A 288,358-nucleotide genomic window follows, 5' to 3' on the forward strand; every position below is an offset into this window, starting at 1 on the left:
ATGGATAATCTCATATGCTCAGCTGGCTTAATCAAAGCCGATATTCTTAAGTACTCAGTTGGGGAAACTTGGTTCAGTTGAAAAACTGTTCCATTGAGCTCTATATTTGACAGGTTTTATATTGGGTCTATTGTCTAAGTATGATGGCACCATTTATCACCTATCAATGCATGCAGATTCCAATGCCCCTCTGGTTATTGAGCTAATGATTTTACAGTGTGGAGGAATAAGAATCTATGTTCGGACAAATAGTTGTATGATTAGTTTACTCAAATATTTTTTTACATGCTCCATGTAAATGTCCATGTCTCTGAAGTAGGGTAGCATTCAACTCGATAATGTGCATTTGAAGGATTTTACCTTGTTTCTGTATCTATTGTAAATCTGTCACATTTATAATGTGACTTACTTCCAATTGTCAGCTGTTAGTAACAGTTGTTAGATTGCATAGATTTGACAGTATTGAACATGAAATTACAGTGAGTGCTTGCTAATGACCCAAGGTATTGTTATAATTTTTTAGAAATGTAGCCCATGTTATGTAATGCAGGTACATAATGGAATCTATTTCTCAGTATTTCGGTACATATTTATTTATTTCTGGAATATGAATAATCTAAATCATTGAGTTCAAAAGAAATGCAACCCATGGCTATCTTCCAGATGCTTATAACTTTATGGTATCATACAAGTTTTCATAGTTTATTTTTTTTTTTAATGTAATACGGTTATGAAAAGGATGGAACAAATTCATAGCTGAATTAAATTTCAATTTGATATGCATTAGCTGTAACAATAAATATCTCATTGGCTTGTGTCATAACTGACTTTGTCTTAGTATGCTTATACATCGTGGTTTTTGTGGGTTTAGTGTGCAGACTATGTTAGGTCTTCGTATGTCAAGCACATCATCATCATTTCAACAACTTTCCTTGTGGACAGCTAAGATATTCTTGAATACATAATTAGTGTCTCTTCTGTGTGTTTTTTTTGGAAAATGGTGCATAAGTGTGGAGCTGTTCTGAATTGTGTTGTGCTGTATAGTTTTGAAAAATTCCTTTAAACTGAAAAAATGGTGTAGCTATCAATGTTTGTGTAAGATAATATCCCTTTTGCTGCCATTGGGCTTATCTATTGCCCTTTGGTGTCTCAGATAAAACTGCCACCGGCTGTTAGTATCGGCTGGAATTTTTATGTATCATTTTGACGACTCTTAATTTTCATTGCTATTGAGTATGTGTGTATTAATTTTCACCATTTTTCCTCAAATCTCCGTGTTTCAAAAGTTACCTTTTGAACGATTGTTCTAGGTAATGTTTGATAAAATTTTTTAAGTTTCCCTGTAAATGACTAGGCCAATCCCTAGTGTGTATTAGTGATTTAATGGCAGTGAAATGGATATATGTAGATGTTGCCGGGCCAGCAGAGAAAGTTTAGGGAAGACACTTGTGGTGTCAATTCCAAATTTTCAAATCGAGGAAGAATTGCTCAAGTATTACTTTTTTTACTGTTCTATGTTGATTTACTGCATTGGTGAATTTGTCTTTTGTTATAAATTTCATCCCTCTTCATTTCAAAAAAGGCTGTTGTTGCACCAGATTAATAAATGGTTCAAAAGACTCATGGGGCCTTGTTCTTTTTTGAAATACATGCGGGAAGTTTATCAAAATTTTTCATTGTTTACAGGGAGTTGCGTATGTTTTTTTTTGCATAAACAAAGGATATCCACAAAGCACTGTTTTTTTTATTTCACACACCACCGAAAACAGCACTGCTCGGCCTTTACATCGGGGTTGATAACATTTAACAATCACAAACATCCATGCCCTGGATAAGGGTAACTTAATAAAGGCGGGACTCGAACCCGCGACCTTTGGATTAGCAGGCGAGGACTTTACCCCACCGCCACCGAGGCCGGCAAGAAGTACATATAACAAACAATTTCTGTTTTGAAAAAAGTATAACAAACAATTTTTTAGGATCAACATTTTATTGGCAGATGAAAGGATGTACCGAAACTAATTTTCTACATTGCATCTAAGTTTTTTGTGGACAATTTTCCTATTGATCGACCGACTTCTTTAGTTCTTTCTCATGGAACAACATCATTAAAAATGATAGCCATTGCTACACCAATTGTCTCACATCGTTGACATTTTCAAAACTTTTATCTGCTAGTTCATGCCTCAAGAGTACGTAAGAACTAGTGGTAGCCAGATGCCTTGACTACGTGGGGGATGAAAGAACTGCTCCTAACCAAACTGTATCATAATTCTTTAAGAGCTTTAGTTTTTTAAAGCAAATCTCTTTGGGAACGATAACCATGATGGTCTGAGACAGTGTCATGCAAAAGAGATCTGAAATTTTGTTTGTTGTTTCCTCCTTCTGCTGTCTTGAGAATGATGCTGTAGCCGTTGAAATAAGTTAGCTGCACAATCAAGTTTGTGGAAGTGTACTGGATTTTTTTTTCTGCCCACGGAGGTTTCAAATATCTAGAGGTGCTGTATTGAAGTTTTAAGCGTGGTCAGAATTCCGCCATCTTGGTTTGACAATTTTTGGACTTATTCTCATACAGTGTATGTATATATGTATAAGCAAATATTCTATTCCTTATATCGCCTCTTATTTATAAAATGAAAATGAAACAATTACTTCTTGATTGTCGTCAGAGTTTTCTGATCGTTTGTCATACTACTGTGTATGTTAAACTGTCCGCATAGTCCTGTCGTGGTGATAATATATCGTCGTGAACATACTTACGTACTATTATTGCGATCGGTCCATTATCGTCAGATTTCCGTTGGCTGTAATCTTATTAATTACCTGTAGAAGTGCAGGGGAATGGATACTTGACACCTGTAAAATCTTATTTTCAGCTGAGCTAGTTGCACAGCGGAACGAACCATGGTGATTGACAATAAATTTCCTTGGGAAAAGATATTAGAGGCATATTTTCACGAAGCCTTCCCATAATGATATAAAAAAGGTTTACTGTGTTCGTTTGCGACAGTTTATTTAAACGTAACAATGATCATGATGAAAAATTTTCCCAGACAGTTAGCATTGACTCTTATGGGATTATCAATGTTTTGGTCAAAGCAGGCGTGTCTATCATACCCAAGCACCCCCATTCCTGCTACACTGCGCTCAACGCTCGGAACCAGTGGTGCTCCCTCCAGCATATTTACAACCTCCTTGGTTCTGCCATGAATATCTCTTCATTCCATCAAGTCATGCCAAAATCGGTTGATTTCATTTGGTCATTATACCAGAAGTGTCTTCTTGAAACATATGTTCTCAATAATTTTTCTGTGACACTCCTTGTCAGATCATCATTGGGAACAGTAGGCCTACCACTCTGAGCCTTTTCATGGTCATGCGTTCATCTCTCAATTAACTTCTTATGCACTTTCTCACAATTTCATCACTCGTAGTGTTTTCATCATTATTGTCTTGGATTTGCTGATAAATTGCTGTCAGCTTAACGTTCCCTGTGCTCAGAAACTGAACCACAGAACAAATATCACAGTTGGTGAGCTCAGGAATAGCCTTAAAAATTTTAATTGCATCAGTTGTATCCAAGAAACTACAGAGACAAATGTGCAAGTGTGGATATACAACAGCAGTATGGGAGAGGCGCAAGAATAAAATGTTTGCTTTTTCCAAATTTAAATACACAAAGTTTGGTTTCATGCTCATGGTTTTGTGCTGAAATTCTGCATGGTGAGATGGTCCTTATAAATACTATGCGAGTACTCCTTGACTTACCTTGTTGAGTTTTGGAGTGTAAGAAGTACATAAATTTAAGTCATTAGATTTCCTTTCTAAGTGCTAGTCCTTAACAATTGATAATGAAACAAAAAATTCCCTATCATCCATATTGTATGCTTTATATGCTGTGATTACATGAGGCATTTACCTGCGTAAGTACGGTAGGACAAATGCTTGAATAGATTGGTGAAATAAAGACAAGCTATTTCCTGGGCATGCATTTGTGCATTGACACAATTTTGGGTGTTTGCATGGTGCAATTTTTATAGTGAATGTGTTTGTGTATACACCTCCATGGATGAATGCATTTTCTTATCCTAAGTAATCCTAAGTCTGCACCATCTTTGGGACATACTAGAATAATTTTCTCTGTTTAGCTTACAATATTCAGTCATGACCGACTTCATCATCATCGTGAGTCAACAATCTGAAGATTGGTTCGATACACCACTCTGATCTCTTATCCATCAATCTTTTCTTATTTACATATTTCTTTTTTACATCCTTAATAGCAATTTAACCTATATACATAACTCATTCAGATGACCTCCGTAACAATTAACTTAAATTATCACGTGGAAAAAATGTATTCCCAAACCACTGAACAAAGCTCATATTGGCCATTTTATATCGGATTCAACAAATTTAACAAATACGTGTACTCGAACAACCATGCCCTAGATAGGGTAAACTTACCTAAGCAGGACTCGAAACTGCAACCTCTTGTTTTGCTGGCGAGGATTTTACCCTGCCACCAAGGCTGGCATTTCGGGATGTATAGAACTTTAAGATTCTTCTTCTGAATTATGAAGGGATTGAAATTTACAGAGGAATTATTGTTGTCAGTTATAATCTTCTCCACTAGTGTTTCACAGAAAACCCCTGTTTAAAAGTGGGATGACAATGAAAAGAAAGTAGCTGGTTGGAAAAGTTTTTGATCACTGAAAAAAAATTGTTTGACTATGGGGAGCCTTAGAATTATGTGGCAGTTGTGGCTGCACACATATATATTTCTATTGTGAGGATTTTTAGCTCTGCTACATAAGTGGACTATATTGAGAAAAATACAATATTATCAAAGAGCCATGAAGCCTTTGAACCAGAGACAATTATTAGCAAGGCATGCCATTAATTGTAAATATTCCTTTACAATGATGGGCAGGATTTTATCACCTCTTTAACCTAAGTTACATGCTGCTTGCATAGTCTTTAGAGTTATGTGAACACTATCGTTTATATAATGGCTTCACACACACCCCAATTACATGGATACATGAACCAATAGTCACATAAAAAATGGTGATCTAAATCCAAATACATATTCTATTATGTACTCAGCAAATGAATCATGTGAGCAAGCTAATGGGAAAGAACTAAGTTCACATATTTTTCCTTGAATTACCAAAACTATCATGAAAAGGGAGTGACGTTACCAGGCAGTTCACAGCTTTTGTTCTTACTTTTTGGTGCCATAACTGCCTGAATTAATCAAGAAATTTTTAGCATCACTTCTTTTATGGTTGCTGAAGAATACCTAATTTTTAATATCAGAAAGTGATTGTGAATAATGCAAATTATCAATGCAGCATTGTATGAGCCTCTGTTATTTTTATTTCCCTTTCGTACTTAATATTGTAATAGTGATTACATACATAACATTATCAAGAAGACTTAATTGAAAGAACCTCTGATAAAAAGTATATTATTATGTATTAATGAGCTATTAAGCCTTTAAATCAGAGACAATTATTGGATAATCATTGTATCAAAAATATTTATTTCCTTTTCTTTGGTTTGTTACATCCTCTTTTAATCTTAGTCTTTTCAGAGGGGTAGTACATACATAAGTGGTGCTCTTTTGTTTAACCACTCAATTGTAAGTCAAAGGAGACCTTGATTTTCAGCATTTTTGGAGGAAACAAGTCCTACAGAGTCAGTGTGGTACACACATATACAAGTTTCATGTTTTATTTATCTTTTTTCTGAGTGAATCCCTTTCTTTCGTGCATATTTTCTTCACTGTGTGGTATGTTTTCATATGTATGGCACTAGAACCATATTATTATACATAAACTATCTACAGTGTTGTTGCGGGCTTATTTATCAGTTAACTTTACTGGGATTTTGGTTTCAAAGAGGGTCTTCATCATTACACAATTGGTAATAGAATGCATCAAATTTATAGTCAAACAAACTTGTGGGAGGCAGAATCAGGAGGAGTTGGGTATAGATGTGGAGCAGGGTTAATGGTACGTATTTAGAAGCATGGTGAAGTGGTGGATGGGAAAGGGATGAACACTAAGATATGCTACCCAGTTACACCACTAAGCCATGTTCTTGCATGGAAAATTTCTAACAGAATGTTACGGAACATATAAAAATATTGACATCTGGAGTCCACGCTGAGGCACAGGAGATGGGGTACGTGCTTACTAAGCTACTGCCAGAGAGAAAAGCCCCTTTTCTTTTACTATTCAGTGACAGACATTTTTCAATCACAGTATGAAATAAATATTTTGTACAAAGTCACGTGCATGAGTGGAAATAAACGTTTCCAGAAATCAGTAGATCCACGTTTGAAACCCAGCTAGCCGAAATATTTTTTCACAACAAAGTCCATTGTTGGTGCAGAAATTCCAGGTGTTGATAATGGCACGGTGGTGGTGCGAGTTTCTTTCCTCTCCCTTCCAAGCCCATCCTGACCTCAGGGATATTGTCATAGTTATCAGAGCGATACCCCTTTATTTTATTTCTTCCCAACATCCAAATTCCTGTGAGAGTGCTGGGGAAATAAGCCCATTGGCTCAGAGATCTGGTTCTTTGAGTGTTATCTTGAGGGGTAAAAGACTTTCTAGTCATAACATCAATAACACTGCATCAGGCTGTTCTCATCAAGGGGTAATCTGTGTAAACTTTAATTCTTCATGAATTTAATATACTGCAGTGTCTAACTCTGACATTAAAATTATAATTCCACAATTAAAACTAAGAGAGAATTGTCTTTTAAATGTGTGCCACCTCCATTACATCACCCTGGAGGCAGGACTGAATTCAGTGAAATATCTTACACTAAAAAAATTTATGGAAGATACTTACATTATGGAAAAAGCAAATGTGGTCACGCATGCTTACCTTTGGGGCTCTTCCCTTATCCACTCTATTTGGCTTACCTAAATGGCCTTAACATGTACATATATATTTGCAAAGTATGTCTTGAGCCATTGAAAATTGGTGTGACCCACTGATCACATTCATCACTAGCTCAATCAGTACTAGGGACCTTTGACAAGAATATAGTTTATTTTTAAATCTTCCATTGTAAAAATATAATATAAGAATAAAATGAGGATTCACTCGGCAGCCCTAACTACTCTCCTCTTTCATGCAAGGAGAGCTTTATGTCAGGCATAGCGTCCATCACAAGTGATGTTGAGCATTTTGAGGCACTATTCAAGTTCAGAATGGGCAAATACCCGCGGTTGACTTTTGCCCTCCCATCAAAATCGGTGAATGAATAAGATCCACTAGGAACTATTGTGGTGCAACATGCAGGAAATGGTGCATCAATTACTCAGGATGGCTTAGTTTCCCCAGCAGCCGTTGGATCTAATGGGTAAAAAGAGGTGAAGAAAGTGAACAAATAGGACATTGTAGTTGGAATACTAATAATTACTACATTAAGGTATTTCCTTTGTGCTCCCAACTACCAACATAAAAAATGATATCCATACAAGAGGTGCATGTAATAAAGTTAACCTCAATAATGTCACTGCCTATGATTTTATGAGTGGTGATTAGGTGAACCACAATAAGAATATTTTGTCTGTCATCTTATTGTATGATAGAAGTATATATGTACTTGATTATGACTGATGTGACAAATTAGGTAGTTAGAAAAATATGTTTATTGTGTGCAAATTTTAAAAGTTAAAATAGTATAGTGTGAAATGCACTTGAGAAGATGAAATGTGTATTAGTTTCCCGAAATGCTAATCTTTGGATGCTCAAATAGCTTCAAATCTTGGTGATGAGCAATGAAAATACCCAAACTTAGCATATTCGGCTAGGTGGTTAGCATAATTTGCCAAAAAAGATGAGTTGCTATAACTTGGTTAGTGATAACATCTAGTATTGAGCTACTAACTTCATGGAATTAAAAAAAAAATAATAGGAAAATTTCCAGGGAGATACCATAGCTATTTTAATGTACAATCACTATCAGAATCATAATGATTTAAGGTAGAACATTTTCTCCAGGGGTTAGATAAACTGAAAATAGACTAAAGAATGTCAGTCTTATTTATAATTGAATCACTATCACATCCTCTGTTACTTAGAGTTTTGAGAAGCGAAAATATATCAATTCCATTGACCTCCTTCAATACCAATTTAGATGTATGCATTTCAGTTATTCCACTCTTCCAGACTGGTTTACTTCTGTAGTCTTTTCTGAGCATGTGTCAGTAATTATTTCCTTCTATAGTCTTCCCATACTATGTACTAGAAGGGAGCTGAAAATTGCTGTTATTTAATTCTCCTCTTTTCTTCAAATTATGAGCCACATGGCATTTCTGCAAAACTAGAGAATTGAGGTTGGCATAAACTAATGATGCTCATGCAGGAAAGCAAGAACAAAAAATAGCAGTACATGCATGATTAGAAAAAGGTGTACGAATGAAGAGAAGCTTTGTATCCTATCCTTGGAAATATTTACGAACGAAACATTCACATTAATGAACAAAAAAATTAGAGACAACTCTAAATCATATGAATGTTAAAGAGAGAGTGCATGACTTTAAAATTGTATATGCACAATTTTTTCTTAAGGTTATATTAAATATGATCTTGAAAAAGAATTTATTTTGATGGGAAATGTTTCAAAACTGACCATTGGTGCAGGAGGATGAATGAAGTCACTTCATCAGAGCATTTCAATTTTCAAACTACCTATCAAGATGATTAATTCTAATTTCAGATTTAGAGGGAATATGTAGTCTCAGGTGTAGGCCTTCCATTCAGTGGCGGATACTTATGGGGGGCACGCCCCCCCCCCTTGCAGGATCGCCCTCATTGCGTAACATTTCAAAACCACAATCGTAACTTTTTAGTACCAAAATATGGCATTGTTTTGTGTACGTGTGTAATCAGTTTAAATAAAACTTTATTGAAATTTGAATGCGCTTATTTTTTCATTATGATAAAAGTAACGGTAGCTCAAGATGTATTTTGCGCCCCCCTTGAGGTTTTTCCATATCCTCCTTCTTGCTTCCATTTGGACGCAGCACAAATTTAACACATTGAACCCTGTGCCTGTAATAGGCACATACATAAATTGTAGCGGCCTATGCATGTCAGATATATGGGTGTATGTAGTTCTCAATGCTACAGTCAAATCGACTAGAGTTACTTCCCCTATGAAAAAATTGTATAAACCTGTTTCAAAATTTTATACAATTTATACAATTGCCATGGCAATGTATAAGATTGTATAAAATTTTGAAACAGGTTTATACAATTTTTTCATAGGGGTTAGGCAAAAGGATTGAGTTAGGTGAAGCATTGGAGTCAAGATTGCCTGGTTATGAAGAAAAATACCCACTGCCAGAGGTTAAAAGAAAGCTTCTGCAAAGGAAGGGTGTGGACACGGTCATAGCCAAGGAATTTGGCTGGTCTACCCAGGACTACCCACTCTTCAGGTCATCTGGGGAATACCCCCATGTCAAGAGGTGCAAGGCCTTGGTGTAGCCTCCCTGGGGAGCTTTATTTATCATCAGATGAAAGTGGTTATGTACAGTACATGGTTTATTTGTTAGCCCTTAACTAGTGACGTGCAATTCTTGTTACACTACCAGTGACGTGCGGTCTGGGAGACCGCAATAAATCAAAAATTCATAAAATATTGCTACGCCATTTTTATTGTTTTGTTTAATTTTTCTTTCAATGCTTAACTATTTTAAAACTTATATTAAAATTTTTACAATCCGAATACGAACCAATTTGTCATAAAAAATTGTGATTTGAAGCAGGATCAAAAAACTGATGCTAAAAACACTTGAGTTATAATTATTATATTTATGTATCAATATTTCGCCAGATTCAAAAAAGGCCTTAAATGTTAAAGTTGGAAGGCTAAGTAGTAAGTAGCCATGAAATTTATCCCGCTTATTCCTTTTCTTGATGCATTCTTAGTAAGTGACGTGCGGTCTCACAGACCACTAATGGAGTTCAATTGCAAATTTACAGAAATTAATAAAAGGAAAATTTTAAGAGTGGGATGTCCTTGTTATGCAAAAATATGAAGCTAACGAGAATTATAGATATTTTGAAAATCTTCATAATTTTAGAAATGCAGCGGTCTCTCAGACACACATCACCGGTTAAGGGCTAACGCATGATCACCCTCTATGTTAGCAGAAGAGAGAAGAAGGATAAAATAGAAGTGCCTTAGAGGGGGTTTAATAATTACGTACTCTATAATGATTTAATGAAGCATTTGGGTTATCTTGCATGCAAGTGGACAGTGTTAATGATTAAATGTCATAGGTACTTCAGTTATATACAGTGCATGTTAAGATTGTTTCCATATATGTAGCTGTACCTCGGTCACAGAAACTTAAAAAAAAATTACTTGCTTTCATCTGAAATTAAGGGGAAATATGTGCACACTGATTGGAATGAAATAAATTTTTATTGAACATTTTAGTGGAATAAAAATTTCATATGAATTGAACATCACAGGTGAAGACTTAAAAATTCCTGTTGAAAATTATTTTCATTAATGGTAGTAGTTACATAAAATTCTTTGCTTATATTATGTTTGATTCCCTCGTTATATTCCAGATGTACATCACAGAGTTTGATTGCTTGTCTATCTTTTTAATTTTGCAAATATACAATTTTTTGGCATTTATGCTGATTTGGCAAGCTTTCAAAACTTGGAAATATGTATGTATACACGTTATCACATAAATAAATAGTAAAAATATTATGGCAATGTTACACAATTCATGACATAGTTTTATATTTGGTCTCTTCTAAAATCTTTCAATCATGTATTCCTGCATTTCCTCCAGCAATTAAACAGCACCCCTGACCATTCTGATGTACCTCCAGTGAACAGTGCCAATGATGAAGGCTTGTGATGGAAGCATGTTCTTACGGGCAATTCACCCTCAAATCATTTGGCAAGTCTAAAGGCAACTCTCCAGCTTGGGTTCAGAGACCTTAGCTGTTCATTCAAGGGTTTATAAGTCTCTCAGATGTCCATTGCATCTAAAATCCACACCACTGATAACAGTCACCATACAGAAAACTTAATTTAAATTCACACAGTTGTCTTTTGAAGTTTTCACTTAATTCTTTGGTCTCAGCATCCTTAACTTGCACAAATTGTACTTTTATAAGAATAATACTTGAGTTCACCAACACCATAGTTTCACATACTGTCATCAAAAACATCTGGTAGGTCTTCTTCACTCATGTTATCCACTTTGCTTCCTCTAACTGGAGTCATTGCTAGGGAAACATGTGATACCAGTGTCTTGCTATTGTGGATCTCTTTTGATTTGTCTGCCAAAAGAATAGTTATTGATGTATTATATTTTCTGTTCCAATGTACTGTGACTGAGTGTTGGATAGGGGTGGAATCAAGCTAGAGGAGATTAGATTCTTGGGTTAAGAAAGCTTCCAGAAAATTATGTACAGCCTGCATTTGGTTGGGCTAATTCCATTGTTTCAATCATCCACCTCTGTTTGCATTTAATATTTCTTTCTGAATAAGCTTGGAAAAAATATTTTCCAGACTGCATGCGTAGCCGAGGCAGTTTAAAAAAACATTTTTGGATCTAGAAACAGATAATTTTGTGTCATGTGGCAAGGCAAAGTGTCCAAAAATGAATCATACATCTGGTGTCATGGGATTTGCAACATTTAATAATCAAAGAACACTGAAGTGTTTAATGAGCATGTACCTAACTAGAAACTAATTCATTTTATTTTAAATTCATACAAATAAACCTATTCCTATAATGCAGGTGATCTATTCCCTAGTTGAGCTGCTATGCTTTCATAAATCTAGGAGTAATTATGATTATTCATTACCATTATGTATTAGTGTGTGAAAATTATTTGGAATATTCAGAATCTATTTCTAGAGTCATATTTTTATATTAGTGTCGTTTACGGGTAGCATTGCTAAGAAGGTACGAAGCTTCAGCACTCACTCGGGTTTTCTTGCATGTAATTTCACGGAGGGACACATATTCCTGGTCTTGGCACTCCAATAATAATGACATACAAACTCAAAAGCATGGTCTCATCTCACAAAAATAACAAATTTGACTGAGCATTGCTCATCAAACTGATCATAGAGACAAAGATTTTTCTCTGAAACTCATTTTAAATTTCCAATGTCTGGCTTAATTTCTTATAAAGAAGCCAGACAAATTTCTCCAAAATGTAATCCAAAGATAAAACAGTATATTGTTAGAATTAGACCAATATGTACATAGCTGTTAGAAGATTACACTTGACGTCTTAGTCTCACCTGCTAGACTGCTTGGTGGAGGAGCAGTGAATGATAAGAGTCTGGGCCTTCTGCACAGAAGGACTGTCTTATATGCTTGACGGTACTGCTTATTCATGATAACATAAATTATTGGGTTTATGCATGCTGATAAATAAAGCAGTATGTATCCAAGAACATGGAATCCTATATGAATGGGAGAAAAAAAAATCAGTAAATAATCGCACTTGTTCTTTCGTTCATTTTGATACAGAATTAAGTTCAGCTACCTTAAACCAAACTAATCCATAATCTGGGTGCTGCATTCAAGTTTGAATATTATTTCATGATTATATCAATTAATACCCATCCTATCATACAAGAATTAAATCATCTTCACCTACTAAAAATTTGCCTATGCAACACACCCCTATGCAAGACTCGGTAATCAAGGATCTGTAAGAGTTACTACCATTGAAAAAACACTTGATAGCTGGAAGCCCTCTCAAGATGAAAGAACAGGCAAAAAGCATACCATCTTGAGAAGGCCTCACACCTTAGTTTTCCGCACTGTGAGGGTCAGAAATTTGACCCCAGAAGAGTTAAGAGAGGAATCTCAAGATACCCTCTCCTATTTACATGACTGATTCTCAAAAGTAGAAGAAATTCCACTGCACAAAATTTTTAAAAGTATTCCTACAACTAAACATAAAGGGGTGTGTGGCATAGGCATGTCTATAGTTCTGAATGATAAAATAAATGCATGTTATAAAGACTATTGGATTTTAAATACATTTTATACGATAACTAAATGTAATAAAGACTAACCTGGGTAGGAAACCTCTTTGTCAGTGACCTTCACAATTGTGATTGGTAAGTAGCACACTAGGAAGGACAGAAATATGGCTAGGACCATTTTGGTTATCCTCCACTCATTCCTCTTCGTCTTGGCTTCTCTGTCACTTTTTTTCTTCCGGGCATCTTCCTCACCCTTATTCCCTGATGCATTGGCATGTTTTCTCATTCTCTTTTCAGAGCTAAAAAAAAAGATTAAAATATCTCAGAAAAAATTGTGGCAATATGATATTATTGCTAAGAAATGCCCACTGTAGACCTGATGGTAGACAGTGATTGTGAGTATGATGAGCATTGAATAGCTTATCATGCAACTCCCTGGGGTTAGGACCAGAGTAGTTTCCATAGGTCCGAATAGTATGGAACAGCCCCGAGGGGAGGAGAGAGTGTCATTGTCTCATGTAAAATTTTTATACAATACCCATTTTTTTACACATATTGAAACCTAAAATTTCATTTTTGTCCTACAAATAGATGAAATTGTACAATTTTAGGTAAATGCCACCCAAACTTCTCTCATGTTTGGAACTTGTAGCCATGTATTTGCGTATATGTATTTACAACCATATCAATACTCACTTCACTCATTTGAAAATATGCAAAAACTATTCAAATTTATTTAAAAATCACAAAAATTGGGGTTCATGACCCCCTACCCTCTCTAAATCCGCCACTGGTTGTGAGGGCAGTAATGGATACAGAGAAAAGGGGTGGGGAGATATTTTGAGCTACCTATACTTTTATTGTAATGAAAAATAATCAAGTTACATGCAAAATTAAAGATAATTTTATTAAGACTGAGACCTGTGTCAATGAAAAGTACATGAGATTAGCCTATTTTGCTTTTTTTCATAGTATTCTTGCCTATGGTGTTCGACTCTGGGGACATGCAAATGAAACCAAAGAAATTCTAAAACTGCAAAAAAAAGCAGTGAGGATTCTGAGTGGTGCTGGGCCCCGTGACCACTGCAGGCCAATTTTTAAAAACTTTCATATCCTCACCATCTACAGCCTCTTTGTGTTTCGCAGCATTATGCACATTAAAGATAACTTAGAAACCTACCCCATACGATCCACCATCCACTCTCATGACACTAGGGCTAAAAATAGCCTAAATATTAATTACTGTAGGCTGTTTAAGACCAACAACCAGTCTGACAATTTGGGAGTAAAATTATTTAATAAATTACCCAGCAAAGCCAGATCAGTGAGCATCACTAGACTGAAAAATGTGCTGGAAAAGTGGCTGTGCAATTATCCACTGTACTCAATTCATGAATATTTTGAGCTGGACTTTTCTTCTCTTTTATTTTAAATGTAATCTTTGTAATGTATGTGTTTCTAATGTTTTGATCCAATGTACATGTTTTGTATGTTTCGTTGTATCGAATGTTTTTATAAATGTGTTGTATACAACATCCGCGAGGGCCAATCCTCGCCGTGGATGAATAAAGATAAAGATAAAGATTAAACGCAAATCTTATGATATAAAACAGTTACAATGGTGGTTCGGCAATGTGGGTAGTGTCGCAAGGGGGGCCGCACTCCCTGCACCCCAATATGTACCTCCCACAGTGTTAGGGATGATGATTATCATTAAATAAATCAAGGCTCTTGCCAAAATAATTGGGATGGGAACACATTTTAGGGGAGACTCATTCTGAGGAAGTATGTATTTGTTTATCCCAAAAATTTTGGGAGAAGGTTGAAGCCATTATATGTTCCCTGGCTTGCTATGACAAGGGCATTTTTAATTTCAGCATGACCTTGCAGAGGTCATGTAACCATCTCACACTAAAAATTTCCTATATATTTACCACCATCGCTTTAATTAAGAAAAATATATTATTCTTTTCACATTAAAAGTCTATTTTTAGAAATATAAAGCAACTTCAATAAAGTGATTATGTGTGCAACCAAGAGGAAACTACTACATAGGCTACAAAATTTTCCAATTGTCATTTAAATTTTAAATTTATGACAATGCCTGAGACAACTCTAAACATAATCCACTATATAGCCTGGATATCCAGTTTATTTTTTACCTGTGGACAACCCAAAATATTCTGGCATAGCAGACCACAATCACTATGCATGGAGTCAGGAAACCAGTGATGAAGAGGGCTGTTTTAGAGGAACGATTTTCACTGTCGCCGAGAATTGAACAGGTCCCCAGTTTTTCATCATAGCCAAATGACCCTAGAAAAAGAGACGGGTTCATCAAGTTATTAAATAGGCATTAAATGTTTAAAAAATGAAAAGCAAGAATATTAACTGTTAGTTTTTGTGTGAGCAGAGAGGTAACTTTTTTTGGAAATGACAAACTATAATAGAACTGCACACGAAAATGTGTTGGTAAACTAGTGAATAATAAAAATTGAGCCAAAATTTGGGCTTAGTGTAAGAATGGAGCAGCCTCATTAAGGATTTGGGTTAGATCAACGACGTAACTAGGAATACGCTTTGGGGGGATGGGGTGGCAACCCCCCTTCAAAAAAATGGGAGGTCCGGAAAAAATGACATGCCTTGAAATACATTTTGCATCATTTTGACACAAAAAATTCTAATTTTTAGCATATGCAGTAATTAAATGTCATCATCATCATCATCATTAGTCAACAATCCTAAGATTGGTTTGACGCAGCTCTCCATTTCTCTCTCCTATCCGCTACTCTCTTCATAGCTATATATTTATTCTCTTTTACATCCTTAATAACCTGTCCTATATAACTCATTCGGGGCCGTCCCTTGCCCTTTTTCCCTTCCACTTGTCCTTCAACGATTGTCTTCATCAGACCATTGTGCCTCAAAATGTGGCCAACTAAGTTGTCCCTTCTTCTGCTTAATGTTTTTAGGAGGCTTCTCTTTTCTCCTACTCTCCTTAGCACTTCCTGGTTATTCACACGGTCAATCCATTTTATCTTCATCATTCTTTGGTAGCACCACATTTCGAATGCAAGAGTGGAAGCATTCGAAATGTGGTGCTAAGAATTAAATGTCAAAACTTGAAAATAGTTTTAAATATTTTTGAAGTTTCTCCGAGTTTTTGGGGGGATCTATCCCCCCACAAAGTTGCGCCACTGGGTTTGAACTATTCTTTGCAACGAAAAAAATCAGTGGTAAAATTTTAAATCAATGAAATCCCAGGAGATATACCAAGATTTTGGTAGATCTGATCCATCAATGAGATGAGGCAAATTATGCCCTTACTTCGCTATCAAATGCTTTGGGGTAGGGGATCACATACCACAAAATATCGGATTAGCTAGGGAGCTTATGAGGATCATACCTACGTTAGCCTTCAACTTAAGGTTGTTTCAATTTTAAAAACCCTCTAACCCTGGCGAATAATTGCTGGGAGATTTGATTTAATTTACTTTGGGAGTTCTCATTTTGTGGGAGCGGCATTTGATTCATGCCATTCGTAAACTTCATGTCACAAAACTATAAGAAATATGATCACATCTGCTTAATGAGAGCTTTGGCAGGATTTTACTCACAACGTTTCTTTTCCGCAAACACACGGAAAATAGAAGGTGTTACAGTCGGTGGTATCGTGCGCGACATTCTACGCAATTTTTAATCAATGAAAATTATTTTTGTTAAAATTGGCAGTTCATAATCCATTGCATAAATTTGAACAGCGCGTGAAGACCAGTTTGTATCTCCAATCGCGCATCTTGCGCAGTAACACAGTAACCCTATAACCAAGGGGACTGTATATAGGAGATCTGATTCCATCCCATTAGAGGCTGATTTCTGTTGCCACTTCGGTCGCATTTTAATCGGCTTTTAAAAATGTCTGCGGCGCGGTAATGAGTGCAATGCGATCCAGTTTTTTCTATATTTTGCAGTATGGCCTCTGCAAACGTTTATTTCATTCCCAAACCACAGACTATAGCTCATATTGGCTTGAAAATTTTCACTTCTCATTTAATCGCGAAAAATAGATATCGCCATTTAAAAACGTAAAAGCGTGAAATGAGTACTCCAGGAGTAATAATCTTTCGATTTATGCACTAAAAAAATAATAGGAAACCTCCCTATTTCGCGATTGAATGAACGAAATTAGAGATGGGTATATTTTGCCATCTCACGTCCATGCATTCTCGCATGCGTCCTAGCAATTCATCGCTTTGCGCGATGCAATTTTGACTGCGCCTTTGTGCGCACGTCAGACTGTGCAGTTGGTGTCCGTGTAAAACGGTCTTCATGTACAGATGATGATGTACAATCCCTCGCCTCTCGGTCCTGCGTTTTGCCTGTATTTTAGTTCAATGATGCGTGGCATTTTATGGAAAGAAGTTTGTAGGGATGGGGTAATCGTCCGCCCGTTTGTGTCCAACCTCAGCCTCCCTATATCGACCCTTTTGGTCGATCAATCGTGGTAACTTCATATATGAGCATGTGTGTGTGTTAGTATTTACGCTCGTGAAAGTCAATGCACTCCCGTTCACTGCTTAGTGACTTCCTTTACTTCTCGAACCCCTTGTCTCGCGCAATTGAAAATGCGTCTTTCCTGCTTTGAGGCTTCAAACAAATGCCATATTTGAAGGCATCAAGTGGAATCAGAGACAAACGCGAAACGAGAACTAATCGCTTTCGGAGCCAAGTCTGTTGGGGGGAAAGAGTGCATTGACTGACACTTGCGAAGAATTGAAGAGCTGAGAGCAACGAAGGGTTGAGCAATTGATTGCCCTTTTCTGTTCATCCGAACGTCGATATTGCTTCCAATGGAGTAAAGGCTTTCCATGACATTCCGTGATACCTATCGTCAGTGTTGTCTTCCTGTCGAACTCACTGGCGCAGCGAGGGGAGGAGGGGGGTTCTGGGGGATAAACCCCAGAGCGCTGAGAATTTTTGAAGTTTAATCCGTTTTACTTAGTTGGATTGATATTACAAATAGAATAGTGTAAGGATTAATAAAATATCCCTCAGAAAGCCGTAAAACTCACCATTAAATTCCGCAATTTATTAATCTCGCACCTACCGCTTATCCTGGTGGGTATTCCATACCCCCACACACTCCGGTATTAGTTGCACCTAAAGCCCCCCAACCTTAATTCCTAGCTGCGCCCCTGGTCGAACTGTATTGATTCAATGGACGTGCTACGTATTGATGTCGATAATCAGTCTGCCGGTGATAACTACCCAAGACATCAATATTTCGACCATGAATTGCATTACCCTGACCTTAGAATTTTAGAAATGCACCATAATTTTTTTAACGAGAAAGTTTTGGTAGCGCTTACAGCTCAGCGTGCCTATTCATGATAGCCTGCGATGGCATCAAGTGGTAATGGAATAATTTCACACCAAGTGGTCCATAAACACTAATCATTCCCTATGACATTTTAGACTCTGGACACGAGTATGAAGTTTTATAATAATAAAGTGTGATAAAATCATATATTATCAGATCAGTACGAGTCTATTACTAATGGGGTGGTTTCCTTCATCAGAAACCAGAAGGAATTGATTGCGATTCGCTACCTACCATTGGTGTATTCATAATATACAAATTATTTGGTTTTACGAATCCCAGTTTAGACGAATGGCATTGGTCAATTTTAACCTCATTTGAAAAAGGCCAGATTGGCGCCCATGCAATGCCACTCCACGTGACGTCACAGGGACCTAGTTTCTACACGAGAGGATAGGAGTTTTACATCGTCTGAGATTACCAATGCATGCATGAGGCACAGAGCTCAGGGAAACATGTCTTAATAATCACCTATTAAAACTGCCTATGGTCGTAAAGTTTCCTTCGTTTGATAAGGGATTAATAATCCTTATTTAAGCCAAGCGCTATCTGCTAGCAGGGTACTCTGCTACTCGCTAGCAACCTGCATCGTGTCAGCGCTCAAAGCCTCGCCCAAGGTCACCTCACACGGCGACAGCGGGAACCAGAATGACGTCACACGGATTTTTCCCAGCATTCATACTTAGCCGTCGCGTTTTCGCGCGCTTGAAAATTTTCACTTTTCGTTTAGTCGCGAAGAATAGAAATAGTCATTAAAAAATCTGAAAGCGTGAAATACGCACTTCAGGAGTAATAATCTTTCGATTTAGGCAATAAAAAAATAATAGGAAACCACCCTATTAAACCCTTGTGTAGGCTTTCGCAGTGGTGCAGAGATTCCGCTAAATCCTACGTCAAAACATTAAAAAAAATGATGTATCACTTAAAAAAATGGAAATTATTGGAGGATATAGTCGAAGCTTTCTTCTACGGATGACCAGGGGCGGTCTGGGGGGATTGGGGGCCCTCGGCTGGGGCTCATAATGGACCCATCTTATGGGGGTATTCAGGGGTCCTCTCCCGGAATATTGTATGCAATTGCATCCCTCGAAATGAATTTTATTGCTATTCTGGCTCTTAAAAACAAATAATTGTTAATAAAATATAGGAATTTTGTTTGAAAAAATACTGCAGAATTGCACAGCTTATAGAATTTAATTAAATGCATTTTATATTAAATATTCTTATATACATTTAATCATTTTTTCCCTTAAAACTGCACTGAAATCTAAAAAAATCTCTAAAATAACCTTTTCGAATAACCCTTTCCAAAAAAAGCACCCGGTTCCCTTTTAACTTCTGGCACTTTTATTTTATCTATTTTTTTATATAATATTTTATGGCTGTAAATAAGGCAGCCAAAGAAAAAGGAGAATTTTACGATTGAAACAATCTTAGGTTCAAGTAATCTGAGTCTTTTTTATTACACTTGTCATATCCGCTTCACGATAACCGCGAGCGTTGTGGGGTCCCCTAAGCTCGGGGCCCTCGGCGATTGCCGATCAACCGACTTGGACAGACCGCCCCTGGGGTTGACCAATATTTCGGAATGTCCTGTCCTATTTTGTTATTTTATGTTTTCTAATCACCATGTCCGCGGTGCACCGAATTATAGTCTCCCTATCCGGGATGCGTGCTGCTGCTACACGCACTACCCTTGGGTTTCGGAGGCACAGGGACCAAGAGAAAACTGTTTTTCGAATTCCTCGAGTGCCTGAGGTTTGTATTCCATTAACTGGAAATACCTTGGAAAGAGCTTTTGCAGAAGCGGAGGAGGCGGTAGGGGAAGGAGTGAAGGTGGGGTATGGTTAAGGGAGTAAGACCCCTGTTGGAAGAGTACGGGAACTTTCGTTCGGCTGCAAATCCTAGTATTTACACTTTAAATATTCTTTTTGAGTTCTTAATAATTTCACTTGCATATAATTTATAAAATAAATACGAGGAAAAACATATGGATTCGTTTTCGATGAAAATAATTTCCTCGTATTTTAATTTTAACATCCACCGAAACAAAAAGAATTACATCGAGCTATTTTCGAGAAATATTATGATTTTGGGTTTTGGTGCATTAGTAAATTAAATTTTTATTCTGGTCTACTCCGAATTGCTTTAGATTAGCTCACGACACGACGTATATTTTCAGTCACACAAAATCGGTGGGAAATCCACAGGAAAATATTGTCAAACCCTACGAGGAAATTTAAAGTGGTTATTTTTCATTAAAAGTTGTTAGGATAAAAATTTCCATTAGATATTGTTAACATATCCAACGAATTGAAACAACGTCCCTTGAAGAATGAGGAACATTTTTGTAATAATGTCTGCGTCTTTCTCTACATTACACAAACCGTGTATCTTCAGATTCTCTGTGTAAAGTTGAGTAATGAGAGAGTCTTTTTAAGGAAGGGCTTAACGGTGATAAAAATCGACTTTGCCGCGGGCTTGGCGTTATAATATGGGCGAATCAAATTGCAAGCCCATAAATGAATTATAGATTTTAAAATTACTCTCACAATTTTTTTAAGAAACCTGAAATTTTGTCTCACCTCAAGCTCTTTTAACAGTGTAAAGTATACCGGGACTAGCCGCGGTGATAACTTTTACGGGAGTCACCCGCAATGCACAATCGTGCGAAAGATCCACAGAGAAAAAATCATTCGCCTTGACCGGGATTCGAACCCGGATAAATATCCATAGGGAAGAATGACGCCTCGGTAGCTTAACTGGCTAAAGCACTCAACCGGAAATCGGGGGATCCGGGTTCGAATTCCGGTCAAGGCGAATGATTTTTTCTCTGTGGATCTTTCGCACTCTTTTAACAGTTGACAAGTATCTAAGATCCACAAGCACTACGCGCATTTTCTTTTGTATAATTATTATTGATCTCGGTGTAATCATCCTATTTACTGCTTCCCAAAAATGCTATACGACCAGAGAGATCTCTGACCCCTTTCTGAATAATAAGACCAAACTCTCTGTCATATGGACATGAGAGCGAACTTATGAAATATTCTTGTCTGGATTACCATGACAATAATTACGGCAGAGATATATTATATCACACGCATCCTGTTTTCCTCTGCCCGACTCCACCTGTACCTTTATTTGCAGCCTCATGTTTTTAATTCTAAATTATTTCTCTTTTATCCTTAAGTTATTTATAACCATGGTGAGTCCCGTGATGCCCGTTAAACAGAGGCTGCTGCAATTACATCGGTGAAGGAAAGGAGTCCTCCACAGCGTAGCAGCCTCCAGACTTGACTGCTCTAACCAACCATCTCATGGGATCACATTTCTGGACTTACCGGCACAAGTGCCAAATCAATGTATTGCTATTTACAAACATCTGATGTAAAAGAGCCCTGGCCCGGGGGAAGAGGGGGCCGGATTGTGGCCTCATTCGGGCCAGGTTAAATAAACTTAAGTCAAGTCAAGTCAAGTCCATTTTAAGAGATATGGAAACTATGAAAAAAGTACATTTACCTTGCATTATACGCAAAATATTTTTCTGAGCCGCTCATAAATTTAAAAACTTCGTTGGTTGATATAGATTTCATGACCGCGCTCTGCGGGCTTTTAATGGTCAAAGTTCCACATTTGACTGTGAGTTCGCGTAGCTCGGCGGGAACATCAAGGATTGCTTTAAGAGCAGTTGTCATTCCTTTCTCTCGTCTAAGAATAATGCTGAAACGGCTTTTAATGGAATAACTAGGTCTTCGCCATACGCGATTCATCGATTCACCTGTAGGGAAGTACTGGATAACTTCAGAGAGGAGTTCTACGGTTGAAAAATCCTGAAGCCCTATAAATTCCTAAAGAACTTGTGAAAAGGAAGTACGAAATGACTTAAAAAGGTTCTACGCCGAGTTTTAACCGTCTATTCTGTTGAAAGTAAAGGGTGAATTGGGTGTGGAATAATAATATATGCCTACGGAAGGGCCAGTAGGTGATTTTTTCGCTATGAAGGCAACATGTGAACAAGGCAATATTGTGTATTGGAATTGTGTAACAAGGCAATATGTGAAATTTTAAGGAAAAAAATAAAGTTTATAGATGTGATGAAAAGAGGCAGGCCGATACCGAGCTGAAAAATAAACTGATTTGGGAATAGGAACGTAACGTTATGAGTACATAAATAAACCTACTTAAACACCAAGTGTAAGCAACTTCCAAATGAGCCCGTCCTAAAATTGAAGAACACTTCAATATCTTTCGATGTGGAAACAACACATGAGCTAACTAAGTATTATCGTTCGTTAGGTCGTTCATTTCCATGAGTTGTCAGGTAAGTAAATATTTCCAGTGGAAAGTATTAATTTTTCCTACGAAGTGAAAACCACGTCCCGAGAAGAATGAGGAACGTTTTTTTGATTTTTTTTCTGCTTTTTTTCCTCCATCTCACGCAAAACATGGGCAATTTCACGATCTCCGTTTTGAATATTTATTTGCTATATTCAAATAAATTTGAAAATTGTCAAGAGATTTTGAAGCTTTATTTTCAGAAAAAAAAATAGTTTTACTTTCCACCAAGTTTGGCTCGTTATCATTTCGGTTATAAACTGCAGTTTCAAAACTGTTCACCTATTCCTTAGTTAAATGCACGCAATACTTGATTACACAATTTCCTTTTTTCACTCTGGAATGTCAATTATTAGCTACAGGGTGTGCGCGTTCGTAGATTGATCAGATTTATGACTGCTTCGTCCGATGAAGTCCATCTCTTTGCGGATGACTTAAAAAGTGCTCAAGAAGCACAAGATTTCGTGAATGAGAGTCCCGCGATTGCATTTTTTTTTCGTCACTACGTGACTTAAACTCAGAGTCAGCTCGCGTGCGTAAAATAAGTCAAGCGTCAGGTCATAAACTTGTGCGATGTTCTTTTTTCTCTTTCTCCCTCCGAGGGCATCTTACTCCAGTCCTCCACTAAAACCCTCGTCGCGGAAAGAAAGCTGGGAAACCTCACCAGGGTTAATTCACTGCATGGAGGCGATCCTCACCAGGTTAAGCATTTTTGCAAATTCACTACCGGGTTCGTTGCACTGTTGTAAATTCCCTACTTCGCGAGTACGATTACAATTTTTTTAAACTTTATCTTCTTCGTAATAGTTGCTGCGAGGTTTTTCACGAATAATAGTAGCCAAATTTCATTTCGTTTACTAAGTCCTGTTTTCACGGAATATTAGCTCGTATTAGTTACTCTCTAAATGCGTGAACGCGAGAATGAACGCCAAACTGCACCGTGTAACCACCCAACTTGTGACTCAACTATTTTGCATTGTATATCATAGCAGTCACCTCAATGCGAGGATAAATTTTGTACTCACTCCTTAGGCATTGTCACTAGCTTTCAGCTTAATTCAAATAGGTTTAGATTCAAACAGATTGGTTAGAAGGGAGGTTATAAGCACTCTTCTTTCTGAACTCTTGCCAAGATTTTAAAGTCTTCCATCTCCTTCACGACTCCGGTATTGTCTAGTGGTTAGGATACCCGGCTCTCACCCGGGAGGCCCGGGTTCGATTCCCGGTACCGGAAATCATTTTGCCTCAAACGCATGTAGCATACTCCCCGAGTGCATGTAGCAGACAATCTGAACGTACATATTTTATGGCTCAGTCTTTTTGTTCTGAGCTCGTCCATGCAATCAGACATTAAGTCTTATGTTTAGTGTATCGAGTAAAGCCTTTACGAGGATGGATAACGCTTAAAATTTATGTTGTACAGTTCTTTTGCCGCAATACTACTGGATAAGTCAATGAGTACAATTTCACGAATACAAATGTAACCGATTTAGGTTTGACCGTGGTATAATTTTATGCATGGCTGCCATGGCTACAGATGGTCAAATTGGTGGGGGTAGAGCCCACCATGTACTAAGCCACAGATGTGTGAATTGCGCAAATGCGTAGTCAGGAGGGGCATATCCTTTCTCGGCGCTGCCTCGTACTTCGAAGGGGGTTTTCAAAGGCTTCGCGATTCCCGAGCTTCAATCTGGAACCCCAACATCAAACGTCTAGCACTCTGACATTGAAGGCATCTTGATCCCCCTTCCCGTGTATTTTCCTATTTTTATCTGCAGCTTATTACATATTGTAAATGATACTATTTATTTCTTATTTTCTACACAAATTTAACGAGCTTTTGTACGAGTTTTGGCTGCGTGTGGAATTAAATAGTTTCATTCAATAAAAAACACTCGTGTTATTCTTGAGAAAAAACCTCATGATTATTCCTTATCACGTTCCCATATTACTTTAGTTAATTTCTCTATCCTTCCCACCATAAGTAGGCTGGCTATCATTGTTACGCGTGGGATTACCTCACATTTTTTTTAATACCTCTTTTAGGTCGCTTTGTTAATTTTTATGGGGGCAGGGAATAGGGTGGCTATAAAATTGAGTCGAGGGGGATGGGAAATGTGCAAGAATCGGTCTGGATATGGGGTTGGGGGGGCTCTGGCAATTTGACAGGCGAGTGGTTTTGATGGCAGGAAGGGAAGAGAGTTTTTTTTTCTTTTTTTTAAGGTTAAAGTGGGTGGGGCAGAGGGTGAAGGATCGGACTGAGTTAATGTGGGGGGTTGGGTGATAGGGATCATCGCTCGAGGGGGACTTTAATTCACCGCTGCGATGCTGTAAGCGAGGGAATGATTCTCGCTGCGTTTCCTGCGGACCTTATTCTGTGAGTTCGCGGAACTATCGTGCCACGAATGAATTGACGTAATTTTGACGTCGCCTTCCCAACGATGCGGCAGAGAAATCAAGAATTTAGATATGCTTTCGAAATGGAGCGATAGCCACTTTAATATTAAGCCTGAATCACACGATCATTTTTTTTCGTCATTGTCGAGTGATCACTCCAGCGATCACTATAGTGATCACTCGCAAATGATCGTCGCCGGAAATTGTTTTTCGCGATCACTCCAATGATGAGGATTCCCATCATTTTTTTCATCACTCGGTCGCTTTTTCCGTCGCTGAAAACGTCACTTAAGCACCATATCAGCCAATCAGAGCACATGCCCGTATGGAGCGATTGCAGCGCAACGTTTAACAATCGTGGGAACGACATAGGTAAACATAAACACGCTTTTTTCTCATGCGGGTCCTATGACAACGAGCTGTGATATCGGAAGTGATGCGAAAAGCGACGGCGGGAGGGACAGTGTGATTCAGAAAAATGATCACTCGGGTGATTACTTTTCTCGACGAAAAAGTATAATCGTGTGATTCAGGCTTTAAACACTAAAACTGTTGTATTTGAAAGCAGCATTTCAATAATAATGGTCATCACCGGTCAGCAATCAAAAGATTGTTTCGACGCAGCTCTCCGTTCAATTATCCCGTCAAATTAACTTACCTATTACACCTACGAATGAAGACTGAATGCTTTAGAAATGTGGAGCACTTTAATGTTAAACACTAAGAAAGGTGGTATTTGAAGCAGTATTTAGAACAGTAGTTAAAAAATAATCATCATCACTGGTCAGCGATCCCACGATTTTTTCGACGTAGCTCTCCACTCCAACTTCTTTTTTCACACCTACGAATTTCTACTCTCTCAAATCCCTCTTTACCTGTTCAGGATATTTATTCAAGGCCTTCCACCCCCGTACTTGGCATCCACTTGCGTCTCGACGATTGTCTTCATCAGACCATCTTGGCTCAACATATATCCTATCGTGGAAGGTTACACGGGATTTCCACCAGGTCAGGTTCTCCAACTCCATCTCGGCCGACGTTTCGATGGGCGAGTTGTCCGTCGTCTTCAGGGCATGTCGAGTCTAGAAAATCGTCCTCCTTATATATGGTTGATACCGCCGTCTTCCATATATAAGGAGGACGATTTTCTAGATGGAAGACGGCGGTATCAACCATATATAAGGAGGAAGATTTTCTAGACTCGACATGCCCTGAAGACAATGGACAACTCGCCCATCGAAACGTCGGCCGAGATGGAGTTGGAGAACCTGACCCGGTGGAAATCCCGTGTAACCTTCCACAATTCTATACGCTGGGAAAGCCTGCGATCATTTTTAACAGAAAATACTATCATGTTTGATACCAGATCATCATCTTAAAGTTAAATTTTTTAAGGAAAATATTTTCTATGGATATGTTTAGTCAGAGGAGGATAGACATCATCTACGTCCACAATCCACCCCGCAAGCGGCCTCATTAGCTTTACGGTGGGAGGTGTTAAAATACCAGTCGTTAGCTTAGAATTTAAAAACAAACTTATCATATATCGACGACAAACTTATCATAAGTATACATTAACGATTATATATCCTATCGGTTTTCACGAGGCTTCTCTTCCCTCCTACTCCTCATAGAACTTTCTCGCTGCTTACTCGGTCAATCTATTTGATTCTCACTATTTTTCCACCACACCACATTTGGACAGCCTCTACCTTTGATTTCTCTGCTGCTTTCATTGTTCTTCACTTAGATAAGCTTAATCCAAATGTATGTTCTGATAAATTGTTACTAATATATTAATCAAGTAAGCATCTGTTATGTTTCGCATACATGAGGTTGGGGTATAACCTCTTTGGTATAAATGTGTAAACGAGAAATTACCAATTGAAAGCTTATTATTTCCTTGGAAACAATAATGACATAATTTGGGAATCTTATCAACGTCAATTTTGAGGTTTAAAAACGTATAATATCCGTGTAAATGCCGCTACAGGTAGTTTATCTGTCTAGAAAAAAAACTCCCATGGAAGGCATAATTGCCGAACTTTTTTTCCGCATTTTACACCGTAGTTTGGTCTTTCGTTTCGAATTTCATCAATTAAGTTATATTTTTAACGAGAGCAGCTGAAGAAATAAATTTTAAATCCATAATTTAGTATAATAGTAGATTAAATATAATATTATACATACCAAGTGTGAAAATAAGTTATCGTGAAAATTCGCCAATACAAAGGATTTGTGTGATATATACCAAGAATTGCACCTGGACTTAAACATTAGGAAATACTACTTTTTAAAAGAAGCTAGGAATCTATTTGTGAAGTGATTTAGATTGATTTTTGTGTTTTTCGCGACTGTGACTTATTTAGTTAATATTTTCAGTATTTTAATCTTGATTGTAATTTTATTTGGGGCTTTGACTGGTTTACTTTTAATTTTTGTACATAAAATTTTGGATTGTTCACCCCATAAGCGGATTTATGGGAGGGGCACGGGGGCACGTGACGCATAAAAAATATTCAAGACTTTTAATACGTTTATCATTACGTTCGTTTTGTTTTGTGCATTACGGAGCCTCAATAATTTAATATTATATTCATATCTTTCATATCACAATGAAGAGAATATTTCGTACCGCAATGGTTCTATGCTGTTCTCAATCTCAAATATAAGAAGACCGTTTCTTTGTCAGACTCTTGTCCCCCCTAGGAAACAATCCTGGATCCGCACTCGATTCACCCTACATGGTATGATATTTGGAGGAGGCGACCGACAGCTGAGGTCATTTGCGCCATGAGGGAAGGGTATGGAAGGAAGGGCGGAGAGAAACCCGGCGTCGGCGTTGGCCTGCTCTTAACGAAAGGCGCCAAGGGGACCACGGCTTAACGTCCCATCCGACGGACGGAGTGTTGCGCTTGAAACGTCCTCCACACAACATTCAAGCAGGGATCGGGTCTCTGAAAATTCTCTGCCACTGCCGGGATTTGAACCCGAGCCCGCCGGTTGGGCAGCCAACACTCTAGCCTTCACACCAACTCGATCCCCCTACAATTATGTGTATGTTGGGTAATCATTAAAGACAATGAATAAATATTTTGGGTAAACATTAAATACAATAAATAAATAGTTTATGGTCGCTGCATGAACTGTTCTCTCGTTTAACATAACGTTTGGTGCACGGCCTTATCAGTGGTCGAAACACAGAATGAAGAGATGGGCGGAGTTTGTTTGGGACGCGGAGGAATGAAAACTAATGGGATGGGTGTGGTGGCGTTTTTAGGCTGAGGGGTACCGAGATTATCGGTCATCACCAAGTTCAGTCGCTGCCATACTCTCACTCAAAAGACTTAACGCCATAAAATGCATCACCCTTAATCGTGGTTGGTTTCCGCTCTCGCATTAACTCTAAGAAAGCGCATATTCCCTCCCATTATCTGTCAACAAAATTTCCTCTCCGTAGTTTCTCTTAATCGCAACATCAACCTGAAGTTATTATGGACTTCAACGTATTAATTTAGGGGAAAAAGCAGTTATAATAGTATTTTAAGTTCCATATGCGAATAAAAACTTCCCGAAGAAGCGGTTTTAGTTGCTAATATTTCTTGAGTTTTCAATAGTAGTAAAACCAAGGCTCAAGACTTCATCAAGTTAATTGCTGCTGACCGTTGTGATCATTGTCGAAATGTGTTGTTTTGATGAAAATTTCGCAAAGGAATGGTAGCCAGCATTTTCCGAGTATTTTTGTGGTAGTAAAAATAAAACACACTATCTTTATCATTGGCTAATAACTGTTGGGTTTGAAGTCAACATGCGTTTTATTGTGAAAACTTCGAATACGGAGTACTATGAATCGTGAACATTATCCGGTAATTGTTAGGATATTAAAAAATTGTCGTTCAGGCTCATAACCGTCATGTAGCTATTGGCGAGCAAGTTCGGCGATCGAAGAGCAAAAGCGTATTTTTTATCAGATATGGAGCTTCAGTGTTATTTTCCGGCCGGAATAAGATTTCTTGAAATATGTCTTCTACCAAGAATGTGTTTCACAAACGGATATGTACATGTACTCATAAGTAAAAAACATTCTTGGTAGAAGACATATTTCAAGAAATCTTATTCCGGCCGGAAAATAACACTGAAGCTCCATATCTGATGAAAAAGACGCATTTGCTCTTTAATCGCCGAACTTGCTCACCAATAGCTTCACGACGGTTATGAGCCTGAACGACAATTTTTAATATCCTAGTAATTACCGGATATGTTCACGATGCATAGAAAATAAGAAATAAATAGTTTCATTTACAATATGTAATAAGTTGCAGATAAAAATTGGAAAAATACACGGGAAGGGGGATCAAGATGCCTTCAATGTCAGAGCGCTTAACTTTTGATCTAGGTGTTCCAGATTGAAGCTCGGGAATCGCGAAGCCTTTGAACACCCCCTTCAAAGTACGAGGCAGCGCCGAGAAAGGATATGAACCTCCTGACTACGCATTCTATACACAAATGCATGGCTACAAGTCGCAAACGGGAGGGAAGTTTGAGTTTTATTTATCGTAGAGCGTAGCACTTCATACTTTAAAAACGCTCCTCTCTCGCGGGGGTATTCCATACTCTCCTGACCCAGGTCATGAACCGTCCCCGCCAAATTTTATGCTGAATCGGTCCCTGCAAAAGGGTTTCGGGTTGAGGAACCAGCGACATGACACGCCATCTTCGACTCCGTGACTGTTACGCTATACTCATTTCGGTGTCAGCTGTGAATTCACACATCTGTTTTATATGCATGACTCATCATGAATTCTGTTGGCTCGATGCGTACAATGGCGACCCTTTCATGATTGAGGTGTGTAGGTGGTTGGACGGATAAAATTACCGAGAATTTCAAGCCTGACTGTATAATAAACACCGTGTGAGTTTTTTTCGTGGGTTTATTGGCCTGTAGTACGATACGGAAGGGATTTACTGCCTTAGCATTCCAATATGACCCACATACATGTATTAATATATGGATTTGTATTATTTTTCCCTCGACTGACGTCATACATTGGTTTTAAACACACGATCAGAATCTGAAATCAGATGATTTTCTTAGCATAAATGCTGAAGAATAAAGGCTTCCACACACCTGAGCGGCCGCGGTGGCGGCCGCGGTACGCGGCCAACTATCAATGTAGCGTTCAATGCGTTCACACACACCAGAGCGGCCTAGCGGGCGCGGCCGCGGCCTGTGCAGCGGTTGGCCGCCGCGGTGGCGGCCGAACGCGACCTGTCGAGTTTGGCCGCAGGCCGCGTTTGCTCACGCCTACAAAGTTTCAATTTTCCAATGGATTGCCTTGGCGAAATAGGGCTACGCAAACACCAAACGGTCTAAATATGTGTCTGTTAACATTTGCATGACTTAGCCTTTGCTTCTGAGTTTTTTTGTAATCATCAGAAGACAAGTACCTGAGGAAAATTTTAAGTATATTTCGACCCATTGTAGCCCTAAAAATTGGTTGTACAGGTACCTTCTCCGATGGTGATTCATAATTGAAATAATTCAATTTGCGGTTTATAAAATATCAAAGAACGCATGCATTACTTTCCAATTGAAGTCTTTTTTTGTCTTTTGAAAATCGCTCGCGAGCCTGAGCCATTTCAATATTTTAGTTACCTGAAATTAACAATGAGTGTGAAGAAAATGCTCAAATATGCTGGAAGACGCTTCTATAGAAAAAATACAGGATTGAAACATCAGAGACCAATTAGCCGTAAAAATACAACGCTTTTGTATAGACCATTGGAACCATGAAGTACCTACGTATTTATTTACTATGTAGGTACCTTTATTTACGAAAACATTCATAAACCAGAAGAGGTTTATATTGAGGCTAATGTTAAAAAATAATGAGCCATAAAATGTATCCATATCTCGGTTTCCTCTTATTTTAGTCTGCAAATATAAGCGCATTAGGTCTAGGAAGTTACTGCAAATCGTAAATGTATTGTTCATAAAACGATTAACCATTTAAATGAATAAAAGTCTTTAAATTTAAATATTCTGGTATTTGTTTACAGTAATTCATTTAGGAACCCATTCCCCAGTTCCATCAATCAAACAAAATGATGAAATTTTGAAAGGTATTTTTGACAAAAGTAAATTTTAGCCTAATACTTTAACCTAGTAAAAGTTTGCTTGTTATTACGCTCAAAATATTGGTATTTTAATTATATCCGTATTGGCATGTACGAATAATCCATCAGAAGAAAATAATGCTTTCAAAAGTCATAATTATGTGCACGATTTCAATAACATTATTTTATTTAGCGTAGCTAACGAGTAAAGTACATAAATAGACTGATGTTTTAATTCTTTTACTATTTTTTCGATAGCATACCTTAGTGCAACTGCTAGACGTTCTGTTGGTCCTATAGGTCTTCGGTACTTACTGTTGGCGTCAAAATGATGTGCCGCTGTACTTTGCAAATTTATATCTGGACTTCAGTGCATGCCATAATTATATATAATACATCATGTTACAGGAAATTTTATTCTCAATTCTTATTTATTTTTTGTTTTATGAAAAATTCAAAAATGTAGACGCGCCAGTGCAATAAATGACTCCGCACACCATAAAATTAGCCGTTTTGTCAACTTCATGAACTTTGTAACTCAACCTAGAGAAAACTACCACGTCAACAACATTCATCTTCTACAAAAAGTTGAAATTATTTATGTACATTGATAAAATGGCTTTTGTGGATTATTATAACGCATATTTTGTTGCAAAATAACTAAAATGTTTAAACACTATCTAGTCCTACAGTTTAGCCCGAAAGAAAAAATATAATTGATAGAAACACTTCTTAATTTATTTGAAATTTTTCTATGATCCATAATTTATAACAATATTTATATTTGTGAATGTCAATAACTTCTATTAATGTCATTTTGCCAAACGGGGCCGCGCCAGGCCTGTGCTGGTTACCAGGAAGTAAAATTTAGCGAGCAAGACGTGGCAACGCAGCTTTCGTTCTCTCCGGCGTATTTTTTAATGCCCATCCATACATAATCTATACTACATAAAAATCATGTATTTTCGGATCATAGAAAAATTGAAAATAAAGTCAGACGTGTTTCTATCAATTTTCTTTTTTTCTTTCTGGGTAAACTGTAGGACTAGATAATGTTTAAACATTTTTGTTATTTTACAACAAAATATGCGTTTTAAAACTTCGCAAAATCCACTTTATTAATCTATAATTATGTTTGCAACATATTGTGGAAGATGAATGTTGTAGACGTAGTAGTTTTCCCTAGGTTGAGTTACAAAGTTCATGAAGTTGACAAAACGGCTGATTTTATGGTGAGTCATTTATTGCACTCGCGTGTCTACATTTTTAATTTTTCATAAAATAAAAAATAAATTAGAATTGAGAATAAAATTTTCTTTAAAGTGACACATTATTCATTATTATGGCATGCAAAGAAGTCCAGATATAAATTTTCAAAGTACAGCGGCACATCATTTTGACGCCGACAGTAGTGAAGTCCTTCGTGATATCGTGCCTCACAGCATACAGAAGCTGGTCAAAGCATTCTAAATCCATCCGAAAATATAAATAAAATCGCTCATCATGCTCCCTTAGCTTCTTGTAGAGGGAGTGAAATTCTCCTTCCTCCTCTCTAGAAAGATTTATTTCATGAATCCATATTCGACGCTTCTTTCTATAATAGATATCGCAATTTTGTAAACTGCTCATTAAAGTATGACCGAAGCTGGTAAGAATCAAAAAGCAATTACCTGTGCCTTCGCTCTTCGTCGATTAACGTGGCTAGTAGTATTGCTTCCTCTTCAATATCAGAACTATTATTCACCTCCATTGTACAAGTGACTTGCTGGATAAAGATCTACCTCGAGAATGGTCGGAGTTCGTCGGTTTGTCGCTCTCGGTTTAAGTGCAACATTTCCGTAGGCGTGGCCGCTTAGGTGTGTGCACAGCGGTGCCCGCGTAGCGGGCGTATCTGCCGCGCGGCCTAGTCCGCCACCGCGGCCGCTTAGGTGTGTGGGAGCCTTTAAGCAATTTTTCTAATTTTACTGGCAATAAGTTAGTGGGTATGATTTTCCACGCATTTACCTCCTTTGTAAGCTTCCCAAAATTCTCAGCGATCTCAATTTAAGAAAAAAATCAGTAACTGAGGAAAATTATTATTATATGTTTCTTCCCTGAGATCCATCCGGTCAAATTTAAGTTTTCCGGCTACAATGTCATTCCTTAGCCAATAGAGCATTCTCATAAGTAAAAAATTTTGTTCTTGCTGTACAAATTCTCTGATTTTTTTCAGCGCACTGCAACATTTTTACAGCAAGAACAAATTCACTGCTCTGCTTTTAAACTCATTAGAACAATTTGTAGGTATACTGGTAGTTTTGCTTATAAATAATTTACGCCTGAAAGACTTAGCCATAAGGTTGAAACGCGTTGTTATTAATTAGTACTGTGAGCCGTACATCTCGTCCATTGTGATGAATCGAATTTCCATCAATGAATTCGATCAAATTTCAAACCCTAGAACTAGATAGAATTCGATCGAGTTTGCGAATACGTCTCATCTCTACTCATTAGTATACCTCAGATTCGACTATTGATTGAATATATATCTTTGAATGTTCGGGGACGAAGTTCGGAAGGAAAGTATGGGTGTCAAAACCCCCTGTGGCCAACACTGGCCCAGGAAAGTAGGGGTGGTTCTTGAAAAATATTATTGTAAAATAATATAAATATTACGTTCAATGATTTCCGGCTCAACTTTGTGGAAGTTGAAGTTCACAAATGGCAAAACGGCTTCGTTTTCTTCCACGTATTACATTTTTTGTTACAACATGTTTCAACCTCAAGAGGTCATTTTCAAATATCAAAATAAATACAAGGTACTTGCAAAAGACCTCTTGAGGTTAAAACATGTTTTACTAAAAAAATAAATCCGTGGAAGAAAACAAAGTCGTTTTATCATTCGCGAATACAACAATCAATTGAAAGTTATTCGGTTTTTTAATACCGTATTTAAAAAAATGACCTCCATTTTAAGTAAAGCATTCATAATAGCATAAATGATCGAGTTCATCTTTGCGATACTATCGCGTATATTACTCTGTCGTGCTAGATTGCAAGAATGGGTATGAATGTCTAATTTATTTCAATTCAAGTTTATTATCATGGGGGTTGTCTGAGCGGCTGGGGGTTCGCAGAATGACAGGCAGGTTGGGAGCGGAGAGAGATACAGAAGCAAACGTACGCTCCGATAGCCTTCCATTTCGCCCAGTTAACCGCAGATTAGGGGGATATATGGTGATGCTGTTTATTAGCACTCGGTCAGTGTGCACGCGGCACATGGGAAGGGAAGGAAGCAGATGGCCCTCCCAATCATTTTCGCAGCGCACCAGTGGCAGTGATAGAAAGACGGCGAGCAGCGGACAAATTGGACGGGCCGGGAGCGTGATAAATTCTTCCCTTCTCGGCTATGCGGGGCGGGAGGGGTAGGAAATCGACTGAGTGTTATGGCGAGGACTCTAGAAAATCGACATTGTCGCTTTATTTCAAGCGCAAAATGAAGGGGAATTGATGCTAATGAAATGTAATTGATGATATCCACCAGGCGACGCGCAAAATTGATCGGATTCCATTCACTTTTAATTAAATAAGCGAGCCGAGTCACGGTGTTTTGGAGCGTGCACTGAGGAAGGCAATAGCACCATTACTATCATCAGTCAACTACCCTTGGATTCATTTTTTTCCGAGAACAGAGTTAGGGAGGTACGATGAAGATCTCCACTCAGTTCTGTAATAAGTAAATGACAATAAATTTCCGCAACAATACACTACTTTTCTTGGGAGAACGGAAATATGGTAATAATAGCAATATACAGCCCATTTTACTGAGATATTTTCTTTCTAAAACTGAGACCAAGGTCAGACACGGCATAAAAAGCTAGCTATAGCTACGGTTTTTAAAATGCTGTTTAGCCAGTAATTAAGTTTTCTTTGAAAGTCTTCCTTTTTTAACTGTACGAAGGCCCATGTTAGATATTTATATGCATAAAGTTTTGTGAAAATAATAGCGTGTTAAATACAATGCTTTCAGTATTATCCCATAGGAAGCCGATGTGGAGGAAAGTTCCCCGAAAAGAATCAACTCGCGCTTTGCTTTCGTGCCCGCTGGCGTTAGATAAACTTAGAAAAAATGCTAACTGCGCCGGGAGATTATTCGCGTTGCGAAATGGGAAGAGGAAACACGGCACGGCTGTTTGGCGCGCCACCAATGCTTCTCTCTCCAGTCCGGCCTGCTCGCATTCCGAGCAAGTGCTGGAGGAATAGATGAAATTTCAGTGCTAACTAGAGTTAGCCGGAGCGTGAGACGCTTAAAAGGTTATGCGGCGAATGCATCATTCAAAAAAATTGCTGGCCTCGGTGGCGGCAGGGATAAGTCCTAGTCTACTTTACCGGCCAGCCCCGTGAAGGTCAGGGGTTCGATTCCCGTGTGGATAGGTTGTCCATATCTACGGCATGGGTGTGTGCGGTCGTCAATAGTTAGTTATTGTTAAAACCCCCTGACGTAAAGGCCTGATGATGCTGTTTTAGGGGGTGAATGAGATAGATAAATAAAAAAATAAATTAATTAATTAATGACTTTCCGCATTCGCTGTTTAAAAAAATGTTGCATTAGCACATATGCCGAGGATACTTCTATGCTTATTTTAAAATGCATTATTTTTCATTTATTTATTCGACCGAAGCGCGATTTTCATTCAACAATTGAGTGGTTTGGAAGCCAAGAGGTACAAGTGATTTCTCTTTTCTACACAGAGTTAGTTACTGAAATTAGGTATAGAAAACAAACGAGATCAATTAGATGTTCGGTAGTGCATTTGATTTTCCTCTAAATGTCAGGACAGAACAGAGACTCACTCGTTTCCCTAGGCAACCAGGATTTTGTATATTTATTCTAACACTTAACTTTACGTAACTATGTTGAGAAAAAAATCACTTGTACCCCTTGGCTTCAAACCCATTCAATTGTATTTTGACAGTAGCGCATGCTGATTTTATCTCTGTGGGGGAGGGCCTCAAGATCGATGCAAAGTTAGTTAAAGTAATTTGAAATAAAGACTTCCAAGTACATTTTTATCTGAAATAAAAATGATACGAAAAAGTGGAGGGTTAGTACCTTTAAATGGATGGGATAAACAAAGATAGCTCTTGACGGTAGAAAGCTTAAGCGCTAAAAATTGTTCTAGTGAAGTGGAGGAAGGATTTTCTTATAATCCACCAATAAATACCGGGCTGAGGTACCTATATCTTATTTTTATCTTGATCATTACGTTACAACACAAATTTTACCAGTTTTATTGCGAAGACAATATTTATTTGTCTTGGCAATAAAACTGGTAAAGCCGGTTCAAAGCAACATTTTTTCATGCTTGATTATTAGTCTAATTCCTAAATTATATGCCGATATACATTAACCGCGTGTTATCCAGTGGGTTTCTGTTACTCTATTGCCTGTATCATACACTTTTCTGATACTTAAGTTAATAACCTGAGTTAAACTATATGCCATATTTGCATATTTTCGAAAAAAGTTGCTGAAGTTATAGCTGGTGACTGTATGTTCTACCGACATTTAATGCAAAAAATGTAAAAAAATATTTGATCCTTGATGGTTATGTCACAGTCAATCGTGCTACTTACCCCACAGTCCGAACAGCGTGGGTAGCTGCATTCCGTAGCTGAAGACCCAGCAGAACGCTATCATCACCGCAATCCAAAGCTTGGTATACACCCTGTGGTATATGTTGTGATGAGCTATCATGATGTACCTGTTTAAGAAAAATATTGTCAATTAGAAAAATATGTATAAAATCTTGAAGAAAATGCTTCCAGCTATGACACTTAAATAGATAAATAACTATTTTTTTAAACATAGAGACAGAAAATGGGACACTCAAAAGGTTTTTGTCAGGCGTTTCAGTGGGATAGCCCACTATTCTCCAAATATAAATTTTTAAAATTTATGTTCATAACCGGCCGGATATGACAGCTTATACTTTATGGTTATAGTACTTAAAGGCAGTGACGCAGCGTGGGGGGGGGGTTTGGGGATAAACCCCCCACTCAGAGCTCAGAGATATTTTAAGTTTAATCCATTTTACTTAATTGGATTGATATTACTAATAGAATAGAGTAAGGATTAATGAAATATCCCTCAGAAAGCCGTAAAAATCACCATTTTGAACCATTTACCTTAAAATTCCGCAGCAATTTATTAATCTCGCACATACCGCCTATCCTGGTGGGTATTCCATACCCCCTCACGCCCCGGTATTAGTTGCACCTAAACCCCTCCCCCCCTAGCCTTGATTCCAAGCTGCGCCCCTGCTTGAAAGTACCGACAGCCATAAATAATTCGCGTTGTGAGTAAAGGGTATGGAGGGAAGGGTGGAGAGAAACTCGGCGTCGGCATTAGCCAGATATTAACTAAAGGCGCCGAAGGGACCACGGCTAAACGTCCCATCCGACGGACGGGGTGCTGCACTTGGAAAGTCCTTCTCAAAGCACTCAAGCGGCCTCTGTAAAATCTCTACCACCGCTAGGATTTGAGCCAAGACCGACGGGGTAGGAAGCCAACATTATAGTCTCCACACCAATTCGATCCGCGCTTATACTTTGAAATGGCCCATTTGTAAAAGATTATGTGTAGTAGAAGCCACACTTACGGATTAAAGAAAGATTCAAAAGTTTGCGTCAAGCCATGAATCATGAGCTCGAGTAGCAATTCTCCCTCAGGGATGAGGAATAGTACCTCTTTGGTTGGGAAATGAACTGAAGGTTTTATGGATCGTTTAATAATAGAAAAGACAATATTTTAGGATAATGAATTAGTAAGCTTGTAAAATGAGTTTCCTGTCTTAATTTCTACTACCCCTAACTCGTTGATCCCATTTATCAACATATAGTCGTCAGTGTCCAAAAATGTATAGGCGTTCTTTCTTATTTGGTTCTTTTTAAAAACTTAGAGCGTTGTAATAATTATGTATAACTTTAACGACGGACATTTGTGTTCAATATAATTTTTATCATTTTATTTCCTTTTCGCTCTGGCAATGTGTATTGTTAGTATTCGCTTGTAGTTTTCCGGAAATCATGCAAAATGATAAGGCTTTCATCGTACTGCAAGTATATAATTTATTTTTGGCCTCCGATGACTTACTCATCTGTGGCCTATCTCTGCCGTGCTTTGCTTCCGCCTGTCCTTCAACGATCATTTTCGTTAGACCATGTCACATTATGAGGTCGATTAAATAGTCTCGTCTTCTATGCAAGATTTTTAAGACTTCTCACCTACTCCGTTCAGATTTACCGCATTTCTCAAACAATCCATTCATCTATATTCATATTTTTATATATTTAGGATGTTATGTGGTGAAAAAATTGAATATAATCCACATTGCTTAAAGTTATTGTTTTATCTTCCCGATTTTAAATTTGTTATTTCTTTTGTATTTGCATTGTTAAAGGTAATTATTCATATATATATTGTGTGCTGAACAAGAGAGGAAAGAAGAAAAAAATTAAGAATTATAAATAACTACAAGGAAAATGCAATACAAAACATGAAAACATAGAAAAAAGAAAAAATTAGAAAAATTGCAAGAATAATCTACATTGTTTTTCTGCCATTATATAAAAAAAGCCATAAATCTTTATAAGCCGCTGCTTTTAGCTAACGTATGATTACAACCCCAGTTCAAGTTAATCTGCTGCGACCCTGTAGTCCACTGTAGGTACTGTTTACATTTATTGTATGTATGTGTACTTTGTTATGGTGGAATAAATATTACAGTTTTATTATAATGTCCCAGTTTGGAACTATTTACCCGTATACAGGTCTCATTTCACTTCGACAGGTGTCTTTGTTTATTCCGAACAATATTATTAATGAATATAATATACGATTAAACGATTATTTTAATTAGAACATTGTATCACTTGTTATGTCCGATTTAATAGATATCTTATACCCAAGATTTCTAAATGACTTCTCTCCTACTCCGCTCGGACTTCACGCATCGTTGAATGAGAGCAAATATTATTATTTTCATTATAATGTCCCAGTTTGGAACTATTTACCTGTACACAGCTCGCATATCACTCTGATAGGTGTCTTCATTCACTACGAGCAGAACAGACCGCTGAAGTTAACTTTCCGTGAAGGGAGTATCGCATTTTCTACCTCCAACTCCAAATCCTGGGACTCGTCCACACATTCGGATACCGTGAAAACTCCTTTAAAATCTTTTTCGTGTTGAGAACGAAACTTGCGCGCCTATTTCTTTCTTTTTTTTTGCTCTCGGTAAACGGAAATATCCGATGCAAGAAAAGGGGACGGACGGGTTGGAAGGCGGAAATGCCCCTAATGCACTGCACCCGGTGCGTGCATTTACCCCGTAACTTGTTTTGCTCTAGTTTCGCAGAAGGACGAGAGGAAAGCGCTTCGTTTTTGTTTTTATTTGCCGAGTTGCAGTCGCGGGCGGGGAGGAGGGAGGTTGTTTATCCTCTCATTTCCATGATTGCTGTCGAAACTGAATTTCTTTGAAGCACTTCGTATTTTCTTCGTTTTCCTGTTGCGTGTGGAAAAGTTTCTCTGGGCTCAGAATACTTTAAGAGAAAAAACATCTGCATCTACATAATATCCTACGAGCCACCTCCAGGGTGTTTTAGTAGGGGGTGATCAATCACCAAAATGCAGCACGCTAGAGGAACGTCACATGCTCATCACACGGTTATAAAATATCACGCATAATAACAAAAGAAAAAGCGTGCGCAATAATGAAAAGGCTAAAATTGCCTACAGTTAGTAATTCCTGTAGTCATTTCAAAGTCATTTCATAGGGATAGCTAGCCTAATTTGTTGAAATGAATAAAGAGGTTCAGAAAGAATTTGGGGCAAGTCTGATGGACTAATGGTAATAAAGTCTAATGGGGATCGACATAATATGGGCCAAATGCAGTCTCCTGAACTATTTTGCGCGAGACGCCAAACTGTTAAGCATTAGTTATTTTAAAACTTTATGTGATTAAAGTTAAAGGAGACAGTTATTGCTAAAAGTTATATATTTATGAATATAACTTTTAAATATATTGAAACGCATTTAATCCCACCATGCCATGCTAACTCGAATATGAGGCCCGCAGGCTTGGAAAGTTTGGCAAATCTTGTCACATTAGGGAGTGACAAGCCAAGGGGTACAAGTGATTTTCTAAAGAGAGTTAGGTACAGAAATTAATAGAAGAAAGATACAAAAAATCGGTAACCAAGAGATACGAGTGAGTGTCTCTTTTGTGCTGACATCGAGTGGAATATAACATGCAACACTAAATATCTAGTTGTTCTCGTTTGTTTTCTTTACCTAATTTCTGTACCTAACTCTGTGCAGGAAAAAAATCAGTTGCATCCCGCGGATTCTCACCTCCTCATGTAATATTGAAAGTTCGGTGGCAGAAAAAAATGCGAGGAAAAAGATTTCAAATTAAAATGAAAATTAACAACTTTTTTGCCTGCAGCTCATCATCACTGGTGAGCAATCCTAAGATTGGTTTGACGCAGCTCTCCACTCAGTTCTCCTATCAGCTTATCTTTTCACAACTACTTATTTCTTCTCTTTCACATCCCTCCTTACTTGTTCCAATAATTTTGTTCGAGGTCTTCCTTTTCCGTTCTTGTCTTCCACTTCTCCCTCGATGATTGTCTTCATCAGGCCATCATGTCTCAAGATGTGGCCTATAAGGTTGTTCCGTCTTCTTGTTAAGGTTTTCATGAGGCTTCTCTTATCTCCTACTCTTCTTAGCACTTCCTAGTTACTAACTCAGTCGATCCATTTGATCTTATTTTATTCTTCTGTAGTACCACATTTCGAAGGCCTCTATCCTTGCTTTCTCCGCTGCGGTCATTGTCCATGCCTCACCTCCGTATAGGAGCATACTCCAAATGTAGGTTCTCATAAATTGTTTCTTTACTTCCATATTTAAGTTTCCTGCTGTAAGCAGGTCTTTATTTTGATGGAATACTTTCTTCGCTTGGGCTATTCTGCTGGTAATTTCTTTCTTGCTTCTCCTGTCACTAGTTATCTTGCTTCCCAAATAACCGAATTCATCCACCTCTATCAGTTTTTGATTTCCTATTTTAATGTTAGTCTTGACTTCTTCTCTTCTGCTGCATACTAATATCTTGGTTTTCTTCGTGCTTATTTTCAGTTGATATTTACCTATTACCCTACCCATATTAACCAGAATATTTTTCAATTCCTTCTCTGTTTCTGCTATAACGGCTATGCCTCAAGATGTGGCCTATAAGGTTGTTCCTCATCACTAACTCCTTCGATCAATTTGATCCTCATCATCCTTCTGTTGCACCGTATTTCGAAGGCCTCTATCCTTGCTTTCTCCGCTGCTGTTATTGTCCATGCCTCACTTCCGTATAGGAGCACACTCCAGATGTAGGTACTTATAAATTTCTTTACTTCTATTCATAAGTTTCCCGTTGTAAGCAGGTCTCTCTTTTGTTGGAAAGCTCTCTTCGCTTGGGCTATTCTGCTGATAATTTATTTCTTGCTTCTCCTGTCGTTAGTGATCCTGCTTCCCAAATAACAGAATTCAGATAGTCCGCTCGAATTAAAAGTCAAACTCATTATTATGAATAATTATCACAACACCGATATATACAGTGAAAAGAATTATTTTCGACTTTTTTCGTCGAGGTAATTAGGAGGTGCCTTGATCATGAACATGGGACAGAGTTTGGATTTTCGGGGAACGGTTTAAATCGACTCCCTCACGTGAATTTCTGCTCTATTCCGGACTCCTGCTCGAAGCTTGGTGGCGTGTTTGTTTTGCTCCGCGTCTCTCTATATTGCCTCCCCTTCCCCAACGAATTGAACGGACGGAATAGCTTACCGGCCGGTCGAGGTAAGCCGGTGCCTGTGATTATAGTAAGCCATTGTCAGGGGTTGTTCCTGTCCATAGGTGATCGCAGTACCAGCTCGCTACCTCATGCTGCCGGCGCCTGGGTTCATTCGCCCCGCTCATTTCATTAATTCTCTTCGGACTCTGTTCCCGCCGCACCTAAGCAATTGCATTCAGTGTCAAACCCGCGTTATTAGTCCATGCAGTGGTAATGCGGAACGTGAATAGGTTATTTACAATTATATACCACTGTTTGACTTATTGAAAACTTTCTTATATTAAAGATTAAAAAATAAACTTTGTTGTATTCCACTCAATATTTGTTAAAAAAAGTCAACCGGTTTCGACATTTTCAGGTCATTATGAAGAAGTGAACAAATAAGATAGACAAGGCGCTACATACACATCCTACACATAGTAAACTCGAAAACCAATGATTTCATATATTAAGCCTAAATCTGTTGATGATTTTAAAATTCATTTAAAACGAACTTGCATCTCTCATTTCTATAGACCAAAAGAAAATTTTATATGAATTATTTCTGTAGATTTTAGTTCTCAATATTGGGTTTGCATTTGAATCCATTTATGGAATTCCACACCAATGCGTCGTAAAAATTCAACTGACTCAGGCGAGATATCATCATCATCATTAGTCAACAATCCTAAGATTAGTTTGACGCAGCTCTCCATTTCTCTCTCCTATCCGCTAATCTCTTCATAGCGACGTATTACTTCTCCTTTAAATCCTTTATAACCTGCCATATGTAACTCATTCGAGGCCCTCCATTGCCCTTTTTCCCTTCCACTTATCCTTCAACGATTTGAACATATTGAAATAAAAGGCAAATGCACTTTTCCACAGTTATTTTAATGCGCAAGATGCGTTTCGGATCAAAAAAGCATCATCTGGGACAAGAAATCACAGTACATAAAAACATCGCATTTATACATTAAAGGAAGAGGTGGGGAGGGGGGTATCTGACAAGTTTGAGGAAGGGGTGGGAAACAGACGTGCAGCGGGGAGTATGTGAGGAAACAGAAGACTTAGGAGAATCATAAAAACCCAGGGTAGAAGGAGGACTCTAGTATAAATAGCTGTTGAAGAACGACACACTGGGAAAAGAACCACAGGTGAGGGAAGGCCTAAGGGGTGGAGAAGAATAGAAAGAAGAATAGAATTTTCCAATTGCATGCTGGTCATTGATCACCCCCTGCCAAACACCCTAGAGGTGGCTTGCAGGGTATTAATTAGATGTAGATGAAAGGGCAGGGTGAAAGAGAGTCCGCGTATCATTAGAAATTGAGCGGTTGAAGTAAGTGGCGAGGCAAAATAACGCATTGTACGTATTAAAATAATTGTAGAAAAGTGCAACTACCTTTTATTTCAATAATACGTCGTACGCCAATGAGTGAGGTGATGAATACGTATGACATTTTGGGAGAAAAAGCATCGTTAGAGCGACAGCACCAAAGAACTGGGTCGGCTAATTTAAGTGATAGGATAGTGTTACTTCCCATGTATCGTGTGCGCTCCATATCGAGACCTTCGCATTCTCTCTCTCTCTCTCTCTCTCTCTCTCTTTTCCTTCTTCGACGGATGGGGAAGGGTTATGGTCGTCGTGATGGCGATTCTGTCACCGCGGAAACGTCCGGCTTGACGTGCGAACGACCGCATGAATTTTTGCAATTCCGCGGGGATGGGACAACAGCGGCGGTGGACGTCGCCGTGGGATAAACAGGCCGCCCCTGCAATGATCCGGCCCCGCTCGTCGCGGTTGGAACAAACGGGTAGGTAGTCGTCTGCGGGGCGATGTGTAAAAAGCAGTGGGATGATTGATGAGTCTGCCTCTGCGCAATAAATTTTCGGATAGCTCCCGCAGAGCGACAGTTTGCAGGTAATACCCACTACGAATGTAGTTGGAAGAAGGAAAAAAATGGAACAACGTAGGTAATGATCGTCAAGACAAGAGCGGGGAGTGATTAGCATCCTGTCGGCAAAGATAAATAATTACGTCATTATTTATCCCTACCAACTATCCTTATCCTATGCATATTATGAGTCCGCCTCTGCACAATAAATATTCGAATAGCTCTCGCAGAGCGACAGTTTGCAGGTAATACCCACTACGTGTCTTGTAGGAATAAAGAAAGAAAACAGAGTAGCGTAGGTAATGATCGTTAAGACAAAACCAGGGAGAGATTAGCGTCCTGTCGGTAGGGATAAATAATTACTTTTGTATTACGCATTTATTTATTATCCCCCAACCAGTTTCAACACATGTAAATAATTTAAATAAAAAAATAAGAAATTCTCTCTGAGAATAACATCTCCCCATAAGTTTCGTCACGCGTACATTAATATAAATGACGGAGGAAGAAATACTATGAGAAAGAATTACTTGAATCAATCGGAATTTGATTAATTGCAGGTCAAGTAAGATGCTTGAGAAGTAGTTTCGACTTCCAGTCAGGTCAAATAATACTTTTCCGCAGCTAATCTATTTCTTTGGCACTAAAATATTTGCACCCTAATAAGCGAAAGTTTACGCGTTCAGTCGTTTATGTGGCAGTTCTAAACACTAAAGTTTCGATCACGAATGGAAATCGAAACCAGTAAAATTTCAATAGTTTCGTTCGGGAGAAAAATGTGGAAACGAAATTGAATTAAATCCGGCGAGCTATACTAAGGGTCGAAACCCAATCGGAGTCAAAATTACTTCGGGTCGAAACTATATGAACTAAACCTCTTGGACGAAACAAAACAGATTGTTTTGCACCGGAGGGACCACGTACTTCACCTTCAAACAGTTTAGTTTCGACCCACACACCGAGTGCGAAGTATGGTTGAATGAAGTAGAGGCTCGTCCAACCCGCCACTAAATGCATGGGGCATTTTTCCACTCATAGTGCGCAACGCAGTGTTCGGTCGGTGCTAGATGCCTGGGTCACTCATATTTTGACCACAAATATGAGAACGGTGAACGCAAACTGGTCAATCGCGTGCAGGGGTCATGGTACTACTAATACAAGCTAGAACCGGAGTTTTTATCGGTTTTTATTGAGTCGACTTTTAAGCTCGATGTTTTAGCCTCTCTACATTTTGTCATGAAATGTGTCGAAACTATTCCCTCTTTTCCCCCCTCCACTCAACTTCTGGGATCAAAACTTAACTATGAGCAGCGGAGTTTCGATTAATTTAGTCTCGCTCCCGGGAGTTAAATTTCGTACCGGGTCGAAATTAAACGACTTCGTGATTTTAACTTCGTGCGGAAACGAAACTAAATGTAGGCCTCGTATTTTCATTTCCCTCGGGTTTGAAACGAAATCTTTTCGTTTTGTTTCAATTTCTATCCCTGGTTCCAATGGAGTAACCTTAATTGTAAGTAAGGGAATTTTACTATTTAATAATGCGAAAGGTAATATTTTTAAAATTGTAGAACTTTGACCATTTCCGATTTCCACCTAGTAAGAAAAGTTTACCATCGCTGGTTTTTAAAAATTCACTTGTTCATCTTTAGATACTGTTTCCCTCCGAAGTCGTTTTATCTGCTGCCAGGGCTTTCTCGTCTCGTATCGTATTTTACATTTTTTACAGATTTTGTTGCAGTCGACAGAGTATTGAATATTTGGGGAAAACTCGCGTTCCGGAATTTTGTATGCGCCTGTCTATCTGCCTTTCGCGCCGCTGCTCATTCTTCCGATCAGCGATTGTTTTGAGAGCTTTGGAAATAATATTCTGACGAATTTTTAACTGGAGAAAATACTTCTCGATTAAGTTCACGTGAAGGGTTATTCTGTAACCAATCATCAGCGGTACCAACTGTAGGGCATTTTTTCATTTTACTGTTCTGATCTCTTGAACGACCCCATGCATCTGCATCCTTTAAATTACCCTTGTGACGTTAGAAATCACTTGAACTGTCACTGTGGAAATTGATCTGTGTTGCGAAACTCCAAAAACGAAGGAAGTAAATTACGATAGAAATAGTGAACCATGTATCCAATTTAACAAAGTCGCCATGTCATTCAGTATCAAAATGATATACCGCAGTTTAACGTAGACAATCACTGATTAGTTTAAGAAATAAATGTCATAAAAACGATGAAATTTTTGCCATCAAAATATCTGTGTCCTCTATAGCGTTGAGAGATTGGTAAGATATTCCGAAATCCTATCACTAATTCTAACATTGCGACCAAAGTGGTTTGGTGGCAAGATAGTTTTTCTTCTCGTTTGCCAGTGATTGCGTTAATCCACTCCCGGCGTTCAGGTAGATTTTTCAATGATATCCCGACCTCTACTGGAGAGCTGTGTGGAAAGTACTTGAATAACGATAAATAAACGATAGATGTACGGCTCGTGTATCCCTATCTCACTTCACCATGCGCATTTTCTCACGCCGCGCCGTTGCGCTAAATAAAAAAAAATTCTTGTATACGTTCCCGTAATCCTATGCCCATACATCCTTAGTAAAGCGTAGGGTAGGTACTATTGCCTCGCCTAGTTACTGCATTTATTGTCACTGGACTTATTTGCATTCATTCACAAACGTGCATTACTTCACCTTGCCCGAGCTATTGGTAGTATTTTCCAAATACCGTGCCACTAAACCATAAGCATTTTCTCACGCCTTTGCACTATATTTTTGTTTTTGAAGATTCTTCTATACGTTCCCGTAACCCTATGCCTATACAGTATACATCCTTGGATATATTGCCTTGCTCAGTTTCGCCGTTTGTTGTCACTGGACTTATTGGCATCTATTCAAAAGCGTGCTTCTCTGTATGCCGTGTGTCGGTCACGTTTCCCGATGTTTTCCCGTTGTCGTGGAAACCGTCCTCTCACCGTGGGAATGAATCGCAAAATACCTCAACTACCTGGACGAGTCATTCTAAATTGCAATCGGCTGATTTTTCGTCCCGGAATTCCTCGGAAAACCACGCTCCCACGGCCGCGTCCTTGGCTGCTTACCTATTGGCGGGAGTGAACCATAGATCTTTCATATAGGTAGATGGCGCATGACGTCACGCAAGCGTGGTCAACATAAGCGTGGTCGTGTATCACGTGACTCGGGTCAGCGTTATGGTGAATACGCGTAGTGCCTTCGGTTGCGATGAGAGATTCCTTAAAGGAATTTGTCTTTCTTTTCACTGCTAAGTTTTTCCCTGTTAAAATTAAAGCCGTGTTAGCCATGGATATATTTATTACTGAGTTACGATACGTGTAATGCAATGCATGCGCTATTTAATAAGAAAATAAAAGCATTTAGGGTAGCTCAGGCATCCGGCAAGTTACGGAACAAGGATATTTTCCTTGTATAGACGATGGAAGTATTCACAGCTACTACTTCCCTATTTCTAAATTTAAGGGACCATATTCTGGAGCAAGATTTTGAAGAAAATTAGACAAATAACTTAGTTCGTGAAATAATATTCGAACACCTAATTAATCAATCAAGTTTGAGAACAAGTAAGATTTATTTTCAATCTATTTTCAACTCACTCGGCTATCTGAACGAAATGTGTTTTACGGAATCTGTATGGCTTCCAATTACATGCATGTAACTGTAAACACTATTTTTGGGCTACATTACGCCTATTTGAGTGTGAGCCGAGGCTGAGCCCTCAATCAGTTCTTCAGGTTTCTCTTTTTTTCTATTGCCTTATGCCAACTGAATCTCGTTTAGACTGTATGGTTTCTAATTACTATTATGTTATTTCTAAACCCTTTTTTTCTCGTAGATTCTGTTTGATGGATGCTCTCTATCCTCATTTTGGAATTCTATGAAATTGATGTATGGGGGAACACGGGGGGGAACGAGGTAAGCGGTTTTTTTTAACGCGAAAAAAGGTGCTGCGCAAGCGGGAATATCTATATCTAGCCCAGATTGGTGTTGCTTATATGTTAAAAACAACAATTTTGACTAGTTATATTTACTCCTGCTTTATTTCGCAGTTTAAAATCGCTTACCCCGTTCCGCCCCGCCACCCTGTTCCGCACCGGGTTCCCCTATGTTCTACCAAATATATGGACATACACACTGTGGTCATTTAGAATGTAAAATTCATAGTTTTCTTTGATGGAGTGAAAATTGAGCTTCACTTTTGTATTCAAACCGTGTTTTCCATTGTCGGCAATACATCTTTCTTATCTACGATGTTTTCATCACACCTCCAGCGGACGTATATTGTCAAAGGTTTCTTTAATAAACAAATATTTATTACTAGTACATGTTGAAGGATATTTAATCATTTTATGCGAACTGAATTACGTACGAGAGATGTTCACGTATAAAATTTCATAAAATCAATGCTGGCTACAACACTGACTATTGTGGGTACTTTTGTTAATTAACATTCTGAGGAATCTTAAAATATATTTTCATCAATTTACCCCGAGCAACGAGAGATAGGAGGAATAATCAGCTGGTTACAGCTCCTAATGTTCTTCTCTGGCTTTGAAAGTCATGCAACATTGGAAGTGTCTTTCCTTTAACGATGACATTCTATTAATGACGTATTATTGAAAAAAAGATAGTACCTATCATTTGTGAAAGATTACTTATTAATGTACTGGATTGGTGGTTGAAATTCATAGCCTATGGTTGTGTATACATTTTTCTCAAACCATGTAATCTACCTTTGTGCAATTTCTTACTTTATTTACGCATAAAAACGGAGCCTTTGGATGCAGGTGTTACTCTGTAAAGGACACAAACGAAACCAAACATGTATTCCTGAAGGCTGCTTCAGTTGCGCATAATTAGGGAAACTAATTCAGTTTTACTAAAGTTCTTCCTAAAACTGAATTGAAATGAACTCTATTTTGCTATCAGGTTCACACAGCAAAACGTAAATAAAAATAAATAGCAAAATAGGCACGTACTTCTCTAGCGCTGTAAGTAAAAGTAATATGTCTTTTGTCGAAGCGGGAACGATATTCACGACAGAGAATTCAAACGCCGCCATTCATTTTGACCCGAACCACGTGACTCCGAGAGCGAAAGGGGGGGGCGGTATGTTGGCTACGCGCTCCGGCCGTAAGGGGCTAGGGGAAAGCGCCATCTACCTGTATAAAAGATCTATGGAGTGAACCGGTACACCGCCGACTCGCTAATCGCGTTGGTGCCTAAATTTTAATGCCTCCTCCCGTGTAGGGTGCGTGCTATAATCCGAGAGGTGGAGGATTATCCTGCTGGTCGGAAATTCTATGTAGAATGACTTATGGCGGACGTTTCGGCCTCAATCAGTCCCGTGCGGTGGGGCACTAAAATGTTAAATGGTTTAAAATGTACGAAGCGCGCAGTAGGTTAATTCCCCTACTTGACTGTATCTTCACGTTTCACCTATGAAGGTGAAACCTTCCTCTTACGTCTGGTTTATTTGAAATAAAATTAAAACAAAATTATTTTTAAAGGATACCCTTTTCCCACAAACATTATGAAGAGCATTTCAAAGTTCAAAGTAAAAATAACTTTACATCACTCGGAGAAGCGCGGGTGCTGATTAGGTTGCGACGGAGGGAAATGTAATCTAATATATCTATAAATTAAAGTTGAAGAAACTAATAGGTGAGTAAGAATTGGCACGTAATATTAATGTCTAAACCCAAACAGCACTTAGGCTTTGTTCTCAGTGCAATTGAAAGTTTATTTTGGTACATATAATTTGTAGTGCACTTTATACTGTTTTTGGGAAAAAAGTATCTTTAAAAAATATTTTTTCTACTTATTTAGCGGGGAATTATATATTCGATTTAACCGGAGCTGTTAAAGAAACTTCTGCAATTTTCTTTGAACCAACGCCATCTATTGAGAAAATTTAACTTAAAAATTTAAAAATTTTAATTGAGAGTAGGGTGACGATTTTGAAATTGATTTTAATGCCCTCGGAGCAACCGCAATTCTAGCGGCAAATTTAAGAATCCTCTCATATTCGTGCAGTGCATCATGGAATCAGGTGTCTCGAAATGAGATATAACATGTATATAATACTATTCCGGCCTCGGAGGCGGCGGGGATAAGTCCTCGCCAACCATACCGAAAGTCGCGGGTTCGAGTCCCGCCTGGATAGGTTTCCCCTTCCTGGACATGGGTGTGTGATCATCTGTTGTTGATTGTTTAAACTCCCGATATAAAGGCCCCATGTGCTGTTTTAGGGGGGTTATTGAGATAAATAAAGTAAAAAATAAATAAATTGAGAAGTGAAATCATGATTTCACGTATTCCATATTTAGTTATGCTTTGAAAAGTGTGCTTCAATGGCTCACTTCATCAATGATTGTATTTTATATTGAAATTTTTACAATTTCTAGTCCACTATGTTGTCTTTTTTGTTCAACAAATGAATAGAGACCTAGCTAATGCAAATGCATTTACTTGAAAATGCCTCGAACAGTAGGAGGCATGGTGAGGTACTTGCATGTTACATTTATCATGGTATCTCTCGCAAGATTTTTGTGTGAAAGAATTCTTTGTGTTGTCGCCACGTACGAGCTGAGGGAATCCCAAACGTCCAACGTATCTCGACCAATGCTTGTTTCTTTTCATATCTTAAAAAACGAATTCATTTCCCTTGGCATTAATTCACGTCCACTGCCTTGTAAAATAGAATGTCCCTTCCAACGGTGAAATTCCAACAAATTCCTGCACGTGATACCCGTGAAAAGTTTGACGACGAATTTTCAAATGCTCGTTTAAAGTTTTTTTGAGATATTTTTTATTCCTACGGACTTGTAATTTATAGATTTGAGATTTTTCCCTTACTTTATCTTACATTGCTTCAAAAATATAATTTGTTCTAATTTTATTTTCTGTGTTCACCAAAGTTCGGAATTCACATAATTTCCATGAATGATCCGAGTATTGTTCTTGTAATTTGATTGCCATTTATGATCACAGAGATAAAAAAATGACAGTAGCTATTAACTACAATTTCTAATTCTGCTTAACGAAACATAACTAGTTACTTTTCATTATGCCAAGAAAAAAGCTGAGACTGATAAGGTGATATTTTCAAGTTTGATGCTCGCTTTTTGTGGAGTGACCACCAGCCAATACTGGTACCGTACCAGGTAGGGATTGGATATTTGGAATAAAGGGAGGTGTATTGGCTTTTTGCTGTAATAATAGGGTAGTTTCCTTCATCAAGAAAACGAAATGCATTGATTGCGGTTCGTTACCCACCATTAGTGTATTCATAATATACAAATTATTTGGTTTTAGAAATCCCAGTTTAGACGAATGGCGATGGTCAATTTTAAACGCATTTGAAAACGGCCAGATTGGCGCCCATGCGATGCCACTACACGTGACGTCACAGGGATCTAGTTTCTATACGAGTAGATAGCAGTTTTACATCGTCTGAGATTACCGATGCATGCATGAGGCACAGAGCTCAGGGAAACATGTCTTAATAATCACCTATTAAAACTTTTTATGGTCGGAAAGTTTCCTTCGTTTGATAAGGTATTAGTAATCCTTATTTAAGCCAAGCGCTACCTGCTAGCAGCCTGCATCGCAGCGGCGCACATATCCTCGCCCCAAGGTCACCTCACACGGCAGTAGTGGGAACCAGAATGACGTCACACGGGGTTTTCCCAGCATTCATACTTAGCCGTCGCGTTTTCGCGCGCTTGAAAATCTTCACTTTTCATTCAATCGCGAAAAATAGATATCTTCATTTAAAAATCTTAAAGCGTAAAATATGTACTCCAGGTGTAATAATCTTTCGATTTAGGCGATAAAAAATATTAGAAAACCACCCTTTTCGACTGAGAAAATCTAGCATCGGTACTTGAGGCACTGTAACGCATTAAAAAAGGCAGCGCCTCTGTCTTGTGGCACGGCACCTTGACACAAATGTACCCAAGGCTTGCAAAGGTTGATGCATTAATGGGCATTAAAGACTGAGAAGGACGTCGGATTTCCACAGTGATAAGAAAGGCCGAGGTTAAAAAACCGTATCCTCCGGTAAAAGTAAACAGGATGTGGAGATATTATGGGCTAGTGAAACAGTGAAGATGAAGATAAGAGTGTAATTAGTAATGAACCGATTTGCGATGAAAGCAAACGGAGTCAATTAATTTGTAGTATGTAATCTATATGAGTAGAAGCATTTACTTATTTGTCTTAGCGAAATAAATCAATCATAAAAGTAGATTACGAATAAATCACAAGCACCGGTAATCCTTGATGTTTCGATAGGTTTCGTACTCGGAAACTCAGACAGAAATGGAATAGATATTTCCCAACGTATTAAGTGTCACTGAATTGTCATTAATTGAAATCTATCGACGAGTATATCTCTGAGTTAAGTAGGGGTCCATAAAGGAACTTTGTGTAAGATATTGATATTTTGCTTGATTTAAAATTTCAATGTATAGAAAAATTAATATCCACTGCTACCTTCGTCAAAAAATGTTAACAGTTACCAAGCCTTTTTTTATATTAAAAGTTATTTTACATAAGTATTTCTGAATGTGACGACGAATTAGATTTTAAGTGAACTTTATTTTAAAACTCTTAAAAGGAAATATTAGAACATATATTGTCCTCCAGTTTCCTATTCCATTGATTCCATATTTCGAATTCGTATTCCATACTCCGCTGTCTGTCCTCCATGGTCGCTTCTAAACTCATTCCCAATAAATTCCTTCCTTTTCAATATCTGAAGCAGGCCTAATTCGGATGTTCGCAGTCCACGTTTCCGAACGGTTCATAACCACAGACTAAGCATTGTTTTCACATAGCGATCGAAGTTTTGGAAGTACCACTGAATGAATAATGAAGCTGATATCTCTCGCGCAGTGACGTTGGTAGACTCCCATAGACACTTGAGTAGGCGAAGAAAGTGTTGCCTAACTCATGATTCCATTACTTCAGAGCCTCCTTATTCAGGACTCCTGGGATTTGCCGTGCCGTCGTTGTTGTTGCTACGCCTCTGGCTTGAGACCAGGATCGTACACTTTCTAGGTTCCCATCTCCTAGAATCCCTCTCCATGATCGCAAAACATGTTATTTATTATGGGCATGTCATTTTAATATGGAAAACGATCGAAGCCGCGATATGAAAAATTAACCATTCCATTATAACTTCGCTCACTATCATCTGAATCTCATCGCACAGTAACATTTATTATAACGCGAGCGATACCGATCTCCTTTTGTTTTTTGCATACCTAACGTCATTTTAGTTCTTACTGCTAGCCCTGGCGTACGAACGTTTCGCATATATGTCCCATAAAAATATATGTTCCCAATTTTAACGAGCGCACTATTCGCATTGCGATGAAAAACGGGCTAGCTCGTGAGTTATAACCGTGGAAGCTTATCCCACCGGTTACCGTACAGTGGAAATATTTTTTTTTATACTATTGAAATATCTCATTTGAGAGAAAAAGGAGACGTGAATGTATAATAAAATAACATGCAACGGGAAGCCCAAACACATCGTTCGCTCGGTGACAATAGTATCGACACCGCAGTGTGACAAAAGAAGTACGATCGTCCGCTATAAACACAGTAAAAACAGTAAATTTAAAATAGAGCCCTGTAGTTGGCTGGGTAATAACGTAAAGCTGAGGCAAAATTTGAAACATACGGCTTCCGAATAATATTTCTTTTATGATCAGGAGGTAATTTGTGGGAATGTGTGGCCAGCATTGCTACAGTTCAACAACTTTGAAACAAGTTGGGAAGTTTAAATATATTCTAAATTAGACTTGTCATTTCAAGTGAGATGTAGTGAAACCGAGGTAGTATGTAGATGTAGATGAATAGCATACCATATCATATCGAAATATTCTGTAAAAATAATATAACTGACCTGTTGACGGTGATCATGGCGATTGAGAGCAGGGACACTCCGATGTTTCCGTATCGGAGGAAGGGAAATAGCGTGCAGAGAGCTCCTCCGTGGATCCACGTGCCGTGGACGAACCTTGACGTGCTGAACGGTAGGACCAGAAGACAGAACAGGAAGTCGGCCGCGCATAAGCTAGAGAGAAAAGAAAAAATCATTCTGATAGGTATTTCCCATGGTTTTTCCCAAAATATTTACTACTCTTCCCACCAATTTCTTTCAAAACCATCGGTCAAAGGCGAGTGATACCGGCGGCTTGAATATTTATTCACTATGTAGGCTGTGAAGCTCATGAATTTGTATGTTATTCGTGCTACTTTTAGAAGGTTTTATTACTTTATTAGCAAAATGGGATACGCCACCTCAGATGTTCCTCATTTTTCATGGTCGAAGAGGCTTTTTTAGGCCAGTCGTAGTCCCCGTGGAGCTGGAGAGCTATCCGAGGAGTTTGGATGATGTATTGAACCGGAAGAAGGCCTTGTTTCCTCCGCTCCATTACAGCGATACCATTTTCTTTCAGATATGACGGTTATTGTATGTACGCTTCTCTGAAAGCTTTGCGACGTACTTGCCTTCTCAAAATGTACGGGAACATAATAAAAAATGAAGGAAAAATCCACCTCAATATATATTCCTAATAGAAAATTTAACTTCCGTATAGTCCTTTTTGCCGAGAAATTTATCTCTAATTCCTCTCGGGTGCAAGTGATTATTTTTTTGGGAAAACCGACGGGATTATGAAGAGTACAAAAATATGAAGTTCGCGTTATTTGTTGTAAATATATTATGGCCGTGTTCCAATCCACCGTAAATGCACTCTTGCGCTCTTTCCCGCACTTTTCGATCGTCACATTTCGGAAGTGACGTCACGTAGTGCGATTCCAATCCGCTCTACGTTCTGCTCTGAAGAGCGCATAGTCGAAGAGCACGAGAGAGCGCAAGGATCCACCCTTATTCGCTCTTCAGCCCGTTCAGCCCTTCGTCTACCGCCGTTGAGGTGGAATTTCCGTGGGTTCGGATGGGATTTGATTCGGAGCAATGATTCGGTTCTTTAAATCGTTAATAAGGAATCGAGTGAATATCGAATCCGAATGAATCTTGAATAGATGTGAATTTAAGGGTGTCCAGCGACCGGGAAAGTCGGGAATTATGCATGAATTTTTGATCCACCCCGGAACTGTAGAAACGTTTATATCAAATTCATTTCACAGATAATTTTTCCAGTTCAACGCCCATTTTCTGGTTAAAACGTGTTTGTTGTAGATTTAAGTGCAATAGCTAAGAAGAGTTTTTTCAGCTGCAACGAAACGTGCAATGTCAGACGAGACAACAGAACCGAAATATACTAATATATGTACTCTATCTGAATGAATGTAAATATCTAACTATGTACTCAAGTAAGATTAAAAAACACGAAGAATAGAATGCCAGGTGACGTCGAAATGTTAGGAGCAGCTCGTCAGCCTTGCTTTGAATAATTTCAATGCTAACGAACGTATTCAATGTGTTAACTAACGTATTTCTTTTCCTTGTAAATGCATGAATATGATAATGATATAACATGAAATCACTTCAATGATTTAAAGTCATGTAAGGGATTCGGGTAAAATCATGTAAAAAATTCATATATATCGCAGTAATCACGTAAGATTAAACTGGGATTTGTAAAATTTCCCTGGAGAAGCTGGAATTATGCATGAAGTTTTCTGCTTTGGCTGGACGCCCTAAATCTGTCGACTTACTGCATTTAAAATATTATGACGGGTACCTATTTACAGTGATTATAATTTTTCATTTTCACTACATATTTAATAAATTGTTTTCAGATATAAAAACCACTTACATTTGTCTGAATGTACGAAATTGGTTGCCTACACGAAATTAGTAGCCTACAATTGATAAATATGTCGCCTATGCCGTATTTTATTCGTTATAACTTCTGCAATATCATTTATAAGTACATATAAGCATATATATAAGTACATATATTTATAAGGCAATAAATTATTGCAACCAAATTGCAACACTCACTTCATAACAACAACATTGCACTATTTTCTTACCCTCCAAATTTGTTACTCAACTTTTTTCAGTTTCGAAATCTGCCACTTGACAGTGGTGGCACTACTTGCAATAAGAGCAGGAAAGAGCGAAAGAGCCGTTTAGAGCGTAAGAGCGCAAGAGCGTAGAGTGCACCCTATGGATTGGAACACGGCCTATATTTTTCCAAATAATGTTTGCCTTTTCTTCTGCTCAAATATGTATCGTAACATCACGTTGGGTGCCAATAAAAGAGATGAAATATGCAAGGGTCAAGAAAGGACGTTGGCCCGGATACCATTGATACAATTGAATATATTTTTTATTGATGTTTATTTATCTTTGATTAAAGAAATTAGCTTACCTTCACTTTGGTCGCGTGATTTTTTGTGGGAAAAAACTTGTGAAAATGGAAAGTACGAAAAAATAACTTCGGCCGTGATTGCAAATTTAACATAATTGTGCTGCTATTATTTTCTTTAATTTAGCTAAATATTTTGGTGGGACTCACAATGAATTGAAGATTAATTAAGGCCGTTTTAACCGGGGCACGTAATAGGGTGGTTTCCTATTATTTTTTTATTGCCTAATTCGAAAGATTATTACTCCTGGAGTACGTATTTCACGCTTTTAGATTTTTAAATGACGATATCTATTTTTCGCGATTAAATGAAGAGTGAAAAATTTCAAGCGCGCGAAAACGCGACGCGTAAGTAGGAATGATGGGAAAAAGTCCGTGCGACGCATTTCTGGTTCCCCCTCCCGCCTTGTGAGGTGACCTTGATCGAGGCTCTGAGCGCTGATAGGATGCAGGATGCTAGCGGGTAGCTGAGTACCTTGCTGGCTGGTAGCGCTTGGCTTAAAAAAGGTTTATTAATACCTTATCAAACGAAGAAAACTTTCCGACCTTAGCCAGTTTTAATAGGCGATTATTAAGACATGTTTCCCTGAGCTCTGTGCCTCATGCATGCATTGGTAACCTCAGACGATGTATAACTCCTATCCTCTCGTGTAGAAACTAGGTCCCTGTGACGTCATGTGGAGTGGAATCACATGGGCGCCAATCTGGCCTTTTTCAAATGAGGATAAAATTTGACCCTTGCCATTCGTCTAAACCGGTATTTCAAAAACAAATAATTTGTGTATTATGAATACACTAATGGTGGGTAACGAATCGCAATCAATGCCTTTCGTTTTCTTTGATGAAGGAAACTACCCTATTGCACAATCTGACGCGTGTACGAAGGCGCACTTGTCAAAACTGCGTCGTGTAAAGCGGTGAATTGCTAGAACGAATGCATGGATGTGAGGTGGCGAAATAGCCCCTGTTCTAATTCCGTTCGTTCATTCGTGATATTTCACGCCATAATGAGAAATTAATACTGTTCTAACCTGTACAATTACGTTCCCCGTGTAAAACGGCCTTCCCTCTTTTTTTAAATCACCAATAAAAGATATGATACGTGGAATCAGAGGAGTTCGCTACTCAATTCCATATCATATCCATGTTATTTATCATTCCGAGGTGCGACGGACGCGTGTTTTATCTCTCGCGAAAAAAAATAGGAAAAATTTTTCAGTCCGCTACCGCCGGTGGTAGTCACGTTCAATGGAAATTAACGGCCCGTCAAATTGATTGCAATTGGGATGTGTCGGCCATTTTGAAGCGAAAGGAGGAGCCTGCGTTTGCAATGGACACGGGGATTTCGTTTTTTAATTATTCCGTCAAATTGAGGGCGCGCGATCCACTCGCACGGAAGTCGTTTCAGACGCGTCCACACAGTCCGCGTCGCCACCCTTGCTGGGCGGGAGTCCCATGCTCGCTCGGTTACGAACACACGGTGGAATTAACGGGGCGAGGAATTCGTGCACTCCCCAGTTTTTCGCGGTTGCGAGTCGCAACAATGAACAAAAGAAATGCGAAAGCGAGCCCCGAGGGAGAGTCTTTTATTTTTGCTTTTTCCCCAAAAACTTCGCCGAAAATAGAGCAGCATCAGATGTGCATTAAAGCAGTGCGTAGAGATAGGACAGTTAGGCTTGGAGTTTACTACTGCTAGGAGTATAGGAATAGAGAATGCAACGGAAGTCGTATCTTGGGGAATTTTGTGTGCTTTCAGTTCAAAAATCTCTTTACGTTCTTTCAAATATTATCATTTTAATACTTGTTTCATTAAAAAAATGTGTGCATTATGAAAATATGTAAAGCAGTTTTTTATTTAAATCAAATGGTAGAAAATCTGTAGGGAACCCAGCATATGCCCCCGATTTTACGGTATGTCCTACGGAATTTATTAGTGCCTTCTTATAAAATTTCAGTCGTGCTAGCTTTTCTGTTTCATTTGACGTCAAAATATGATTATGTGATTGACAAGAGAGTGACTCTGGTTCAAAAGATTGCGATCAGTATTTCACCTTAATTGAATCAATGGAAAGAATAGAATCCAATCCATGACTTAAATGGATGAATGACGAAATATTTTTTTTACATTCAGCCTTTTACTTTTAAATTAAAGAAAAGAAAACGCATGTTATATATGACTATGCATGTTAAAACCCACTAATACACTATGGCACTGAGATAAGGGGTAAGAATTAATTCAAGCCTCTCCAAAATCTCCAAAAAAATTCTGCCTTACCGGCGTGCAAGATGCCTAGTATTTTTCAGGTTTTTCAAGATACCTTGGAAATACAAATTACATCAGTACTCCACCTGAAGATAGCGTAGAGGGCATTACCCTACTAAACCGAACCTCGAATATGAATTGATTTCTTTATCTACAGAGAACAGCATATAATAATGAGCACATAGATGGAAAATAATAATGAAAGTACGGGAGTCACGCACATTATTTTTTGCAATGTAGAAGGAAATAGTATCAAATGAGACAATATGGTATTGGATTCCCGGAAACATTACCTCATTGAGGTATCATACTATTCTAACTGATGAAGATGCGATAAAAACAGCAATAAATAAATCTTATGTGATTTGTTTACTGCCATTCTATTGCTGCAAAGCCTCGCGTTAGCTCACCTTATAATGAACGCGGCTGCGACGTTGCGTAATCGGGGGCATCGTAGCAGAGCGAAGACGGTCAGCAGGTTGCCGAGGAGACCGACGATCATCACAACCATGGTTGCTGCAGCTGCGAACGTCAGGAGGGGCCGTGGGAACCTGGAAAGGCAGGGGGGAAAGAAGAAGATATTTTTATCAGCGTGGAGACATCAATTTTTCCTAATAATTATAATATTGCAGCAAAAGTTATTTTTTTCAGAAATTATCCTGAAATACTACTTTTTAAAATGGTTATCATGCCAACAATTCTGAGTAGGTTTGACGTAGTTATTCTCTGAATTCTCCTATGAGATAATCTTTTAATTTTTACGTATCTCCGTTTTTTTTATGCGAATTTGATTGCAGATCAGATATCCGTGTCCCACGATAAGGCCAATGAAATTGTTCCGTCTTCTTCTTAGAGAATAGAACTTACGAATTTTCAGAATCATGCTCCTTTCTTTACTCCTTTGAGGATCTCATCATTACTAATTTCGTTGCCCCATTTGATCTTCGTTAAAATCAAGCAGAATATTTATCAATCAAAAATATTTTTATGGAAATTTATATATAAATATCATCGAAGAATAATATAATATTGATGGTTCATCACCCCCTTCCACTGAAAGCAATGAACCTCAGTAGAAAAAATATTCCAAAATTATTTTCAATAAAAATATGAAGAGCTTTATTCGAATCGTACCTCAAAAAAGTTAAAATTTATTGATCAAATTTTCTACGAAAATTGCTTGAAAATATCAATTCAAAATCTATGGCTTTGAGTAAGAAGGAAATCGGGAGAAAAATAGCGTTTGATAAGAGTAAGACATTTGAAGACGCTAAATTTCCCTTTTTTCGTTCTTTTCTTGGACTTACTTTTTCCAGGATCGAAGCCGTACATCTCGTATGCTATTGGTTTTTAAATTGAACACGCGTGGTAAAGTATGTTCTTCGACCTATTTTATGTGTTACTCCTTTGTGTTACATAGAAGGTGGTGGGATGCTAGTCACGAAAAATTTTAGTCTTACCTATTCCAGTTTTCTTTTGTTCCCGTTTCTTCGCTTGTAATTCTCAGAGGAAAATCTGCTGAGAGGAGGTGTTTCGCGAGCCTCTATAAACTTCCACTACTTTTCCTGGAGCGACGCTTCAGCGGAGTAATTCATTTCTCTCTCACCGGTTTCTTCTTTTTAAAACAATATACTTCAAAAACTGAGATTAAAATGAGGTCATGGAGCTTACGGAAAATCATCAACGTGAGGATGCTTAAACAAGACAATTTAAGTCTTGGAAATCACGTTTTTATCACTTTTCTTACATATTTGCTCCAGAATAAAATATTTTTATCTCGTTTATGTGAAGTTTTGGGCATAATTAACCTTTTCCGTGTAACGACGCCCGTGAACTAGAGAAGACGAGAAACATAGTAACCAAAGGTATAAGACACAACAAACGTATTCGAACGTGTAACCACTGGCTTGTCCTCTTCCGGGTTTCTGCTGGTTTATCTTGTTGCGTTGAACGTTCTCGGATAATGTCACACGCTACATGTTGCTTGTGTTACAGATTTTAATTTTGAAGATAGAACAAGCGCGCGCAAAGCGACGCTCTTTCACCATTTTATATCGAAAAAAGAGTTTGTTATATATTAAGTAGTGAAATTCCGGCCACGATAATTTTTGAGCGATAAGTCCTTGAATGATTTATATTTAACCCTTTCTTCCTCTTCTAATCCCCGGTGGGAAATCTAGCAAGAGTGGGTACTGAGGCAGGCCCTAAAACCTCATCTACTGTTCCCGAAAGCACGCCAGTACGGCATTATTCATTACCCTCTTCAACAAGTTCTACTCCTCCTTATTGCGGCTCTCTCACTACCCTCGCGGTCGCTAAATTTCCCCAGCGCTTCAACCCAAGCGGTTCCACATTCTCCTAGTGGAGGGCGCGAAAGTTCTCTTTCTTCTTCCCCCTACTTTTCCTCTTTTAATTTAACCTCCTCTCCCTCTCTCTGTGGGTCAAAGAAAGTGAAATGAGATTGAGAATTCTAATTCGGCATGACTGTGGGCAGCGCGAGCTGAGGGTTTAGACCATTTAGTTCCGTGAAAAAAGGGCGGCTGAGAGGAATTCTCATTCTGCGCGAAACTCTCCAGGGTTTCCACAAGGATAACTTCCTGCGGCAACGCGAAATCTCGTCTCACTTTTCCTCCGTATTATCTCATCCAACTCTACCGTCGCCTCTGCTCTCCCGTCGTATTTGCTCTTTGCGGTAACCTTCTTACGGATACATGTTGTTCATTCCTTATTACATTACTGTACTTTGTTTTGGGAATATATATTCTCGCGAATTTTTGGTGAAGTTCCAGAACAAAGATGATGCATGGTATTTTCCAGTAAGTATTCGATACATGCGTGACATTCAAAAAGATGATGTCCGTGCATATTGAGACGTTATGCTAACGAAAAATTTGAGATTCTGCAAATTGGTGAGCAGTGACTAACTTTAGTAAAGATTAATGCATCGGATCCAAGGCATTTACGTGGTTTTGGGGTCCTCTTCCGCAAGGAATGACGTGGCGTTAGAACCTTTGGGTGTGTGAGGCATCATTTTTGGTAAATATCAGCTCTTGAAATTATCTACTATAGTTATATATTGTACTAGTCTTGTGGAATCGCGAATTTAATGGAATTGACGAGCTTTGAAGAGCATAGATTATTATTGAAATATTCTACTGGTTAAGGTTGGTTTAAAAGAAGCATTTTGCCAATAACCTCATATCTCCCCTACCAACTTGAAGCTCCCATTTCAATTCACAATAAGGCTATCATTTCATCTGAAAAATCCTATTCTCTTCCTTCCCCAATTTTGTCTAAATTCCATGATTACATCTTAGAGATATTAAATCTTTCATCTACTCTAAAAGTGGACTTTATTGAAGAGAATTGTTTTACAGAGGCATTCACTTCCATTTAGTAAATGAAATACTAAAAAAATAGGGAATTGCAGCTGGCGGTACTTGGAAGGGCTGGAATATAACCCTGCTTCTGGCGTTTTTGTCGTCCGTCCTGCAACTTCGACTCCATTAGACGGCCTTCAAAGTTGATTGTGAAAACAGGGTGAGCGGATAGTAAAAAAATTGGGATATATATTCCATGCACATATAAGATAGTTTTTGTAAGCTCTCTTTTGACGCCAGCTGCGCGCGCTGGGTGTGTCAGGGCTGGGTAGTCGGGGAAGCCGAGATATAGCCAAGGCCCCAACTACGCGGGAGTGAACTTAATTTTACTATCACGAAGTTCTTGCTCCAAAAATCCGTTAACTTAGCATAATTCGACTTAAGCTGAAATTTTAACCTGATGGTAAATTAATATCCATACGGAGGTAGTTAGAAGATACGTACAGTTTCCAGTGTCAATGAAAATGACATTGAAAATGGAAAACCTTGAAAATGGCATTGTGCGCTGAAACAATGGTCGGTCGACACAAAAGACTGGAAATAAGGCTAAGCGATTTAATAATGTTGAATACATTTAAATCTTTAACCGCCTGGGCTATAACAGCCTTTGCTTACTCAACATACTCAACTCTGTTACTGATGTAGGATATTCCCTCTTCGCAGTAATACACGAATCATAGACACCCTATGCCTACTTACTATCTCCTCTATAAGGAGTTTTCTCTCCTGATTGACCTTTTGTAGCCATTTCTCATTTTTATATTCTTTCCGTCTAAATCATGTCATTCTTCATTATCATACATACTCCATCTCTAACTTCTCCAACTCCTTATCCTAACTTTTTGTCGTTCAAGATTCTGCTCCATAAAGAGCTTTTCTACACATTTAATTTTCGCCCACCTTTTCTTGGCAAACTTCAGCAACTGCTTTCTTTTTATACATATAAACGCCTCTTTTCCCAAAGCTAACTACTATTAGAAATCCTTTCTTCTGCGGCAGTCTTTCTGTAGATGTCAGATTAAGTGCCAGACATGTGAGATTCGCCACCGACGACTCAAAAAGAAGGCAATAGTTCCTAAAGCAGAACAGTACGGATATTTCTTACGGATTATCCCTATTATTATATTATATTTGGTAGTTAGAAATAAGAAAGCTGTCTTAAGAGCCCATAGCAGTAAAAAAATGGCGCTAACGACCGTTTCCATTGCAAATAAAACCAAGGTTTAAGCCTAATCTGCGCAAGACTAGCGTAGCGAAATGGGGACGTTGCCGACCCGCCAACCAGGCCATCAGCTGAAGCCCGTGTAAGTTCTGTGTCGTACCTATCCCTTAATCACCTACCAACCTACATTCTGGTGGGTGCATTTGAATAGCCGCGGAAAATTTTTGCAAGATTCAGAGTTCGATCCGAAGCGAAGTGTAAAGGGGTTAATGATGATGACTAATGGATCCGCCCACTCGGGATAAGCTATGGTCGACCCCGAAGGAAGGAAGCGCCCTTCGCGGACGATCATTAATATAGCGCAAGCAACAATGAGACGACTAGTAACCAGGAAGTGGGCAGGCGAACTCGCGGTGCAAAAACCCGTTCATAGATGGCGGAGCGAATTTGCAGTCGTGAAAAGCCCCAGTTCTGCGTGTGTTAGGAAGCACCCAAATGCTCACGATGCGAGGCAATCAATCAAAGTTGCTAAAGAAGAGAACATCGGATTAGCTTTTTTCTCGCAGACGAAGGGCTCTCTCGCCTTTTGTCGGGCCTTAATGCATCTCCAACCACCAGGGGTCTCTCTCCTGCCGAGGAAAGCCCGAATCTTCTTACACCAAGGCGGGAAACCCGGAGAGGAACGGTAGTCGAGGCTCACCCGTCTTTTCGGAGAGTGAATTAGTTTTTAGAGAGTTAAGAGACACGCCCACTTCGGATGATATCACTTCCTCGGGTACGATAAACTACTACTTTTTCTCTGCGTAAAACTCGCTCGCCTCTCTGTCCTCCGGAAACTCCATGCCATCAATTCGAGCGGGTTGAGAGATTGCATAAGGAGGGTATTGACAAGAGGTTGTAGGTTGCTCGACCGTTCTTTGGGTAGTAGACACCACCAGTTGTGTGCAAAGATGGATGGTTTTTTGTAAGGTAAGCGTGGGAGTGCGGGAGAATTGGCAGAAATTGTGCAGAACTGAGCCGGAATGTATTCCTTGGCGCCCTCAAGTTCGACGGTATAATCCTCGTGCTCTGAATATATAAATGAGAAAATGCATATCCCTCAAAAGGTCTAAAAAAAAAAAAAATATTTATTGCAAATAAAAAAATCTTAAATAGTATTTTTTTCAAAATGTTATCTTCTGTTTTTAGAATGATTTTTACATGTTACTAGGAAAGGGTAAAGTCCCATACCTAAATACGTATTCTGTCTTTCTCAGACGAAGCCTCAAACATTAATAATAGTAATCATAAAGAATGTGGTAAGTGGGATGAGTATAGTATGCCACGCTATAAAAAAGTTAGAAAAAAGTGATTCAAAATTAACATAAAAAAATCACTGCATCTCTCACAACCTGGTGCCTCACTGGGCTAGATGTTTTTTTTATTATTGAAGGCTGGTATGCTTGGTTTGGCAATAATGAATCTCACTTCTAAATAGGCAATGGATGTTTCAATTTCACTCACCCAGGAAAGGGGAAAATTATTTTCCTTTGCCAATGTACTCTCTATGTCACCATGGATTTTTTTTAATAACGTTAAAAGAATAATAGACTTTAAATGATATTCATATGACCTTTGGCTGTGTAAGCAAAAATTTTAGTTCCATTACAAGTACAGAATGTCAGGTCATTAAAAATAATATCAAATGTCTTTTGCAGGTAAAACCATCATAAAATATTGTATTTGTTTGTTAGACTCGTATATAAATGTAAATTAGACCCAATTCATGGATATACTTTCTCTACAACTGCCGATTTCATTCTAGCGGCTAAAGTTTTAGCGACGAAAGCATTCTGAAAATAAGTGATGAAATTTTTTCGTTGAATGATACCGAATTTACAGTGGCGGATCCAGAATAGGGACAGGAGGGAGTTAAAACGTCCTCCCGTGGGGGTTAAAATTCCAGCAGTAGTGGGGGTCGGAAAAAATTACCATTCTATCTAGTGTAAATTGGATACCCAAGAATGGGAGCTATAGCCTATTTAGCCGCCCCCATAGATCCGCCACTGGGCCAATTAATATAATACTATCTAATTACGATTCAGGTTTTAATTTTACTATTCGTCGTCTTGTTCAACTTGATTCACAATCTCCGTCAACACGATTTTTGTACGAAAAAATCAAGGGACTGTGACCATTTAAGACTTTTTCCCTCCATCATCATTTCATTTTCTCTTGTCCTCGTTCCCTGAACAAACTGTTTTAATGAAGTGCAGCAACTCCTTCGCTTCCCGTTGCAATCAAGAGCTGATTTCGTTTGTGAATAACGAAACGGAATTGTATCGCAGAGTATTTCTTGCCAAAAAAGTACTTAATTTGAGTTCCTCTGCATTTACAAAAGGACATGGAAGCTTCAAATATTTTTTTCAAGTTTCTCGGTAAAATATCGAGATGTCGAGTTTCATAGCCGCTGGAGGTTGCTAGAATATTCTCCTTGCAAAAGGAGAAAACAATTAAACGTGGGGATGCGTCGAAGACTATGTCGGAAGGGATGAAACACATCCGAAGAGGAAATGAAAACAAGAAGTTTGTGATTGAAGCAGTTTTCTCATGTTCCCACGGTGTTGAAAATCTGAGCGTACGAAAATTCGGTGAAGCGGAATTTTGACTTCTTGGAACGAAATCTTTTGCTCTCAAGAGAGACAAAAACTGAGCAAAAGCATCCTACGGTTAGAGACAACGAGAAAAAAGAACACCCCTCCCCTTTGTCTTCTCTGCTCGCAAGTTACGTTGTAATCGAGTGAAGTGTTGAAGTGTCTTCGTCAACTTTCCAGCCGAATTTTCTGGGAATGGAAGCTCTTGGAAATCAGGAACTAATTCTTAAGGACAAAAACCCTTTGTTGAAATGATACAACTCGCCCTAGATATATTTCTAGGAACTGCTTATCTGACGTGGTCGATACTTTTTTGTAGGAAATGGCAATTTATCAGTCTCAATTTTTTTCTACACAGAGAAGAGCTAGATTATCGAAATTAAGCAACATGCAGAGCTTCAGAAATGTTTTTATTATCCTTTAGGGCATATTTTAGAGGTACTTAATTGCTATTTTTCTTCCCATTAAGAAATTACACCTTTTACATCTTGGCTCAAAATCATTTGGATGGTAAAGCTTGTTATTAATCGCCTTTGTAAATTTCTACATCGAGTATAATTGTGTCATATTTAATTGCAAGTAATCATGTAATTGTTACTGGTTAATTAAAAAAAATTACTGAACTGTTAACGGTTGTAATTAGAAAAAAACTTTAGAAATTTTAAGAAACTTTTTAAGTAATGTTTTTATATTGTCAGTATTTTTTCATAATTAATGTTGAATTTATTGATATCAATTCTCAAAGTCTTCTTTTTAAAAATTTTAAATTTTATATCCATTTATGCATATTTTCACATTGCTAGGTGCTTAATCGAGGCAAAGTGTATCGGCTCCGATGTGTCCCAATTAACCGAAATTTAGAGTACTTAAACATTCAGCCTTTATTTTTGTTTATCGACACACCACCGGAAATAACGCTACTTGGCCTATACATCGGGGTTTTGTTAAATTCAACAACTACACGTACATGGATAACCATGCCCTGGAAAAGGGCAACCTACCAAGGTGAGACTCGAACCCGCGACCTTCGGTTTCGCAGGCGAGGACTTTACCCCGCCGCCACAGAGGCCAGCAAAATTTGCAATTCTGTGAGCAGAAACGGGTCGAGTAAAAAGTAAGACGATATAAAGACGCAGGTTGCCAGAGAGATGAAAAGTAGGGGATGGAAGGTATGGCGGCTCACGGGGGTGGAGAGGGACAACATAAGGGACTGGGCGACACCGGGCGATGGGGATGAAAGTTCCTGGGCGCCTAACCTAATGACTGGCTGGCTGGCGCCTTCCTCATTTCATTTTCATTAAATTAATTCCTCCCCATCCGTCTCTCTCACGCGCGGCAAAGGGCACCCACACGACGACGGGGGTTTGCTGATGGTGTAAGGGGGGTGGGGGGTAGCTGTCCCCCTGTGTTTGTGTGCAGGCTACCGTGAGATGGGGTGGGTCAGGGCAGGAGAGTTTGCCATCGCATGGGGATGAGTGGGTTGGGAACTGTTGATTCTCTCTCTTCCCTCCAATTAGCGTTATGGGTCCTCTCATCCTTTTTCTCCTGCTAAGCGAGCGATTCGTTAAAACAGTAGGGCGCGGTGGCAGATCCGTTTCGAACGGAAAGAAATCACCTGGATACCTTCCTTGTTCATTTTTTTTCTTTTTTTTACTCCTAAACCACCCCAGGAGTTTTCCTTAATTTGAATGCTTCTGAAAGGACTATAATATGTCAAAAGTGATTTGCTTTGACGAGATGGAGAATTAAGCATAAATGATTTACGTACGTTCTTTACTTAGAAATATGGATGTTGAACTTCTGCTATTATCCGCTTAATCTCTTGAACTGTGCCATTAGCATGAGTTTTGCAGACGCCAAGCAGGCCGATAGCAGCGTTTAAAGTAGTGCTGGGCATGGAGCGATTGTGTGCTTTCAATAGGAGATACCGATTACTTATTATTGACGCGGTATTTTAGAATCGTCATTTTTTCTTGCGATGTCACTAATGAAGTATATAATCCATTAAAAGTTTTATTAGTGGTTATCAGTAATAAATGAGCTAAAACTTATGCAACTGCCGAAAAATGGCCATCCTCTGAGAATGACATTTAAATGAAAATTTTGCTATTCGGTTGTATTAAACGAGTCACCTAATGAACGAGTGCTAACGTAATGGGTAAACGAAAAATGAAAATTGATACGATGAAAAAATACCTATGCCTATTAAATGGTAACTTGGTAATAATATCTTAAAAATAAATTCAGGGCATCTCAAGCTAATAGAGTTATTTGTTGTTTTTGTATTCATTTGTTTCGAATGAATAAAGGGAGATTTTAGAAGTAGTAGTAATTTTTTAATCATTAAATCGGTGTTAATTGCCATGTGGCAGTTATGCTTGTTTGGCTAGGTATACCGTAGAGTAAGGATTAGGTGTAGAAGGATTAAACGGTTACTGATTGGAAGACCTTAACTACAAATTAGAAAGTCTAAAAGGAATTTTATTAACATAATACAACACTGAAATGCTCTTAAGGAATTTATTTTTCCCAAAGAGAAACACTGACGTTTCCCTATTCTTTAGATTTTTCTGTCATACCTACTGTTTCGCAGTAAGTTTAAGTAGGACAGAAGTGTGTAATTGTTCATTTATATGCACTTTAATTAAAACGTTTGATCAGAATTCATAGAAATAGGCAAAATTTTAATTTATTCAGTAAAGGTTTTTGGCACTAGAATCGTGTATGAAATGTAAGTGGGTAATTAGTAAGCAGTTTAATCCAGAACGCGAGTAACGAGCTAATTTCTATGAGCTGGACTGAGTATGTATTCCTTGTAGTGTGGTAAAGGTGATTGTATTGATATCGCACCTTTGTGGGCGCACGAAGTACCCATATTTACCCTTATAAAGGCCAAGTACTGTGGGAAAGAGCACGTAAGCCGCATTAAGAGGTCGCACTCTCGTCGAGGTTCCAGGCTATCGAACCCGAACGAACGATGGAATGGCTCAGGGCCCCAAAAACCTATTAGATTTAACTGCATGGCTAACCCAGATCGGACTAATTGCGGAGCATCGAGGTGTTTGCATAAAATAACAGCGGTGACCTGAGGAGAAGGCGTTATTAGACGCTCAAACGTTGGGACAGTGCCATAATAGCTTACGAGAAATGAGGAAAGAGAATCGTTTTGTGCTGTGATATGATCCCAGAGAGCAGTTTCACCACGGTCTACCATTCTCGTACTAACTATTGCATTTCTAACACTGTTCATATCGTGTAAAAAAGCCTTAAAATCATTCCGTGCTCCTGCAAAAACGTTATGGTATCTATATAAAATTTGTAATGGTATATATCTATGATGCATATGCCACGGTGACATTATAATTGAGGAATTTATGGTGATTCGTGGTCTGTTCAAGTGGCAGTAATTTCGTATCGACAATATATCCAAGTAAAGGGTACGTAAACTCCCACTGGATATGACTTATTTTGTCTTTTTCCGTGAAATATATCTTTTTAACACTTGCGCTAGAATAATGTGCATTTCAGGATAGACAGAATAAACAACCTGATCAATATTTTCTTGCATCTAAGGAAAAAAAATACTCTAAGGAAAATTTTCTGAGGTAAATTTTTCATACTTGAGATACGATAATGTATTGATCAGGGTCTCTTATTCAATCCCAGAAAATTTAGAGGTGATAGCTTAAGTTAAAAAAAGGCTACACGTCACGAAAAAATACCGATCGAACAGGATTGCTCCGTCCTCTTAAGAGGAAGTGTTACGGTGAGAGACCAATATTATCTATGAGTTAATTGTGTATACGCCTCGCAGTAACTGCATAGCTCACGATGATTGCAATAGCGAATACTCCTGTCGCCCTCTTAATTGTGCTGTCAACCACCGCGCATTTTAATGGGTTTACAAAAGTCGCCACTAGCGATCGAGAATGCGTGCGATCAGAATTTTCCGGGTACATAAACAATAATTATTGCTGTGAATAAATTCTCTCGGAATCCTTAAATTCCTAATTCCATTACAATTATTGCTATTAATTGACATTCATATTCGATATGGACATCCATATTTGGCGTATGCTTCTCTACGGAAGTGACGTATGGACCATGACAACAACGGAGAAATCAATGGTTGAGGCCTTCGAAATATGGCGCGGCAGAAGAATGACGAAGAGCAAATGGATCAACCGAGTTATTAATGAGGAAGTCCTAAGAGGAGTAGGAAAGAAGAGAAGCCTCACGAAAACCTTGATAAGAAGAGGGAACAACCTTAAAGGCCGTATATTGAGACATGATGACCCGATGAAGACAATCATAGAGGGACAAGTAGATGGCAGGAACGGAAAAAAAAGGACCTCGATCAGAAAATATGGAAGAGATAGAGAAGGATGTGAAGGAAAAGAAATATGTATGTGTGAAAAGATTAGTTGATTGGAAAATTGAGTGGAGAGCTGTGTCAAACCAATCTTAGCACTATTGACCAGTTGTGATAATGATGATGATTCGATATTATGTAATCTATCGTATTCATAAATTTTCAGTGCTATTGTTTGCGAGTATAATTGAACAGTTCTATAATTGCAAACGAGTTCCTGAATGAAAATGTTTCAATACTTACCACGTTCCCCGTTGTAAAGAAGACCTTAAACCGTATCATTCCGATCCTAAAACGATACCAAATGGTTATAAAAATTATTGTTCGAGTTTCCAACGACCTATACCTATTCAAGACATTCGTATCTAATTTGGATGAAGTAACTGGAATCTGAACACCCACATGCTTTAATGGTACAGCTGAGACGTTCCCTGCGGATATAAAGTACAATGAAATATACTATATCTATACTATATCTATACTATATACTATATAAAATCAAGCATACTGCCAAAATTTGGAATTAATGGATCGCTCTACTCTCATCGCCGTCTGCGGACATTTTTGAAAACTGCTAAAAAGCGAGCGAAGAGGCGTAAGTGAAGCCTCTTCCAGATAGACTGGGGCCTCCCTAGTGCAGTCCTCTCGAATATGCTATTTAAATATTGTCATTCAGTAAGTCGCTTGCAATTATAGAACTGATCAAGTAGCAGTATTTTCCTTTTGATATAGTACTAAATTTTCAAAAAGATATGTAATAAGAATGTAGACACCCACGTGCCCCGTTTTACTGATGGGGCCGAGTCGGTGAAAACTTGGAAGGTTGGCACATGCAAGGTACAACCTTAACTTTTGCGCCACCAAGAGCCGACTAGTACGGACGCGGATGAGACCGGGCTGGTCAAACTGCAGGAACAAAGGCTCTAGCGAATGGAATGCACTGAGGAAACTCACGTCTACGCACACTCTTGAGCATCGGAGCTTTTTCTTTCGGGCTCGTAGGCAAGGTTTTTCCTCCATTTAGATTCATATTAAGACTCACCGTTTGTGCAGCGTGAAGACTTGGCTCCGTAGCCGAGTAAGTTTGTTTGTAGGCATTGTAATGCGCGGTATTTGCGGTGAAGTTTTGGGAGAATTCGAATCGGAAGTACCTACTCATAATTGTTCATTTTGTAAAATATGCCCCCTTAACATCAACACGACTGTTACAGTTGACTCAAGAAAAAGTTCTTAAGGAATAGTTTTTGGCGGATAAATTTATTTCTCTCATCCAAAACATTACAATTATACCTCAGTATAATATTTTTGGGTGAGTTGTTGTTGAGCGAGCAGTATTACCAAGAGACCTTAGTGTGCCATATGCCCATTCCATGAGTAGGCTTTCGCGGTGAGGCGAAGATTCAGCGGAAAGGTTTACGCGTGTGCCCATCTGTGTAGACAACAGTTTCGCCGACAATGCAGCTGACTTCTTCATGGCGTAACTCATAGAAAAGAGTCCTCAAACCAACCCGGGAAAAAAAGAAAACCACCGAAGAAGATGGACCAATGAGAAGTCTGTTCTGCCAAACAGTTGTCTACTTCCGTAAACCTCGCAGCTGTATCATATACCAATAGCGTTTTTAAAATGCCCGACCCTCTTTCTTCTTGCTCACCTTGATAGCTCCAGGTCGGGGACGACAGTGGTGCTGCCGGATGACACAGCCATCGCGAGGGACGTGGTCGTCTCCTCCTCGTCCCAAATGTCCTGCTTGACTCCAGTGTCGCCCCAGGCCATCGTGATGCAGCGGCTGTTACTCTACGCCTCACACCTGAAACGATACAACAGAGGATAAGGGTGAGTCATCACGCTTTTTCTTCCACGCTCCTTGATTTCCTCAGTCGTCGATTCCATCGTCATGAGGAAATGAATTTTGCGAAGTGTGATTCAAGGTCATGGGTAGAATACGACTTACGATTCATATTACGACTTTCGATTCAAATTCATTGCTAGTTAAAAAAAAACATACATTTGCTATTCTTGAATGTTGACTCCTCACGTTTGGGAGTGTCAATAACTTCCTGGTTCCCTTGCCAACCTATCCACCTATTTGCGCCAGGAGATGGCCAAACCCTGGACAAAAATTGCACGTTTCTAGAGATTTTACAGCTAGAGTTCGACCTATAATTCATTAATCCTTCATTGCTGTAGGCCTCCACGTCAAACCGAAAATCACAGCCGTTTTACAATGAGATTTGAGCGTCCTAAGGATCTTGACCCGGGTCGACGTCACGTGTTTTCGTTAACTAACAATAAGTTGATATCCAAATTATAACCTGATGCTTTTCCTTAGAACAGGCAAAGTCATACTATAATGGATATTATATTTCAGCAAATAAGCATTTGATGTTATGGTATTGGAGTGAAGGAAATGAACTTGCAATTTCCTGCATAAAAACAGCCACAGTTATCAAGAATATGGCAGGTTTCATTCATTAGGGGAGACCTTGTATAACCAAACCGTATTAAGTAATCAAAATTGCGAATGATGAATATTGTCTATATAGAAAATCACTACAGAACAGGTCATGGTGCATCAGGAGAGCCAAATAGGAAATAACCGTAGACAAATTAATGGAAAAATCTGATGATTGTGGTGACGAATAAAAAGTATACGCCGCTATAAATTACTATAATTTTTTCAATACATTACTGCCATTTCGATGTCATGTGATGCAATAAATATCATTAATCTATTCCTAATGACCATTAAAAGAGAGAGGAGAGTTTGTAAATGGTATTTACTGTCTTGCTCAAAAAGGTTATGAAAAAAATAATTATCAAACGAAGAAAGTGAAATTATCGTTGAAGGATTGACTCAGAATATTATCCTATGTTGAGATTTTACAGCTTCGTTCTAAACAATACCGAGAAAAGTAATAATGAAACGATTGCGTTGACGGTTAAATAAAAATTTTACCTTCTTATATCGATCCTCTGGAAATGTAGCGGGACAGAGCGTACGTATCCTTCTCTTCCAAAATAGTAGGAGATGTCAAAAACTGCAGGCGTCAAAGCCCGGGAAAGAGTGAGGCGGAAGCATGGGCAAGCGAGGTGGAATTCCAGAGGAAACTTCATCCCAACTCCGAATAATAGCGACGAAGAGAAACTGGTATCGCTCGAATTTAAAAGGGACTGTCACTATTGGTTACTGGGGCCTTCTGACCGTTATCGCCTTCGCTCGCGTCATGACTGTGCTAAGGAAATTCCGCCCTTATCAAGCGCTGACTCCTTTAGATTCACGCTTGGTGCTGACTCCCGATTATCGTTCCACCACCGATGTGTCTGCCTCTCCCTTTAAAATAAACATTCCCGAGATTTCACGAAGGAAAACCTTTGATTGACCCATATTAATCCACTGAAACTAGGTGAGTCAGTATAAATAGGTATTGATTTGCTTTCGGAAAAACATTGCCTCAATTCATCCTCTTTCGATGAAAATATGAGATTAATAGTAATGGAGATTCCACCAGTAATGTGATTGCCGCTCCCTTAAAAATAAACATGCTCGAGATTTCTCGAAGGCACGCTTTGAGTGACAGATATAAATCCGCTGAAACTTAGTGGCCAATACAAATAGACTTTGGCTTGATTTTGGAAAAACATAATGCAAAAAAGGGATAAATAGCAACGGAGATACCCATATTATCGCGTGGTTCATTCCTTTGACTAGAATTCAATTTTATTTAATACTCACTTGATTTTACACTCACATGATTCAGGTTTTAGGTTGGTTCGTATAGGAGAGGGTATAGCTCACATAATGATTAGCTACAAGCGTGTGAATCCCACAAATACAGGGTAGTGAGACAGTTTTTTCTCTGGAACCCCTCGCGCTTTTTTTTTGAGGATTTTTGTTTGGAGTGGCTGAAGGCTTCACTTGGTATTTGAACCCGGTACTCATTCGGTCAGTAGGACAATGCTGTATCCCCTGGACCACCATACTCTCCCCTTGAACACCATCACAGTAATGTGGCTCCAATTATTGTCGGCTTTGTGTCTTGCAGATGAAATGGAATGCTATGATTTTATAATGCCCTAATTTTATAAATCATTGGTATCCTTGGAGATTTTCCTATATAAATGAGGTTAAACATTTGTAAGAAAATTTTCTCAAAAAATAGCAGGGATAGGTATGGTGCCTAAAAAAATGCTTGTATAATTGAGAAATATTTTCATAACACAACTTTTTTGTAGGATAATGTGATGAATTTTGTTTTTAGCTGGGTGACGCTCTAAAATGTTCGATCTATATTTGTTTTGATATTTTCGAATCGCAAATAGAAAAAGGGATGCCTCTAAAATAGATTACGACGCGGCGAACTGAACAGATGATATCTCTTCGCGACTGTTTTTGCTCTTTTCGCGGGGTATATATTTCAACGGGCAACCACATACCACGTAAAAGTAGTCCACTGCGAGTGATGGTGCCCTAGGAATTGCATCATGAGTATATCACATGTGTTGAAGAAAAAAACCAATGGCCTGAACGTATTCGCCACATGAGCTTAATAATGACTCCCTCCCGACGCTGTGCAAAGAAAATACTGCCCCAATAAAAGCGCGGTCTGAATGACATAACCGGAAGAATAATTCTCTTCACTATAAGGTCAGACACATGGAAGCCATTACATTGGTGGGCGGATGTCTTGAGGTCACAATTCAAGAAAGAATGCAGCAATAGGAATTCCAGGCGTCCAAAGCTATTATTTCAAAGATTTCTATACCAACTGAAGATACATAGTTATCGGCTGTTAGGTTCATCTTGAGGATAAGGGATTGCTTTAGACAGTTTAAGTTGTAGTAGCTACCCGTTCTATTTTTTACTTGCATTTTTTTCTTCCGATGACTTGGCAATATTCCAATATTTTTAATGTAAAATATCGCTGGTTTTTGACAAAAAATACATAATATTCCGAAATGTTCCCATTTTAAAACACTCCGGCCTATGATAAGTAGGCACTTGAGAAAATCGAGACGGTAATTTTGTTTTCTTCCAAATGGTCACCATTTATAAAATGACTGCTAATTTCATCTCACAGTAGGCATTGTTATTGAAATATTACGTGCTTCTTTAACGGAAATTTTGACCGTAGTCTTCACTGGTCTTTCTTCTGGACCTTAGTTCAGCCATATCAGTCGTTTCTGTGGCTGGCCCTTTCTCTGAACGTTAAGTGTCATTGCTGGTTTTAGGAAGAGATGACTGACAGCTAATGCCCGACTTTCTTCCCAGAATACTTACACATCGTCATGAGGTAATGTTTTATTTCGTGTAGTAACTTTTGAATATGATGCTTGAATATTAGTTCGCCGATGTTGCAAACAATAATGTGTATTAATGTTTTGTACCATATGATGGCTGTGTGAGGCGAAATGAGTCGTGCACATTAAATAATTGTGGAAAAGAGCAATTATCTTTTATTTCAATATGTCGAACTTCCAATATATCACACCTGAATCAGTTGACCTTATATGTATTATTGTCTTTAATTTTGGTTTCATATCGCAAAAAAGTAGCATTCACAAGTATATTCGTGATTTTTTCTCATCAAACATATATGCTATTCAGAGAGTAGCCAGATTACTCAATGTAATATACAGACGTCAGGTTTAAGGGTATCGTTATGCAATGATGACCCTCTTAATGCTTAAGTCCCGGCTCTGTAATCATTCACCTTGCTGAACACATTTTAAACTGTTCTCGGCACATTTCGCAACCTTCCCTATTAACGGAAAAGGGTGGTGGTGCAAAAGGCATCATTAGTCCGTCGTGTCAGCAGGGTGATTCACACTACTTTTCGAATCTCCCTCAGGAAAGGTTGATTTCCAGCGAAAGATAGGATGGCACCGTAATCTTTCAGCGCGATCTTTAACGACAAGTTCATCCATCCGTAGGGGGCGCAGAAGATTTCGCGAGGTTCGTTCAACCCTGCGCCACCCGTGAGATTTTTCGGTAGTGTCGAAAGAAAATGGAATAATTCCGCGTGGAAACCTAGTCATCGTCTGACGCATGAACTGTGGAAGCTAGTTCTAGGAAGAGAGGACACGTTGAAGTGGAGTCATTAGGAGAAATTGCCTGGTGGAAGGTAACCCATGTAACCGCGAAACGTCCTCTCATCATCGCCTAAGAAGATCTTAATGTTGAATGACTTCGGAAGACAAACGGGAAGTGAGGTTGACGAGGGCGATTGTGGGAAAAAGGGGAGGATTGGCCAAGTTCGTGGTCTCCTCGGTCGCCGCAATTGCCCATCAGGAAAGCATTAGCAACCAGAAAATTATGCGGCCCTAAAATGATTTGATGTCTTTGCTATTTTTCCTGCTTTGGACAGGAAGCATTAGTATTACCTGCCCCAACTTAAGAACCCACAAGCTCTTTTGTTAGAGGACGCATCGCTCCCTCTCGGAGAGGTAATACTGTGCATTTTTTCTTGACGCATTAACAGTTTAAAACTTATATTATCCTCGCGAAATATTCTGGTTAAATCTCGCAAATATATCAAATTAGCCTTATTTAAAGCACGAGAAACTATGCAATTTAACAGCTATTTAACTGAATGACTATTTGATGCATCTGACTAGTTAATTTTTAACTCAAATGTAGTAGCTGCGCGAATACCATGCCTCATTCGGCAATCGGTAATTTTGAAAAAAAAGCAATGCCACTAAAAGGATTACAACGCGGCGAGCTGGACAGATGATGTCCCTTCGCGACTGTTTTTACTCTTTTCGCGGGATGTACTAAAGTCAATATTTTCCTCTATCTTTAATTTCAATTCGCTATGGCCTGGATTCATGCTATTGGTGTGATTCCCAATAGACTAGTCACTATTTAGATACATTGGAATATTTGTTCCCCGAAAGATATTGAAGTTCATTTACGAAGTTTTGACTATAGCTGTTCGTATACATCTATGAGAAGAAAGAGATCAATGCCGTCATTGGCAATGAAAGGTTTAATCACAAGGAAACTGGTGAATCATTATTCATACTACACTTATGTTATGATGTAAAAGAGTACTTCGTTTTTCCATGAGTTTTCTTGACTTGGTTTCAACAATATGCGACATCATTTCTCTCTTTTGGTGTAAATTTTCAAAAGATTTGGTCGCGTTATATAGAAAAAAAACTTTGAAAACAATATGCTCTTTTTCGTAGGTAGGAGCCCAAAATATTTCCCTATGTAGAGTGCTTAATTGAAATTTAACAAAACACCACGAACACAATTACCTTTGGCAAAAATCTATGTTAACATATTGCTAGAATTAAATCGTTAATAATTTTTGCGCTCAGAGGTAAAAGATGGTAAAAAGATTGGAGATCCAGAGGAATTGGTTAATGATCAAAGTGGTAATGGTATCACTTTACAAATTCCAGAGAAAACATTACATTAAGGTGCCCACGATTAACTTTTATTACGCACAGTCAAGCATCGTCATGACTACCTACAGGATTGGTGGATTTAAACATGAAGATTGAAAAGCCCTATTTTTCGAACGGCGGTCATGGAAGTACATGTTAGAGGATCATTTTTCGACACGTTCACGCAAATGACACTTTTCGCCTCCCGGCGGTCAATCCTGTACCATAAACAGGCCGTCATTTCGCAGAAGCGAGGGCTGAAACTTTTTTTTCAGCGAGAGAGATCAATATTCGTCATCAGAATTGGTAGGGGTTAATGGTTAATGATAAATTGGTAAATGATAGAAGAGATAAGTTTAAGATGGTTTAGATATCATTTATGTATGTACTTACTGCTATGAAATCAGGTGAGTGAATGAACTGAAGGTATGATTTTGATCGTAAACTCTCGAAAACTCATTACTTAAAATAAATTGCCCCAAATGTGAGATCCACAAATAAGCGGTCGTGTTTCTGGTATCGGTAAGGTTTTACATCCTTCGGCCGGGAAGTGGGTCGGATTCGGTCGAATGACGACGGGCGTCGTCGTTACGGAGATCGGGTCATTCGTCAACGTCGTTCTTCGCGGCAGAAAGAAAGATCTCTTTCTTTCTCTTGCGCCCGGATGGGGACATCCATTTCCATCGCGAGAATTGCTTCCTCTCAACGCCAGGTCCCCCGCTTTTTGCCCGTAAGAATCCTCGAGTCTCATCCTGTTTTGCTATTTTTGCGACGAAATTCCTCAGTCGATGCTACCACCTATATACGAATATTACAAAAGAGGATCCTCAAGCCTCGAAAGGTGTTGTCAACCACCGCGCATGTAAAATGGGTTTGCGAATGTCGCCACTCGCGTCGCTGATGGACAAATTGATCCGAGTTTCATAGGGAAATAATTGTGGGTCTTAACCCCTCATAGAATAATCCTCCAAAGTTGTTAGAATAGCACTGGCTGATGCCTGGTTTCGCTGATGGTAGGACCCGCCCGCTTTTGTGACGGTGCGGGATTCCTCGTCCCTTCCCTTCCTTCCCTATCCCGTCCCAGGAGGCGTCGTCGGGCTCTAATCGCGGCGGCGCCTCCTTCCTTTCTCCTTCCTGTCCTCCCCCTTCTGGGTGCAGAGGTAGAAAGCTCGCGCTTACAGACCCTGCCCCCGGGAGTGTATCCTCGCGAGCCCGCCCGACGAGTCCCGTTCCAGCTGTGGGTCTTAACTGACCTTTTTATAATAGAGTTGTTTTTTAAGTAAGGGCCGTTTTTCATAAAAAATAAACCAAAATTATTTTTTTAAATTCTTTTATTTTTAGAATTTTCATACTTTCCTTTATATTTCCACATAGTTACCTTGTTTTTTATGCACTTATCATACCTTAAAACTAAGTTTTGAAAAACTCTTTAAAGAAGTTTGCCGCCTGCCCTGACAACCAGGAGTTCACGCGAGATGCCGCGTCTTTAGCTCTGAACGGCGCGTCGGAGCCTGGACAGGGTTGTACAGTAGGCTTCTGAGTTGATCATTCCTCGTGTCATAAAGTCCACTAGTAAAACACCGCGCCTGTCCCAGAACCCCGTTGCCTTTATTTTGCAGTGCGACAACGTTTGTGATCAAAGATAGACGTTCTGAGCGATCATCGTCGTCATCGTGAACATTTTCGCGACCTTCTATGATTTCTCCGACCCATTTCCGAACTTTACCTTCGCTCATTGCATTAGCAGCATACACTTCGCAAAGCTGAGGGTGAATGTCTGCTGCCGACATGTCTCGCGCAGTAAAAAATCGTATCATTTACCGAATCTCACACGCGGGGGACGATTCAATAATCTTAAACATTTTAAAGATGCACAGTAAAGAGTAAAGGTTGGATATAGAACTGCAACTGACACGTGGTTGTTCGCAAGGAATGCCGGGAGGCGGCGCGCACACTCGTTACGGACGTCGCGCCGTAAAGTGTACGACGCGCACTGCTGAAGTGTGCGGCAAAAATGCCCTAAATTAAAAAACCGCCCTCGTACATGATGATGTTATCTATCAAATTCATAACTTTTAAATGTCAATCCATCCAATTGCAAACATTTTACTGCAAAATATTGGAAAAACTATCGCATCGCACTCATCACCGAGCTGCGGACATTTTTGAAAACCGATTAAAATACGATCGACGCACAGTGGGCGGAAATCGGAAAAAGCCGGACAAAATTACAAAATGGCTTTTGTTGAGTTATAAGCTTGAAACTTCGCAGGTATACTCAAAAATGATTGAAATTTATTGATATGTACTTCATTTGACATTGATTTTACCCGTTTCTGAGATACAGAGGCTCAAACGTGAGCAAATTTCCATAAAAACGCCCGTCTTCAATTTTCTCTGAAAATCTTTCAAAGTAAGTGGATGGTGAAGTTATGGGTGGATTCTTGCCGAATAAAAAACCACGTAATCTGATGGCATGGTGTTTTTTCTTTATTTTTCCGTAATCTTAAAGAATACAGTCCATAAATTCTTACCGTGCAGTAACAAAATGGCGGATACTGTTTTTCGACGAAGTTTTACATTTAGGTAGAGTTTCAAATAGGTTTTCGGCAAGGTCGCGCAGAGTAACTTATATGAGAGCATTCTTTGAAGATTTCTTGAGGTGTTTATGCAGTTTTCTTTGAAATAAGTTTGCGTCGCCGGAAATCACATTGATTTTTCGATCGCGCGGCCGGGTTCGTCTCCGCGCGTCGGGAGTTGGATTAGCCGCGACGCGGTAAGGTTATTGAAGCTGTATGGGTTTTAACGCTCAGCATTCACCGTTTTTATGTTTTGCTTCAAGACACCGATTCTCAAATGGTCTATGGTGAAGACAGTGGAGGTTTTTCATGCCATGTAAGTGCACGTTTCATCGAAGTTCATTTCGTTTTCTTTGGATACGATCGAAGACCATACTTCTATTTCCACGGGAAGATCTAGCTACCCTCAGTTCAACTTTGATTTACAGATTACCATGTCTTTACACGTTTACCATACGTTCTTCCCCGTGTACTCATTAGGACATTGGATAACCATAGGTTCGAAAAATTTATTATTTCTAAATTTTACATAGGCTCCATCCGCCATTCAATAGAAAATGCCACCTCACATTATTACACGACTTGATACCTATAAAATAATATCGGAATTGGTAAAAAAATAATTCACTCGGTAAAAAAATATTTGCTCCATTATTTATCGCGGAGGCTGAATTTAAGACAAGACCCTCATGCTCTGAAATTTCTCAATGACTTCCTGACAAAACGTATCCTATGGCCATACCTTAAGAAATGGGCAGAGAGTTCTCGAAATAATGAACGATTTTTGTATTTGTACAAAAGTTGGCTCGCTGTATCTATAACATTTCCAGAATTTGTTATGCATCACTTTCCCGATGCTTCAACGACAGCCGATTGAGCATTGTATTCCGATAGCCTGCCGAATCGAAGGTCGTGCGTTCGAGTCACGTCAAGGTAGTTTGCCCCATCCAAAATATGGATTTTCTTGTACGTGTAATTGTTAAATTTTATGAAAATCCCGATGTAAATGCTAAAAAGCGCTGTTTTCGGTGGTGTGGAAAAATGAAGGTATTCTGCAGGTAAATCTAGGTTCCTTTGGAGCATTTTGGGCAGTAACGCCGCTTGTCCCCTATTCGAAATTTGAATTTCCTCAAAACACTGCAGGAACATTTCCTCTTCAATTCGCCCGGCAATGCCTATTTCCTTTCATTCTATGCATAAATGAAATTTTCATACCCTTTCTGCGCTCACCCTACATTCCTCTCTTTAGCACGGTTTCACGGCTCTCCATTCAGTTCTCGCTCCATTCAAAGTCCCTGTCTCTTTCGTACCTCACCTAGAAGTTTCCAAAAGAAAATCCACGAAAACTGTTTCGATTCACAAGCCTTTTAGCAGCCTCTTCTCCCTTTCATGGCTTTTAAACTTGCTAAGGAAGTAACATTTTCACTAAATGTGAGTGAACTACTACTGATACAAACTACGTGTCATAAAATGCTGCTGATTGGAATCGGCGAATCAGAAAAACGAAGTGATCAGTGAAAGTTGGATGTAAATTCATGATATAATGAAATACGGAATATGTAGGTTCTGATGACTATTTGAATTTCCACAGAGTTTTTCTGTGAAAATACTCATTTCTCTTGAGAATTGAGAATTTATTTTAATGGTAGGTATTTCATGACTCAAACATCTTTTTCCAGGGAAAAATTATTAATATTAATCACTACGGTTACGTTCTACAATCAGCTCAGCTTAAAATAAAATTTTACGAGAGTAAACTAGTCATTTATCTGCACTTATACTGGTATTGAATTTCATTATAGCCAACGGAAATCTAACAATTACAGTATTAAAGTATATTTTCAAAGATATTCCCACCAGTAAAGTGGATAACAGGCACAGAGTTTATGCATTAATAGAAGTATCGCGAATGATATGAAAATCCGATGACAATCACTGGCGAAATACTAATGATTATGGTAGTATTTTTTACTTAATTTAGTTCATTTTCAGAACAAAACTTAGCCACCTAAAAACTGAGTCGGAGCCTAAGTCCAAAAATTGTCAAACCAGGATGGAGGAACTTTGACCCCGGTAAAAACTCGGAAACAGCGCCTCCAGATGTAAAATTTTAGGTCTTCCCGGCGTGTAGATTGATGAAAAATTTCTCGGGTAAATAAATAAATAAGTACCGTAAAAAGTACAATAAAGAATAAATCCCTGAAGACGATGGCAGACTTAGCCGTTGAAACGTTGGGAGAATCAACCCAATACCACACCCGGTGGGAAACCCGAAGAATATTTCATCAGCGCCTCCAGATATTTACAACCTCCTTGTATGCTACCATTTGGTGCCTAAGGAGAAGAAACAGACCGACTGGATGGATCAGGGTTGCGTTGGGACTTGAGGATCATTCGAGTTAAGGATGCGCTGGATTTGTTCCGGTCGCGGAGGGTATCCGTGCGGATCGGTATTTCGGAGACGTCGCATCAGTTTCCACTGGAGTCATCTACTGCTATTCTGAGGCTTCGTTTTTTATTTGTGCTCGGATGACAAGGGAGAAGTCTTTCTCTGCCCTCTTGGCGTCTCGAATTCGCGGAAAATGGACGGGGACCCGGCGACTTTGCGGCACTAATAGTTACATCTACATCTACATAATACCCCGCGAGCCACCTCTAGGGTGTTTGGCAGGGGGTGACCAATCACCGACATGCAGCATGCAAGAGGACCGCCACATTCACGCCGCACGGTCATAGAAATATTACGCATACTAGCAAAATATACATGCTTATTCATAAAAAAAACTTGCTAATGGTCAGTAATTCTTAGAGCAAATACATGCAAGGTTAGAACTATGGAAAAAAACATGCAATTAGTCTTCAAGGTGACTGACGCCATTAATCCTATTAATTGGGACAACGTTGCTATTCTTAATAGTACGAGGGAAGAATGACATTTTAAATATCTCTGTTTTGCAGTCTATTTCTTTTATTTTCTTCTCATGATCTTGTCAACCATAGTGCACGGTAAACGAAGGATATGATTCAAGTCGTCTGAGAAAATATCTTCTTCGAATATACTAAGTAAGTTAAGCCTATACCTCGATCTACGCTGCTGTAAAGATTCCCATCCTAACTAGTGTAACATACTGGAAACGCTCGGCCCGGTCGGCAGATTCAGCGGGAAAAAGTGTTCATCATAATTAATGAATTAGTGCAATATATATTTGTTGCATTCGCTCTATTCACTCAATAATTCGCATTTGGTCTACCTCAATTTTCCTTTTTTTTCACGAATAAAGTAATATTACGAAAGAAATATTTTTCACGGCATATGAAAAATATTGGACTGAAGATATGAATCACGACGGAGCTTCGGCAGGGCGGACAACGTTCTGGACAGGTTCAAAGACCTGAAAGCCCGAAGGATAAAAGTGGGACTTGTGGCAGCATCTCGCAGGATGATTCAGGTGATCGGGGGAAGATTGGGGCGATGCGCAAACATGAACCAATCACGTGAGATGGGGACGGGAAGGGAAAAACCAGTGACTCCTTTGATCACCTGCATCACAGGTAATCAGGCTTTGATTTGGTTTCACGATGCTGTCCGCTTTACTCTTCCGTCAGACACTTTATTCTATACCGCATTTTTACATGTCTTTCTCTAGAATGCAACTAAGCATTATTACGAACTAAATACTAAATTAGTATTACTAAATTACTATTATAACTAAAACTAAATTACGAATAAAATTTATGCCCTTATACATTCATTGTCGCGGACTAATTGCTCCTTTAGACATTGATAAATAAAAAAAAACAAAAAATACATTAACATAATCAGAAAATAAAAAAATGGATCAAAAATCAAAGAATGCAGCTCAAAATCCTGAATATATGTATAATTACATAATATAGCATAGAGTGAATGAGAATATGTACATGATATTGCATTGTATATTATAATCCAAAATGTACAACAATCAATTTCCCTTTTCATTTCAAAATGTTGGAATAACCTCCATTATGGGAGCTTCTCGTGATTGTCATTGGGGATTATATTGGGTGACTCGCGTTCTGAACTTAAATATTTCACGCGAGATTCGCACCCTTTGATCAGCTGCCAAGTTCTATACCCAATAGGCTAAAAAGTTCCCGTATGATTGATTGCTATCAATGATTACTGTTTTCCTTGATCACGCAGGGTAAGTTAAGTTTAATTTAAGTAGCATTTATATCGATCTAGGTGTAGTAGTTTTTCTAAATGATGTCATCCTTGATCAAAATGTTGCATAAGAATTGTCAAGTCAGTGCAGTGAACCATAAGCCGAATCAGCATTATCGAAAGATTAAAATAAACAATTGCAATTCTCCACGATTATAATTTTTTTTTAATACGACCTAGATTTCGATGTTACTTCACCATCATCAAGGTAGGTCGTATTAAAAAAAGTATATGTATAATCGTTTGAAATTGTGTTTATTTTAATATGGAAAACTGCCACTCCATCACGCTTTGATCTTCACATTTTACTATCAACAGAATTATGTGAGAGAAATCTACTAATATCAGGGAAGAAGCATTCATTTGAATGGCGGAGTCACGACTGATCCTCTCTTACAGGATATTTTCTTTCATTCGTGCTCTTTATGAGTTTGCGCCAATGCGGAAGGCAGACTCGGAGTGGATGGAATATCGCTCCCCCGCGAGGATCCTGAGGGTCGTTCCACCCGTAAACGGAGAGGCTAAGCAGAGCAGGGTTGGACGAGATAGGATAAGGAGACGAAGGAAGCCGATGCGAAGGGGTTGTTCACGAGGGAGCCATATGAAAGGTACCCTTTTACCCTCACAGAAGGGGGTGGAGACGTAAACAGATATCCATTCTGTATCCCCGCAGGGGGGGTTGACTGTCGGTGGGTCGCGGCCTTAAATTACGTATGCATTGGCTGGATCCCAGTACCCAATGGAGAGTTTGATGCGTAAGGTCATGGTTCTTTCTCTCTCTCTCTCCTGGTGGTCGTCTCCGTATCTCGTATTCGGGGTGGAAGGTCCTCCCTTGGAAGATGTGCGAGATACGGATAGTGTTCATTCATGAAACAGAAGCTTCTTTTCTTGTATTTCACGCATAAAGCTGGCAGCGAAGACTTTTTTTTTTTTTTTTAAACACATGGGATTTCATGGATAAAAATTTGCAGGGAGCGGTATTGGCACACTTCACGAACGTTCTTGCTTTAGCGAGCCAAAATTCCTTAGCCTCCGGAATAGGCTTTGGAGTGAGGTGCACATAAAGTGCACTTCTGTTGCATTTAAAATTAGATGAATTTATAGAAAATTATAACAGAATCATTTTCTGGCTTGATTTGGTGGAAGTTCGGCATGACTTTGCCAAAACAGTGGCAGAAAAACAAGTCACCTTGTATTTGGCTCTTATCTATAGCGAAATGAATTCGCACTTAAAAATGTTAATGATGAGAAAAATTCTATACTAGTAACCAACCCGTTAATATCTCGTTTATATTACTTATCTTAGTTCCGATGAAATTGTATGGGATTTAAATGGTCTATTCCTTTCAACTGTTGAATTTTTTGTAATTTTTTCGAGTAATCTGAAGGAATAACTAAACAGAGTGGGGCTACAAATTGAATCCTTAATTATAATCTCCCTAAATTTAACCTATTTTTGAAAGAAGCATGGACTTTTTACTCGACATTTGCATCTCACAGGCCAAGTTAATATCCCATGAAATGTATCTAACTTTATTAACGAGAATTATGCTTCGGGTATTTCATTATGTAAACTCATCTAAATTTTGCCTGGATTACCTGGGAGTCTTCTGCTCCTATCTCACATTTATTATTCCGCTTTTTTTCCGTGGACTGGGTCGCGGTCGTATAAACCACCCTAGAATTTGTAATCCTGCGGTGATGACGAAAGGCATTGGTCGCAAACAGCTTCCGAACTTTAAAAATAACATCGGAAAAATACCACGTCCCCGAGTATGCGCGTCACGGAAGAAGTACTTGGGATTAATGCTGTGAGGTGCCATTACTAAGAGTGATTCCTCAACTTCTATCTAAGATAAGGACATTAAATGGCTATAAAAATTCCCTTCTTAAAAACTCTCATTGTCGGAAAAAATTGTTTTTTTTTTGCGTGATATTAGGTACTCCCTTCTCGCCTCTCCTGGCTAGCGATTTACTTCTTTCAATCTGCTCAAATGGCTCCTGCGTAATCGAGTTCTTGAATGTTAGGTACTACCTTTAACGCCTCCAATGAACCCTTGTGACCTGTCTTTGTCGGGAAGACGTTAACCCCGCCCGCATCCTACGCTCCATTTCTTCAGATTTTTTCGACCCTGCACGTCCTCCATACCCGTAAACCTTATATACATGTATTCTATGCCTAGGGGCAAATGTGCCCTCAACAGAGGCTTTGGTTAAACTCGATTTTTCTGCGTACGAGCTTACTGACGTTGCTCACTTCATTGGGCATGTGCCAGCGTGCAAGTGATGGACGTCTAGGAAGATTGAATGGGTATCGAACTTACTCAAGGTGGTTGCCGACAAGGGCGTAGCCAACTGGGGGGTTTCCGGGTCACAACCCCCCTCCGCCTTGAGTATTTCAAAGAGGCGGAAAAAACGAGTGAGATCGCCTCAATAACTAACTTTTAATAAACACTCGTGCAAAATTACTGTTTTTGATTCCTAAAAATCACATTTTCAGCATCAAAAATTCCAAAATTTTCCGGGGAAAGACCTCCCCTTTGCCCTGGGGAGTTTTCCATACACCCCGGAAGGACCTCGAAATCTCTATTGAATGTTCTCTATTGAATGTTGAAATCTCTATTAATTAATGTGTATGATTGAAAAAAGCGACTCTGTTTGAAGTGACAGGTTCGTCTATTTTTCGGGCAATGATTGCCTGGTTAAATCTCCGCGTCTTGTCTTGCATAAACTATTTGATACTCCCTTTTATTTTTCTTAATTTCGTATTTCCTCTAGTCGTGTCTCATTTCATGTTTTTGAAGAACGTATACCACATCTAAATGAAACCTTGATTTAGAATAACCAATCCTTCATTAAAACTTATATTCTTTTAATTCTTTTTTAAATAGAATGCCACCAACAACTATATTGGCCTGTAAAATCGTTGCTCTCAATATGATAGCAATTGAATGTACATGGAGGGGATCAGGTTGGTATGGTGACTTGACTGTTGGCTTCCCACCCCTTTGGCTCGGGTTCAAATGTGTACGGTGGCAAAGAATTTTCAGAGACTTCCCGATCCCTATTTGAATGTGTGGAGGACATTTGAAGTGCAATACTCCGTACATCGGATGGGACGTTAAGTCGTGGTCCCCTTATCACCTTTCTTTAAGAGCAGGCTAATGCCGACGCCGGGTTCTACTTTCTCTCCACCCTTCTTTACCTACCCTTCCCTCAAGGCGCAAGTGACCTCAGCTGTCGGTCGCCTCCTCCAAATATCATACCCACCATACCATACGCATGAACATCCGTGCTCTGTTAAGGGGCAACCTATCCAGGCGGGACTCGAACCCGCGACCTCATGTTTTGCCAGGGAGGACTTTATCCCGCCTCCACCAAGGCTGGCGGGGTAAACTCCTATTTCTCTTTGGACCGCCACTTAACCTTTAAAGTTAACAACACGCATTATTAGTCACCAGGAAACGGTCAGTGGGTGAACGTGACCCAAATATTTTTTGATCGACTTCTATGAATCAATCAGCGAGCTCCAATTCGATTTAACGCCCACGCCGAAGAAAACCTCGAGTGATCTCAATGGGAATAGAGGAATTGAATCACAGAGGCTTTAGTTTATTAGGGAGATGAGCTCTTAAGGAAAGAAAAAAGAACGTAGAGAGATGGAGGAAGTGGAGTGAACGAGGGACTCTCCTTAAATGAGAAAAAATAATTTAAAAAAATGGAGCATTGGGATGACATTCAGGGAGGAAATTTTAAGGATCGGGAAGAGCAAAGGGAAAAGAGATGTAAAGATATGAAAAGATGATGGAACTGGATATGGGTTGTGAGCCGAGGGTGTGTGGGAGGGAAGATTAAGATTGAGACGAGGGAGGAGTTTGACGAGGAGAGTCGAATTAATCGGAAAAAGGAACTACAAAGCGGAAATTGTGACGGAATCGGTCGGATAATCGAATTCTCTTTTCCGCTAGAGAGATGCTCGAAGGGTAATCGCTTCAAAGAAGGTTCGGTTGAGGAATTAGGCGAGAGCTTACATCCGCAGAATTTCTTTTTTCTGTTCAATTTTCAGTTGCGAGCTACATCCGATATATTATACTCATCATCGCTCACTCATAAAAGACAAAAATGATTCATAATCAAGCGTGTGCATAAATTCTTCCAGCAAAATCTACTTCGAGTTACAATAAAATTTCATGGAAGAATTTGATGTGGGCCCTAAGAAGTACTTTTTTGGCTTTCGTCATCACGTTTTGCTGCTTTTGGGACCTTAATACTGAAGAGCAAACCCTTAAATATAGTAACGTTATAGTTATTTCCGTCTCATGGGGCAATTTACTAAGGAAAAAGCAGAGGATTATAGGATTTCATTGTCGATATATTTTTGGATGGTTTGGTTTTGGCACAGTTTTATCATAATATTTTCCATGACAAATTTAAATTGTGAGGTCAGGATTAGACATCCGCCGCACTTTTTTTCCCGCGAACCTATAGTTAGTAACGTTAGTAATCAATAATGAAGAAGAAATCCTTTAAAATTCATTTTTGGCCGCCACTTGGATGGCTGTGACGGCATTATTCGGTTAAGGACGGTATAAATGGTTCTTATACTTATGAATCCCACCTTAAATAGTATTGAACATGATCTAGCTCTTGCTGCAATAAAAGCTACTAATAGAGCAGTCGTAAAAAATTATTGTGCATTTTTACGGAATTCAACAAAAAATACTACCAAGCTTCCTCAACTTTACATGAATTTGGTTTTAAATATTTGTTGAATAAGGTTAGCTGCTTTTTCTTTGCTGTAAGCGAATTTAATTCTTTAAAATGCACAATGATTTTGATTTCGCCCATTAATTTACCCGTAGGAGCATCATCATGTTTCTTAGGCTAGTGAATTAGGCCTGAAAAATATTTTAGCGAATAAAACGGTCAATTCTTATAATTTATAAATGAGTAATATTTGCTTTCCGAAAGTTACGCTTCTTTCAGGCGATGCTGGAATTGTGATTAGCTTCTGTCTACCAGAAGAAAACCTCGAACTATCCCGCCTGAATTTACCTGAACCTCTCTACGTTGCGACACCATCGAAAATTTGGAAGCTATTTTTGGTTTCACGTCTCGCATTAAGACCCACAAAACCGTTAAGGTCATTATTTCCCAATCTAAACAAAGTGAAAAGGTGTGTTACCTCGGAAACACATAGAATACGACCCCGGGGCAAAATTAGTTCGTGAGACGCAACCATGGTAGCAGGAACGCCAGGCATTACATGGAAGTGAATGGCTCAGTGGCACACCTTTAAAGTTAAATCCAAGATTATTAGTGTAATCGAACACTTACTGTCTGTAAAAAAGCAAGACATCCGAGTTTGAGGAGCTCTACCGTCTAAACGGAGCAATCAATTTCAAAGCGACAAAAAGCATACAAAAGAGAATTTATTTCTACGTTGTATCATTTACTTTAAAAACTCTTCGGCTCCATAGTATTTCCTTTACTTATTTTTTTTTCTGAAAAAAAGTACCCGTTTTTTGCACGTCAAATCAAGCTGCCCAACTTTGAGCGCTTGGCATTCCCGTAGTTTTCGTTTCAGTAACTTGGCTTTCTCACATCAAAATTCCAAGTTATTGGAACGAAAAATACAGGAATACCAAGCGCTCAAAGTTGGGCAACTTGATTTTACGCGCAAAAAAAAGGTACTTTTTTCAGAAAAAATTAAGTAAAGGAAATACTATGGAGCCGAAGAGTTTTTAAAGTAAATGATACATTGTAGAAATAAATTCTCTTTTGTACGCTTTTTGTCGCTTTGAAATTGATTGCTTCGTTCAGACGCTAGAGCCCCTCAGACTCGGGTGTCTTGCTTTTTTTTTATAGACAGTACATGATGTCTTTCATGCTATGCATACATACTCTTTACCCCCCTTCATACGGCCCCGGACCGATCCAGCAAGGTACGATTTAACGTGCTCTTTAGACTATTTAGTATTATTATATATTATATAATATATTTTAGCTTTTGAATTCTATAATATAAGTGTTTTTATTTTCCTACCTTTTTTTTATAATGCTTTTACATCGCTTCATTGTGCCACAATTTTGCTTAACTATGCTGAATAATCCGCCACTGTTCAGTCGATTTAAATGAAAGGCTGCATAGAGCATGTAAAAATAAAAAAAAGTAACTATAATCGCCAAGGGTCTATGCCGCAAAGCGGCGCGGGGAAAGGGAAAAAAACTCGTACTGTGCCTATCAGATCCATTGCGCCCCACGGAATTAATTTGTTCAGTTCATTTTCAAAAAGCCAAGAAGGTTGTATTCGTTAGGTGATATTGATGGTGTATGTAATGCAAGCACAGTTCTAATGTTTACGAAAGAGAGTGATAATTATTTACAATTAGCATATTTTAAGCCGTTCCATAAAGTACTTTGGGCTTTTGTCGATACATTTTGCTGTATTTGAAACCCTCATACCCTCAAGTATGGTTACTTAATGCTTTCTTCCGTCTCTTGAGACTATAAGCTATTGAACCGAGTAGAGGGTTTTGTGATTTCATTGCCGATTTTGTGATGGATGGTTTGTTTCTGGCCCCGGTTGTATCAGGATATTTTCCATTACAAATTAGGCGTCTCCTCCTCTATTACCCCTAGTTAGTAGCGTAAATGCTTTGAGTGTCATCACTATTATTACTTCGAAAATACAGAATTAATTATCGGCTTAGGGGGAAGAATGCGGATGATTGTAGGCCTTCACTTGCGCTAATGTGCGAAATAAAACTCCAAGGAGAATAAAAATCGAAGGATTTGCTATCGCTAGCGATAGAAGGACTGCAATTGGTATCGAGACATTGATACTAAAACGCCCGCACTCTCAGAAATATTTCCATTTATGGTATCATGCGTTGTAGAAAGATTAAACTAACTTGTATTTTCAACAACTTACACGGAGTCCGGGGTGTACGCCCTTCAGTACCCCTTCCAGCCACACCTCCTGCTTCCTCTTCATTTCATTTTGCGACTTTTGTCCACAATGTTCAATAACTCTTCATTCCTTTTTCTCTACATAAAAAGATGATTTTACGGGAGTTCAAAAAGGAAGAGAGAGATAAAAAAAAAGTGGTGTGACAATATCTAAGACCTTTTTTTAGATTTTCTCTCTTTTTATTTTGGACCGGTACAGTGGGATGCTGGGTAAGAATTCTGTGGAATGAGCACGTTACGGGTTGAAATAATGGGAAAGGGAGTAGGACATAATGGACCGCCATAGTGGAGGAGTGGCTTTAAAAATCGACGATAAAGATTATCCTTCCATTTCTCGATTATCGGATGGGTTACGAGAAGATTTCGGCAGGGTGATGAAAACTTTTACGTTCCCAACCTCACTTTTACCGAAATCTCAGCATTTATGGTGGCTTCCGTCCCTTGGGGCTGTTAATGGTGGAACCATGCAAGGAATTATGTGATTTCTCAGCTTAAAGTCGCTATTTTTTTATAGATGGAATAGCTTTTCATAGAGATCGGGCTAGTCATTTCGTTTTGTCGGTAAATGTTTTTCGTCTAAAATAGCGACTTGGTCATCGAGGGGGAAAAAAGTTGAGGCAGAGATGTCTTCTCATCAAAGCAGTTTCCGTGAAAAGTTTGTAATTCAAGGGTTCAGTAGCGTGGCATAATATTTTGATTTAGGAAACTTTATTTTGTGCCTTTTTACCGCTTGTAGGCCTGTTTAAAAGTTCAAATGTATTTGCACCACATTTATGCCCTGCGAAAATGAAAGTTGAATAAAATTACATAAGGTCGTATGCATACTATCGTTAGAGTTCTCAGAGTCCACCTTTCTTCAAGTGTGAATAGATTTTTCATTTAAATTAGGTTAAAGGCTCTCACTTGTATACTTCAGGTCAGATTTAAGGAAGTTAGTTAAATACTTACACAGCGCATACGCTTATCTTTGTGTGGCCGCTTTCAATGTTATCCTTGGACTAAAACTAATTTTAAATAGTAATAACTGAACGAACTCACAGAATGGTAGTATCAGAAGTACATGCATAAGGCCCACAGAGTTATGACATCCGGAAGTGAAAACACGCAGCAAATGAATGACTACCCATTTCCTTTCCATTACTGCCTGTGATGTTCCGAAATCGCCCTGGTCATGAATAGACCCGTTGAGAAGTATCTAATTAGGGTGGGAAATGGTCCAGAAAATTAATCAAATTTCATAGTGGAAGATTGAGACGACTCGCATGGTGACCGCAAGGTCAAACGCATGATGAACGATATTTTCGTGTGTCTATCATAAGTGACAATGAATAGATGAATTCGGCTGGTTTGCCCTAACATGTCATATTTACATATTCAATCACAGAATGGTTTTTCCATGTTATAATCCAAAATGTTCAATTCGGCATTGACAAAATATCATATATCCTTGGAAAGGGATATTTTTCACCAAAGGATATAGGTAGATAATGTTCACTGTATATTTTTCGGTTTTATCATATCTGAATTTAAAGTTTATATCGATTGCTGTGAGAGAATATATCACTAATGATGGATGCTTAGTCTAATTGCATGCTGTATATATGTAATATCAGAGAGGAGAATAATATGTAAGAATCCTCGGTAATATGTAAGAATTTTTGTTCATTCGTTGCGTTTACCGTGCCATTTAATATTGTCTTGTAGTTAAGGACGTTAATGTCTGTATTGCGGTCATTGCAAGTTTTTTTTCTGGAAATAATTTTTGTCTTCATATGATGTTCGTTATTTAATCTGTTGAATCGGTGATGAGAAGTTGTTTGCAATACCTATTTATTTCAACGTGAGCGGAAACCATTATTATCTTAGAGTACAAGCTACTTCCGATAATAAGCTCATAATTAATCCATAATTTTACCCAAATATTTCCTCTTATCGATTACCTTTTAAGTTCCTGCGAAGACAAATTTAAGTTACTTATTTACTTATTATCACTTACTATTTAAGGGAACAAAATACGATGAGGATTTCTTGAGCAAAAATTAATCTTAGTTATCTCATAAAAGAGAGGCAAGTAATTCAGTAAGGTTTAGATTCCGAATTTTTGGGTTAAATTCCGTGGATTTAACAAATTGAACATGGGAATACACCTAAAATTTCGTGACGGGTGGAATTTCAAAAAGGCATCGACCCACATTGATTTATCTGATGATTGAAATAATGAATACGTAATGCCTTAGCCAAAGGGGATACTCTATAGAAATAATTTTAAATGGGGCTTTGAAGATTCTGAAGATGTCTCTATAGAAGAAATGAGGAAAGAATCCAAAAGGTGATATGATACAGATAAAGGAATTTTTGGGAGGGTATGGGATTTCAAGAATCAGTTCTCATGAGAAGGATATCAAGATGTGAGCAAATGAAAAGTGGATGACTGATAACGATTACGGAACTTTGATTTATTGGGAAGGTTGAGTCAATCACTGTGGATGATATCGACGCAACGATCTTTCACCAAGTTGTTGCGAAAATCTAGGTCTTGTTATGTGTGAGTAAGACAATACCCAAAGAGTATTCAGGTAACAGGGTGCATGGTGTAGTTAGTCATTACTCGACCAATCAAGACGGCGACATAAATTGGATGAAGCACTGTCGATGTGGCAAGACAGAAGGTAATATTTTGCTTCAAGTACCTACTTCTATTATAAGAACCTTTAATAACAGCAATTGATACAAGTCGGTGGGGAATATTTTTATGCATCTTTTAACTGAGAACAGTTACCTCGCACATTCTACCAAAAGTATTTTGTTGCTTTGATTTAGAGCCAATTATATCAAGAACAGTTATCGAAGAAAAAAACGTGAAAGGAACTTTACTGGAAATGTTAGAGTTATTTATGCAGTAATTAGTCATCTAATGATTATCGAACCTAAACACACGCCAGTGATTTCAGCTTATCAACAGTTTATAACTGTTCAAAGCAGCAGTTGACTGGAGCGTTTGCACATCGTGTATGCTCAGTCAGCTGCTTTTAGCAAATACTTAGGAACAAATCACACCCACCGTTAGGTTGCGTAAACATACGCGGTTCAAACCAAATATTTGGGGGAAAATAAGACGACATCCACTGTAAATATTAACATGTACGAAGGAAGTTCTGGTCCAATAATTACAAGGTTACATGGCTACACTTATAATTGGTTAATTTAATGGATGACACGAAATCAGTGTACCTTGCAAATTATAAATGCTGTATCTAGCCAAAAATAAATATGAAATAACCGGCAAATGTGATGTTCACATTGCAAACAGCAGAAAGCAATTCGTTAAAATACTCCATGTACACAAAAAATATAACTTAACACGAATAAGTCTGTGTTCCGTTATTGCCTTATTCTTTTCAATCGTACTTACCTAACTTATTATTTTTATGATAGCCGTATTTTTAGCTTCATTAAGAGTTTATCTTACTTTGATACAGGAGTTCGTTGAAGTAGTTCCTACAAAATCATATAATTTCGCGGCTCAAAATTTATTAGAATGACAAAAATACTTCTGAATTTACTGATATGAGTTTATCTTGTCAGCAGTATGCGGTAGTATGGAATAATTCGTTGTTGTTTAATCTCGGACATCAATTTTTTAAAAGTGACTGGGCGAAGGCGTTTCAGCGAAATCCTTAGAAAAGAAAAATGCATTCATCAGTCGGTCTGATTTTGGGTTATGGGAAATGGAATTAGTATTTTATCCTTAAAAGCCAGGGAAAAATAAATTGCGAAAAATGATTCATCTATCTTTTTTACGTGACCACAGTTAAGTGCTCTCTTGCCGAATGTGATTTTTGTCTTTGTCAGCCCGAAAAATTTACTATGTGCTGGATATTATTTTCACGAGAAGGATTTCCTATCCTTTCAATATGGAATGAAATTCTTCCAAAGGTCTTTCCCCTCCCCGAATATTCGATGGAATTTTTTATTTTCATGTTTCTCAGTCCTTCAATAACGTGATATTCCATCCTTTATGGATGTCCTGAAGATATAACGCCATCTCTTTCCTCCTCTGACCTATTTCTTACGCACTCTAGTGGGAATACATCTTCTGTATCTCATTCTGTCGTTTTGTAACTCTTGTAAATATTATTAGGTCACATTAAGCTAATTATCAATAGATTGATTGCCTCTATATTCATCAAAAAAATTATTCTTTTAGCTACATGGGTATCTTTTTCGCCAAATTTTCGACTTTTGCACAAACTATGACATCGATATTTTATTAAGAGACGTTGTGTAACTTAGTGATCACAGTTACGACGTAGTTAAATTCTCTTCTCCCGAGCCGCATGTCGTTTGGTAGTAGTGTATGATTACAAAGGGCATGTGTGTTTGTAATCGTGCGTTGTTAATTGTTGAATCTTCCGATATAAAGGCCAGGGTAGCTGTTTCTTTTGAGGTTATAAGAAATCATTTGGTTCGACATAAATTTACCGAGTACCATCGATCACGATTCATTTACAACAACCTGATTTACAAGCTTTTTTAATCAATTTTTATGTCATGCTAGACTTGATGTTTTCAAACCGATTTTCCCGTTTCAATTGACTAAGGAATTGAAAAGTAATTAGGAAAGAGAGTTGACTAAGTCGTGATTCAGTTTGGAGTGGCTTATAAAATCCGAAGATTCAAGCGTTTTGGAGTGAAATTATTCCATATTGAAATAAATACTTGCTATTTTCCACGATTATAACATTTATTGCGACCTGAATTATGATAATTATTATCATCATCACCTTAATGATGATGTAGAAATATTCAAAACTATGTCGTAATAAATTTTATGCGAGCGTGCTGCGCCCGCTCCCAGCGGGCTTCCCCCGCTCTTTTCAATGCAGGCTCACAGAGGGATAGGCGCGTTTCTAATTTTAAAATGTAGAAAAAAAGGCAGGGTCTTATGTGCAAATTTAATTGGAATGTTCATGTACAAATTAAGGTCAGAGGACCTCTTTAAACATAACATTGGAAGTAATTACACTATCCTCTGTTAAATGCACATGATGATTCATACTTACGTATCAACAAAGGACTTGAATGTGGAATCAGCCGCATTTTGATAAAAGTTATTTAAAGAATGCGAGATATTGTTGCAAATGAACAAATGCATTAGCTTGTGCGCCGTTAACGTCAGGAATGTTGACCGGTTTTTGGTTTCATATTTTTTTTTATTTTAAAAATTTATTTAAAAACCAATTTTAGGAACCAATAGCAATACTTAGGAAGTAAGATATGCCGTCACATGTTCTATGATAAATTCTGTGCATTTTGGTACCTCATTTGTAGAGTTTGGTTGCGTATAAGTTGAGAAAAAGGTTTCTATACAGTAGAAATGATATAGAAGATAATCGTGTAAAATTGCAAGCATTTTCATTTCAATAAAGAGTGGCTTACATGTTTCCTTTTGAAGATATAATTTTTCCGAAGCATTCTGGAATTCGTTTCTCGTTTCCTTCCTTCAAAAACTCCGCCCTTCCCTCCCTTTCTTGACAACACTTAAACGAGTTATGCGTCTGCGACACTTACCCCCCTTTTTTTAGTTGTTTTTCTCTCTTCCTCTTGTCTACCCCCTGATCGTAGCGATTAAAACTCCTTACTTGGACTGGGTTCAAACAGACGTCCTAACCCTCGCCAACTCATTTTCTCCGAACTGCTCTCATCCCATAACTTTCTCGGGGGACCAGCCGTGGAAATTCTTGGCAGGGTGGGGTAACTTTTCCGCGCGGTACGGTGAACTTGGTTCGAGTTCCACAACGTGGCATTACATGACGGATTGCTCCTCTCCGGAACCACTGATATGTTCCTCCGTGCAAAACAAAGGGTATGGCAAGGCTGATGCGAAAGCGCCTTAGATTGGACTTGGGACCAAGTGACGTGATAATTGAGTCACTATGGTGAATGGCCGTTATATGCTCCTGCTCAAGGCGTTCATTTGGAAAATTGCATCAATTACAGCTGTGGGGATTCGAATTATTATTTCATGCTTAAAACCAGGAAGAATTCAACTGCGAAAAATGATTCATCTATCTTTTTTTTACCTGATCACAGCTAAGTGCAATCCTGATTATATTGACTTCCTTTTGTCAGGATGAGCCAGATTGCATCTTAATTTCTTAATCACGTTGATACGTGAGGACAGCAGGCAGTAGATTTTTTAATAAAGCTATCAGGCATAATTCCTCAAAGAGAAGCTATTAAGGTGAGATATTGTCTGTTTTTGGCAAATATTTATTAAAATTTGTTGCCGTTGAAGGATCGTGAATTATTGACTGTTCTTAAAAAATTTATAAATTTGGAAATATTATTTTCACCCTAACCCTCAGATTACAAAATTTTTGAAGTTGTTGAGTCTGCATATAGCCTTCTAATTTCGCATACTTTGAGAGGCGGGCGCATTCCAATTATTTTGGTGCATGACGGCGTTTCGTTGGATTATTTCCATGGCAAAATTTTCAGGAAGGGTCACGTGGCCGGAATTCTTGAATATACGTGAAGTTTTGTGATAAAATATGGTGAATAGAGTCTCATTTAATATATATCTCACTTTCACAGATCGACTAGTGCGATTATTTGTCCATCAATAACAAAATATCGATCACTTTGATCGATTGAATCTGTTAAAATTTTTCCATTTGAATTCACCAAGGGAGCAGGTCGCTATCTGGTATTCAAAGCAGGGGCCAGCAATAAAAATAGAGCAAACAATACTACATCCTATCCTAGTTATATTATAACACAAATGCAGGCTTTATGAATATGAAAACCGTATCATTGGAAATAGTGGCTTGAAATTGCCCATACGGATGACATTTTGAAGTGAGATGAATGCATTGAAATGGCATAGCTTCACGCCGAGCGCAGATGTATGCAATTTCATATATCTATACCACGTTCGAAGGGTAGCATTTGAAGCCCGAAGACGCTATTCCTTGCGGCTTATGCTGCTCCAAATGCCATTCAGTCATCCAAAGGGATCATTTGAATATCTCATCCCATCTCATACCGGTTGCAACGGCGTCTTGATGCAAAAGAGATTCCTTACGGCCGATATTAAACCCTCTTTAAAATCTTACGGCTTAATGCGCGCAACTCTTGCCTCGATCGTCTTTTATTTCAGAGATGCCAAATCAGTGCCTTCCTCGATTCCTTCGCGGATTTATCTTTCCATGAGAAATTGCCTCTCCGCTCGCTTAAGCCAGCTGTGAGACCCACGCGGTTAATTTCCTAGATCGTTTGCGAATTTATGGTCATGACACAGATAAATCCTGCAAGTTATAAGATTTCTTTTAAGGTGGAAAACTCAAATGTCGATTTAAAGTTTAAAGTCTTTCCTTTAAAGATGGGGGTGGGGAAATTCCTCCGAATTGTATTGCAATTTTCTGATGAGAAAATGTTACTCGCGCCTCATATTTCCAGAAGCATGGCATTTATCTTCAACAGGGTAAAATCTCGTCAGGGTTAACCTGGTAGCCTCAATTAGCGGTTCTGACATAATTACTTCACTCTGATTTATATACGCATGACATTTTGTATTTCCTCCTTGCTGCTTAGTTAGTGCGAGAGGCGATTAAAAGCTTACAGCTTTAAATTGCCTCTCGCAATGAGTTTTAACTTATCTTTATGACTAACTGCGTGCCTTTTTAGAGTTATACCCTTAGCTAATCTGAGTACTATTTGTGGGTTGCCTTTTTTAACAGCAGCTTAATGGAAACCATTAATGTGTAGATATGAAATAAAATCTTATTCAACATTCCTTTAACCTTCCTCATAGTTCTTGCATGTGACCTTCGTGTTTCAGTTTTCTTAATCTCCTTGTTTCATGGTTGCTTCAAGAGTTCTCGTGTTGCGTATTCCTTTTATAAAGCCATTGCGCTTGTACTTTTTGGTTCCATGGCTAATCACATTTTTCATACTTACAAGCAAGACCCTCGCAAGCCCCCATTTCGCGGTAAGGGGTTGAATATTCTATAAGGACATCGCAAAACATTGGAAGCCCTTCCGCCTTCAGTCATCGACCTCAGTCAGCCATGGTTTTTATGAAGGCATCGTCTGCACTCTTCACCATTTCAGTTTTCAGATGAAACCCCGAGGAAATCTTAAAAATGGTGATGTTTTACCAAAGACCGAAACCGGATATTCAAAACTGTTAAATTGCATCGGCTATTCCTCACATTCGCTTCATTGCAAGTTTTTTACACTAATTTTCATGTCTAATGCCCTTCCTCGTATATCTAAAATTAAAGAATAGTGTGCATGAAAGCAGTATTTGAAAACAGTATATACTTACGAAAAGTTTTCGGAATCTGTTAAGAGGACTTATGGACTCCCTAGCCGATCGATCTGTCGAGATAAAGTAGTCGTATATAAATTACGGTATCATAAAGACATTTTAAGAGTATATATAAAGTATTATTACCACGTCTACTACAATTTGCTTGTAACGAAAATATTTCCTCATTATTTTATAGGAAGTAACATTTTTATATTTAATGCGCAGGGCGTCAACGAAGTTTTAATTTTAAAAATGCTGATCATATTTCCCTTCAGCTTGCATACCTAGGGTAAAACCGCGGAGAAAATTCCTGCTACCTCGTGTTTATATGATCCCTATAGAAATCTTGGACCGGCATACCGCGACATATCTGATTTTTTTTGTCCCTCATGAATGATACAAAATCCAATGCAAATACAAGAATGGGTCATGGTTATTAACCCCTCTCAACATAGGAATGCCACTTACCAAAGATCTTTCTCTATTAACGGGATAAGGTATTTCCTGCGAAATAAGAGATCAACCGCCTTATTAATTTCCAAAAGAAGGTTTTATAATAATCTTTCGGTATTACATGATGAATTATAATTTTTTTTTATCCACATGGAGTGCTTTTTTATTTTCTGTTTTAATACACTCATCCGCTTTTAGTGAATTTTTTTTACTTTGTTTGTTTTCGAGTTCTGGATGCAGTCTATTGTTCCCCTTTCTTAGTGGAAGCATCAGAGTTCAAGAACAATGCATTATTTTCTATTCTCAACTGTATAACCTGTAAATTTCAAACAAATGATGTAACTTTTTTAGGAGCAACTTGTCGCGGTGAATGAAAATACGATCCGTCGATAATGAGGGATGAGTTTATCATTAGGCTAAAAATTCTTTCTTGACGCAGTTCTCCTGCTCTATGTGGATGGCTGGATGGAGAAATGTGATTTCGATGCGCGTATTGGAAAGCCCACAGCAGCTGAAAAGAATGACGGGCAATATATTATGGTTGGAACTGGTGTGGGCAGACGAGGATAAAAAACGTCGCAGAAAGGACAAGTGCCGTCCTGTGGGAATTCTTCGCTGTGTAGGCTTCAACTGACAAACGAATGCGTTTTACTCGTAAAAAATTCTTGCGCTGCAAAATGTTGCTTCTCCGGACGGGGTCTTTTCTGAGTAATGCTGCGTAAAATGGGATCACAGGAACTCCTCCGATTCGCTCTTGTCTCGTCCACTAAGTTTTTCGTGGCGATGAACGCTTGACCCTACCGAGGGTCAGATAGTAGGAAAGCAACGTGTGGAGGGTAACGCTCCCATGTCTTTTGTGACATGGCGTCGCAAGGAAGAATGTGGATAAGTAAGGTGACTGTGGGCTGTGTATGGTATTTATTAGGGATGAGCCGATGCCAGATGTCGATTCTCAATTCCACAGTTTCTCAGGCATGCAATTGGAAGCTAGATTCGATTTCCTAAAGTCGATTCCGATTCCATGCATTGCAGGAAGATAATTATTTTGAAAATAAACGATGAGATTGGGGAATAAAGGCCGCCTCACACCTGCCATTGTGCACTATGCATTGTTAAGTTTACAATTTAAGTCTGAAACACCTAAGAGTTTATTATTTTATTAAAGCTCAGGGGATATATTACTATAATACTAAATCGCTATTTTTATTGAATATAATTTTTGGGCCACTAATTATCTTCGGTATTTTATTCCATTCAATACTTAATTTTTTATAACAATAATCCTACCGAAAAAAAAACAATATCCAACCTATTGGTATGATTAAGAATCGATGGAATCGTAATCGACAATCGGGAATCGATTATAAAGAATTCGAATTGGAACCTGAAGCGAAAAATTGTGGACCAAAATGTAATGTTTTGCAAACTAACACCTTGGAGCACTTCTCCACTAATTTTAATAAACCTTTTACTTCTTTTAAGCCAATTTTCTGTGCACTACTCGTACGGTGTAGATAATCTTGCACATTATGTTGATGAATTACGAGTTAAAACGCCGTTCAAACTTTTTATTGCGTGATAACAGTGGAATATAAATTGATAAGTCCTACTGTGATGTTAGATGATAAAAATACTTGTATAGGCGTAAATCTTTTTCTAAGATATTAAAAAAAAACAGTTGGGGACGGATTAAGCCACACGTCTTTTCCTACTCCTTCATTATTTTTGCAGATAAGAATTCTCCGCCTTTCTTCCGCTGGCTTACAAGAGAGTGGTTTTAAAGATATTAAATAGTTTGACAAATTACACTTCATCTCTTCCAGGTTCATTCGGCTGACACATTTTTCCGCCCAATCTTTTCCTCGTGCATAAATTGTCCCGCGTAGCATAAAACTTTGAGTTTATCTGCGTGGCTCTATCTCCTTCGTCGCTGCGGGAGACGTGTGGCGCACGTACTTGCATCCGCGTATGCAGCTGTATTTATTGCCCCTTTCCTCCACCTGTAGGATGCCCACTTACTTCTCGTCGGCGTCTTTATCTGAGGCATTAATTTTTTCACGGACTATTTTTCGTTTTTCACTTGTTTTGCGTACATTTCCTCGCCACCACCAGCAGCGGCGCGGCGCGGCAAAGGGTTGAAGCTGAGATTTTCTCAAACTTGGTCTCTCCTAAGGGGGTCGTGGCATTCGCATGCAGAGGGCACCCAGGCGACGCGACCTGGTCGTTAGTTCTCCTTCAGACAACGCTCTACACGAAAAAGCGGTTTCCCAGCGCAAGTCGCAATTCTTTTGTCCTTCTCGTCTCGGTCCCCCCTACTCAAGGGGCCGCCCACCGGGTACCGCACCCGCGAATCTCGTATGTACCCACTGCGATGCATTTTTAAGTCGATGCAAAGAAGGGTCTCATATCTTTCCTTCCGCTGAAGGTCCTACTGGGCGTTCCACTAAGGCGTATTACTAAAGTTTTATTTTTTCAAAAATATATTTATTTCTCTTCGCGTCACACTATCTTCAAGGGTCCCCCAAAGGAGTAAAATTTTCTTTTTTCTTCAACGAATGTAACGCATGGGAATACGCCTAATATGGTGGGGTGGTATTGTCGCATGGCACGCAAGTTTCAAAATTTATGGTCGCTGCCGAAACCTCAAAATAATGCATGTTTTTTTAATGTACCCACTCATAAATTTGATTACCATGACTTAATCATGAATCCCTGACCAGGACCACTATTCTCGACGACATCATGAATAAAATTTCTAGTTTTATTTAGAGATTTACTGAAGGAACTTTGTGGTGAAGCCTCGGAATTTTCAAGGACGTTTAGTCTTAGGTCTTGGTTACGAAAAATTCCCACTTAATTTTTGAACGTTTTGCACCGGCCGCCAAAATCCGCACTATTAACACATTTTTTGTGAGTAGTATATCGACCGCTCCTAACCGCAAAGTAGTATCCCAAATATTTATTCCATTCTGGCCTATCTAGAATTTATAGTCCACAAAATCGTATGCATAAAAACTAAGCCACATAATCGTATCTGATATCGAACTTGTCCACAGAGATCATGGCCAAAAATTAAATTATCATTTTGTGGACTCGGTTTTTATTCATTATTTTAAATTATTAATATTTTATGAAAAACATTTTCGTGTTTTATCTTAATATTCTAACAGTTTGAAGAAGGTAAATTTCATAAAATAATTTTGTGGAAGAATTATATGGTTCAAATTTTTCACATACGATTTTCTGGACTGGAAATTCAGTACTTATACGCCTGGATGGAAATAGTTTTTTAGATACTACTTGGCGGCTAGGATCGGTCGATATATATTTAACTAAGTTGCTCTCACATTTTTAAAAGAGCGTTGAGAACAGTTTTTGTGAAAAGTGGGCAACAATAGAAATTCATAACGTCGATAAAGATATTCTAGCGACGATAACAGTGCAAGAGAAATAAACGTAATCGTTTCCCAGCTTCCGAGGGAGAAATCCTTCGTATTCATTCGGACGATTGCCTTCCCTCATCTCTTTTTCGGACCAGCCTCTCTGGGCCACTGGGGCACGAGATATTCGGGTTAAAATCGATAATAGGACGTCCCCTTACTTTAAGAGTATGGAGGGACGCTTTAGGCTAGAAAATCTTTCACATAATGTCTCCCTCTTCGTATTGAAAGTTTTCTGTATTGCTGATCGACTAACTCAGTTGCGCGAGAACATTTCTGAATTTGGCCATGCGGCAATGATTTCATTTTTTGTTGGGGTATGCCGAATAAGATGTTTGGGCCTCGAGTCCATGTAAAGGCACCGGCGATGAGGTCGTGGAGGTCGTGCATAATAGGTATGCCACTCCCAGGAGAGAATTAGTCTTACTTAACTGCTCATAAATTGTTGTGATTTTTCAAGACATCATACAATTTATAATTTCTCACGCAACTACGCGAATACCTTCAAAAAAGGTCTAAATTTTCTGAAAAAAAACCTTTTATGTCGGGTTGGAACGAAAAAAATTGTGTTCTAAACCCCCACATAAATTAGCTTCTAAAACATGACTCAGCTTTACTACTGATATAATATTTCAATATTTTAACAACATCTACAATTTTAACTTCGAAGGATTAGAAGTAACTTATGCTATTTTTAGACAATTGCTCTTCTGTCTCCGTCTTTTTATATGCAGTGCAGCGATGTCCAAGTTGGAAGCATGGTGTGCATTAAGCTATCATGTATAACAATCTAAATCAGTGGCGAGGAAACCATTATGAGGGACAGCATAACCGATCAGCGAGTAAGGGAGACTTTTCATTTTGAAATATCTTTGGGATTGGCCCTGTCGAACAAATTCGGAATGTTTCGAGCGGAGTAGTGGCAGGAGATGTTTAATAGTTCATTACTTGCATTAGTAACGCCAAAATGAGAAAAAATGTAGCCCCTAGTCACTTCACTTTGTGCCCTTTCCAAGGGATCTGAGAGGTCGAGCTTCGCTTAAATAAAGGCTGTTTTAATGCTCTCATGCTCTAAAAAAATACATTAAGCTCGGGAAAGATGATGGAACAACCTTTCAACGTGCAGTTCTTGCATTAGCATGTGAAACTTTATCCTGCCTCCAGCGTGGCTTTAGGAGGAGAGGCTAAAGGAAGGTAATGATCTCTGTATTTTCTTATTTTCTTAGCAAGGAGCGGGTCGATAAGGACAGGTAACATTGCTTTCGGCAACTCCTTAGGACTCAATTTTGGAAACTTTGGAACAGTATCTGAGTAGGGTCATAAGTATGGACGGAATCCAAAAGAGAGTCTCGAAAAAAATGAAGACTTGAATGGTAAGATTAAGAAAGTTGAGTAACGCAGGACATTTGACTGAGAGGTGAGATAAGAGGAATATTTCAGGAATAAAGTATCATGAAAGTTCCGCTCAAGGGCGTAGCCAGACATAAACTTTGTGGGAGGAGGTTTTATATTGAAGAGGGGGTTAATTTTCAGATGTTCATTTGGAGGGTTACACCCAAGACCGTGTTCCCCAAAAATTTCAGTGAGGTAATTAAATAACCCGCTCGCCGGCCTCGGTGGCGGCGGGGTAAAGTCCTCGCCTGCCATACCGAAGGTCGCGGGTTCGAGTCCCGCCTGGGTAAGTAAGCCTTATCCAGGGCATGGGCGTGTGTGAATGTCCTTTATTGTTAATTCCCCATTGTAAAGGCCGTAAATGTGCTTTTTATGGGGTAATAGAAATAAATAAAATAAAAACCCACTTATCTCCCCCACTCCCTATGGCCATGGTTCCCTTGGGAAACAAAGTAAATGTCATTTGAATTCTTCTCGGGTTTCCATCCGGGTGAGCTCCATCTCCATCGCTGCCGATGTTTCGATAGAATCCTTTTCTATCGTCATCAGATGCCGAAAGGATTCTATCGAAACGTCGGCAGCGATGGAGATGGAGCTCACCCGGATGGAAACCCGAGAAGAATTCACCGCCATCATACGCCGGGAAAAAGTGAAATCTTACATAAATGTCATTTCTGCGAAAATTTAAAAAAAGGCCCGTTTTGTCCTGCTCTTCCGATTGTCCGAAAAGAAGGGCTTTCCATGATGAATCTATTTCTTAGAAATAGGATATGACTATCCGACCTCTGCACAACTCTTGCGGTGTGTCTGCGTTCCGGCAGAAAAAGATATATTAGAAGCTGATCGATGATGTTTCATAGCGAGGTAATCTTGCTAAAAAATAAACGGTAGATGTGTCATAAAACTGCTTATGTTGCAGTCTCATTTCTACAGCTGAAGGAAAGAGTCTATATCAAATGAAAGCCGGAATGCATTACCTTGTGACACCCATTAAATTGATTAATTTCTTTCGGCATGGGTTTCATCTCCGATTTTCTAGGCATTATGTGATGTGAATACGTGAACTCTTATCAAATAAGGAATAGAACGTTTTGATGGAACATTGAAAAGCGTGATTTTTACCTTCAGGCAGAGAAATATTTTTCATTATTAATAAGCAAGGATTTCATTGCGAATGAAAATCTGGCTTTGCTGGCTGGTCCACCTGGAAATATATTACTTTAAAAACATATTTCATTAGTAAGACTCGCTTTTGCTCGCTGGAGGGCCTCTGCCCAAAGAAAAGTTCTGCTAATTTTTCCTTAAAGATAGTTTTTTTTGGTGATATCCAACCTACTTACATTGAATCCTACGAATACCAAACAGTTCTTGGCTTCCAGGCTTTCTAACTGTTACAATATGGCAGCCACTAGTCCAAAGGGCATTGACTTTGGTGCATTTGACAAGCTTCTCCGCAATATTCAAATTCCTCATTACCATCGATGTTCTGACCCCCAAATGTCCCCTTAAATCAGAGGCATAAGTGGAGGCAGTTAAGAACACAACAAAAGATAAAAAATTAAGTCCTTGAAAATTTTTCCGAGGGTTAGAGAATATTTTAAATAGAGGTCGATTCCATGATTTTTTTGTCGAATCTCGTCTCGTTCACCCCAAACATTTGTATGAGTGAATCAGTGAGTGGTCGGAAGTCACCAGAATTAAGGTCATCAGGTACGAGTCAGTCAGTGATTTTATGGTATACATATCCATAATATGACATCATTTTGATTTCTGGCGTCGAAGTGTGCCATTATTAACGGCAAATTTCAGGCAAGATAGATTAGGAATTAGATAAGGAGAAAAGGAAGTTTTTCTTACCACTTATTCCGACACTGAGTATCCCTCTAAAAAAATAACTTTGAGGGAAAGACGTCCTTTTTTTCTGAGGCAAGAAATCCTCCGGAAGCGATAGGAAGAATTTCATTCCGCGCACCCGCGACCAGCCGAACGTGAGAAAATTGAATGGAGCTATGCAGCGTATCAACCCGAGGGGTGGTAATCATTTCTGCTGCACACGGGTGCCCCTTTTTAACCGACGTTCGTTACGCGCTTTCGGAATTGGCCGAAAAGGATTGTCGCTTCTCCGTCTGGGAAGGGAGCGAGTCCATGGGTGATTCTCTCCGAGTTTCAGAAGTTTACGACGTACGGGATGGTAATCCACGCCATTTTTTTTATAAAACTTCATTTTCCAAACGGTCTTCTGCCTCTGCGCCTGCGTTCTACTCCCGCTTGATAGTCGTTCCTCGAACTTTGGGATTTATGCTTGGGTGATGGGAGAGCCAACTTAATTATCTTCAAATAAATTACCGACGGAAGTGAAGCCTTTCCTAGTGCGAAAGAATTAAGGTCATCAGGAAGACGTCAAAGTGTTACTTAATCATCCAACAGACGATCAATATTCTTATACGTGAGCCTTTTCGATAAAAAGCATGATTTGAAATTAATAGTATGTCCACCGACTTAGAGAACGTGGAAGAGTCATCTTTACAAGTATTCCACTGAAACCATGCGTATGCTTCTAGCCATATTACTATAAATATGGAAATTAGACTATCTGCTCCGTTAAGGTTACCCACAGTAAGGTATTTTGGGGAAAACCGCGTTATGAAAAAGGGGGAATCAAATGTGGAGGGATGTGAAAAATAAAGTAATCGTAAATAAATTTGAAGCATTTTTTTTACGAATAACGGGTACAGAAATGTTGTGCTAATAGATTAACGTTAAGCGTGGAGGATATTTTGGTAAATTAGTTAAATATCGCAGAAGGGAGAGGTAAGATTTGTTGGTTTTGGAGAGGAATGCGGTATCATTATTGTGGAAAGGGAACCCTATGGAGTTTATTCAATTACTTTCGTCCGTAAGGGTTAACTAAAGCTATCATTTGCTAGTATGTAATAAGAATATTTTATTTTTTATTATCATACCACTGAAAACATCACGAACTGGCCTTTAACATCGGGGGTTTCAACAAATTTAACAATTACGCGTACAATTAAAACCATGCTCTGGACTGAGGCGACCTACCCAGGCGGGACTCGAACACACGACCTCTTGTGCGGCAGGCGAGGACTTTACCCCACCGTCACTGAGGCCGGCAATATGATTTGGACTATATAATAATCCAAAATAATTAAATAATCGTAGCGGAAGTCATTCCTAATTTGAGTTCACTCTCACTCCGTGAAATATCAAGATTGGTATGGAAAGGACTTTTGAACTCGAGACGCCACACACATATGATACTCTCGCATTCAGGGAAGAGGGGGCAGTTCATTTCTCTGTGTCACTTCTAACTTCGAGGATGTTGGCTGGGAAGTGTTTGAAGGAAACATCAGGGATTTGAACCCAGGACCTTCCGTTATTCAGCCAAGTGCTCTATCCTCTGAGCTACTTCGTTCCCCCTAAACGGGGAATAACTGCATTGTTGTTCACTTGAATATTACATTTTACGTACTATTCCATTCGGTAATAAAGGTAAAAAAGACAAATTAATCACATCGGAAAGAAAGAATTTGTGATTAGATCAGATACTTGGTTATGGAAGCTCTAAATATCTTATTATTTGTTCTAGAAGACTGGTCGCAAAGATTAGGCATGTTATTCCCAATGGTGAGCTTTCTCTTGCCTGAAGAGCTTTAGGAACCTAGATATTTCTGAGGCAATTAAGATGTCGGCTTTTCTTGAGAGGAAATAACTCGAAATGTAAGAGTTAGACTAATTAAAAATTCCGTCGTTGGTCTTCAACCGTGTCTAGCGGGAAATATGGACGGTCTCCCACTAGAAAATATATCCGGGGCGGCGAAATCAAACGCTGAAATTTCAACATGTGAGAGATATTTGGGTTATTTCTTCACTCTTGTTAATGCCGCCTGACTGTCGGAACAGGGGGAAGTCGTAAATTTCAATTTATTCTCTTTATGGCTCACTTCTTTGCCACTTGCGTGTTTTCACCCACTTTGAAAAATTATTTTTTTTAAATAAATGTCTTGATGATTTTATTTTAAAATATTTTTCAAGATTAAATGAAATGTCGATCCATTTTATCTTCACTTTTTTCGGTTGCATAGTATTCCAAATATGGTATTACCGAAAAAAGATAAAGTGGATCTAGAGAGTAAGTAATGAGGAAGTAATACGAAGAATGGATGAAAAGAGAAGTCATCTGAAAACCTATATGAAAAGACTCTCAACCAATTAGTCACTCGGAAAAACTTAGTCGGCCACTTTAGGAGACACGGTGGCCTGATGAAAACAATTGCTGGATAAATGGCTTGCCTATATCACTCCCACATGCATTTTACGCCAAGCAAGCATTGAAGAATTTTTCTCGCAATATTTAGAGAAGCCTTTTTTGCAGACTCAGTGGGACCACCCAAAAATGATTCAATCGTGGCTGGCTCATCAATTTATGGAATATTGTCGTATCAATGGAAGTGATAATGACAATTTTCTCCGCAACGTTTATTTAACCCAACCGGTTCAGACATTTACCATTATAAAGGGTACCTCAAGACAGTTCTCGATTACCGGTATTTCACCTCGTCGTTCTCAAATGCTTACGAGATTTTCACACGCTTTCAGTTCGGACTGAGGCTACCCCTTAAAACAAAGAATGAACCGTTTTCTTAAATAAACGACCAACGCAGTGAAAAAACGATAATGGATATCAGTCACTCCGGCACCTCGATAATCTACGGTGGAACAGCTAAATATTCATGACCCAATGGGAGTGAGCCCTTAGCTTACGCACAACGTTCCATAAACCTGTCCATTTTCATTTTCTTTCCCAGAAAGTTCAAGTCAGATTCGAAAACGAGTCTCGCGTTCTTGAATTTATCGTTCTGCATGAATGAATTCTTTTTAGATTTAGTGTTCTATTCTGGATGCTTCAAGAGGAATCTGCAATACTTGAAAAGGTGCAATGAGAGACAATTTTAAGCATTTTTTTATCCATAGCCATGGGGGCGCAACTACCACGTTACTTTGCGAAAAATCCACATAGAAAAAATCAATCGTCTTCACCGTGGCTATTCTCAAATTACTGTCAAGTCACCGATCAATGGCATCGAAAAATAAAAATTTGGATGCTTTTTACAGTCTACATATATACGGTGTCTATGGTCTTCGAATCCCGACTGAGTGGAATGAGTTGAACATTATTGGCGTACATGGAGTTGTAAATTGGTAACATAATTAAACTTTAGCAGTTCATGATGGTCAGTAAAATCTATATAAATAAAATAATTAGTGGCCTCTTCAAACAAGTAGAGAATTCCGATTAATTGCTAAGCTCGTTTCTTTAAACCCTACTGAATACGCAATAAAAAGTCAACTCTTGGTGTAGTCTGTACGTTTTGTTCCGTTGAAAAATTAAAGTACATTAATTATTTTCTATACGTTGAAGTTCACACGAAAAAATATTCAGTGTTTATCTTTCGGGGTTAACATTGCTGAACCGAATGGCAATGCGTATTAATATCTTCGTAACTTAATGAGCATTTGAGATGGATTTTATCTGGGTGGATAATTTCTCTTGCGAATAAGAAGTTTTCCGAGTCGAATTGAAGCGGGTGTGAGGAAATCTTTGCGGTAGGTCTTCCCCTTATCCGCTTAGCTCGCTGAACCAGATCGACCTTATAGAGTAGGAAAAAGACGAGAAAAAGATGCGAGCTGTGGTTGTCGTTGGAATGCATAGATATGGCGTGACTTAAAGCCTTTGACTCATATCGACTCATTCCATGTTGATTATACCATAGTGGAAATTATTTGATTCCAAAGGAAATTTGTCTGAAAATGTTGAAACATCAGAATTAAATGAAAAGCATTCTTTAATTTCGTCCCATCTTCCACAAATTTCTAGGAGCTGGCCTCTTGAGGAAATTTTTCAAATAAATTTTTATCCATAACTTTGAATGACTTTGTCAGTAGATACTCGCAGTAATTTTTTGATGATAAAATTTATTTTTATTGTCATTTGCTATAAGAGTACCACATATACTCTGCTCTTTAAAACTGTCATTTCCAAATAATTATTGCATAATTGTTGTTGGGAGATCAACTTGGTCGGGAGACATATTTTGATACCATTCGTCGCATAAACGCCGTTACGTCAATAACATTTAAAAAATTATATCCGTGTGTTTTTTTTTGTTTTTAGTGAAATTTAATCTGTATAAAATCGTTGATCCAAATGGATGAAAATTGTTGGATTTTAATTAAAATGCAAACTTTCTCTTTTTTGAGCCCCTAAAAACTTACTGACGTTGCGTTGTTTTCTCAATGCTACGGGTATTTTTTCATAGAGATGTGGTTTCGGTGTTTTCCCATTTTGTTAGCTATTGCAAAAGTTGAGTGTGTATATATTTAACTTTAGTTATTAATAAACCCAAATATTTATTTAAAAGAGTGATTTCAATGTAACTCATACGCCACAATCACTCTGATATTCATTACAGTGGATGAACGACTTAATGAAGGACCATTGTATGATCGACTCCATTAATTTTCTATGATGGGAAATCTTTTAATGGGCTTTTATGAAATAAATATTTGCTTGAAGTACACGCAGTATTCAGTAAATTTTAGACGGCTGATATTTGGTTCTATCGTAGCAGATACAAAAAAGCCAACGTTTGTGGTAATTTTGCCTACAAAATGGCAAACACCATACGCAATGTTGAACCGGAATAGAATAAATTTTGTGTAAAGTTGCATGGCGAGGTAAAGGGTACTTGAAGAATTTCCTATTTGCTCCTCATCCCTGATAGCTGTTGAATGAACGCAATAAGAGGACTCGCTGAGGTTAACGGCCGTATTACACTCTTTGCCAAGTCACCCGTATAAAATTATTTCCAAATAGCAAATTTAAAGCTTATTTATCCTTGCTGCAGTGAATTCTTTCGGCTATCATGCCATGTTTTTTTAGAGCATGTACGGACGATGTGTTGGTTTTAGCGAATGTAGTCCTTTGATGATTCTTCGGCTGCCGTTGAAGTTAGTCGTACGGCACCGTGGCTTCTCAAAACAAGTTGTCTCAGCCTGTGGGGCTAAAGGGCGAAGGTCATCCCTTACGGAGTTGGTCTTACTAATTCGTAACTGCAAATAAACTTACATTAGAAAAAATGATTACCTCGTCGCGTTCAACTTTTTCTGAGTCATAGTCGTTTCGAGACAGGCATTCTGAGGTTAACAATCGCAGGTACACTCCTTTTATTCCTCAATACGGCTTTACTTTACCATTAGTACTCATCTTTTCTGATATTTTCCCGTACGTTCTCTGTTTTCTGTTGAATTGCTTCTGTTGAATAAAAATTACTTGATCCGTCAAGGCACATAGGACTGTTGTTATTGATCTGGGATTCAAAAATAATTTTGTTTGAGTAAGCGATGAATTGCGTAATTTCTAACTGACTCTGAACAACTTACTTTATAATTTACTTTATTACCTCTTGGTGCCAAACACCATTGACTTTTGGTTTAGAGGGCGTAAGGGTAGCCATGAGTAACTACGTAGTTGATCGATTTGAGATAACTCATGAGTCGATTTAGGCCATATTAATTGTACAAAAAAGGGACATTAAGGTCGAAAAGCAATTGCTTAAAATTTCTTACTTTTTAATATGTGTCTGTCTCCTACCGGATCCAGTTGAGGTCAGGTATCCCTCAGCTGGTGCTAACGTGTGCCCAAGTTATGATTATCGTAAACATGTTACAAGAGTGGCATAGCTTATTCTTAAGAGGGCAAGCAAATTGCGGGAACCACACATCTATTAACATTTTTTATGTTCGCAATTTTAACTCCAACCCATATGCTGGTGTGTACCGGTTTTTACTCACAGATTTTGTAGCAGAGGAAGTATAAAAACCACTTTTGAAGGCATACAAGTCCGTGCTGAAACATCACGCGTTACTCTTACCTGGAAATAGAAAGAAAATATATTAGGAAATCAATATTTTGATAACTCATCAATGAAGAAATGTGGCATATTAGTAACTAAAAGTAGTGGACGATAAGAGTAAAGAAGTCTTCAAATAATTGTTCAAGAAATATTTTTTCCCAAGCTCTGCATCAACAAGTAACTTAGTGCGCACAGACACACACTCTCGTGCAAGTTTTTTTGATAAAATATTTTGCTTGTCACGCTGTTTTAGAAGTAGAACAATTAGCGTATTAAGCTTTTCACGGAGAGCTTCACACTTGGTAACATATATTGTTATTACTAAATAGCTTAAAAAATCATTTTTATGCGCACTCATTCCAAATATTTGGAATAACATGGACAAAACTGAACAAGAAGAAATCTAATCAACCATGGAAGACAATTATTTTACAATCATCATTAAAATCCGGTCAATTTCAATTCTCTACAAATGTTTATTAATAAATTCTGCTATCGGGTTAGAGATGATGTGCCCTTGACTTAACAGAATAAGTGCGAAATACGGTAAGGGATACAAAAATGAAGTAATTTTATACGTTTTGTCCTGTAATCCAGGCCCTATAATATCATTTTCCAATATTTCCAATCAAATAGGCAGCGAATTAAGTAGAACCCGTTTTATTGGTTGTTCAAACGCTGCGCCGACTTTGGTTGCCCTTATCGTGGAAAGAAACAATATTGCCGACCAAATTGAGCACCTTTTGATTTAATACACTTCTTTGCCCCCAAGTGTTTATTGCGTATATAAATTGTTGTTATGAACTTAGTAAAGTGGTAACTAAGTAGAACTGGAGCGTTGCGATGGAAAACTTTGCCCCAGGCCTACATACGTCTGTGGACGACCTCTGTTCCTTGGAGTCGAAGAAAACATTTCCCATGGAGGGAAAATACCGACGGACAAGAGCAGGGCGCAGAGAATGAGTCTTTTGTCCATCACTCTGATCTGTGCATTGTGGTTCGAACCGTGGGATCGTGGGAGAGAGCAATTACTCCTCCTTGGAGTACGCAGACGGCTGATTCACATTTTATCCTCCTTCTTTGTCTCCTTCGCTTTTCATTCTTCTCTCTTTAGCCAAGCCCTATTTTATGCAATTTTTCGCGTCGAAAAAAATCTCTATCTCAACTTGTCGTAACGAAAGTAATGCCCAATGCAATGCATCAAGAATTTGGAAAAAAATACTAATAGTAGCTTATAGGAACACATCACTCACGATCAATCGATATTTTTTTCGCGACATATTGATAGCTAAACAGTTAATACTTACGGTATCATTTGGAAAAATCAAGAGTGCAAAATGAATATAGTCCGTACTTAACATATTCCAGCATTTCATGCTTGAATACTTTACCTCCTCGTTACCTTAGTTCTTCAAGTTTTGTACTTGATATTCTGGCACACAATAATAAAGCTCTTTAATACCTTGAAAATTTAAATGTGATAGCATACATTTTGAACAAGTAATTATGTCGCCGTACAAGATAATATATTACGGGTCGTGCGCGAACTTTTACATACTGAACATGAAATTCTTTCTATTAGGGTACCAACCTAAAAATGAAGCAAAAAATCCTAGATTAAAAGTAATTATTTGAAAATACATCTTGTATTTCCGCCGAAGGATGTCGATAAAATTCTATTTCATTTTTGCGAGTGAGTGGGACGAATATTTGATTTCTGGGAGTAACGTTGTATGTAAAGCATAGGAAGAAGCAATGGCGTAACTAGGAATATGCTTTTGGGGAGAGATGGGTTGACCTGTGGTGGCGACCCCTTCCCCCCCGAGGAAACGGGGGCTTCTGGGAAAATTTTTGTCAAATGAAATAAATTTCACATCATTTTGGCTCCAAAATTTTAACTTTAAGAAGATGCAGTTATTAAATGCCAAAACTAGACAATAGCTTGAAATATTTTTTTTATTTTTCTGAGGCTTGGGGGGAGGGGTATCTATCCCCTCTTCCTCCACCATAGTTACGCCACTGGGAAGAAGAAAAAATAGAAAAAAAGTTACCTGATTGGAGTTGATTTCAATGGCAGTTGTAGTAGTTTTAACTCTTCGTAAAGTTTTAACTTTGTTGTAGTTTGTAACGTTTCACTCTCAATTTCAGAACACTGAACTACATTGGAATGAGTACCGGATTTTTTCAACAGTAAATTCGACTGCACAAACTCAAAACTCCCTGCTTTTGATCTCCGCCCGCTTTTTTCCCGTAAAACTCTTTCCTTCCAAGTATTCCACACGTTTTCTTGTGTGCTTTCGTACCTCTCCTCCGTGACTATTCACGCCCGTTGTCAGTGGTGAGGGAAACGTGAGAGAAATGACATCGGAGATTATGGTGGGCGTATTGGTTTCTTTTCCGAACCCTTATCTCAACAGGAAACATCTCCAACTATATAACGTTTGCCAACTTTCCGTTACCCCAAGGAGTATTCTTCCTTATGTGCTCCCCTTTTTAAACTTCCTGACAATTCTGTGTTTTCTACACACTTCCCCCCCAATATTTGGCACGCGCATCACATGTAACGAAAGTACTACGACAGATAGAGTGGATCGCAATCAATAAATTCAATATTTGCCTTTTGAGTCATATTTGAAATATATCAAAAAGAGGTTAAAGAAATTCCTCCGTTCTGAAGCGATAGCTGGATTCTAAGCAAACTTCCAACTCGGCGTGTGTGTTGTTCTAAATTGAAAGTAATGACATGTGATATCCTCCGTCATTAAATAGCACAAATAGGCCACATAAATGCAGTCCAGTCTGTAAAAATATTTTTCAAACAATTCAATAAATGATTTCCTAGCAGATTTAGTCAATTAGCGCTCTTTTCGTGAAACAGGCATATTTTTATGTCAGTTACGTATATTAACATCCCAGCTATCACGAAGTGACTTTTATAAGTTTATTTTTGTTTAATAGGAATTTCTAATCCAGTATTATTCCTTGGTTTCTATCAGTATAGAAGGTATCCCCAATAGAATCTTAAGAAATATACGTTTTTTAAATTATAAGCTTCAAAAGTATATGACGCAGTTAACACATTTTTTAAATGCCAGTTTTATGGCAAAATTTAATGGACATATTCAAAAATGGCTTCAACTTTTTTAGAGTACAAGTATGGCTTGTGAGAGTTTCATGTTCTCTCCACAGTATACCGCATTCCAGCCGTACCGTATTCCGGAGTTTTACCCTATGGAATTTACTAAAGTGTAAAAAATTCTTTGTTTGGTAGTGATGAATAGTTGACATGTTGGTCTATCCTGTGACCGATTGTTTAGTTGTTTGCGGTGTTTGGTGTAATGCTTCCACCGTATTTCGATTCTTTTTCATATTCGTAACTACTGATCCCTCCCCTCCCACATAGTACACTTCAGCTCAAACCGCTCAGCCTTAACGACGTGAATCCATTTATTTGCAAAGCACTCTATCGGAGACAAGGTTCCCGGTGTATCAAGGGAAATAAAAGACCCAATTGCTTTGGATGGAGGGAATGCTGCGACGAGTAATTTTACGAGTACATTCCCGGTGTTGTAGGCTGCAAGTAAAGGGAGTGAACATTCTGTGGCGAAAAAGCCGGTCAACCCAGACAAGTGACGATGTCAATCAATGAACATCAATAGGGATGCATGTGGCCATTCAATTCCCTCCCTCGATTTAGTTCGTATTAGTTCTTTGATCTCACCGTTCATTTTCGCGTTTGTCATTTCAAATGAGAATTTTTTTCCGGCGGTGAGCCACTAATTCAACTTTGATGACTAAATAGTACGCACTCCCTGCTCCATGCATTTCCGCGGTCTGGCTGTACGGGAATTAATGTCATGAGAAACGGTAATGAAAATTCATTCCTAAATTCTATTTCGTACGAAGTGAGAATAGTCAAGCCTCGTAATTCATTGGTAGCAATGGAGTCAAACTTAAAAATTTAATTATAAATAGTTCCATTAATGTATACTAATGGTTAAGTTGATTAATTTGGCTACTGCTTTCCAATGGATTTAAAATTCGCTAAAATGCATAATAAAATAAAATGAACTTCATGAAATAAAGCTTTTTTTATGCAAACGTCATTTCATGCTTACATGGATGCTAAACTCAAATCCAACCCCAGAATTAATTTGCAGCGGAATTTGATATAATACCGTTTGAGGGTGAAAATTTTGTTTGTGTTTTTGTCTGTTTTGTATGTCTTTGCGTTCAATGTGGATGCATCCCAGAAAAATGCATCCTTGATTGTCATTCATAGAGCTATTTAGTGAAAGTTACCTTATTTCCATTATTCAGTGCAGGGAAATGTGTTTTCTCCTGGACACAATATTCTTCTGTGCTAAAAAAAATATTTTCACCCAATTGAAGCCATTTTCTGACGAAGTATGCTTTTTTGCTCTAGGAATATCAGTAAAGAATTCCTTTCCTGAGGCATGTTGAGGAGTTGGAATCGTAATTTGACAGTTGCTTTAACCTTCAAAAAACTATTATACGGCTACATTTCTTTCATGAAATTGGGTTGGAAGATACCAATTGGGACGTAATGTTAATATGACAGATCAGCGGTTATCTTTCGATTCAGCGAACCAAATTACTTAAACGAGAACGAATATTAGATTGCATGATCTCGTTCCTTCGTTTTCTGCTGTAAACGTGTGTAACCGCATGTACATTCGATGGAAACATCCGACCAGTGTTGCAATAAATGAATACGAACATCCATCAGCCATACAAGTGCTCCACAAACATCGAAGAGAAGCGTTTCCTATGGTATCATTATGAAAAAGGATCTCCACGAGGGTTTTGGAGTAGCTCAGCCATCCTTTTCTCCGTCAAGGGACGGTTATATTGGGGCTGGGGTCCGTCATGGCACGCTATTTCATTTGAAATGAAATTGCATGCATAGAGAACCCCTTTTTCCCTGGCGCATCACAGCCATCTTTCCCCTTCCTGTCCGCTGCCAATATAGCTCCGTCAAAGAGTGCAACTCATATCTGTGTTCATCCTCTTTTTCTTCAATTTTATCTTTGATGGAGTGTTCGCAATGCATACCTCTGGATAACTCTTCAAAGAAACCTCTCGCTTCTATCTCCCGTAGTCTACACCCCACGCCTCAACACGAGTGATATCGTTCAAACACTGCTCTTAGTGCGCGTATGTTTTTCCGGTGATAAATGGAAGTATAAATAGGTTAAATAAATAAAGTTGGGAAAATTTTGTTTCGATGAAGGTGGAGAAATCGTAAATCTTGCTGTTATTTTTCTTTTATTGAATTCACCAGCGATAGAATATATATATGGTTGGAATTCACCGCTCTTCGATAAGTTAGTGTATGAAAGATAAGTGTATGAACTGCTTTTTTCCGTCACTGAGATAAGGGAAGTTTATTCTTCGACGTAAGGGACCCTCCGTAGTGAACAAATGCGGCAATTGACGGTTCACTTTACAAGGGCTTGTCCGTTTTTCCCAACTTAAAATTTCAGAGAAGCAGTGAGATAAACGGATTGTTGCTGGAACTCGTGTTAAATAGTTTCACTGTCTGATATGTTCGAAGAAATGTTTGCTAAGTTTTAAATATCGACTGAATATCGGTCGAAATATGCCCCAACGTCCTTCTCTTGAACTCATAAGTCCTGGCGTATGCGGTCATGATATGTTGGAGGTGAAATATACCGAATTCATTTACTATCAACCGTGTCAATTGGTGACGGAAACCGTACACACTTGAAAAAGTTTAGATTACCATTTCAACATAAAATTTATGATTGCCTCTCATCTTTAAGCTATTGAAATCAAACTTGTAGCTCCAACTGTTGCATTATTTTTTCTCTCATTTAATCGTTAGATAGAGGTCTGCTGGGCGTAAGATTCAAACAAATCAAATCTGGAATCATTCATATATTACTTTGCCATTTATTACTCCTCACGATGTTCATCTTCATTTAACGCAGCGATTAAAACATCAGACAATTCCAATTTTAAGACTTGCAAAATTATTTCATTACGTCCAAACAAATTTATCCCACATGGAGCAATTTTAAACACTGTAATTCACAAAGTTTAACGTAGTTACTCGTTACAATTTATTCGCTCTTGTCTTCTTACTCGGGTCTTGCTGGTCAATTTCAAAGTGAAATTATAGTTGGAGGATTTTTATTTGACTTAATATTGTAGGTAATGAATCCACTGAGGATCTTGCGTGAAAGTTGGCTCGTGTTACGCGATCGAAACAATTGTTCTCATCGTGAAGACCCATCACAAAAGTAGGCTCCGAAAACCAACCCCGCGAAAAACTCCAGGAGATATTCACATGCCAGATGAGCTCTCGCATGCGCAGGCTAGTTAGTGTCCTCTCACCTCAGCGGTACACGGATCCGTTCTGTCCAATCCCTGTATCCTACGCCACAGCCGTGTGTTTCATGTGCTCAGACTAGGACAGGTTCTCCCGGGAATTGTCCTCGGCCGACGAGGATTCAGTCCACTCGTTGCGCCCTCTGCGGAGCGTGGAGAAGGCGAGGATGGAAACCGGGCCAGGGTTCCCGGGGATCCTCTTCACGTTCGGCGGACATCGTCACCATAGGCGGATACAGGATAAGGAAAAGGGGGGCTAGGTGAGGGCCTGGGGGGATTTGCCTTTAGAAGTAGTGGGGGTCCGGGTGATTACGAAAATTTTGAGAATTTCGAGGCTTGTGACGGCACTTTAAGGTTGTCTCACTGCTAACTTTCCGAAGAGTACATTTTTTCAAACAGGCATTTGTCAAAATGTCTTATAATTTTACGTAATGGTAGGTATCTATTATGAATTAAGTTTTTATATTCGACAACTGAACCAAAATAACATTTTATCTAGTGTTAATTGGATACCTAAGGAATTGGAAAGGGCTATATCCCCTCCCAGCCCCTCTTTGGACCCACCACTGATCGTCACGTAAATTCACGACTTAAACACTCTCACTCACTCACTCTTCTCCGTGAATGCTGTTCCGTGCACTGTTAGCAGCTTCGACCACTCACAGACTACTCTCTCTGTCTCTTGCGCTCCGCGTGTGCGTTGCCGGGGCGACGGACGACGATGTCGGACTCTTCTTCCCCCATTTGTCGTGCTCTCTCGCGAGCGAAGGGGAGAGGAGAAGTGAAGCGTGCATGTTTTTGTGCGTACGTGTTGTGTGGGAGAGAAGAGAGGGCGTGGGTGGGTGGGAGAGAAGAGAGCTTTCGCCCGCGTTTCCTATCTCTCCCTCTCTTCCCCTTAACGGTCTCACAAACTCCTCCGTCCACGGAAACGCTCCACCAAAGGTTCCCGCGGCGACTGCACCATTTATTTATTTCATGCATACATGAAAACAGGTTATGAGGACCATAGAAACAATGGTTTTCTCGCGAAATACGATTACTCGTATTCATAATTTTGGAGATGCGTATAGATAATTTCTTTATAAAAGCCGTTTTACACGGGGCACGCACTTGCACAATCTGACGTGTGTACGAAGGTGCAGTCAAAATTGCGTCGTGTAAAGCAGTGAATTGCTAGAACACATGCGAGAAAGCGTGGACGTGAGATGGCAAAATAGCCCCTGTTCTAATTCCGTTCATGCATTCGCGCAATTTCACGCCATTTTAGAAATTATTGCAGCTCTAACCTGTGCAATTCCGTGCCCCGTCTAAAACGGCCTTAAGAAACGTTTTTCTCAAGAAATGATTGGACATTTATTATGATTTTATTTCATTGTAAAAATATTTATGTAATAGTTACTGCTTTATTTACTGCTTTCATTTTTATGGCATACATACATTTTTATAATTTTCTGGTGTCTCAATACTAGTCTTATGACCTTGGAGACCACCTGAAGCTCCTTTTCCTTTGTTATTGCCGGTAGTACAATCAAAATTTTGGGAGTAAATAAATTATTATTCTGGTTCGTGGGGTACACAATATTGTCGTGGTAAAGGAATACAAGTGAATCACTGAATCTATATGTTTATATAGATGTTGTTGAATTCCTCGATATAAAAGCCCAATGATATTAGGACCCTAGAAGCTAAGGGTTACAAGCGTTATTTTTTTATAATTTTGGAGATATATAGATTCAGTGATTTAATTGTATCCCTTAGCCACAGCAATAGGTACTGCGTGCCCCACCAACCATTATCTGCACTTATCTCCAAAATTTTAAAAATTACAACAACTCAAGGTCTTTTTATTGGGGAATTCAACAATTGACAGGGTAATTTGACAGGGCGATTGACAGGGTAACAGAGTGCGAAAAAGCACCTATCTTTTAATTTTTCTTTAAAAAATCTCCCCACAACACGCTTGACGAATCCTAGCCTCGTCAGGGCTCTGCCACCAATATTTCTCACATGTGTTTACCACAATAGATTCGAAGCTATCGTAACACCCAGATATTTCACCTCAAGATTCGGATCCATACTCTCAATCCTGTCTTTTGAACCGACTATAGATAACGCCATTTTAATTTAAGTACCAACGATTCCAAAACATCCCTCCTGAAAATTCACATGACATTTGCATCCACATGTTTTCAATTTCATCGTTGTTTTGGCGTCAAAATATATCTTATGAACATACTTAAAATGGACTTAAAATTTCTACGTAACATCTTAAACTCCACTTCTGACTGCCCTGTACTCCTCTCTTAGTTTACCTCTTAGTCTCTTAGTTTTTATTTTAGAATACCAACTCGTTCCACTCTCTCGCTCTCCCAACTTCATCTGCCTATTCCCAGAATCTCTCTAACTAACCGCTCACCAAAAAAATTGTGAAAAATTCCTTAAATAAATAAAAAACTCCGCAAGCCACTTCAACAGGTGTGTGGTGGGGATGTCAGGACACCAGCCGCTTACAAATGATAAGAAAATGCTCTAACACACTAAATTACACATTGCATTCATTATATTCTTTTATCGTGCGGGTGAAAAATCGAATTCCCATACCTATCCGTTCGAAAAAAATATCGCTCTTAATTTAACTCTTTCTGTCGGACCAACTGGAAATGTAGTGAGGTTCTCAAATGATGTTCTCCGTGTCGCTCTTAAGGATGTCCATTCTCACTCGCTTAAGCAATGGGTATATTTAAGTGCCACAAAGAAAGAAAAGGAGTCATCGAAGATTTTTGGTTGTTAAAACTTTTCACTGAAAAATTGGCGTCACGGCTATATGTGAAAAATACCATGGTATAGGCAAAACCTTAGCCGGAGAATGTTAATAAGTTACAGTAAGTAAAAGTAGTTCAAAATAACGTTTATTTAAAGTCATGATCTCCAACGCAAGGATGAGTTAACTCCAGTTTTAATGCTCCGCAAAATTTTAAGCAGACATAAAACCGGCCCTTCCATAAATAAATAAAATCTCCCCTGTGAGATCAACATTTGCATTCTGGTGAATTTGTGAGGAACTTGCATTTGGATGTCAACCCTCCCCTTATTCTCGTTCCGCCTCATTCCGAGTGCATCTCCTCTGTTATACTCGCGTGCGTGTCGTAAGTGGGGGAAGGCGGAACACGGTGTGGAAGGAAGGAGTTGAAGAGTGAGTGAAAGAAGGATTGGGGGAAGGAGTGTTATGTGTGTTTGAAAGCGCGGTGAGAGTCTGTTCGTCTCCGAATGAGTGTCGTGCATTCATGTGGACTTGGGAGAGGGTGGGGGAGAGAGGGGTGGTGGGAAGGGAGGAAAGATGAGTGCTCGTGGAGTGGGAAGAGGTTCCTCTCCAAATCCACTGGAAACCATTTTTCTCAACAATGTTGCCAACCTCTTGTAGGCACGCATTGAGTTGCTCTCGAAAAATGGAAACATGGGATCGGGTTTGTGCAGTGGCTAGAATGTTGGCTTCCCACCCTTTGAGGCCTGGTTACACCGTACATTTACCTGTACGAGTTAATGTCTTTTTGCGTGAGCAATTTTTGTGGAACGGAACATGCAGGAATGTATGAACAAAATTAGAACAGTTTTTGTTTTCTGTTCATGCATTGCCAAAACACGGTGGTTACACGGTGCATTTTCGTGTTCACTCGCGCGTTCACACATTTAGACATTAACTCGCACGGGTTGATGCATCGTGTGATCAGGCCTTTGGGCTCCCGATTCAAATCCCGGCGTTGGCAGAAAATTTTCAGAGATTTGACAGCTTGAATGTTGTGTGGGGGACATTCCAAGCGCAACACTTCATCCGTCGGATGGGACGTTAAGCCGTGGTTTTCTCGGTGAATTTCGTCAAGAGCAGGCTAATACTGACGCCGGGTCGTATTGGGCGGGTTGATGGAATATAGTTTCTAATACCGTAATGGCTTTCAGACCAAGTCTTTGTTTAAGCAAAACTCGATTGAGGAAAAAACAGCGTTATTACGAAATATTATTAAAATTTCAATCTGTATTTTGCAATATATTTACCTTTTCGCCATCCATCAAAACTTTCTTAACTATGCTCCATTTGAATTGCAATGTTCATTATAGCGAAATTCTCTTACTCAGCTCTACCTGAACTATGAATTCAACTTTTTCCGGGGAGATACCGCGGAACATGGGGTTCATTTCAATTATACTCAAAATTATCGTAATATTCAAATGATTTTAAGTGGGTAGAACGATATCTTAGTACATCATCTACATAAACTAATGTTTCGGTTGTTTTATTGCACCAGCACTAAATGAGGATGTAAACAAACAATTTCAAGGGCCGGAAGGAGTTGAAAAAGTGTCACAGTGTAAAAAAAGGAGAAATGCGTGGAGAGTGCACGCTCTGTCATGGGCGTGTAATTGGTAAAAACTGTAATGGGAGGGAGGGACTATGAGGGGACGGATGGAACAAGTGGCGCGACCGGGAGGGACAGACAGAGACAGACAGCGAGCGCAACAGTCTTCCGAAACGGGGAGTTTGGGAGAGTTGGGTGGATCTGCGCGAATAGAGTCGACGACCTCCCGGCTTCTTTTTTTCTGCTCTAGGGGACACTATATTCCCATGCCCAGACTTATGCATCATCGTTTGTTGTCGACATCAAGAGTTGGGATTGAAGCCCTCCGGAATCTTTTCATGTGACATTTCCTCTCATTGCTCTATTCCTTCACGATTTTCCTTACATAGTAAATGCATTTTCGGTTTTATAATTAGGGAGCAGAATAAAGAGTAAAAAATTTCACGTCCGTCTTCATGTTATGTCCGGTAGATGTTTCGATTGCCTGCCGTGCATGCCACCTTAGTTTATTATTCTCTTAAACTTATTTTAAATTACCAATTTCAGATGTATTTTACTTAAGTTTGCGGATCCTTACCTCGGAAAATTTGAAAATATCTCCGTTAGTGGGAGCTAGGATTTATTTAGTTTGATGTTACAAAGGACCTCTGAGCATTTTCCCTTTACACAATTTATTATAAGGTTGACAGAATAAGAAAATTGAAATAGCTTGACGAGTAAATCCTGGTACAAGGTCGATGAAAATTTATTGAGTGTGAACGGTATCTATCGCCACGCCTGTCTTCAGCATTTATGTATTGACCCGTTTTCAAAGTAACAGCGAAGAATAGAGACAGCTATTACGATAACTTTGGCGGTACATATTAGGATGATTTGATAAGAAAGTCGTGGAACCTTTGGGAACTGTAAAGAAACGCCAGAAATGATGGTGATGTCCATGTGGCACCTAGTACATTTCACAGGATCTCGTGCTTAAAAAAACAGCCGTGCTCCGCTAGCTATAAGTGTCCCCTGATTCACATGTATTTTATCCCTTGAAAATTGCGTCAATTGTGAATACAGAGAGAAAATCAGGTATAGTGATTAGTCCTACCATCTGCCCTTGATTTTAACATTGTCTCCACTTTGATGAGCATTCGAGAGAAACTTTTTTGCTTTATCTCCTGGAAAACAAAGAGCCAACTAATATGCATTTCCAATTTTTCGTCTTTTATCAACTCATCTATTTGTAAAACAGTTGTTCCAAGCACAAATGCTTATACATGCTGCGATCTCATTTCGTGGAATTAATGCATACGCCGCCGCGTCATGGCGATTCCTTTAAGTCATCTAACCCTACGGGAAACGTTAAAATTGTGTTCGGAAATGGAGTGGTAAAAGTGATGCGAACAACTAGTGTTACTATCACCCCTCGATTGTAAAATTTCCGTGCCAAATTCGAAAGGTATTAAAGAAAATTTTGGCGTCGCGTAGTATGACATCCGGAGATTGAGATTCGGCGAAAATTTATTATCAGTTTCCGTTATGTATCACTTCCGTCGACTTGAAAAACGGTCGTTTCGTGTGGGTAAAACACTTGTAAATAAATGAATATGCAATCACATTACGTAGAAGTAATACATCAGCCGGTGGGGAAGTCACGGAAACCCCTCAGGAAATAGTCGAAATTATGTTCGTAACGTGGTGAACGAAACGTCCTTAATGTGCCTCGTGAAAAAAATAATAACATGCGGCAACTCGGTTACCCACTCCACTGTTTTCGACCCATCCTACTGCCTTCCCCTCCTCCCCCATTTCCTCTCCACGTACCCACTCCAGGGAGCGGCTTGGTGTTTTGAAAAACTCCCCGCCCCCTTCAAACCAAACCCCTTGACGTCGGAATTAGGTGGGGATGCCATACTCTACTCATGCTCATTCGCTCGCTCCCTGAATGACTGGGCTTCTCAGCCTGGATTTACATCTGCTGCGTCGGTATGCATGAAAGCCACCATTTCAGCCAAGGGGACTTAACAGAGGAGTTTCTTTTGCGTCGCGATTTTCCGCCGAATTATACCAATAATTTGACATAAATTCCATGAGGGTCGTGGCATCAATTTCAGGTATACTATCCGAACGAGCGGCAACGTTATCATCCATTTTTCTGATAACTGATATAAACGAGGTAAAAAGCTTATATTTCATCATCGTGGTGTCGCATTTTTAATATCCCAAGTAATACTGGTGGCACAATAGCGGTAGGAAAACTTACCCAAGAATAACAGCACATAAACAAGTGACGATGAGCGGCTGAATCCTCCCTCAAAACAATGTTTACAACATGCGCTCAGATTATTTCCTGACTCGCGGCGGTAGTTTAGGCACATGACGTCACACCTGGTCTCGGCAGAATTATTATATCAGGTGTCCCTCAAGGAAGCGTAATCGGCCCCCTTTTGTTCATAATATACATTAATGACTTCTGCTCCCGAATTAGCAATGAAATACGTTTATTTGCTGACGACACTGTCATCTATGGTGAACTTAGTGATCACTGTGACTATGAAATTCAACCATCGGATTTAAACAACGTTCATTTCCAGAGCCAAGAGTGGAGAATTAAACTTAATCTGTACTTAAGCTTATGCCGTACGTATGAGCAAACGTACGGCACTAGTCTTAGGTTGCTTGAACAATTGAGAATAGATATCTTTACGAGCGACACGGAGAAGATCATCTTAGTGCCCGTCTATCTTTCCAGGTCAGACAAAAGCGATACATTAATAGAGATATTTTGCCGAACGGATGTATATGGGAATTCTTTTTTTTCCCGAACCGTAAAAGACTTAAATAAATGCTAGTCGTCATTTTGTTTGAGCACTTGCTTTTTATGTGTAGACGGCTGGAGGCCTAACACCCCCTGCAGCACGCCTTTTTAAGGCGGCTTGCGGGGTAGTATGTAATTGTAGATGAATCTGACGGACCTGCTTCTGTATATCCATCCAGCCCTCTAAAGTGCTGGCCTCACCTCTCCCACTTGTACGCGCTACTCTCCCAGGCAGTCCCCACAATACGGCAGCATCAGGCTTGTGTGTGGAGTTCCCCCTCCCCTTCCCTGGACCCTCTCCTCCAGCATCCGCAGTTGTCTCTCTAACCCATTTCGTTTGTCCTCTCCCACCCTCTACACATATCTCCTTCCCCCCACCCTCCCGTGCCAGGGTTTAGCCCCACACTCCACACAGCTCCCAGACTCATCTAAACCGCCTGCTCATTTCTCGCCCTCATACAGCCTGCCTGTGCCCGTGTTCCGCCGAGATGTAACTTCTCCCTCTCTCACAAACACATAAGCTCATGTCTTCGCCACTGCCGCATGGCCGGAGGCTGCGGGAAATTGGTGCTTTGGTTTCGGTAATATTTGGTGGGGGGCGACAGATGAGGTCATTTGCTGCCGGTGAGGACATGCGTGAGTGGGACGATGAGGGAAGGATTGTAATTGGGACGAAAGTGGTGTGTGTTGTAGAAAAACTGGCGTCGGAATTGGCTCGCTCATTCAGACAAATTGCCGTGATGATCGCTTTCATTGTCCCATCCGAAATATCTTACTGGGATTTATTAAACCTGAGTTAGGTGATGTGATAACGGTCAGGTTTCTCCCATCCCAGGCATTCTCATGCAAAGTTTCAAATAATGCACATATGAATGCCATTTGATCCTCTTTATTATTTATCATCTTTGACATTAAACTTTTGTGTATACTCATTGCTATATTGTGTATTGTCTATACTTGCGTGAACCTCTGGCTTTTCGGGCCTCTACACATATTATTACTATACTTAGGTTTCTTGATTCTCATGGCAAATGTCATCATCATCAGTCAAAAATCCTGGGATTGGTTTGACGCAGCTTTCCATTCTGCTCACCTATGCACTAGCCTTTTCAGAGGGTCGCATTTCTTCTCTTTTACATCCATCATAACCTGTCCTACATAACTCATTTTTCCCTTCCTCCACCTGTCCTTCCACGATTGTTTTCTTCAGGCCTCGCTCCCAGAGGAACATTATTGTACTACTGTATTACAATATAAATTAGAATAGTTTAGTAGTCTGCGCCGTGGCTCTGAAATTCAAAGATCCCGTAGGAAGTTCTTTTAAATTTCGCGGGCGTTCACGAGACGCAATCGGAACATTAAATTTTTAACTTTTCTGCTAAATTTGTACGCTATGAAGGAAGTTAAACTCATTCTCATGTCACTGCACTGGATATTAACCCATTTACGGCCAAAGGTGCGAAAACGCACCATTTTTTAATAAGGTCGTGAAAAAATATCTACTCCGTTATTTAATAGTTTTTCCATGGTAAATTATTCATTAGATGATAAACTTATTTATAAAATCATTTTCTTTAAGAATTTTGACGTGATTATTTAGTAATAATTTTTCAAGTTTACTAAATTTCTTGCTCGTCGAGAGCTATCAACTCAACATTTTTTTACGAGTGCACTAAGAATATTTATGAATCCTAATACTAGTATTTTAATTGTACTAATAATGCTTAATTACTCAGATTTTTTAAAATCAAATAATTTATTAAGAGATGTACAATTTTGACACTTGAATATAATGGTGCGTTTTCGCACCTTTGGCGTTTGGGGGTATGGCGGATTAGGACTGAGGCACCGTACCGAGAGACAAATGTGGCAAACCTTGGTCACTAATATTGTACGCCGCCCTGTAATTATTCGGTGAATCAATTTAATCACTGTTGGGTTTTTAATACCATAAAATGTACTTTCTTATCTTATTGGTCTCACAGCTGTCGTCTTCTAAAATGTGGCTTCATTTAGCCATTGCGTACTAATGAGCAACTCAATTCCCCGCCACGAGACCCATCGGTTTTCAACTGTGTGTAATGTGCAGTTTCTCAAACAGCGCTGGTCATTCAGAAACGGATCACTGCTATGTATAATTCAATGGATCTTACCTTCGAACACTAGAAGAAAGCTTCAAGAAGTTAGTCTCATTGGTCTATACGCATTCGTTAGGTATGACGGGTGATCCTACAGCTTCAATATCAACGTTTCAGGCAACGTAGGAGTGAAAAAAATTATCTTTTACATTTCACCAAATTATCCGAGACTACTGTAGATGGATAATAAAAGGAGTATTTCCTCCCAAGATATCTTTACCACTTTAGACGAAACCCTGGATTCTGTGGATGACGCTACGGATGTTGTCTAATTACCACCAGACGTTAAAAACTTGGCTGATGAAGAAGACATCGATGATAACATTTGAACTGCGAAGCCGATTAACAATGACATCGCGGTAACATTGGAAACACATCGAGGCGATGGTATACTGGAGCACCGGCTGAGTGCGCAAGAAGAAGAAGGAAAGCCATCAGTATGCCAAAAAAGCTATCCAGTCGTCTGATAAAAGGGACTAATTTTCCAAAATGGAAAAAGGATATTGATACTAAGTTTTTGTGTTGTTCAATATCTAAAGAGGAGGAATATGACGCATAAATAAGACGTGAATTTGGAGGTATGCCTCCATCTGACATTTATCTCTTGTTTCTTGATGACGAGGTTAGGAGGAAATCGTATATTTTTCAAAAAAGTATGTTACTGATAGCAATAGGCATCGGTTACAATTAGTATTGTAGACATGAAAAGTTTCTTGAGATTTTTATTCTTTCTGGGTATCATATGCTCCCGCAGAAGGACTTGTACTTGTCTAAAGATATTATAAAGATAAATGGGTTGAATTAGTTCGTCAAACTATGAGTAGAAAGAGATAAAGGAAAATTTTCTCGACACCTTTTTTCTCGACAAATCGGACCAATTTGTAAATCTGAGACCAATATTTACAATGTTGAATGCTGATTTTTTGCAGTTGGGAATTTTTTCTCATAACCTTTCTATAGATGAGAATATGGTTCCGTATTTTGGACGCCACTCAGCGAAAATGTTGATATAAAATAAACTGGTTTGATTGGGGCTCAAATTATAGTGCCTTTGCTCTTCAGATGGTTACCTCATCCAATTTGTTTTCGTATGGAGGGGCTAAATAAATCAAATCCTCATGGAGTGAAGGTAGGATTTGCAGCTATCGTTGTTTCACTTTTCTTGAAAATAATTCCCGATATTACTCAGCATCGGTTATTTTTTGACAACTTCTCTTATACATGTTCCTTGTTCCAAACACTGAAGGAAAGGCGATCCTTTGCAACTTGAACCACTCGGGAAAATAGAACTGGAAAGTGCCCGCTTGAAGACTCTGAAGCTCTTGGAAAAAACCTTGAGGCTCAATTGTTTATGCTTAAGACGAGGAATCTGCATTGTTCGCGGTCAAATGGAATGAATCCTCTGTTGCATTGTGACCAGAAATCATAACCAATTTACCATTCGAAAGAAAAGACATAACTATTCCCCAGCTTCTCGTCATTGGGGATTGCAATAATCCCATAGGTGGAATATATATCACGATAATACAGACGCGATTCATAGAATCAAAATCAGAGGGAAAACGTGGTGGTGTCCATTGTTTACCAATTTACTGGAAAGTATGTTTACTTATTCATGGAAAATCTATAGGAGGGCTAGTTGGCTCAAAATTTCTCCAATTGATTCTTCAAAGATCATATGGTGCACTAACGTCAATCAAAGGTGACCGATTCAGAATTGGCAATCACTAAGAAATACATGCAGAAGGACCATCAAATCCGAAAAAAGACAAACCTTCTCGTAATTATTTAGTAGCTGACAATTAAGAAGATAATGCAGGTCATATTATCGAGAAAAAGGTATCACGGAAAATGTGCAGGTAATGTAATACGCACAATTCATATTTTTGGGTAAAATGTAATGTGCCCTAATATCCAAATAATATTCATAAAAAAGGGTTATATTATAGTATGAACGGTTACTTAATGGTTTTAAATACTAATTTATGCGCTTCTATGTGTTTAAAAATTAAACAATGGAAAAGAAAAAAAATTTAGTTTTTCACGATATGTTAACCGAAGTACCCACATTCCGCCAAAGGTGCGAAAACGCACCATTATTTTTCTGGTATAAATAAATTTTTTAGAGCCTCAAAATTTTCAAAATTTCTTTTCTAGTATCTATTAAGACTAAATATGATGATAAATTAAAAAATTTCTACCGAATATTAGCCTTGGCCGTTAATGGGTTAATCCCAGTATTTCAAACACTACCCGCTCCAGTTTGATTTTCAGTTCTAGATTTTAGTTTGTAACATCTCTTGAATGATCAGATTTCTCGGTTTAGATTTGTTACTCAATAGCGGCAGAGTGCACGCTTGAAGGTATGTCAGTAATTAATTACGACTTGGGTTGCATTCTTGGGTTGCGTTAATAAATAACATGAAATTTTCACTGAAGGCAAATGCGGTCTCTGAGGTTGCGGACTGGTCGGAAAACGAGTTGAAAAAGTGTTGCGAATAACTAGTGTAACTACAATCCCTTGATAATGAGTCAAATTTCGGCGACTATTTTGAAAGATGTTAAAGAAAATGGTGGCGTCGCGTAGTACTTATTACATCCTGAGATTGAGATTCTGCGAAAATTTATTACCAGTTTCCGGCATATATCACTTCCGTCGACTTGAAAAACGGTCCTTTCTTGTGTATAAAACACTAGTAAATAAATGAATATGCAATCACATTGCGTAGAAGTAATACATCAGACGGTGGGGAAGTCACGGAACCCCTTCAGCAAATGATTGGACTTGGATTACATCCATGCTTGGAGGGGAGACGGACCGGGATATTCTGCGAAATACAACATATAAACCTACATTAAATTGAAGAATACTTAACATAAATACAAATAAAAGTTAATTAAGGGGAATTATATGGTGATTAGTTTATCTGTGCACCCTTTCTTTATTTAATTATTCATATCACATCGCAAAAGTACCCATTTTCGTGGCGAGTGGAGCCTTTCTTGCTCCCCAAGAAGAAGATAATCCTAGGTCAAAAACGTACGCACCCCCAATCTTCTCCTTATTCACAGTGCCTACTCCTGTCTTGCTTGTGGTCGTGCAGACATTGTGACTTAGACCTTTTCCCTCCCTTCCCCATCTTAATCCCCGTCGCGGCGAGGCAGCGGAAAATTGGTGCGTGGGAGAATATAGATGTGGGCTGTGCGTTTGGGGAGCTCTGGACTATGCTGGCCGGTGGTCTGATTAGGCTGGGGCCGCAGCCCTAAGCTCCTCGGGCCGTCTTCTCTCACGCACTCTAGAATTCACGGCGTAACATCTTTCGTATTAGTCACGAGTTTCCGCCCATACTGAGATTTTAAAACGTCTCCTTCTCCATGTACATTTCTCCTGAGAAATTTTGTGATTTGAAATAAATACTTGCAGTATAACACTTGATGTGGTGATTATTATGTATGTAAATATATGTGTAAAAATATGTATGTAAAGCATTATATATATGTAAAAAATTGGGTTAAGATGTTACTTGAAGATGTTTCAGTTACATCGCATCGAAACATAGGTCATAATAAATTTTATGGTGGAAAATTGCAAGTGTTTATTTTCAAATGGTAATAAAATTCCAATCCATCATGCTTGAATCTTCGGATTTTATTTAATTGTCACGATACACAGCGGCTCAAGTAAGCAAGCAACAATTTATACCTTGATCATTTGATCAAAGAAAAAAATTGATGAAGTTTCACGTTGGTAATTCGAAAATTAGTTTTGAAAAAAACTGGACAAACCATCAAGCAGTCGGCATTTTTAAAAATTGTAAGTAGGGGAATAATAAATTATGTACTCAAGTGCACGGTCATCCAGAAAACTATGCGCAACCATCCTGGGAGTCGATTAAAATTTTAAATGTCAGTAATTGTTTTGCCTTAATCATGATGCCAAGACTTCGTTCTAAATATGTGAAATGAAATTTTGTGAACTTCAAATCTGCTCATACGAAATGTTATCCGAGTAATCCTGAACCTACCTTACACTATCTACTCTTTTGTGAGTTGATAGCTCTCATTGAGAATGGTGTGCTATTCCATTGAAAAGTAAGGGAAAATTTTTGTGAGTGTCCCATTTTCCATGTTTCTACGTTTTCAAATCTAAAAAGAATAGTAATTTTTTTATTATTATTACACATAACTGCAAGTAGACTATTGCCTGGTGGCAGCATTAGATGTGCACGAATAACAAATGTGTACATACCAAGTTTTTATCTAACTAATACATAGTTTAGCAACAGAATAGATGCCAATGGTAAAAATAATACACTAATTCTAATCTCATACAACTAAGAATTTAACATTGTCCCAATAAACCAATTTCAAACAATCCATTAAATACATTAGTTCTAATATAATACAACTAAAAAATGAACATTGACCCAATTTCACACTCTCCCTTTTAAACCGCTGTGTAATTAATCAATAAGTGATGCGCACTTCTTCCTAAAAATGAAAGTTTATATATTTTTGTTGTTCGGAGGTGGTGAATGTTTTCTAAAAAAGTAATTTCGAAGTTATTTGAAAAATTAAATGATACGTATGTGGGTTCAAAAACTTCGAACATAAATGTCTTCACAAAGTTCACGACAGATCACTAATATATTGTTCGCCCTTTCAAAGTGGTCGCACAAGCCTCCGAATCTTTAGTCCGTGCTTTGTATTCCCTTCATGTTTCCGAGCGACGGGTCACGTGGCCTTCGCATCGTCGGGGATTATTGGCTTGTATACAAAGGTACCTGTCGGTTTTTACGGTTGGATTGATGTATCAGTTCTCTTGAGACTTAACTGCTTATCCCGACTACAATTTCCAATGCGGGGTGAAGGGACGCGTGCAAATATTATCCCCTCTTTTCGGGCGCATGACGATTCTGCTAGTCTATTCGCTCGCGAATGACGGAAATGAGATATACAGGGCGTTGCCCGCTGACCTCAAGGAAGTGATTCACGAGATTTATCTGGTTTGACATCCTCCTCATTGTTTTCGGGAATGTAACTATTTGAACACCGCATGGCTAAACTTGCCAATCACCATTCAATGAACCATTATCTGCCGGATTCCTATTTGCCGCAAGTATTTGGGTCACTCTCAAAATTTGGCCACCTTTCACGTCCACTGCGTATTAGAAAACAATGAATAATGTTGTCGAGGGCCATTAGAAAATGATTAGAAGTCATTCATTTAATCAAGTAATGTTTTATTTCACTATTCAACGATATTAGTCAATGAACAGATGTATAATTGTATAACTCTGTTAAATTTCCCATCCTGTGATTTCAATAATAAATTTACGCTTATAAGCACGAATAAAGATCAAATGGTCCTCAATTTAATATTATTGCTTTAAAGATAATTATTATAAGTCCTATAATTATTGAATAGTAAAATCAGCTATGTAAAATATTAATTTGGTATAGTAAAGTGTGTCCATATGTATACATGCATCCTCCGCTCTTTTCAGTGAAAATAAATCAGTATGTCCCCAGTTGTTTATATTCATTGACATGAATTTTTGAAGCGAATTTTTTTTTCATGATCAGTTCAGTCTGTAGTTAGCTTTATAAGTTTTCAGTGAAATCGTTGCAGAATAAAAGGTGTGTCACATTTTGAGTGTGCATCCTCTGTTCTTGGGAAAATAAAGTTATGTTTAATTGGAAAGAAATGGCGGAATAAGGAGTTAAGGCACCCCCGTTATTTCCTAAAAAATTGAGAAGATTGTAATTTTCTTAGGTGACTCTACAGTATGTTTTTATATCACCTGCTTAACTAAAACGCTGTAAAAGAGTTTATGAATATCAGTCAGCAACTTATCCACGCATTGAAAACCACCCTTGGAAAGCAGTTTTATTTATTTTTATTTTATTCTCAAACCCCCGGATAGAGCTCTTATTGGCCATTTCATACCGGGGTATTCAACAAATGTAACAAGTAAACATACACAAACAACCATGCCCTGGACCGGGGAAACATACCCAGGCGGGACTCGAAACCGCGACCTCCTACTTGGCAGGCGAGGACGTTACCCCGCCGCCACCGAGGCCGGCAGTTACGGATTAATGAGGGAGGCACCCCGTCTTTTCAAGAAAAAGTGAAAAGACGTGGCAATTTTTAAGGTGTGTTTTTATCTCACCAGCATAGCAAACAAAAAATAATTGAGGAATATTCCTAAGCCACTTGTCTACGCATATAAAAGTGGCACCCTTTGAAAGCAGCGGCGGATTAAGGGTGCATATTACCAAGGCGCTGCATTAAGTAATGAACCGCCACTCCAGAACAACGACCTTAAGCCGCCCCTGTTGGGAAGACCGTTATTGTTTGAGTGTGTGGAGATAATAACTCGCTTCGTAACCGCTCTTCTACTGGTCCAGATGCTCCTTTCCCTTCCCTCTCTCTCGACTGTCCGCTGAGGATATCGAAGGATGGACAGTTAGCCCCACTCACCTCTGGGCGCATCACTCTTCATTTCTCTCGAGGGACTTCCCTCACAAGACCCCGCAGTTCACTGAGTGCCCACTGCTTCGCACTTTCTCCGTCACTCCCTCGTGTGACGGCGGGAGGTGTCGAGTTAAGGGGTGGTCTCCTGGTAACGCTCCTGCGTTCCAGACCCGTCCATCCCTTTCGCCTGACGGGAATTCGCCACAAGTGGTTATTCAACGCCACTCAATTGCCCCGCGTCCAGCCAGGCCTCGAGAGGCTGGGAGGGGCGGCTTTGCCCGTTTCGTCTTTTTAGAGCTTTAACAGAGTGGAGAGGGCTTGCTACCCTCCCAAAGATAAAGCTGGATGCTTTTGAGTCTGCGCATTAGTTGACACTAGAAACGGTGAGCGGCGGATGAAAATTTATTTGCCCTAGCCATAAGACCTCCTCCAATTACAAACGCTGTCGCTCCAAAGAGAATCAAAGTACAGCGACATTCCATCAAGTTATGGCGAGCACTTTTCAAATATTCAAATCATCGCGTGTCTCCAATGGAAATTGACAGGATATCTTTTAATCATGGTGTCCTACATGTATGTCATTCATCAGTTCGGTAGTGCTGCCGAAAAATTCCGAAACAGATACGCAATAAAGTAACCAGAGGGTAATGATGCCCTTCGCCTAGAGGTCGCAGTACAAATTGAATATCCAAAAATTTTCGCGTGGACGTTCTTCGATAGAAAGCGGGATGTAATTCAGGTTTGTGACGTCAATTAGCGAATTTGCATACGGCGCTTGAAGACCCAGTAGTGAAAAATAGCGAAGATTTCGACATGATGATAATTCACTGGAAGAAGTTTTGTAAAGCTTTGAGAGCAAAGAGCGTGAGGCTTAAGTATCATAAAAGACCACCAACAGCCATTTGTCCACTTGATCGCTGATTTGAATACGTAGAATATTTAAACTATTTGTTCAGCTCAAATAGGGAAAAAGGGCGCAGCAGTCACTATACACGGAAGAGAATTGTGTTGGAAATGGAGGGTGCTATGAAAGAGAGATAGCAGATTGGACATACGATGAGCATATGAAAGCCCAACGAAGAGTTTCATGCATTAACTGTTACACTTTAAGTCGCAGAAACGAAGACGCTGGAAGACGAAGGAAGAGGAAGAGGTAGGACGCAAAACTGTTGGGGAGGTACGATTTTTAAATACTTTTTATATTTTTAACCACATGTATGCGATCATAAACTGACTCATCATTAACTTAGTACAAAATTAGTCTATTTTATCAAATCTATTTATAATTCATAGGATTACCGCAAAATTGTTAGCTTTAAGTGGGAACAAAGTCACAGGCGCACTAATGTTGTGTGCACCACAAATTTTTTAATGGTCTGACGCAGTTTTCGGCACTATACACTATGTCATTCTCGAAGGAATTCTCACCTCACCATAAAAAATTGTGCAACATAAAATACAAGTGGATCTGTGACTATGTTTCCTATTACACATTTCCACGAAATATCGCCATCTCCCCATAAGTTGGCTAGTTTTAAGTATTTTCTATGACTATTTGCAGTAGCAGATACAGAAAAAACTCAAGGCGGGGCTTGGACTAATTACTAATAGTAAGGGATATCTTGAGCACCCTTTATTTTATCATAATAAAAAATCAATCAAGTCACACGCAAAGTTAAAGAAGATTTTATCATAATTCTTCGTTAAAACTTTCGCGGGTGCTCGTCATTATGATTAAAAACTTTTGGGCTATGTCGCCGCGTCAATGCCTTGCAATCCCTTGAAATCATAATCCCTTGAAAAAGCGACCAGCATCGGTCGGGAAACGTTGGGGCCACCCAAAGCATTGACGCGGCGACATAGCCCAAAAGTTTTTAATCATAATGATTTTATCATAAGTGATTATTCACATATACAAGACAATACCATCTTTGGATATGAAAAAGTTACAATTGTAGATCTGCAATGTTCGGCAATGCTGGCGGCCTCGCCTTCGCCCCTCATATGTATCCGCCGCTACTATTTGACGGGGACCTAGTATTTTTGTTAGGCTTAAAAGAGTTTCATAAATATATAACCTTTTTTGGCGGCTATATATTTGTTTTATCTTTATCATTATACATTTCGACGAAATTGTTCTTCGTTGGCCCATTTATCCCTGTCTCTAACGTATCTCATCCTTGCAAACCCTTGAGTCCAGGCTCAGGTTTTTAAGTGTCGAAGCACACTGTCCATGCCTGCCACTCAGAAAATAGCTGGAGCGAAGCATTTCGAGTTTTGTGGAACAAGTGACGGTCGGTTGTTGACGTCTGTGTGAACCAGGGCGGACGGTTTGGCCTGTGAACTATTGCCCTTAGAGAGGAAAAAAGAGATTTTTTACGCGCTGCGTCCTTGGCAACGTTACGAATGTCACCGTCAGACGTGATGCTACATGGACATAGTATCCCTTTAACCATATGTGTAGTGAGATTTTTTCCCATTATTCTTTCAACATGTATGTATTTCCTTTTTTTATACAAGTGCACTTGCACAGGTTCTCAAGGATTTGAGGCTTTGCCCAGAGTTTTATTATAACCCTTGTATGCCGTATAATTCTCGATAGAATTAAACTTAATGCAGTTTCGTGTGAATTGTCTACAACAGATGATCATCGATATCGAGAAAATATTTGAAACTGGGCCTATTCGAATTAGAGGAATTTGAATAATATATTATTTTCGAAACAAAATTTTACAAATGTCATAGGAAGTTCACATTAAAAAGTAATATCAATCTCTTAACCATTTATAACTATTGTGCACACAAAGTCTTAAAAATACATTTCTCACACTTCTTGGTGGAGTAGTGTCGGATTTATAGCCCCCATTGAGCGTATTTAAAAAAAATCGGGATTTCATAGAAAAATGTTTACTATTATTTAAGCATCCCTTTCCACACACTTACGATTAACAGAAACATGACACCCATTAATAATCCTGTAATGTACCCCCTACTGGCCGTTTTGTGGCAGTTGTTACTTAAATTAGCTTAATTGTCGAAGTAAATTAATTTACGCTTTTATTTAAAGCTTGGTAGTTTTGAAGAAAATATCTATTAATCTTCGAATGGTTCACTCTCGGCTAAATTTCGGAGAGTTTTTTTTAATGTTAGGAACTGCATAACAACCATCATAACCATCCCTCATACTACACTGAATTTAGTTCCCTCGGTCACCATCTGTGGGGATACTATTTTTCTGATGATAATTCCAGATCACGTTAATTTTATGATGGTACAGTGGATATAATGTAATAACTTAGAGAGAAATCTTGTTATTTTAAAGGGATAATATAAGCTAGGGACTTAGAGTGATTATTTGCTGAAGAGAAAAGTGGTGAAATTGATGTAGGTAGTTCTGGTAATATAAATTAATCACGGTCTCCGATTTATATAAACGGTAATTATGTCCAAACAGTCTTGGTTGCTCTTAAAAATGCATTGTATCCATCTACTCGACATCCTGTCAACACCACGTGCCTTTGCGGTGAGTTTAAGGGAATTATTCATAAACAGGTAATGGAAATAAAATAATAGGAAAGTAGCCTTGCGGTAGATGCCTTATGCCTTCATGAATCGACCTATGTAAAAGCTAATCCGTGAACTTATTAAAATACTAAGGAAAGCTGCGCGATTCCTAAAAAAACCACTTCAGAAAGCGTTACACTGATGTTTGACGAATCAGGCCGGGAGCAACTAGATACTGCGATAGGGTTTGATTGATTGAGCAAATGAGAATAGATATACTTAAGGGCGGAATGGAGAAAATCATAGTAGAACCCCGCCATATTTCTAGGTCCGACAGAAACAATAAAATTTAGAGAGATATTTTGCTGAACTGATAATCATGGGAATTCGTTTTTCCCCGGAACAATAGAGGAACTTAATAAATCGACAGCGTGATTTCGTTAGAGCATATCCTTTTATCTGTTAACGGCTGGTGTTATAACACCTCCGCCACACACCTATTGAGGCGGTTGGCGGAGTGGTTTGTAAAGGTAGATGTATCCTTTCAGTATTTATGTAACAAATGATAGATTCTGTTTCGCGGAGTAGCTTTGCTGCAGCTGCTCTCTTATAACCAGAAGTTTAATCGTGAATCACACGATCATTTTATTCGTCATTTTCGAGTGATCACTCCCAAATAATCGTCGCCGGCAATTGTTTGTCGGGATCATTCCAATGACGAGGATTCCCATCACTTTTCAGATTTCGTGTGGCCCCTTTTTCTGTCGCTGAAACCGTCACTGAAACCCCATATCAGTCAATCAGAACGCATGGCCGTATGGAGCAATTTCAACGCAACGTTTGACAATCGTGGGAACGACATAGGTAAAATTAAACACGCTATATATTTTCGTGATGCGGGTCCTATGACAACAAGCTGTGATATCGGAAATGATTCGATAAGCGACGGCGGGAGGGACCCGTGTGATTCAGAAAAATTATCATTAGAGCGATCACCACTTCTCCTGTCGCGAAAAGCGATCGCTTGAGTGATGAAACAAATGATCGTGTGATTTAAGGGTTTATCCGATAAAATAGCATCGAGACAATTATTTAAATGGCGTAAGATAAATTATCTCAAAAGCGGGATACTGATGTTTGATTAGGACCAATATGAAGATGAATCACTTCAATTTGTGGTTTGTTGCTTTGGGAACAGAATTTCTTGGTAAAAGCTATGGTTAGGGCTAATCTGTTATGTAATTTCTAACGCTAAATTTTGATGACGATAGCCATGTGAAGTAATATTCTCTGAATTTGAATTTACAATTGTTTTCCATTACTTGTGTTTCCTGTAGCAGACTTAGTTCGTGGTTTTTTTCCATAGTGTTTTCCAATCCGGTGCGGTGGTAAGAGATAACCTTTTCCGTTGTCTCATATCCGTTGAATCATCTAATGGAGAGGAAGCCGTAGTATACCAGCCACTATGAGAAAATGCCCTGGACTACTTCCACGGAAGTTACATCTTCTAACATTCCCGCCGATAGTGTATTTCATGCTCCTCTTTATATTACCCTCTATTACTTTATTTGGCAATTTCTGGTGATGATTTTGAACTTTTCGTAATCTACCATAAGTGCACAAGTTTAATAAAAAGGTCGTTCATAGATATGAAGTACAGATACTTTGTACTATTCCGCACAAATACCTTTAAATAAATAATATGTGGAAAAGTGAAAAGTATCTTTACTTCATATCCTACAATCTTTTTCATGCCATCGCCAATCTATGACAGCTTGTAAAATTGCAAAATGACAAAACTAGGGTAATTATTTGGCAATATTCGTTGTAGTTATGATGAATTCGAAACTATCTTCGACGCATTGTCATATCTCGCATGAGAACGATTTAGGCGTCTCCATCCGTGATAAATATATTATTTCTGTTAAGAAAAATGCTTGTCTAATTGGGCACAAATATTTGTTAACATCACGAATAGTGGTGTACGTAACTGGGCAAAAAAGTATCCTTTCCTGAATGTGTACCTACAATCTTAACTACCTACAAAGCGGCTATTGAATGTTTTCATGTTAAAATAAGTCTTGCGTTATAATAAGAGGGAGTACGTAGGAGCAGATAGTATTTTCTTACCTTAATTTATGTACGGTATCGCAATTTTCATGGCCAACGACCCTTCCAACGAAGAATACATTATACTTTGAGACTCATTCTCCACATATTTTCTTTCAAGCTTGGATTTCATTCGAATCGTGCTGTTTACAATGCTAAAGACGAGGTGTCAGAGAAGATTATAAAGGTTAGTTTGCCAGGTAAAATACAGTTTTACTCCAATTGGAATATAAGTAGGACTCTTTAGTCTATAACATTCAAATTTATCATGAAAGCAATGTAAATTTCTCAATTGCCCACTATTATCCAGTCAGTGGTGTAGCGAGGGGGTGCTTAAAAATTAAAAGGGGGGGATTAAACTTAATTGATCAATATTACTTATAGAATATTGTAAGGATTAATAAAATATCCATCATAAAGACGTAAAACTCGCAATTTTGAACCATTTATCTAAAAATATTTATGGGGTAGGGTCCCCCTACCTCCCGCTTACCCTAGCGGGTATTCCATACCCACCAGACCTCCCAGTATTAGTTGCGCCTAAACCCCGCCTAGCCTTGATTCATAGCTACGCCCCTGTACCCAGTATTTGTTACCGTTCGATTGAAATCAACGATTTATATTTCTTATAGTTAATTAAAAGTTGAACATTTAATTTCCGCCATAAAATTTCACTCTTCTGAGCATCACGACAGGTGTAACGAATGGCGAAGATGACGACGCCCTTAATGGTAGATTTTGATTTCTTGGATGAAGAACTACCGAATTTTAATGTATTACAAAGTTTACTAGAATATCTAAGGGACTTGGTGAGTCACACGGCCCAAAACTGGAGTAGGTTTGACGTTCCTCCGTAGTCAGCTAATTTTATTTTTGTTGTGTAACCAGACAGAGGAAACCAATAATTTTAGACTCACGAAGAAATGATTCCAAAAAGAGGAATAAGGTAGAATCTCCCAAAAACTCTCCGTCTCTATCCTCATTGAAACTCAGGTCCTCAGTGTGGGATATCAGTAATCCAATAACGTAATCCATTCCCCATTTCCGAATGTTCCGGAGAAAAATGACGCGGAATATTTTGAAATGGAAGAAAACAAAGGAATTCGTATCGTAGAGCAGTTTGACCGCATATCCTCGTCTCACTTCCCATCCCAAGAGGGAAGGTCAGCGTCACTCCAGATTGCTGTGGGAGGATGTACGTCAAAGGAAGTTTACGAAACGCTCGCGGGCTCACTTATGCCACCACTAGGTGTCGCATCTCATTTCTTATTCTTCCTGTGAGATATCCCGCCTGCTCCTACGTTCTCTTTGGTTTATTTTGGTGGGAAACTCCGCCTTCCGGTATTACTACGGCAGCGATGAAACATGTGTTACGGGTCTTTCTACCGACTTCGTCTTCTTTCATTTCTGCTGGTCTCCGTGGAGACCGCAAACAGAGTGCGCGATTGTTGTGCTTCCGTCGGGACCTCTTTCTCTGCTCGTCTCGAGACGTCCTTTTTGATGTCTCGTCAAAATCGTGCTGTCTCGTTTTATCCCTTGCTTCCTCTCTCTCTCCTCACGGCTTTTCTGATCATCTGCTTTTTCTAACCTTCACCAGCTGGGTGTACAAACTAAGCTCAGTAGTTATGAATATGTTCAAAAAATTATTGACCTCTAGCTGCAGAATACGTATTGTTGGCAGTCATCTTTTGGTGAAAATCTGATCTTATTTTTTCCATTTTTCATCATAGAAAAAATAAATCGGCGTTCATTCATAAGAAAGTCAATAAATATCCACCAATTTTTACACCGATTTTATCCCATTACCATGACGTATACTTGGGGAATGCATTTCTCATGTTTGCAATTTGCTTCGTAGAAGGCTTATTAAGATGGAAATCATAATAACATCACGTTGAATTTCATACAGATATACTAAATATTAAGTACCAATTAGAAATTATGTTTCTTTATTGAACGTCGTTCCTCAGGTCCATATGATGCTTCGTGACCAGGCACTTTGAAATCCAGAAAAAAAACTTTCGTCTCTCTCGCGAGAGAAAACCACAGTTTCGTGAAAGGCCATCGTCATGTGACGAGGGAAGCACCCGATTCGCCAATCGTGCGGAAATTGCCTGAGTAAATTTCCCATGGTTGTAAATGAAATGTTCCAACGCAAGACGACGCACCTCCGGGATTACGAGGAAAAAAAGCCTTAATAAATTAGTTATAAGTTACGTAAGGACAAAAGAAGCCAAAGATTTTCCATCGCAGACGGGGGCACCGATGCTCAGCGGTATATTACTGCCTCGGCGTCAATGGTTAAAAATTGAAAACGAGGCTTGATTTTTTGTAGCAGATTTAAACGCATTCTCCTCAAGGCATTTGTATTTATTCAAAGTCCTAAAATTGTTTTCTGCCAGAAGTGGCAATATGCCAAGGGGACGTGATAAATACAAATATAATTTAAGGAGTGAGTCATGTGTAGTAACAAATAGACCAAGTTTAACATTATATAAACGTTGTTTTCTCTATATTGGGCCAAAGTTATTTCATTTACTGCCCGCAAAAATTAAAAAAATAAAATCACCAAATAAAATGTTAAGTTTTGCCAAAAACTGTCTCTTCTCACAAGACATAATTGAACATTTACTTTGATGCTATTTCTTTAAAACACTCATGCATTATTTACTGCATTATTACTTTCTCCTATTGGCCTATATTATTTGTTATTTGATTGTTGCTCAATTCTGGCCCTATGACCTTGGAGACCACCTAAAGCTCCTTCTCTTTGTTATCTTTTACTCAGCTGTAAAATTAAAATATAGGAGAAAAATAAATTATTGTTATTAGTATATCATTAAGAGGTGGGTCACATTGGTTGTATGGTAATTAATATTGAACTAGTTCTCGTAAATAACTGAAATTGACTACTTACTCATAAGTGAGTCCAGAGTGAACTCTGTTATTATTACTCACTAACCTATTCAAACCAATCTCGGATGGAATCATCGGCAATAATTGAAGTATTCGGGGATCGGGTTGATGTAGTGGCTAGAGTGCTCACCACCCCACCCCGAGAGATCGGACTTGAATCCCGGCAAATTTTCATATGAGGTCACTGACATCTACTGGAGCACTGTGTGGAGGACACATCGGGTACAGAATTCCGTCCATTATGGGACGTTAAGTCGTGATCCCCTTGGTGTCTTTCGTTAAGAATGGAGAGATGCCGACGCTGGGTTTCTATCCAACCTTCCTTCGGTCGCAAATGACTTTAGCTACCTGCCAAACAAGAGGTCGCGGGTTCGAGTCCCGAGTGGTTAGGTTGCCCTATCCAAGGCATTACTACTGTGCACGTGTAATTGATGGAATGTTCAATAAATTCTGATGCAAAATGCTAATATGTGCTATTTTCTGTGGTATAAAAGTGAATTATAAATAAATAAATAAAATATCATACCATTCCACTGATATATTAAAAAAGATACCTTAAGCTCAGCTCGCTATCTAACGGTTATATACTTCCATTTCCAGTGATTGATTTGATGTTTTCCCTTTTTTCCTTTTAATTTTCCCTCTCCATTCTTCTCTAATCTGGTGGTCAAGAGACTTTCCAAAACAAGCTGAAAGTCCTATCATTAATCATTCAGATTCAATAGTCCGCGCCGGGTGTGGCAATATCTCTTTGCGGAGGTCAGGGGATAGGTCTCAATGTGCTTTCGTGTCTTTATTATGCATGGAGCGTCGTATCGTTTCCATAATGAAAAATAGGCTCGCTATCCGCTGATGGCGCGTCTGGAAAACATTGGGCTAGAGGTCACGGGTCCACATTTGGCCTGAAGGAACATCGTTTTCTCCTATCGGAAAAAGTCTGGATCCATCGAAGATGACTCATTCACAGTTAGACGTATTTGAAGCATCAATATTTACATCATCCCCGTGGTAGATTTGCCTAAGGAGATCGATGGGACGCACATTTAAGTAAGAATAGTATTTCGTTTAAATGCTAAATATGTTAGCCAAGTGATGGAGCATGAACCTTCACCTCGATGGAATTCACTGGGAATAATCTTTCAAGGGAATATTATTGAAGAGGAAAGTGAATTCAAAAATGATGATGAGGGAGTTTCCATTTTAAGATCCAAATTTGGTGCCACAATACAGGACCTATGGGCGATGAAAGCTTCGGAAATCGACTATATTTCTAAAGAAATTGTTAAACCTTCAGGGGAAAAGACATAAACTCGGCTCTACGACACCATCTGCATAATGAACTCAAGTTCATTGGGAAACAAGTGCACTGTTTAGTGGGCATTTTAAGTTTTCTGCTCGCTCATTATTCACGGAATGGATAATGCAAATGTATATCATTTGTGCATTATGCTCCTCCTGAATAAGAGCTTTATTTTCTTTACTTTCATGTATCACATGACCACATTTTTAACTAGAAGGTGAATAGTTGCTTCCGCAGGATTCAATCCAAGTGCTAGTAGTTTGATTGACGTCATAGGAAATAGAGCAAGAGCTTGAATGTGGTTTAGCTAGACCAGTTCATATATACCGAAATTGTCTAGACTTGGTGGTCTCCGTTTGTTCACAAAATCTGAGGAAGTGAGACGAAATACGTAGAAAGGAAGCGGTTTGTACAATTCCATTCATTCATACGTTAGCACGGGAATTAAGCGTGGAAATCTGTTTTCCAAAGTGAGCGTGTCCCATACTTGAAGAAACACATGATCAAATTTTAGCTTTCAATCTCTCATATACGCTGTGAGTGATAAATTCGCAATTTTTTCGCAAAAAAATTTAAACTGTTTATGAGTGTACCATGTAATATGCAAGATTCGCTAACTTTATAACTATGAATGTAATCATTTTATGTGACAGGAGAATTACATGTATACAGCATCACCTGAATTTACGGCGCGTGCTGTAACCAGTGCCTTTACCTAAGTGCCCTTCACTTTAAGTGAAAGGTGAATTCAGGGAACTTGGTACGAATCCAGGCGGTTGCATATGGTTATTCATCACTCTAATCTTAAAATACATCCAACAAGTCTTCATGTGCAATCCCTGAAAATGCTTTTGCACTGCATCAGTGGTTATACACAAAGAGACGCGAAAAGAAATTTCTAGTGAAAGCGGTGAATCCTTGCATCACAGTTTCTTCAGCATCACACATCTTACAAATAGTAGTACACTAGAATCCATCTTTACGCTGTGCATGATTCAGCACAATCCGAGTGAATAATGTTCATGAATCCGAGCCCTCCTCTGCGTCAGAAATTTGAAGCAGCCAAAGGTCAAGAATGTTCTTACCCACGAGCGCGCCGGAGAAAAGTTAATACACATCTTTATGCTCATTTGCGGAGGGTTAATATCTGTTCCTATGAAATATGCTTCTCTAAATTTATAGAATATGGATTGAATCCTCAATTCACTATATTACTTCATTTGAACATTAATAATAGCTGATGTAATATAGGTCCTTATAAAAAGGAAAAGTAATTACCGTATTTGCCTATTATATGTTAAAAAACATTCGAAATGCTCTCCTCGGATACCCATAAAAATTGGGAACTCGGCATCATACTGTGATCATTTATGAAATTGAATAGCAATTTATTACTTCGCCGAAGGGATGATATGGTGATGGCTGTAGAATAAGCCAACGCATGTAGAATAACGAATGGATCGACGTGGTTACCGCCCCGTGAGTTGTCCCGTGTAATATAGCTGATCATAGGAGAATATCTGTGGAAGCAGGAAGTTGCGGAGGGCGGGGAAGTACTATGTCATTATAGGAGACCCCTTACCTCAGTCTTACGAAGGATTTTAGCGGAACTATGTATCTGCGGGAAATAGAATAGAGCCACCCAGGCGCCTCAATTTCCCATATTACAACATCTGACCTAATACAGGGCAGCATTTTGGAAGACCTCATTGTGTCGCAATTAGATAATTTTTTTTTGGTATTCCGCAGGGATTAGAAGGGTAAAAACCCACGAGAAATCGTCGAAAATATGAATTTTTGTGTGGTTGTAAAATATTTACACAGAATATGCTCCTGAAAAGATGATAACCATTGTATTCATTGATTGGAATCGGTCTTCCTGTAAGATGGTTACCTAATTTTCTGATCAAACTGCGGTGTAGTTGTTCAGAATTTAAAAAATATTGATTTATTGGAATGAATTTCATCCTCAATCACGTCTGTGTTATATCGTTCTTCTATTTCCGATAAATATTTAATTAAAACAGGTTTATAAGAACCATAACAACAATGGTGTCCTTTGAACGCATGCTCCATTACCATGACACTCCTTGCTTTTACATTTGTCTTGATTAGTTTCCCAACGATATCGCGCTAAGCATATAGAAAAAGACTGCTGCCGTATTATACCTTTTGAAATAAGCTCTTATTTCAGATTTATTCCAAACATATTCCTACCTCATTTGCAAGAAAATACTAAAGACATTAATACATTTAAAAAACGTCATTTTCTCCCTAATAGAATGAAAATTTACGTTTTAGTTGAAAATATATTTTGATGATGATGATGTGCGCAGCTTTCAGTTCATTTTTTTTATTCCTCAGCCCTTCTTACGGGAGGGCTTTTCCGCTCAGGCGAATGAAATCGTTTTCCCGCAGTGGTGGAGCGTAGCATTGGAGGCACTTTCGGGACCCTTCTGCAAAACAAAAGCGAAACAGGAAGCGAGGATTGAGATGACGTCGAGAGGGACGGAGAGCGAAGTTGAGATGCAGGAGGGTGGTTGAACAGCGGTCCGAGGTGGAGCAGGAAGAAATCTATCCCGTCCTCTTCGTTTCCGCACCACTTTTGCCTGTCTCCCAGCCGCGAATCTGCCTCAGCAGAAGAGTGAACATATTCACGACGGTACCGTAGAGCGGGATATTTCGGTTCATTTCGAGATTCGGCTCAGGTATTATGCAGGGGTGCCGCCTTGCAAAAATATATTAGGATGGCCCACGTTGGGGGTCTTGCCCCGGGAAATTCTATAAATCATGAGTTTTAAAGATTTTTTTAGCATTTTAGAAGAGTCATAAGATCAACATTAAAATCCTGAAAATTCGACTCTTGATAACTCGACACTCCGGGGAAAATCGACATGCCTGAAAAATCTTTTCCTTCTCCCCATAAAGAATTTTTGAGGGGGCTCGGGCCCCCTTACAGTCGACGCCACTGGCATTATGGCAGTCTGTTATTAAGTCATTCAAATCGTTAGAATATTTTTCATTCACGCAACACATGCATGGACTCTTATTATTTCGAGTACACTAGCGAATCACCATGCTCCTCTGTGTATGTTCCTTGTATGTGACGTTTTATTGGACCGTGTGGTGTGCATGAGGGAGTCCAATTGCATGCTTCATGTTGGTGATTGATCATCTCCTGCCAAACACCCTAAAGGTGGCTCGCAGGGTATTTTTAGATGTAGATGTATGTCTCATTGACATCTGTCTGGATATGTTAATTAATAGATACCTAATGACACCCCCAAGTCGTGCCATAATTCTCATGTCATTCCTGTAGCAATTATGTAATATTAATTTTGTGTTGGATCTTATTGTAAAACTATGAGATAAAAATATTATCAATGACAACTCTACTCTGTGATAACGACATTTACAGGGTGTGTCCTGAAAGTAGTAGGACTGATTTTTTCCCACACACGCGGACGGTCGGACGGGAGTTTTCTGGGTTGTAGGTGGTGGAAGGGACTCTAACAAAGCGCTGCGAACACGCGGCAGTCGGCTCTGAGCTCTTGCGGAGTGTGAATCGTATTTCTTCCAGACCTCTGTCAAGTGACCTCGTCACGGTGCGTCATGGAACGATTAGTGGAGCAGCGTTACTCAGTGAAATTCTGCGTTAAACTCGAGAAAAGCGGCAAGGAGACCCATAAACTCATCAAGGCAGCTTACGGGGATAGTGCCATGAGCAGAACAACCGCTCAACGTTTGAATACGACCCAGAAACGAAGCGGCAAAGTGCAGAATGGCACACAGCGACATCGCCGAAACCCAAAAAAGCTCGCATGTCCAAATCGAAGCAAAAATCCATGCTCATGTGCTTCTTTGATTCGAAAGGTGTCATCCACAGTGAGTTTGTGCCACCAGGGCAAACCGTCAATGCAGCTTTTTACGTGCAAGTCCTGGAAAGACTGCGAAAATGCATCTTCCGCGTCCGACCAGCCATCGCCGCTTCGTGGATCCTTCATCATGACATTGCGCCGGCCCACACCGCGTTCATTGTCGTTGACTAACTGGCGAAACACGGCGTGGAAACCCACCCTAAAGCCCGGATATCGCCCCCCCCGGACTTCTTTCTTATTCCCAAGCTCAAGACCCCTCTGAAAGGGCGTCACCACGGGTCGGTGGAAGCTCTCCAAAAGGCCGTGACGCGCGCTGTAGAGGACATCCCGGAGTCAGCCTTCCAGGAAGCGTATGCTGCGTGGAAAACTCGCTGGCAGCGTTGTGTCGATGCCCAAGGGGGCTACTTTGAAGATTTTTGAAGCGATGTACCTATATGAGAAATACATTTTTTGTTCTCGACTCAGTCCTACTACTTTCAGGACACACCCTGTAGACTGTCACAAAGGGTTAAAAGTCCAATTTTTCTAAGAAATCATTTGAAGTCCGAAAGCTAAAGCTAAAGTTGAGGAGGAGGAGAGTCTTAGAGAAATTATTTGCTTTATTTATTGTTGTGGCGTCAACTTATGCATTTTTTTAGTCAGGATAGACTGTCTTATTAAACATGAATGAGATGGCATCAAAAGCTACGAGAATATTTTTTAATGGTCGGATTTAGATTACATAGAGTTGAATTATTCAGCGGAGAGGTTTAAGGGATTGCACCGCCTTTGACCAATGTCCATCTGTGTTTTCTTTTTGTAGGCTTTCTCCACATCGCGAAAGCCTACACAAAGAAAAGTAGAATTATTTCATTGGCCCCATTGCTTCAAATTTATTGGTTTATGCCGGATTTGGATATATATTCTCAATGATTACGGTATAAAATGTGGTTCATATTTTTTTCATGCGATGCGACTAACTTTCATGTGATTCAGTCCCTTGATATCCGTGAATCGTTCGTTATGAAAGATCCATTCGTGGGCGACTCACATCTGTCAGCTGTAGCGGGTGGGGAAGAGAGAAGTGGGAGGATGATAGCGGTGGAGAAGGTAATGGAAGGGTGCGGCTGAATGGGTGAACGGAAGGGGCTTTGATTGGGAGGAATGTTCCTCGCGAGTGGGTATTCAAGACCTCCTTGGAGAGGCCCGAGTGCGGAAGGAGCGATTCGATTGTTTGTCCGCGCAAGGTGATGAGGGGATAAAAGGGCGAGTTCAAGGAACGCAGATAGAGGTAGGAGGACGAGAGAGGAAAAAAAAGAAATGCGCTGCGGCGTACGTTGGGGCAATGCAGATAGATGCTGGTCGGGAGAGAGAGACGAGAAAACTTTACACAAGTAGTAGAAGACTCGAATAATTTGCGTGTTGAAGTCTAAGAAAAAGACTGAATAAAGGATGGGCTGTCTCATGTAGAGGGAAGGACATTTAAGCTCATGGTTCACGCACACGCATTAGGGCATTCTAAATTCGCCGCTAGAATCGATGTCGCTCCGCGCGCATAAAAGTCAGATTTTAAAATCGCCACTCGCGGCGCTACAAGACATCGATTTCCACTTTTCACGAGGAAATAGACGGCAGTAATACGTAACTGAGGTAATAAATCATATAAACCACACATTTTACGCATGCGAGACGATTGTCTATTAAAAAAGACCGCCTCCACTACGGTTAATGGCAAAAATCACAAGACAACTGCCCAGCGACGCCGGAAATGAGGCAGGCGAGATGTAGTGGAATAACTTCCTGATTTCGTGAAAAAGAGATACGGCAATTTTCCACACATTTATTTATAATATGCTTCGGGTTTCGACCGCCAGGTCATTCTGGTGCACAATCTGAAAATGTTGAAACCAGAAGCTGTATTTTTACAGTTCGGATGAGTGGGTATAGTGGAAGGGGAAGGTTAACGAAAGGGGGGGGGGGGAAATAGGTAGATGTGGATTGCAAGGGGCATTTCTTTGATGAACGAACAAACATACATTCATGGGCCACTCCCCACCTTTAGCCATATACGAAAGAGGCTGAAGAAAGGATGTGCTATCTTATGTGGGGGAAAAGAACGTTTAAGCAGAGGTTCAATCACACTATGAACCATGTCTCTCTCTCTTTATTTCATCACCTATCTCATGTTCACCTTCGATACACCTCCCACTCCTTTTTAGGAACTTAGACGCGCACATTCGATCAAATTCGCGCTGCAATTCTTCAATATACGAAACACCTTAATACGGTGAAGTAAATGACGGTTCCCTTCACCGTGGGTTTTGTCCCAAACGAAAATAAATACACAGTTCATTTCACTATGCTTCTTCTCGTATTCGTATTATCTTCGCTTTTTGTGTCAAGACTGTTACGTTAATACACAATAATTACAGCTCCTTTTACAAATGAAAGCGCAATCGTTTAATTGAAAACTATTTGTTGTTTTTATTTGATTTTTTTAACCTTCAGATTTGAAGATACAATTATTTTTAAATGGTCAAAGGCTTTGGTTGTTAAGAGGTCGTTGATAATGGCTGATAGAAATGTTGTTGGATTTGGGTGGTAGAGCAGACAGTGAATTAAATGGAAATAAAACTACTATCGGTTACGGGACTACACTTTCATTTTAAGGAAATACATGTATCGTCACATCACCAAGTTCTCCGCTCTCATCGTCTCCATCATGAATTAAATTCGTCACGCATTCATCAAGACGAATCTTGTATTTTATTTTTTAGCTCGAGGTCGATCAGTGGAGAAGAAATTAACCTAAAATTTGCCTTGAAAATAAGAAAATTCTGGATTCAATAATGGGCCGCAAACGGTACAAGGAGTGTTATGTTTTAACGTAGAGCATTCCAGAATCTTTTCGCCTCTTGTGTTGAAATTCTGCTTTCCTCGTCTCTGTTATTGGTTTAGTATTTCATCTATGATGAAATTTCGAGTCGTTTGGACAAATCTTTTTCATTTATTCCTCGAGGTCGTGAATTATAGAGATAACAAAGATTGTATTTGAATTCCGAATAAAGAATTTGAAGATCTGATGAATTCATAACTTGTTTCATATTTTTGTGAGAACTCAGGCTAGAATGTTAGCGATTAAAAATTTCTGAACTTCTACACACAAATGTCTCTCATAAAATGCCTTTTATTGAAATTAAACGTGATAGCGCTATGAGTATATTGAATGAAAGAAGAATGTATACGAGGTCCAAGGCTAAAATGTTTATTTGAACGGCTTTTCTTTGATTCATTCAGTGCATACTTTTTTGATGGTTAACTTAGCAGATGCATGCATCAATATAACAACTTGCAAATAAAATATTAAAAAAAAAAACAATTTGTTTACGTTGCATTTTCTTTATCTTTTAGTCCTTCAGTTTTTTCGATGGACGAAAGTTTCTGTTGATTTTATTTCCTGGTGGATTTTTCTGGAAAAAAGTAAGCTTACTTTAAGTCCATTCCTCTTCTCGTTGCAGTAGCCAAGTATTGTGGATAAAAAGCCGTATGAATAAATTTTTTTGCTCCATAATGCTGAACATACCAATCCCATTTGGTGTCTTTTGTTTTGAGACGAAGTCCTTTAGCCTGAAGCTTTCTATTCTCTTCGTACAGAAAAATAAGCCCCGTTGCCCCTTCGAAGACAGCAAAAACAGTAAGGTTCCGGAAACGTAACTTGCGATCCAAAAGGACTCCTCTACTCCTCTAGGTTTTTTGTGCCCTGATTGTGTCTCAATTTCCACTCTTTTCTTTCTCTAGTCCCAGAATAGGATTGCTTCGGGATGGGCAATCAGCTACCTAAGCAGAAAATGCACTGATGACGGAGGAAATATTCGAGACTAGCGAGCGAAACAGGTCTTCAAAAGTGAGCAAAAATAGTAAATTTTCATATTACGACTTGTCGAAAAAAAATTACTCAAGCTTAATAAAAATTCTCGTGGGTCAAAAAGTTACCGAATTTGTTTTCATTGAAATTCCAAATCCTATCTTGGAGTCGGGATGCGTCTAATTGCTGAATTTACTGGCTCAATAGGGCTTCCAAATTACTCATTCGTAAGCTCATATTAACGTTTGGGCTAAGAATAAACCGGGTAATTATTCTTCCATTCAATTTCAGATCATCTCGCAGAAATTTGCTCACTGTCCCACACAGCGCACATTGTGTTTTGCCGCGTGGGCTGGGATAAAAAGTGAAAACCTGAGCCTTCAATTCTTTTGTACAAAATGACTACTCCTTATGTCATATACATTCCTTAATGATTCATCCCATGCTTCAGATTACAAACTATGCAAACGCCCGTTTTAAGAAACCCGTTAATCCACACCTTAATGTACAACTCCACTATCGACCATAGTTTCGACACTCTATGTCATTTTCAAGGTATTCATGATATAGTGTCGCAACCATTATCGGTAGTGGAGTTATACATTAGTGTGGAAATTGCCATCTCTTGTTCATATTTTATAATGGACATATCGCATTTACCCCACGTTAAGCCTGAAGCGATTTCATACATTCAAAATGGGTATCCCCAGCCGTATGGGTATCCCAGGGGGCAGGAGGGGACACCTTCCCCCCCTAGAAACGAAAATAAATTTAGACGAAACCGAAAGTTTCGAAACAAATATTCTTCTAACGAAAAATGATATAATTGTATAAGACAGGGAACTAATATAAAATCATTATTTTTTTCAAGCAAACAATTATAAAAACTAATAAACTGCTGTCAAAATTAGAATTTTCTTAAAATTTTGTTTTCATAAACTCTTTCTTCGCTAAAATGTTACAACTTGAACGACCACGGCTTGTCCCCCCCCCCCCCTAGTGTTGATCCTGGGTACACCCTAGACATTCAATGTAACCTACAAACCGTCCTATGTCGGAAACGCATGAGGGGAAATCCAGCAGGAGATATCTGCGGACGCGATTGGGACATGGGATGCAGGAAGGCAAAGGCGGCTGCAGCCGGGTTCCGAGTCACACCTGGGGCGGCTGCACCGCCATTCTCTTCCCGCGGATAGGGGTGTGTGCTGTGGAGGGTGGCCAGAGGATAAAATTGGGCGACAAAAGACTGGAGGTGGACGACGAAGAAAGGCAGGAGAATGGAGGGTGCCTTGATACGGCGGAAGGCGGCAAGTTCGGCCACCCCGCTGAAGGAATGCCTCCTATTTCACTCCTTGGGCTAAAAGTTGCGTATAAAGCCTGCATTAAACGATTCTTTTACTTATGCAATGTTATTATTACTGTGTCACCATGTGAAGTAGTGATGGGTCGGTCGTGAACGATCGAATCATGTGACCTGGTCATCTCCGAGATTGATCGGTGAACGGGATCATTCAGATGACCGAGAGGGTCATTTCCTCCCGTCCTTCGGTCGTTCGTGACCGTGGACCGCCGTGGACGTTCTCCATCAGTCGCGATCGTCGGTCATTCATGATTGTTCTAGACACAGGTCATTCATGATTGTTCTAGACACAGGTCATTCATGATTGTTCTAGACGCAGGTCATTCGTGATCGTGGTCGTTCTCCGTCAATCGCAGGCCATTAGGTCATTCGTGATTGTTCATTGCATAGGTCATTCTCAAGCACAGTCCAATCGCTATCATTCTTCGAAGATGTCGCGGTTGATGATCGTCACTCGCGACCTGAATTGACCGTTTTTGACTGCTCTTTCACTCGTGGTGATGAATGGCATGGTATTGCAATCACTTTTAGGGGCAATGTTCGTAATAATTGTAAATTTTTCTATATTCGACATTTCAGGGTACCTATGGCCTTCATATCTCAGGTGATATGCCGAAAATCTTGAGACAGCCCAGTTTTCTCTCATGCCTCTCAATCAGTTCCATTATTTATATTAACTTTCCATAATAAAATATTGATCACTAACCCTATGCCCCACTAATGATTGGAAATTATCGTTGATTCTGTATTTTGAAAAACAATAAAAGGAGTGTAATAAACAACATTTAAGGAACATTCTGCATTTGTAAATGTTTAAGAAGTAATTAAAATAAGAATGAACTAGTTTCTGGTTTTATCAAATGAAAAACTTTATAGATTAATAATAATAACAACTCATCTCTCGTTTAACAAGCTACATAGATATTGCCCTTAAGAAGAAAGCGATAAGCGGGTCATGATTGACAACAGAGTAGTGATTGTCCCCTCGGTCGTGATTGTCTACGCGGTCGTGATTGTCTATGCGGTCGTGATTGCCTACTCGGTCGTGATTGCCGTCCATTTTCCACATTCATGACCTCCCGTTCATGACAGAGTCACTCAAATGAATGGTCACCGTGATTGGGATCACGAGAATGACCGACTAAGTCCATCACTAATGTGAAGCTTTGCTTTTCGCGGTAAACGTACATCATATCCATACATCATGCGTAATATTTCTATGACCATGCGGTGTGCATGTGGCGGTCCCCTTGCATGCTGCATGTTGGTGACTTGTCACCCCCTGCCAAACACCCTAGAGGTGGCTCGCAGGATATTATGTAGATTTAGATGTAGATCATTGTTATCACTGGTCAACAATCCTAAGATTTGTTTCACGCAGCTCTCCTCTCAACTCTCCAAAGAGTTAATCTTTTCACACCTGCTTATTTATTATCTTCAGCATCCGTATTTAAATATTCCAACAAAACGTGTATAGAAGATCAGAAAAAGATTACGCAAAATATAATAAAAACAACCGGTGAGTAACAAAAAACTTTCATGTATTCCTTTAATGTAAACAATTGAAACGCGCTTACTAGGTAGGATGCTGCCGATGATGAGTATCTCCAACTCACACGTTACTGAGAAACTTGTACTAGCTAGCTTTCCCTTCAGTATACTCAGATTTGCACAAAATCCAGGATTGTGTTTTTCATAATTTAGAATATCGGTTTCACCAACTACTTGGAGTACTCCAAAAGTTTATATCCCGAATTGGCTTTGGAAGCTGATGATGACACGTTTGAGAAAATCTTACCGTCACTTGGCAGATGCCAGATATGTCAAACGAATTTTTCAAAGCGAATTTCATCCTCAATTTGATTAACGCCCTTCAATGCACCCAAAGTCAATTTTTTTTACGACGCACACTTTGAGTAATTTAATTTGCAAAGGATTAATCATTACGATCTATTTTTAATTGGTAAAAACATTTTGACTTTCGTGTTAGGCAATCATCCGTTGCTTAGTCGTCGATTTTTTTCAACATTACCTCCAAAAGAGGGGAAACATATGGAATAAATGGCTTAAATAGTGGTACAATCAATGAATGCTTTCATTGCTGAGCAAAATCATAAAAGGAAACGTGCTGTGAGTGTTTGACGCCGAAAACTTGGTAATAAGTTTTTTAAAGTTATCTCTCCTCCAGAATTCTCCAAAGAGAGTTCAACTTCTATCGTGATCCATTAGGTAGCGTGTCTTACGTGAGTTGGTAGAAGTCCAATTTTCAATGAAACTCGAAAAAATCTAATGTCGGTCACAGCCTTTTCGCCTTCAGGACCTCACTGTATGAGATGTCCCTCTAGAATACCCCATCTCTCTCCTCCCTTAAACAATTCCCACTGGCCGGTTGAACTAAGTGACGGCCCCCCGGAGAGCGTGCCAGGAGTACGGTAATGTTTTCTTTTTGGGCTGGGTCGGTAGGAAAGTTTGAGAAAGAGAAAAACAAGGGAAGGAGCAATTGCGTGTGACGACCGAAGCTCTTGGGGGCGTGTGTCTGTGTAGTGTACGTAGGACGTGGCGCTTCGTAGAGTTGTGAGGAAGGGATCATTGTGAGAAATATGTAACACTGCAGCAGTACGCTTAATCGTTCATTTTGTTGAAATGGAAGTTGATCATGTAATCAAGTAATTTTGCTGTCGTTAAGGGGACCCTTTGAATGATTACCTGATTTCCAAACAAGGCATTTCTTTTAATTTCTTGGGATTAACGAAGATATTTTAGTCCAAGTGTGGTGGGAAGGTAACCTCTAGTAAACCATTGGGTTAAAGAGACGGAAAGAGTTGAAATCGAATGAAGCTTTCACTAGAACCTATGAAGCTTTTTTTGCTGTGAAGATGCGCAGGATATTTCTTTGTATTTACAATCTGTATATTGACTTTTAATAAGTTACCTCGGGTAACCAAGCAAGACTGACTTCTTATATTTCAATTGCAACTGAAAAATTGACTGCCAATAAGTATCAGACATACCCTCCTCATGAAAATAAATGAAATTTTATCATACTTTAGAATGCATAGTGATAAAATTACTAAAGCTTATTACGTCACACTAAACGTACGTACGTATAGTGTGACATATTAAGCTTTAGTAATTAAGTCAACTTCGTTACAGTTTCATTTACGCCTCAATTACTTATTCAAAATCGCCCCTACGCCTCAACTACTTATTCAAAATCGTATTTTACATTATATACCGTTAACAAACGATTATTTTCAAATTATCTTTATTGCCTGCATGTAGTTACATAAAATATCATGGATTTATGGTGGAAATAAGATCCTGAACATTCTGTCACATCTGGTTTCATAACTGAAGCACTTTGCGTCCTTATTTCGAAATTTCACGGCACCACTATGGACATGAATTTTTGTCAAGCGGATCGGCAATTCATATCTATGCCAGGCCACTAAGAAGTAAAAAACTGGAAAGAAACGCTTTTCTATGCTTAGAAACTTGAGACTAATATGATGGAGGGTTTGTGGAGCGAGTTGCGAAGGAAAAAAAAGACTAACGGTTGAACCGCACCAATCTCAAGAACGACCTCCTCCCACAGTATGAAAACAAACGGCGCGCCGCGGCGTAGCGTATTTTATTATTTCGAAATATATTTTCTTTCTTAAAAAAATAAGGTCGGCTCCGACGAAGCCTCTTCCTTTGAACACGGAAGGGACCCGTTTTCACCACAAATGGCTCCTCAAAGTCAAACTCTTTCTTTTTTTCTCCTCGTTTTACGTTTGATATTTGGCTTTTTTTGGGCGACAACGAACCTTTGCGCTTCCGTTTGATGAAAAAATAAACGCACTTTAATCGTTACAATTTTTCGAAAAAAAAGCAAATGAATTCGGAAAAGACTATATTTTCGGCACTAATAACTTATCAAATGCATCGCCAATGGTTTGGCTTCAGAAAAAGCAATGAAAAATTCCGGAGAAAAGTCTCTGGATAGAAAATTTTTGCAGCTTGTATCGGGTCCTTTACTATTTAGTTTTGAGAGTCGCTAATGTCGGATATAATCCAGCAAAATACAAATAAATGAATTTTAATGGTTTTAGCCGATCATAGCAACAAGTGATGTTAAATGTTTAGCCTTTTATCTCCTACATCCATTCTTTTTCATTTTTACCAAGATTGATACAGCTATTATCCATTTACTATCATGTATTTGGGTTTGATTTTTCAAAGCCGAACATTTATATTTCTGCGACATGCGATGGAAATATTCGCCTACCGAGGCAACCAATTTCTATATTTGTCTCTTGCATAACTGCCAATCAATTGATAAATACACTATTCACCACAATGATTACACTAGTGTTGTTATACGTGGTCTTATGTAAGGTGGAGACTCTGGTAACTTAGCTTGTGTTAAAAAAAGATGAGAGTGTATGGGAATTTAGTTTTCTGACTCGAATGATATCCATGGTAAATAAAAACAATAATCGCTCTAATTTTCTGTAAGATAGTAAACAAGAAACGTTTCACCGCAATAAAATCTAAATGCCCATATCTTTTTCTTTCGTTGAGAGGAAATAGATTCAGCGAGTTGAATTGAATCGTTTTTTACAGAAACCCCATAGTCAACAATTTATAAAGTTTTGGAAAATCGAGAAAAAATGAACTTACTCCTGCAATTTAGGGGTTTACGCACTAAAAGAATAATTTGATGCTATTTCTACTGCCTTTAGAATAGTCGCAGCTTTTACAGCAAACGATGTACAAAATCTCAAAATCGAAAAAAATGTCGGTCGTGTGGTTTCTTTAATAAGCGATTCATTGGCGATATTTTCCAAAACTCGGTAGTACTTGCTAATCAATCGACTGGATGACGCGGCATGTTTCTATAGGGGAGCGCAAAAAAATCGTCCTCTATAAAAGAAGGGGATAAACAAAATGAGCTAATTAAGGCCAATTGAGAATGGTTTCAGGATTGCATCACGTACTGCACCGGGGGAGGGGGTAGGGAATAGGGTGGTATGGGTATCAGAAGGGAAGGTTGGATAAGAGGAAGTGGATGACGGAATGGAGCGAATATCCCATCATGCGAACGGCGATGGGATATATAGGAGATAGGATTCGCCTCCGAATCAATTGAGCCGCCATAACCGTAATTCAACGTGCTGATGCTGTAACTGGGTCACGGTGGGTTGGAGACTCCATGCCAGCTGATGGAATTTGTGCGCGGTGGACGACGAAATGAAAGAAACGGCGTCGAGAAATGTGGGATAAAGAAAAATGGGTTGCTTAACAGAAAAATAAAGTCAACTTCTTATGTGCTAAACTATTCTGTGACGAATCCCCATATTTCTACAGTGTAAAGTCAATAACAAAATGATAAGGGGAATTCGATCGGGCATGTAAAAGGGTTAGGTGATCAAAGTAGGAATTGAAATGAGAAATTGATGTGAAAACCATACAGTTACATACAGTTAATTCTCATTTATGCTAGAAGCAAATTAATTTTGAAACTAATGTCGCGATATGGCCTAGAATCGTCCCAAGGTAAATAAAAATGGCAAAGGAAGCTTTTAATAAAAAGAGAACGGTGTTATGCAGCAGCATGGACCTACAGCTGAGGAAGAGACTGGTGAAATGCTGTGTGCGGAGTGTTGTGTTGCATAGATGCGAAACGTTGACCTTGGGAAGAAAAGATAGAGATACGATCAAGAGTTTTGAGATGTGGGTGTGGAGGAGGGTGGAGAGAATGGAGAGGGTGAATAAAGTGAAGAATGAGGTGCTGGAAAGAGCACTCAAAACGGACTTAAAAATTTCTGCACAATATCTTAGACTGCCCTGAACTCCTCTCTCTGTTGAATTTTAGAATGCCGACTCGTTCCACCCGCTCGCCCTCCCTACTCATCTACCTATTCCCAGAATCTTTCTTAATCCAAGCAAGCGCTCACCTTTATATCGCCGCTCCTCCCTTCTAAATTCGCTCTCTCCTTCCAACGATCCTTTTTAACCTGTCTTGCAAGAAATTCACTGCACAAGCTCTGAACCATCTTTCTGCCAATTAAACGTTTTACTCTCCCTGCTGGTTAATTATTTGCTAGTTTTTATATTGTTATTGTATTTTATATAATTCATCTTATTGTCAAAAAATTTCACTGTACCTAAGTTGGCGTCACGGCTGTTAGCGAAAAATTACTTAAATAAAAATAAATCAAATACTCCGCTAGCCGCCTCAATAGGTGGCAGGGAATCTTTTATCGTGCGGGGAAAAAACGAATTCCCATACCTATCCGTTAGACAAAATATCGCTCTTAATTTAACGTTTCCGTCGGACCACCTGGAAATCTAGTGAGGCTCTTAAATGATGTTCTCCGTGTCGCTCTAAAAGATGTGCATTCTCAATTGCTTAAGAAATGGATATCTTTAAGTACTACAAAGCAAGGAAAGGAGTCATCGAAGATATTTTGGTTCGTCCTGGTTCAGATAGGAGGGAAAATATTTCTTTTCCGGGGGATTACTTACGTTGGTCGGATGCAGTAGATTCTCGGTTCTCGTAAAGGCGAGGCGTTATGTGGGGTAAGGGGGCGGGTCCTTTGGTCCGTTGAGAGGTGACGTGACGGTTATGGGGGTCCGGAAGGCGTGGATACACCGCAGGGGGGTGTTACTCGAACGCTGCGGGTATAATACAAGGGAAGACTGGAGCAATAGAATTGTCTCCGTGGAGACTATAGGACTTGGGGAGGGTAAGGTGGTTACCCTCTAGGGTAGGTAGGTGTCAGAGCTGTCTGTAGTATGAAATACCACCTTCCTCAAAATCGGAGGATGGAGAATTCACGCTCCTTGCCCACCGAAACCATTACGAGGCTCCTTTGTTGGCGCCAGTGCTGCCATCTTTCATCGCTAAAAGAAAGCAGCGGGCCATAAATATTCGCCCGTAGGTGTGGCTGGACCATATCCCTCACCTCAGGGTTGGGCCAAAGTTCGGTAACCGTTGAACGAACGCGAGTCAGCTAGTATATTCGCCCCAGGAGTGATATTTCGATGTGTTGAATGCGAATTTAGCCCCTCAAGCGAGTATGACACTGAGGATGAGTCCAATGATTCCTATGCCGCAAGTGTGACTTCAATCGGAGGTATTTAGATCACCGGGTGTAGGTTATTTTGAGAGGCGTCTTTGTCTTGAAGCAGTTATTTACGTAAAATATTTTAGCACTATAATACGTATTTAACCCATTATTCCCCAGACTGTAAGTAGGGCTTTTAACTTCGGTTGTTTCGCATTTACCGATTTATTTTGGCCAAATTAAGACGAATTTCTGGAAAAAAATATTTTCATCATATTAGATGATTTTCATAATGCTGCGTATACGCAAAGCTGGGGAAACTCCAGAAAATAAATACAAAAAAAGTAATCTTTAAAACTTAAGTTACATCTTTTGTTTTTTATCTTGATTTGTACACTCGACATCTTCGCCGGGAGTTATCAGTATTCCTTTGGAGGAAATTCCTCATTCTGCCTTGACGGACATGCTGGAGTATGTCATTTTTCCTAGGGTGCGTGCGCATCGATTATTATGCCAAACGCCATCAGTTATAAAAATACAATTATATGAATGAAAATGTTGGTCAAAATGACAAAATTAGAACTAGAGATACTTTAAAAAAGTCAGTAAATCGAAGAAAAAATTATTCTGAGACAGAAACTTGTTCTGAGAATTAGGATTAAATAATGTTGCGTTAACGCAACGCTGGGGATTAATGGGAAAAAAATACCGATCAGAGAGGGCAGGGCCACGTTAACGGCAGGCAGAAGCCTCTCACATGTACACATATTGTGAGTGTATATATTAGAAAACAAACTTTAAGATTACTCAATGATATAGCTTGTCACTTGAGTGATTAAGGAGAACATCTTCCAACGTTGCTCACTAACTGGTCTATACTAATAATCACCTCGCTGTGTCATAAGATTTACGCTATCCGATGTCACTAGATGAAGGAAGTTGCATGGTATAAAAGTTGACTACTTATTATAAGGAATTAGAAAAATATCTAGAACTAGGAATTGAATAGCGAATGTTAGGAATGCCAAATTCCAACACTTTTGTCTTTAAGGTCTCGTCTTTGAAATTAAACTTTCAAAAATATTGAATGAAAATTTGAGATTTGGGGTCGCATTGATAAGCGCATTGCGCACGAAATATCAAAGAGTTGCTTCATTCTATTTGTGATCGACAATGAGTTTTCGCTTCATTGAATCCGTGAATATTATATTATCGAGGACGCGGTTGATATGAATAATCTGGAGAATTATTCATTACATGAATTCATTATGCTGAAAAATGTGATATTATAAAATTACTAAAAGGTTCACCTACCACTTGGAAAATCACGATATTTTAGCGATAAATTGCTTCATCGTGATTTTCGGATCTTTTGGGTTCATAAGATTCGATGCATTATATCTCAAGTCTCTGCTTCAGTTACCTTCCCATGAATTAAGTAACATCCTTGAAAAATCAAAATAGCAGGAAGTCGGTGTAATTTAAATATTATCTACGTTTTCAAAAGTTGCGACAGATAACCATTTTTACTTCTGCTAACTCAAATAAATTTAGGACACTTGATAAATAGTTTAGTTGCATTTAAAGGCTGGCTGTATAGAGTGAATATGTCTCATACAAGGCTTCCAGTTTTGTGTATTGATCCAAACGGCCGGTAAGTAGCGGTAAGAAAAAAAACTTTTTTTAAACCTCTGAAGTTAATTATACTCAACGTCGGTTACCTTACCTTTGCGTTTAATCAAAATACGATTCACGAAACCCAAGAAAGATTCATTAATTAGACCGCATACAAATGGTGCTTTTTATGGAGTATAATAATGGATTCCGTTAGTATGATACGTATATCATAGTTTTCTGAAGCGCTCTGTGTCAGAAAATCTTCGCTTCGAAATTTTCTCTCAGCCATTGTCACCCGATTTCTCATTTTGCAAATCCGAGTTTCAAATACGTTAAGGCCATTCCCTGGTTTCCATTTTCGAACTCCTTGAAACACTCATCTTCAAGAAACTTTTTTTGGCCTTAATGCTAAAAATATAGAGAGCATTTAAATCAGTTTCTAGGGTTCTTGACAACAATGAGTAATTGCTTTTACTTATCCCCTCCATTGACTATTTCTTTTCTCCCTCTTCAGAGCATAAGGTCTTTCAAATGGTATGTCCACTAAGTATTGAACCGATTCATCAAACCGTCACTTTTATATTTCCACGCGGTGGTGGGGGTCTGGAAAATATCGTCAGGATTTGGGGAGATTGCGTGGCAGGCAGGCGAAAGTGAAATGAATGTGTCGTGGCCCACTGCCAAAAAGCGATGTTGGTGGAGATTTTGTGTTTTGGCATGACTGGGACATTTTCACCGAAGAGTGGGGGAGAAAGCGCCCGTTCCTTCGCGTTCAATGGGGGAGAATCAATCGTGGAAACATGATCTGCAAGTTTATTTTAACCCTTGTCACGCCCACTTTAGATGGATGCTTTGAATCTCCATATGATCTGCTTCGGAGTATTTTCTATTAATGACATATTATGGGAACTTCTTGAACCAAATCCTTAGAAGTATCTTGAATCAACTGCCTACTTGTTCTTTCAAGCACAGCTAAAACTCTGGTTACGGACACCTCAGACCAGTAGCATACTTAGATTACATCTTTTGGGGTCAAAACGAACGTATGATTTCGTCATTATCCTTTTGTCACTTGAGTGAGGTAAAAATTCAGACAGCCTGGTGAGGACTACTCATCAAACGCATAGTTTTGCCGGAAATTTCCTCATGTTACTGTAAATGCTATGTGTTCACAAATATGAATTATTTTGGTCACATTACTTGGAGACACCTCTCATTAGTTCACTTATTCTTCTGAACAATTGATGATAAAGTAAAAGAGTGCTTTACTAAACATGAACCACATTGGCCACTGTAAACACCTGCGCTTTGAAAATTGAGAACGATTTCAGACTACATTCAGTATGCATCTTACCGAGGACCGGAGCAAATATTTGTTAATTGAAAAAAGACGCTTTTTCAGAATTCTGCTTTTATACATTTCAATAGGTGCATAAAAAATAAAGCAATGGCAGAAAAACGTTTGGAGATTCTTCTACGTAAGATGTGGACTGTCAATGGTGAAGGTTCAGATTCTAAGCTTTAAAAAATGTACATGATCGACTGGTAATGAGAAGTAAAAATGTACCTACCATAATGAAATTTTCAAAAATCAAAATTAACTTTGAAAAGGTAAAATGAATGGGAAAAATTACCTTTTAGTGGATGCACTATAAAGAATATTTTCGACTTATAGGCCAAATCTTAGGTATTGCGAAGTAAAAATATTTCTATCGTATTTTTTCAAATCAAAATAAACTTTGAAACTTTACGAGAAATGGGAAAATTACCTTTTAGTGGTTGCACTGTAAATATATTGTTACTCACCTCGCCTCTGTAGACTACCTCGTGGAAGCCAAATCGCATGTATAAATTATCCAATAAATTAGAGCCCATATCCAACATACCTGAAAAGAAGGAAGAAAAGTTATTTATGCATTCAAGGCATTGAAGTAAACTTGGAAGAAACTTTGCCTTCACCAAAAAACTACTTTACTCCAAAATTATCACTATATCTGGGGAACAAGTGTAATTAGCAAATTGTCACGAGGGAAAGGGGTAGCTAAAGAAGTATTTAGCCACCCCTTGCAGCCGCAGAATATTCATTGACATCTGTGACTCTGCAACCGAAGCACTGCTTCCCTTTTTTTATCGCATGGAAACGTAAAGAAAAAGGGTCAGACCCTCTTAGCGAGCCAACTAGACGACAGATGGTGCCATATGATGTTTGTTTGAGCCACTTGCCTGGGAGCTGATCTTTTTTTTTGCATGAATTTCTGGCATTAGGGTAGGTCAAAGCAAATATTTAAGGGTCCACACAGCTGTTCAGCAGAGTCAAGATCATAAGTTTCTCTCGGTTCGCCCCTTGACTCGGAGGGGGGGAGCCTTCATTTATGCCAATGTAATACTCGTGCATGAGGTCATATTCCATCAATGAAGGGATCTGAGATGTGCACCACTGCTGAATGTGAATCACTGAATTTAGGGATGGAAATCTCACGATTGGATAAATGGAAGATATCAGTTAGGTCTAGGATTGAGTACAGAGCAACAGTGGAAAGTTTCGTTATTTGCCAATACAGCATGAAAACAAAGTACCTATCAACTGTAGTATGAAGTATGCATACCACAGCAATTAAGTATGCATATTTTCTTATGTACCTTACATTTTGGCTTGATGGATTTTAATTAAATATCATGGTATTATGCTCATAATCCTCTTTTTCACTGACGAATAAGTAGGTTCGCGTTTTCGCATGGAACTGTATCAATTTGATTTATACAATATGGCAAAATATTTGTCTTGGAACTAAAATTTGATTTACTATTCGCTTCCAGAAAAAACGAACAATAAGATAGTTGCTATAAATTAATTGCTGACGATTGGGATAATTGCTGAATTGTTAGACGGGGTTCCAAATATTTGGCTTCCCCAGGATATTGAAGTATCCAATTAATCCAAGCCTTTCAAAATCCTCTTTTAAGCTCGTCGAGCCGAGATAAAATACGTATTCGTGCGACCTCGCGACCTTTAGGGACTCAGCGGAAAATAAGCCATCCAAATCGATGGGGTCGGGAATCAGGCTAAGTGGCTGACGATTGGCTTACAGTTGAACGGCCATTATAGGAACTCTCGGTAATGGAGAGTCTCTGTCTCCAATTCTTCCTTCATCGATAAAACTTGGTATTTCTCTATGGAGATTTTATGCCAGCTATTCTCGCAATATTTCGCATTGCAATAGTAAAAGAAATATTTCGCATTGCAATAGTAAAAGAATATATCATGTATCAATTAATCAACCATGAGATAATTTTGCAAGAATATCTAATTATTTCAATTAAAAGGTAGCTCTTAAACGAGTACCCTAGAAGCCAAGGGGTGTAAGTGCAATTTTTGTAATTTTGGAGAAAGTGTAGATAATGGTTGGTGGGGCACGCAATATTGTTGTTGCGAAGGGATACAAGGGAATAACTGATGACTATATGTATATATAGATTCAGTGATTCACTTTTGTAACTTTGCCACAGAAATATTGTGTACCCCACCGACCACTATCTGCACCTATCTAATTATGAACATGTAATATGTACCCGTTGACTTCTAGGCTCCACTAATAATTACCATTAGAAAATCGATACCGGTTCATCAAAATTCTGTACGAGTAAGTTTACAAACTTAACTCCGTTTACTCATCAGTAAGAGTAGTGAATACGGAGAAGGAGTGAATGCTGTGAAACACGTGTAAGGAGAAGGCAACATGGCATTATCGAGCAATAGTTTCCAGTTCCATTACATAAGCATAATATCATCTTTGTATCAACGACATACCTGTTTTATTCATTCGTTGCTATTTACGGTAGTTAGTGGAAGCCAATGAAATCGAGCCAAACCAGAATGATATTGGCAACATTAAAATTTCATTTTTAACGCAATCTTCCGGGCTGCAAATAAAAACTTCTTTACATTATATAACGATTAACCTGATGAAGACAATCGTTGAGGGACAAGTGGAAGGCAAGAACGGAAAAGGTAGACCTCGAACAAAATATATGGAACAAGTAAAGAAGGATGTGAAAGAAGAAATATGTAGGTGTGAAAAGATTAGCTGATAGGAGAACTGAGTGGAGAGCTGCGTCAAACCAATCCTAGGATTATTGACCAGTGATGATGATGATGAATGAATAAGACTGATTAGTTTTGCAATATGTGAGGAAAGCATAAATATTCACTCCAAAATTTTATTTCAAAATAATTATAACATTTTTACATTTCTCAGCATTTGAGCAATCTTCTTCATTCCAACCCGCCAAATTTACCTCTTGAAGATATTGCCTGACATAACAAGAAAATAATTAGCTAGAACTGTAAAACCAGCTTATTTCCCCCAGGAGGACGAAACGACACCCTTTCCTATTCGGGACATCTGGTGTGTGTTGAAAGAAATTAATATTTTTGGTTAAACGTCGGCTCAAGTTATAACCTATGTCAACTCTTTAGCCACCCGCTGGTTTAGGGAAGTCGGTCCCTCCTGCCGCACTGTCTAAGGTTTCCTTCAATCCCACTTCTTGAAAGTCGGAGGGGAAACGAAGCAGACGTGTTGAGGGAGACGTTAAAAAAGAGAAGAAGTCTTGATGATGCTGCGTAGAGCTGCTCCCCCTGATGGGTAAGTCAGTTCAGGAAGAACCACCACTGTTCCACTCGACACGAAGTCTTCCCTCATTCCCTTTTTTACGGCCTTTATGCAAAAAAATTTGAGTCCTCAGGATGAGTACTTCACGCACCCTTCCTCCATCTTGAGTTCGTCCTCTGCGTACCCATTACTCTCTCCCTCTCTTCCGCCAGATCATCCCATATAACGCACTCTTTTGTTTTCGAGAGGGCGCAACGAGAAGCGCACACCTCATTAGTATTCGTTTTCTCGCTCCGAAACAACGCCTCCATTCTCGTAACTCTCTCGTGCATGAGATTTTGTGCTGCTTTGTTTCGTGCATGCATACTACAATGCTCATCTTAACCACTTGGAGGGGGAAGAAGCTGGGCTTCGAAGTGCTGCGTTCGTTGGATGAAAATAATTTGCGGTAACGAGTCAATTTAGTCACATGCAGTTTTTGTTCATGAACATTGATGACATAAATCTCCAAAGTGGAATTTTTCGATGTTAGGAAATATTTAACCCAGTAGTTTTAGTTAATCTAACGATCTCCAAAGTAAACCTGCACCGCAAATGCCTGATGATGGCCACCTCCTCCAAACAACGGAATATCACTAATCACTCACCAACCTTGGATTATTATTATTATTACAAGATTTTGCCGATTAAGGTAGGTTAGGATGGAGTATTTAAGAACTATTTTGGCAAATCTCATCCTCTCCCTCGTTTACCCCATTATTGTATAGGACAGCGTAATTTTTTTAACTCCTGCAAAGATTACAGTTTTAAAAAATGTGGACTGAAATCTCTGTAAAATTTTATTATTTCTAAAATATCGTTGAAATGGAGCGCTGTAAAGTTGTCGAAAATAGTTCAAGCCATGAATGCTCAGTATCATCGCTCCAGATTTTTTCGCGATCTTCCACCCTTTTTCCCATGCATACCTCTAAACACTCAAGCACTCCCTTCCGAGTCCAACAGGGAGGCTGGAAGAGCGAAGGAAGCTCCCCCATGGTCTCCCGTGAATAAAGCCACCCCTCAATGCGCGTTCCGCTTTGCTAAACGTCAGTTACCCCTCAGAGCTTCCCATGCACACTATAGAAATCCACCCTCCCTCGAGTCACAGCCATTTACTACCTCTCCTCTCCCCCTCCGTTCAGTTCAACCCCCACCACCAACGAAAACACCCACCACCACCTGCTTCTCACCCCTGCCTCACGAATTACCACTCCCGTCCCCCTACGGAAGATTTACCCAGAGTGTAGTGGGGTTGAAGATTCATATGGCTCCTCTATATAGAGTTTTTTCATATTTCCGTACCACCGAATACACCTCATATTGGCCTTTACACCGGAGTTTTTCCAAAAGCTAGCATTAATACGATCACCGAAAACCATGTCCTAAATAGGGGCTACCAACGTGGAAATTTACTGTTTTTTTTCTATCATATTGTAGCTCAAATTCACTTTATTCGTCAGGGACAACCCACCCAGGCAGGACTCGAACTCGTCTTGTTTAGCAGGGGAGGACTTTACCCCGCCGCCACTGAGGCCGGCAGGGGATCCATTTGCACAGTGATCGAAGTTTCCTCAACAATTCCGAGTGATATCAGTGCTATTGATTCTGAAAAATTCAATAAATAAATCCTCTAAATATTTTCTCCTCAACGCCAGTTAGTAGGAAGTCTTCTAGTGAGTCCTAAATTTATAAAGAGATAACAACTTCTCCCAAAATAGTCTAAGTCACCGTTACCATATTAACACAGTAGTGATGGGTCGATCATGAACGATTCGATCAAAAAGATTGAATCACTAGGTGAATCAAATGACTCATGATTCATTTCGTTAAACAAGTCGATCATCAATCATCAATCACTCCGAATTCCGGTATCATATCAATCATCCCGGTTTCCGGTTTATTTCAAAATTTGGAACGATCGGTGCTTGATCTCTTTTCGACAGGGCAGAAATAGTTGTGATAAAATTAAATACTATGTTATAAAGAACTGAATACTTGTGTAATCTTTTTCTTATATGTTTTCCAACAGTTATAAGTATTAATAACACCAATACACGTAAAAGGAAAATATTAAGATGACTCTTAAATTGTAGGAGAACGTTAAGAAGTAGAAGTTAAAGCTGTTAACATTTTACTGTGCCGTTAATAAAATTATCCTGCAGATCAGATTCATGGGTGTGGTGTACTTAGTGTTATATTTTGAGATATATAGTTAGAAATTCTTCTATTAGTGTTAAGAAACTGTGGCAGTTTTGCCTTCCCAAATATTTTCATGACACTACTTCCTTCATTTTTGCAATGTAATTTACTGATCTAGTAAATCACAATCAAAATAGTATATGAAATGATAATATGGATAGCAATCAGCGTTACCAATGATCTTCGCAGATGAGGCAGTATTTATTCGATTATTCAAAGTGATTTATTACATCCATTGATTGAGTCTTGTCGATCTTGATTCCTTTTGAGTCTTTTCGATCATGATTCCTTTGAGTCTTTTCAATCATGACTCTTTTGAGTCTTTTCGATCTTGATTCATTTGAGTCTTTTCGATCATAATGATTGAATCAATTGATTGAATCATTTATGTGACTCGAGTCAAAATGATTGAATCACCAAAATGATCGACTTTGCCCATCACTATAACACAGTGCGAAAGGTAACTGTTTTTCCTGCCGATATGAAATATTCAAGTTGTTGACAAACAAGTTTATACTCGATCTTTTGAATAACCACGTCACTTCTGCTTCTAGAAAACTCGTCAACGATTGACTAAAATCATTGGTGTTTGTATCACCATGAACTCTTTAGTAGATCATGCATAAAGTAATTACTTATAGTAATCTCCTTGCCTGTACGTATAGTGATCTATGGTAAATTGTAAGTGCAGCTATCTCTGTGGGAGCCGCTATTAATTAATATGTTTCAGTAAATCTCACTATTCAGCGGTCTCCATTAAATGGTAATACGAGCACCAGACGATGCCTCGAATAAGGATGCGAGATAATCCCTTTGTAGCCTCGTAGATGACTTCTAACTTACCACCCGAACCGGCTGTGAGATTCTCCTGATAAAAATCTTTATATTTTCTCTCGGCCCCCCTTCTCATATGCGTTACGGTCAGCATCCAAATAACTCCCATCCTCAAGTTAGTACTTTCTCCCCTCGCCTATTTATTTTTGGGTTCCCCTCAGCCGAACCCGGTTCTTTATGCCTCAGTGAGCAACTACGATGGGCTAGGGAGTAAGGAAGGTGGTAGTGGGGGTAATGGTTTGCAGCTGAGGGTAGCATCTCAGTAGTCCGCTACTGAGCCGTGAGGCAATCACAAGCAATCGAGATCAGCGGAGGTCCACTTCGGGAATGTAGCAATTTCCCACCGTCAAAAAGCATGTCGAAAACTTAGTCCAACCAGGCGGTAGAAATTTCGTAGGAATGCCTCGCGGAGTAGAATTAAAGTTATATCTGAAGAAATTTTGAATAAGGGATAATATTCGGATATTGAAATACGGTGAAATGGAAAATATTATTTGAAAATAAATAAATAAGTTCTGACATCTATTTTGGATAAAATTTTATTCCATTTATCGAAAAATCAATTCGTATAGTTCCAAATATTTTGATATTTTGACGCCAAAGCCGTGGTAAAAACAACGTTGAGCTACAATGTGGCCCTCCGCGGGCAAAATGTGCTGAGCGCTGTATTTTTTAAACGTCCTCCAAGAAACTTCGGAGTGCTCTCTCCCTAGTACCGTAACTTATTACCTCTGGTTAGGACATATTTATAAAAAAATTCCATGTTTTTAAAACATCCATTTACCAAGGAAGTAAGCACACATATTTATTTGGAGGCAAATAAATGTAGAGGCTATGAATGCAGCTTGAGATACGATCGCAGATAGTTTTTAGGTATTTATAAAACGATAATGTGGACGTTCAAGTATCCTAGTTATGCCACGTAGTGAAGCACACCTTCATAAACCGCGGGATGAAAGAGAGGTTTCATTTTCCGACAGTAGCATTGAAAGACAAACATGAATTTCATGACTTTAATGAGAAAAAATACGAGGAATTGCTCAATTACCAACGTTCCGGGAAAAATTTAAATACGAAATCCATGATAAATGAAGTTCTCTTAATTTTATCACTTAGATACAGATCAATAATTCACAACATATACTCAGCAAATCCAGGTGCTAATCTAAACTATAAGGCGTTCCGAGAAAGAGGGCTACCGTGGGAATTTCAATGGGATTGATATTGAGCAAGGCTGGTTTTAACGAAGAATAGATGGTGGAATAAAAGCGAGTCATGAAGGATTTTTTTCATGCGAATCGCAGAAAACAAAACATCTGGCACGTCGCAATCATTGCACGTAAAGATATCTCACGTTTAATGAATATAAAGGGGGCTAGTTCGCCTTATTGATGCCTTTTTAACCCCTCCCCCAGTTTACCGCCAGGTGGAAGCTTACTCTGATCACCCCAGAATAAATGCTCTAACTCCTGGCCCCAATGGTTCCATTGTTCGCCGTTACTCATGCGTGAGATTTCTCTGGATATCCCCTGCTGTCATACCGACTCATAAGCCTCTGATGACTGTGTATTGCCCAATAAAGCTCTCTCACTTTTTTTAAAGCCACATCTCACGGGACAAAATGTTCGCAAAACCATAGACATTGTTTCTACAGAGATTTTCACTACAATATATCCTTCCCATTTCCTGAATTTGAAATTGTAGCAGGAAAAATGACTCTCAAGATCGTACGAATTCTATATCGTGCGCAAAATTGTTTGCAGTTTACACAGTTGGAACAATCACAGCCCGATTCCGGTGTTAAACTGTTTCCAAAGCTAATTCAAAATAGATATTTTTCAAACGAAAGTGAAACGAAGTTGAAACTGATTAGCGAGCGTGGATTTCACTCTTTGGTGTACAAGCATCTAATTGAATAATGAATATGCTGCTGTTTACTCGAGGCTTTTAAATCTTGTTAAGAGTTAGCAGTGATCAGCGAGCGCTTTGTTTCTTGGACTTTATTTTCCGTTAATGTCATTTAAGCCTGAAAATGTTCCTCCAGTACTCATGGTCGGGGTATTTTAAAAATTTATTACAGTAGTATTCGTGTCTGTGCTTGTATATACATGATATTTCGCCGTAAAAGAGAGTAGTGTAACAATTTATAATTTGAAGATACCTAACCCATTTTTTTCAGGAGACAGTACTCACGCAATACTCCTCACTTGTTTCTCACGAGACGTAGTGATATCATGAATGTAACTAACCATACGCATTTATTGTTTTGTTTATCTTCCTGTTGAAATACTATATTCTTGCCGAATTACCGAATCGAAGAATCTAAACTAATATACTGATTTACATCGAGCCATAAAGTTTAACGGGTAGTGCAAACTGCAGACTCTTTTTTCCGAAATGCGTATTATCCTAGTATCGCACGAGGCGACTTAACATTTGTGCCGAAAATGATGGCTCAATAAGCCTATGTAGACCTAGAAATAGTGTAAGAATGCATCGTCCTCTTGCTCTGATATGTGCTAAAAATTTCAAGCTGATCCGACAATGGAAAGTGTATTTAAAATCAATTACAAGTTTCCATAGGAGAAACAGGCAAATAGAAGAAGAAAGCCAAGAAAAATCGTGTAGTATAAAAGACGATGGCATTGGCTCAACGATGCACCACGATCCTTCTATACGCGGCGTTTTCGGTGCGCCGACGCCTTCAGCTGTGCGTGTCACCGTGGGAGACGTGTTTGGAGACGCGACATTCCGCGCTGTGCCCTTTGAGAAGGCAGCCCCAAATGTTAATTAACCCAACACGCCCTGAATTTCACGCTTTTCGTCACGACGGATACGATTTGAGGAAAAACCTTCCTAGTCCATTCGTCGCGGGTCATTTACCCACAGAGGGGTAATTTTAAAAGGACACGGGGAGAGGGGTCTCTACTAATGTGTGTATGAGCGTGATGGGAAAGGTAGAGGCCTAATTAGACCATAGGGGGTAGGGCAATGGTGCGGGTAGCATGGCATGGTAGACTGTTTAGGTACCTCTTCCTTGGGGTAAGCGTAAACAAGAGAGTTTGAGGTGGCTCCACGGTAACCAAAATCTGGGGAAAACAATGGAACACCAATTTCAGCAAAAGGCAATAGAAATGGGAAATGTAAACTAATGAAATATCCATTAGCCGGCCTCGGTGGCGGTAGGATAAAATCCACGCCTGCCAAAGCAAAGGTCACGGGTTCGAGTCTCGCCGGGATAGGTTGCTCCTATCCAGGGCATGATTATTTTCCTACGTTGTCGTTCGTTAGATTCCCCCACTGTAAAGTCCTTCAAGACGCTGTTTTCGATGGAGATAAATAAGTGTTTCGGTTAAGATTAATAAAGAAACAGATTTTATTAAAACCCCTACACATCTCCAACTTCATGTGTAATAAGTGTAACGGACATTATATATCCAATTTACATTGACAACAGAAAATCAAGCGCAATCAACCAAGGGATCATTAGAACGAGGATATTGCCAAGGCAGATGCCTGAAACTACTCTGAAAGCCTCGTTTTGCCACGTTTAGTACTTGTCAATTGCAATACCGAGCGAATACGTTGTCGACCTTAATAGATATTAAAAATATGACTTAGTTTTCAAATCGGTTAATATCTTATCACTGAATTTTGCTGTGAGAACTTTGACGGCCTGAGGTTGACCTACTATTTGATTAAATCCCTTCTTTTTCGTGGAAAAAATACATTCTTAAACCGATTCATTATGCAAGATATCTCTCTTATGTTATCGTATCTGTCGGACCTGGAACACGGAACGGTTCTATGATGATGTTCTCTGTTTCGCTCTGATAGATATATTTTTAATTGGTCAAGCAATTTAAGGCTACTCGTAATCTCAACGTTTCTTGCGGTTCCGTTCATAATTCGAATTATAACCGCGTACAACTCTCTGTCCGCTCGTATTTAGCTGGTAATGAGTTTCCAAGACCTTTTACATGGTATTCATTTTTAATAACACTTTAGCCATTGGGTATCTATTTCTACGTAGCACCCTCCGGAATAAACCGCCATCTGGGCACACCGCCATCACCGTTTCCGTTGATTTAATGAATGCAAATTACTCTTATTACGTCCATGGGGGTACTTATCCACGCTGCGTAAACTTGAACTCTAAGCGGTTGAGTTCACTTCTCTGCTCTGATTACAAGCGTTTCCGATGATATTCAGTGCTCTAGAAACTCAGATTGTGAATTGAGTGAAGTACTACACGAAGTTGAAGTAAGTACCTACGACATGAAAATAAGATATCGGGTAGACAATGTTGGATATATTAGGAAACGCTGTCATTTATAAACAGTTTGTTTATTTTTGATGGCGTTGTCACCATTCTTTGAGGGAAGAAAAGAAAACTGTGAGCAAAAGACGCTGTACTACGCTGTATATCTAAATAATGCGCAATTCAAATAGAAAATTGGGAGATTTTTTGGCATCTTTAAATTGACAGTGATTGGGAAGAATATATTGTTAACAAAAATTCACAGTCAAAGAAAATATAGTTGTATATTCCTTCACACGAATAAAATATGTGTACGTGAAATCATGGCAAGTCATCATAAATATTTACCTATTAGATGCAAGCCCATATGTTCATTACACCGTTTAGTTGTGGTGGTAATCGATCTTAAAATCAGCTCTTTTCTTGGTCGTCACTCGAATTTATCGTGAATATTTTCTATATATGCCTGAGAAGAGAGGTTTTTTTCCACCTCCCGTGGGTCATGACCAGAAGACGAAGTGATTGATTAAAATTATTTTATCGGTACATACTGAGCACACTTGTGGTGTCCTTTCGAAATAATCACCTCGGCGATTGAGGAATTGGTCGTGCCTCTGGAGAAGCTTCACTATAGTTATAGCTACAAGCTCTTTCATAGGATGTTGCCGCCAATGATTTCCAATTAATCTTGCCTTCATCCTGAAGGTCATGGCTAGTTTGAAAACGCTTCCCCTCCTTGCCATATCTTCATCTCAGCTTTAAGATGGAAGTCACATAACACTAGGTTAGCGTTGCACGGCGGTAGATCTAAAATACCCCATTGAAATTGCCCAAGGAGCGGTTGGGCTGCATCGGCGCTGAGATGACGGGCATTGTCATGGATCAGAACACTTCCAGGAGTCAGTATGTCTCCTCTCTTGTTTTGAATGGGAATGGGCGTAATACTTTACCCTGCTTAACAATCTAGCCACAGTGCATTAAAATTCTCTTTTATCAGTATAAAGTACATGTCAATGCAGAAGCCAATGCGCGAGTTTTCTGGCTGTCGCTCCGCAGTGCACACTCGGCGGGAGAATCAATTGAGGCAGTGTAGTTAATAAGATTGCTACTAACAACTAACAACTTATTATGAGAAATTACTTGAGCGTGTAGTACGGGGAATGCGCAGTTGACCTATCCGCTCAGTACCCAGGCGAATGTATGGTGTTTTTGCTGAGCGATCGAAGGTTGAAAAAAAAATCGCCCTCGTAATTTTTTAATTCTATGTCGTGATTTCGTATAATTCGACGGTATTTGAACACAAGAAAACGTATGCATCGAAGCTTGCGTCATTTTAATTAAAAATCGGTGGTCTAGGGTCATAAATATATTAAGTATGCACTTTGTTTCGTGGTCTTTCTAGAAAAGAAACACCCTCATTCGCCTAGAAAGCCAGACAGGCGGGAAAACACGTCGCCGAAAGATAATTTACTTCCGGGTGTCGGAGGTAGGGAGATTAGGGAATCCAGGCGAAAGATTTTAAAGCGGTCCTCTTAACGGAGTGGAGTCGTTAAAGTTTTGAGTTGACCCAGAGCAAAGGCATAAAAAAATCACACAACCTCCAGATTCAGAGGCCAGGACATCTGACTCGTTTTCCGCAATCGTAAGAGATGAAATAAAGATTATGCAAAAGCATTCACTGGCCACTCTTTTAAGTTCAGTAGTATGTGACCGTTTCCCGTGCTTCCGTTCTGCGTGAATGAAGCGATTTCCTCAAACAGTTCTTCGCTACTCTTGAGTTTCATTCACTTCAGTAATCTTAACGCCTCCGGTTCGGCAAAGTCACCATTTACCGTAGATAATTTAATTTTGCGATTAGCATTTATTTGTGCCTCATTTGGCATTTTTATTTCATGTGCACTCTGACTGAGCCAAAAAGCAACATATTATTTTCTTTACGACTGGTGATTGAAACTTTGCTGCACAAATAATCGTTGTCGGAAGCACAGGATGTTATGATTTCTCGTTAAAGTAAAACAGCTGCATTTTTCATGCTGATAGAGTGGTATCAGGCTATTCTGAAAAATTATATCTGGCAATAAAGAATTATGAAGTGACCAACATTTCATGAATAGACCTATTGACGCGTGGAGTAACGCAATTGAATGTCATTGCAGTCGAATGTTTACAACTCGATACAAACGAAAAAGTAAAATTTTTAGTATTGAATATACTGCCCAGAAATGTATTTCGTGGAAATCATTTTTATGTAAAATTTAGTTTATAACATTCCACAAAACGGATTTACTCAGGTCGAATGATGTACATACAAACATTTATGCCTTTATAGTGACTGCATATGTTTATACATGGATAGGTAATATTTTGACTATTATCCGTGGATATTACTATGGTATCTTTATTGCGTTGAACATATCACTGTGCAGATATTTCTAGGGATTGCGACGCAAACTATTGCACTTGTTAGGATTCTACTCAGATTTTAAAAGCGGTTTCCAATCGAATATACCTTTCATTATTAACTCCCATATACGAGGATATTCCATCTAATCAATGCTAATTACTATGGCGTTACTCGAAGACGGAAGCATCGCTGAGCCATGGGATTCGCGTGCTTGCGAGAGTTCTGACGACGGACACCCAAACCACCTCATGTGAACTTCATTGGTCAGCCGCATAATGCTGATGTCTACACGTTTTTAGGGCTGCAACCGCGTTACATGTTGTCGGGGTATATCCAAAAAATATTTCCCAACAAATGGTTTAGCCTTTACCCGAACGAACTCATGTTACCGACAATTCTGCGAAGCGTCGTGATCATGATGTAAAATCTTGTCGAAGTTGCGTATATGGCTCGTGATTGTATTTCAATTTCAGCGTATTGTCCTCGAAACAAATTGCTTCTTTTCATCCTGCTATCATTTTTCCCATTAACTCCTATTCAAAATACGTCCCCAGTTTTGATCATTTTTTCATCACTCATTAATCTTGCTACATCTCCATCGTAATCTTCCCTCTAACCTCTCTCCACTCTCTAAATACTACCATCCTTTGTTCGTTAATTGATTGTACTATTGAATACTGCTTTGTTCATTGTTATCTACTTTTTATTTTCTATTTATTGATTGTTTTCTTTTTCATTATGATTCATTTGTAATTGACCTTATCCTGCTTTTGAACAGAATTAAATTAATAGATAAAATTCTTCAAGGTCAGGAGAAGCCTCTCTCTCTCGTGTATTCCTTATGGTACCCCTGCATTTTACTCCAGTGCTATTAGTGGCAAATAATGGTAGAGGAATTTCAACGTTTTTTATTCTATCGTGTACTCATGAATTTCGTATACAAAATTACACACATACATCAGAAATTAGTTGAAATTTAAGGGAAGCGAGGGATGTGCTTGGCGTTTTATCAAGGGTTTTTGGAGTGTATAATATAACATTACGTTATTTTCGGAAGTATAATAAATTTGGAATTGCGCACTTTTCCATGCATACATTGTTCGTCATATTCAATGGGAAATGCTGTATTTTCCATGGGAATGATTTTAAACTAAGACTTCGATTCTTTTAAGAATCATCCGTATGAATGCCAGACTAATTGCGTTTTCGAGTTGAGGTAAACGTGCTAATTATATGGGACTTAAATGTGTCAGAGATGAAATGACTAGGTGCATTTTGACGTTCGCTTTGCACACGTACATTTTTAATATTTGGCGTCGTAAATAATTGAGAATTAAAAGCGGCATCTATTGTTATCTTTATTTTGTTTGTGACGAAGTAATTTAGTGAATGAATAAACTTGATTGGATTTTTTGGCGCATGCAATGATTTTTACAGAGGCACAAGTTAAAAAACTCCGCGAATAGCTTTAGGATAGACGGCCATACCACAAAATTATCGGTTCTCACTTGATATCAGAATTGAACTCTCAAGGTTGAACGATACCATGAAAGAAACAATATTTATCATATTAACAGTGTCGAAAATAATCATGTATGTATTCCATAACATACGTTTCGTCGCGTAGCATTATCAGCAAGTATTTTTATCGTCATAGTCATTGACCTTGTGGTGAAGATACAGCAAAGAAAAAATGCCTATTCATAACGAACGACAACCTCAAAAAGGCAATCAAACACGTCCCAGTTTCGTTAGAACATTACTTGAAATTTTCATTCCATCTTTTTTAGAATGGCCAGGGTTTATTCAGGTAATAATAAAGGCCTGAGCACTTAATATGGTATTGTGTTTCTTTCCTTAGCTATAAATCGGAATCGACTACGACAATCTTCGAGTTTTCTATTTATCGTCTCGCTTGCCTTCGAAAACGCATAAACTTGTTAGATGTAATTTCTAAGTAGGTGTAAAAATCATGATCAGGTATTTAACCCCCCCTTGACGCTCTTTCTTGGGGTTCATGCACGAATCGATCCCAGAGATTTATTATATAATTCTTATCGCGAATCTTCAAACGTGTCTCTCATGCAAAATCATGGTAGCTTGGCTTGCATAAAAATTCAGCCGCATCGACAACTGTGTCGCCACCTCATACGGTGTCGTAATCGCATCCTTGATCGCCTGAGGTCAACGCGACTAATAGGCTTGCTGGTTTGTAAACGTTAGTGTCGAGGACTCTCCCTTTTCAGTGATTGCTTACTGTGTATCTTGATTTTCATTCGTGACATTTATTGTCCGATGATATCCATCGCGGCGGATGGAAGAAAGAAATCATTGAGTAGATGTCGCTTGGACTCTATGCCTTCTGGTTCTTTGATGTAGATGCAACTTACAAAAGTCCCCCCAAGTGCATACAGTACAGATGTGGCACTCCGGGGAAATATGTGAAGAGCATACCAGAAACAATTTTTTTAATATCCTCAGCTATTTTATTGGACAACCACTTAAAAGCACTAAAAATTGAGACTGGTACATGAATAAGGTGAGGTTGATCCTCACTAGGAATATTTACCATCTAATATGCGCGGAAAATATCGGGTAAAAATCGGATCAATCTTTATTTATAAAGTTTAAGCTCTGTGAAAAAAACTTGTGCTCGAACGCGTGCCACCCCCTTTCATGGTTTAAATTGGGACTCTTGTAAATAATCAACTGCACTATCAGTGGGCATTCTTATGGCTTTGGGATAATTTTTTATTACTTTTTATCCCGTTGCTACAGGGATTTTAAGAGTCGTCGCTAGATTTACGGCACGACTTACTTTTTTACCATGGCGTAATTGTGGATTTGAATGCTTTTTACACAATTAATATGGATTACCCAGTCGAGCTATAAGTGATATTTTAGGGGCATAATTAAACCAAGTTTTTATTACTACCAAATTCAACGGCCAATTTTCAATTCACTGGTATTCTGCGTAAAAAATGCCATGCTAATGTCGTTGGTCATTAGGTCTCTGTGAAGATAATATTTGCTCTCTGAACACCGTCGGATTATTCCCTTAAACCCGAAGATACTAGCGAAAGGAAGGAAGGAAGTAGCATATTCACAGAAAGAACTTTGTAGATTAAAAATATTATAGATCTACCTACGCTAACCATCGTCGTAATCAGGAATGATTTGCTGATAGCTATATTTGTCCTATAAAATTGCAGAGGATATTTAAATAATTATTTTGTGATAATGCTAATCACAGATTTTACGGAGAGCCATATCTGCACATGGAGAACTAGGTATTGTAAGTTATATAAATGAATCAGAAAGAACCATTAAGCATGGATAAAGGAACTGCATGTCCCATGCCAAGAAAAAAATCCCTACCATAAAAAACTCCTTCAACAAAGTACTGACTTACGTCATGATTTTTCGTGAAGTGATGACCGAAAACGCAACATTTATTTGGAACTACTGCTTTCTACGGGTGTGTTTTTGGGCTGGCAGCGTGCCTGCCATTACGAGAAAAAATGAGCTACGTGTTGCCGTGCAACGACTGCTAATAACGGAGAAATTTGAACGCGAGAAAAAGAAAAGCTTTGCCAAGAGTGCGATCACTCTCTTCTTAGAATCGTTCATTTTCGAGTTGGCGGGTGATCCCGTCTCCAAGCAACGGGGCGTCCATGTTGAGACACTCACACTCCAGCGGTCGGCTGCTCTCAAGTGACAGGCCGAGTCATACACAACTGACTCATGGACATGGATGGACGCACTGCTAAATGGAATACGACAGAACATTAGCGAGGCGAACGCCAACTGGCCGGCGCACCGATGTCCCAAATCGAAAATCGCCAGGCAAAAGTACAAAATAGCTTTTTTTGGGATTGCTTCTTGAAACTTTGGAAAAGCTCGTACAAACGATTGGTAATCAAGAAATGACAAGTCATTTATTATAGGTATCACCCTTTATCTAGATACCGAGACTCAAGGCTTAAACATTACGTTAACATGTGAAACATGTCTGAATATATGAACGCGTGAATGAATAAGAAGATTACACCGTGTTATATACCAAATTGTGCGAACGCACGAACAGAAAATAGAATCTGTTTCGATTTGGTTCATGCATTCGTACACATTCCGTTCCGGTCCACCAAAATAGTACATCCATTCACACAATTTCCCGTAAGTGCTGATGCACTGAGTAGCCAGGCCTTCAAACAAGACCAAATTTCCAAAATCACGTCTGCTCTCACTTTTCTTCACAAATCTTTATAGTTAAGCTGACAAAATGGTAATGAAATTGAGTAATGTTAATATGAAAATGAAAACATTATCATATGTAAACAGAATGCTTGATCTATACTGTTTCGGACTGTTTACTCAAGTTTCGGGCATGACTGAGAATATTTGAGTTATGTTAAGTCACAAAATGTCGGAAACTTTTTTCGGGCAACTTTCGCTCTGGCGTTCCGCAATTATCTCTTATGTATCCACTTGCGCCTAAGAGCCACATCATTTTCATTAGATGTCCCAGATAGTCTGTAACATAATTTACGATAGGAGAATCTCTGTTCCGTGAAAATTAGACTGATAAGTTAGTGATTTTTGACGCTATGTAGCCTTGAAAACAACTTCATAATGTGAATGAGCTATTATATCAAGACCCCCAGCTCAGGAAGTGGCGGGCTAACCGCTAAATGTGACATTAACCATGTTTGTTCCGCTACGGACTTCCTGCCTCGTGTCAGTGAAAGGATCCGATCGTTAAATTCGTTCGTTTTGTGGCGCCAGAACATCTCCACGAGAGCCTGTGAGTTACCCTACCGCCCGCATCAACCCGAGGAATATTTTAGAGGCCTTGAAATGTAAGGGCTTCCTGAAATAAAAATACGAGTGGTTTTAATGAGAACACTTAGACGTCGTCTTGGAGTGGTTTCAGGTCCAGCGAGATTGGTCATAAGAGTGGTGGTCTGAATATTTGAGAAAATACAGAAGCAGTAAGACTTGATGTTTGCAGACACGAATGCTACAAAAGAGGATCCTCAAATCAGCCTTTAAATGTGTTGTCATCCACTGCGCATTTAACTAGGTTTGCAAAAATCGCCACTCGTGTCGCTGCCGGTCAAATTGATCCGAGTTTCGCGGGGAAATAAGATATAAATAGTGAAGCGAAATTTATGCACATTATGACGTGATTTATCAAACTCATTACTTTTCAATGCTATTCCTCGCATTATACTGTAAAATATTGGCTAAAAGCGGATCGCATTGCACTCATCACCGCACTGCGGACAATTTTGAAAACAGACGTTTATAAATGACGCGTCGTCACTTAGTAATCAATTATGTAAAATGCATTTAATTATAATCTTAGTAATCGATGTGTAAAAAAACATAGAAATGATTTTTTTCCTCGTAAATATTAAGGTTGTAGTGGTATTTTGACTTCCTATGCGGAAGGGACCCAGATGACGTTAAAAAGTATCAGCCGGTAGCGTCAGTGTCAGCGCTGGTAAGGTTTTACCTGAATCCAATTTTTAATTTTTCTTTTTTACTATGCGTAGAAAAAATAATTCCTTCGCCAATCAGTACGGCACACACATCGGTACGGCATTTTTTCTAATTTTTTATAGTTCTTTTTATCCAGCAATATAGCTTGTTTTAAAAATATTTGTCCGTCCGTCATAAATGTTAATGTTTATATGAACATAATGTTTTTCGATCAGATTACTTTTTGTGAATGACATATATATTTTTTCGTTGAATTAAATGTACGATGCTGTGTGCACGCCACGCTTTTCACTCCATTATTGTTTTCCTTGCAGATTGTGGAGAGCTGGTTTTCGCCACGTCTGGAGTGCCATATTACCTATATTTCGAGTGACCAGGCTTTGACTTCCGGCTATGGCTGACGTTTTTTCCCCCAGCATGACTTCCATCATTTGTAAGTGTAATTTTTATGGAAATGTATACAATCCCTTTCCATTAGATAGGGTGATACATTTTTTTACACGATTTTATTTCTAGTATTTTGGTGTCTATTTTTTATTCTACTCTTCTGCCCGTTTTTCACCATCTCCTTCTAATCAAACAGATGAACAAGTTATATTTTGAAAAAGTGTTATTCCAGCGGATGAAATCACAGCGATACTCATTAATTTATAAATTGAACACTTAATTACGACCTGGACTTCGACGCAGCCCAGCATGACCTAACCAAATGCTGCCTCACCACAGTGAACCCTAGGTTGTATCAGTATCTATTTTCTATATCAACTATATCTATTTTCTATACATCTTGGTGCCGCTTATCGCGGGCCACATTCATCGCGTTACGCCTCAAACACAAAGTAACTAGACTCGAATGCAGTTTATTCATGTGAAATTTAAAATCATTTATACTTTTTCAATAAAGTTAACGTAATATTGGCATATAATTTTATTACGTTATTATATTAGTTATATGACATTTATAATCTAACCTAGGAAATGAGCCACACAGTTCTATCGAACCTATCGATATAGGTGCTTAATCCGCCCCTATTAGGGGTGACTCCAAACTTGTTGCAAGTGTTTAAAAATACTCGAAAACTGCGGTGAAACTTCGGTAATTGATTCCCATGCGTATCATGTGAAATTGAGAGACATTTATTAACTAAACCTGTTATATTATGGATGATTCCTGCGCGATAAAAGATGCCATTCCGCTGATTTTTGAATCTCAAACGGGCAGCTAAGTTAGTATACGAAGCTCCCATGGTCAAAAAATTGTTAATAATTTCTAAGTCTTTTGTTTGGCGTGTAATGGTCACGATCCTGATACTTAGTGGTCATTACTACTCACAACGAACGGAAAGGAGGTTTAAGAAATAAACTGACAGAAGAAAATATTTTGTATAAATTAGTCCAAAATTAATATTTACAGGTACGTAAAATTATTTAAAAAACGCAGTAGGTATTTCGATTTATTTTACTTGACTACAGGCCGCAGATGCTCCCTCATTTATCGATTAACGCGATAAAGAAAACTTTCAACGATAAAACTGAATTACGATTTCAACAGGAAACATGGGTGTTGATGCTGTTGAGCCTTATGTGATATTGGTAAATTTTATTTCTATTCATCATCGATTTATATATCCTCTGGTAACCGTCTGACCAATTGTTAACGCCACGAATTGCCTCTCATAGCAACCGACCGACAGAAGGCATGTTAAGCGGGGGCGAGACGTTGTTTTATTCCGTTTCTCTGACGGCTTGTTGAATCCAAACCTCCCTTTACTGCACGCTAATCGGCTCTGGAATCATCCTGGATTCGCGCTAGAATTGAAATTTGTCACTTTCGGCTGAGATCCCTCTCTCTCTCTCTCTCCTGTGTCAGACAACCTTGGTATCCAAAAAAAAAGAAGAGGAAGCGATAAAAAAAATGAAATCGAGAGTGGCTGGCTTCCTTTCTCCCTGCACTGATTTTTCTCTTCCCCGTCGGCAAGCGTGATTTATGGCTTTTGGGCACGACTCGCTCCCCTCCCAATGGCTATCTAGTACCGCCTCTTCATGACGCTTTGCGATAAAGTCGTATCTGCCACAGAGCTAAATCGTATCATACATCTTACAACTCCGTTATCCAACTAAATAGGCGTGCAAAGGTTTTTTTTAAATATCATATACCAACCAGTAAAAGATCAAACGTTATTAATTTTTTTGCGAGCATCGGGAGTATTTTGACTAGTCTCCTCCCTCTTTACCCCTTCGATAGGGGTAAAATAAGTTTGCAGGCTGGCGTCGGTTGCGAAGGGATGCAATCCCAGCCTGCCATACAAGAGGTTCAGCATGCAGGTTCGAGTCCCGCCTGGATAGGTTTCCCCTATACAGGGCATGGATGTTCCTGTACGTTTGATTGTTTGAGTTAAAAACCCCGACATAAAAGGCCAATGCTGATTTTTTCGGTGTTACAGGAATATACAAATAAATAAATTGTGAAAAAATGCTCCCTCTTATTTTCTCACGCGTCAGATTCCTAGTAAGTTGAATAACGGCAAGGGACAGTGACGATTTAGTCTTGTAGGTAATTGCGGACTTTAAATAGAGGACGTATTAAAAAATGAAAAATTTAGCCGAGTGGGAACTCGAGAAACGAGTTGCGGCATCCGATCTCAGGGTAATGAACCCATGATGGTATTGTGTAATTCATTCTCTTAGTTACATTGAATGATGACCTTACACTTCCTATAAAAGTAAAGCGTATGACAAAAGTATTACTTAGATGGCCTTACACTTCCCGTATATACGCCACAACCATCTCCTTCTCAATTCCATATCATGTTGGACCTTTTACATTATCGGGCTTAAAAAAAATAGTTCGATTTCAAAACATATTCGGTGTCATGATCCTATATCTTCTTGAGTAGGTAAGTTGGAAAAACGACTTAATGTAGGCGTCTTTAAAATAAATTTGTTATTTTGCTTGGTGATAGTATTATTAACAAATAGTTGTATTCGTGGAAGGTTACTCGGGAATTCCACCGGGTCAGGTTCTCCAAATCCATCTCGGCCGACGTATCGATGTACGAGTTGTCAAACGCCATCAGGGCATTACGATGCATTGATGATTTGATTGATCGGCTACATTGATGTCCTGATGACGATGGATAACTCGCACACATCGAAACGTCGGGCAAGATGTCGTTGGAGAACCTGACCCGGTGGAATTCACAAGTAACCTTCCACGATTCTATACGTCAGGAAAGCCTGTGATTACTCTTCATATATTTGTATTATTAACAGGCAAAAATAACGGACATACTGCCAGAAAAATTAGAAGTGTATCGTAAGTAATGCTTGTGCGCACACTTCTATCAATTTTGTCTAGAAAGCTAATTTTATGATCCTATAGAAGTAAAACAATATGAATAATTATTTACATAGTTTCTTATTATGCTTGTAACTCAACATTTAACTTGCGGTCGTTGTGAGATTCCGTTTAGTAATCATTAAAAAAAACATACGAATTCGGATTAGAGGTAGAAAAGCTTACTTCAGATGCTATACGACAGTTTATCTTGATGAGGTGCGTTCAAATGAATGATTCAGCTAGGCTTTAATGTGATGCTTGTTTCTTCCGGAGTTCGAACGCGAACCATTGGAACAAGAAGCCGGAAGAACAGTTTTCAATCACGACATTGGAGACCTATCCTCTTTCAAAACGCAATATCAGTTATGTGGATTGTCCAAGGTTGTTATTGTTTCTATAATAGTAATTATTGGCAAACATATCCGTGAAACAGTTCACTTCCCTAGGATACCAGGAGACGTTGCGCAACAGAAGTATAGATCTCGTGTTTTTATACTAGTTTTCCTAGCAAGCGAATGGTATGGGTGCTTTTGAACGGGAGGAATCTGCGAGATGGCAGTGGGAGGGAATAGAGCAGTCAACCCGAATAAAGCGGGGAATAAGGGCGATTTTTTTTTCTAAAGGCATCTCCCATGTACAGTTTGGGACGGGTCCCTTCTGAACAGAATTTTAACCGATATAAATGTCCTTGTGCAGCCTCGATTACACAGCAGCGTCGAGAGGGTGACTGGAGCAACATTCGTTCATATTTCGTGCTTCGGAGAGCCGACGCGACGTGTCGGTCCCAATTTGTACGTACATGCGTGTTTTCCTCCCCCGAAGCTTTTGGATGCTTCGGAGTTCCACGATTTCAGATTTCTATGGGGAAATAAAAGGTTTGTTTTTGTCAGGAGATTCTCCATGGCTGCATATTTCAATACAAATACTTTTCATGTGTACTATTTACAAAGTGTAGTTTACATGTATGATATCTTTCGATACTAACAGCAAAAATTACGGTAAACAGGATATCGACATTTCTATGCATTTATTTTAAGCTATAATTGGTTAATTATCGTAGCGCCTTTTCCTATCAGCTTTAATAGGTATTTCGACTTTTATAATGGTGAATACCTCATAAAGTAAAACGGTGACGTATTATTTTCATCGTAAATTTTATTTAATTTTCCGACTTGTAATGCCTACTTTATCCAAAAATAAGCTTGCATTTAAATCTGAATTCATTCACCATGCAGGCAAGTAGTGCCTCAACGGCATATACATATTCGTTGCTACTCCCGAGAGGCACGCAATTGAAAGCCCAATCGATAAATCACATTTTGAGGACCATTCTTACGCAGTTATTTTGTGGGAAGTAAATGTCAACTTTGAATATATAAAATATGCCCAATTTTTCCAACTCTACTGCCAATCGTTTGAACAATTGGACATTCCATGTTTCATTGACTGGAGATTGTATTTGAAAATCTTTATAGGCTCTTAAATTAGTGATAGCTTTTGTGCGGATTAATTCTCATACTTTATGCAGTACTTCGGCAGAGATGTGATGTGAAGAAACCGATAAAACAAAAATTCGATGGTTTTTCCTCAGTTTTACGCTGATTAATTAATTTTTTTGGTCGCTAATGGCTATCAATTTTTGTTCCGTTAACTATTTAAATATTTCTACCGTGTCATCACGCTAGCTTCTAGATTTAATTCGGAAAAATCCTTATAGTTTTATTATTTCCCTAATCGAGTATATGCTAACATGTTGAATACGAGAAGAGATGGCGCCACTCCAGCGACCGAAAATAGCCCAGTATTTTGTCCAAGGTGCCCTGAATATTTTTGCTGCATTCATTAGATATCACAATGAACAGAGCCGGAAGGCGAACTTCCTTCGTCGCCTGATTTCATTACCAGAGACTGACCTTCAATCCGAAATTAACTCTCTCAAGTCTTTATGTCAGACACAGAAACGAGCTCTTGATTGTTAGTATTTATTTTTCCATCAACTTCTGATTCTGATTCGGATACCACTTGTGCTGACGCCATAGGCTTTTTTCCAACCCACACGTCACTTGGAAGATAGCGCGCAATCTCATAATGGAGTAAGTAAACGCAGTCAGCAAAATTAAATACCGCTCGTCGCGATTAAAATCAATTTAAATTGCATATGTGCTGTGTTCTGAGTGAAGCAGCGGTTTAATTTCGTTCAAAGATAGTGGTCAAGGCTGATGTGACTACTAATGAAGTCGATCATGCGTTTCCTTGAGTTAATTCTCGCTCCTAATTAGCATAAAATGAAAATGACGCTTTAATTTACGCACGAAACTATTTGCGGACGCTGGCAAGAATTTCCAGGCGATGACGCAATCCGTGCTTTCTCTGGAAAAGCGAGCGTCGCAAAAGAGGCGTAACAGTCGCAGAACTAGGGAGACACCTGTGAACTCGCTCACCTTGCCATGCTCTGCCGTGGACGCGAGTAACAGTGATGTACGCGTTTATGATGTACGAGCGTGACATCCTCTTTACAAAAGATCATTTACAAATGCATCTTTATTAAGAAATGAAAGCCTTCCCGTTACTGATTAAGTAATGCTTCAATTTTTTTCTGTTTTTCGTAATACGTAAATGAATATTTTTCCCAGTGAGTTATTTTACGATGAGATTTACTAAGGGCCTATGTTATCTATATTTTGTGGAATTTTACTAAATTAAAAGCATGGACTAAGTAGTCAGTGCTTCTTTATTGGGTAAACTTATGCTCATCTGGGATGGATGTGAGGTTTTTCGTGGCATACACTTCTATGAATGAAATATTTCACTGTACGCCAAGAGTAAGGCATTTGCATGGCAGTCTTGCACGTCAACAGTTGCCAGTGGTTCGGTTACTTCATCTTACTGTAGGGTATCCTACATATCGCATGAATGACGTCTGGTTATCGGTGTGTTTGCATGACTAGGTACTAACTATAATCTTGTTAGCTTAAAAGCATGGACTAAGTAGTCAGTGCTTCTTTATTGGGTAAACTTATGCTCATCTGGGATGGATGTGAGGTTTTTCGTGGCATACACTTCTATGAATGAAATATTTCACTGTACGCCAAGAGTAAGGCATTTGCATGGCAGTCTTGCACGTCAACAGTTGCCAGTGGTTCGGTTACTTCATCTTACTGTAGGGTATCCTACATATCGCATGAATGACGTCTGGTTATCGCAGTGTTTGCTTGACTAGGTACTAACATTAATCTTGTTAGCTTAAAAAATGTATACTTTGACCTCTGGTTGTTTTTGTTTTTTATCGCATAATTAAGTGAAAATTGGCCATATTTTTGGTATTACGTACTCTATTTCGAAACCAAATTTTGGCAAAGTCAGATTTTAGCAAAAAACGACTTGATCTACATCGGCGAGGTACCATCGGTATCTACCTCGGGAGTCCAATTGCATGCTGCATGCTGGTGATTGATCACCCCCTGCCGAATACCCTAGAGGTGGCTCGCAGGGTATTATGTAGATGTACATGTACCGAGCAAGGCACCGTCAGGGTGTGTGGCACGGGGTGACTCCACAACAGGCATGCAGGACTCATCCTAGCCTTAAACAGGAACGCGCTCGTTTGCCGGATACAGGCCAAGTGTACAGGACTGATGACACGCGGTCAGACAAGAAACTAGGAGAGTACGAAAGGCACGAATATGCTATCATGCAAATAAAACTATCAGTTCGTTATAGAAAGCGAGAATATAACTGATAACTTCTGGCTTGACTTTGTGAAACCTCTCCATATTGGAAATAAAGGAATAAAACTTTGTAAGGTTCTCTATTGTATTAATATGGGCACGACCCGGGTTTCATAACGTAGGTGCATCTTCAGATGACTCTCACTCATAGTCACCTGAAGATGTAACTACGTTACGAAACCCAGGTCGTGAACATATTAATATAAAAGTGAACCTGACAAAGTTTTACTCCTTTTTTTCCAAGAAAGCGAGAAGTTAGCGATATGAGGTTTGCCATAAAATACCATCTTTGACCAAAATTTCAGTCAGAACGTTGTCAAGTCATTGAAACGTGCGTGCTAATGTGGTACTTAGCCCCTCGTGTGGGGGTTGGAAAATCCACCCCAAGGGTGCGGCGCGCCGGATGCCTCAGGGCGGTAACATCGGAAGTCACGCTTCCCTCGTCCGTGAGGAATAAGTCACCTCTCTCCCCTTGCGGAGGCATCGTGATTCAAGTGAAGCTAAAAAGCGTGCCTTAACGTCAGCTGAAATCCTCTTTGGTCGCTCACGACCGTGATCGGCGTGGGATGAGCAATCCGCACGAGCTCTATCGCGATTTTTGCCTGTGTTTCTCCGCGGTGGGCGGCACGTTGCTTTGCAAATGTGGAGCGTCTTCATGCATCACTTTGAACTGGACTCAGTGGAGTTGAAAATGTCTCGAAGGTCCCAGCAAGGAGGAACCCAGTCGCTCGTTTGGCATTAATTCGTGGCATTAATGAAGAATAGTCTTCACCTATTATTTAAAAAAGTAAAAGATCGTAGCACTTTCCCACAATTTTTTTTACTGCGTATAACGCGTTTCGGATCACTGAGCCATCATCTGGTACAAGACTGTACTCACCTGGTACAAGGTCTTGTACCAGATGATGGCTCAGTGAGCTGAAACGCGTTGAACGCAGTAAAACATTTTGTGGAAAAGTGATCCTTTTGTTTATTTAAATATGTCAAACTTCCACCATTTGAAGCCTGAATCTGTTGAACTTATTCACCTATTAAGATAAATAAAATTACGCGTTTCTCACGTGAAACGCATTTTTTTTTCTGAAACAGGGGTTATTTTGTTCAGCATTGAAACACACCACGGTACTCCCCAATCTTTCAGCTACACATCACTATTTTTCAACGTTATCGCAATGAAGGAGGAAACTTTAATCGGTAAATTATAACTAACATAAGGTGGCCTATAACGCTATGGCATGGTTTTTGGATAAGAGTAAGCGTATACGTGTATTTTGATAGAAAAATGTTTCGTTACGTTCTGTAATAAAGGTAAAGCGATCTCAAATTTACCGAGCAATCAAATTAATTTTGTGGCATTAGGATTGGCATAAGTAGCAGTACAAAACCAATGAAAATATCTTTAGTATTAACAAAAACCATTCATTTTTGAAAATTTTCTTAGGGAAAACAGCGGCGCCAAAAGTGTGTGAAAAAATCGAAGAAACTACATTTCGTGATATAGAGCACCATTTCTCGCAAGAATAACGCATCAGTACTACTCGAGGTAAATTGTCATAAATATACGATAAAATATTCGCCGGTTACATTACACAGACTGCAAGAAATTAAAAATGCGATTTTCATACATGGCCATAATATGGTTGTTATTTTCCTCACTTTTGTTATAAATATCCCGTTATCTTTGAGCGCCCAAAATAGTGGCATTCGAACTACGTCATATTATTTGCGATATTTTTTTAAGCAAAAGCTTAATACATTTTTGATATTAACAAAATTTCGCAACTCTTAACTTTGCCAGAGGGCTAAACGCGAGATCCGGTCTGTATTTGCCGATCTCTTTCCTCCAATCCTCCACGTACGACTTAAACACGCTCGGGGCTAAAACAAAAGACGGTCAAGGAGCGGCAGGAGAATGAATTCCGATGCACGATGGATGGCACGTGCTTATCAGTGATGGCATCGACACACGCGTGCGTGACCGGAGATCTCAAAGCAAGAGAGAAATCACTGTCTCACGGCTCTTTTACCCTCCCCATATCACAGCTCCGGTGTCGAGCCCATCTTGGTGACTCAGATCGTGAGCAAACAATCGGGAGAGCATCCAAGAGTTGACGCATTAGCTCTTTCGACGCACTGATTTCGCCTTCGAATTTACAGTCTTTAAAAAAGCGAGATGTCGAGTATGAGGAGCTATATCGTCTAAACGAAGCAATCCATTTCAATACAACATAAAGCATACGAAAAAGAATTTATTTATACATTCGATTATTTTGCATTAAAAATCTTCGGTTTTATTTTCCTGCCGTTAACTTATTCTTGTAAGAGAACCCATTTTCTTTGCGTAAAATGAAGTTGTCAAACCTTTAGAGCTTGCCCTAGTTTTCGTTCCGGTAACCGATCAAGTAAGAAACATTATTATTAACAGATTGCCAAAAACAAATTGTTTAAACCGCTAAAATTGATGGATTTTTTTTAACAACGCAAACCTCTGCAAACTTAATGAAAAGGAAAAAGCAGGAGCAATTTCCACAATTTTACATTTATTAATACGACCGGTTTCGCTTTTCAGCATCATCAGGTACCTGATGATGCTGAAAAGCGAAACCGGTCGTATTAATAAATGTAAAATTGTGGAAATTGCTCCTGCTTTTTCATTTTCATTATGTCACGTTTCCACTCCATCTCGCCTGAAACCTCAGACTATACTCTGCAAACTTCGAAATCAATGGGTCGATTTAAATTTGATTGGTACTGTTGTGTCGTACTGCCGTAGAATGCAGGTAATGCAGGTACGTAGGTCATACACGTTAAATGTCTGCAGTATATTCAATATTATTTGATACTTTTTTGAGGTCATTTTTTCTCCACCTAGCGTGGCAGTAGATTTCTGAATTCATCCGATCGATTACTCTCAGATGTCGACTTGTGTTTGAACATGTTCGTACCCAGCAAGGGGCAGAAGGGGGCAGCTCTAGAAGCAAAAATCGCAAATGTCTTTAAGGAAAATAGTATTTCTTTAAGCAAATAATTTTAAAACTAATAAAGATCTGTTACAGTTTCCTTAAAATGTTGATTTCATTCACGTTTTCCATGCTTAAATCTTACCTAAAACTTGTACAACCATGGCTTGCCCCCCCTCTAGTTTTTATTCCTGGGTACGCCCTTGTATGGACGTATAGGAAGAAGGACGAGAGAAGACCGGAGACGTTCAACATGATTTTCGCTTTGGAGAGGAATAAAAAAAGGTGAGGTGAAATGAGAGAAAGGGTAACGACAAAGTGCTAAACATGGTGGACGAGGAAGTAGGTGGAAGAAAGATGGTTAGGACAGAGTGAGCACTAAAGCCTGAATTACTGGATCATTTTTTCCGTCCCTCTGAGGGATAGCTGAAGCGATAGGTTTTCAGGGACCAAAAGAGTGATCGCACGAGCCATCATTTTTGGAATCACGCGTTCATTCCCACCGTCCTTTTTCCCATCATTTATTCCGTCACTTCCCATATTTTCAACTGTCGTTCAAACTTCAGAAGTCAAGGGTGGCGTTACAATCGCTTTTAGCGGCCATACGTTTTAATCGGACAGCTATGGTTTCAGCAACACAAATAGGCAAATAAAAAAAATAGCAAATTAAATTGAAACTATTTGATAGGAAATAATTGGTAAGTCAGCCAGATTGGAATTCAGCATTTGATTTTGGTTGCATGAAGTAACCAGGATAGGAGCGTGGGGAACTGTGGGAAAAAGTTCGAAACATGCCTTCTTATCTTAATTTTCTCCAGAGCGACCAATATCCTTTTAATACGTAAGCTTTTTGGTGGGAAATCACTTTCATGCTCGCAGAGGAAGATTTTGGAAGCTTTATATTAATCATTAAATCCCTATGGAATAGTGATCATTTTCGTCCAGGAAGACCAAGTATCTTCATTCACGATGAAGTCGTGACCATTATCCGAGAGAAGAAGAGGAGATTGGCGCGGCGAGGTGCGAAAGCTCCCGTGGAGTAGTGACGGGCGTTTACGGTGCACGAGGGCGTCAAACGCATGTCGACAAACGGCGCGCCGTGGTACCGGGCGGGTGGGGGTGTGTAGCAGGGCGGTGAACGGCTGGAGATGAATGGCCGTGACGGCGAAAGAAGGATTATTGCGGGAAAGGGGAGGAGGTCGTGGGCCGGCGGAGGGATAGCAGATGGCGTGGAGGGATAGGGGAGGAGGAGGGGTGTAATAAAAACAGCGAATGGGAAGAAAGAGGATATGCATGAAAGTGCAGCCGCAGGGATGGTTTTGCACTTCGAACGATGATATTTGCTCCTTCGATTTTGGATAGCTAAAATTATCTCGTGGACTACTTTTTTAATCCCTGATTACGTTTATCCGATATTATTGAGGGGATGAAAAGCCATTGGGTAAATGCGATTTAAAAAAATAATTATTATTATTATAACCATAAATCGACTTTATTGGGCGAGATTGGGAATAGAAAGTTCCATCTTCCATCTAACCCCTAACCCCTAAACGTCTATCCTATAAACAGAGTTAGGTACAAAAATAAGGTAAAGAAAACAAGTAAAATTAACTGGATACTTAGTAGTACATTAGATCTTCTACTCGATGCCAGTACCTAACATAGACTCACTCGTATCCCTTGATCAACAAGTTTTTGAGTATTTCGTCTTTCAATTTCTGTACCAAATTCTATTTAGAAAAAAATCACTTTTAGCCCTTGGCTTTTAACCCCCTCAATGAAAGTATGCCATTGATTAAGATTGGTTTACATTGAGCGTTTTGCGAGATGGCACCTGCCCAGATTGAACTTCTCTCTTAAATTCACAATAAGGCGTACTTTCCTTTCATTCTATCAATAAATCCTATTCTCTTCCTTCGTCTCCCACGCTTTCTAAAAATGCACCTTTTCACTCGGATTTTTGCTTTACCTTGCCGCTCATTATTTCCTTCATGCAGTGGATGATCGTATATGGTCGATGGTAAAGTTTTCGATGCTATGTTTTGCATGAATTAGCTTCATCGGCAGATTGTCTTCATAGATAATTGGCAAGTTTTGCCTTGGAATTAATATGGAAATAAAATTTCTTAGTACGCGTAACTTTTTTATGACCATGTGGTGTTCATGTGGGAATCGTCTTGCCTGCTGGTGATTGATATCCTCCTATCAAACACCCTAAAGGTGGCTCGCAGGGTAATATGTAGGCGTAGATGTATTGATATTGATTGCTATTATCGATCCGTCGATGGCTAAAAATTGACCATAGTTTATAGAAAGCCTAGTCACGAGTACGGCTCCATGTGGAAGACGGGTGCTTTAGTTGAATGGTCTCGGGTGAAGTTAATGATGCATCATAAGCAGATATTATGTTGGAGGATTGGTGAAAAGGGATACGAGAGGATGAAAAGCCAGCATCACATCCTATCGCCGGCTGTTGGATTGACACAAATATGAATGTCTCTCCTGCCTAGTTGGGGCGTAAGCTTCACATATTGGGTCCCCTCTCAGCCGAACCGGGGGGGTAACAGACCCTTGTAGTTCGCTGAGGTCGATTTATTGGCGCTGAGAGTGCAGAAAAGCTGGACGTTATGGTTTCCTTCCGATGTGAAATATCATTCGGAACAATACGTCAGCCAAATCATTGTTGCCACGGCTGAAAGTGAGCAAAGATCCACGCACTCCATTTTTTCTAAGTCATGGTTTGTCATCTCTGTGCAGTTGTGCCTTGAAGTAACTTTCAACGCACAATCCATCGTGCGTTGTGAGAACCTGATTCATCTCCACAGTAAAGCCAGGATTATATGGCTTATGGTATACTATCACCATTTACGTACAACCAATAAAAGCTTTATTGAAATTATTGTCCCTTTTTGCATCATCTGTAACCGACGTAATTTCCTATCCTTCACGCATAAGCCCCGGTACTAGTAGCACATAGACACATTGAAAAGAGCCTTCCTGATTGAAATAGCAAAAACTTTGACTATCAAGTCAGAATATGATAACCTCATTGGTACTAGAGATCTCTTTTTACAATAGAGAAGTGGAAATAGCGAAAAAATTATTACCTAATAGCAACCGCCGCGACCACTTCCATTAGCGTTCAAGTATACCCGTGTTCAAAATGTAGCTACCGTTTCCGGCGTGATTCGGCGGAAATACTTTATATTTAACATAAGAAAGCACTTGTTTATTTCCACACTTATATATTTCAACCGACCCAGGTTTCGGCTCTCATTGCTATTTTCATTGAAACTTGGGATGGTTGAAATAAAAAAGTATGGAAAATGACAAGTGCTTTGATTACGTTACATACACCCGCGTTGTTTTTGCTTTCTTTTACTGTCCGCAAATAGCTTTATGATACTAAGGTATTCTTCATCTGCTCACATGGTTAAGGATTTTTCTGTGGTCTACTGAAATTCATGATCTGGTTGACTTCATTAAAATGAATATTCCTGTACAAAGACTCGCGGAGAAATTTATTTTCTTACTACACGCCTATCAGTTTTTACATAAAAACACTTCTCTTGCCTCCTGATTACTCAAATTTAAAACTCAAAATATAAGTCAATATCGAAACACGTTGTGCTTGAGAAATAAAAATCACGGTGGGACTTTGAATTGACCTTGTTTGGCAATATACACGCTGTTTTATTTTAGTTTAAAATTAATTTAACTGAAACTATTTTGGAAAAATGTGTTGATAAAAATTTGGCACGTGTATCAATGAATTCATTTTGAATCCACAACAGCTCTAGCATTTAGTAATATTCCAATAATATTTGGAGGAGAAAACTTCTTTGCAGGTGTGGTCATTTATTTTTGGATGAGATAAATGTACAAACTCGGGATGCTAATTGCAATTGTAACGCTTTATACAATGTGGGCACAGGCAGTGGTGTAGCCAGAGGGGAGGTCCGGGGGGTCCGGAACCCCCCCCCCCCCCCGAAATATAAAAACACAATTATTTTTCTTCAAAAAAGAAAACAAAATATTGAAATATCACGAATTCACAAAATATTTCTTTGGAAAATGAAGTTTTTTCGATCATGAAAAGCGGTAAAATTAGTTTAAAACCCTCTATTTAGAGCCCTGTTTTTCAAATCCCCCCCCCCCCCTCCCGAACGAAATTCCTGGCTACGCCATTGGGCTCAGGCTTCACTAATTACTTTTATCCGTGTTGTTTATCCCATGCAAATATTTTACGAACATCTGAAAAATTATTGAAGTCATCGAAATAGTGATTTGCCTCGGCTATGAAAGTCTTAGCACATACATTCACATTTTCGTTGTAAAGGCGAGCCATGCAACGGTCGCAGTTATTCTCAATGCAATTAATCCGAATTTGTAAAATAGCTAACAATCTAGTATCCTTAGAAGGAATAGGAATCGCTGAACAGTTCTTCCAATGAAACGAAATGGAAGTTGAAGGAATCCCATCATCTAGGGTCTCAGGGAGTCATGGGGCCAGGTCAGGAATCCCTTTTCTCGAAGCCCTACTCGTTGAAAATCGACGATTGCTCAGGAAATTACGACCCCCTTCACCGAGTTTGCTGAAAACCAACAAGTTACCGCTCTCGCCGTGCAACCAATTTCTTTCTTTCGAGGTTGAAGCGGAAAACTTTGGCGGGCTCAAATGATGTAACTTCTCGACTTTCTCTCCCCCCATTCCAAAGCCTTAGGCGGCTGATCTTAAATTTCAGTTTCTCTTTCGGTGAATCGACGATTTTTAGTGGGAATTGTAAATTTTTTATGTAACCTTCAGAACTGATATCTCCATCCCTATCTGCGGAATGCACAAATATTATTTCAATTGCGACACTGGCTTCGGAAAATAATGTTCGGTTTGATGTACGAATTTGTGCAGGAAAACAGGAACTGCTTTCAATAGGTATGCTTACTTTTAGATATTGTATTTAGTCAATAAACAAGCGGTAAAATAGGAAATAAACGACTTCAATTTCTTTTAAAATTTAACGGCATGAAGCTCTGCCCAGGAAAGTGTCATCTTCACGAATGATACACATTCTTATCAAGATCGTTAGACTCCTATGATCTATACCGTTTTATGAAACCCATAGTAATGAAAAATAGCAAGGGTAATTTGATGTGATATTAGCCGAAACGTTTGGTGAATTTACTTTGAATTTCTTTGGATTATTCTCCCATATATTTCTTTCCCCGGGCTTTCATAGTGCTTTTCCAACATGTTTTTCGGTCCCGGCATAGTAAGCCACCCTACGATTGGTAATGTCAAGCCAATGTAAGCCAATATGGTCAACAGGCGAACTCGTATTCGTAAAATAACACTTTTTTTGGAAAGAAGTCAGATGGTAACTTACATTTATGGATATATCATACGTAATGTAACATAGACATGCATTGGATATATAAATATGCTTATAACTAGGTTTCCTAAGAAAAAAATTATCAAATATGCATTTTCTTTGACCTTAATTTAGTCTCGAACAATTTAACTTGCAACTGGATGCAATTTTATGGAAAATATCGATGCAAGAGGTTCATGGATAGAATAAATGGTAATAGACTTCATATGAAGCTGAAGAATAAAACACAGTTTACTAGGATGATCTGGCCTTGGTAATACTTAAAATATTCCATTTAAACTTAGCCTAAACGACGGATTTTCTATGCCTATAATGCTATACGTAGATGAATCAAGACCCATGTTGATTATCTGAGTCCTACAGCGAGTGCAACTGTTTATGATTATCCTTTTTCTCTCCAGTGGCTCACTTAATTGTCACGGTCCAGTTCTCACTGATTATTATGAAGCCGAAGTCGACACGTCAATGGGCGAGCGTTCAACTTCACAAGACTCCTACTCCGTAAGGTCATCCGTAGACCGTATAGATCCTCGTTAAAGTAAATTGGGGCGATGATCATCGCTCCAATCCAAGCGTTGACCTTCAGCAGAAGTAGATTATCATGCTCATCCCTCGAGGATGTTACATAATCCGCTCTCATCGTCCACCGTTCGACACGTTATGCGTGAAAGTGAACTCTATGGATTCAGCGTCGTGAGATTGAGCGATAATACTCTACTTATATACACAGGGTGTTTCCAGGTGTGTCCTGCAACAAGCTAGACGAATCCTAACTACTTTGTGAGATCTGTGTACCGCAAACATTTCTCATTCTCGTGTAGGTCAATGGTCTTCCACACGGCTTCCACCACGGGGATATTTAGGCGGCTAGCGGTGTTAGTTAGTTGATACTACGGGATGTTTCAGGAGGAATCTGCAATACTTCAGGAGGTGGTAGGGGAGACAATTTTAAGCATTTTTTGTGCGTAACTATGGCTACGAAATTTTTTTTGGGTACGTTAAGCAGTTACCATGAAAGCGGTGTTTCTTGGGTAACGACCATTTTGTTTTATACTCTGGATTTATAAGGGCATTAAATAATTAAGGTTGGATGAAAATGTGCTTTTGTAATTTCCTGAAACGATTAATCGGAAAATGGGTGGCATTGCGCAATCGTATTTTTGATACGTATTCGCTCAAAGATTGGTGTGATGGACGGCGAGGAAAAAGAGAGAAGGTTTAGAGGTTAAAGAGAAGACTAAGGAGTGCGTGTTGAGTATTTAACGGAGAGGGTATGATGACATCCATGTTTCAAGAGAGGATATAACAGTTCGGGGTTCTCGAGTATTTTAGTTAGAATAAAGGATTATATGATTTATTCTAAACTAAGGATAGAAATTTTAACTGCGAGCAGGGACCGGGGGAGGTTTTAATTGTTGATATAAATTGACCGTAATTGGTAGATAAATTGCATTTGATTTTGAATTTCATTATGATTACATTTTTTCGCGACCACTCTTGAGTTTGACAGGAATTAAATAAGTCAACGTGTCAATGATATATTTTCACAAGCCCAAACTACCGAATGTTTTATTCCACAGGTGTGAATGCAAAGTTGTAAGAATATGCTTTCGTATCAAGACACCTCAAAGAATAAGCTTTGAGAGAAAAATGTCGTATGATACAAATAGTGGCTTCAGGAACAACTTAATTCTAGTTTTAAGCTCCTATATTATGTATTCTTCGGCTGTTTTTATATAAATGAGAAGGAAACAAAACTTCTTTTAGACTATTAATACTCCATAATGCTTGTTTTTTTTTAATGCATCTGGGTCCACTTTCTTTCGATTTGAGTGTCTAATTATTTTATGTTCCCAAAAAATCTAATGAGAGGATAGGTTAATAGCGAATAATTCAAGAAGAAAAAATATTTTAATGGGCCACAGATACTCATGTTAGACGCAAACATATTATTCGTATAAAACATTAAAATGGCAAAAAATATTATTATTGTTTATTAAATAAATTTTACTTATTCAGCGTAATCGCAAATTTTCTGAGCCAAAATGCAACAACAACAAAATATTTTAAATAATTTTTGCATTTTCGAAAAAAAAACATGAAATTCTGTAGCAATAAAATGGTTAAAAAATTTCGTAATCAATAGCAGCGGACGTAATTTTTTTGGAAATCCTTAATCGTAGGAATAGAAGAATTTAAGCTTAACCATTTCCACATGGTAATTTATTATGACCGTTATAGCGTAACATTGTGAAGGTGTCATTGTCAGCGTAATATTGCCTCTTCTATTCCTTTAAAAATTTTCGGTGGGAGGCTAATAATATTAAGTGGACTAAGATTTGGCTAAGTATATTGAATTTTACTCAATTCTTGAATTGACGTGTTTACCTGGGAGCCCTCTTTGGGTTGTAGGGTAGAGAGTTGGTGTTAGTAAATGCGCCACCTCTACGCCGCACAGGTCTCCAAAATATTCGCAAAACGACGTTTATTTTCCTTTTTCCAGCCATCACCATGGTTGCATGTATTAATTCTGCGCGGTGTGTCACCAAAAGACACGGTTACACTGAAGGATTGATATATTTTGTAACTGTATTCAGTGCACAGACTGCTTAATAACTACGGCAAAAATGTTAAGTTATTGGCATTCAGTGAAGTAATCATAAAGTTAAGAATCGTTAGATAAGAAAATCGATTAAGCCACCTGTTGAATGAACTCGTTTAAATCTCTTGGAAAAGGCCGCTTTCCTCCTGAAAGTTAAGTATAGGAGTCTATGCCTTTTTATGTAAGCTCTAAGTGCCTTACTTATCATCCAAGTGCCGCAGTAAGTAATTCTTGTCTCGTAAATGAATTTTTGTGTCGTAAGATAATAAATATACCACGACTTCAAAAGAGGCTATTCTAAATTCATAACCGGTCTGATTATGGTGTTATATTCCAGGCCTAGTGCCTACTAAAAGTGATTCCCTTGCTAAAAATAACATTATACGAGTCGCTTCTGGCACGTCGTCCATTTCTAACCACTTGTAACTAAACTTAAGATTGCCTGATTAGAGTTACTAATATTGGCAGCGCATTCCATGTAAACCTTTGGAGAAATTTGCATTTTAATTCTCTATGTAGAATTTTATGGATTTTTTGACAGCTCACTCTTGCACTCAGGTGATGGAAACAATTTGTGAACACTACAAACTTTGTTGGCTGAAATGTTTTTTCCGAGATTAAATTTTCATTATTATTTCCCCAGGATCTAAATCCAGGTATCTGTGTGCTGTTTTCTTTTCCAATGAACACGTTTTAACGCTTTTGCAGGAAATCCGGTCTACTAATTAATAAACACACGCCATATATGCAAGAAAACGATAAATTTAGATTAGGAAATCGCGAACGTATTTCTTCTGTATTTGTACACTTCCGCCGCGGGGGGGTTTGCAATGATTAAGCGAATTTAGTGTTGAGAAATTCAAATTCCCAAAACGAAGAATCCCCGTGCTTTTTTATCAGAACGATAGAATATTGAATACTGACAATGAGCGCAAGTTTTTCTCCGGTCAGCAACACATAATTCAAGAAAAATCGCTGCATTTTTTCCAACTGAATCACCTTTTCATGAGACCATTCCAATAAATACTTTAAATTTCGTTGATTTTAGCGGGAACTACATCGTTAAAAGTATCTTGACTTCGCTCAAGCCATTGAATTTCAGAAGTCCGAAATGTGTAATGGATTGGTTACGAGTGAGTACTACTCACTTCTTTGCAAACATTAACATTTGGAAATAGAATGACAAGAAACCTGGGGTAGGGCTGCCAGTATAAGATTATGCCCCAAATGTGGTTCATCATCTTTAATATTGACGGAGCTCCAATAATAATTTCGGATACCTTGCTATAAAATCCACTTATAAACCTATCCATTTCAGTTTTCGGCAGTGCACCCAATCATTTCTAAGAGTTTATGATGAAAGGCATAGTTAACATCGTAACTTTTAGAAAACTTCCAAATAGTTTCTTCAAATGAAGAGGAATTGGAGGGAATAGTGATTTCAATAAAGTAAATCCTCCTTTTTCTAGTAATGAAAAGGCCACTGCAATAAGAGGTTAAGAGTTCATAACCAGTCTTCTATGCACCACGAGTGACTCACAAAAGGGGAAATATTCGCAGACTCAATTAATTAATGCATCCGCTGTCGAATTTGCTTTTCAGTGCTATGCAAGTTTGTAACATCCAATGGGGACTATTTTGAAGATGAAAACATTTATGTAAACGAATTAATATATACCAGAATACAAGAATTGCCACGAGGAAAAAGAAATTAAATTTTTTTCAAAAAACCATTATTCTCGTTATTTTCTGATCACATCTCTTGGTCTTGATCTTGCTTGGATTATTATGTTTTCCACTGACGTGCTCGTAATGAAACAGTTCTGATATGCAGTTTAATCAAGCGATTTTTTGGAATGCCAGCCATCTAGTTTATTGGGTGAAATGTATTGTAGCGGTTGGAAGACTTATTTTTTTGCTAAATTAATTGGATGTGCACAACGTTTTGCAGAATATTTCGCTTTATAAAACAGGTATGAAACTGATAGAAATGAAAAATCATTTTACCTTTGAGATGAAAATTTTCTCTTCCACTCGTATCCTTTCCCCTCAATCGAAATTCCGGCGAATGGCAAATCTCGGTTGTGATGTGGTGTAACACAGGCGCCTGAAGATATGTTACACGGCGAGAGATTTTCGACACCTATGAAGATCTTTCTTCACGCAAGCACTGGTCAAAGTGGAAGAAACGAAATCTTCAACAATCAGCCGTTTCACACTCACTTCACACGCAAAAAATCTTCTTCTCGCCTACTGTATCTCGCCGAAAGAGTTGAAATGGTCACAGATCAGTACGCATCCATGCTTCGGAGTAAGGCTTGAGTCCACAACGGTTCTCAAGGGACGTGATCTTGAACCAAAACAATCCGGCGACCTCGCGAGCTGTTATCTCACAATCCCCGACGGTCGGCGGACGATACGAGAGATAAAAGAGACCAAAGGCACTGGTCAGTTCACTCACCACTCCCATACGCGCTTGAGGCGAGAGAAGTCCACGGGATCATGCGTCAATCTATCGAAAGAGCGAACGACACAGCACAGTCACGGACGTCGGACTGACTCCTCCGATGGCACTGCGATTCCAATCAAGAATGGGAGGAGTTCGTGTGTGTGTGTGTGTGTGTGGAAAAAAACTACACACGGAAAAAAAGAGCGCGCGTATTTCCAAGTCCCTTTTTTGTGGAGTGGGGAGAATGGAGGGGAGAGAGAAAGGATGCAGAAGAGTTTAGGGATGGGAGTGGAGGGGGGTATTATTTTTTTTAAAGGGTTTCAGGGGGGAGGGGGGAGGAAAGGTGGGGACCGATGTGCAGGGAAAGTTCAGTCCCGATGGTGTGGGTTGGATGCGTGCACCGCCGGGAGGAGTGCGAGGAAGAAGTTTGTGGTGGGGATGCAAGAGCGTCTCAGTCACGATCACAACGTAGTTTTCTTCAGTCTCCACCGCAAATCTATCTCCGCACTGTCGAAAGCAATCTTCGAAGGCCACAATCACCAGTACTCGACGTAACTATGACCAATATAGGACGTGTTTTCACTAATATTTAACGTTACTATGATAAATCACAAAATCGGACGCAAGAATCACCAGTATTCGACGTTACTACGACCGATATGGGACGTAAAGTCACCCATATTTGTCATATCTGTGATAAATCTCGGACGCAACAATCACCAGTATTCGACGTAACAATGGCCAATATCGTACGTGATTTTACAACTATTTGACGCAACTATGATCAATCTTGACGCAACAATCACCGCACCGTCCAATAGGTGTTTCTTATGTTCGTTACCGGGGCACCCACCACCCGCAAGTTCTCCGGCGCAAGGTCCTCACGATCGCCGGCGGAGAAAGAACTCGACGCTCGGGCAGGAAGAAATAGCCACCGCGCCTCCGCCACTATAAGCGCGCTTAACAGCCGCACAGGCTTGCGTTCACGTCAAGACTTCGACACTCACTGACGCCACACACTCCTCGCTCCGTCCTCCTCCTCCGTAGTGGCGCGCCAGATTCCCTCTCTCTCTTGAGTCTCCGCCCGCAGGTATATCCCGTCGTCCACGATGTTTGCCGGCTGTTTATTATCCGGAAGCGGTCGCGGAGGAAGTAAAAGTGCTGGGGAAATCGAGGATGCAGAGGGTTGAGAAGAGATTTTTACGGTGCTATAACCGACGGGAAGTGTGCTTTATAATGCGTGTTTACTTTCCGGGAAAAAAATTCTTCTCCTCATGCCTTATCTCTCCACCGAACTCAACACTTTCATGTCCACCGACTCTCGGAATTTCACCACTATTATGCATTGTGGAGAATTTCCAATCTTAGCTCAGGGACGAGACACCCTCACAGCCAGGGGTCCCCAGAAGGAGGTGGATTTCTTAAAAGGGGTAAATGGCAAAACTAAAACTCTTTCCCTCCTTTTACGATCTTGTGGGACAATGGGGCTAGATATGCGATGGTCGTGTTTGGGGAAAGGGTTGAAGGACCTTCCTGGGAAAACCCTTAAAGAATTGGCCAATGTCCACCCTGGACGACGTCCCACGGCGCCTAAGATACCCCAGGTAAATTGCGAGGTCTCTGGGACTCTCCGCCACTGCAGCCGGTCGTCTCGGCTGGAGACCTCCACTGTTTTCACGGTCAGTGGGCTTTCAACGGTTACGGCGAGAGGCGAAAATCGTCTTCGCCCAGTGCCCCAGAGACCGGCCGGCCTTCCTCCTCTCTCCCGTAGCGCTGGCTATACTGCCGCTATGGCATTGGCTCGCCCTTTCCGAGTGAAGCGGATGACTACATAAGAAGGGAAGGGTGGTGGGGGAAGCTCTACTATGTGCAGCGGAGGATGGGGAGGGGGAATAAGAGCGCTTTGAGGGGAGTAGGGCATCTGCTGGGTGTCTTTTCCCGCCTCTCCAGCACCCATCTTTCCCCCCCTCCGAATTCACTATATAGTGCGTCCGTCCTCACACACAAGCCGCGGTCCAACGTTGAGGGTCGCCAGCCCGGTAGCCCTCCATCCAAAGTTAGGTGCCCCGTCCGGATTAGGGTCCCCCCCCCCCCCCCCTACGAGTTCCTATCTCTCCATTGTTGAAGTCTCCAAGGTAAAAAAAAGGGGGAAAAGAAGGCTGGGTTGTGTCGAAACGATTTCTTGGAACACGCCTCCTGTAATGGATATACGTATTGAGGTGTGGCGTTGTCGCGTTTCGCCAAACTGCGTACGATGCAGTTTTCCTGTACTTGTTCCTAACTACTCGTGTCTAACGTATGAACAAAGATGCAAGTTTGAGCAATATTCATGGGAGACGAATTAAGGTAGGAATTTAGATGCTCATGGACGCGTTTTAATATGAAACTCCTTTCAAATATCTTAATTTCTCGTATATCATCCTTGGCCTCTCGACGGAACGGTCCGTTAATGAAAATGCAAAACATTGTAAGAATTCATTTTTTCACCGGAAGCGGATTTTCTTAAGTGAAGTTCAATCAAATATTATGGAACATCTACCTCGGTCTGTTCTTGCCGTTAAAACGGCGATTAACTGCAAGCAATTCATAAATGGAGGTTTCCATAGTCTTACGCGTTTTTGTATCACTGGGAGCAGCTTATTCAAGATGATATTCAATGTCTGCCATGTGATTTTACGCGCAAAAAACAGGTACTTTTGTGAGAAAAAAATTAGTTAAATAATGCTGCGGATAAATGATCCGACGCAGAAATAAACGAACTATTTTATGCTTTTTGTTGCATTGAAATTAATTGCTTCGGTTAGACAATAGAGATCTTCATACTCGGGTGTCTGGATTTTTTTAACTGCCTGTAAGTAGATTTAAAAATTTCTGATTGATTGGACTCCGGGAAAACTTATGAAAATTCACAGTTAATCTTCTCAGATCGTAAGAAAAACTGCCGATTAGGTCGATTAAACCTAATGGTGCTGTTTTGTGTTGCTACTGTAGCATTTCAAGGTATCTCAATAGCAGGGACGCCGACTTACAAAAAATATTGGGGGGCCCAAACCGGGGATCTTGCCATGGGAAATTTTCTAAGTAGTGAGTTTTAAGTTTTTTTAAGCATTTTAGAAGAGTCATATGACAAACATTAGAACCCTGATTAATCGAATCTCGATATCAGGACACTCCGGCGAAAATCGAGAAGCCTGACACATTTTTTCCTCACACCCATAACGGATTTTTGAGGGGGCTCGGGCCCTCAAACCCCATGGAGTCGGCGCCTATGCGCAATAGCATTCCTTTCTCATTCATTCTTTTCTTGCACTGCCGAAGACAATTATAGCTGCGATGTACTGTGGATTATTGCTGGTACGATTGAAAATGCATTTATCTCATTTCCCTGCTTTAACAGAGAGACAATCCTAGAGAACTTCACGTGACTAATTTTCCTGGAAGAAATTAATTTTTGTTTTTCGTTGAGTGGGGGACTTGATTCTTTATTCGTGGAAGCTCGCGCTAACTGCATTTTCAATCAGAATGTATACTTGAACAGCGAGAAACCATTAAAATGAGGCACAGCTAATCGATCCTAATCGAGTAAAGTGTCCTGTTTGTTTGGCTAAACTCAATAAATGCTGAATTGTTCGAATACTTGTGTCTAATTGCCACATTTTTGAAAGCCGATTGAAATGCGACCGAAGTGGCAACGGAAATCAGCCTTCTATGGAATGGAATTGGGCCTCCTCTATGCATTCCCCTTGAATAATTCAATTTCTTGGCTCTATAACGTAATTAATGAGACGGAATAGCGTAATTAATGACAATACTTGAAAGGCCCGTGTAAATATCTCAATTAATGATCGAGCCACTTGAATATATTATATCTTATCTTATTAAATTCAGCATCCCATTTCCTTTGTGCAAGTTTCCTCCAATAAAAGTGTTTATCACACAGACTCTCCTAAGAAAACCGTTCCTATGTTCATTACCTTGTGTGGAGATATATTTTACAAATACTATGCAAATGTTTGTTTCGGTAACTAGCACGTTTCTAAAAATTTATTCCTAAGTGAAGACTTTATTTAAATAAATATCAACCGGCCTCTTTCAATTTATCGTTTCATCGAGATATTTATGACAAATTGCTGAATATGTAATCGTAGACAAAAAGGTATACGTATGTAAAACACGCATGCGTCAACTTACTCTGTGTTTAGTCGGTCGCAGTCAATTTGGGCAAACTGAACAAAGTTGTAGGTGGCTTGCAAAAGTCTTATGACGCAAGTGCACCGTGATGAGTACAACGGGATCCAGTTTTTATTCCCAATATTTTGCAGTATGACCTCAGCAAATGCGAGGAATAGCAGTCAGGAACATCAGCAGATTGTCATGTATGTATATTTCGGTTGACACTCCCAATTATACCTTATTTCTCTGTGAAGCTCGGATCAGTTTGTCCGTCAGTGACGCGAGTGGCCACTTTCGTCAATCCATTTTAATGCGCGGAGGGTGACCACACATTTAGAGGCCGATCCCCATTTATTAAGGCCTGATTACACGGTACATTAACACGTATAAGTTAATGTACGTTTGCGTGAATGATTTTGGTGGACCGGAACGGAACATGTACGAATGCATGAACCAAATTAGAATAGGTTCTATTTTCTGTGAATGCATTCGCACTAGTTGGGTGGTTACACGGTGCATTTTGGCGTTCATTCTCGCGTTCATGCATTTAAACATTAACCCGTACGTGTTAATGAATCGTGTCTTTCAAACTAGGCCTTAATATCTGTGGAATTACTAATGAGCCGATTTTTTGTGCTTCGATGCATTACCTCAAAGGTGTCTTATTCTACGATGGGATTGCCGTGAATATGCGTGAAGATTCAAGTTTGACTGGTGTAAATAGCTCGTGAGATGTGCTCATGATGTATGAAGTCTGGATAACTTGTCAGCAGTTTTGCTCTCATCACATTAATTCCGCAGCCATTCCTTAATCTTACATTTTCCCATTCTTCTTAGCTCTCAAATAAATAATAAAATATTTAATTGGTGTATTTCATTGTATTTTTTAACGAGAGAGCGACATCTTTGAATTAAAAATAGCTTTTTATAATTAAATTTCACTCATTCTTTGATTTTTTTAAATGGCCGAAAGGTAAACTTCAATTTCAAAGGTATAGAAAAGTACATTACATTAATTCCGCAGCCTTTCCTCAACTTACATTTTCCCGTTATTCTGAGCTGGCTTAACTCGGTAAAGCCTGAATAAAAAATTACTCTGAATTTTGGGATAATCTTATATTTGAAAATCAATTTAATCGTGAGTAGTAAAGCGCAATTTTTATTTTTAAAGAACTAATAGTTACGGTGATATGCCACCGGTAGGCGTTTAAGGGGTCAAAAAATCGAAAATAAATAAACATTTCGAAATTCACGTTCTAATGCCAAAGACGTTAAATATTACTAATAATTTTTTGCAAAACACACACATCATACAATAGTTTTGTTAATTGAAAACTCACTCAATTTTCAAACGGCTGTACAATGTACATGCGTTTAATATAATTTTAAAAGCGGAAGCTTTTAGGAAACTTGGATTTAAAAACATGCTTATCAATTTAAAACACTCACAACTCCTAATGAATGACCATGCATAACAATTAATGTACGTTTGGTATTGAATTATTAGCTGGTACCTCAAGGTACCACTAGGTGTTAACGGGTTAAGATCTGCTGCTTTGCACCTCGCCGGAGTGGAAAGATACAGCACGTCACGAGCCTCCTGTCGACCCTGTTAGTCTCGTCACTTTGCCGCAAGGGAGGAGAACTGGCTGGCTCTTAGCCCAGTCCTGAAGGTCACGGGTTCTCGCTCGCATGGTCTCGGATGCTTTGTTGTGATGTAATGCTGTTTGTTGACGACGAGTTTACGATGCGGAAGACGTCGGGTGGATCCACAGAATCCGATATCCACCGTGTTAACGTGCTTGGTGACCTCCAGTTCGTGGAATCTACCGCTGGAATCGTCGCTGGCGAGGCGCGAGGACAACCTTGCGGGAGGCTTACTATCGCAGCAAAAAAGGTAGAACGCTAAACCTTAAGCATTTGTATGAAATTCTGCCGAAGCTCCATAGGGTCGTGTCATATTTCGGTTTACTCATTGTTGATTTAATTACAACAATGAATCATCATTGTTTAAAAGTAAACGTTTAGATTCTACGGTCGAAAGAGTGAAGAAGAACACGCGATAAACTATGTGAAAGGCGAAACGGTCGGCTTCTTCATCTCGTTACGGTTAAAATATTTAATTGGTATTTTCATCGTATTTTATATAGAGAGAGCGACATTTTGGTATAAAAATACCTTTTTAAATTAAATTTTACCCATTCTTTGATTTTTTTAAAGTGCCCGAAGGGTTACAATCACCAAGGTGTAGAGAACGCAAGAACATGAATATCGAAGTTACGTGTGCTATATGGAAAAAATATTCCAAAATTTTTCATTTAAGAAAATGTTTGTTGTTCATCTTACTTAAAATAAACCACAAAAAACGAAATTCGCCAATATGGTAGTGTTCATTTTCGGGGAACATTGTGGTAGTCGAATAAACTATGAGTAAAGTGATATATTACCTATCGATCCTTTGGAGCTTCGGCAGAATTTCATACAAAAGCTTTAAGTTCAGCGTTCAACCTTTTTTGCGCCGATTGTAGGATTTTTTCATCGATTCCCTGACCCAGAGAGCAACACATTGATAGAAATGTGAGCGGTTGTCGTTTTCATTCCAATGCATGCACGGGATACGGGGACACCATCATTAATATCTCGAAAACTTATAGGAGGGGATGTGAGCGTGTATGTAAGCGTTGAAAAAAACGATCGAAAATTCGGGCCTTATGAATGAGATTTACCTGGCGTTCCCCCATTTAGTTTCATTAAGGCAACGGGATTCATAAAGGTAGGAATATATAAACATTAAAAAGCATAAATTAGGACTTTCCTCTACAGCCGACATGATTTTGTTAACCTTACGCGGCCATAAAAAGAGTTGCCTGTGATACGACGTAACGTTCTGTTCTGGACGAAAAAATATTTCCGGTACCGGGAATCGAACCCGGGCCTCCCGGGTGAGAGCCGGGTATCCTAACCACTAGACAATACCGGAGATGAAAATGGAAGGCAGGATTAAAATATTTTCTTAATTCTGGCAGGATTTCAAAAAAGAAGGGCGCTGTAAAACTCCCTTCTAACCAGTCTTCCCTGTTCGAGGCGAGTTACCGGCAGAATGTTTTTCATCACATTGAGGCGAGTGATGTGGCGTACAGGGCTAATAATAAGACTTTGGCTTTAGAGCTTTTATGTGAATAAAAGTGATTAAAGTGATCAGTGTGTGAAAACGGGGAAGAAAATGCAGGACCCCTTGGTACCTTGTGCTCGCGCGAAGGCTTGGTACCTTGTGCTTCGGTTGGAAGTGCTATTTTCTCATAAATATTTTATTATTGAATTCTATTAATAGATAGTGTGTCCGTGCAGATTATTCCCATCGATAAATCCCGTGATAACTTTGAAATAATGATTCTTATAACTTTCTGGGTACCCTGTGCTGCGTAATTTATAGAAACTTGATGATTGAATAGGAGCAGAGAAATAGCTATCGAATAGGTATTTTTTGCGTCTTTATTATTTATATTTTAGAATAAAAAATCCATATATGCGCCTTATTAAATTCACTACGCCCTCTACACAGATTCCAATTCTACGAAGTCGCTATTACGTAATTACTGTACAGTTTTCCCAATTTCGTTTATTCAAAATAAAAAAAATTTTGCCTGGGGGTGGTTCACACTTTGATTATTGGAAATATTATAAATGTATATAGATTGCTCCTTTAAACTCTTAAGGCCGTTTTACACAGTGCACGTACTTTCACAATCTGACGTGTGTACGAAGGCGCAGTCAAAGTTGCGTCGTGTAAAGCGGAGAATTGCAGGAACACATGCGAGAATGCGTGGACGTGAGATGGCCAAATAGCCCCTTTTCTAATTTCGTTCATGCATTCGCGGAATTCCACGCCATTTTAAGGCCGTTTTACACGGTACACGGAATTGTGCAATCTGACGTACGTGCGAAGGCGCAAAAAATTGCTTCGTGTAAAGCGTTGCTGGAACACACGCGAGAATGCGTGGATGCTAGACGGCAACATAGCCCCTCTTCTAATTTTGTTCATGCATTCGCGCAATTCCGCGCCATTTTAGAAATTAATGTAACTTTAAGCTGCGCAATTCCGTGCCCCGTGTGAAACGGCCTTTAGAAATGAATGCAGTGCTAACCTGCGCAATTCCGTGCCTCGGGTGAAACGGCCTTTATATATCACTCAGGTTGATGCAAAATAAATCCATTGATGTTGCCATTAAATAAGTTGAGGTCTGAATAATGACACTACCGTGTTAGACCTATACATTTAGGTATAGCAGGCAACTGATAATAACCACGTAAATACAGTTTCTCTCTCCTTCTCTTTCACTAATCATTATTTCCATTTATTTTTTTTAGTGGTCAGGACAATTATTATACTCACAACTGTCATCGAAAATACTGTGGCCGCCTGGTTTTCAGCGAAATTTCGAGTACCTAAGGAAGCAAATGTTACATCACATTAGAAGTTTCTTCACGCTGTATTGCGATCGCGTCCTTCCTCTTGCATATTGCTGATGAGTAATAAACTTGGGTAATCAAATATATAAAACTGCCCACGCCCACAAGCCAGCCCCCGCATTCTTTCTCATTTGGGCCTTGCTCAATGGGATGCAATTGCAGAATGGGTCATGACCGACCGTCAGTCCACTCCATCAGAACGCAAGTGAATGGCCAAATCCGAGGGCCAACTGCGGGACGAGAAGGGGCCCAGACACAGTTTTAAAAGGCCTCGCAGATGATGATTATGATGGCGGTGGGTGGGCGTTTCCTGTTCACAGATTGGCTCCATAGCCGTCCAGGGGAGTGGGGTTTGAGGAGTTGACGAAAAAAAAAATAGTACGGCAGTCCTGACCTGATCTCTTATTTTCTCGTCCCCGTCCTCTTATATGTTTTAGTGTTGTGGTGCTTTTTTAAATTCAAGGGCGGTTCATTTTCCGACCAAGTAAGCCATATCTTACGAACGCCAACATGCCACGTAGGATCAGATGAGAATAAAATAAGGTGATAGTAAAATAATTCTTGGAGTATAGGTCAAATGTCTACGATGCAAAAAAGTTGTTAGCCAACTTTTCAGTTTATTTAAAACTATCATCAGGGCTATGAATGAAAACATAAGAAAAATATAAAATACAATGATATACAATATTTTTACATAAATAAATGTTACGAAAGTTTTTTTACAATAGTATAATAAAAAATATATAAGAAAAGAATGCACAAAAAATTTTGACATACCTCAGCTTTGCACATATTTATTGATATTACGTTACTAAGCTATTACAAAACGTAGTTACCATTAATATTGATAAATTAAATAAAAATAAATTTTGCCAAGGTTTTCAATGTCTGTTTTTTTAGCACAACTGTTAATTGATTTAGATATGTGAACCATTTCTTTGAAAAGTCTTTTTCTCAAATTGGCCTCATGATCTAAAATTTCGGCGTTGTCAAAATCAAAAACATGGCCATTGCTTATGCTATGGCTAACAAGAGCACAGAGTGTTATACCACCTTTTACTGTTGACTTGAGTCAAATTATCAGTAAAAGGTGGTATAACACAACTTTTTGCATCATATACAATTGGCCTATACTCCAAGAATTATTTTACCATTAATTAATGAGGTCAAGATAAGAAGGAAAAAAAATTAATAAAATAAGAGAGGTAAACTATAGAACAGATAAATTAAGAATGCCGTTTTTTTCTGTGATCCATGAGAGACTATAACGGCAGCGTTAGGATTTAGAAATAGGTCAATTAAGCGATAGTGTAGCTCACTAACTTATGCATTACAAAGTATTATCTCAAAAAATAACGGAAATATGTTTCATGAGTACCTTAGCAATAGAAAGGACATTAGGGAAAATATAACGGTTTTCAAAACGGGGACGGTGGAAGAGGCGTAGAAAATATATCTTGGAAAACTAATTTCATTGCCTCATTTTCGATTTCACTTCTCTAGTTTCATTTCGGTGATGAATATTCGTTTATTCCGTTTTCATCGCATATTTTCTGTCACCACATCGAAAATAGCCAACTTATGCATGTTCCTGAAATTTCTTAGTATTTCTTTTCCAGCATGTTTTTCGTGTTCTAGCTTTATCGGCAGATTGTCATCATAAATAGTTGGCAAGTTTTTCCTTTGAATGAGGTAGTATAATTTGTTAGTATACGTAAGATCTTTATGGCCATGAGGTCTGCATGTGATAATCATGTGGAATTATGCAAGCTGGTGATCGATCACCCCCTGCCAAACACCCTACTAGTAGAGGTGGCTCCCAGGGTATAATGTGGATGTAGATGCATAATTTTTTTCTCGCTAATTTCTCAATTTTTGGGAGAAAGCAATCCAATAATTCCCATATTTAAGTATGGCAATATGCTATTTTTTCTTATCGCCATCACGCCGCATTGGTTTGCCAAAATTTTATACGCAGCACCGTATAAGATCACTGAGAACTGATTTCGACCGCTTGCAATATTTATGTATATTAGTCGAATAAGATAAAATTCCTATTATGTTTTTATTACCTATTTGAATTCATTACCCCGGAAATAGCACTATTAGACCTACACATCGGGGGACTACTACCAAGGCGAGACTTGAATCCAAGCAGGCCAGGGTTGTACGCCACCACCACCACCACCGAGGCCGGCGAAAAAAAATTCGACCCTGCCAGGATTCGAACCTGGAATCTTCTGATCCGTAGTCAGACGCGTTATCCGTTGCGCCACAGGGCCCATGTCTTCATGCCATAAATCCTATGCCATATTTCCTTTAAACATAATGGGGCAATAAGTTTTCCAATTCATAATTGTTCAGAATTGTAAGGTTTAATTCCATAAAGCAGTTTTTACATATATGTTTACATAGTGAGGTAGGTTTTATATGTACATATGCAGTAATGTCCCCGTTATAGGAAAAGATTTCTTCTGAAAGGCATGCCACAATTGGTTACTATTTATGCGTTGTTTGCGAGCTTGTGGAATTTATGGTAGAGAAGAAAAAAATATGGATATCTTTTCCTTCGGGATGGCTATTGGTCCGATATTCTTCCGAGACGTGAGGGAAAGCGGAAAAATACCACGTCGACAGCCGTGTAAAAATGATGCTGTTATTGTTGATGATTAAGTGCTCGCGATGATGTCATTCGCTATCTCGTTGTCCTTGCATTAATGGTGTATCCAGTCTTGTGGTGCTGCAATGTCAGAAATTATAATTAATATACATTATATTACAACAGTTAGTAATATAAGCACAGGTTTCATTGTTATAAATTGGACAAACAAGGCATATTCATATTCACTGAAAATATTTACAGTACATATAATATATGTATTAATATTTTCTTGCTCCATCTGTAGGAATATATTGATGGACTAGAGGTAATTTTTTTCGTACCAAATGCTATACTAATTACCGATTATACTTCCACATTCATGCAAAGTACCGTTTTTCATTCAGATTAAACCTTAAGCAGGAATTTTTCCTCATAACGGCTTCATTTTCGTGCTGCAAGCATGTGATAACTTGAAGAGGCTCTCTATGCAATTCTTCTACACTCTAATCTTTTCATAACGTCGCTATTTCACATCTTTTATCATTTGTCTTGCATATTTCATTCGAAGCCTTCTTTTTGGAGTCCAGCTGTGCGAATAAATATTTGAAAATCTGAGCAAAAATCAGTAACCGATAATACTCCATTAGCAATTATTTAGTTCGTACTTTAGTATGTATTTTGATGTTGACAGTAATCAATTCCGTGGTAGAAGGTGGAAATACAAGAGATCATATTTTTCTGCTTTATTGCTAAGCTAAAGATCGTACTATAAACTTGAATGGCGTGATAAATGGGAAGTATAATGGTTAGTTTCAACAAGGGTAAAAATTATATTGGGGGGTCGATTTTAATTTAAATAAGTGATTTTAAATCCCTACAGAAACTGAATTATTCGCAATTTTTTTAATTGCTATCAGAAAATTAGTAAAATTGTTGGTTTTATAAATACGTGAGGAGAAACTTTTTAGTGGAATTCGATTTTTAAAATTTTTGGCACTATAAAAATTCAAGTTGCGAAGAGTTCCAAAGTGAGATTTCTTGCCCATTGATGCATTCATTTGTACCTTGGCGATTTTATTAATCACGGCGTTATGCATCACGAAGTGGCCGGGTCTTTGCTGTCGCGAGGTTTTCATAGGATTTTTCCCTTTTATTCAAGACTTCGATTGGTAAAATTCAGCAAGTGAGGTCATCATTAGCAGTGAGAGAGCTCGAAGAAGGCAACCATGGATGAGCTGCGTCCGTAACCCGCCAGCCGTGTTCGACAGCGATTGGTTGTAAAAGCGAGGGAGGTGATTGGCACGGGTTGATCAGCCGAGCCCCAGGATTTCAACCTATTAAGTGGCACTTTGACCCCGGCGAGGGCACCGGAAGCGTTCACCTGCGTTTGTGTGGGGTCCTTCGCTGTGTGCTGATGAGGGAGGGGAGTGTCTTTGAACATGTGCTGAATAATGAAGGTGAATCTAAGTACATACTCTAAGGTTATGCATTGTCGTACGGCTTAACCTGGTTCTAACCCGGAGCTGCTTCTGGGAGAGACTTAAGTTCAAGTCTTCTCATTTTAAAGGAATGAAAATTTTGTACCCAATCATAATTAATGCGGCAACTACAAATTTCGCCATTAAACTTTGCAGTGCAAAAGAACACTTAATTTAAGTATTTCCTAAATAGAGCTGAAAATTTATGCATTTTTGATGTCACTTAGATGCAACTTTGGGTCATAATAGATTCAGAAGCAGTAGAACTCCCTCAAATATGTAAGTGAAACCTTCAATTGCCTTATCGTGTCATTTTACGGCCATTGAAGCTGATTAGCGCGTGATCAGCTGTCTTCTAATTTCATGCGATCCCCAGTATAGTGTGGTGTATTTTAGTTCTTCCGTGCAGGCGGCGGTGAAGTTCACAGTTATTGCTGTGAGTGAAAGTTCCTTTAAATACAACAAGGATTAAACTCGATATGATGAAATGATTTGGAGATAGTCTAGCCTAGCCTTGCCGCGATACGAACCCGGATCTCCCGAATGCCGGGCAGTTATGCTACCAGCTACACCACCAAACCATCTTCTTCCAAGGCGAACCTCAGACTGGGTTAACCGAACAAGGTGTTGACGCCTTCCACACTGGCACAGGAGATGGAGGTCTGACCTTCTAAGCCACTGTGTCCGAGAATGAAACCCTCTAGAAGGGGATGAGGGGATGTATCACCCCCCCAAAGCCTCAGAGAAATCAAAAAATTAATTGAAAATCTTGTCTGGATTTGATTTTCAATAACTGCATCTGCTAAAAGTTAAATTTTAAGTGACAAAATGATGTGAAATGCATTTTCAGGCATGCTATTTTTCAAAAAGTTTCCTGAAATCCCCGTTTCCTGGGGGTGTAGCCCCCACTAACCCCCCTCAACTCCCCAATAACCCCCTTATCAACCCCCCAAAGCCCCCTCATCCCCCCAAAGCATATTCCTAGTTACGCCACTGCTCTAGAACGTTTGTTGAAAATCGTGTGGGGTGAGATTATGCCTTATCTTTGGACGTTGAGTCTAGAAAAAAATATTGATTTAAGCTCACCCTCTTAAGTAAGATTAATGTTAAAGATCATTCAGGCTCTTGTACATACATTATTGAGAATGTAACATCAGAAAGAGTGGCTGGGTAAGCTCACATCAAGCAAAAAATCATCGCTGAATGGCCTGCAAAAAAATTTCAAATCTCTATTAATGACTTTAAATATTACGTACGTTAAAATATAAAGGGAAAATTAATAAAATCAATTTAAGAGAGTATCGACTGCTGCAAAAAATTCGTGTCGGAGCTTCTAATTTATAAAGAAACTCGAAAGCTGAGTGTGTGCTAAGAGTAAAGAAATTCGTAATATTTCATGTTTTTACAGGTTCCTCCAGAAGTGGTTTCTCGTAATGAATTACAGAATATCTTAGCCATTGCCCTTTAGGGGAATTATTAAATTCCAAAACATTCTTTTCTCAATTAACAATTCTAAAAATTTACCGTTGATGATGCAATTCTACGTCAAAGTTGGAATTTAAAATGCTGTATTCTAAGCTTAGAGCTATCCGCCGCTTATCTTTGTAAAATAATAAGACTTTACACAGTTTTTCAAATGAACACATTTCATTCAATGGCAGATTTATACGCCTCAACAATGCTTGCTATCGCAATCATATTTTTAAGTTATTATTTTCGGCATATCGGTTTTATAGGGAAGACCTATTGCACCAATTTCTTTTCCTTTTTTCCATCAACTATATTTCAGCAAACACTTGTGGCAGTGACATATTCTGACTAACCCATGGTATGTGAGAATCAAAGAGAAGGCGACGTCTGAGTCATAGCAGGAAGACGTGCTCTTAAAACATAATTGAGTGAGTAAAGAAACTCTTAATGGCTGTCGGCCAGACGCGGGCCAAGAACAACTGGATGTCGGTGGACAAAAGGCACGCTCAATAGAGCGCCGTGACGTAAAAATTAACTCCAGGAATGCTAAGTAGTTAGGAGGAGGGAATGTGTGCCATATTGAAGCGAAGAAAGCTAGGAATGCGCAAGTTCTATAAAGGACAGCCGCTCACATCTTGTCCCTAGAGGGAAAATACAGCACCATGGTATCTCTAGTGTTCTATTTTTATAATGGTTTGCATTTTACATTTACATATTACCCTGCAAGCCACCTACAGAGATGTTTGCTAGGGAGTTCATCACTAACATGCACTAGAGATATATAGTAGAAACAGTCACATGGAAAAGATTATGGAAATAGATTGCAGAACTGATGGATATAAGATGTCGTTTATTCCGCTTGTCACAAGGGAATTTCATTCCTGATTAAGGATAGGACGAGTGCTGCATGTCTGGTGTGGAATCATCCCGTGCCACACACCCTGGTGTTGGCAAGCACGATACCTCTTAGATGTAGATCCTTACCCTCTGCTCTAATCTCTAAACTTAAAATGGCATAAAATGCCTCGAGATTCTACTCGCTACACTGCAGTTAACTCGGCCGTGTGATGAGCTCTTGAACGTTTCAGAGTGTTCCGATTTTTTGGAATTTCCGGCCGCAGATAAGCGAAGGAGACAACGATTCTCTTGAGTTTTGCGAATTATTACATTAATCGCTGCGCTCGCTAAAACTAATCGTTACACTTTTATCATTTTCAATCCTATCAATTTTCGCTATTTGTTTCGTATTCCCCCTACCAAACACTCCAGAGATGGCTCGCAGGGTATTATGTATATGTATTAATTTTTTTGCCAATCTCTTTCTGACGTGATTTACATAGTTTGACTTTGAGTTTTAGCTAAGAAGAATTCATTACAAAACTAAGTAAATATATTTGTAATATCCTCTTAGGTTTGTTGGGGCCTTAAAAAAAACTTGGTGCCTACTCATTTTTTGGCCAGGTATGCCCAAGATGTATTGTCGGTAAAGATCATTTTCATCTGAAGTACAATTAACTTCCTTCTAAATATTCTCTGCCGACAGGGCTGTAGTAAGCTCCAAATAGGGAAAAGCGGTTGTTTTTTGAATAACGGCATTTCTTAAGACATTTTGGCACGGAACGTGGATAGGGTAAATCAACCCACTGAGTCCGAATTTGTTGCCAAGCCAAATTTCGGGTCCTTAGGCCCATCAAAAATAAGACGGTGGTCAATATGGTGACGAATTATGTAACATGACCCGGTTTTTCCTCTTCAAGCAGAGATCCTGGTCGCACAAAATATTTGGGCTTCCCGCATTAATATTTCAGTTTATTGCATTTGCACAGATAGGAAGAGGAACGACGAAGTGCTGTAAATGGTAGGTAAAGTGAGGCATCTTCTAGATGAGATGCGGAGGGGACAGAAGTTTATTTATTTTTATTTAAGTAAATTTCACATACAGCCGTAATGCCAGTTTACAGTGAAATTTGTAATAATGGATGGATTGGTTACTTAGCGGGGAAAGAATGTTAAAAACAGTGTTATAGGATGGAATGTTGGATAAACGAGGGAGAGGAAGGAGCAGAATAGGATTTTTAGAAAGAGTGAAAGGGAGTCGGCCTTATTTTGAATTGAAGAGGGAAATACAATCAGGAAGGGGAGACTGCTAGAGAATATCACCAGAAATCCATGGAAACATACCTTAATCGGTATAATACTTTAATAAAAATAATTTTTAATTAACGGGTCCTTGCGGCGATAGCGACAAAAATATTTGCATTGGCCGATGGGAATATAAATGACCCCCCCCCCCCCCTACCATGAATAAGTTTAATTAACACGCCTATTGTCTGTGGCCTGATCTGAGTTGAGATTTAGGCACGCTCAAATAAACCGATTTTTGAGGAGTCTACCGACATCTGAGGGTATTTGGGTCGTAGACGCCGAAGGGAACACGGATTAATGTTTCATCCGATGGACGGTACGCTGTACTTGAAGGATAGCAGGGATCGCCTATCTCTGAAAAATCTCCATCGCCGGGATTCTAACCCGTACCTACTGGGTGGGAAGTCAACAATAGTCTTTTTGATCACATGAAGATTGTACCTGGCCTGTTTCACCGTAATATTCATATAATTCTGCAGCTAGGGATAGAAAAAAATGGGAATAGAAGAATTATTTAAGCGTAGTGACTAGGAGATAAGAATATTGAGTGGAGCCAAAATCTCCATTCTTTTGGTGCCACCGCGTCGGTTGTTTCTTGATGACAACAGTTTTGCTGGCACTGCTGCCAGCGTCTTCAGGTCGAAGAGTTTTTGTCACCAAGAAACCTGTTGTTGTCATGAAGAAACAACCGACGCGGTTGCACCGAAAGAGTGGAGATTTTGGAACCTCGACACCGCGGAAACCTACATAATCATATTGAGCGGAGGTTTGTGTCAAATAAATCGCAGACTGTTGATGACGGTGGCAGAGAAGCTGATTTAAGGATTGTGTTAACATATCTACATCTACAATGAGTCATGCTTAAAATGCTACTTACTAACCTCCCCCACATTTTTATGGTCTTATAGAAAATTATTCTTTCAATCAAGCGAAAAATTGGTACATAGTTCAATAAAATTTGCGCCCCTGTCGGATTTAAGTACAAGTATAAGTGCGTGATAAAATTATATCCGTTGAATATTTTGATTCCTACGTCGTCAAGCATTACTTTTTAGCATTATTCAACCAAATTTTATGAATCTATAGTCGAGAAGGAGCCTAATATCGATGGCTAAGTTCTAACAAGACGTATAAAAAATTCGGCCGGTTTGAGACAGGTATCTTAAACAAAGTGTAACAGCATTAAAAAATAAAATACAAGCAAAAAACAACTCTTTGTTTGCAAATGAATGCTTCTTTTCCAGTTTTATGAACTTTTGATTTTTGATATCAATGTACAAGTAAAATAATAATCGTTTTTTTGCTCTCCTGAAAAGTTACTATTTTTGATATACGTGTTGTTAGAACTTAGCCATCGATATAGGTGGCAGTACTTATTGCAGTACTTGTACCATAGCGGTTGAAGTGTACATATACTAGGCCACGTTCGCTGTTTCTGTGGATTGTGAGATGCTGGCAACTAATGGCAAGAAAGCAACAAATAGAGGAATAATTGCTATAGTAAGGAAGGGGAAATCTGAAGGAGACGGCTTTATTCTATTATCGGTTTAAAAACTTTCAATGGCAGGTCCTACGAATTGTGTTCAAACTTAGTAGTGCAACTTACAAGTTAGTCCCCTCTGTGGTTTGTCTACGTCAAAGGGTGACTTGAACTTCCCTAATCTATCGGAACCTCGAGCACCCAAATACGCGCATGTTATTAGAACGCGCCCGAGGTTCTTGGAAACAAAGGGAATTCCGTGGAGCGATCTGTTTGACTTTGAAAAACTCGAACTGACTGGGTTTGCATCCTTCGCCCTTCGAGGAAATCTCCATTCTAGGAAACTTTTGAGGATCCATATATCTCTGTCGTCCAAAACCCAATTCAAGATATTTGGATGGTCTTGCATGCTGGGGGAGGTTGTTCTAAGTCACTTCGGAACATGTCTGACAGGCGAATGACTAAATCCTTCATCTAATCAAAAAATCTAGCTTAGAGTTTACCATGGGTTCTAAGCCACTGGAGTCCCCTCATTCAGCGTATGGGAGTAATTCCTTTCCCTACACCACTTTCGATATTATAGAAACCTGGAATCCTAGACCATTGTGCAACAATGATATTTTATGTGGGGGTGTTGGCCTCTTCCGTTCAATTTCACTTCATTTTCCTTGCATTACTTCCACTGTTGATTCATATAATTTTCCAAAAATTTCTCAATTCCCTCTAAATCATTCTCTATTCGTATCTTCTGGTCACTCAATGCTGTGCCTTAAGACATAAGTTTTTTTTCGGAAAAATATCGATTTATCCATTTACTGCTTGCATCAACTGATTGTGTCCTAAGACTCCTCATTTATTATCTGGGACCTTTCAGTCAATAACCGTGCGGATACTCGCTAGACTTCACTTCCTTACGTTAAGCTGAGTTGGTGTAGATAATTCAGTGGAGAGTTTTACGCGATATATACCGCGTGTGTCCATCTTCCTGGTCGAATTCCTCTTCGAATGATTATTCAAAGCTTGTTGGGGTAGCTCCATTGCTTATTTACTGATTATTCTCCTCTGCTTGGTCACGGCTTGGGCACTTGGACGCGGCACGCCGCCAACGAGGGAGCATCAGCGAGGGACAACGTCGAGGGAGCCGCGTCAACCGGCGCTGAGTCGCTCGGACCGCCGAGACCGCGCCCGGCGGCTTCCAGTCATCGGCCGACACCATCTGCGCGTCGTCTTGCCATCGCCGGCGTCCGTCATCACCGAAGGAGGCGGCAAGAGGAAAGGCCGTAGGACCTAAAGAGGGCCATTTTCGCACTTCAATCAAAATCATCGGAGAACTCTTCAGTCCCTTCCCGTTGCCATAAGGGATCAACCGGGGGGCCGCGGTTGGCCGAGTTTGTACCTAATTTCGAGCTCGGCCACTGCGGTTCTCACCCTCGGGTGTCGCCCCCTCTGCACGGCAACCATCCCCGGTCGCTCTCGGCCGCTACCCCGGACACCCTTCTGAGCCGCTAGCATCGCTCATTGCACAGTCCGGGGGAAACGGCCGGGTCCCCTCGTTAGGGAATTAGGCCCCTCCCCTGCCCTCCCACGCCAAAGAGGCCGCAATGGCGGCCAAAACCGACGTCGCCGACTCCCCCACGGAATCGGCGGCGCCGGAAGACGATGATACAGCGGCAATCCTCGCCGAAATCACGCGCCTAACAGCCAGGGGTCGACAGTTTCGCCGACAATGCTGCTGGCTCCTTCAGGTCGATGGAGTGAAGTAATGCTATGCTAAAGTTGACATAATGTTATGCTCAATCTTTTGATCAGTTATAACTATTTTATGTCAGCATTTTAGCCGGTAAAGTGTCCCAAAGAGTGCTCCTATTAGCAAGGTTGCTCCATTTAGCAGGTGATACTACAACAAAACTACAGGCGAATAAAAATTTAAAAACTATCACCCTGAAGTCACTAATGAAGTGCGGAGCTTTCCGGCTTACTGAATTCCCACACCCCTCGCTCAAAGCCTGAGACAATGAAATAATTATTTATAGCTACGGGACCATCCACATTGAACCAACAGTAAAAAAACGTATATTCTTGTTGACACACTTTAATAATATGTATATTATTGCAGTCAAAACATATCGTGCCCTGATGTGGACAACTATGAACTGAAGATGGAAATTATGAAAGCTGCGGATGTCGTTAGTCTTAGGCCCAGTTTCACCAACACGGATAATATTCTCTATTATCTCAGTTTTCAAAAACTCGGTTAAAATTATTATCTCAGAAATGTGAGGACCGTGTTTCACCAACGACGTTTTATCTTAGTTTTCAAAAACCGAGATAATCAGAATAAATGATTTGGCTCGTACGTTTTTCATAACTCTGACGTGGGAAAAACAAATGACGGTAAGCAACCGTATGACATGGAATCAATTTTAATAAGCCGGTAAGTGTACAATCAAGTACAGAGTGATAAAATGAACAGCAACAGTATTAATATAGACAATGAGAGTTCGAAAAGCTCAAATATTAATACATAATATTAATGTTTTCGTGTAAGGATTTATTAATTTGCCTTACCGAATACCACGCACGGGTAGTAAAAAATAAATAAAAAACAAATAGGGGAACCGCGTTTAGCAAGAGCAAGGAATGCGAGAATATTACTGCGTCACTGTAAATTGGCAGAAATGCTGTATGTGAGCAACTACTTAAATAAATAAATATTGCGGTAAAAAAACTTGTAAGCACCTTTGTTTAATGCATCGTTATTTAAAAATGAAAATTTTTAATTTACCGAGACTCCCAGATTTAAACAAACACAGTTCTTGGTTATTTTGTGCTACAATAATTAATTACGTCTCACATTGGTCAAATTGCGATTTCGAAGATAACGATGCTGTTACATAGGTATTAATTCAGGAAGAGGACAGAGATAAAAGGTTTTTGTATATATATGTAAGAAAATTCAAAGAAAGACTTGTGACATTTATAAATACGAACATATTTTGGCAAGAGTTGTCGGAATTATTGGCTCAAGAGGAGCATAGGCATGGGAAAGCTCAAGTTTAAGAGAAAGAAACGTGAAATTTCTTTGACAAGGGGAGATCACGTACCCCATTATGATGATAAAAAATTTTCCTCATGTCTATGCTTGCTACAATTAAAATTATTCATATACTTGTCGCCGTATGATCAAAACGAACACGAAAAAAAAGCTATGCAAAAGTTGCTACTGTGAAGGCTCGAACCCTAGTCCCCAGGGTGAGAGTCGACGACGGTACCACTGCACCAACTACCCGAGATAAAAATTAAGCGCTATTTTAGCATTATACATCATTATTGAATAAGGCTTGTTGAAAGTACCGCATGAAAATTAATTAATAACAGCCAAACTAAGGCTCATTCATTAGAACCACTACCAGTTTATAGATGTGTTCGCCATTCCGAATGCTATAAAATATACGGCATTGGAAACCTCCGCTTCCCCTTATTAGTAAAATTCGTCTTCTTCGATGAGAGCGAGAACTGCCTTTGCAGTTTCATATGCCATTTTGGGATGAGTAAATAAATGTACTTCACCATATATATTAAAATAATCTGCACGCTCATTTATCCATAATGAACGTGGTCTCCGAATAGAATGTCGATATTCTTCATCGCTGTCATTCGTATTTTCCGAGAGCTGATGAAGCTGCATGCGCGCCATGCCATCTGCCCTCAGATTAACTCGGATAATAAGCTTTGGACTGCGGAATATCGTCAGTAAAAGTATAAACCGAGATAACAGCCCAAAACCGAGTTAATGCATCTGGTGAAACACGATTGTTGTAATATCTCGGTTTTTGAGAATATTATCCGAGTTAATTCAATTATCCTCGTTGGTGAAACTGGCCCTTAGTGAGGAATCACGAATTCATTTCATAACCAGCAATCAATAACAGAAACTCAACTCTGGCTTGACGGTTTTACACAGGTTTAACTAATATTAAATTAAGTTGACAGGGCACATGGAAATGGCTGACAAGTTTATCATGACCACTTTTTAGTTCCTTAATTTATACTTACGTGTTTAATTTTCCAAGAAGCGACTATTAACATGGGATATTTTGCGTCACTATTCAATCAAATTGCACCGTCCGTAATAGGACAGTTCGAGAAACGGGAGTACAATTGAATGCATTTCTGTTAACAGAAACCATCTCCATTATTAATGTTGCGATCTACTGACACGAAAAATACACACTCTCTAGACAGAATGTTTCACTGGAGGGTCACCAGTTCCTAAACTTTGGGCTTACGAGAACGTTGGCATTAATGTGAGGCGTTTGAGCATGAATCGGCCACGCAGTACTCATCCGTATTCTGATTCGAACTGGCGAACTGTATTCAATGTCGATGAGGACTGTGAGCTCGCTCCAATGGTTCACGGCTGGTCTCCCGTCCGTTCGTGCCCAGCTGTTCTTCTTATGCTCCGTGGCTCATTCACTTTAGTGGTCTATATTCGGCTTTGCTCCCGCTCTCTCAGTCTCTCCCAGTTCTTCTTGCGTTTTATTTTCTCACTTTATCTGTCTTACTCACTTTCAAAACCACTAAGTATACACCCTCCGAAAAACAACATTTGTTACACGTAATTCATGCACGCTCACGCCTACGCCTCTATAGGGGTCTTAAAGAACCATTTGGATTCCAACGCGCGGGAACACACGCACTCAACAAAGAAAAACAAATTGTCACACCACATTTTCCTGGACGAAATTAATTTAGTTAAAGCAATGAGGAAGTGATAGGAAGAGTGGAGAAAAGACAAGTCTTCTAAAAACCTTATGGAGAAGACAGCTTAGTTCAAGGGCGTACCCAGGATCAAAACTAGAGGGGGGCAAGCCTTGGTCGTTGAAGTGGTAACACAGAAAAGTTAATGAAACCTTAATTTCAAGAAAATTATATCCGCGATTTATTGTTTTTTTAATTATTCGCTCGGAAAAAATATTTATGTTTTAATTATATGTTTAATACTTTTATCACTTTTCTAGGATTTAAAGAGAATTTGTTCAAAAATTTCGTTTTGAAATAAATTTAATGTTGCTTCTGCTGAGTACGCCCATGGCTTAGTTTCTAATGTAAGTTTTCGCTGCGTTCAGGTTCACAGTAGGGTAGATTTCCGGGTTCTGTCCGCGTTGTAATTTTGATTGCGACGTCTCACCTATTGTGCTATGTCTCAGCTCACGTGGTTAAATTAAGCGAACTCTTGGCCACATTATGAGGCATGATGGCCTGATGAAAACAATCATAGAAGCACCGGTGGAAGGGAACTAGGGCATAGGACGGCCCCGAATGAGTTACATAGGATAGGTTGTACAGGATGTATAAGAGAAGAAAACGACACGACTGAAATGCTAGCGGTAAGGAGAGCGGAATCTGCATAATACCCTGCGAGCCATCTCTATTGTGTGTGGCAAGGGGTGATCAATCGCCAACATGCAGCATGCAAGAGGAACACCACATGCACACCACACGGTCAGAAAATATTACGCATAATAACAAAATATACTTATGTGCACATTTATGAGATGTCAAAACTTGCCAACGATTAGTATTGCTTTGACGTATTTCGATTATATTACTGACAAATCATGCCTTACAACAATAAGCCAGACTTGAGTGTAAGCTACCTAGGCCAAGTCAAAATACTGCCATTCGTATCGCAAATCCATGCGAGATTAGAACAATGGAAAAATATAAAAACATGCTATGAGTATTGCTACTATTGCTCTGCTGAGTATTTCTGGATAGGATAGTTTCAATTTGTTTATAAATTATATGGCATAGTATCGGTAGCGGTTATATGGCGGTGGGAATGTGGGAAGGGTTAAGGTCAATTTTAGGGACTTTATGCTTGGCGGTGGGTGATGGGGTGTAGTCCCAAACGGAGGTCAGCAGTTCGTTGTTCGTTGAGGTAAGGTATTTCTGGAAACGCGGAAGGAAGGATTTCAAGGTGCAAAGGAGAGGAGTTAGTTTTAGGTCCTTCCTGATGTTTTTATTATACATGTATCAAGGTACGCCCAGGATTCTTCTTACTATGGTGTTTTCCGTCGATCGCAGGCGCTTGAGGTGAGTCGCAGCCGCATGAAGCCAGGCGGGGTACAGGGTGAATATGTAAAAAAATGATATAAATGTCACAAGTAATTTTGATTATTTTGAACCGTGTGGTGTGCATGTGGGAGTCCAGTTGCATGCCGGCGATTGACGCCTCCTGCCAAACACCCTAGAGGTGGCTCGCAGGGTATTTTGTAGATTTAGATGTATTTTTGCCTCAATTCCGTTTTGCGAATTATTTATTGACTCGCCCTCGCATTATTCTAATTTTTCGATCAAATGAAATGTGAATACTCTTACTTTTTGGATATCTGTGCGTCATGATCTCTCAGTCTGCATATCGCTCCCAGCCGCTCTTCACCCTCGGCTTCTCTCCCACGCCCTCCACGCTTCATAAAGGTCCACCCTCTCCACTCTCTCTCTCTCCGTCTCCCTCCCTCTAACCCTTCAACCCCTTCCTCAGCCCAGTCTTCCTTCCTCCATGCCCCACGACTATTCCCATGCACGCCCTTATCCTCAAAGTGCACTCAAACCCGTCGTCCCCCCCAAGGCTGGCTCCCTTGCTTCTTACTCTAGTCCCCGTGGTGAACGGAGCATATCGTCAATCTTTGTGCTCACTGTTTTCGTTCTCATACTTCTGCACGAAACACGTGTGATTGCATCCCAGATTTTATTCAATGCAACAGCTGGACTAGGAGTCTTGAGCTTGTGTTGGGGTTATTCTTGATCTGGAATTAAAAGCATCGGTCAGATAATTCCGATTGGAAAAATTCGAAGACAACGTTATGATGCAGATGCGAAACGTGCTCTCTTTGTGTCAAAACAATCTTTCCGAGAGAAAATTAGAAAAACATGTTCTGAATAACGGAAATAATGTATAATATTTTATTCTTTCTTCGGATTATCATGCATTATATCAATTGGTACATTTGTACTAAAGTTCATCCATCCACGTTTTCGCTTAAGCGTTGGTTAGAAGTGTCTTTTATGCCTGCGTTTCCCTGATGTTTTTAAAATCAACTTTTCGTCCTCTATGTCGGAATAATTATCAATGAAATACGCAATTATGGATGAACTGCTTCATGATTGTGGTTTCGTTCGCCCGGTTTCGTATATTCGTGTCAGTCTGCTAATAGATAAGGGATTCCAGCGTTAAGGATTTGGGTACGAAGGGGGATTTCTCAATTTTGTTTGGAAATAATTATCTCGGATGGTTAGTTGAGTAAGTACCTGAAGTTTCATTGTACATATTTCATTGAATTTTCAAATTTAGTACAAAAAGGTGTGAAGCTGTGCATAAAGTACCACGATGTATATGAAATCGGACTTGTAATATAATTATTCTCCGGTAAATCCAAAAAAAATCAAATCCGAACATAAAAAATGTCAAATTTGGTGAAAGTGAAAATGTGCTTTTCACCATATTGAGGTGTAGCAAATAAAAAGCTCTGCGGTGAGTAGTACGTTAGGAGTGATCTCGTTCAGTCTTATCTCATGCTGTAAATACAATGTGAAAAATGTGGGAAATATGATGATTTTTCACCCCGGCTGAGCAAAATGATGAAGTGAAGCACCTGTTCACGCAGGGTGGGAGGGCAACAATGAAACCCTAACTTTCTATACTATTTCAATGCGTCAGTGGGAAATTTTTGCCAACTAAATACTTAAAAATAATCATATAATGTTCACTTGCAATAATGAAACCTCTTCCTCTGAGTGAACTATTCCTCGAATTTAATAGATACTTTAAATGCGTTAACAATTGCTATCGTCAGAATTAGGCAATTAGCTATCTTCTCAGGCATGGTAACGTCGGCAGGAGAGGGTCATTTGATCTAGTAGTTTGCTTTTTCAACCTCGGTTACCCCTGAATAAATAAATTGTGCGTAAATACAATGAGAGATGTGGAAAACGTGATGATGTCTCGCCCTGGAGGAGCGAAATGAAGAAGGGAAGCAACACCCATTCACGGATCCTTCTTTCCTTCCTTGAGGGCGCATTGTATAACATTCTTCCGGGATCCCTCCTTTTCAATTTGGATCCCCTTTTTCTCCCTCTACCTCTGACGCCTCTCTCATCCTCGCCACCTTTGTTCGCGCTGTCGTTTTTTAAAAAAGAAGGGAGAGAGAAGATCCACTTGCTCCGTCTCCGCTAATACTTCTACCACGCTCGCTTTCGAGTGCTTGCACTTCCCTTATGGGATTGTGAGATGTCTTCAGTCACTCTCTCTCCCCCCCTCCGTCTGTCTTTTGGATGCAGGCAAGGAGGTTGTGAATACAGCCTCCTTATATTTACAAACTCCTTGGATGCAGCGCAAAAGGTAAGGGAGGGGTTATGGTAGGAAGAAACTTACTTTGCACCGCGGGAAGTGTTATAGCCTTATGCGCCTCTTTATACCGGGTTATCAATATAAACATGAGCACCCATGTTGGCGATGCAGTTGACAAAATCTGAGGACAACATTGGCACACCAACTTTCTATATTATTTAATTTCATCAAATGGGAAAAATTTCGAACGCAATATTTAAAAGTAAAAAAAAATCATTTGCAATAACGATACCTCTCCTTCTGAGTGAACTTCTATATGAAAACTGCCGGTGTCCTAACATACCCAGCCAGCACACATGAATTGATGTGGTCTGTGGGGGAGTGTGTAAAGATTGATTCTCAGGAATGGAAAAGTTGGCTGGTGTAAATATAGGCCTTTTTTAATACGAATAAAAAAAATACTCTGATGTTCCATTAACTCAAATTTTTCCTCATGGATAGCTAACTTGTTCAAACGAAAAATCAGATTTTATGAGAGGTTGTATGTTCAATACACTTAAATTGTTGATTTGTGAAGTAGGTGAGAAATGGGCATTCTGGGGGAGTCATTGACCCCACTCATCCCACTCCCCCGTGACCTTGAACGTCTAGACTCTCCGCCCACCCCACCCCCACAAAATCGACGAACTCGTCAAGGTTAAAGTGGGACGGGAGGTTCCGCCCAACCCACCCCCACGAAGTCGACGAACCAATCAAGGTTCAAGTGGTGTGGGGAAGCTACCATATATAAGCGAGTACAGGAGGATGCGAGCTCATTCGTCGTCACCATGAACACCAGAACAGCCGCTCTGCAGAGACATCCCGAGGCTTACCTTGGGGGTACCGATCTCCTGATGGAGAGGCAGTCAGTACAATTGTATTGTGAATATTTCCTCTGAAATATCAATTATCTATGTAACCACACATTGCTGAGGATATGTAATAAATGTGAAGGGTGAGGTAAGCAACTGATGTATTAAAATAATACTGTCACCCTCACACATCTGCATAATATCATGTTCACAATAAATAAATCTAGAAACTTTTTACGATTAAGATATTTTTCCTAATTTCATCTAGTTATAAATTAATAAATTAATTAAAAAATGATGTGAGATGGAAGATATTTAATTGCCGTTTACGAAAAGTAAAAAATAAATTACATTTATATTCATATATAGAGTGGAAACAATTTAGTTCTTTTAATTCTGAAATTTTTCTGCCTCCTCATCAACATTGCCTAGCCTTTATCTAGTCAACTGGGATAATTGATCACTCGACAAATTATGTTTTAGAAAGATATAAGAATGTACTTTAAGTCAATACATTACACATGACGATAGTGTTGTAACTTATCACGAAAAATAAATTATAAAAATTATAAATGCACGAAAATTCTGAAATTTAAATTTTCCCGCGTTCAAATATATATCATGCATGGGTTGGTATCTCAGTCAGCGATTGAATGTAATATTAGCGGTTGGTACGTAAGGGGTAAGACGTATAGTGGGGGAAATGAGGAGAAGTTGGGTGTTGGCCTCTTTAAGATTCGTATAAATAGCCGTGCAGCATACGCTGGAATCACTTCACCTGGGCCTTCGGGCCCACCACCCTCCCCAAAGGGGGAGGACTGAGGACTTCGTTGGAATCACCAGTTGCAGCTCGGGTAAGTACCTACTCTTCCTAATGAAGTACTGGTGGAACTTATCCGCCTATCTAGAGCTAAGCTCTCATAGCTATGCTCTTAAAGCTATGCTCTTAAAGCTATGCTCTTAAAGCTATGCTCTTAAAGCTATGCTCATCAAGCTATGCTCATCAAGCTATGCTCATCAAGCATGTTACATAGCAACCTATAGCTTAATAGGTTGAGAATAATGAACGGATCTATATGCTATGCTAGCTAAGTGAATGCTATAAAATACTTAACCTATACTCATAAAGGTTGACAAAATATATACAGCTTGTATAGTTCAATCCCAGACTGTGTAGGGATAGCAGAAATGATTCCTTAACCTCCCCTTAACGTTGACCGATAATATCAACCATAGAATAACTCGTATCTAGCCATGGTGTAGCCATGGTCTAGCCTAGGTCTAGGTCTAGGTCTAGGTCTAGGAATAATATAAATTTTTTTTTTTTTTTTTTTTTTTTTTTTTTTAAATTTTTTTTTTTTTTTGCATTTTTTATATTTTTCCAAATCCGAGGAGAAAATTTGAGGGTTACATTGTTGATGAATAAGACACAAGAATCAATCACTTAAGTTATCTTTATTTTTCAATTTTCAATTTTAATGATATTATCCACATCTAGGTAAATTGAAAATTTCTCTTCAAAGTAGTTGTATTCACTTATCTCCTTTTTTGTTAGTTTAAAGTATTTTGGGAGGAAGAGCTTCCTCTTCCTCCCATCGAACAGAAAATGTGCCACTAGTGCATCACCGTATTGCGTGTTTATGCTCTCTAAACTTTCCACCGGATATCTCATTTGTTTTACCAGCTTCTCCTTCTTCACACACAAATTTTCCTCCTGACATCTCATCAGCGATGCAAACACTGGCGAGATGACGGAGGATGATGATCCGGCAGTGGAGGCGGATGCTGCTGCTGCTCTGCTGCTACCCTTACGGGACGTCACGGTCGCGTAAGTCAGTTCATGTGAGGTACCAGCAGCAGTGGTGGTAGTCGTCGGTTTAGTATTCATGGTCTATAAAATAAAGCATAAGTTTGAATGTAATATTGTATCTCAGTAAGTATTTTTAAGAATTATCATATTATCATTTTTACTTGAAACTTGATGTATTGTCAATCTATTACATCTGTATGATTCTCATATGAATGATATTAATAATATTTTCTTACTTACAATTTAGAAGGCTGGAACTATGGATTGGATTGCAGGAATCAACTGCGGCAATGGTAGAAGTCAACTGCAAGGTGTACGACGATGATGAGAACAATTGCAGGCTGGAAGTGCGGCGAAAGCAGGCTTGGAGTTGCGGTGACGACGGTCTAAGGCAAACTGCAAGGTGTACGACGATGATGAGAACAATTGCAGGCTGGAAGTGCGGCGAAAGCAGGCTTGGAGTTGCGGTGACGACGGTCTAAGGCAAACTGCAAGGTGTACCACGACGGTGAGGACGACGGTAAGACGCTGTGATGCAACCTCGAAAAGGATCGTCTTATATACAAAATCTTCGGGCAACTCACACCACACTTCACCCTCATCCCACTCCCCTGTTCGCGGTAAGGTAAGTGCTATTTCATTTTTTATCTCAAGTCCGATTCTCCTTGGAGCGTGTGTTAACCTTTAAAGCGAAGCGTCCTCAGCCAGTTAGCCTTGAGCTTTTTCACATCACGTACACCTGCTCGACTCTCCTTGAATTATACTCGTCCTCAATTTCTCCTTGGAGATGTGTTAACCTTTCAAGCGAAGCGTCTGCAGCCAGTTAGCCTTGAGCTTTTTCACATCACGTACACCTGCTCGACTCTCCTTGAATTATACTCGTCCTCATTTTCTCCTTGGACCGTGTGTTAACCTTTCAAGCAAAGCGTCCTCAGCCAGTTAGCCTTGAGCTTTTTCACATCATGTACACCTGCTCGACTCTCCTTGAATTATACTCGTCCTCAATTTCTCCTTGGAGCATGCATTCACTTTAGCTTTGAAAATTCCTTCTTTAAATTTATTATCATTTTCTCACGTCAGCCACCTGCTCCAGCGTTCATAGTCTGTTCACCTCAAGTTCACCTTCAAGCATGTCTTCGCTCCGAGCAAAGCGCCTCCACCCATTAGCCTTGAACTTTTCCCACATCACGTTGCATACACCAGCCTCCTTGGAGAGCGAATCAAGTCTTAACTGGATGATGTACCCACACTCCATCTCTCCAGAAATTTTTATTTTTTAACATCGGATGCGTTTATAAATACAGCAGCGTTTCCAAAGGAAAGTACAGTTCTGATTTTTAACGATTAGCGTGCAGATCATAGTTCTTCATCTCCTTGCTTCTCAAGAGAAACGTTGTTCTCTATGTTCACGCTACTTGTGTCACACATCAGTACCGCATTTTGTAGCAGAGTGCACCATTTTGCTTCTTGGTCCAGTACCTATTCTGCAGTCTCTTCGCACTACTAGAGGTAAGCAATTATGAAGTCGTTACGTTTATTATGTATTCAACAAATTACAGACAGTATAATATATTTTGCAGAAATGAAAACGAATTTTGCACTTCCTTTAAGCTGTAGCCAAATTTCACATAATATTCTCTTGATGAATAACATTAAATTGATCTTGAAATATTACTTAAATGTTCTTCCCATTCAGATATATATATTAATTGAGAAAGAAATAGTAAACACATTTTGATATGTTTTACTTTTCCATTGCAGTAAACTTAAAAAAGATCACATTTACAATGAATACATTGTTTCATTTATGCTTGGAAAAAATATCGAAAGTTATTGTTAGACAATCATATAGTATCACAAACAATGAAGATACACAAGGATATGTTTTTCATAGAGTAGTACAGAACAATACAGATAATATCATTATGATTTTTTGCCAGTCTTTACCAAGACATATATTCAATCTAGTGACATATCATGTTATTTTGGAGGAAGAAGCATATTTATTCGAAATGGGTTTTGATTGTGACAATGATCGTTATGAACACAACCATCAATTTCCATATATTTAGAAAGTTATACTCATCAGTTATAATATATAGCAATATTCTTATTTCAGGCTGTTTCACATTCAAACATACCTAAACGCAAACAAAAAATGTCAACCAATCAAGAAATTTTTAATCAATTTAATTCTGGTTTCTTCCATTCAATTGAGGAATTAATTCAAGCGCATAATGATATTCACAATAATGTAATATTTAATAATGATTCTATAGATGATAAAATAACTTATCAAAATATGAAAAACTTAATAGATAATTTTAAAAACAGACAATATTGTAGAACTTGCGAAGAGTATTATTGCTTAAGTGATGAATTACCGCACGATAACACAACCAACCATATACACAATCTTACTCAATCGTTAAACAATGAGGAAATTCTTAATTATTTTCAAGCTGGGGTCTATAATACGGAAGAAGAAATTGAGTTTGCCTTAACACGCATAAATGAAAGAATAATTTTTGAAAACGATGTAATTAATGATTTGGAAACTTTCAGAAATTTAAAAGCTAGATTAGACATTTTGAAAGGTCGACGATATTGTACTTATTGTGAAACCTTCTACAGCATTGATGAGGCTATGCCTCATGAGAACACCAATGAGCATAGGCATTATGTTACAGTTCAACTTGGTAGAGGTTTTAATCAAATACAATCCGCAATTCGGTCCAGACTTAAAACGTTTTGGATAACACCAGAGCAAAATAGCAGTATAGATGTTATTTCATTTCTAAACGATATTAAACAAAAATTATTTGAAAAACTTAACGAAGGAGTTATTGAAAACAATTCAATTAAATTTAATTTGGTGTTAATCTGTAAATTTCGTAAGAATGAAAAGGAAGAACTTGACACGGCATTTAAAACACCTAATACACGTGTTTTACTTATCGATATGATTGATGAAATAATAGATGAAGCGTTTTCCAAAATACTAAAGGAAAAATCTGAATTCCAAGCCAAAGGCTCTGGTTGGTCACTTTCTGAAGTGATTGGTTTGGAATTACGCATTAATAAATATAATCCACTTCGCGGATCTACATATATTGAATTACCGGCTAAAATAAAAAATACTAAATCAGTTGTAAATGTAAAGAATAATGATCGTTATTGTTTTAAGTATGCTATTTGGTCCAAAAACATTATAGATCATCCAAATCTTGTTTGGAATTACAATAATAATGAATTTCGAAACGCATATAATTGGGATTGTATCAAGTATCCGGTTGATCCAAAGGACATCATCAAGTTTGAGAGGATGAATAATATTTCAATTAATCTCTTTGGTTTAGATGAAAAGAACAATGTGTATCCAATGAAAATAGTTGATGAAGAATTAGATGATCATCGTGATTTGCTATACATCACAAACGATAAGACAGGACATTATTGCTGGGTTAAAAATTTCAATAAATTGATTAAATCGCAAATTACAAAACATCACCACAGTATAAGTATTTGCAAACGTTGCTTTATACATTTTAGGGATATGACAAAATTTATGGAACATAAAGCTCTCTGTAAGGGAACAGGTGTGCCTAGTAAAGTTATAATGCCAGATGAAGAAAACAAAATTTTAAAATTTACAAATTTGAATCGTTTTTTTCGCATACCCTATGTAATCTATGCAGACTTTGAATGTCTTTTAAAGGATGTTAGCACTTGTAATCCTTCACCAAAGGAATCCTTTACGAATGTTATTCAAACGCATGAACCATTTAGTTTCTGTTATATGTTAGTTACACCAGATGGTTGTCAAAAACCGATTTTATATCGAGGACCAAATGCAGCACGAGTATTCATTAACAGAATAAAAGACGAAGCAGTGAAAATTTATGAAATATATAAGAACACTATCCCAATAAATCCGCTGACTGAGGAAGAAGAAAGTATATTTCTTACCTCAGTGAATTGTCACATTTGTGAGAAAGAGTTAGGTAAAGATAGGGTCAAAGATCATGACCATTTGACAGGAAGGTATCGCGGTCCAGCACATAAACTATGTAACTTAAAGTATAAAATGCCAGACTTTTTACCCATATTTATACACAATTTGTCAGCCTACGATGGTCATTTCATTGTACGTGAGCTAGCCTATGATGAGAGAGAAATATTTGTAATACCAAGCACTGAGGAAAAATACATTTCTTTTGCAAAAAAAATAGAAAAAAAATTTAAAATTCGATTCGTTGATACGTTTCGATTTATGTCTGCATCATTAGCTACACTTGTATCTAACTTGAGAAAATTTAAATTCACAAATGAAATATTTGGTGATTTAGCTCATATAATTACGCGAAAAGGTGTATATCCATATGATTACACCAATTGTGTTGAGAGACTTGATGATTGTTTTCTACCGAGTAAAGAAAAATTTTATAACAGATTAACTGATGAATGTATATCAGACGATGATTACACACATGCATTGAATGTATGGTCTTCCTTTAAGTGTAAAACGCTAGGTGATTATAGTGATGTATACCTAAAAAGTGACGTAACTCTTCTTGCAGATGTCTTTGAAAACTTTAGAAACATATGTATTGGCACATATAAACTTGATCCATCATGGTACTATACTACTCCAGGCTTAAGTTTCGACGCAATGCTAAAGTATACAGACATCGAATTGGAACTTTTAACTGATTATGATATGTTGTTAATGATTGAGAAAGGTATTCGAGGTGGAATATCACAGTGTTCTAAAAGATACTGCGAGGCTAACAATAGGTATATGACTAATTTTAAATCTGATTGTGAATCTAATTATTTAATATACCTAGATGCTAATAACTTGTATGGATGGGCATTGTCAAGACCACTTCCTCACTCAAAGTTTAGGTGGTTAACTGACAAGGAAATAAATAATCTGATCGTTAAAAACATTCCAGATGATAGTCAAGTGGGATACATTTTAGAGGTTGATTTGTCATATCCAGATTCTCTTCATGATAATCATAATGATCTACCTCTTTGTCCGGAAAACAAAATTCCTCCCGGTGGAAAGCATAAAAAACTTTTAACAACACTAGAAAATAAAACTAAATATATAATTCATTATGTAAACCTTAAGCAGGCTCTTTCCCTAGGCATGAAACTCCTTAAAGTACATCGAGTAATTGAATTCAATCAATCACCGTGGTTAAAGTCATATATTGATCTAAATACTGAAAAAAGAAAATCAGCATCCAACGATTTTGACAGAGATTTTTACAAATTGCTTTCTAATGCAATATACGGGAAAATGATGGAAGATGTTAGAAAAAGAATTCGATTAGAATTAGTAACAAGCGAAAAAAGATTAGATAAACTAATATCAAAATCTGAATTTTTGGATCGAACAATCTTTAGTAAGTCACTGGCAGCAGTTCACCTCAGAAGGACAAGCATTAAAATGAACAAACCAATTTCTACTGGATTTAGTGTATTAGAATTAAGTAAGACGTTGATGTATAATTTTCATTATCATGAAATGCTACCCAAATATGATAAAAACATCAAGTTATCTTACATGGATACTGACAGCTTTATTTACGAAATAAAAACAGATGATGTATATAAAAATATACTAGAAAATTTAGAATCTTTCGATACGTCAAACTATTCCAAAGATCATCCTTGTTACTCAATAATAAATAAAAAGGTGTTGGGGAAATTTAAAGATGAATGTGATGGAAATATTATGACTCATTTTATTGGTCTCAGAAGTAAACTTTATTCTTTCAAGGTTGACGGGAGTAAGGAGAAAAAGAAAGCTAAAGGTATAACAAAATGTGTAATAAATAAATGCTTATCTTTTAATGATTATTCAAAATGTTTATACGAAAATTTGACAGAATTTCGAAAAATGAACGTAATTAGAAGTAGGAAACATAAGATATTTACATTAGAAATGAATAAAGTCGCTTTAAACCCATTTGATGATAAAAGATACATCTGTGAGGATGGTATCAATACTCTTGCTTGGGGGCATTATAGAATTCCTACAAAACGTACACATGATGAGGCGTTTGGTAACACTTGAAATTGATAGAACTAGTTTAAATATGATAAAAACATTTTTGTGTTACTTATAACATCATCATGTGTAATTTTTTTACTTTTTATTTTCAGTATTAACACACACGCACACAATGAATAGCAATAATCCAAAAACCTTGTATCACCTCTGCATCGAATATATTTGTAATAATATATTCGATGTAGCATATAAAAGGATAATGGAGAGTGACGAACCTATCGTGCGTCATCGCATTAAACCGAATGTTCAATGTCAAATTGAAACGGTAATGTGCGATGACGTATATCAGAGTTTACCAAACGAGGTATATTTCGATTTAGAGGACGTCGCTCTAAGAAATTTTCGATATTAATCAATATTTTGACTTTTTTTTCTTCGTAAAAGTTTTATAAATGATAAAAAAGTAATAAAAAATTTCCAGTGTTAATCATGACGTTAACATGGAAACATCCTTTTACATGCATTTGTGCAGGTCCGTCAGGATGTGGAAAGACCACATTCGTAACAAGGTTTTTAGAGAACTTGAACTATATGTTAGATAGTCCCATACGTAAGATAATTTGGTGCTGTGCTCCAGGAAGTGAGCCTAAAATTCGATTACCTGTTCACTTTTTCTCCGAAATACCACCTTTTGAAGAATTTGGTGGCAATCCAACATTATACATAATCGATGACTTGATGAGCGAGGGAGCCTACAGCAAAGATGTGTGTAAATTATTCACCAGAGGTTCACATCACTTTAACATTTCAGTGTTTTTGATCACGCAGAATATTTTCTATCAGAGCCCACAATCGAGAAATATATCATTGAATACAAAGTATATTGTCGCGTTCAAAAACCCCAGAGATAAGTTACAATTTGGTCATTTAGCTAGGCAGGTCTATCCGGAAAAATCGGGGGAATTGGAGAGGGTATATAAGCAAGTTACGCAAGAACCATTCGGTTATTTGGTTCTAGATCTTGGTCAGGACACGGACGACAGATTCCGCTTTAGAACCAAAATTTTTCCCCAAGACGGGGCCACTGTCATTTACATGCCCCAACGCGATGAAAAGATTGAAGAACAATAAACACTTGCTCCACGTCCTAAAGTCTGCAAAGCCTAAATTACGTACTGCCATATTGAATAGCTCGGACGAGGAGTTGATTAAAACAATTTGCGATTGTTGCCTCAATACTCTAAACGGAAATCATAAGATCGATAAGCGATTGAAACGAAAATTATCCAAGCATCGTAACACACTGAGAAAGTTGGTTGAACGGGGGACGAGTGTAAAAAGAAAACGAGCGCTTCTCGTACAAAAAGGAGGCTTTTTGCCATTACTACTGGGTTCGATTTTAAGCGGTGTGATCGGTAGCCTGCTGGGAAAATGAGTTTGCATAAAATGCTCGTAGTGAGTCCCGAAGTCTTTGATCGAAGTCGTGCAAAGGCTAGGCTGAGTAAATTGGATAAGGAAATGAAACTTGTGTTAGCGAGTAAAAGGCTCAAGGATATTGACAAGTGGCATTTGTATAAAAGGATACTCGATAAATATCTCGACTCAGTGTCAGACTTTAAATCCCCCATACACGTTCCAATAGTGAAACACACACCACCAACACAAGTAGTTGAGGGTAGCAATGCAATGAGAAGGCGGTTAGACGAAATTAAGAGGACAAATTCAGAGTTAGATTCGACATGGGCACGAATAAAGGAACAAATCGAAAGCGATTCTCCACCGAAAAAAATGAAGCGGATAATAGCAACTCCAAGAGAGCCAAGCACACCTCCAAGGGAGCCAAGCACACCTCCAAGGGCGCAAAGAATATCTCCAAAGGAGCGATGGACATCTCCGAGATCAATTCCAAGGCGAAGCAAGCGAAAAAGGGTACCAAAAATGTTCGGGGAAGAGTGGGACACGACGTATTAGCTAGCGTGTACAACAATCCCGCACATCCTGCTGGTTTTTCCACAGAACACAAATTAAATAAAGCGACTGGGATCCCGATAAAAACAATTCGCGAGTGGTTGGAATCTCAAGAAGCGTACACGCGTCACAAGCCGGCGAGAAAAAAGTTTGTTAGAAACCGTTACGAAGTAAACTACATAGATGAGTGTTGGCAATGTGATTTAAATGATTTGAGAAGTTTGAAAAAATACAACAATGGGTTCTGTTACATTTTAACCGTAATAGACATATTTTCCCGCTATGCGTGGGCAAGTCCTCTCAAGTCAAAAAGACCAGAGGAAATTATAGAAGCATTTAAGGTCATATTTCGCGAACGCAAACCATTGAAAATTCAGAGCGATAAGGGAGGGGAATTTGTTAATAGTAAGTTTAAAAGTTTTCTCTCGAATCAAGGAGTAAAGTTTTACACTACTAATAATCCCGAAATTAAGGCTAGCCTCGTGGAACGCTTTAATAGAACTCTCAAGACAAAAATGTATAAATATTTTACAAAATACGCAACTTATAAATATATCGATGTGCTTCAGAAACTCATTAGATCATATAATGATAGCAGCCATTCACGTATCGGGGTAGCTCCATCTCAAGTGAATGCAAAAAATGCATTTGTCATTGTCAGTCGGAGAAAAAGCTTAAGAAAGGTGAATGTAACATTCAATAAGGATGATTACGTGAGAATCAGCAAAGAGAGGCTTCCGTTCGCCAAAGGATACACACCAAATTATACTAAGGAGATATTTCAAGTTTCAAACATTGATCGAGCAAAACCAATACCGACGTATGAATTGAAAGATTTGAACGGGGAGGATATAAAAGGAGGTTTCTATGCAGAGGAATTAGTAAAAGTCAACGTGTCTCCCGACACGGAGTACAGGATTGAGAAAATTTTGAGACGTCGGGGGAGTGGTTCTAATTTAGAGTACTTTATCAAGTGGGACGGATACCCATCGTCTTTTAACTCGTGGATTCGTGCTTCTTCCGTTCATAAGGTATGAATGAATTTTATCTCACACTCCCCAGCGACAGCTCGAGGGATTTTTTCCCGAGAAATACGATAGCTCATTATCGTACAAAGTTGAGTCATCGCATCGATTTAGACAATAACGAGTGGTATGTAGGTCTTGCTGAGATTTCCATTCCATCTATTGAGGTAAATAAAGCCCCCGAAGATACACCTGCTGAAATTTCTATTCCTCCTATTGAGGTAAAAAAAGCTCCCGAAGACACACCTACCGTTATCGATAACTTTACCCCAGCTTCTCGCGGAGCAGACGAATTGACTCCTAAGGATAATAGGACCCGGACTGAAGAGGGATTAGTTCGAGGGGATAAAGAAGTTATAAATGTGAAACTTCAAGATGATTCATACTTTACAATTCCCATTGGTACTTATGACAGCATTGCGGTGGCATTTGCAAGGCCATACATTGCCTCCAGCGCACGAAAACAAACTTACATTTCAAATGAAGTAATGCGCTATATTGATAGATTGAGTGTAAGGATTAATCAGGTTGGAGTTGATGAACGCATATTACCACGGTCTGTGCAAATTTCAGCGAGCGGAGTAAAATACTCATTGTCTCCAGGAACGTATGAATCGTTTACCAGCTTATTCAATAGAACTTTGTCAGGCTTTAGTGGAAAAGGCAAGGAAAAGATAAAAAATGACCTATTGTTATTATCAGCTGTTCTTATTAGATTATCATTTAAAGATTCAACGTTGACAGATGATGAGCTAGCTGAAATCGTTGATGGGGCAAGAGCAGAGATTAGCGCTAAGGATAATATAGGAAAAAGAGAAAAAAGAGGTATTACAAACTCCTCAAAAAATCTTTACGTTTACACAGATATAGTGAAACCTCAACTAGTCGGAGACACTGTGAGTCGTTGCATCCGCATCTTGAATTCGAAAATTGGAGAATATCAAACATTCAACCCTATTTACTATTACCCCGTCGAGAAAAACAATATCGAGAGTGTGGAAATTCTATTGAGTGATAAACTCGGAGAAGCGATTTCTTTTCATAGTGGGGAGCAAAGCTCTATAGTGGTGTTACACTTTATAAAAAAGAATTGATTTACATTAGTGCATCATTTTACGACGAGATGGCACCGACGATGGATCGATATTACAGCTATTATTCCAAGCAGGTGGGGGGAGAGATTGGGCCTTTGTATAGAGCCTCTTTTAGGGTGCAAAAGGGGAGGGGTATCGGGAGTTTCCTCGCTGGTCTCTGGCGATTCGCGAAACCTTTGCTTTTTAGTGGGCTTAAGACTGTTGGTAAGGAAGCCGCGAGCGCTGGGGCAGCAGCTCTCGGAGACCTTGGAACGAAACCGGTTAAGGAGATACTGCGCAGTAGAATAAACGAGGCTGGTCAGAACTTGAAACGAAAGGCTGAGGAAAAGATAAAAGGCATGTCTGGAGGCGGGTTGAGAATCGCGAAACGTCCAAGGCTTAATAAAATAAAACATAGCGGTGGACGTAAAAAGCAACAGTCATCGAGAAGGCGAGGAGGAAAGAAGGTCGCTGGAGGAGGAGATATCTTTTCACGATAATGGCTGAGCACATGCTGTCTTCGTTGGATTTATTTCAACCCAATCCTCCCGTCCAAAATAACATCTTAGCAAAAAGACTCGTATCCTATAAGCCCATTTCTTCGCTAGATAATCGGTCTGTCATAGAATTCCTTATCAAAGACTCTGGGGATGCGTACAAGGATTTGAATAGCATATATCTAAGACTTAAAGTGAAACTTTGTAAAAAAGACGGGAATGATTACGCTAGTTCTGACACGAATCAGCCAGGAGTAGTTAACAATATTTTGCACTCTCTCTTCGAACAGTGTAACGTTTATTTCAATGGGACGTTGGTCACTCCGTCGGAGGATAATTACCATTATAGGAGCTACTTGGAAAATTCTTTGAATTATGGTACTGATGCGAGCAGAACACATTTGCGAAATGTGGGTTGGGAACTGGATACGGGGGATGATATCAATAAGACAGATGCCTCAAATGCAGGTTTTAGCAAGCGTAAGGAGTGGTTTAATAATAGTGCCGAGGTAGAGTTGTATGGTAAATTGCATGTTGATGTATTCAATCAATCCGAACTGATGCTGGATCGAGTGGATATCGGTATAAGACTATTGTTATCTAATCATGCTTTCTATCTTATGGGCGGAGATGGGCTATTGAAGATTTTAGACGCAACTTTATACGTTCAACATTTCGATATCAACCCATCCATTTTAGTTGCACACAATAAAATTTTAGCCAGTAATAATGCGAAATATCACTACAAACGTACCGAGTTGAAAACTTTTACCGTTCCTTCCGGTGGGCGAACTTTGAGCCTCGACAATGCAATCGTGGGTCGAATACCTAATACAATTATTTTTGCAATGGTGGATAATGAAGCTTACGCTGGAGGTTTGAATAAGAATCCATTTGCTCTCTCTCACTATTCGCTCGAGAATTTTTCCCTCTTTGTGAACGGTGTGCAAATTCCTTCCGAGGGATTACAATGCAATTTTTCAAGTAAAAAGTATTGGGCACGTGCGTATGATACGATATTCTCAGGCAGTGGTATTAAGCATTACAATAGAGGTAATCAAATCACTTACGACATGTTTGGACACGGTTATTTTATGCTAATTTTTGATTTAACACCTGATGATTCTGGAAACGAGAATTATATAAGTCTTGGAGATAGAGGAGTTGTGAGAATAGAAGCGAGGTTTGAGAATGAATTATCGAGAACGGTCACGTGTTTACTTTTCTCAGAGTATGATGCAACATTGGAAATTGATAAAAACAGAAACATTATCACAAACTTTTAGTCATGGATGGAATTCAAATCAACAGGTTACTAAGACCACTCAATATATTCCGTGGAGTTTACGCATCCGATAGGTTACCGAAATCACCACGAAATGGAGTTTACATAATAAATTTAGATCCATCTACATTGCCGGGTTCACACTGGGTTGCAGTCTGTTTACACAGTCATTTGGCCGAATATTTTGATTCGTACGGTCTACCTCCTTTTATCCCAAACATTTTAAAATTTTTAAAACCATTCTCAGTCACTTGCAATCACATTCAAATCCAAAGCTTTCGTTCGGATATTTGCGGTGAATATTGTTGTCTCTATACTGCTAGTAAATCTTTAGGTCAACCACTACACAAATTCCTTAGACACTTTCATCACACCACCCCTCATCTCAACGACTGTCGAGTCCTGAAGCTGTTTCGACAAACCTTCAACCAGCTGAGGTGGACCAAATGTCATCCCAGGGCTCAGCGGTGCTGTTCCCGAATAAATATGATGAGCAGAAGGAGGAGGTGATTATTTGAGAAGAAGCAGTCGCAGAATGCAGATCGTAGTATCTATAACTTTCAACCAAGGAGGAGTGACGGAGCTTGCAGCAGTTGATGTAGATTCAAACCGTCTATTTTGGGGCAGTTTCAAGAAACATGGAAAGCTCGTGGCTGGAGGAAAGAAACTTCGTTTTGCAGACCCCCTACAACGTGATGAGACTTCCTTTAACGAGGGATTCATATCTCACGTGGAACTTTCATCCACCTTGGAAGCTTTGACTGAGGGTGCAATGGCGCTTTATGCATACACTGAAGCAGAGTGTGAGTTCCTGACCGATCTCACGGGGCGTACTTTCATCTCTCTCGAGAAAGAATTACACTGTCCTCCTCCCGAAAAATGCTCCTTTCCTGCCTATTCCTGCCTCAATCCTTGTCACAAGTTGCGCAATAGTACCTGCGCATTGAGAGATGCACATTCATTAGCGCAATGGTTTCAGTACAACCGTCTCAAGGCGGAAGTTGATCCATGCTCTGATGACTGTTCCCCCACCCCTCCTCCATCGTCATCCTCCTCCTCTTAAGCAGTTTCATTGCTTGTCATACATCAGTCGTCATGCAGACGTCGGAGACATCAGGACCTTCACCGGTGAAAAGAAAGAGGCCCGTTGAACAACCCATTTCTGCTTCATTCCACGACTTTAAGAATTTAGTGCTTCAAACTGTGTATTACTTGAACAGTGGAAAGACAAAAAGTGTGTGTATTGGATACGATCCCAGCAGTGACTTTGAATCAGTCGTGCAATTTAATCAAGTTGGAAAGAAAAGTGTGATTGTTTCACAAAGCGAGTGGAAAAGTATCTTGAACTGTGAAAAGGATGTTGCTTTGTTCTTTTACAAAGGAGAAAAGCATTTTTTAACTTCCTGTTTGACGTATGCAAATTACTTTGGGAAGACGCATTTGGTTATTAAAAAGACTTAACTTTAAGGAAGATGAGTGGTTTGCATTTGTGAAACTCTTCAAGCTGATAGATCTTTTCCTCCAGAAACTGTCGGTTGGTCGTGACAAAGTGAGACATTTTCTCGCCACCAAACTAGCAAAGAACATCACAGATTGTGATTTTGAACGACTTGAATTAGAGATGGCACTCATAACATATGGTTTGGCTGATGAATAGCCTGTGTGTGAGTGAAAGGCTTTTTAACCTCTGGCACGAATGAGAGTTCTGTAAGTTAGAGAGTCTTGATGTAAGTTCAACCCCTGGCATTGGGTGTAAAAACCTTGTAAGTTGAACATACATCGCGATGAGCGCCATTATCGAATTTCAAGGATTCTCGGACAGCAAAGGAGATTTTATCGTCAAGGAGTTGGCAATCATTGCTGTACAGAATAAATGTTGTAATACGTGGTTATTTAAATTACCACCGAGACTGCTTTCTACAAAAGAGACATACTGGCTGAGAAATAACTATCACGGCTTGACTGAATATTCTGGAGACGTAGATTATCAGGATTTGGAGAGCATACTGTACAACTATACAAAGCAGTACAAAATACTATTCACCAAGGGTGCGCAAAAGGCGTCTTACTTAACCCGTTTTCTTCCCAAGGGAATTTGTGTGGTCAATCTGGAACTTTATGGTTGTCCCTCGTTAAAAAGATTAACTACAAATGAGGGATGTTTAATTGAAAATCATATGGATGGAAATCAGCAGTGTGCTAGAAAGAATTGTTTTAAGCTGGCTGATTGGTGTGAAAAAAATAAAGTATGTTAGATTTTATAGTAAATTGTATTGTTCCGTTTCTTTTCTTGGTCACGTTTTCTTTAATCATTTACAATTTTGTGCAAATGAGAAGGTACGATTGCATTGTGGGATATTTACTAGAGTATGATTACTTAAATGAGAGTGCTGGAGGATTGTCAGCGCTCAGACATGCTGTTCAACTATTTCAAGAACAATATAACATTAGTGGAGGTGGTGATATGAACTATGAAACTGTGAATATGGTGAATAATATAACCAACTCATCCGTGTGTGGATGATTATGTAAAATTTATTGTAATAAATATCTATTTATTTTTACCTTGGTCTTTTATTTTTTGAAGGATAAATCACAACAACAATTTAAATAGTAAGTTTTTTTTATTCAATAAATATCCACATCTTTCTCAAGTTTAAGTATAAACTTCATTACATGCAGACGAGTACCTATAATAGCGTCCGTGGTACCGTATCTCACTTTTGATTGTATATGGTCCGTGTAACACACAGGTTTTGCACCATCAACACAATCACTTTGAATCATTCCTCCTCCTCCTCCCTTTGCCTTTAAATGGAATTGAGGTTGGTAGCACTCGTGCACATCCAACCAGATGATCGGGCGCTGCTCTTCCGCCAGGCGTCGCTTCCCCGGATCGGTAATGTTATCCTGACTGGTTACATTAAATCTCTCCACGATCGCCCCTGCTTCATTTCGGAAGCCGGAGAAAGACACCTTCTGTCCAACCACTTCAATTTTCTTGTTCTGATGTCGGAATACACAACAGTACTCTGCGTTAAAAAGTACCGTGAGCACAAAATCTGTGCCCCGATGAGGGATGTAGATGATGTAAGTATCCGAATCTGACTGCCTCTCCACCACGAGCTCAGTACCCTCAAGGTAAGCCTCGGGATGTCTATGCAGAGCGGCTGTTCTGGTGTTCATGGTGACGACGAATGAGCTCGCATCCTCCTGTACTCGCTTATATATGGTAGGTTCCCCACACCACTTGAGCCTTGATTGGTTCGTCGACTTCGTGGGGGTGGGTTGGGCGGAACCTCCCGTCCCACTTTAACCTTGACGAGTTCGTCGATTTTGTGGGGGTGGGGTGGGCGGAGAGTCTAGACGTTCAAGGTCACGGGGGAGTGGGATGAGTGGGGTCAATGACTCCCCCAGAATGCCCATTTCTCACCTACTTTGTGAATGAAAAACTTTGCTGTAAAATAAAGTTCCAAATTGTAGAAACAGCAAAGTTTTTCATTCACAAATCAGTAAGATGGATTTATACAACGTGAAGGCCTCTACTATTCAGTGCACACTTAAATTGGCTCTCGAATTATTCCTTCGAGAAATATTCACTAGAAGCTGATTAGCAGCTCATCGTCATTCATACAAAATGGAGTGTCAAACGGAAAAGGAAACTTAGGAGCCCTTATGAGATGTAGAAGACAAATTTCCCCGACTCTGTGGGTTCATGTGTTATTGCTAATTGAAGAGGTCAAGTTGATGTACGCATACTAACCGGTCAGAGTTATCACCAGTATGGAATGTGTAAACATATATTTGTCCCTGCAAGAGAGAAGAATATAATTTATCTTAGTATGTAAGAATATAATAATTTATCAACGCTTACTTACGCTTTTTAAATATTTTTATTGTAGTTGATGAAATAATTAATTAAGGAGTATTATGTGGTATCGTTTTAGTATTTTACGTATAGGCATTATTTCTTTCAGATCAACACCATCATGGTGCTTTAATTTCAGATTATCACCCTGCTGATACAAAGTTCCTTGACCTTGACCGTGACTCACTCCCTCGGAGAAATCGAGAAGGCGACAAGAGAATCAGCGCCTTATTTGCCGTCAGACGATGTGAAACTGTTATGGATATCGCCCTTACTGCTATGGTGAGTGAAACCACTGCTACGGCTTCATTCTCTAAACTGTCTCCGTTCTGAAGGTTCTGTTAAAAATGGTATAATAGTCCCATTCACTTTTGATTTTTCTTCTGAAACATATAGAATGTAGGGGTTCTGCAATCAAGTTTTTTTAATTTGCGCAATCAATAACATTGTGTAATTTCTTGCATATTCCAAAAGAGCTGATAAAGAAGGAAGAGAGGGTTTTTTGTCGAGAAAATTCAGATTAAAAGTTCTTTCTGAATTAAAAGTTTAGAATGGGTTGAGTTCTCACTTTTTGTGGAGGGATTCTGTCGCCAAGGTCTAAGTGGTTATCTTAGGCTTTCCTACCCACGAATATGCCATTAATTTCAGACTTCATTAAACAAAGCTTTTGAAACTATTTAATATATTCTCATGCATCTTCTCTGACAAGAGAAAAAGGATGCGGTAGTTAATAATAACAACTTTATTTGCAATATACAGCAAAAAGAAAATATGATACAATGTCTTGCATGAAAATCATTACATGATCCTAACTTTTGTTTTTTACAATTAAATCATAAATACACAAGTGGAAAAATAATCCGAACAATAATACAATCTTGTATACATATTCATATAGCAAGTGAATAATTACATTTTAATTCCTCCTGAGCCACTGGCTCGTCAGGAGGTGCTTATGTAAACAAACATATAGAGGGCAAATCAAACTCATCATGACAATTCTTGAAAACATTTCTTCCCGATTTTATCCTTGAAGCAAAACTAGTAGTCGGGAAAAATGGTTGCTAACAGAGTCGTTGTCAGTTGCCATGGTACGTACCATCTGGTCACCTATTTGAGCCTCTGATGATGATCTTCCCTTCGAAGTGCTTTAAAAACATCGTTAATACTGACTCCGAGACCCGGCAAACTTGAAAGCCCCCAAATTACGTGGTATGGTCTCCAATGGGGAACTCCTAAACTCCTAAACGACGCTTTTACAGCCAACTTAAGAGGAAGTAAAAATGTTGCTTGCCGTGTCTCTTTCTGTCCTTGTTTAGGGGAAAGATTTCCCCGTACCTTCTGTTAGTAATGCTTAAAAAAAAGCATTAAAAAGAACCTTAGTTGTCCTCAATGAACCCCGGCGATCAATTAAACAATCATGCCATTTACCCCATGGCTGAATTTCATCTTGAAAAAAATCAATGAAATCCCTGCAAAGCCAGGTGATTTTTTTGATGTTTAATATCTTCCTTCGTTCAAATAAATTTGGATCGGTGCGTATGACTTTGTACGAACACAGAAATTTTAACTTAATCATGGTTTTTCGGGAGATTAACTGAATGTACTTGTAATGTTTTACATTGACCTAAACTCCAAGAAATATTATAAAATGTACTTGTGAGATAGTGGGCATATGATATCTTGAATTAGGATTTATATTTGGGCTTATATGGCGTTAGTTATATTTATTGAAAAAACGTTCGCCCACTTCAGTTCTGACGTTTTCAGCTCGAAAATTAACTTCTGGGTTTCCTTGTTTCTACTAAGCCGTGTTCACAATAACATAACATCGCCTAGCTTGGCTTATAATGAACGAAACAAATATATCTGGCTTTTCTTGAATATCAGCATAAACCACGTGCTAATTAAGGAATATATTTTGAAAGGACTGAAGACATCTTTATTTTTGTATTTGGATAGGCAAGCTTACCTTTTTTGCTACTGGTTAATTTCGAGAGAAAATCGATCTTTCTTTACCAATGCTAATGCAAAATTAAATTACGCCAATTTTAGCTGTTTGGAGCTGACTGACGCTCTTTTTGAGTTTTCAACTCCATTCATCACTCCCAGTTTAGTCAACATGCTGTGAGCTAGGCTTCACCGTGTATTATTCAGATCAGAAAACTTTCAGTCCTCTGCACCATACCATACACTTTTCCAACCCTAATGTGCCATAAAATATGTAATTTCCTTGAAGGTATAAACTTGTAAGTGAAGGTTGTCTGCTGCAACTACTTCGTATGTTACATATGCACAGGACAAAAAGACTGTGCCGTGAAATGTTTGAATATTTAAAGCGTACATTATAATTATGTATTACATCTACTTTGGGAGCAAGCAGCATGCCGCTACATTCATGTGCTCTGTTAAAAAAAATTCCGGTACCGGGAATCGAACCCGGGCCTCCCGGGTGAGAGCCGGGTATCCTAACCACTAGACAATACCGGAGTTGGTAAGGGAGGGCATGACTTAAAAATTTTCTTTGAAATCCTGGCAAGAGTTCAGAAAAACTAGGTGATCCTTTTGGAAGGCATCTCGATTAGAGTCCGACGCGTGGGGCGTTTTGCGAGAAGAATGAAGAACTTTTTTCACCACATTAGGCGAGTGCTGTGGGATACAGTGTTAAAAATAATATATATTATGAAGTCTTCCCGCGACGTTATGATTCAGCTCCCATCCTCCGGGTACACAAAACCCTCACATACAGTTTACACGGGTCAGGCGGGGGCTGATTGGCGAGTTAGGATATTGAATTCTAAAGCTGAAATAGCCTTTTAATCGTTGAGGAGTGAAAGCCTACTTAATTATTAAAGTTCCATGTTTTTTGCATCATAAATTGCCTCTTCTATGAATGTAGGTGTATGCATTTTCCTACCTTGGTGATGAGCATGTAATATAAAGCAAATTAAAATCAATTGGAAATCTTGAATTTAGGTAGTTTTTTCCCTATTTTCCGATTATGATTAAATTAGGTAAAACAGCCTTTTTGCGATGCTGATTGACGTCGAAATAGTTTTAAATGTAATATGAATGAATTGAAATAGTTGTATTTGCTGTGCTGGAGCAAAATATTACTCTTCTTTACGAGTAATTCATTTAATTTTAGGATATCTAATTATTTTCGGACTGGGTGATGAACTGTTGGATACTCAAAACTATAGAATAACTTATTGTTTTGATTCATCGTGATTAAAACTATTTGAGGAACAAAATACAATACTATAGAAAATGACGACAGCAATTTTTTGCGCATAGGTAAATTTTTCCACTCAAATCTTGGCGCCTCAACATGGCACACAATTAATCGTTTTCTACCAACTTGGTGTAAGTCCTCCAAGTCCTTGGAAGCTCCTAAGTAGTCGCTGGAAGTGTGGGAGGAATGACATGTTACCCCTGTCTATATACAAGCGCAGCTAAGGAAGCACTTCATGAGAGATTATGTACGGATAAAAATTTAAATCCTTGAGTCCCCATGCTTAGTGAACCCAAAAAAATTGCTGATTTCTTGTCTATTTAAGGGCTCCCAAATTCGGCTCATCTAAGTGACATAAGTGGTGTGCATAATAAATTTCAAACTGAGAGTTCCTCAACTTCCTCACATTACTCAGAGACCTATCGCTGATGGCTCGAAATCGATCATTAGTAGAACAGACACATTCAGTATGTCTTTTTTTCCACGATCAATAAGAGTTTATAACGGCAAGGTTAGAAATCTCAAGTAGATTAGACGACTTTTTAGTGTAGCCTACTAACTTATGTATACCTTTATGCATGTTTCTGAATTTACTTATTATTTCCTACAGCATTTTTGTGTGTTCTAGCTTTATTGGCAGATTCAATGAATAGTTGGCAAGTTTTGCCTTTGCATGAATGTGTTAGTATAATTTGTTAGTATGCTCAACGTTTTTTGTACCGTGTGGTGTGCATGTGGGAATCGAATAGCATGCCACAAGCTGATGATTGACCACCCCCTGCCAAACACCCTAGAGGTGGCTCGCAGGGTATTATGTACATGTTGATTTGTATGAACCTAATTCCTATTAACATCAAGTCTCGGCGTGCGACAGATAAGTTTAGTCTCATTTATTCGATCATGCATGATGCGTTTAGATGGCGTCATCAGCTTTTTTGGTTAGTGGTAGTTTTCTGGGGCCAAGAAATGGTCAGGTATACTGGACGGAAGGGCGAACCTTTTTCGAACCCTTTCGCGGGGTCTCAGAGATAATCCGTGTGCTCAGGAGACGGGCTTCACAGTATGAGGTAACCGCTGCCGATATGACCTGTCGTAGTACATTTTTTACTTTACTAATGTCAATACTTAGAGGTAAAGAAATGCACCCATCATACTCATAGTCGTTGGGAGATTAAATGCGTCTTTTGATCGAGGTTCTACGATGAGAAATAAGGATTTTACGAAAAGGCATCAAATTTACGCCCATTGCCTCCGTTGAACTGGCAACGCCGAAATTTTGTGAGTGGAGGGGGGAACGCGAAAAGCTCCTTTTTCTCCCCCCACTCCAACTTTAAGCTTGTCCACGTGTACGAGTGTATCCGGAATTCTGGTGACTAAGTTTCGCAAAGGTGTTTGGCAGGGTGTGAGCTTTCGCTGACCTTCACTACTTCATTTATTCTTCTATATCTACATAGCTCCATGCGAGCCAAGGGTGCCTGGCAGGGGGTGACAAATCACCAAGATCACCACAAGCGCATGGAAAAATAAAAGCATGTAATCGCCATCTACATAATACCCTTAGAGCCACCTCTAGGGTGTTTGGCAGGGGGTGACAAATCACCAACATGCAGCATGCAACAGGACCGCCACATGCACACCGCACGGTCATAGAAATATTACGCATACTAGCAAAATATGAGTGCTTATTAATTAAAAAAAACTTGCTAATGGTTAGTAATTCCTAGAGCAAATACATGCAAGGTTAGAACTATGAAGAAAAACAAGCAATGAGTGATCCTAGCGAGCCACGCCATTAATCCTATCAATTGAGACAACATTGCTATCCTTAATAGTACGAGGGATGAATGATATTTTAAATCTCTCTGTTTTGCAGTCTATTTCTTTTATTTTTTTTCATGATCACGTCTACTGTTATACGATATCTTTTAGTTTCAATGGCGTTCTTATATCATTCTGAAAATGTAACATTTGACATTTGTGTACATTATATAAGTTTGAAAAATGAGAATTGTTTTCGTTTTTAACACCTATGTCTGTGATTCCATTTGATGCAGCTGTTATCCATGCGGCAACTCTCATGAAAAGCACATGTACTGCATGTTAGGTTGTAGTTTCCGTAGTTTTTCTTGTCTTATTTCGGGGAGTGATAATATTTCTGATTAGTCAGCCCTTAAAATTGATCAGATTCGTGCTCGATTCTGTTCATTGCACTACCTTAATGGAAGCTTACTTGGAGATTATGTGCGGAATAACTTCGATCTTGTTTCTCAGCTTATATTGCTAAAGCAATGTCCCTCTTAGGACTCCTGTTCCGTTTCACTGAAATTAAAGACCCCCAGGCACTTCGAACTTTTTTTTCATCTATCATTCTTCCAATTCTTACCTATTCTTGTCCCATTTGGTCTATCTCTTCTCAAACCAACCTCTCATCCCTGGACTGTGTCAGCAATTTCTTTGCCAATATAGTAAAAAATAGAATACCGCATTTACGCAACATGTCCACTAATGCTATTCTCTCCTCCCTCTTCATCCCTAATCTCACTACCCATAGGCTCACAGCTGATTTAAAACTTATTTATAAGATTCTCAATTCCACCATCGACTGCCCAGCATTGCTCTCTTTTATCAATTTTAAAGTTCCACCCCGCCCTACCCGTTCTCATCCCCTAATCCACATGCCCATTCCTAGACTTTCACTCACTAAACGTTCGTTTTTCTACCGCATTACTTCTGTGTTGAACTCACTCCCTCCACACATCGACCCCTTTGCACTTCCATTGAAATCCTTCATAAGCCTTTCCCTATCCTATCTGTCGCCGAAGTAGTCTGTCACTGCAGTTTCTTGTTGTCCTTTTGTTTTTGTAAATGTAATTATTGTTTTCTACATGTTATATTGCGTCTTCGTCCTCTAATTTATGTATTGTTACCTGGCCACTATAAAATGGCATATGCTGTATGTGGTTATATTTCTTTAAAATAAAAATAAAATAAAATAAAATATTTTACTTTCCTAAAGCTCAAATTATTCCATAGTAAGCATTGCTACTTTGTGGGCATGAGAATAATACTAGTACTTTCAGATATGATTTCCCATGTTAATACATATATAAGTTCCATACCCGGAAAAACGTCCTGTAAAAGCATCAAAACTTGTCTAAGGCACGCTTATAATTTTCCCTTAATTACTTTTTTGTGGCGAATTAACTGCTGCTGGTGCTGACTTAGCTAAGATTACGGTCTTCAATTAACAGAGGATATTTATTTTTAGCCAAAATAATAGTTGTGACACATATTTACATTACATGTAAATGTTTTATCTTGATATCAATAGAATTACATTTGCGATTTTGGAGTGGCAACGAATCTGCAATCCTGGTTTTCAGTTTAAATTCAACAGCTAAAAATACTTAAATAAAATACGTGTTTAACTACTTTTTTACGGTAGCTTATTCCTCTTATGAGTTTATAATTTCAAATAGCATGATCATAACGATATTTTACGGGTGAAACTATAGGATGTAGAATACGATAATTCTGCTTACTTTGCTAGTCTTCTGATGCGATTGAAAAGGAAACATGGACATTCCGGAAGAATATACAACGTAATCTGATGGCCAATAACGATATTTTTTATTGTAACTCATAAGAATTTGATGCGGAAAGGCGATATCACGACCCGGTTCCTGCTTGTTATTCCCTGGCATACATCTACGTGGGGAACTTCGTGACGTCACGCCCGCACTGAGTTTCAGCTGAGACCACCTCCTATTATACGCACCTTGCGCCTGAAGTAACTTGAATTGTATCCGAGCTAACTCCATCCAAAACAACTCTCTGTTCGCGATCCTTTAGGAAATCTTTGATCCAACCAATAACGTGTGTATCTATGCCGTATGCTTCCAACTTTTGAATCAGCTTTAAATGCGGAATCTTATCGAATGCTTTTCTGAAGTCTAAAAATATGGCGTCGACTCGAACATATCTGTCACCCGCGGATAAGATATCGTGAACGAAGAACGTCCTTCACGCGGTTCAGCTAACCCTTCGCGGTTGCAGTGAGTCCTTCAGTACTTGTTCGTTCTACATCATAGAAAGTTTCATTATGCTTTTACAAGTACGTGTTTGGGTAACAAATTCATATCTTTTCCTTGACATTAATCTGACATTATTTGAAAACCGCCGTCTAATAGTACTTTTTGGACGCGGTCACTCAAAAGTTCTCTTATTCAGGAAATGACATCCTCATACAGGCCGTAAGATTTCAGTTTTATTATTAACTTTCCGTGGGGTACTTTATCAAATGCATTTTTGAAATCAAGAAAAAAAAAGCGTCTGCCGGAATGTTGCCCTTTAAGGAAACTAAAATTTCGTGGGCGAAAACCTAAAAAAAGATAACGGTGTTTAGCATGACCTACTTTTCCTGAATCCATGTTGTTCTCATTGACAAGTTTTGCGCTACTAGGTGTTTCATTTCTGAGCTGACTGCGATGTGTTCAAGGACTTTGCTTGAGATGGACGTTAAAGATATCGGTCTGTAATTAGATGGCTATTCCTTTTCTCCACTTTTGAATATTAGCCTTACATTGGCAGTTTTCCAGTCATTAGGTACTTGTACATCATCTACACGTACATAATACCTTGTGAGCCACCTCTAGGGTGTTTGGCAGGGGGTTACATCGTGTTGCTTGATGGATTTACTGAATATTTACTGCAAGAAGGGGGCAACTTCTGAGGCTACTTCTCTATAAAGGCGAGAAGGGATTTGGACCAGGTGATTTATTTGGACTGAGCGATTTCGATGTATGTTCTATTCCGTGAGCACAAATGTCAATAAGCGACATGTTTCGTATGCAGACATTGCACACTGTCTCGGGTGAGTTCTCAGAAGGCTCTGAACACGCTCTTGAAGTAGGAATTTAATAAATTGGCTTTATTTGAACTGTTTTTCAACACAACTCCATTATCGTTTCTCAGCGAACACACGGTAGATCGTTTTCCTTAAACTTCCCTAACAAAAGACCAAAATGTTTTTGGGTTTTCCCGTAACTGCTCCACTAGTGTTTTTATTTTAAAATTCGTGATCGCATTCCTTCCTGCCGACTTTAGATAACATTCATTTTTTAGTTATTAACTCGCGATCATTGGCGAATAAATCCGTGCTGACTCTTTTCATTTTAGTATGGCATACTCTCAGTCGCCTCAATGAATTTCTCCTTTCCGCGTCATACCATCTCGGTTCGCTACCTTCTTTTTTTTGTTTTACTAGGGATGTAGCTATTTATTCTCAAAGTTACGAGCGATATAAAAGCTTTCCAAGTACCCTCTACCTTTAACTTTACCATTAATTATTGAAACACGGGGAAAGCAATTTTTAGATAACTCTTAAACCAATCAAAATCAGCCCTTTTAAAAATAAAAATTGTACGTTCCGTTTTAAAATTTCCAACGGTATTTAGAGAAAACTTTGCTATTGCTACCTTATGGTCACTTATTCCCTCGACGGTGCTCACGTTTAATACCTGATGAGGTATGTTTGTCGCTAATAAATTAAGAATACTCTCTTTTCTCTATTTGGTACGGATGCTATATGAAATAATTAATCTGATGTATAAACGTCTCTCAAATCACTTTACCCCTTCCACCAGCAATGATACTGTACGCCTCTTCATTGAGTAAAAAATAAGATGAGAACGGAAGCGAAAAGGCCATGAATGTTAAAATGCACTATAGGGTACTCCAAAATTAAAGATATCTACAGAACTGTTGCACGCTCTCAAGTCCACCGCTAATATCAATTTGAATGGCCATTCAAATAAATGCCAATCAAACCAATATCTGAGGTAGACCTGAAAAGGGCATTGTAAATTAGCTACGATCACAGAAGATGGAAGCATTGTGAAACACATGAGCGGCTAAAAGCTTTGTCAGCTTGTTATATATTCTATTTATTTGGATAAAAGTATGCCAACGCTCTAATAAAATCAGCGTACAATTCCCCTTTGTATGGTGCCTACTTCTCCACACATATTCCTCTAAATGTGTCTCAAAGGACTCCACGCATGTTCTACTGATCCTTCTCCTCACATCCCTCTTTATTGTAGACCACGAGTTCCATACGCTAGCGTATGGAACTCTTATAAAATAGGAATAATAGCTGAAATCAATCGAGTATTGCGCAAGGCAGCCAAATTTGTGATGAGTTGTTACGACAAAAAAGGCAGCGTTCCCAGTAAGTTACCCGAGTGGATGGGAATCTTTACAGGAGCGTAGGTCGAAGTATAGGCTTAACTCACTTAGGAAATTCGAAGAAGATATTTTCTAAAACGACGTGAATCATATCATTCGTTTACCATCGTACTATAGTAGACGTGATCATAGAATAAAATAAAAGAAATACGCTGAAAAACAGAGAGATTTAAAATGTCATTCTTCCCTCGTAACAAATAAGGATATCTTAATTGATCAAAGGTTGTCTCAATTGATACACTCATATTTTGCTAGTATGCGTAATATTTCTATGACCGTGCGGTGTGCATGTGGCGGTCCTGTTGCATGCTGCATGTTGGTGATTTGTCACCCCCTGCCAAACACCCTAGAGGTGGCTCTAAGGGTATTATGTAGATGGCGATTACATGCTTTTATTTTTCCATGCGCTTGTGGTGATCTTGGTGATTTGTCACCCCCTGCCAGGCACCCTTGGCTCGCATGGAGCTATGTAGATATAGAAGAATAAATGAAGTAGTGAAGGTCAGCGAAAGCTCACACCCTGCCAAACACCTTTGCGAAACTTAGTCACCAGAATTCCGGATACACTCGTACACGTGGACAAGCTTAAAGTTGGAGTGGGGGGAGAAAAAGGAGCTTTTCGCGTTCCCCCCTCCACTCACAAAATTTCGGCGTTGCCAGTTCAACGGAGGCAATGGGCGTAAATTTGATGCCTTTTCGTAAAATCCTTATTTCTCATCGTAGAACCTCGATCAAAAGACGCATTTAATCTCCCAACGACTATGAGTATGATGGGTGCATTTCTTTACCTCCAAGTATTGACATTAGTAAAGTAAAAAATGTACTACGACAGGTCATATCGGCAGCGGTTACCTCATACTGTGACGCTCGTCTCCTGAGCACCCGGATTATCTCTGAGACCCCGAGAAAGGGTTCGAAAAAGGGTCACCCTCCCATCCAGTATACCTGACCATTTCTTGGCCCCAGAAAACTACCACTAACCGCTTTTTTAATTCGGTATGCTTCACCCCAAAGGTCGGCTTGTATAGATGAGGGTAGAGCTCACTCGAGAACAATACTCTGGCGAGTGAATTTCACTGTCTAAAGAAATTGACAGTGCCAATCCAAGAACCAAGGGTAGGAATGATGTCTCGATTAATATAATTGAGTCACGCGCTAGGTCGACTCATTGAATGTTTTTATTTTTTCCATTGTGCTAATATTGCATGTATTTTCTATAGGAATCACTAACCGTTGGCAAGTTATACATATACATCTACATGATACAGGGTGTTTGGCAGGGGATTTCATGGCTGTTTTGCCTTTTCATGTATGTGCTCGTGTCTTTTTTAATTATGGGTAATATTTTATGACTGTGTGGTGTGCATGTGACGGTCCTCTTGTTTGCTTGCATGCTGGTGAATGATCAACCCCTGCCAAACGCCCTAGAGGTGGCTCGAAGATTATAATATATATGTAGGTTCCTAGGATCACATGCTGGAGAGAATGTAGTGGGTATTATTCAAAATCCCAGGAAATAAATCTGAACCTTTTCGTTGGCAGCCAAATTCTCTACCCACGATGAAACCACCCTCCCTGTACATTACTATCCTATCCTATTACATACTGCATGCTGGTGAGGTGGATCGCTGGTTATTATGCAGATGTAGATGTAGTATCAAGAAAAATTTTGATTTTAGGGAATTATTAGCCCTCGCTCACCCCTTTATTCAATTCAGATGTTGGTATTGTAAGGTGAAAGTAGAAATCACCCCAGGCGTGTTTTATAACACATTCAGGTTTGATCAACATTCCCATCTAGGAGGTGCCGCGCAAACCATCGCCATGGTGTATGGCACGGGGTGATTCCGCACCAGCCATGCAGCACTCATCCTAGCCTTCACCATTCTGTGACTGAGCGGGGTATCTCAGTAACCCCAAATTATGTGAATGTTGTATGATTTTAATACATTTTTTTTATTTTGTCCCGTTGATTTTTTTGTATTTGAGCGTTTTGTCTTTATTTAGGCGACAAATGATTTTTTTAACTTTTAAATTGTTTTTGAAAACTTCAATTTTTATTGGTGGGGTACCTGAGTTACCCCGCACAGCTGTTGGTGGGAAGAAAAAATAACCTTGTTTGTTACCTTAGTGCAGGGATAAAAGCTGTATGCAATGAAGTTTATTATATTATAACTTCAATAACGCCAATATTCTACATGATGGCACCTTTTGTACTTGTTTCTTCATAGCATGTTAGTCACTTTATAGTTACAATATTAAAATATGAAAGATTCCTGCCATTTCGCACAAAATCATTGTTAAAACCTATATGTAGCCTACAGTGTATTTATAAATTACACAAAACAAGATATGATACCATTAAAAATTAGCAATGGTGTTGAATTACAGTAAAGACTAAAATATATAACGTATAATTTATGAATTATAAATGGGGTACCTGAGATACTCTACACAGTCGTTCGCGTAAGTTTTCAAAGCACAGTCACGGAAGGGTTGATGAGACACAAGCCCGCTAGCGAGATGCGGCCAGACCAGAAACTAGGAGAGTGCTAAGGACACGAAAATGCTATTATTATGAAAACAACCATTAGTTAGTGATAGAAGACGAAAATTTAGCGCAGTAACTGATTCGTCGGGGGGATTTTTCCTTTCACTTCAAGAGCTTCGATTGAGATGTCCATTTAGTCTAAGGGTTTACCCGCGATTTGAACCCGGGACATTTGCGTTCAGCAGCCGAATGCTCTACCAACTAGGCTCTTTGGGCCCTAGAAATTACAAATCGCGTAAATTTGGCAAGCGGATATTCCTTTTTAGCCATCAGTAGGTACTGTCGTTCTGCGAGAAGGCTACATCAACGTAATACCCCACGAGCCACCTCTAGGGTGGTTGGCTATCCCCCTTTCGTAAAGGCAGTGAATGACTGATGGTCGGTTATCTAAATTCTTCCTTCACATCACATGTTTTCGATGAGGGGAAACCTTGGCGCAAGAAATGTTGGGGGAGAAGGTTGTTTACCTGGCGTAATAACGACTCTTTCCACAAACTCATTAGGGGAGGCGCCTCGTTGCGTATGGTCGTCAATTGTCTGGGGTCTACTGCCCCTTCTACGACCATATGCTTTGAGCCTCGGAAAGATACTCGCTGAGGTCTTTTACGCAATCCTCTCTCTACCTCGAAGGGTTTGACTGTGGAGAAGTGCAGGCGAAAGGGTTTCAAGTGTTTCTCTTTCTTCCTTCTTCACTATTCTGAAATAGTTTTACCCAACCTCCAGTTCGATAATGACCTTGGCTAATAACAGACGCGCCTTGGTAGAAGATTACGTTACAGTCTGCTGGGAGATGTACGGAAGCAGATATTAGGGGACGCATGGTTGGTGGTAAGAGTTTACCACAGTAACGAAGGAAATGTTAAAACTATGTTCATGCAAGATCCACGGACACATCTATTGACGATTCATCTACTGTGATTACACGTATTAGATTTAGCTCTCTAAATTATAATATAAATTATATTAGATACTGCTCTATAAATAAATTGCTTCAGTTTGTCGCGATGACAAAAATAAAGCATCTCAATTTAAAAGGGAATTCGAAAAAAAATTGGGGTAGTGCCTGAAATGAAGGAAGTCATTTGTATGTGTAAATTTTCAATTTTTAACAATTAATCCGTGGCAAAGAGTCAGTTGGCTGAATTGAATTATGACTAATTAATTTAACGCCGTGAGAAATTTTTACTTATATTGTTTTAACTAAGTACGTTTATTTGACTGCTACCATCTAGGATATGGCCCTAAGTATTAAATGTTGTTTTTTAAATATTGCCTTTGCAAGCAGTGGTGCATCCAGAATATTGTGGGCGGGGTGCAGCGGTCATTTCCATCAGAGTTTACAATTAAATAGATTATGAATATTACTCGAATGGCATTTCAATGATCAGTATATTTGAATGCTATCAGCTGTTTTAGGGAGTACGCATATTCATCATATTTGTGGTCATATCTTTGAAGACAAAAATAGGGGTTCCCTTTCGTTGCAATGGTCAGTTAAAGATTAATTCAGTAATTTAAGATAGATGATTGACCCTTTTGCCACCTGGTCCCAACCTACAGGGGCTTACTTGAAGGGGCGTGCTACTGTTTCTACTATAAGTGCTGCATTTGTAAGTATCCGTAAGAAGCAGGTATGGTATTTGGAGGAGGCGACCGACAGCTGAGGTCATTTGCGCCATGAGGGAAGGTTAGGTAAGGAAGGGTAGAGAGAAACCTGGTGTCGGTATTAGCCTGCTCTTAACGAAAGGCGCCAAGGGGACCACGGCTTAGCGTCCCATCCGACGGACGGAGTGCTGCGCTTGAAATGTCCTCCACACAACATTCAAGAAGGGATCGGGCAGTAAGCCAACACTCTAGCAACCACACTAACCCGAACCCCTCCGTAAGAAGCTTTTCGAAAGACTTATTTTATGAATAATTCAAAGATTATTTGACTTCAGATAGAGCCATTATGTTTCGAAGTTCAACCGTTTCAATGAAGTTATCTAGTGATGGAAATTTTTTTTCCAGTGCATTAGACTTTTCTTACGATCACTTCCTTTTGATTCCATGTATCATAAAAGTCAGACAAATTACGATGAATGCATTAAAAGCTCTGTACAATTGCTTTCCAAACCCTACTGTGCCATAAAATATGTAACGATGTAGGTTAATATTGTGTTCTAGATTTACTCAGGGATGTGCCCTAGACAAAAACACTGTTGTGTAGGTAAAAATTGTCATACGTCTGCGTACTTGAGATATCAATGCAATGTAATGATTAATATGCAGCATGTGCTCTGTTAAAAAAGAAATTCCGGTACCGGGAATCGAACCCGGGCCTCCCGGGTGAGAGCCGGGTATCCTAACCACTAGACAATACCGGAGTTGGTGAGGAGTGGCAAGACTTAAAAACCTTCTTTGAGATCCTGGCAAGAGTTCAGAAAAAAACGTGATCCTTTTGGAAAGCATCTCGACTAGAGTCCGGCGTTGGGGCGTTTGGCGTGAGGAATGATGAACTCTTTTCACAACATTAGGCGAGTGATTTAGCCTGCAGTATTTAAAATAATACTCAAGGGCTCTAATTAGTGGCTAGTATGTTAAAAAATTAGGAAGGGAATGCGACATCTCTTGGTAATCATTTATCCGGGAAGAAAGCGGAATGAGAAATGCTGTATTGTTTTAGATACCCAAGAGATAAAGAGAAGAGCTAAGAGCAAAATGCCCCACGAAATGACTCAATATTTGTTAGAAATGTTCCTTAGCTCCCTTGATGTCTTTTCTGTAGTTAAGTTATATATAATATTGTCGATTTGCTTTTTTTTATATATTATTGTCGATTAATTTTGCTATTTTTCGTCCCAAGAGGTCCATTTAATTATTCATGGTTTTAGCTACTGACTCACCCAATAAAATTGTATGAAAAAAATGACTGCGACACGGCGTGATCGAAATATTTTACGCTAGGGCCAAATCAACCAATTCACTGACTGATTTTTCTGTTAAAATAAACAGGATTGGCGCTATTTTTTCTATCGGTGCTGCTGTTGACCGAGGGGCATTTGAAGCTTAGGCGAAGGGCTCTTCACTAATAAAATATCATTCTTTTTTGTAAAATACGGCTGTGAGAATGAATTAATGAGAGGTCAGCTCATACGTATAAATAATTAGTTTGAATGCATTCATTTATTAATCTTACATAGGGTCAAGCACGAAAGTAAATAAACCCAACTCCTGCCAGGCATCCATAAAGTGCTTACTATATTCAGAATAAGTTGAAAACAGCCTTAAGGACTCGTAATGTTACAGTAGAATTGCACTGACTTGCCACTACAGTTATTAGCGAGCGGAGTGCATTCAATGGAAACAATTTCAAGCAACAGAGGGATGTAAGCAAAGGGAATGAAGAATTATGTAAGAATGGCGAACGCATGAAGAGAGAGGCAATCACTAATTGAAAAAGTCCCTGAAAGATATAATGAGAAAAGTTTGATGAAGTCATCTTCGTGATGAAGAAAATGAAAATAAACAGGAACTTTTACGAAGTGACGGCATCTAGGGAATTACCAACGCATGGATGGGAGAAAACGGTTGAACAGAATCACATTGAAAAGTCGCAGATACAGTCTTTTAAAGGGGACGTGTAGGAATTTTTTTAATGAGATTAATCTGCTATTACGAAGGCGAGTATAATTGTTTTAAACTGCACATAGCGACTACGATCGTAATATTTTTAGCATGAAGTAACATGAAGTGCAGAGCATGAAGTAACTCCCTGCCGCATACTTCAAGTCTGAAAAGTTATCTTGTATGATGTGAGGCACGATGTGGTGGAAGTTCTTGATACTAGTAAAATTAGACATTGCAATATTTCCACTGAATTTTATTTTAACACAACGCTTTTCCTTGTTGCAAACACTGAAAAATTGTTTTTAGCAACGGAGCAGGGGTTAAAATAAATCCCAGTGGAATTATCGCAATGTCTAATTTTACTAGTCTTAAAAGATACTGAGGCGGGCGATATATTGTGGAACGAAATCTTGATTAATGGATACGAAAGATGGCAATTTTTCACCAATTTATTTAACAAAGCACTCTATAAGTGCATTATAAAATACATTTGTGGAATATTTCCATCTGTCTTATTCATTAACTTCATGTCTGAGTAAGGTTAAGGACTTATGTTAGGGAGTGTATTTTTTAGAATACTGTTGAATTACCCCAACTGAAGACGTTCCTATAAAATGATGAAAAAATTCGTTTACCATATAAAAAGGCTGGCCGCAAATAGGGCAGTTTCCTTCATCAAAGAAAACGAAAAGCATTGATTGCGATTCGTTACCCACCATTAGTGTATTCAAAATATACAAATTATTTCGTTTTAGAAATAGCGGTTTAGACGAATGGCTATGGTCCATTTTTATCCTCATTTGGAAAGGGCCAGATTGGCGCCCATGCGATGCCACTCCACGTGACGTCACAGGGACCTAGTTTCTATACGAGAAGATAGGAGTTATACATCGTCTGAGGTTACCAATGCATGCATGAGGCGCAGAGCTCAGGGAAACATGTCTGAATAATCACTTATTAAAACTGGCTAAGGTCGGAAAGTTTTCTTCATTTGATAAGGTATTAATCTCGGTGGCGGCGGGGTAACGTCTTCGCCTGCCAAACAAGAGGTCGCGGGTTCGAGTCCCGCCTGGGTAGGTTTCCCCGGTCCAGGGCATGGTTGTTTGTGTACGTTTACTGTTACATATGTTGAACACCCCGGTGTAAAATGGCCAATGAGAGCTGTATCCGGTGGTTTTAGAATAAAATAAAATAAAATAAAATAAATAAATAATCCTTATTTAAGACAAGCGCTACCAGCCAGCAGGGTACTCAGCTACCCGCTAGCAGCCTGCGTCGTATCAGCGCTAAGCCTCGCCTCATGGTCACCTCACAGGGGGGCAGCGGGAACCAGAAATAAGTCTCACGGAGAGATTTCCCGGCATTCATACTTACGCGTCGCGTTTTCGCGCGCTTGAAAATTTTCACTTTTCATTTAATCGCGAAAAATAGATATCGTCATTTAAAAATCTAAATGCGTGAAATACGTACTCCAGGTGTAATAATCTTTCGATTTGGGCAATAAAAAAATAATAGGAAACCACCCTATTGTAAATTAAATAATTGATACTGCTCTCTGAGCAAGAATGTAGGCGTTACGTGGAACTGGTGGAATCCTGTGTGGTGCCATTATTATTCCGCTTGCAAATGACTTGCTATTTACAAATTTCTATCTATCATTAGTCAAGTGGTGGCTAGTGGGGTAGCCAGGAATTTTGTTCTCGGGGGAGTCCAAAACCAGGGGGGATATTTTTAAAAATCAGAGTACTAAGGAGGGAGTTTAAAACTATTTTTAATAAGTTTCATAATCGAAAAAACTTCATGTTTTAAATATATCTTTTGTAAATTCATGATTTTTCATTATTTTGTTTTCTTTTATGAAGCAAAATAATGTGTTTTAATATTTCGAGGAGGTACCGCACCCCCTCGAACTACCCTTTCGCTACGATGCTGGTCGCGGCGTGGGTTTAGAGCTGGTACAATTACGTTACGATCCTGTAAGGTAATCCCCGAGCGATCACAGAATAGCACCACAGCCGCGAAGTTTATATAGGCAGCACGGGGCGTATATCACCCTAATCCCCTAATCCTAATCTCCAGCATTCGTTTACCGCCGTCCTTGTGTGATTCTGCCACGTGCATACTCACCAACCTCCTTTGTCTTTGCCTCCCTTCACTTCAGAGAAAGCGGTCTTGAAACATTAAGTAACGTATGGACAGAAGTGGAGGCTATCAATTAAAATTTGATGACTGTGGTATTTCTTATGTAGGCCTACAATCAACTCACCCGGTGGAAAAATGACATTCTGAATCGATCGCTTTTACAGCCTATCTCTCTTATTTTATTTATCTATTCTGATCTCTAGTATACAGTCTATCTCTGTTATTTTATTTGCGTGAATAATTTTGATGCAGTCATTTATAAATTCTGCATTGACTCTAGCACGAATGTAAGGAAAGCCAACCCCTGCCAGGCACCCATGAGTGGTGGAAAACGCGATAAGACTTAAACAGCAAAATAACTATGTCGCAGTTGCTAAAAATACCGATTGCCAGTTGCTGAGGCACAAATGATTAGCAAAACAAAATTTTCCATTATTACATGTAAAAATTCTCCTCCGCTTTCCACCGGGCAAGTTGATTCTAGATCTAAAATCAATTCACCCGGCGGGAAACCCGAGAAGACCAGCATCATACGCCGCTAAAGAACTAGATGATATTTTAAATTGTAATGACCAAGGGCTTAAATAAGATTTTATGGAAAAATTTGTAATTGGCAAAGTCCATCAGGGGTAATTGGCAATATACCTGATGGACTTTGCCAATATAGACATAATATATAGACATTTTACAATGTAATGACAAAAGGGTTAAATTAGATTTTATGGAAAAATTTGAATTTGCCAATAGCCTGGATGGACTTTGAAATAATGTTTAATTCCTGTAATTTCTGTATTCACTGGAATTCCTGGAATAAACTTAAATGCAACCGAAGCGCATTTAAAAATGTGGTTATTGCATGTTTTGCTAGACATTGAAACATTTACTATGTTAATTAAATAAGGTATCTTTACTGGCTCTTCGGTTTAATTTAGTTATTTTCGACAGGTAAGTGTGTAAGAAATTTTAATGCTTGCAAAGCTCTCTAAACCTTCCACTGCTCATCAGTCATCATATGCTCAATTATTCAATACAATATAATAATGAAATATCTATGTGAAACTATAACTATACATTAAACTATTTTCCCAGGGCAATGAGTACCGTGGGATTTCGCATTACATTCTCCGTTATTATAAACATCATACACATTGACCACTTATCAAAGCCATTAAGTATTATTTTTAATACTTCACGCCATATCACTCGCACAATGTGATGAAATACGTTCATTCATTCCTCTCGCGAGACGCCGGACTCTAGCTGAGCTACTCTCAAATAGGAAGGGTTGATTGGAAGAAAGGCTACACTCACCCTTCTTTCTGAACTATTGCCAAGTAATTATTTTAACTCCTGCTTCCCTGCCGCCAATCCGGTATTGTCTAGTGGTTAGGATACCCGGCTCTCACCCGGGAGGCCCGGGTTCGATTCCCGGTACCGGAATTCTTTTTTTCCCTCTTCTGCCATGTAGCTAGCCCTGAGTCGATGTGAAAGACAAAGTTCACCTACATCGCTTCATATCCCATGGCACAGTAGCACGACATCCTTAGTTAATGTTGTGAGCTAAGTTAATATTTATTCAATTGTTTAATTTTATTCTTCGCTGCTTTTTTCATTGTATTGACCTTGGGTACCTTGCTGGATTTCTATCTGTTTTACGACTTGTTCGTGTCCGACAATTATACAATATCTTGATCCATTTTGTGCAAAATTTAGCAGTTAGTTCTTATTTTTAGCTCTGAGTTAACTTGATTCAGACTAGGTAATATAGGCTTTGCATTTATATTTATTAGCGGTGGCGTAACTAAGGGGGGATGAGGGGATAGATCCCCCCAAAGCCTCAGAGAAATAAACAAGATATTTAAAGCAATGGTGTAGTTTTGAAATTTTATAACTACTTCTGCTTAAAGCTAAATTTTTAGAGCTAAAATTAAGTGAAATGCATATCCAGGCATGTAATTTTTCCATAATTATCGTGGACGGTGCCTGGGGAGCGTCGCCACCCCAGGCCATCTCGTCCCCCCAATGCATATTCCTAGTTATGCCACTGGTTAATAGCCTACTATATTTGTCTATACTTGCTATCTGAATACATTTCTTCGCATGTTATAACTAGGTATGGACGGATCCAGGATTTTTTTCGGATCTGGATTCGGATCGGATCCTTGATTTTCGGAGCCGGATCTTTCGGATCGGATATTTTCAGATCCAAATGCATTTTCAAATTCCTGACGTTGAGATTCCCCCGATGATTGTTCAATCTCTTGGGAAGAGTCACACTATGTGCCAGTTGTATTTTGTCTTTTTTTTCTCCACGGTTGAAATTATCCTACGTTACCTTTGCGAGGGCTTTCAAACAAAACGGTTCATTAGTAGGACAAGAATCGCATGCGACGGCGCATTCGAAGATAGAATTGGAACTCTTTCCACCCTTTTGGGGCGTTGCATTCACTGAAGCTATTATTTAAAATTTCGGATCCAGATCCGATGTCTTTCGCGACTTTGTATCCGGTGAAGGGCAATATCCGCGGATATTTGGATCCGAGGTATCCGATCCGACCACTCCTAGTTATAACCATGCATGAATCACTTACTATGCTAAATTTTCGTTTTCTACAACTAACTAGTAGTTTTATTTGCATGAATTTATGTTCCTGTCCTTAGCACTCTCCTAGTTTATGTGCTGACCGTGAGTCGTTGTCCCTTGTCCGGCAAGCAAGGGCGTTTCTGATTGAAGCAAGGATGAATTCTGCATACATGGTGTGGAATCACCCCGTGCCACATACCCAGGTGATGTCTTGCACGGTACCTCGTAGATGAAGATGAAGAATGATAGAAGACAGCGTCCAGTTGGCGTTTGTTTTTTAACTCTTTAAAAGGCCAGAGCCGCTGGGAGAAACTGAATTTCGAGACTTCTCATTTAAAAAAAGTGAAAATTTTCTCCTCAACCAATATTGTAGCAGCTACATATTTCACCATTAAAATTTACAGCACAAAATAACTCGCAATTTAAATGTTTTCTGAATAGAGCTTAAAATGAACACATTTTTGATGTTACAAAGAAGCAACATTGGGTTATGATGGGTCAACTACCCAGAGCTGTGTTAATAATGAGAGCAAATTTAATTTTTCGTATAATATTTAATTTTATTCTTCGCTATTTTATTCATGATCCGGTTTCGAGTACCTGGATTTCTACCGCTGTTTTACGACTTGTCCGTGTCTGAGCATGAAAAAGGGAGTGGAGCAAGCCTTCAGGCGCGAAGTTGTCGCCATAGCTCTCGGCAAGCATTCATTCCATTCCCTAGTTGGAAGGAACACTTGCTTGCGGTGGAAGGAAGAGTGTCGAGGACTCGCCCCACGGCCGCACTTTCCCTACTGACCGAATGCCAAGTTCGCTAGAAACGCCTTCGTATAGAGGCTGCGACAAAAATCGAATCCCCTCACGATACATGATAGCGCCAACATAAAACTGCTCTTCCTATCTCACCTCAACCAGTCAGATTAAAATTTACAATAACAAAGTGACTTTGCAAAGATGTGCTGTTGACGTCTGTAGTGTTGTTGTTGCGAAAATGAAACTTAAAAAAATTAATTGAACGAAAAGTTTGATAAGCATAGACAGACATGCATTAGGAAAAGCATTCCGAGGTTAGAGTAATAAATTCAGAGGTTAGTAACTCAACGCCATTAATTTTATCAATCGAGACACCGTTGCTATACTTAATAGTACGAGGAAAGAATGACATTTTATACCTCTCTGTTTTGCTGTCTTCACTTTTTTAAGTGCTACCCTTTTCTTGCTTTTACTAGGAGAAAAAATATAAAATATAAAGGAATTTTTATCTGAAGTAAGTAATATTTTTGTTACAATCATCATAGGGAAGCGAGGTAGCATAAAGATGTAGTTAGAGCTCTTAGCTGCTGAGTGAAGGGCTCGTGGTTCAAATAGAAGTGTGAGGTGCTAAGGAAGTGTAGTGTGTGTACTTGGGCATCCCACTCCCTTGAAAGTGAAAAAGTCTCCAGCTCAAATCAGAGGTTTGCTCTTATACACTTACCTGTCGAAAATAACTAAATTCAACCAAAGAGCCAGTAAAGATGCCTTATTTAATTAACATAGTAAGTCACTTATGTTTCAATGTCTAGCAAAACATCCAGTAACAAAATTTTAAATGCGCTTCGGTTGCATTTAAGTTTATAACTAACCCCTGATTTTGCTCATACATTTAGAGAAGGGTGGTGAGGTGGTACAGAAATTAATGGGCTCACTTATCCCACTTCAAAGTGAGTTTGAATTTGATTAAGTTCAGTAATAACTATATTTTGAGGCACTAAATACAAACTCTGTTACCTACAATACGAGGTATGACAGAGTTAAAAAGGAGCCTATTAGTAGCTGCAAGCTAGGAAGGGATGAATGATATGGAGAGCCCATCCATTATTCTGAAATCTTGTCAGAAATTTCACTGAATGATTGAGAGAGCTACATCTACATCTACATTATACCCTGCGAGAGACCTCTAGAGTGTTTGGCAGGGGGTGATCAATCACCAGCATGCAGCATGCAAGAGGACCGCCACGTGAAAGTCACTTAGTAGTCATAGAAATATTACACATAAAAGGAAAATACACGCACATATTCATCCAATGATAAGACTTGCCAACGGTTAGTACCTCCTATAGCAAATCTATGCAAGGTTATAAAAATGGAAAAAATACAAAAAAAACATGAGATAAGTTGTCCTAGCGAGTGACGCCATTAATTTTATCAATCGAGACACCGTTGTTATCCTTCATAGTACGAGGAAAGAATGACATTTTATATCTCTCTGTTTTGCAGTCTTCGTTTTTTTAAGCGCTATCTTTTTCTTGCTTTTTAGTAGCCCTTTGAGAGCTTTGATTTTCTCGGAATTTATAAATGAGAATAGTCCTTAATTGTAAATAATCTTTTATTAAGTTAATAATGATGACTTACTCATATAAAAATGGCATTTCCCATCCCCTTCCTTCCCATTCCACAGGTCATTAAGAAATAACGCATTCTCTTCCCCATTTTCGCACACTGGCCACTCATCAAAGCCCTTTAGTACTATTTTACCACGTTTTTATACTCGCTTTCTTGTTTGTCCTTCCTGGAAAAATCTTGCAACTCAAATTTCGACCACTTCTCGATTAGCTACTGCGCTGAAATTTACAGGATAGGTCGGAACTGATGACGATGCAATTTTCTTACTCTTTTACCACGATCGGAACAGTATATCGTGAAATATTCATTCAAAAAAATTAAAAGTTCCAGAAATGGTCACCAAAATGCAGGCTCTGTAATCATTATAGCAGTATTTAACTGACTACTCACGGGGCACGTTTACACACTGGTCATTGTTCAAAACCCTTGATTTAGTGCGCATCAAAATTCTGACTATTTTAATGCTATTTCCTTTTAAACCATTTTATAATATTTATAGCATTTTACGGCACGCTTTAAGGCGGGGCACATGTACACACGTTTACTTATTGTACGTTTGTTCAAAAACCTTGATTTAGAGCATATCAAAAGTTAGAGTATTTTAATGCTACTTCCTGTCAAGCCCTTTAAAATTTTATTACAACTCCATTATTACGAGAATTCGTACCATTTCGAATCCCAGAGCCTAATTATTCACATGAGTAAACCTGTCTTAGGTACTGTGTGAGCTAGCCGCATACGCAGGGTAAGTTTTCCCACTTCACTTGGGCGAAGATTTCCAACTAATTTTAATGAGTAATTCAGAACTTAAAATATATATAGGTATATCGATTTAAGTAATTGTTCAATTTTATGAATTAAAAGTAGCTAAAAAATTAAACCATCACAATGAGGGAAGAAAAAGAAGACGGGCAAGTTTACACCAATACCACGGGGCACGTTTATGCTCTGTGACCTCAGAGTGTGCTCATGTAAAACTGTATATCCTTCTAAAAGTTTTTCGTGCGCATATGAAAATTTACCACTCAAAATTATTATCATTTAGATTATCTTACATTGATTGAATTTGATCAATGATTTGAAGTGTAATCAATTTATACAGCCGTATTTGGAATATGTAGTACTTACACTATATCAAGGATCCCGCAACCATTTGTATTCTCTATCAGAATTTAAAAGCAGTACTCCAGCGTACTTCAGTGACGAATTTCAAGTTCTTAGTAGAGTACATGGAGAGAATACCAGAGGAAATGAAAAACTCGTGGTACCTCACCACCCGATAGCCAGATTTGATAAATCATTCTTCGTTACAGCATGCCGCGAGTGAAACAACCTTGACTTACCGCTATTTAAATCTTTATCACTCGCCTCTTCACTATACAAAAATTTCCGAAAAACAACTTTGAGACACGTGGCATTCTACGAACTCTTCATCAAGATTCAATATTCATCTCCTACTGTTTCTTTTCATGTTTATCTATCCAGGTACTGGGTGAAATTTTCATGAATTTGGATTTTTTCATGTTTACATTAGCTCTTTCTAAGTAAGTTTTCACAGACTTTTCACGCCCCCTTCCTCGTGTGGGCGTTTTCCTGCAGTGGGTTTTTTTTCCAATATATACGAAATTCAATATCCTCAGGTTTTTCCCGCGTTTGTTTGTTCATGTGTTTTTACTCATGGAAAATTTTCATTTTAATTCTTTACTTTCGCTAGCTTATGGGCACTTGTGTGTCCCTTTTATGAAAATATTCCTTTTTTTAATTTAAGAGTAGTTGAAATGAAGGGTATTCGTACTTTTTCACAAATGGAACAGTGCAATTACCTTTCATATCAATACGTCGAACTTCCACTATATCATGCATGAATCAGTTGACTTTATTTTAAGAGTAACTTGACTTTGCATTTCTCTAATAATATTTAATGTATGACGAGGTGTTAGATAAGAGACTTTCTAGTCCCAATTTTGTTCAAGGAAGACGAATTATTATTGATTACACTGATGCATTAATATTACTTAAAGAAAATGCAAGAAAGAAAAGGTCACTCAATACTCTGTGCAATAACTTTTCTAACCTTACTAAGCCATAAAATACTCCGTGATGTAGGAGACGACTGCGTTTTACATCTGATAGCTACATGTGCTCGGGGCAAAAAAAGGCTTCCGGTACCGGGAATCGAACCCGGGCCTCCCGGGTGAGAGCCGGGTATCCTAACCACTAGACAATACCGGAGATGTGAGGTTGAGAAGACTGAAGTATTTCATCCAGTCCTGGCAAAATTTCAAAAATAAGTTTACTTTTGAAATCCCTTCCAACCAATTCTTCTTGTTCGAGGCGGTTTACCAGGTCTGGTCAATGCCCAGTTTTGCGTGAGGAATAAACAGGGCCGGAACTAGGAGTTTTGACAGGGGTTGGGGGTAAAGATCAGTTTACCTCCTCCTCTCTTCATATCTCCCTTACCCCACGGCTAAAATATAATACCTCCGTAAGCTTTTTTTTGAGATGCGGTAATTACACACCGTATGTTTGCTATTAGTAAATTTGATAAATATTATTTTTTTAATTAATAAAATAATAATCTTTGTTAAATTTTTTAATAAGGAGATTTAAAAAATAGCTTTGATAAAATATTCAATTTTTTTTCGCACCATGAAATCTAACGCCTGCGGCACGCGTCCGCTCTGCCTCACCCAATTTCTGAGCCTGGGAATGAGGCTACGTTTTTTATCATATTGAGGCGAGTGATATGGCCACTGAGGGAGTCGTGTGGGTTTTTAAGGACTTAAAAATCTTATCTAAAATTCTGACAAGATTTTTCAAAGAAGGGTGACTGTAACCTCCCTTTCAGCCTGGTATTCCTATTTGCATTGATTTCGAAAATGTGGAAATAACAGCTTTTGTGTGAGAGGTGAGTAAAAATTTATCGTCATGTTGAGGGGACTGATATGTCATGTAATTATAACAGTGATATAATTTTTGGTTTTTCCCGGCGATCAAATGCAGTAAATTTTCTCGGGTTTAAAGGGCCCTAACCCCTAATAAGACGTCTCTAAAGGAAGGGTCTACTTCGACGACCAAGGCCTATATCCCATACATATCCACCATGTTGTGTTACCATGTTACACTACGTTACGGGGAAATGGGAAATGAATAATAATCAGGGAAGATCTCTAGAATCCTGAAGAGGTTTGACATCCACACCATCCACTTGCCTCCTCCAAAATTACGAGATCAACTTGTGAAGGCCAAGGACCCAACCGGATTAAAAGCTGCTGGAGTGTGCGCAATACCATGTGAATGCGGGAAAACCTATATTGGAGAGACGGGAATCACAATAGAGACCAGAGTAAAAGAACACCGCAGATACCTACGATTCGGACAACCAGAAAAATCGGCAGTAGCTGAGCAGATCATACTTGAAAATCATATGATTCACAGGGAAGAAGCGAAGCTCCTGTGTCGTTACCATGGATACTGGGACCGCTTGGTGAAGGAATCCATTCATATTCGAAATAACATCAGCACGATAAACAGAGACTGTGGCTACAGCTTAAGCCATATATGGGAACACCTATTAAAAATCGGATGGGACTGGCAGCCAATCAGGAGACGCTGATACCGCTCTCACCCACGGATTTTTATATATATTCAGCCCGAGGCTTGAAAGAAAAACCGAACCATGATGGCACACACCCGTAAGCAGAAAACCATCATAGTGCAGTGGAACGCACGCGGAGTTCGCCAGAAGACGGAGGAGCTCCGTAACTTTCTACAGCAGACTGAGGCGATGATCGCTTGCATCCAAGAGACCTGGCTGCGACCCACGGAGGACTGGCGAATACCCGGCTGGACTATCTACAGGGCCGACCGGATAACGCCAGGAAAAGCCGCTGGAGGAGCAGCACTCCTAATCCGCCGATCTGTCCTTCACAGAGCATGCCGTTCTTGGACGAACCCGAATACGGAGGCAGTGTCGGCGGATGTCAAACTGAGCAACAGGTGGTACAGGATTACATCCATGTACTACCCACCAACACGGCCATGGGATGCAGACGTATTCCAGCCGTTACTTGAGAGGACGGGTCCAGGAATCCTGATTGGCGATCTAAATGCTAAGCACCCCACTTGGCATTCGCGGGTCGCCAACCCACGAGGAAACCTACTGCGACGGCTGCTAGACGACGAAGGACTACTGGTGGTGGCTCCGACAACTGCAACGCATGAACTGGGAGACGTCCTGGACATTGCAGTCACACGTAATGTCCGGGAATCTCTCAGGATGCATACCCGCGTCGACCTGTCGTCGGACCATTACCCTACTATCCTCCAGATTGGAGCTGTCACGGGCATGGAGGAGCCGAAGGAAGTCAGTGACTATTCCAACGCCTGCTGGGAAAGCTTCAGGATGACAATCGCCAGGGAACTGCCTAGAGATCCACCGGAGCCGAACGACCGAGAGACGGCCGACCACATGGTGAACCACCTCACCTCAACCGTCAACGCTGCCATCCAGACTGCCATTCCGCTGAAAACGCTACGACCGCCACAGACAAGGATCCTCCTGCCTAATGCGGTTCGGCGGCTGATTCAGTACCGGAACAACACCCGGAGACGATGGCAGCGAGTGAGAACGGCGGATCTCCGGCAGGAACTTAACAGGCTGAACGCTGAGGTACGCTCTGCACTCCAGGACGTCCGGCGGGATTCTTGGGAAGCACACCTGGCGAGAGTCACGGAGGACCCTGAGGACGACGCCCCGGTATGGCGAGTGGTCCGGCAGCTGAAGGGTAGGAGCAGGCGAGATCCACTCGTCGTCCACCAAGGGAGGGTTGCTGTATCTCCCGACGAGAAGGCGGAGATATTGGCCGAGTACCTCGCTGGGGTATTCACACCAAATCCACCCACCAGAGAATCGACAGCCGCTGAGCAGGAGATCGAGGACTTCATGGCATCGCAGAACGATGGACCAATGGAAGAGGCGAGCATCCCGAGGATCAGCGAAAAGGACATCAAGGGGGTTATACGCCGTCTGCACCTCCGGAAGGCACCTGGAGCGGATGGCATCACCAACACCATCATCCGGCAACTTCCGAGGGCGGCGGCGGTATACCTGACCAGCATCCTGAACGGCTGTATCAGGATATCATACTTCCCGACATCTTGGAAGAGGGCGAAGATCACCTGCCTGCCGTAGTCACCATTGAAACACGAGCTCGGTCCGGAGGAGTTCCGGCCCATCTCGCTCCTAGACGGCTTGTCACCTAGTCACCTTCCGTTGTACAGAAAAAGGAACACTGACATTGATGGCTCCGTACGACGCAAAATACTTCACGCGGAAATCACGTCCCTTTACGCCAAAAGAAACCATCTTGAACTACAGGCATACGATCTTCACTTGAAAATCACCAAAAACTTATCCCAAGAAGACTTCGATGAGTGGCTGAAGACCGACAGAAAAATCCACGCCGTAGTCACGAGGAAACGGTTGAACAAAGCACGTTGTGTCGACCGCAAGCTGTCAAAACTTATCGGTGAGTCCAATTTTTCCACTCATTCTGACAATGACTTCCCAAATGTCTGCAATTTATCGAAAGAAATTTTCACCCCTCAAGAACTGAATTTACTCAATTATGGTCTCAATTTTAGTGTCAGACCCAAATCCCTCCCCGTTGATGATTTAATTGCTCACATTGAAGGGTCACTAAGACCATTTGACAACGCCACCAAAGACTACATTAGAAAAGCATGTGAGAAACAAATAAGAAGGAACATAACAGGGAACAATAAGTCTTTTAAGCCTTCATCTAACAATTTTCACCAAATCATTTCTTCTTTAAAAAATAAGAATTGTTTTTACGTTAAAGCCGATAAAGGCAACCTTTGTGTTATTTTAGATAAGAATGAATACTTCATGAAAGTAACTAATTTGTTATCAACTGGTCCTTACATAGAGATTAACAAAAATCCACTTAATAAATTGACCTCCCAAGTAAAAAATGTGCTCAATGATTGCCCAGTTTTAATTGACAAACAGACTAAATTCAAGTTGTCGGTATCGAACCCTGTTCTACCTCGATTATATTGCCTCCCAAAAATACACAAAGAATGTTGTCCATTGAGACCCATAGTTTCGGGGATCGATTCTCCAACTTATTATCTATCAAAATGGTTATTAAAACAATTTTCTGAGCTAAATTTTCAAAGTCATCATTCATTAAAGGATACTTTTGAATTTGTTGACAAAATTAAAAACTACGCTTTCAAGGAAGGAGAAATCATGGTTTCATTTGACGTCACCAATCTATTTCCAAGTGTGCCTATTGACGAAGCAATACTTGCACTAAAAAGTTGGTTAACCTCCTTAAATTTAGATGCACGAAAAATTGAAGAATTAATTAAATTAACCAATCTAGTGATGAATCAAAATTATTTTTCATTCGAAGGCAAATATTATAAACAAGAATTCGGAACTTCCATGGGTAACTCCCTTTCGCCCTTTCTTGCTAATGTTTTCATGACTCATTTTGAAAACATTTTTAAAAGTAAATTCAGTTATTTCCCATCCATTTATTTAAGATACGTAGATGACATCTTTGCCATCTTCGACACCAATAAGTATGACTTACATCAGTTTGTGTGTGATTTAAATAGCTTATTCCCCACCATTAAATTTACTCATGAGATTGAAAACAACAATCAACTTCCTTTTCTTGACTTACTACTCACCAGAAAAGACGACAGACTTACTTTTGATATATACCGCAAACCTACCCACACTGACAATTATATTCATTGGGACTCTTTTGTTCACACTAGCACTAAATATTCATCTTTTAATGCCCTCGTCCACAGACTCATAAATATTCCACTTGGGAGAAATAATTATTTAAAAGAACTAAACAACATTAAACGCATTGCAAAATTAAATGGATTTAGAGAATCCTTGATAGACAATTTAGTTAAAAAACAGAAATTCAAAAAACTCCTAAATAATTCCACTACATTGGCAAGTGGCCAAACACCACGCTACATAAAACTTCCTTTCCACCCACAACTAACAAAAGGCCTAGAGAAAATTTTTAAAACGGTAAACACAAAAATCGCATTTAGTAACAACAACAACAAACTGAAACATTTACTGGGGAATACCAAGGACAAAATTGACACAAATAAAAAATCTGGAATTTATCAAATTTCTTGTTCTTCTTGTGAAAGCCTCTACATTGGTCAGACACGTAGAAATATTATGACCAGATTCAAAGAACACATGGCCCACTTCAGATACAACAGGCCAGAAAAATCTAGCATGGCTCAACATTTAATTGATACTGGACATGTAACATCAGAAAACCATCTTAAATTACTAAAACAAACACCCAACCACTTACTAGACGCCTATGAAAGTCTATTTATATACAAAAACAAGAATAAAATCGTTAACAGCGACCATGGACCTATCCCTCACAGCTCCCTTTTTTCCATCTCCAAACATGACATTTTCAACAGTTAAAATTTAAAACTTTTTCCAAATTTTTCATATTTGAATATTTGCCAATTCTCAACGACCGTTAAAAATTTCCCTCAAGCTCCTCACTCCCCCCCTTCCCATAGTCCTCCCCCCCCCTCCTCCCTACTCTCTCCTTCACTTTAACCCCTCCCCCCCTTCCTTTCCCCAGTACGCCACTAGCCAATCACTTCACTCCCCTCCCCCGTTCCCCTCGGACCCCTTTTTGCCATAGGTTCCCATCTTCCGTTTAACACCCATTACTGTTTTCATCCTCCCCCTAGCCCCTCTATCTTCACCCCTTCTTTTTCTTAGTTATATATTTTGGTTGTCCTCCCGTCCCCTTCACTTTCAACCTTGAGTTGTAAGTGACTTTGGTTCTTCCTTCAGCACGCTGAAGAGGGCTACTTTGTAGCCGAAATACGTATACGTGTGTTTTCCTCGTCCCCTTGCCGAACTCCCCCGACGACGCTCTTTTGGAGCAAACCTTTTCTCCCGGAACATTGAAGCCATCCACAGGTGAGTGACTGCTTATCGAGTGAATGTGTTTCCACGGATCACTGGCTGTCTTTAACAGGCCCATCCTGTGAAGATTCCCGGTTTTCTGTGGAGCAAGAATCCTTAGTGGAGGTCCCTACAGCCCCACAAAGGATCTTGTTGTGTATGTTTGAGTGAGTGATTGTGTGAGTGTGTGTGTTGTTTGGGCCTTCCGGTTGAGAGGCTGGTGTTTGGTCCCTGCGGGGAATTTCTCCCCCTTCCCGCACACCAACGCAGCAAAATTTTTCGACTTGCAAGGTGGACGAGCAGGGAGAATTATACGGCCATTTGAGAAATTCCTTTTTTCTTCTTTAATCCATTGAGGCCGTAGAAGCTCAATCCCCATTTTTTCCATCTTCACGCATGACATCCCCAGGGACCACGGATGCAACACGATCCTGTCCCTCTACGCAGACGACGCTGCGCTCCTGACAAGATCCATGAAAGGCTGGGCAGCAGCAGACGTTCTACAGGAAGCCATCTTCGACGTCACCAAATGGTACCGAAGATGGCGGATAAGAGTCAACGCCACCAAGACCAAGGCTATCATGTTCAACCCGTCTGCCAAAGGAGCGTCGGAGGGAGTTGGCCGTGTCACGGTGAATGGAGTCCACATCCCGTGGGAGTCTGAGGTGACCTACCTCGGAGTGCTGCTGGACCGGAAGCTGCTTTGGAGACCACAGGCAGAACGTGTCCGTGCAAAAGCACAAGCGGCGTTAAATCGGCTCCGGCCGATTCTACAACCGCCGGTGCTCAGCATGGACACCAAGAGGAAACTATACAGAAGCTGCGTGCTGCCCGTCATCACGTACGCAGCTCCTGTATGGTCCGGAGTGCCCAAATCGACCCTCCAACGTATCCAAGTGGTGCAAAACAACGCACTACGATGCATCCTGAGCCGAGGCCGATACGACCGAGTGGAGCAGATGCATCGAGACGGAAAGTTGGAGCCGCTGGACGTCCTACTTCCAAGACTCTCCACGGAGTTCTTCGAGAAAGCCGGAGACTCCACACACCGGGAAATCAGCAGGCTGGCAGAGATAACCGTGCGGCCATGGGACCGCCACAAGCGCCCCATCGCAAGCACGGACACAGCAGCCAACCTCCCACCAAGGAAGAGGCCGAGGCTGCTTCCTTAAGACGGCGCACGGCGCACACTGACACCGTGAGACCCACACCAGAGGAACGACGTGCCTTTGAAGCATGAATGCTGGCAAGGCAAATCAGACGCCCAGGACAGTTGGGAAACCTGGGCTACATAGACATAGACAGCAGAGAGGAAAGTCCTCACCTAGGACTGCACAGTGCACACTAAAAGGATACTCTACACAGCCATGATCCGGCCACTCCTCACATATGCTTACCCAGCCTGGGGATCCATAATCAACACACACTTACAGAAACTCATCGTCATGCAGAACATGACTCCCAGGACAATCACGGGCGCCCCCTGGTTCGTTCGCAACACGTATGTACACGAAAACCTTAAAATCAAGACACTAACACAATGCCTAACTGACATAGCCAAATAATTCCAACATTCATTAAACAAAACGCACAACGCTCTAATGCAACCGCTTTAGAGTTACAACGAAAATTCACACTTTAAATACACCAGATTAAAAAAACGCAATTACACGACCAACACAATAAAACAAAAAACACAGCCACATAGAACAATAACGCCACACAGAAAATACAAGCCACACTCCGATTAGCAGCAACGGCTGAACATCGCGTCAATAGCCGAAAAGTTACCATACACAGCGTAGCGTAGGGAAATGGCATTGGATTCATGGATCCCTGGTGACGATGGGCGAGTTGTTCATCGAAACGTCGGAAGAAGATATGAAGTACCTGACTAGGTGCGAAACCCGAGAAAAATTTAACAGTGATACTTCGACGCAGCTTTTCATTCTCGCGTTTATACATTTGGATATTAACTTGCACGAGCGAATGTTGTACCATGTCAACAGGCCCATAGACAGCGCTCCCTTACTTGCATGTAGTTTGTCGTGGTGAAAAAAGGAGGAAGAGGAGTTGGAGGGAATTGAGGTTTTTAAGAGGATACTGAGGGGGAAAAATAATTGTTGCGCTGAAGGTCGAGATTTGGTGATAGGAGGTATGCCTATGTGCATTATAATGTGGAGGGAAATGGGCAGAAAATTTCTTTAGAAGGGTGGGGCATGGTCCCAGCATCTGATGATTCCACAGTATTATCGATTTTTTTTACACGAGATAGCTACTGGTAGAGTTGTAAGCTTTTTGGTAAATTATAGAGTACGACAGATCATTTTACTCTGTGGATAAATTTACCGTAATATCTTTTAAATAATAAAAAGTAAGTCACATACGGGTGTATGCCGCGTGTCGTGATGGAGATATCCCCGACGTTTCGCGACCGACTGCTGGTCACTTTTTCAAGGGAATAATGTTAGGATTGGGTTTTTGCTGCCTTTTTATATTTCAGGTGGGAGGGGTGGGCGGAGGGTGTGGGGAGTTAGGACTGGAGGGGGAAGATAACGAAATGTTGCGGATGACTGGGTTCCAAGTATTGCTGATTCTTAATCCGGTATCTCTATTGTAGTTGTTCTTGTTTTTCTTTATTTCTATGGCCTCTTCCCTTGAAAAAGTGACTAGCAGTCGGTCGCGAAACGTCGGGGCTATCTCCATCACGACACATGGCATACACCCGTATCTGACTTATTTTTAATCATCATGAGCCGCGAAAACTTCAATCAAGAAAATCTTTTAAATAATTTAACCCCAGCTGAAATGTATGCAAAATAATCTATGATCCCAGAAAATACCAAGAGGCAGATGTTTTTTTTGGTTGGTATTAAAGAAATGAAAACCAAAACTAATTGTGAAACTAACAGGGAAATGAGGAACTGACATAGAAGAAGTGGGATAGTATTGATGTTTTTTATTGAGAGTCATTCATTCTCTTTATTGTCTTTTAAAGATAAAGAAAACCAGAAATCTGTTACGAGTATTTTCTATTCATGATGAGCATTATGTTTTCCTCTTTCGAAATCTAGAATGTAGACGCTTTCTCTTACGCATTGAAACAAGTTCTGACTAAGAGGTGAGATATCTAGGAAATGTCAGTCTATAGGCACTTTATTGTAATATCCAATTATTTTTTCATGTAGAATGATGCGTAATTACATGCAGTTGTATCCCCATCAGCATGCCTTTCATCGATTTTCCCTTTTCTCTATTTCATGCTCTTGGCCTGACAACCGACGTGTATCAGATATTCATTTTTTTATTTTATCATAAAAAATAAATTTTATTGTATATTTAAACAAATAATTCCTAATCGTGTAGGAGATATTGATCGGCACGTCAAAACTTTTCTCTTCACTTAATGAAGCTATGTCATATGCTTGGAATACGTTGTATTCGGAATGGCGAAGCTAGAAAGTAATTGTTGAAGCATACCGTCGAAACGTTTATGCAAAGCTCACAACAATTACCTTTACTCAGCATTGGAAACTATATATGCTGTCCATTTCATGCCTGACGTTGGCATTTTGGCTGGAGGAATCCCAAAAAATGTGGAGAACTATTTCGGTTTTATTAGACCGAGAGATTGCGTAAAACTTTATGTCTGCGCAGAATTTCTCTTTTGCATTATGAAATATTGCTGCATAATTTATAAATTATGCCCCTTATTTCTCCAAAGGCCCTACAAGTACCTACTCGTATGTGAGTAGCAATCTGAGCTCATAAGGGAGTAATTGCTTTCATAATTCAACACAAATTACGGGGTCGATTCATTTTTAGTGTCCATCGGTACGAACTTGATGGGCAATTAACTTTTATTTCAGTCTCCATAATTGTCAAGCCTCCCGGTGAATTTATTTTATTTTGGAATTTATAGCGGTTTCACAGATTTCGGACGAATAAGTGCTCTTAATATTTTCGGTGTTTGGTTAATGAAGTTTGATCTTCCCAAGTGGTAACTAGGTAAAATGATCCTGGAAGTAATTATTCACTCTCCATATTCCATTTCTTTTAATGACAAAGAGTATTTGTAATATTTCTGCACGTACAAAATCTGTGAATCGGCTGGCGAAGATTTGCTACTCGTGCATTGATTCATGAATTATTAAATAGTTATTGAACCGAGGTGTAGTAAAAATAATTTACTGAACTGACATATAATTAATTCATTTGAATTTAAATTCAAAGTAATTTTACCGACGCATTGCCTAATTATTAAAATTTTCTCTTTTTTCCCTCTCCCTTATAATGCTTTCATCAATTTCATCAGGCTTCCCGCTCAAATTGTGGTGGTATTTGCACTCATGAATACATTTACTGTAGGAGTTGGAGTTTTTAAGCAGGTAGTTTATTATATCTTTTCATTCGCCACTATATTATACTCTCAATGGTTCTGACCATCAATTTAAGTTGCAAATAATAAAAGTCATTGCTCCTTTCATTGATATAATTCATTTATTTATCACGAATGAATTATATTGTTAATATGTCATTTCAAAGTTTGACTCTTGCCAATTTTGCTGAGGGAAAGAAAAGAAATCATTTTATGCAGTGGAGACCTTAAGGCATTAATTTATTTGGATATGTTAAATGAAATAAAATCACTATGTTTTATTCCACACTTTATTTGAAATCGTACGACCGGTTTCAACACTTAGTGTTATCATCAGGTACAATTAGATGGGTGGCACGCTCTGAAATAGGTAAACGTGGGTGGAAGGTGGAAGTTTACCTATTTAAGAGCGTGCCACCCATCTAATTGTACCTGATGACAACACTAAGTAAGTGTTGAAACCGGTCGTACGATTTAAAATAAAGTGTGGAATAAAACATTGTCATTTTATTTCATTTAACATGAAGCAATTCCACAAAGTAACGCCTGAGACCGTGTCTTATATTATTTTGATATTTCTGCACTTTTATTCTCTTTGTAAAACTGCATTTTAATATAACTCGATAGCATTTAATCTCAGGAACCCCCCTGTGCGTCTAAATTTGTAGTTGGTTGCCAAGACCGTTACAAAGAAAGCTTAGCCAGTCGCTGACTATTACAAAAATAATTCAATGCGCATTTTTATTCCATTCGTTGTTGCAGACGATGAACAACCAAAGCCGGAAGAAAACAAGAGGATTTTTCTACATCATTTAAGTTGGTACAGGATACTGAGCGAGCACACTGATTGCTGACTTCATTTTGCGAGCCCAATTGCACTGATATCATCTTACTCCCCATAGATGTGAGAGGTCATAGTATATTTTTTGGCGCTTCATATCATATACTATCCAGTATCCGACTTTAATTTTTTTACCATTTTTTTGGCCCGAAGGATGTCGCCCCAAATTGGTCCAATTCCCGGACACTGGAAGTACCGTCGTTAAGGAGTAGTAACGTCCTCCGAATGGAATTCTGAAATTTATGAATGACCGGTGACCGCGGCTCGGAATTTCTCCCTCGTTCCTCATTGGCATCGTGAACCAGGCGTAAGACGAAGTTTCCTCGCTGCGAATCAATGGAATGCGGGAACTAGTGGCAAGTATCTCTAGGCCTCAAATCTATTTTGCAAAATATAATCGTTATTTTGGTTTTACAGGGTTATAGATTTGTTTCAAAACTTTTCCCACTCCATGAGTCATGTAAATAGTATATTTATTGTGTTTTACAAGAATGTATTCGTAAATTTAGCATTGGTTACTTTTTTATCCAGCCAATTTCCAGGAAGAGCAACCTCTGAAATCAATACATACATTTTTTGGGAATAGTAATTCACACTCTCAATAATTTTATCCATAATAATGAACATGAATGAAAATTTTTTTAGTAACTGACGTTTTAATAATATTTTCGCTTGATACGTTTATATGACAAAATCAGCGTAAGGAACACAAAATATAATTTTTGACTCTTTGAAAAAAGAAAAACAGACTGACTGAAAGGTTACAGCGTGCATACCCCTTCTTCTGCTTCAATTACCTTTCCAGTCCTCTATTTTGAGACATTTATACCATTTAAAAGATACACTGAGTTGCACGTTCGACAAAAGTTTACTTGACCGACCCAGGTTTCGACAAGTACACTATGTCATTTTCAAAGGTGTACAACTGTACATAGTGTACATGTAGGAACCTGGGTCGCTCAAGTAAACTTTTGTCGAAAATACAACTCATTGTATCTTTTATTATATTTCCTGTCAACAAGTTACACCAAATATCGCCATCCAGCCTCAAGTTGATGTTTACCATTTTCTCTAATCAGAGTAGACGTTGACAATTTTTTCAAGTAAAATTAAAGCGTCTTGATTTAAAAACGGCGCAAGGATATTTTGCAAAGTTTTGAGACAAACGACTTTTTCTGTACCTTCTTCTAAGCTACACAAACTATCTTTTTTTTTAACATCAGTGGATATGTTACTACCTTTGCCTAGGTCAAAGTGCCGTGTTACCTGATTGCTCCTGAATGGCATTCATGTATTTTTCAACCGATACTCCAGGAAAGAACCAGATCATTTGATTGAGTGTGAGGCTGGTTTGGTATCGCTGTTCTCTGGATTCTCCTAGCAGCTAACCATTTCATATTCAATCTCATTTCCTTAATAATATGTCCTCACCTTAAAAATCCTTCTTAATTTGTATTCACCTTGTCGCCGTCATCTCACATTTTCGTCTTTCACAAGGCATTTATTTGCCATTTCCATCTTCCATCTTATCTTCCATCTATTTGTCCATCCGCGATTTTTGCCATCCCTCCACAATGCCATTATATGTCTTATTTTTGGGTCATCATTTTCTTAGGGGTTTAGAAAAAATGTTTGGCGCTATATAATGGGCTATATAGTTAGTGCAAGGTGGGACCATGGTCTGCTGCTGGCACTGACTCCTGAGAACTGCTGGCAGTTGCTAGGCCCATATCCCAATGGAAATGTTTGTGTCCACAAAAGGTCACCCAATGAGCAAATGGGCTTGGGTCAAATGAGCCGTGTGACGTATTCGATGAGTTTACCCCATTTGCCTTCGCACCCTTTCTGTCCGAGCTAAATTAAATCCTGAGACGTGACCACCCACCCTGAAATATTGCTCAAGTAGTCCATCAATCTTACACTAGGCAATACGCTCTCCTCTTTGAATTTCCATGGCTGAGTTGTTGTATTGACTGCTGTATTACACATTGTGAAGCAGATGGTTTGACTGCAAAACCCCCCTTGAACCACCGACACAACGCTGAATTGATGTTTGAGACATCATTCACCCCTTATAATTTCGGGAAGCAATATGATTTTGTTATTTCCCGGCGAATTATGCTTGTGAAATTTTCTCGGGTTTTACACGGAGTGAGTAACTTGTATGGCGACGTTTCGATGGCTGCCTCTGCCATCGTCATCAGGGCATGACGATTCGAATATGGCGCCTTCTTATGTAGCGCGAGCCAATCAGAAGGAACCTGACAACTTTTGGCGCGAAACAGACCGCTATATAAGAAGGCATCATTTTCAGATTGCCATGCCCTGAGAGTAGTGATGAGCGGAACTGTGATTTTCGGATCACTTCGTTACCTGTGACTGCTACTCATCAGTAACGGTGATTCTTAACTGTGATTGCGATCACCGAGGTGAATCACTTTTTAAAGTCATCGGTGATTTGTGGCGCTGCTATTCCTGCTACTTTGTCCAATTCCAAGGAATGAGCTCTTCTCAATAGGAACAAATAAACTTATAGAAAGTTGTAAAATTAGACAAAATATTTTTTTGAGGGAATAGTTCTGATTCCGAGTTTATATTACAACAATAAAGTAAATTTGATGTGGTAGAAGAATTGATAAGGGGCAATCATTTTTTGTACGTATTTATAATCAAACCATCATAATTCAAAGCTTCAGCTGTATATTTCGCACAGAATGTCTTATTTATCATTAAATATGAATAAGACGTCGTTATTTTACTGTTGGTAGCATCATGGTAGCTGCCGAAGCTAACTTCACCGTATTCACAGTCGCAGTGATTTCGAGTATTTGGTGATTTAGTCACCGGCAGTGATTTCGAGCATTCGGTGATTCAATCACCGGCAGTGACGGGCAGTGATTTCGAGCATTCGGTGATTTTGTCACCGGCAGTGATCGGCTACTTCTATTCAATCACAGGTGGCGATATATCGCATATCACTTGTTAGTAGCCAGCGCTATCATCACCGAATCCAGTGATGGAATCACCGAATCACCGATCACGGTGATTTCGAATATTGAATCACCGACAGTGACTGCTACTTTTCAGTAACGGTGATTCAATCACAGTTAGCGATATATCGCTCATCACTACCTGAGAGACATAGGATAGGCAGCCACCGAATCGTCGGCCTACAATCAACTCACCAGGTGGAAAACCCGAGAAGATTTCACTAGCATTTAGGGAAGCAGTTTATTTTTTTACGAAATGCAAAAACGTACTTCATCTCCTGAAATTTTCCGATTGCATTTCACTTCTTTATACTCAAATAACATCTTGTTTCATAGTTGCTGGGCCTATATCTTAATAGAAATGATCAGTGTCCAGAAAAGGATTGTGGATTTAGCACCGCCTGTCGCGTATTTGGAGGGTTTAGTCCATCTGCTTACACTCCTTCGCTGTCCGAGCTAAAATGAGGCCTATACGCTCCCTTCCTTCCTTGCAATAATGGTGCAGTTGCCCCTCAGTCTCGTGCCAGACAATATGACTCACTCCGACTTTCCTTTGCTGCGTTATTGTATAAACAGCTGTACTCCCTATTGACAAGCGGCTAGTTTGACCCCTCGTGCTCAATGCTGTCGTGCCGATTAAGGAATTTCCATCACTTACCATTTGGGAAGACAGTCCCTTCTAACGGTGAATTATTGGCACCCACTGCCTATTAGGCTGGACCATATCCATTATCTTCCGACACGAGATACATCATGGGTCCTCTCTTGTTTTCCATCTGTCAGATGGAGTCCCTAGGGAGGCAGATGTCCTCTTTTGCCTGAATACTCCGTCCTATCAAAAGTACTCCTACCACTCATTGTAATGATCTGAGGAGGGCTTCCAATATAGATACTTTCCTTTCTGAGGATCATTGGATTATTAGAAAATGAATAAAATTCGAAAAAATATATAATTGACCACAAATTCCTCTTCTAAAAGGGTAATTGTTAGGTGAGGGCACATGTCGACAGAAATTTCGGGTTGTATTCGGGTTGCCTGAACGCATAATTTTAATCAAATCGCACGGATCATCAAACCAAATATTTCATTGAGAAAGTCGAAACTTTTGTTGATGTCATGCTGAATGTTATAGGCATCGTTGGAAATTAATGAAATATCCATTTTCTAAATGGCTTCGTGTGTGTTGGTGTTTGTTTCTAAAAGCCTGAACTTTCACGAAATAATGAAGTTCAGGGCTATGGCGGCAGTGGTTTTTACTATCTGACAAAGCAAATTTTCGCATCTGAGAAATTTAATAGTCTGATTCTTAGTCCGCAACTTTTCCGTACGGTGCAAATGCGACTGCTTGCCCTAATGTACAGTCCAAAGCTCCTTACAAAGCTCTTTGCTAACCTCTTCTCATTAACCTCGAGCCATGATCCTCACCTCAAATACTTCCTATTGATTTCCCAACTTTTGTATCTCCATTAGATCGATATTAAGCAGAAAATGTGGGTTATTGGGAATGTAAAATAAGGGGTGGGAGTGTTTGATGCGGTTTGATGTACTTTAATAGGTAAGAAGTCCATAGCTAGTCTCGCTAAAATAGAAATGATAAACAAAGATGCCGTACTTTCCACTTAATTTTAATTTCACAGACTTTACAACACGTGTTTCGATTAACTTGGAATGATCATCAGGTACCTGTAGCCTTACCATAGGTTATCTCATGATGATCGCTAGCCAATGGAAACATGCGTAGTAGAGTTCATGAAATTAAAATTAAGTGGACAGCAAGATACCTTCAGAAAAAATTGACATCATTGGTTAGCATAGGATGGTCATTTATGTGACCATCGATGAGAGTGGGAATACCCCATCGCTGTCT

At 39.2% G+C, this 288,358-nt stretch overlaps 2 protein-coding genes and 7 non-coding genes across 12 annotated transcripts; 3 read left to right on the plus strand and 6 right to left on the minus strand.

The window, feature by feature from the left end:
- Positions 1 to 5,452: 5,452 nt before the first annotated feature.
- Positions 5,453 to 204,731, minus strand: LOC124154249 (G-protein coupled receptor moody). 4 transcript variants are annotated; one of them, XM_046527854.1, is made up of 9 exons: positions 202,510 to 204,731; positions 71,860 to 72,015; positions 59,071 to 59,211; positions 53,961 to 54,131; positions 36,861 to 36,988; positions 15,175 to 15,328; positions 13,103 to 13,311; positions 12,317 to 12,481; positions 5,453 to 7,377 (listed from the first exon to the last, which is right to left on the minus strand). In XM_046527854.1, exons 2-9 carry the CDS (start codon positions 71,979 to 71,981, stop codon positions 7,343 to 7,345), a joined length of 1,125 nt encoding a protein of 374 aa, XP_046383810.1. In that variant the 5' UTR covers positions 71,982 to 72,015; positions 202,510 to 204,731; the 3' UTR covers positions 5,453 to 7,342. The 4 variants fall into 4 exon arrangements, with proteins under 4 accessions (XP_046383810.1, XP_046383807.1, XP_046383808.1 ...); XM_046527851.1 differs by lacking the exon at positions 5,453 to 7,377 and adding an exon at positions 10,441 to 11,340; XM_046527852.1 differs by lacking the exons at positions 5,453 to 7,377; positions 202,510 to 204,731 and adding exons at positions 10,441 to 11,340; positions 119,280 to 119,989.
- Trnae-cuc lies at positions 23,893 to 23,964 on the plus strand. Its single transcript has one exon. It is a non-coding gene; the product is annotated as a tRNA-Glu (tRNA).
- Positions 204,732 to 210,032: 5,301 nt separating the features above from the next.
- Trnae-cuc lies at positions 210,033 to 210,104 on the minus strand. Its single transcript has one exon. It is a non-coding gene; the product is annotated as a tRNA-Glu (tRNA).
- A 3,699-nt stretch (positions 210,105 to 213,803) lies between these two features.
- On the minus strand, positions 213,804 to 213,876 carry Trnar-acg. Its single transcript has one exon. It is a non-coding gene; the product is annotated as a tRNA-Arg (tRNA).
- A 17,458-nt stretch (positions 213,877 to 231,334) lies between these two features.
- LOC124174105 lies at positions 231,335 to 233,459 on the plus strand. Its single transcript, XM_046553236.1, has 2 exons — positions 231,335 to 231,801; positions 232,031 to 233,459. The coding sequence occupies exons 1-2, from the start codon at positions 231,722 to 231,724 to the stop codon at positions 232,263 to 232,265; spliced, it is 315 nt and encodes a 104-aa protein (XP_046409192.1). The 5' UTR covers positions 231,335 to 231,721; the 3' UTR covers positions 232,266 to 233,459.
- Positions 233,460 to 249,945: 16,486 nt separating this feature from the next.
- Positions 249,946 to 250,017, minus strand: Trnae-cuc. The gene has a single exon. It is a non-coding gene; the product is annotated as a tRNA-Glu (tRNA).
- An 11,836-nt stretch (positions 250,018 to 261,853) lies between these two features.
- Positions 261,854 to 261,925, minus strand: Trnae-cuc. The gene has a single exon. It is a non-coding gene; the product is annotated as a tRNA-Glu (tRNA).
- Positions 261,926 to 266,678: 4,753 nt separating this feature from the next.
- Trnae-cuc lies at positions 266,679 to 266,750 on the plus strand. Its single transcript has one exon. It is a non-coding gene; the product is annotated as a tRNA-Glu (tRNA).
- A 5,683-nt stretch (positions 266,751 to 272,433) lies between these two features.
- Positions 272,434 to 272,505, minus strand: Trnae-cuc. Its single transcript has one exon. It is a non-coding gene; the product is annotated as a tRNA-Glu (tRNA).
- Between the last annotated feature and the right edge of the window lie 15,853 nt (positions 272,506 to 288,358).

This window comes from Ischnura elegans, chromosome 2 (assembly GCF_921293095.1).
Source record: "Ischnura elegans chromosome 2, ioIscEleg1.1, whole genome shotgun sequence".
Taxonomy (NCBI): domain Eukaryota; kingdom Metazoa; phylum Arthropoda; class Insecta; order Odonata; family Coenagrionidae; genus Ischnura; species Ischnura elegans.

Excerpts from the sequence above, each read along its gene's own strand:
- LOC124174105 (XM_046553236.1), top strand. The coding sequence starts at position 231,722 with ATGACGGAGGATGATGATCCGGCAGTGGAGGCGGATGCTGCTGCTGCT. Across the intron at positions 231,802-232,030 it reads TTACGGGACGTCACGGTCGC|AAGGCTGGAACTATGGATTG; the intron begins GTAAGTCAGTTC and ends CTTACAATTTAG.
- LOC124154249 (XM_046527851.1), bottom strand. The coding sequence starts at position 71,981 with ATGGCCTGGGGCGACACTGGAGTCAAGCAGGACATTTGGGACGAGGAG. Across the intron at positions 54,132-59,070 it reads GCAGCCGCGTTCATTATAAG|CTTATGCGCGGCCGACTTCC; the intron begins GTGAGCTAACGC and ends TTTTCTCTCTAG. Across the intron at positions 15,329-36,860 it reads CACGCTGTTCGGACTGTGGG|GGTCATTTGGCTATGATGAA; the intron begins GTAAGTAGCACG and ends CTCTTTTTCTAG.